Source organism: Apostichopus japonicus, chromosome 7 (assembly GCF_037975245.1).
Source record: "Apostichopus japonicus isolate 1M-3 chromosome 7, ASM3797524v1, whole genome shotgun sequence".
In the NCBI taxonomy this organism is placed as follows: domain Eukaryota; kingdom Metazoa; phylum Echinodermata; class Holothuroidea; order Aspidochirotida; family Stichopodidae; genus Apostichopus; species Apostichopus japonicus.
The window spans coordinates 15,131,071-15,364,875 of record NC_092567.1 but is presented as its reverse complement, the minus strand read 5'-3'; the positions used below and the strand labels follow the sequence as shown (position 1 = coordinate 15,364,875).

Here is a 233,805-nt window from a genome sequence, read left to right as displayed (position 1 = left end):
TACAGAAACATTTCGACTTACCTAGTCATATTCGTTGGACTAATCTCTCTAAAAGTTAGATCAGGTGGAGTATAAATCAACTTTCTCCGCTCTGTGAAAGGAGTTCTGCCAAAGCCGTCTGCTCAAATTCCATTGGTTCAGCTTGGGAGTGAGGATAACTTGACCTGTTTCGAGCGAACATACGGTCAGCTTTTATGAGAACAGACATAACACAAACTATCTCTCACACAAGTCTCTGTTTTGTTGTTGTTTTTTAGTATTAGTATTAGTATTTTTTTTGTTTTTTTGTAACACCGCTCTGCAACCACAATATGGATACGCATATATGCCTATGTAGGCCTACATCTATAGCCTGTACGAGTATGAACCAACTGTGTATGCATTCAAGCATTTAGCGTTCTAATCTATTTTACAATTACACCCTTTATTCTATTACATATTTGCACCCCTAATAATAAGTATTATGAAAACTGTAATATTGTTATTTGTGTCGAAGGTAGACACTGTGTATTGTGTGCGGGCATAATAGCATTAACCACAATAAAGAGAATTTGTTGAACGCAATATCAGTAACCAAGGCGGAATCGCGTTTCCCTCTGACCTGGCACAGTTACTAGAGCAAAGTGGACTTACGCCACCATTCAGATATTCTCAGGAATGATGAGCGCGAATGGTTATACACGGAATTAGGAATCACGAGTCCTGTCTGTATTTTATTAACTTTCATTGATAATTAGCAATGTTTAGACATTTATAGAATTATTGTGTTGTTTTTTCCTCTTTTTTTCATTTAATCACTGTGCACTTAACCAGAATTCGATTACTTTCTCCGCACTAGTATCCCAGCAAACATAAAACGATGTGGTGTTATGAAAACGTCGGCATAACGTTTTTATGAGATATTAATTTTATATTAATGTTTTGCGAGAAAATTTTTTGAAGTAATAGCCTGAAAACGTTTTCGTGACATATTTATTACACCACAAATAATGTTATCAAAACAAAAGACGAAACGTTTTAATAACGTTTTAAAAACGTTTCTGTGTTTGCTGGGATGAACCACGCCACTCCCCACCCCCCCCCCCCCCCCGTACACGCAATATTATTACACAAAACTTTTGAGCGACCTTTCCCATAAATGTTATCGCTGCCAGTATTTCGATATCTCATGAAATCGTAGATGTCTCTTCTGACCTGTTCTTGCCATCAGAATTTTGAAGAACTCGATCGGTGAACTGTGTTTGTTTTTGTTTTGTTCAAATGTTTTGGCCTTAATTTATTTCTTACGGCGGTCGAGTGTTATGCTGCAAATCAGTTTGTTTTTAAAGTGTCCAGTTGACCCAACTACACTTTTTTTCACGGTTACATACATTCCTAGACGGGCATGCAATCTGTACATTAACGTTGTATAACACTTGGCTATATACTTTCATGGTTATAGAGCAAGTACATAGTTCATTCTTGTTTTGTTTTCCTATGGAAAAGGGATTCAAAGCCATGTGGTCAATTTCTAACTTCTAGCGACTGATATAGGTAGGGGCATCTACCTCTATGGAAGGGCCAGAGGCGACCAAGGAGTTTGATAGGAAGGGGTGTGGCCCTTGTGTAATTTGAAGCCGACGCCCATGTATAGGGCGGGTCTGGAGAAGGTTTCGCGACGTCAAATGGTTCTCCTTCTGAGCATCTGAAAAGGTATCTTAATTTGATCAATGATAATTAGCTCTAAACTCAAGTTTATGCATGCTCAAAAGGAATCTACTCTTGAGATTTTGTGTGAGTTTGAAAATGTGTCTGTATACGTGTGTGTGTGTGCGTGTGTGTGTGCGGGTGCGGGTGTGTGTGTGTGTGTGTGCCTGGCAGTGAGGATGCACAGGCGTATCAGTGAGTGCCATGCTAATTCTTCTCCGGCGTGAATGTTAACATCCCCGACTAAACCCCTTTGCTCCGATTGACGATGGAACTTGGGCTATGGTCCCCGCTCCCATCTCCTCCCCCACAATTGAGATCGGGCACAAACAACTTGATCCTTGTCACTCTCCGCACCGTTTCATCGAGAACGGTAACGGCGCGTGATAATGAAGTTCCTCAGTCAATCCGTGACCAAGTATTTGCTCACTGAAGTACTACTTAGAAATATTACTCAATGAAATTTCTCCGAAATCGTTGGAAACAATTAGTCATACTGCGAAAGAATCAGTTCATATTCTTTTCCTCCAACCAAACTACAACAGTCAGAAACAAACTGCTCTGCCAGCACGTACGGTACATAACTGAATTACTAAACTCATTAGCACCAGTAATAATACAACAAACTAAAGTGTGAGTTTTTGTCCAGGCTTTGCCTTGTATGCTTTTACGGGACTCATAAATTTTGGGAAAGTTAGATGGAAAATTATTGAAATGCTTAGTACAACTAGTTAACTCAACAGGATCAATATTGCCTATTATATATCCTGTGTCCTCTGTCCGAAATTTTACCGCTCAGACCGGTACCATTAGTCACGAACGGTATGTTTACGTCATATATTAAGATCACCTGATGTCGTACGTTGATTTATGAATGAATAATGTCACGTGGCTTTTGTTGGGTATATCGCCTGCGTAGCTTAGTCTGTGTTGAATGTATTACCCTAAAGAGGAGCATACTGAAACAAAACAAGAGGACGCTTCCTAAGAGAGTCTGGTTGTAAACACAGTGTTGCAGCGGCTTCCTTGGGACAAAAAACAACGTGTACCAGACACAACAGCCATACTTTCGCGATAGCAGTACTACCTTCTGGGTGTTTCGGTCGACGAAAAAAGAATTTGTGCAGCAATAACAACAAACTTTGAAATAAACTGAGTAGCATCATGGACGACGATGTTGATTTTGAAACAAGACAGAAAGCATTTGGATGGTGCAGAGAATATCTCGGGGGTTCTTGGCTTGAAATAGATTTCAAAGATTTCCAGATTCGTAACATGCAGTGAGTATCGCAACTACAAAAAAATAGTACAAGACCGGGACTAAACGGCCGCATCGTAGAACTAGGCCTAGTTCGCCTAACTTAGGCCTACTTAAGCCTAGGCAAGAGCCAAGTAGCTACACATCTTCTCCAAGTCTAACTTACAATTAGGTCTATACGAACCCAGAACTGCACCTAATAATTGTAACATAGGCTACAGAACTTAGGTTTGACCCCATCTGTCCCCTAATAGTAAAACTAATGATACAAGATGTTACACTTTTCCACTCAAATGCTAGTTAAACAGGTAAGTGGTGATTTGTCCACCACGACTCCGATGCAAGCAAAACTGTTACTTGTACTGTTACTGTTAGTGTTAGGAAGATGTGTTGTGCTCAAAAAGGTTTAGGAAGTATTATATCTAGTAATGGGGTATCCTATAGTTACTCCCAAACTAAGATGTTCTGGCGTTGTGAGTGTTAAATTGTGTTTACGACATAAAATACACCAATTATTGTTACCCCTGGACTTACTTAGCTGTTCATATTAACGTCTCTTGGTTCACAGAGGCTGCCAACTGCATAGTTTCCTGTTTGTATAATTAATGCTACTATAATACTAGTACTACAATAAGTTAAAATGGTTGCCTTCGACTGGTATTAGGCCTATCATAAGAATTTAACTTTAACACAATGTTAGGAGCACCCATGCTGGACATACATGTAGCTAGATAGATCTAGCATATGAGTTTGGCCACCTGTCCAATTACATTTTTACAGAACTTTTTCAATTTGAAAGAATTACCCCAGTGTACAGTACCTGACATATATCCTTAGAAATTTTTAAGTCAAGATAAAGTACAGAATAGGCCTAGACCAATCTCTAAACTTAAGAAGACGCTCTAGTGAAAAGACTTAAGGTTTTTTTTGAGGTACAGTGTGCATAGCAGATGACCAACTTTAATGTCAGTTATGCAGCTCTAGGTAACTTCAAGATGTCCATTGGTTTTGCACAGTTTGAGATGGAATATGGCTCTCTGTAAGTTCTTCATTATTATCAAGCTATTCCACTTGTGCGAGTTTTTGAGAGTGCCAATATCTTTATATGGATTTCCCAAATGTTCAATAAAGATTATGAGATATAAAGAATGTTGGTGTAAGGATCGATTTAAAAATGCAAAACAACATAGATTTTAAAGGGAGATTTGGACTTTTCCAATTATCTTTCCATAAACTCAGCTGTGATGACTGACACTTTCTGATTAAATTGACCAATGAGTTTTTAAGACTTCCACGCTTCATTTAAAAACAAACAAGATCATAGAAACTATAAAAGTATTAAGCATCAAGTAGACATAACCTTTATTATATCATAATTTGTAATACAAAAACATATATAGATAGATTTATAGATTTATAAACACGCTAATTCATCGCGTTGCGAAGAGTTTCACGTACACATTGAGTTCTTGCAATCTTGCAATGACAACTATTTCCTTTGGAGAGGGGGAGGGGCAGGGGTTTCTATGAAAGGTTGCCATATATATATTTATATATGCAACTCCCAATTTAGTACTAAGTATTACTATTAATACTTGTATAGAGAAGCGTAAATTTTTAACTAAATATGTTTACTGAATCTTTAACAGGGAAGGGGGAAGGGGAAATTGGGAATACACCTGTGGGAAAGTGTATTTTGCACATGTTAATAATTAACTTGTTTGGGTTCTGTTTTTTTGCAACATGGTGATGTTTTCTTTTAATTTCATAGTATTTATTAACAATAACAATATCAGGGTCAGTTGTACTGTATGAGCCACCACTACGTATGAGCTATTCACAAGATTCCATTTCAGCTCAAAGTGAGATTTGTTTACAGCATGAACCTTGTACAGTATACATGTTAATGAAAACTTGCCTTCAGTACAGGTAAGCTGTAACTTGAAGCTGCTGCGGTTTAAGTACTGACTTGAAGTACATGGTCAAAAAAGTGCTAACTTCCAACCGGTTGACAGTACTTGATACAGCCAATCTTTGAAGGTCATTAGTATTGTCAATTTGCCCCCAAATTTTAGCATATACTAAAATATGCTAAAAAATTGCAAAAGTTACAACTCTCTCGAAATTAATCCCAGACATAGAGACATGTTCCATCTGACATTTAAAAACCACAGTACTGTAGTTTGAGGGTGGCAGATGAATAGGGATAATTGAAATCTGACCTTCAGTGACCATTATTGTATGACTTTCTAGCATATTTAAGGGGCAATATTAATATTGATGACTTTTAACACTAGTACTGAATATACTGTAGCATATAATTCATAATATTATTTAAAAAAAAATTAAAAAACACCTGCAGCCAGCAAGTTTTCACAAATTTTCTCAATATACAATGTTTCAAATTTTACTAGTTATAAATAAACCAGTAAGGCTAATTAGTTTCCATCCCAAGCGTATGTACAGTAAGTACTGTATATATTTGTGCTGGTCGCAGTTAGTAACGTTGATAAGCACTTTGTCAAATGGAATTCACTTAATATATATCAGCTTGCAAAGTAAGACTGAAAAATATCCTACTAATCATCCCGCTTTTCCCAATTTTTCCAAGTTAATCATATTTTGTGAAAAAATATCATTTAAGTGTTTTTTAATTTTTTTTATGTTTAATGAATTTTGTGAAAAAATATAATTTAAGTGGTTTTTAATTAATTTTTTTTTATGTTTAATGAATAAAACATTGTGTATTTTGTGAAATGATTTTTTACAAACTCTTCCTAAAGTTATAAATGGTTTCATTTTCACAAGCTAAACTCTCCTTTTAGTTGTAGAAGAAAAAGTTTACCAGCTTAACAAATAGATCTAGATGCATTCTAAATAGTATTTCTTAAAAAAGATTAGCATATGTTCCCCCCCCCCCAAAAAAAAAAAAATTCTAACTTAATGTTTATATATATATGATAGAAATGGATATTTACTTACATGCACCCTGTACTGTATGTAGACCAGTGCAATAGTTTGTGAAAATGACTTTGAAATTCACAGCGGCATATAAAGTATGTTCTTCATTTTGGGGAGTTGCATGCAGTGTTACACTTTACTATCGATCAGTGAGGACAGTCTGGCTTGACTTTGATGAAGGTACATACTGTACTGTACTACTGTACAGCACATAGTATTACTGCAAGAACATTACACATACAGACTGATACAGTAGAATGTTGTCACACTGACAAACTGATAAACTTACAGTATTTGTAATTAACATCTCATTTCCATCATGTAGAATATGATCATTAATTTGAATGAATTATCATAATTTATGCGAGGGCTGAGGAGGACAGTTTATAGTAGCATATCTTCCATTGTTTGTTGAATATGACAGTATACTGTGATTTCGTATATCATATCATACAGTACGAACACTGTACTAGTCGTTGCATATTCATACAGTAGCATACATACAGTAGCATCTCTGTGAAAGATGCATCTCTGTTTAATTTGTACTTTGTCCCTTGTAGTTTCTGTTACTTGTTATTCAGCCTCTGAAGAAGATCCTGCTAGGATCGAAACGACTGGACTCTTTATTTATATGTTTCAAAATGGACCGAGTGGGTATTCTCTTAGGTCTGGAACTAATTACATTGTTCTGAGAAATAGGGCGAAGACCTTTGGTGATCGGGCTTTTTCTGCGGCAGGTCCAAGGGAGTGGAACAGCGTACAGAACCCACTGAAATTCAGATGTGTTGTTCCTTCACGAGTTTTAGGAGCAACCTTCAAACACATCTGTTTCCAGGGGGATTGTACTGTTTTAGGGTGTGGTGAAGAGCAACTGCATACTTACTACTTAGTTTCTATAGAAGTGAGCGCTCTAGTAATGCCATTATTATTATCATTATTATTATTTTCATTATATTATTATTTCATTATTATTTGCCTTAGGGTGTATGTTGTGAAGAATGACTAACATATCGATAGTTTAACCAAAACCTTTGTCTGCTGTTGGCTAGCCTGTCGCCAAGTTGTGATTGGCTCGCTGCCAAGTTGTAAAACACATTCCTCTGGCGAATTCATACTATAACTGTACATATGGTAGGGAACTGTTTAATCCACAAGTTTTTTTTTCTCTTTTGTCTTTTAACAGCAAAGCCATTTCATTGGTTTACAAAGATGAATGTGTTACGTAGTTGGCAGTTTGCCAATAGATAGAGGCAGGTGACAAAAGACAAATAAACAGTGTATTTGCACTTGTTCTTTCGTAAATAAATTTGCTTTCTTTGTAAAGCGCCTTGAGCAGTGACTTTTGTTTACTGATTTGGCGCTATATAAGTCTTATTTATTAATTAAAATATTACAAAACATTACATAATGTATCTAAGAAAACCAGTGAATCGTTCACTCTGTTGTGTTATTCTATGACTTTTTTTTTTTTGATGATGACATAATGTCAATTGAGTACAGTTGATAATTAATGGGGATAATAGGCCTACCTGACAGCATCTTTAGTGCTGATAAATTCTAAGCAGCTAGCTTGTTTTTTGTGATGATGTAAAATGGATTGTTTTTTGTTTCTTCCTGAGATTTCTCACAGGCCGCAAAAAATCACTGGCGGGCCGCATGTGGCCCGCGGGCCTTAGGTTGCCCACTCCAGAGCTAAATGCTACCCATCACAGGATAGCTGACAAGTTGGCCCTTTCATGGCACCATCAATTTGTAATACTGTATCATGACCATGTAGATTTTTTGCTGTGAGAGCCTGAACTTGTTGTCACTTGTAAACTAACCTCTTCACTCAGTAGTGAACAATTTTCATACGCTGCTCCTGGGAGGCCTAAAGGGGTCTAACATTGCCTCAATTGACCCAGTTTTTGCACCACATGTACTTTCATTCATGCTCATCAACATGCAAGCCACAAAAAAACAGATTTTGATTGATAACATATCAAAAAAGATGTTCTCCTTCTGCTTTTTTGGCTCTTTTCTTGATTGTTATAGTCTCTAATAGGAGTATGACACCTGACAAGTAGGCCAGAGGAACGTAGCCTGTTTACGATGGAGTTTGTGCTGAAACGGTAAAATGGGAACCTGCCATCAGTAACTTGAAGATTTTGTCATTTTTATCTTCAAATCCGAATATTGATGTAAAAAGCGATTTTAGTGTTTAACCAGATATATTGAATATTTCTGACAATATAAAATCCTGGTAAATTACGTGCAATCACTGCCAAAGTAAAGCTCAGATGAACTTACAAGGATAGTCTGGTGTCTGAAGTTGATTGCAAACTTTGCAGAAAATATTTCTGACTCTCTAGGTGAAAACCAAATCCTCATAGCATTTTATATCAAAGTTTGTGATCATTTGTCAAATGCAAGCATCTGGCAACCGCAGAATGGATGATGTCCACTTCTATGGCAAGCCATATGTGCAATAATCCGATAAACCGAGTTTATCGCCGTTAACTCTGTTTTTCGATCGATAAACTGAGTTTATCGCTCCATAAACCAAGTTTATTGAATTGGATATGGCACGCCACATGTGCATAATTCGATAAACCAAGTTTATCGCCGTTAACTCTGTTTATCGATGGATAAACGCAGTTTATCAATAAACTCGGTTTATCGCTCGATAAACCGAGTTTATCGCTCGATAAACCAAGTTTATCGAATTGGATATGGCACGCCACATGTGCAATAATTCCATTAACCGGGTTTATCGCTGTTAACTCTGTTTTTCGATCGATAAACTTAGTTTATAGATAAACTTGGTTTATCGCTTGATAAACCCAGTTTATCGAATTGGATATTGCATGCCACATGTGCAATAATTTGATTTACCAAGTTTATCGTCGTTAACTCTGCTTTTTGGTCGATGAACTGAGTTTATCGCAAAAAACACTGTTATCCAGTCGATGAACGGAGTTTATCGATCGAAAAACAGAGTATAACAGCGATAAACTCAGTTTATCGAATTATTGCACATGTGGCTTGCCATACACTTCAGGTGAAAATATCTTTGTTTATCTATTTAAATGTATTAAACCTTCATCCACAGAGGAGGGGGAAAAAAATCCATAATTTTGTTATTTTTTATAAAGAAACATAAACAAACAAAGAGAATTTTGGCAGCCATTCCAGCCAAACAAACATTCTAAATGGTATCAGGTCTCAAGGATAAATCAGCAAGAAGATTATAATGGTGATGCAACTATCGGCAGCAGTTGAAGGTTAGCCAATCAAACTAGGTTACACCCTATCAACTCTATCTAGACCCAGGGGCAAGATAAAGAGTATATATGTTTAACATTGTGTCCCACCAGAAATTAAACCTTTAACCTTTAAAGCAGCATTTTGCATCCTTTTCTATGATTTTTCTCAACCTCATTGACTTCACTATGCCATGACGACATACATAACTAGCTTATCTATTGAAATCTTACTTCAAATGGTGGCATAAAAGTCAAAAAATTTGCAGCTTTCAACTTTGTTTTTCTCCAACATATTTTCTGTTGGGATTCCAATAAACCTCGCCCATAATATGAATATTTAAACACTATGAACGTCATTGACCAATACATAATCCAACACCAAGCTTGATTTGTGTACAGTCTATATGGCAGTTGTACCAGGGAGTTCCATAACAACTCCCTGGTTGTACCAACGCAAAGTCTTGAATCTATTTTTAGCAACGGCTCATAACTAAACCTGCATCTCTGACTGGTTGAATTCAAACTAGTGGGTTTGGGGGAACTGTATGCGATAAATTTTAAATGTGGAATTTGTCGTGGACACATTTCTCATTATCTGCAAATATCCTTAATTACTCGCCAATTATCGTTTTTGGCAGGGAAAAACTTGGCTAATATCTTAGTTTGCTGTTTTGTGATTGATATATATGTAAAAAAAACTTGATGGACATGTCAAAAAGTAGAAAACGGCAACCAAACGCAAAACACTGCTTTAATACCACCTACAGTATGCAGATCCTGCTGTATCAGTTCAAGAACCCTGTTGAAATTAGTGGAGGTCAAAGGTCGTCTTAAGTCCACAAAGGTCAAAGGTCTGAACAAAATTGTAAGTTGCAAGTGTTGTAATGACTAATAAACTAAATTGGAAATTGTTAGTTGATACTTTATGTAGTTTTGCATTGGTATAGTTATTAACCTTTCACATTAAAATTGGTCAATCCCCTCCCCCTCTCACCCTATAAATCTTGTTTTTCACAGTGTTACTTTTGATATTTTAATATAAAATATTGACTTTCTCTGGTTCATTTTGGTATTAATCACACATTAAATTATGCAACTTTTTAAATTCCAAAACTATTCATGTTATACTCTTCTAATGTTTAATCTTTTCTTTAAATAATCCAGTCAAGCTAATGAATGAACTGACGTACATTGTTGTCGGAGATTATCATAATTTCAATTTTTACGTTAAACCTTAAATCTATCAAACAGCTACTGTAAAATCACCCCTTTGTGTGCGATCCTTGTTCTCGGTAGTTAAATGGTTGTCATCATTGGCCCTAAATATGCTAGAAGTCGAATAATGGTCACTAATACTTCAACAGGTACTGTAGTGTACTACCAAGTCTCTCAAATGAATTGTCTTCACTAATGCAATTAGTGTCTATAATTCAATGTTTCTCAGCACTGCTTGAGACTATTTGGAGAGTCATATTACTGCAATATATACCAGGAAATTAATTTTAACAACTTTTAGCAAGTTTTGGCAGGCTACCAATTTTACCAATAGTGAGAAACATTTTAAAACTGTTTATTAGTATTTTTTTTTCTTTCTATTATCCTCTTCATGTTATTCTCTCCACCGTCATACTAAATAAAGTACTATTGTAGACTACTTTAGCCATATAAATAGCAGTTACAGCAAGACAAGAGCCAAAGCAGTTGACCTTTAATGCTCTTCAGGATGTCATTTATGTTGGAAAATGGTACAATAATCATATTTTCTATCGAGATTTGTTTTATTTTCTCTGCTAGATCCATTTCGAAACGAAAATTAGGGGGAGGGCCGATCTCTAAAACAGAGGCATTGGTCCGGATTTTCACATAATGTGAAGTGATAGAAGGATATGTCTTTGAATCTATATGTGGTGATTTAAAATGTTACAGACTACTGTAAAGTGATATTTTGACAGCAATGTGTTCTGCTTAGTGCCATCAGACAAACGAGAACAGGGTTGTATAATGTTTCAAACACTCGACGACAAACTCTTCCATAGACGCAGACACTGCAGGCCTAGAAATTATACAATTGAGGCTTCTTGCTCAAATATGCCAGTGTGTTTACAGTACATCTACTTGCTAAGGTATAATCAAGTTCCCTCTGGGATTTCCCTTGAATTAATACAAATTAAAGCAACATGAGTCTACATACAACATAAACTGGGAGAAAAATGCCAGCGCTTTTTTTTTCTACATACAGCAAAAATTCCAACAGCATTTAGCAGACTTAACAAGACCTGAATTTGAGATTTGCAAATGGTCAAATGAATCTCGTTCAAGGCTGACCATGGCCCCTGTGGCAACAGAAGAGACAAGTATTAGTGTAGAAACTGTACATATCTCAATTCAAACAGGAAAGAAATGAAAAGATGGATATTTCAAAACAAGGCCTAAACTTACAGCATTACTTATTTCAATTTGAAATAACTGTTTTGTTTTTGTTTTTTTGTTTTTTGAGAATGCAATAGTTTCAACGTTCGCAGCATTCCAAGAGATTCAGCAAGACACATTTTGAGTTACCCCGGCGGCTTGAAGGCCATCAGAATCCCCCTCCCCCCTGCCCCCAAATAAGCTAGAAAGTCTGATAATGGTCACGAATGCTCAATTTTAATAACACTCTATCAACTCTGAAGAAATCCAAACAGATGAAATTGAATCTTCTGACTTTAATTCAATTCTCTTCTTCATTTGGTAATAAAAAAATTAGGATGTTAAAAAACCATCAGGAAATGAATGTCCAAATCTGGGGTTAATTAACATTACTGTTTGACTTTAAATAGATTGTGGTCAGTCAAGGGGTAGGTCATGGGTCAGGAGATGGTAACCACTTGGACCAGTGTATCCTTTTACTGATGTGAGAAAGTCAAAGAAACATGTTACAAAAGTATGTCTGTGTTTTATATTCCTCGTCTATCATTTAGTCCCAGTTTGCCTGATACATCTGTTCCAGTAACTTTTTATGTTGTCCCATTTTCCTACTGTCATCTTCTGACCCCCCCCTCCCCCTTCTCTTTTCCATATCACCCTTTCCCTCTGTTACACTCTTTACCTTGTATCTTGCTCCTATTCTATATCTTTTTGGTCATCTAATCCCTTTCCCCCATCCCAACCCCCATCCCATCCCCCAATGAGCTAATGGGCTCATAATCTAAGGCAGGATTTAGGTATATTTTTCATCATATAGAGGCTACACACCTACAGTACCAATTTATCAGAGTTTTTCCACTTCACAATTCTCTGGGGACCATAATATTTGCAAACCATTCTACCATATCCTGATCACTGTTCATGCGGCTAGGTTAACCTGACGATGATAACTAACATGTTTTATTCGAACGAGCTCTTTCCATTTTTCTCTCATGGCCTTTATTCTCTTTTCCTCCCTCACAGTGGTGGTTTATCCAACAGGAACTTTGTATGTTCCCTTCCGCCAAGGGAGGCACGTTACAGGGCTACCGTAAAGTTACCTGCGCTGCCCACAGGATCAACACAAGGATATGACCCTAATGATTCCATGTTAGTGAGCACATTTAGTAGTTTTGTATCTTTACATATATATGATAAAAAAAAACCAACAACAAAAAAATCTTCACTTTTCTAAAGAAAAAATAATCTTTTCTTTTCTTTTGAGAGGTGGTGCTGTACCAGTCACAATGTTTTTTCTTCATTTGTTGTATCACCATAATACCAGGACTTGTTCGAAGTGGGTTTTTTTGTTCACCGGAGACTGTTCGTGGGGGTCTCAAGAAATATTATAGAAATGTTCATGCAACGTTGCTCATGAATGGGTTTTTAGACAGTGATGTACAGTACAACCAACTGCATGATAAAGCTGGGTGCGACGCAACAATTCCAGCATGCAAAACCAGTTGAGCACGCTGTTTAACAGCTCAGTATGGTATTTATAAAATCCTCACATCAAATGGTTCGAATATAACGATGGTTTATGGAACCACGGTTTGATTCCTGGTCACACAGTTTGCAAGTTACAGTACTCTGACTTAAAAAAAAGTATGGCTGTTTTTTCCCTGTACCAAGCAACCATGCCTGTATTAGGGTAATACTTCCATGCTTGGTGCATGTAAGTATCAGGGTAATACTTCCATGCACCAAGCAAGTAAGCATTAGGGTAATACTTATATGCACCAAGCATGTAAGTATTAGGGTAATACTTATATGCTTGGTGCATGTTAGTATTATATGCTTGATGCATGTTAGTATTATATGCTTGGTGCATGTTACTATTAGGGTAATACTTCCATGCACCAAGCATGTTAGTATTAGGGTAACACTTCCATGCACCAAGCATGTAAGTATTAGGGAAATACATGCTTGGTGCATAGAAGTATTAGGGTAATACTCCCATGCACCAAGCATGTAAGTATTAGGGTAATACTTACATGCACCAAGCATTAAGTATTGGGGTAATACTTCCGTGCACCCAGCATGTAAGTATTAGGGTGATACTTCCATGTTCCAAGGTTGGATAGCTCAGCAATCATGAAGTCAGTTGTGTGAATAAACTTGATGTAGTTTGCAGTACTAGTACAAACTTAATATGACTGACCAGAATTAAAATAGTCCACTGACACAAAACCAGTTGCCGCAACAAAGGTACATACAAAAGATACATATTTTTTGTAATATTAATATGTGGTTGAAAAACTTCAGATGTGAACTGACTTCCAATCCAATCACTGGTGTCTTTTTACCTTTGAACGGTGGGACTCTTAAAGTAAAACTCACGTTAGGCTTAGGCTCGCACACAAATTATACAGGTCCTCTGCTTCCATCCTCCCCCACCCCCTCCCCCCCAACAAGATGACTTGTGCTGATTTGATCATTGCTCCTCTTTATAACCAGATGTCCAGCGGTTTAAATATCATTTGCATGGTTCCATTCACCGACGTCATCTCTTACAGTTCTGAAATTTTTTATCTTATGACTGGTCCACATCAGGTGCACATTGTAACAAAGTTCTTATAGCAACATTTAACTAGATATTCTCCCCATCTTCATTCTATCTTTTTCTCATCAGTTCAATTCCAAACAAACTGCAGAACACAGATTATAATTCCTTTTATAGAGAGAAGATTACTAATGACTTTGTTTTCTGATTTCAGACGACATCTTTAATTCCATCATTTTCCCATCATTTTCCCATCATACAATATTTACAAATTAATTTACTATTTTTTCCCATAACAGATTTTTTAGATCTTCCAAATTCTCTCTATTATTCATAATTCATTTTACATTTCAGATCCATTTTAATTTGTTTCTTTCTTTATCTTGACAGATTTTAAGGTCTGATGTTTTAATTGTCTCTATTCATGATAATTCATTCTACATCTACATTAAAATAGGATTTTGAAATTTTCAGAAAAGATAGTGTGGCACTGCTCAATATAATAAATGACAAAACCAGAATTTTCAACAAAATCTACAAACCTGTTGCTTGATTCTGTTCCTTGTTTTCTTGAATTTAATGTTTAGAGGAGTACTGTATATGTTATTTAAAATTTATTGATTCTAGAGTAGATGAAACTAAATCTACAAGCTTTGGCTTGATACTGGTCCATTTTTGTTGAATTTTATGTTATTTATAAATTTATTGATTCTTAAGTAGATGAAACTAACTTTACCATAGTCCAGGGAAATTTTATTTTTGACACGGTAGAAAAGATATCTAAACATTCACAGAAGTTCTCATCTGTGTCTCGAGGATAAAAAGAAGAATTTGGGTGGCCAACCCCCCCCCTCTCGCCTCTTTCCACCCCTTCCACATCCTCCTTCCCCCCCTCCCCACCAAAAAAAAAAACAATTCCAATTAGCACACTTTCTTTGAGAAGTTGTTTTCAGTTATGTTCAAGTATCACCTCTATCCACATAACATCCTTCTACCTCGCCCTGTTAACATTAGTTCATTCCCTACATCATTCTCTCTGTGAGTAAACATCACAATGTTAATCTGATATGCGCAGGATATGAAAGCACTCCCAACAGTCGGCTGTACGGAATGAAACTAGCATTTCATCAGGAAATGGAGCTTGGTCGCGTGATGATGTACATCACACTGCTTGCAATGTTGTGTATGTGGTGTATTAACTGACCATGTGGTTGTGAAAGGTGTAATGCTGTAGAGCATAATGTACAACCCAAGTAGTCGCTTTGGAAACCACAGAGAATGATAATGCAGACAAGATTGTCTATGATTGATCGTCTAGCGTGTTGATTTTTGTGGTGTACTAACAATAAAAACCATACTTTCAAGCAGTTGGTTTGTGTTAACACTATGCAATGCAATATCTTGTGTCACACAATTTTTGTGGTAAAAGGTATTTTGAAACTCGAGAAAAGTGTCTTACTTTGCAACACATCACTACTGTAGCTAAACATACAGCATATGCATACAGTACAACACTGTCTGTCATACACATTTGTACCTAGGCTGCTTGGATCGTGAATGTATACATATGAATGAATGAAGGGTTCATGCACAACTACTCACTATGTTGCGGACAAATGCAAGACGTTGCTCGGCTGTGCTGAAACCAAAATATAAGTAAAGATTGAAGTAAAGTTACATTAATTGATGTCTAACTTAAAGAAGTATTCATCGTAATTATTAAAGAGAAATTGTTTCAGATTTCACTTAAAAGAACCATGTCATAGGAATAACACAGAGTTCTAGCCGGAGTTAGGGCGTTCCATAATTTAGGGCCACCTTTGCCAAATGAATGATCACGGAACTTAGCATAAGTTTTCAGTACTAGAACAACGGCTGTGTCCACGAGTAGAGTTTACGGTTTAATCGCTTATAGTTAATACATAGGCGCTGAGCCATGTAGACATTTGTAGACCATTGGGGATGATTTTAAACAAAATTCTCTGACATACACGTAACCAGTGCAATTCAAGAAAGAAAAAAAGGTGTGAAACATGATCTCTTTACTGTAAACGAAATAGGGCACAGTTTTGAACGAACTGAAGCTTCTTAAGTTCTAAGGTTAGATTCGACACCATAATACAAACAATTACAGTAATCCAGTGTTAGATAAGACCAAGGCAGTAAATATTAGTCTTCAGTTTGATCGACAGATAAGTTAAGGTTTTAACCTTGCAACCTTAACGAAATGTGGGTGAGTCTGGAGTTTGTTATTGACATCAGGTGGTGGCAAAAAAGGAAACAAGCTAAATGCTTTAATTCGTAAGGGAAGAAACTTTACTGACATTTGTATCGAAGGAAATTGCGCTCCTCACTTAACTCACTATGCCAAATGCGATGGGGATTTCGTGCCTTTCTACGAATTTATGCAATTTCAAAATTGGAAAAAAAAATGTACAATTTTCTCTTGAGACAGAAATTGTAGTTTCATTGTGACAATCTGCCTCTCTTTGGTTTAGCTTTGCAAAGTTTCTCCTCTTCCCATCTGTCTTCATCAAGAAAGAATTCAGTCGAATCAATAATTTTGGATAATATTGTCAATATTTTGGAAAATATTGTCAATATTTTGGATAATATTGTCAATATTTTGGATAATATTGTCAATAATTTGGATAATATTGTCAATATTTTTGATAATATTGTCAATATTTTTGATAATGTTGTCAATATTTTTGATAATATTGTCATTAATTTGGATAATATTGTCAATATTTTTGATGATATTGTCAATAGTTTGGATAATATTGTCAATATTTTGGATAATATTGTCAATATCTTTGATAATATTGTCCATCTCTGATACTACTTGCCCGTATACTGTCCACTCTACTAACAAATTACGAGATGATTTTCATGGATTAATTTTTTCTTCTTTTTACCCCCTTGTTATTTTCTTTCTCTCTCTATACAGTGCCGGGTTAACAAACTATATCTACGAATGTTCCTTACCAGAGAACGTAACGCACATGTCTTCCGAACCGAGGAATGTACTTCTGAGGGTGTATGGAGAAATATTCGTGGAGGGCGACACACCATTACTCGACACGGTCATTTTTACATTGCTCTCCGAGAGGAACCATTCCCCTCATCTGTTCGGAGTATTTCCCGAAGGGAGGATCGAAGAGTTTATTCCGGTAAGATTTATACCAGTAAACGTTTTCAGGGCATGATGAAAATTTAAAAGAAAAACAGAGGGGGATGCGGGGGGGGGTGGAGGTACGAGAGAGGAGGTACTGTAGGTGTGTATAGAAGTGAAGCTACAGGACACAATGTCACAGCTTCCTGTTGAATTCCGTAAAAAAATAATGAAGAAAATATCAATTTAACAGTCTAGAAGTAAATTGATTCTTGTATTGCTTGCATATAGACTAAATCATTGGTTGCCCTCTGTTCATCTTAATAAGAGGTTGCGCTCTGGATATCTCTTATAAAGGTCCTGGCCTTCCTTGTCACTCAGAGAGTTTGGTGGCCAATTGGGTAAGGCTTCGGACTCGTGATCCAAGGATCGCTGGTTCGATTCCTGCCTAGTTCATTACGTTGTGTCCTTGGGCAAGATGCTTTATCTCACTTGCCTCTCTTCACCCAGGGGTTAAATGGGTACCTGTGAGATAACTTGTCACTGGGCCGCAGTACAGTATATAACTGCTGCCGACTGGAGGGATTGTCTCTGAGACAGGTTATCATTGACCAGGGTTTAATATAACATATGTGAAGCGCTTTGAGACCTATCGCTGTATAAAGCGCTATACAAAAAGCAAATATTATATGATTATTATATTATTAATTCTCTGATAACGGTTCATCTTCATCTCTCTTTCTCTCCCTCTGTTCCACCACTTCTAGTCTCGAGCCCTCAGGACCGACGAAGTCTCGCAACCGCAGATGTCCGTCGCCATCGCCAGGAAACTTGCCGTCTTTCACCAGTTAAAGCTCCCTCTGTGTAAAGTCCCGAGGTGGATCGATGACATCCTTAGCAGGTAGCACCCTCAACTCATTCAACTCATTCCGATGGGGTGGGTGGGTTTGGGGAGGTAGGGTGGGTGGGTTTGGGGAGGTAGGGTAGGTGGGTTTGTGAGGTAGGGTTGGTGGATTTGGAGAGGTAGGGTGGATGGGTTTGGGTAGGTAGGGTGGGTGGGTTTGGGGAAGAAGGGTAGGTGGGTTTGGGGAGGTAGGGTAGGTGGGTTTGGAGAGGTAGGGTGGTTGGGGTAGGGGAGGTGGGTGTGGGGTGTTTGAGTGTAGGGAGATTGGCCAGGGAGGATGGAGGTGTTGTACGGGGATCTCAACAGAAGTTTATCATTACACATAACAAGGCCTCATTGAAAATGAAAGATTATTGTACAGTCTGTTCAGACGAAATGTCTTGGTGGGATTTAAGTAAACCAAAACTGCCATTGAATATTTTGTTATCCTATTTGAAAATACATGAAATGGCAAACTAAAACAATACTTCAAAAAGGGCTGGAAATTAGGGATATATGCTTGCGTACTTAGCCTAAATACAACAATTTAGCCTATAGATAGCACAAAGAGAGGTGTTTTAACGATAGCTCAGAACAAATTTTACCTTTTGGCTGATGAAGTGGAACATACTCTCAGTATCTTGGTGAAATTTGTATTCAATTCCTGTATTGTATTTCCAAGATATAAACAACATTTGAAGTTGACATATTTTGCACCCAAAAGTCGATCTAGAAGCAAACAGGTAAGTTGATATAGATGCACTCTGACAGAATATCACATCCAATTTTTCTCTTAAAAATTGAGAAACATTAACATATTAATACACTACAATCATATTGGAGTTATTAATGACTTCACATCATCATCTCAAGCAAAGTTGGAACCCTCAAAACAATAAAGTGAAAACAAATTATGTAAATAATATTTTTTTTAAAACATTCGCTGTAAGCGTGCAACTATGACATCACACCTATTTGCTTTAATTTTACTTATGATACAAACTCTGACCGTTTAATAAACTACCGATCTTTCGAAAACGCAATCGGAAAGGAAATGCTTGCAAATCATTACCGGGATGCTTAGCATATATATGTTCTTCGTTCATTTAATAGTCAAAAATCAAACATTTCCTCTGGAATTCTAGATACTTTGAAAAAGTTTTTGCAAGTAGTAACCATGGAAACGGAGAGACTGGTTCCATCCTATTGGTAGTGGCGCCTTGGAAGTTAATATATACACTGCATAGAACTGCAGGGCCCACTTTAACCTTTGAAATTGAGATAAAGTTACGCTGTTAGGACGTCCCTCAGGTCTACTGTAGGGTTACGTCATGGTTTGACCTTTTAACCTTTGACTTGTGATATCAACCTTTGATTTGCGACATCAAGATAAAGTTCCGCTGTGAGGACATCCTTCGGGACTACTGTAGGGTTATGTCATGGTTTGACATGCCTATGTAGTCAGTGGCTTGCTCTGTTTTTGATTTAGAGTTCACTCAATGTTTTTCTTCTTTTCACTCTGAAGATGGTGCGAAGCGGCATCGAGAGTGAACGTTGAAGATGTCCAAAACAAAGAATTATTCGCCAAAATCAAGAAGATAGATATTTTCAAAGAACTGAAGTTTCTCAGGTAAGAAGTGCTTCTTATTCTTTTGTTAAAATTCTAGTTTGATAGGTATTTCTAAGTTAAATCATCGTTCAAAGTTTGGGAAGTTTCCGTTACTTGGAATGATTTTTGTATAGCCAGGACATTTAACTGATGGCCAGGGGGAACTTGCGATTTCAAGTACAGAGAGCAGGGCTATATTGAAATATTCACAAATTGTTCACCAATCTTGAACCAATTGGTAAGGAACGAGGAAAAGGACATTGGAGAACTTCCGAGGTGAAAGGGATACAAATTCTGTTTTGTTTTTTAGCCACTTGGAAGGCAAGAGGTTACTTTGCCATCCAGTCTACTGATATATAGTTAAGGCATTGAAATCGGTGATTATCGGTCTAATGTTATACATAACTAATATCAAATATTTTCCTGGGAGACAGAACATGACAAAACATTCTTCGTGTGCAGTACATAAATTCATAACATTTATCAGTGGTACAACCTTAAAAGAGTCAAAATTAGTTCTTCTTCCAAATTGTATCAAAAAATTGCCAAATATAGCACCATTTGCATCCAACTATGAGTCCCCCTCCATTTCACCAAACTTTCTCAAAGGGGAAAGGACACCCCTCCCCTGGATGACTTATCATCTTCACCTCACCCCTCCCCTCCCAGTAAAACAAATGTGTTTGTGCACCAGGGTTCAGGCAAGGGATCATGAAACCCCTAGCTTTCTGGTTAAACTACTCCAATCACTCAACCCATATCAACAAATTTACAATGCAATGAACCTGGTGCCAGAATTTTTAGCCACGACCTACCGTTTATGAAATGTCACACCGGAATTGATGGCCCCTACCAGATAAGGGCCCTAACAGATGGGGTCCCCAACAGATAGGAGCCATCAGGAAAAACTAACCACCCTTTTTTAATTTATTTATATGTTTTATCAATTTCCTCAGAAAACTTGTTGCAGATACTACAAGTCCAGTGGTCTTTTCACACAATGATTGTCAAGAAGGTAAGAATTTAAACTGGAACGTGTTTACACTAGACCAGGGTCACAGAGTGTTAAGTTTATACATATATATATATATATATATATATATATATATATATATATATATATATATATATATATATTATAAATAACAACAAGCTCTGGAATAAACCGCTAGTGAGAAGAGCACGCATGTGACAGATTCAAACTCTGGGGAGGGTTAAAATTGGAGATCTAAATCTAGGGGTGATCTCTCCATAATTAATATTAATATAAATGCATACGGAACATATCAATGCCGTGTATTAATAGGTCAGAAACACTGGCTTATATATGATCCGTTTTGTAGTGTAAAACATGCATCATATAAATTCTGATTGCAATGTGTCATCAAACATGGCTAGGTGGATTCAAGTCTCTCAACTATGGTAGGCTAGGGTGTCGACTGACAGAGAAATAATAAATTTCACAGCTGAATTCATAACCTACAGAAAATGCTATAATAGTAGTGTTATTTGTTTTATATTTTGTGTTGTTATAGTTATTGTGTGAGTGTTCTATCCTTTGTTCTTTTTTTTTCTTGATCTTTTGTTTGTGGTAAAATTTAGAAAAAATAAAATTAACTCTCTGAAAAGTGTTACATGTTGCAAATCAAAGATGATGATGTTGTTACAACATTTTAAAAAGTGTGCGATTTTTTTTACCAATACGGAAAGAGAGAATTAAACCTCGTTAGGCATTAACTTGATCTCACCCTTCAAATAAAATAAACTGTGTTTATTATGCTGAATTTAATATACCCTAGTCCAAAATATTATTGAATTGACACGTAGTAAAATTAAATTATGCTATTGTCATCAGAAATGTTAACAAATGTTATCAAACATTTTGATTATTTTTTTTTTTTTTTGTCTCATTTATTCACGATTATTAAACATGTATGTGGTACATCGATTATATTTAGAGTTCTGATAACAACATAGGTATGTCATCTGAATGATACAAAGGAATTATTAACATAATGTGAAAATTGATTCTGAGTTGAGTATTTCTTCTCCACTTATACCGAAATATGTGTATACATATCCAGAAAAACATAGATGATAAGCAGAGGTTAAGTCAAGAATTGCAAAGTTCATTTTGATTAAATAATGTGGACTACTGTAGAGACCGTTTGTCATCGCTCTATAAACAAACAAAAATGGAATCAATATTGATCGTAAAGAGATATCAGGAGTACTTCAAACTGTCATTATTGCAATGACAGTAGCAGTTTGTGATGATTAAAGCCAAGGTAAAAGAATAAATAAGGGAATGTACTGTATGTGTATATGTATATTTATATGTATATATTAGATCCTCTTGCGAGCAGGAACTCGCGAAGAAGCCTCATTGGCTTATCAAAGCCGCAAGCTGACCGAAGTCAGTCTCTTACATTCATATTTAACGTCCATGATTATGAATTGTTAGTTGTCGACAACTCTGTAACTAGACGACATACATTAATCTGGGAGTGACTCGAACCGGGGACCTTATGATTGAAAGGCACCGGCGTTAACCACTGAGCGTTAACCACTGAGCTAACACTCCATGTGTGAATGAAACTTTTGAACAAAATAATTTCTGAGGATTGAATTGAATGAATGCAGGTTGTTTTTTAAAGTTTAGTTCAAGTTCTTAGCAAAGGTTTTAATTTATTCTTTCTAATCTTTTTCTCTTGAGTCTTCCTTCACTTCTTTAATTGCATTTTATCTGACAAAATGTAAACAGATTTCTTCTTGTGGTTCGAAAATAGCTTTGTATAAATGTACGTGTTGGACTTTTCATGGGGTTTAAGGTGAACGCAATAATATAATTATATATGTAAGAGCCTTGTTCAAATTCTTTCCTCTCTCTATCCATGTACTGGTAAGTTCACAAACAGACCTTCATGAATATGCATAAATGCCCATTCTAACCTACATGGGATTTCCTATTGTGAATTAGTTGTAGTTTTTGCAAATCTTTTACTCTAATTTAAGCTGCAATTTTGAACAGAGATGTACTTTTGTGTCTGTGTGGTTACCAACTCACCATCACTTGGTTGCTTCTTCTTAGTCAGTTATTGTTTTTTATCCGATAAGAAAAGTGTTGCCCCCCCCCTTTTTGACCTTTCATTTGCATACCTTTAGAATGTATGCCATTCATTTTGTCGTTCCCGGAGTGGTGTTGCAAGGTTTTGTGGTGACTCGAAAGACACAGAGATTGATTCCTTTTGCTATTCCATAGAAACCGGCTTGACAAAAAATTGCTCAGAATAATCTTTTTAACTGTTCTGACTGTTTTATATTTACTAATCTCGCTAAAATTTTAAAACTGGAAAATGTAACATAACTTAACTCATCATCCCAGAATCATGATTAGCTATTCATTTATCGTAGCGTTCTACGAGTGTTCATGCTGTTCAGCATACACCTCGCCGATAATTGTTCTCTTAACATTGGTCTAGCTTCCGTCGAACTCTTTTCAAAGAGTTTTTCAGAGAGTAGCAGGGCTTCGTCCGATTGGATAACAAAACTTTGACGTTTGCCAGGTTGTTGTGCACCCCCAGTGCATTGTTTTTGTTTTGGAGATTAGATTAGAACAAAACAAGCATATTACTAGTGGTTTTTGACCTTTATTTATGATTTAACAGTACAAAAGATGTCATGTGCCCTTGATAAGGTCTGGTTAATTAGGCTTTAACCTGTAAGAACGAATTGTTAAATTATTTATTTAGTTGGTTATTTATTTATAGCCATATATTTGTTTATTTATCATTGTTGATCAATTAATTGTGATGTTAATTGTACAGCAACCACAACACCTTTTGTTTTCCCTTTGAGTCCATCTTGTGCAAACAGTATTATCTGTACAGGGCCACCCTTTGCTTGTATACAAACTGCTTCAAACTTCTGACTGGTTCTAACCGGTTCAGACCAGTTCTGCCTGGTTTTTGACTTATTGCCAAGTGCATCAAACAAGTTCGTTCCACTTCACTCTACTTTTAACATTCAGTATCTGCTTAGTATGTATGAACCGGTTCAATGCACCCATGACTAACACACAATCCACATCCCCCAATAAAAAACATAATGTAGATTATAAAGAAGAAATTACCATAATGTTGGAAAGATATATATGACTGTAATATCGTTCAATATTTCTGAATTTGATCTTTTTTCTGAACAGGTAACCTCTTATTTTTGAACGATCAGAGGAAAACCCTGGAAGAAAATTTGGTGTTAATAGACTATGAATATGCAAGTTACAATTATGTGTAAGTATATTTACGTCACTACCATCACCATACTATCTGTGCCCGGAAGTATGATGTTCGCTCGCAGATGTTCAGGAAATGCTCTTGTGGTTGTACAAGGATATATGTGCCAAGGAAATGCCTTGTGACATTCATGTGCTTTTCCTTGTTGTGTTTACCTTTACATTTAACTGCCTCACTGTGATCATATTACATGTTACAATTATGTGCTTTACTTATGATACAATTGCTATCGGACTTGGCACCTTCTTAGTTTTGTAAACTGAAATTATTTTGACAGTGATGGATTGTGCAAGCGCACTAAATTTACCCCTCTGACATGCTTCAGGTAGCAACCATCTTGCATTCATACATATATCAAATTGTCTCCTTCTTATATCCGTATCACCTTCAAAGCTCCATAGGATACTCCCCCCCCCCCTCCCCGGCCCTTTTCAATGAACTTGGAGGTCTACCTGGATATATAAATCATTGAGATGCTAAGTAAACAAGCTATATACCGTTTAGTGCAAGGCGCACAGACTTTCTGCGTAGCGACAGTTGAGTTGAGTCGGTTCTTAAGGTAGTTGGTAAAGTCACCTCTAAAATGCTGCTCGAAAGACTCAAACTGGAATCGGAATAATTTTGTCCAGTTTTACCAGACAGACTATAGGAATTGTCACCTACTGGTCAAAAGTTTACATTTTTACCGTTTTTTGTTGCATCTGTCTCACTACGCAAAGAAACATTGGCAGTTCGCAAACCTCTGTTATCACCATTCTACAATTACACTGGTATGCCTTAATTATACACAGTAAATACAAACGAGACTGAAACAATGAATATACCTTCCATCCTTACAATACATAGATTTTCTGTCACCAGGAGTGCCATCATTCCCCCACCCCCCAGAAATTTGCTCATTACTACCCTCCACCCCTCCCCCTCCCAGGTAGTTTAAACCCAGGGTTGGGAACCCCTGGTTGAAAACCCTATGTGAGAGAACTTAAGTATTAAACTTCTTGCAAATCCGAAAAGCTTACAACTTTCTGGACGGGGGAGGGGGGGGGCGGTTATGAATTACCTTAGATAATTTGTGGTGAGAGCCAAACATTGATGGTCTCCCTCCTCCCCCCCCCCCCTTGTGAAGGATTCTTACCATGGATACAGATCTATGTGTTCCCATGATTTTGTTCACCCTTTCAGTGCCTATGACTTTGGTATTAATCTTCTTACAAATTCTAAAAGCTTACAACTTTCTGGATGGGCGGGGGGGGGGATGGTTATGAATTACCTTTGACAATTTGTGGTGAGAGCCAAACATTGAAGATCTCCCCCCTCCTCCTTCCCCCTCCCCCCTTGTGAAGGATTCTCACCATGGATTTTTTTCACCCTTTCAGTGCCTATGACTTTGCTAATCACTTCAACGAGTGGACCATGGACTACTCCAAGGAGGAAGCTCCGTATTACAAGATTACCAAAAGTGACTATCCAAGCAGGGAACAACAGATAGCATTCCTAAAAGCGTACGACCAGAAATGTGAAGAATTAGGATTCCTGACCGACGAGCTGGGTAGCTACGAAGAACGTATGAGAGAGATTAAAAGGTAACGCTGGTCTCTGACAAGCAGAACACAAGGTGTTCATATTTATGTTTACACTGTAGAGTTCTTAATACAGCATTTACCTTGGGACTTTCCATTTGATTGGCCGGAGAGGGGGAGGTGGAAATGGTTATAAATTCGTGAGAGAAATTCGAAGGTAACATAGTCTGTGTTTAGTTGACTAGGGGTATTTATGAAGAACGGATGAGAGAAATGCAAAGCTAAACTGGTCTTGCAAGAAGAATACATTATTATGATTTTTTTTTACTGTAGTGTCCTTTAAACAGCATTACCCTTGGGGAAGGTGGGGTGGAAATGATTAAGAGTTTGTGTGAGAAATTCTAAGGTTACGATAGTCTGTGCTCAATTGACTTAGGGTGTTTATGAAGAACGGATGAGAGAAATTCAAAGCTAAAGCTAGTCTTGCAAGAAGAACACATTATGTAACATTTATGTTTACACTGTAGAGTCCTGAGTACACCATTACCTTGGGACTAGACCATTTGACTGGGGGGGGGGGGGGAGGGATTAGGAATTAGTTTAGGCATTAGTGAGAGAAGTTCAAAATGGTAGCACAGCCTGTATTCAATTGACTAGAGGTATTTCTGAAGCTCTGTAGAAACCAAAAGTACATTGTAACCTACAGGATATTACCCAGTTGTCTGTTTTTAAGCGGGAGAAAACATTTCAAGTTGACACATTAATCCCTCCAGTAAACATTGGGTCTTTATATAACGCTGTAGAAACAGTGGTAACGAGCGGGTGAACAATATTCAATGGTGACACAGTCCCCCACTTCTATTGACCTGGAGTATTTGTGCATCTCTGTAAATGCTATGTAACCGTAGAAACCTATGTAAAACAAGGTGGTAGGCAATTACCCAGTGAGGTATTAGTGACAAGTTAGAAAATCAACACAGTCCATCTATTGACCTGACAATATATGTAATATGTGTGTAAATCAGAATAACTGTGCCGACAACTTTCTGTCAGGTTTGAGATAACTGTGTTCAGAACCATCATTGTCTTGCTAAGAATGTGGTGGCCAATTGGCTAAGGCGTCGGACTCTTGATCCAAGGATTGCTGGTTCGATTCCTGCCTAGTTCATTACATTGTGTCCTTGTGCAAGATGCTTTATCTCACTTGCCTCTCTCCACCCAGGGGTTAAATGGGTACCTGTGAGGTAACTTGTCACTGGGCGCAGTATATAACTGCTGCCGTCTGGAGGGGATTATCTCTGGGACAGGTTATCATTGACCAGGGGTAATATAATGTCTGTAAAGCGCTTTGAGACCTATCGCTGGTATAAAGCGCTATATAAAAAGCAAATATTATGATGATTAATGTATAAAGATATGTAACTTTTTCTTCTTTGGTGGGGGGAGGGTGGGAGACATTGGGAAGGTGAAGCATGAAATTTGATCTCCCTGAATAGTTGTTTAATTGTTCCATTTGTGAAAATGAACATCATTTTCAATTTTTAACCTTCATTTCAGATTTGCAGCTGCAAACCATTTCCTGTGGGCGTTGTGGTCCGTCATCCAAGCGAAGGTTTCAAGAACGACGTTTGGATTTTTGGTGAGTGAGATGACTTTTGATATGTACATGTGATTGCTGGTGGTTTTATCATGATTTTCCCCAGGCATTATTACTCCAGGTAGGTGTTCACACCTCTTCACCAACTAGATGCCATAGACCATGCACGGATCTGTATGCAGTTAAGCAGCTCTCAGTCGCGAAAGAACGAAAAGTGTGAATACAAGCCAGAGGCACTCGGTATCTTGTATTTAGAAATTTAGATCTATTATAATTTAAAGGCCCGTAGGAAGTTGATTTAACAACAGTCGCTGACCAAACAAACAATCTCTTTTAACTGCAACTTGAAATGAATCCATGTACATTTAGTTGCAAGCGCCGGTTTGTGGCAGCACCCTTTGTGAAGTCCCCTGGGGGACACGTGGATGTGGTGTACTGTGGTGCCCCAGGAGAGATTGATTGAATTGTGCACGCTTTGGTGTGTAGGTGTGACAAGTTACCAATGACCAGGGTTAAGTTGTAAAGTCCTGTGAGAGGGCCTTGAACAAGACTGTAAACCTAAAATAAAAAAAAATAAAATAATGATAATAATAAATGGTGGTTGGTTGCTCAGTCGGTAAGGCTCAGGACCGCATGTACGGAGTCCTAAACGTATTCCTAAAAGAATAGGGTTGAGACCCGGTTCTAGCCGGTAATTTCTTGGTCAGTTATTTCCTCTGATTTGCATTTAATGCTTTTTCTTTAGGTATGCCATATAATTTAAAACTATCAGATATGCTTGTATCACTCGGTCATTATACTAAGCAGCACAGCGACGCATTTTTTTTCTCCAAGTTTTTCCGAGCAAGGATTGTTACCGGCGACCCTTTCAGCCGATCCATCAAAAATGCAAGAAAAATAAAAATACGAAATGAAAATGTGAAATGGATCTATCATGTATTGGCACCTCACTCACCCTCTACTCCCCCTCCCCTGGAAGTTTCCATAACAACCAGGGGAAAAAATAATGCATAAAATAGGTACTTTGAGGGAGGAAATTGATGTTTCATTCTTTCAGCAACAAAAAAAGTGAACAAACCTTTGTATTGCAGACATTCCAAGATATTGATGGGAAATGGAAGTGGATGGATTTGCTTCAATTTAGAACCAAAGCACTCTCAATCAAAGAAATGTTCACCAAATGGGGGCCTTAAGCCTCTCCAACCCCCCCTCCCCCCTCCACCACTTGAGTCCCCTCAAACTTTTAGAACCCTACCCTAACCCAACTAGTTTTGGCTAAAATGCTAAATTTCAAAGTTATATCTTTAAAAAGTTACAGTTTTCCTATCCATTGTATATATTCTTTCACTTTATTTAAACGGTTATGTTTCTTCTCTTGGCAGGAATATGCTTTGGACAGGTTCACAGAATACTTAAACTGCAAGAAAAATCTCCCCGAAGATATGCTGTCAAGGGTACAAGGCTTATGACGGGTAGCCGATGCAGTACAAGATGTCAACACGAATAATCATTCCCACTATATCATCTCTATAAACTCCACGTCATCGATGGTATCTAACTCATATAAGTGTTTTTGAATCACATACATTCTAAGCTCGAGAAATGCTCCTTTACTAGAATGATTTTGAAAGTGTACAGTTTTTTATGTCCCACTTTTCATCTGTACCCCACCCCCTTACCTTTGTAACCTTATCTCATGCACCACCCCCACCCCACCCCCAATTTTCCCTTTATAGCATATTGTTGTCATAATGACTGTCTTGCCATTCGATTACACGTCATTTTTCATTGACTTTGCAATACCTCGTCTTCATACTACGGCTACACGGTAAAATTCTCAAGGCTGCCTCCTGGTCTCTGTTTTTCTCATTTTCCTTTAATAGTGTGTCATGTTATGTAGTCAGTGTTTCATGCCTGCTGGCTTCATATGAAACTTCATATGAAACTTTCTCAATATGATCACACACATTATCGTCATTCCTTGTTGTGAGACGGAAAGAAATTTAGTTGTTTTAGAAAATGGTTCTAAAAGTTAGTAAATATGTCGATCTGGAAAGTTAGTCGGATGCAGTGTTTACAAAGTCACAGCTGTTTCGGAGTAAGAAATACTGCCAAAAGCTCGAGCCGTCACCCCCGTTCTGAATAAAAAGTAAAAATGTCAATTTGTAGTATCGTAGCTCAACCAGGAAGAATGTGATCCCTTGTAGGGGAACACAATTAAATCACCTTGCCACCTTGGTGGAGTGTAAGTTATCAATATTGGACAGAAATTAGATTTTGAAATTTTTGCAATTTGTCTACTTGCTGGGATTTTCTTACTTTGTTCTTTCCCCCCTTTCATTTACTTGTTCCTCCTCCTTCCCCCCTCCCCCCTCCCTCTTTTTGCAATATGACTTGCCTTTCATGATATTGTTTGTGTACTTGTTTACACTTTTGATATATATAAGGTGCTTAAAGCTCATTTTGTTTGTACAGGGCTATGGATTGTGTTTGAGAAATCCAAAATCGGATTACTTTCAAAAGTATTAGTACTGAGTAACATGAGCAGCTACCAAAACAATGTGTGTAATAATTAGTCATATACCTTAATTTTACATATTTTTTATTTCTCTTTTTTAAATCACTGGGAATTTTGTAAACCAGTCTAATTTCTATGATTGTTTTATCATTTTCTTGTGATCCATTCCTTAATTTAATACATTAATGTAAAGAAATATGTTTACTGCTGATGTCCTTCTGCCAAATTGTAGAAAGGGGGGGGGGTGGGGGGAGGGAAAGGGTGTAAGAAAATCGAGCAAATTTTGACAACTTTTGATGCTGGGCAAATTTTTGCTTTTCTTCTGCCTCCAGAGGAGGAAAGAAATTGATCATTAAAAGGGTCCTTGTGACCTAATGTTGATATTCAACAACAAAAAATGAGGGAGAGAATGTTGCCTCTGGTTAAAGGATATATCACAACTCATTCTCAAATCATTGTTTGAAATATTGATCATTTGTATACATTCATTATGCAATTGTTAAACTTTGATAGTAATTTAATTCTTCCAAGCACTGGGCAAAGATTTTATTTTATCATTTGTAAAAGGATGATTTAATTGGCTTATGGCAGTTCTGTGATGACCACAGAATGCAGTATTAGCATAGTATTTTAAGGGGTATATATATATATGACAAACGCCTACAGTGGAATTACGACCTTCCTTACCGGTTTCGAACCTCTGGACATACAGCGTCCATAGCCTAGTGGTTAGGGTGTCCGCGTACAGAGCGGAAGGCCCGTGGTTCAAATCCCGGTGGAGGCTGAAAGTTTTTTCACTGTTCTTGATTTTCCAACTCATTACGATGTTCATTTATATATATTCATTTGCCTTTTTCGTTTACCTCCATTGCATTAACATAAAGTCTGTTCAAAGTATCTCTTTCGAGATCCGGCTTTAGGAATCACAAATGATTTCGAGTTGGTTAGAATCATGTTTGATCTCTGGAGTAGGGCAAATATGTCACCAAAACAGAACTAGTATTGTTCATACAGGTGACAAACGCCTACAGTGGAATTACGACCTTCCTTACCGGTTTCGAACCTCTGAACATACAATCAGCGTCCATAGCCTAGTGGTTAGGGTGTCCGCGTACAGAGCGGAAGGCCCGTGGTTCAAATCCCGGTGGAGGCTGAAAGTTTTTTCACTGTTCTTGATTTTCCAACTCATTACGATTTTCATTTATATATATATATATATATATATATATATATATATATATATATATATATATATATATATATATATGTATATATATATATATATATTTATACATATATATTTATACATATATATTTATATACTCTTTAACACAAAAAGAACCCAACGTGTATTAGCAAAGTATCAATGTAATAGATGGGAGCAGGGTCCTTGCCAGCAGCTAGCTGAGCAGCAGGCTTGTCGGGATTCCCCTAGCATAGGCGTTGGAGGCAGGGGGGCTGCAGCCCTCCCCCAACCAATTTTTTTGTGAAAATTTGGGCAATATGCTGAGAAGTTTTTCGGGCAGCTACTGAAAGAAATATAAATTGCAATAATGTAGCTAAAGGAAATCGATAGTTAAAAAATTCTCCTTGGTGATTTGAATTGCACCAGTCGGTAATTCACCATGTGTTTTTCATTGGTTGAAACTTTTACTATTATGATCATCATTATTGCAATGAATTCCCTAAAAATTATAACCGATATGGAAGGGTAATAACACGGCAAATGATTGTATGTAATTGACATGCGATGTAATAACCGATGCATGCCTATATGATATGTACATGTCGAACGCGCGCGGAGCGGACGAAAAATTTTGGTTATATTTTTCAGGCAAGTCGTTACAGCCCCTCCCCCCCAAATCAAATTGGGCTCCTAGACCCTATGCCCCCTAGTGGTTACAAAGTGTGGGGACAGCTAACCTCTATATTTCAAATACAACAGGCTAAATGCAGAATAAGACTGGCTGTTAGATTTAGTATGCAGCTATGTTAGCTCGGCCTAAACATTTAATAAGTAAATACGCAACGTGAGAAAATTTGGCAAAGTGCGCTTAAAATTAACTCACTGTTATTGTTAAGCAATTATACTTATTATAATTTATAATCAATACTTGTATCATTATACTTTCATATATATATATATATATTTATACTTTTACTATAGGGATATCAATAGGCAACTGAGAAATCTCAGCAAAGTATGCTTAAACTTAACACACATTTGTTAAACAATTATATTTAAAGGGGGTATCAATTTACACTTAACTGTGGGATATCCAGTTACAATTAACTAGGGAGCATCATGTACCACTAGACATGCACATTTATCACATTGTGCACATCACATTGTGCACATTAAAACATTGTGCACATTTATGAAATAAGAGATGGGCTTATCTGGCAGGCAGGTCTGTAACGTCCAGCAACACTGTGTTCTTGTTAATTCGTTGGCTGTTTGTTGTGTGGTAGCTGGCTAGGAACCTCTTGACCATGTGAATAACTAATACAGTCAAAAGAGACGTCCTTCTCAAGGAAAGTTGGTGAAGTCCAGGTACAACGAAGATAATTCATTACTTAAACAGTGAGTAAATGTACACATCTCTCGGGTCCATCAATTCCATTTAAAAGTGAATGCGTACAATGAATGAGATGCAAACAAATAATTCCTTTAGGAAAAGTTAAAGATACATTTTTTTATAAGATAAGGTTGACAACTGATTTAACGACTACTAATATCTCCACAGTAGACTGACTATATTATCACAAGAATGACCTAATTCTACTAATGCCCTTTTTGACTGGCTCACAGCAAAACTGCATCTCTTCCTAAGATTCCTGGAATGGAGCACCTAAACCACAGGGTATAAACATGTGACCCAACTTAACCCCCTCTCATTGGCCTACACACACACACTAGCTACCATGAGCAGCACTAAGAACCAATCAGAGTTAACCACACAAGACTACATACTAATATTTAATCTGTAAAATTAAGTGGGCCTGACGTTTTGATCCTAGCAGGATCTTCCTCATAGGCTGAATGACAAGTAACAGTAACAGCAGATACAGAGTGTGTTCACCCTGCTCATTAACCTGTCTGTGTTCTGTGCTTGTATTTGTCCCTTTTATTACTGTTACTTGTCATTCAGCCTCCGAAGAAGATCCTGCTAGGATCGAAACGTCAGGCCCTCTTACTTTAACACGTTCTCTTACACAGGCAATTTAGTGGATAAGCAGTTTGCTAACAGTTTTGTTTTATTTGACTAATATGTAACTTAGACAAAGCATCCTCTTTCAAAGAAAAAGAGTGGAATTAGTGAAGACGTATACTGCAGCCAGCAACTTTCGCAGTACAGTTGCCAAAGTCTAACCACTGCTTATAAAAGGGGAAAATAAACACAACAGGTGGAACTGGAGAGGAAGAAGCTTAATTAAATCTATTTTTATCAGCAACTTATCAATGCAAGACAATACTTTGAAGTTGTTTACAGTTTTCTCTCCTTGATCATGCTGTACTTTTCAAATTCTTTTTTTGTCCAAAACTCTTAAAGGTGATACAAACTTAAGCCAAACCTTTCATCTTCTCTTCTGTATATGAAAGAAATCGTTGTGAAGAATGACTGGCCAAAAGAGCTATAAAGAAAAATGCTGTTCTGTTTTGGGAGATATGCTACATTTGAAAAGTCATATCTAGGAGCTGTTATGACAATTCTGTAAATATGTGATGTCATAGTGCTAATAGGGACCTGAAAAGCATTACTTTTCACTTTTATTTGATGCATTGCAATTAAATATCTTCTTTCATCATATATAGATACATATATATATATATATATGTATCTACTCTATTGCTTAAATAAAAACATCAATTCGTATATCTTAAGTTGTCATATATTTTTGGGAAAATTCTCTCAGTAGTTGAAGAGTTGAAATAAGGATATATATTGCAATCCAAACTCTTCTCAGTAAGGCCCATCGACGCGGGCTAGGCCCGAGAATTGTATGTTAGGCGAGCGGAAACTTGAAGCTGGTCCTATTCTCCATGTCTGCCATGACAGGTATTACTCACTGCCAATGGAATAAAGTGACAACCCTTCAAGTTTGGAAGGTCAGGTGCTTTTATAAGAGAGGTAGACTCGCTTTGGTAACTAAGTGGACAATATTCAAAATTTGTCAGATCTTAAATTGTTCAGAAATGGATAGATATTTTTCTGTAAAAAAAAAATAAAAAAATTTAAGAATAGTTGTGATGCCATTATTGCACCCTGGCTACAAAACCTTATTGCCGAGCTATATTTGTCAAAATTTGGATTTGATACAATTTATTGCAAAGAATCAGAAATTCAAACCAGAAAGCCAAGAGGCTTTATGATTGCTTCCTGGATTTATATACCAAAACTGAATGTAAACTGTGCAATACAAGGGTCCTGTACTTCGTAAGGTGGATCCACATTCCAAGTTCAAACTATACCTAATGAGCACTATTATAAACAGGTTGTCAGAGTTTTACTTCTGGTGACCTCAAATGACCTTTAACCTTTATAAAAAAGAGGGTCCTTGCACTTTCAACTGCGGATCCACACACTGTGTTTTCTTAAAATGCTTGTGGAACTTATCAAATGATTTGTGGTTCACTGTGGTGGAACTATAAAACTTGCATGTGGATGGTGTAACATTGGTCACCACCCCCCCCCCCCAAACATTCATAGGGTCACATATTTCTCAAAAGTTAGCACTCTGAAACAGCCAAAATATAAGATAAACATGTCTATAGTTCAAACCTCTGAGGCAGTATTTTGTTCTTTTCCTCCAATCTGAAGTTGGAATAGAAACACCCAGTGGCAGAGCGTCCATACAGTCAGAGGGGGCGGATCCCCCCCCCCCCCCCTGACGGACTCAAATGGACTGCTGGCGCCCTTTTCAGCTCTTTACCACTTTTAACTTATTCGCGATTATTAACTTTTTATTGCGCTCTCAAATACCTATTGACATTTGTCACATTTTGTTGGTGTAATTTTCTGACAAAATGGCGATGACACCTATTTATTCTTCGTTTATCTGCAAATTAGCAAGACCCGGAAAGGGTCATTTCCGGCGATCTAGGGAGTATCTTTGCTCAACAAATTTCTATATGCTCCGCCAACCTATGGTTGCGCTCCGCTTAGATAGTGTCGAAAGCGCACTACAGACCATTCTGAAATTTAAGTATTAGAAATGAGCAATCTTTCTCAACCGACAATGTGGCGCAGTGGTTAGTGCTCTGTAACTGGAAGAATGAGAAAAATGACTTGTCTAGAGGTCAGTCCCCTTACAAAATGATCGAATTTGGACGAAAAATCGAGGTTTTAAATGTCAATGGATTCATGTGGATCAGAAGCATGTTCCCGTCCGGTTAGAAGTGAAATTCTAGCAAGTTATCGCCTGAAAAATCAATAGGCCTATATGAAATCATAACGATTTGAATATTCAAATTAGAGTGTCTGTCTGGAGAGTTTTGACCTATTGTCAACGCTTATAATGTCTGCTATATGATAAAGAGGTCGGCATCCGTTCGCCGCATCAGTTTGAGAAGATTTTAAAAATGGCGATTTTGGGCCAAAACTGGCAAAAACCATAAGGGTATATAAACCTTACAAAATGATCAAATTTGGACGAAAAATCGAGGTTTTTAAATTTCAGCCTCAATGTCTACAATGGATTCATGTGGATCAGAAGCATGTTCCCGTCCGGTTAGGAGTGAAATTCTAGCAAGTTTTTGCCTGAAAAATCAATATATGAAATCATAACGATTTGAATATTCAAATTAGTTTGACCTATTGTCAACGCTTATAATGTCTGCTATATGATAAAGAGGTCGGCATTCGTTCGCCGCATCAGTTTGAGAAGATTTTAAAAATGGCGATTTGGGGCCAAAATTGGCAAAACCATAAGGGTATAGCCTTACAAAATGATCAAATTTGGACGAAAAATCGAGGTTTTTAAATTTCAGCCTCAACCCTGGTGGAAATTCCAGTTGAACTTTTGAACTGGGTTCAACTGGAATTTTCTATACGGAAATTGGCCCAAATTTGAACTAGGTTGAAATGGGTGAGCTGGGGTTCCCAACTGGTTCAACTATGGTTTACTGGGTCCAACTGGTTCAACTATGTTTTACTGGGTCCAACTGGTTCAAGTTCAACTATGTTTTACTGGGTCCAACTGGTTCAACTATGTTTACTGGGTCCAACTGGTTCAACTATGTTTACTGGGTCCAACTGGTTCAACTATGTTTTACTGGGTCCAACTGGTTCAACTATGTTTTACTGGGTCCATCTGGTTCAACTATGTTTTACTGGGTCAACTATGTTTTACTGGGTTCAACTATGTTTTACTGGGTCAACTATGTTTTACTGGGTTCAATTGGGTAAACTATGTTTTGCTGGGTTAAACTGGGTGAACTATGTTTTACTGCTTATATTTTTAAATAGTTTGAACTGGGATTCTCAACTGGTGTTATCTACACTTATATAACACCAAACTATAAGAAGTTTTCATTTTTTAACAGTAGATCTATACTGTATGTAAGGGTGTTAGCCACTGAAAATAAATGTTTGTTCTTGATCAGAGAACTCTGGGTTTGGTGTGATGACCTAACACAGAGCAAGACACATAAAAAAATGGAGAACTCAACTGGATTGGATCAAAAGAAATTATAATTATGAATAACAAACAATGTACAGCTGATATGGGCCCAGTCAACGAATTAAATGAAACAACTTACAGTCGTGAGGTGCGCACCCAAACTATAACGAAATACACTTAATTTAAAAGTCTGTTCTGGTGAGTTGGCCTACTGGTGACATCAAGTATTCTAGGACCTCAGATCTTCCACGACATCAGATATTCTACGACATCAGTATAGTTGAACCCAATAAATGGTATGATGAATGTCCGATCCCAACAAAAAAGTATCCTTTAATTTATATGAAATAGTGTTCCAGGGTATCCTTTCAGTAAAATAATGTCAATATCCTTTGTAGTAAAATAATGTCCTTTATAAGTGATGGTGTCCTGGAATATCCTTTATTGTAAAATAATATCCTTTATAGTAAATAGTATCCTTTATAATAAATGGTGTCCCAGACTGTCAGTTGAATATCACAACTTCCATAAAATAATAAGGTCTATGTACAGTAACTTGAACTATGTAAATTAAGGTTTAAAACAAACTATCCAGCCATTGAACTATCTTTCTCTTCTTTTACAACTGCCTTGCTCAGATACTCATAGCCAACTGCCAACTCCCTTTACCCTCACAAAACTCCTTTGTTCCTAAAATATATACACACAGACCCCATTTCCTGTGAGGGCTAATTTCCAGGAAGAACAAGATAGTTGCCTAGCAACCCAGAAGAGAGAGTTGTTAATCAACCCTTTTGATGCCACAAGACAACATACAAATATACTGTACAAATGTATAGCCCTCTGTACAGTGAGCACACTAATAAACAAGTAAAATTATGGTACAAAACAAACTTTATGTAAGAGCTGACCTTCTTACACTGTACAAATGAAGCCTCACTTGAAATTAGATTGATAGTTTAATCATATGTTCATAATGTTCAGTGTAGGGCATCCTCACATTCGTAGCATATACGTGTATGCTGTACACTTCACTAGGCTAATGACTTTTGCAAAGTATGTTATTATGCCAATATGACACTTCATATTTGAAACAACAATCCAGGCAATTGCGTAAATTTTGAAAATTGCTATTATGTTTGCTAGTTGACGATCACTTTCCTAAAATCATGCGGCTAAATATAGGTGTTAACTTGAGTATAACTAGGTTAGGCCCCTATAAGCTAGGCAACTATAACGTTAGGATATGTCTAACGTTAGTACTAATTGTACCATGTGGTATACGTAGTAGAGAACCGGTTTGTTAGGCCTAGCCTATACTATAGTCCTACAGTAGGCCTAGGTCACTTTATATAAAGTTTCTGTTCAATTCCCTATAAGCTAGGCAACTATAGCGTTAGGATATGTCTAACGTTAGTAATTGAACCATTTGGTATACCTAGTAGGGAACCGGTTGTAAGGCCTAGCCTATACTATAGTCATAGGTCACTTTATATAAAATTTCTGTTCAATTCAAATATTTATGAAAAGAGCACGTTTACAATCAATTATAATGTTACAAGTATGTGTCAATAATATAAAGATACTGCAAGATCACAAAGGAGGGAACTTAGCCGCGGTAATAATTTAAAATTGTTGGCAAAATCTGTTACAAATGCGATTATTCTGCGAAGCTTCTCTTGGCTTATGTGGTTTGCGGATTCAGAATTTATAAATTTAGCGCTAACGCAAGGGACAAATGTCAAAGTTCAAATTTAGTCGGATCATACTATTTTGCACTAGGAAGGCATTTTGCCTATCAATTGTTCAAATCGACTAACAAAGTATAACATAAATTTTTCAAATTTATTATATAGTAAATAATATTTTTAATCATTGCAGTAGAAAAATGTAATCGTTTAATCATAACTGTGATAAATATTACAAAGATTTATTTTACACCCCTCATAAGTTGGCTAATTTAGCATTTTCAATATATTACGATACGGTTACTGCTTACGAACTTACATTATAATATTCTCGATAATTACGCCTAAAATAAAAGCAGTCAACATAGTCCAAACCCAGTTAGGCCAGTGTGAAACCTAGTTCAACCCCAACGGGCAAGCTCACCAGTAAAAATAGTTCAAACCCAGTTGGGCCTGTGCAAACCAGTGAAACCTAGTTAAACCCCAGCTGGGTCAGTTCACCAACCAATAGTCCAAACCCAGTTGGGCCAGTGCAAAACCAGTTGAAACCTAGTTCAACCCCAACAGGGCAAGTTCACCAGTCAACATAGTTCAAACCCAGTTGGGCTAGTGCAAAAACCAGTGAAACCCAGTTGAAACCCCACTGGATCAGTTCAAACATAGTTCAAACTCAGTTGGGCCTGAACAAACCTAGTTGAACATTGTGTAAACCCAGTTGACCCTAGCTCATGTTCAGCATAGCCCAGTTGGAACCCAGTAAGACCCAGTTAAACACAGTTAAAAACCAGTTAAACACAGTTAAAAACCAGTTAAACACAGTTAAAAACCAGTTAAACACAGTTAAAAACCAGTTAAACACAGTTAAAAACCAGTTAAACACAGTTAAAAACCAGTTAAACATAGTAGGCCCTAGTAGAACCTAGTTGATTTTTTAACTGGGTTCTACTGGAATTTCTACCAGGGAATGTCTACAATGGATTCATGTGGATCAGAAGCATGTTCCCGTCCGGTGAGGAGTGAAATTCTAGCAAGTTTTTGCCTGAAAAATCAATATATGAAATCATAACGATTTGAATATTCAAATTAGAGTGTCTTTCTAGAGAGTTTTGACCTATTGTCAACGCTTATAATGTCTGCTATATGATAAAGAGGTCGGCATCCGTTCGCTGCATCAGTTTGAGAAGATTTTAAAAATGGCGATTTGGGGCCAAAATTGGCAAAAACCATAAGGGTATATAAACCTTACAAAATGATCAAATTTGGACGAAAAATCGAGGTTTTTAAATTTCAGCCTCAATGTCTACAATGGATTCATGTGGATCAGAAGCATGTTCCCGTCCGGTTAGGAGTGAAATTCTAGCAAGTTTTTGCCTGAAAAATCAATATATGAAATCATAACGATTTGAATATTCAAATTAGAGTGTCTTTCTAGAGAGTTTTGACCTATTGTCAACGCTTATAATGTCTGCTATATGATAAAGAGGTCGGAATCCGTTCGCCGCATCAGTTTGAGAAGATTTTAAAAATGGCGATTTGGGGCCAAAATTGACAAAAACCATAAGGGTATAGCCTTACAAAATGATCAAATTTGGACGAAAAATCGAGGTTTTTAAATTTCAGCCTCAATGTCTACAATGGATTCATGTGGATCAGAAGCATGTTCCCGTCCGGTGAGGAGTGAAATTCTAGCAAGTTTTTGCCTGAAAAATCAATATATGAAATCATAACGATTTGAATATTCAAATTAGAGTGTCTTTCTAGAGAGTTTTGACCTATTGTCAACGCTTATAATGTCTGCTATATGATAAAGAGGTCGGCATCCGTTCGCCGCATCAGTTTGAGAAGATTTTAAAAATGGCGATTTTGGGCCAAAACTGGCAAAAACCATAAGGGTATATAAACCTTACAAAATGATCAAATTTGGACGAAAAATCGAGGTTTTTAAATTTCAGCCTCAATGTCTACAATGGATTCATGTGGATCAGAAGCATGTTCCCGTCCGGTTAGGAGTGAAATTCTAGCAAGTTTTTGCCTGAAAAATCAATATATGAAATCATAACAATTTGAATATTCAAATTAGAGTGTCTTTCTGGAGAGTTTTGACCTATTGTCAACGCTTATAATGTCTGCTATATGATAAAGAGGTCGGCATCCGTTCGCCGCATCAGTTTGAGAAGATTTTAAAAATGGCGATTTTGGGCCAAAACTGGCAAAAACCATAAGGGTATATAAACCTTACAAAATGATCAAATTTGGACGAAAAGTCGAGGTTTTTAAATTTCAGCCTCAATGTCTACAATGGATTCATGTGGATCAGAAGCATGTTCCCGTCCGGTTAGGAGTGAAATTCTAGCAAGTTTTTGCCTGAAAAATCAATATATGAAATCATAACAATTTGAATATTCAAATTAGAGTGTCTTTCTGGAGAGTTTTGACCTATTGTCAACGCTTATAATGTCTGCTATATGATAAAGAGGTCGGCATCCGTTCGCCGCATCAGTTTGAGAAGATTTTAAAAATGGCGATTTGGGGCCAAAATTGGCAAAAACCATAAGGGTATAGCCTTACAAAATGATCAAATTTGGACGAAAAATCGAGGTTTTTAAATTTCAGCCTCAATGTCTACAATGGATTCATGTGGATCAGAAGCATGTTCCCGTCCGGTTAGGAGTGAAATTCTAGCAAGTTTTTGCCTGAAAAATCAATATATGAAATCATAACGATTTGAATATTCAAATTAGAGTGTCTTTCTGGAGAGTTTTGACCTATTGTCAACGCTTATAATGTCTGCTATATGATAAAGAGGTCGGCATCCGTTCGCCGCATCAGTTTGAGAAGATTTTAAAAATGGCGATTTGGGGCCAAAATTGGCAAAACCATAAGGGTATAGCCTTACAAAATGATCAAATTTGGACGAAAAATCGAGGTTTTTAAATTTCAGCCTCAATGTCTACAATGGATTCATGTGGATCAGAAGCATGTTCCCGTCCGGTGAGGAGTGAAATTCTAGCAAGTTTTTGCCTGAAAAATCAATATATGAAATCATAACAATTTGAATATTCAAATTAGAGTGTCTTTCTGGAGAGTTTTGACCTATTGTCAACGCTTATAATGTCTGCTATATGATAAAGAGGTCGGCATCCGTTCGCCGCATCAGTTTGAGAAGATTTTAAAAATGGCGATTTTGGGGCCAAAATTGGCAAAAACCATAAGGGTATAGCCTTACAAAATGATCAAATTTGGACGAAAAATCGAGGTTTTTAAATTTCAGCCTCAATGTCTACAATGGATTCATGTGGATCAGAAGCATGTTCCCGTCCGGTTAGGAGTGAAATTCTAGCAAGTTTTTGCCTGAAAAATCAATATATGAAATCATAACGATTTGAATATTCAAATTAGAGTGTCTTTCTGGAGAGTTTTGACCTATTGTCAACGCTTATAATGTCTGCTATATGATAAAGAGGTCGGCATCCGTTCGCCGCATCAGTTTGAGAAGATTTTAAAAATGGCGATTTGGGGCCAAAATTGGCAAAACCATAAGGGTATAGCCTTACAAAATGATCAAATTTGGACGAAAAATCGAGGTTTTTAAATTTCAGCCTCAATGTCTACAATGGATTCATGTGGATCAGAAGCATGTTCCCGTCCGGTGAGGAGTGAAATTCTAGCAAGTTTTTGCCTGAAAAATCAATATATGAAATCATAACGATTTGAATATTCAAATTAGAGTGTCTTTCTAGAGAGTTTTGACCTATTGTCAACGCTTATAATGTCTGCTATATGATAAAGAGGTCGGCATCCGTTCGCCGCATCAGTTTGAGAAGATTTTAAAAATGGCGATTTTGGGCCAAAACTGGCAAAAACCATAAGGGTATATAAACCTTACAAAATGATCAAATTTGGACGAAAAATCGAGGTTTTTAAATTTCAGCCTCAATGTCTACAATGGATTCATGTGGATCAGAAGCATGTTCCCGTCCGGTTAGGAGTGAAATTCTAGCAAGTTTTTGCCTGAAAAATCAATATATGAAATCATAACGATTTGAATATTCAAATTAGAGTGTCTTTCTAGAGAGTTTTGACCTATTGTCAACGCTTATCATGTCTGCTATATGATAAAGAGGTCGGAATCCGTTCGCCGCATCAGTTTGAGAAGATTTTAAAAATGGCGATTTGGGGCCAAAATTGACAAAAACTATAAGGGTATAGCCTTACAAAATGATCAAATTTGGACGAAAAGTCGAGGTTTTTAAATTTCAGCCTCAATGGATTCATGTGGATCAGAAGCATGTTCCCGTCCGGTTAGAAGTGAAATTCTAGCAAGTTTTCGCCTGAAAAATCGATATATGAAATCATAACAATTTGAATATTCAAATTAGAGTGTCTTTCTGGAGAGTTTTGACCTATTGTCAACGCTTATAATGTCTGCTATATGATAAAGAGGTCGGCATCCGTTCGCCGCATCAGTTTGAGAAGATTTTAAAAATGGCGATTTTGGGCCAAAACTGGCAAAAACCATAAGGGTATATAAACCTTACAAAATGATCAAATTTGGACGAAAAATCGAGGTTTTTAAATTTCAGCCTCAATGTCTACAATGGATTCATATGGATCAGAAGCATGTTCCCGTCCGGTTAGGAGTGAAATTCTAGCAAGTTTTTGCCTGAAAAATCAATATATGAAATCATAACGATTTGAATATTCAAATTAGAGTGTCTTTCTAGAGAGTTTTGACCTATTGTCAACGCTTATAATGTCTGCTATATGATAAAGAGGTCGGAATCCGTTCGCCGCATCAGTTTGAGAAGATTTTAAAAATGGCGATTTTGGGCCAAAACTGGCAAAAACCATAAGGGTATATAAACCTTACAAAATGATCAAATTTGGACGAAAAATCGAGGTTTTTAAATTTCAGCCTCAATGTCTACAATGGATTCATGTGGATCAGAAGCATGTTCCCGTCCGGTTAGGAGTGAAATTCTAGCAAGTTTTTGCCTGAAAAATCAATATATGAAATCATAACGATTTGAATATTCAAATTAGAGTGTCTTTCTGGAGAGTTTTGACCTATTGTCAACGCTTATAATGTCTGCTATATGATAAAGAGGTCGGCATCCGTTCGCCGCATCAGTTTGAGAAGATTTTAAAAATGGCGATTTTGGGCCAAAACTGGCAAAAACCATAAGGGTATATAAACCTTACAAAATGATCAAATTTGGACGAAAAATCGAGGTTTTTAAATTTCAGCCTCAATGTCTACAATGGATTCATGTGGATCAGAAGCATGTTCCCGTCCGGTTAGGAGTGAAATTCTAGCAAGTTTTTGCCTGAAAAATCAATATATGAAATCATAACAATTTGAATATTCAAATTAGAGTGTCTTTCTGGAGAGTTTTGACCTATTGTCAACGCTTATAATGTCTGCTATATGATAAAGAGGTCGGCATCCGTTCGCCGCATCAGTTTGAGAAGATTTTAAAAATGGCGATTTGGGGCCAAAATTGGCAAAAACCATAAGGGTATAGCGTTACAAAATGATCAAATTTGGACGAAAAATCGAGGTTTTTAAATTTCAGCCTCAATGTCTACAATGGATTCATGTGGATTAGAAGAATGGTCCCGTCCGGTTAGAAATGAAATTCTAGCAAGTTTTCGCCTGAAAAATCAATATATGAAATCATAACGATTTGAATATTCAAATTAGAGTGTCTTTCTAGAGAGTTTTGACATATTTTCAACGCTTATAATGTCTGCTATATGATAAAGAGGTCGGCATCCGTTCGCCGCATCAGTTTGAGAAGATTTTAAAAATGGCGATTTGGGGCCAAAATTGGCAAAAACCGTAAGGGTATAGCGTTACAAAATGATCAAATTTGGACGAAAAATCGAGGTTTTTAAATTTCAGCCTCAATGTCTACAATGGATTCATGTGGATCAGAAGCATGTTCCCGTCCGGTTAGGAGTGAAATTCTAGCAAGTTTTTGCCTGAAAAATCAATATATGAAATCATAACGATTTGAATATTCAAATTAGAGTGTCTTTCTAGAGAGTTTTGACCTATTGTCAACGCTTATAATGTCTGTTATATGATAAAGAGGTCGGAATCCGTTCGCCGCATCAGTTTGAGAAGATTTTAAAAATGGCGATTTGGGGCCAAAATTGACAAAAACCATAAGGGTATAGCCTTACAAAATGATCAAATTTGGACGAAAAGTCGAGGTTTTTAAATTTCAGCCTCAATGGATTCATGTGGATCAGAAGCATGTTCCCGTCCGGTTAGAAGTGAAATTCTAGCAAGTTTTCGCCTGAAAAATCGATATATGAAATCATAACAATTTGAATATTCAAATTAGAGTGTCTTTCTGGAGAGTTTTGACCTATTGTCAACGCTTATAATGTCTGCTATATGATAAAGAGGTCGGCATCCGTTCGCCGCATCAGTTTGAGAAGATTTTAAAAATGGCGATTTGGGGCCAAAACTGGCAAAAACCATAAGGGTATATAAACCTTACAAAATGATCAAATTTGGACGAAAAATCGAGGTTTTTAAATTTCAGCCTCAATGTCTGCAATGGATTCATGTGGATCAGAAGCATGTTCCCGTCCGGTTAGGAGTGAAATTCTAGCAAGTTTTTGCCTGAAAAATCAATATATGAAATCATAACAATTTGAATATTCAAATTAGAGTGTCTTTCTGGAGAGTTTTGACCTATTGTCAACGCTTATAATGTCTGCTATATGATAAAGAGGTCGGCATCCGTTCGCCGCATCAGTTTGAGAAGATTTTAAAAATGGCGATTTGGGGCCAAAATTGGCAAAAACCATAAGGGTATAGCGTTACAAAATGATCAAATTTGGACGAAAAATCGAGGTTTTTAAATTTCAGCCTCAATGTCTACAATGGATTCATGTGGATTAGAAGCATGGTCCCGTCCGGTTAGAAATGAAATTCTAGCAAGTTTTCGCCTGAAAAATCAATATATGAAATCATAACGATTTGAATATTCAAATTAGAGTGTCTTTCTAGAGAGTTTTGACATATTTTCAACGCTTATAATGTCTGCTATATGATAAAGAGGTCGGCATCCGTTCGCCGCATCAGTTTGAGAAGATTTTAAAAATGGCGATTTGGGGCCAAAATTGGCAAAAACCGTAAGGGTATAGCGTTACAAAATGATCAAATTTGGACGAAAAATCGAGGTTTTTAAATTTCAGCCTCAATGTCTACAATGTATTCATGTGGATCAGAAGCATGTTCCCGTCCGGTTAGGAGTGAAATTCTAGCAAGTTTTTGCCTGAAAAATCAATATATGAAATCATAACGATTTGAATATTCAAATTAGAGTGTCTTTCTAGAGAGTTTTGACCTATTGTCAACGCTTATAATGTCTGTTATATGATAAAGAGGTCGGAATCCGTTCGCCGCATCAGTTTGAGAAGATTTTAAAAATGGCGATTTGGGGCCAAAATTGACAAAAACCATAAGGGTATAGCCTTACAAAATGATCAAATTTGGACGAAAAGTCGAGGTTTTTAAATTTCAGCCTCAATGGATTCATGTGGATCAGAAGCATGTTCCCGTCCGGTTAGAAGTGAAATTCTAGCAAGTTTTCGCCTGAAAAATCGATATATGAAATCATAACAATTTGAATATTCAAATTAGAGTGTCTTTCTGGAGAGTTTTGACCTATTGTCAACGCTTATAATGTCTGCTATATGATAAAGAGGTCGGCATCCGTTCGCCGCATCAGTTTGAGAAGATTTTAAAAATGGCGATTTTGGGCCAAAACTGGCAAAAACCATAAGGGTATATAAACCTTACAAAATGATCAAATTTGGACGAAAAATCGAGGTTTTTAAATTTCAGCCTCAATGTCTACAATGGATTCATGTGGATCAGAAGCATGTTCCCGTCCGGTTAGGAGTGAAATTCTAGCAAGTTTTTGCCTGAAAAATCAATATATGAAATCATAACGATTTGAATATTCAAATTAGAGTGTCTTTCTAGAGAGTTTTGACCTATTGTCAACGCTTATAATGTCTGCTATATGATAAAGAGGTCGGAATCCGTTCGCCGCATCAGTTTGAGAAGATTTTAAAAATGGCGATTTGGGGCCAAAATTGACAAAAACCATAAGGGTATAGCCTTACAAAATGATCAAATTTGGACGAAAAGTCGAGGTTTTTAAATTTCAGCCTCAATGGATTCATGTGGATCAGAAGCATGTTCCCGTCCGGTTAGAAGTGAAATTCTAGCAAGTTTTCGCCTGAAAAATCGATATATGAAATCATAACAATTTGAATATTCAAATTAGAGTGTCTTTCTGGAGAGTTTTGACCTATTGTCAACGCTTATAATGTCTGCTATATGATAAAGAGGTCGGCATCCGTTCGCCGCATCAGTTTGAGAAGATTTTAAAAATGGCGATTTTGGGCCAAAACTGGCAAAAACCATAAGGGTATATAAACCTTACAAAATGATCAAATTTGGACGAAAAATCGAGGTTTTTAAATTTCAGCCTCAATGTCTACAATGGATTCATGTGGATCAGAAGCATGTTCCCGTCCGGTTAGGAGTGAAATTCTAGCAAGTTTCCGCCTAAAAAATCAATATATATGAAATCATAACGATTTGAATATTTAAATTAGAGTGTCTTTCTAGAGAGTTTTGACATATTTTCAACGCTTATAATGTCTGCTATATAATAAAGAGGGGGCCAAATGAAATTTTCGGCCAAAATGGGCAAAAACCATAAGGGTATAGCCTTACAAAATGATCAAATTTGGACGAAAAATCGAGGTTTTTAATTTTCAGCCTCAATGTCTACAATGGATTCATGTGGATTAGAAGCATGGTCCCGTCCGGTTAGAAATGAAATTCTAGCAAGTTTTCGCCTGAAAAATCAATATATGAAATCATAACGATTTGAATATTCAAATTAGAGTGTCTTTCTAGAGAGTTTTGACATATTTTCAACGCTTATAATGTCTGCTATATGATAAAGAGGTCGGCATCCGTTCGCCGCATCAGTTTGAGAAGATTTTAAAAATGGCGATTTGGGGCCAAAATTGGCAAAAACCGTAAGGGTATAGCGTTACAAAATGATCAAATTTGGACGAAAAATCGAGGTTTTTAAATTTCAGCCTCAATGTCTACAATGGATTCATGTGGATCAGAAGCATGGTCCCGTCCGGTTAGGAGTGAAATTCTAGCAAGTTTTTGCCTGAAAAATCAATATATGAAATCATAACAATTTGAATATTCATATTAGAGTGTCTTTCTGGAGAGTTTTGACCTATTGTCAACGCTTATAATGTCTGCTATATGATAAAGAGGTCGGCATCCGTTCGCCGCATCAGTTTGAGAAGATTTTAAAAATGGCGATTTTGGGGCCAAAATTGGCAAAAACCATAAGGGTATATAAACCTTACAAAATGATCAAATTTGGACGAAAAATCGAGGTTTTTAAATTTCAGCCTCAATGTCTGCAATGGATTCATGTGGATCAGAAGCATGTTCCCGTCCGGTTAGGAGTGAAATTCTAGCAAGTTTTCGCCTGAAAAATCGATATATGAAATCATAACAATTTGAATATTCAAATTAGAGTGTCTTTCTGGAGAGTTTTGACCTATTGTCAACGCTTATAATGTCTGCTATATGATAAAGAGGTCGGCATCCGTTCGCCGCATCAGTTTGAGAAGATTTTAAAAATGGCGATTTGGGGCCAAAACTGGCAAAAACCATAAGGGTATATAAACCTTACAAAATGATCAAATTTGGACGAAAAATCGAGGTTTTTAAATTTCAGCCTCAATGTCTGCAATGGATTCATGTGGATCAGAAGCATGTTCCCGTCCGGTTAGGAGTGAAATTCTAGCAAGTTTTTGCCTGAAAAATCAATATATGAAATCATAACAATTTGAATATTCAAATTAGAGTGTCTTTCTGGAGAGTTTTGACCTATTGTCAACGCTTATAATGTCTGCTATATGATAAAGAGGTCGGCATCCGTTCGCCGCATCAGTTTGAGAAGATTTTAAAAATGGCGATTTGGGGCCAAAATTGGCAAAAACCATAAGGGTATAGCGTTACAAAATGATCAAATTTGGACGAAAAATCGAGGTTTTTAAATTTCAGCCTCAATGTCTACAATGGATTCATGTGGATTAGAAGCATGGTCCCGTCCGGTTAGAAATGAAATTCTAGCAAGTTTTCGCCTGAAAAATCAATATATGAAATCATAACGATTTGAATATTCAAATTAGAGTGTCTTTCTAGAGAGTTTTGACATATTTTCAACGCTTATAATGTCTGCTATATGATAAAGAGGTCGGCATCCGTTCGCCGCATCAGTTTGAGAAGATTTTAAAAATGGCGATTTGGGGCCAAAATTGGCAAAAACCGTAAGGGTATAGCGTTACAAAATGATCAAATTTGGACGAAAAATCGAGGTTTTTAAATTTCAGCCTCAATGTCTACAATGTATTCATGTGGATCAGAAGCATGTTCCCGTCCGGTTAGGAGTGAAATTCTAGCAAGTTTTTGCCTGAAAAATCAATATATGAAATCATAACGATTTGAATATTCAAATTAGAGTGTCTTTCTAGAGAGTTTTGACCTATTGTCAACGCTTATAATGTCTGTTATATGATAAAGAGGTCGGAATCCGTTCGCCGCATCAGTTTGAGAAGATTTTAAAAATGGCGATTTGGGGCCAAAATTGACAAAAACCATAAGGGTATAGCCTTACAAAATGATCAAATTTGGACGAAAAGTCGAGGTTTTTAAATTTCAGCCTCAATGGATTCATGTGGATCAGAAGCATGTTCCCGTCCGGTTAGAAGTGAAATTCTAGCAAGTTTTCGCCTGAAAAATCGATATATGAAATCATAACAATTTGAATATTCAAATTAGAGTGTCTTTCTGGAGAGTTTTGACCTATTGTCAACGCTTATAATGTCTGCTATATGATAAAGAGGTCGGCATCCGTTCGCCGCATCAGTTTGAGAAGATTTTAAAAATGGCGATTTTGGGCCAAAACTGGCAAAAACCATAAGGGTATATAAACCTTACAAAATGATCAAATTTGGACGAAAAATCGAGGTTTTTAAATTTCAGCCTCAATGTCTACAATGGATTCATGTGGATCAGAAGCATGTTCCCGTCCGGTTAGGAGTGAAATTCTAGCAAGTTTTTGCCTGAAAAATCAATATATGAAATCATAACGATTTGAATATTCAAATTAGAGTGTCTTTCTAGAGAGTTTTGACCTATTGTCAACGCTTATAATGTCTGCTATATGATAAAGAGGTCGGAATCCGTTCGCCGCATCAGTTTGAGAAGATTTTAAAAATGGCGATTTGGGGCCAAAATTGACAAAAACCATAAGGGTATAGCCTTACAAAATGATCAAATTTGGACGAAAAGTCGAGGTTTTTAAATTTCAGCCTCAATGGATTCATGTGGATCAGAAGCATGTTCCCGTCCGGTTAGAAGTGAAATTCTAGCAAGTTTTCGCCTGAAAAATCGATATATGAAATCATAACAATTTGAATATTCAAATTAGAGTGTCTTTCTGGAGAGTTTTGACCTATTGTCAACGCTTATAATGTCTGCTATATGATAAAGAGGTCGGCATCCGTTCGCCGCATCAGTTTGAGAAGATTTTAAAAATGGCGATTTTGGGCCAAAACTGGCAAAAACCATAAGGGTATATAAACCTTACAAAATGATCAAATTTGGACGAAAAATCGAGGTTTTTAAATTTCAGCCTCAATGTCTACAATGGATTCATGTGGATCAGAAGCATGTTCCCGTCCGGTTAGGAGTGAAATTCTAGCAAGTTTCCGCCTAAAAAATCAATATATATGAAATCATAACGATTTGAATATTTAAATTAGAGTGTCTTTCTAGAGAGTTTTGACATATTTTCAACGCTTATAATGTCTGCTATATAATAAAGAGGGGGCCAAATGAAATTTTCGGCCAAAATGGGCAAAAACCATAAGGGTATAGCCTTACAAAATGATCAAATTTGGACGAAAAATCGAGGTTTTTAATTTTCAGCCTCAATGTCTACAATGGATTCATGTGGATTAGAAGCATGGTCCCGTCCGGTTAGAAATGAAATTCTAGCAAGTTTTCGCCTGAAAAATCAATATATGAAATCATAACGATTTGAATATTCAAATTAGAGTGTCTTTCTAGAGAGTTTTGACATATTTTCAACGCTTATAATGTCTGCTATATGATAAAGAGGTCGGCATCCGTTCGCCGCATCAGTTTGAGAAGATTTTAAAAATGGCGATTTGGGGCCAAAATTGGCAAAAACCGTAAGGGTATAGCGTTACAAAATGATCAAATTTGGACGAAAAATCGAGGTTTTTAAATTTCAGCCTCAATGTCTACAATGGATTCATGTGGATCAGAAGCATGGTCCCGTCCGGTTAGGAGTGAAATTCTAGCAAGTTTTTGCCTGAAAAATCAATATATGAAATCATAACAATTTGAATATTCATATTAGAGTGTCTTTCTGGAGAGTTTTGACCTATTGTCAACGCTTATAATGTCTGCTATATGATAAAGAGGTCGGCATCCGTTCGCCGCATCAGTTTGAGAAGATTTTAAAAATGGCGATTTTGGGGCCAAAATTGGCAAAAACCATAAGGGTATATAAACCTTACAAAATGATCAAATTTGGACGAAAAATCGAGGTTTTTAAATTTCAGCCTCAATGTCTGCAATGGATTCATGTGGATCAGAAGCATGTTCCCGTCCGGTTAGGAGTGAAATTCTAGCAAGTTTTTGCCTGAAAAATCAATATATGAAATCATAACGATTTGAATATTCAAATTAGAGTGTCTTTCTAGAGAGTTTTGACCTATTGTCAACGCTTATAATGTCTGCTATATGATAAAGAGGTCGGAATCCGTTCGCCGCATCAGTTTGAGAAGATTTTAAAAATGGCGATTTGGGGCCAAAATTGACAAAAACCATAAGGGTATAGCCTTACAAAATGATCAAATTTGGACGAAAAGTCGAGGTTTTTAAATTTCAGCCTCAATGGATTCATGTGGATCAGAAGCATGTTCCCGTCCGGTTAGAAGTGAAATTCTAGCAAGTTTTCGCCTGAAAAATCGATATATGAAATCATAACAATTTGAATATTCAAATTAGAGTGTCTTTCTGGAGAGTTTTGACCTATTGTCAACGCTTATAATGTCTGCTATATGATAAAGAGGTCGGCATCCGTTCGCCGCATCAGTTTGAGAAGATTTTAAAAATGGCGATTTTGGGCCAAAACTGGCAAAAACCATAAGGGTATATAAACCTTACAAAATGATCAAATTTGGACGAAAAATCGAGGTTTTTAAATTTCAGCCTCAATGTCTACAATGGATTCATGTGGATCAGAAGCATGTTCCCGTCCGGTTAGGAGTGAAATTCTAGCAAGTTTTTGCCTGAAAAATCAATATATGAAATCATAACAATTTGAATATTCATATTAGAGTGTCTTTCTGGAGAGTTTTGACCTATTGTCAACGCTTATAATGTCTGCTATATGATAAAGAGGTCGGCATCCGTTCGCCGCATCAGTTTGAGAAGATTTTAAAAATGGCGATTTTGGGGCCAAAATTGGCAAAAACCATAAAGGTATAGCCTTACAAAATGATCAAATTTGGACGAAAAATCGAGGTTTTTAAATTTCAGCCTCAATGTCTGCAATGGATTCATGTGGATCAGAAGCATGTTCCCGTCCGGTTAGGAGTGAAATTCTAGCAAGTTTTTGCCTGAAAAATCAATATATGAAATCATAACGATTTGAATATTCAAATTAGAGTGTCTTTCTAGAGAGTTTTGACCTATTGTCAACGCTTATAATGTCTGCTATATGATAAAGAGGTCGGAATCCGTTCGCCGCATCAGTTTGAGAAGATTTTAAAAATGGCGATTTGGGGCCAAAATTGACAAAAACCATAAGGGTATAGCCTTACAAAATGATCAAATTTGGACGAAAAGTCGAGGTTTTTAAATTTCAGCCTCAATGTCTACAATGGATTCATGTGGATCAGAAGCATGTTCCCGTCCGGTGAGAAGTGAAATTCTAGCAAGTTTCCGCCTAAAAAATCAATATATATGAAATCATAACGATTTGAATATTTAAATTAGAGTGTCTTTCTAGAGAGTTTTGACATATTTTCAACGCTTATAATGTCTGCTATATAATAAAGAGGGGGCCAAATGAAATTTTCGGCCAAAATTGGCAAAAACCATAAGGGTATAGCCTAACAAAATGATCAAATTTGGACGAAAAATCGAGGTTTTTAATTTTCAGCCTCAATGTCTACAATGGATTCATGTGGATTAGAAGCATGGTCCCGTCCGGTTAGAAATGAAATTCGAGCAAGTTTTCGCCTGAAAAATCAATATATGAAATCATAACGATTTGAATATTCAAATTAGAGTGTCTTTCTAGAGAGTTTTGACATATTGTCAACGCTTATAATGTCTGCTATATGATAAAGAGGTCGGCATCCGTTCGCCGCATCAGTTTGAGAAGATTTTAAAAATGGCGATTTGGGGCCAAAATTGGCAAAAAACCGTAAGGGTATACAGGTGCGTATCCAGGGGGGGCGTTGGGGGCGCGCGCCCCCCGGGTAAGAAAAATAGGAGAGAAAAAAAGAGAAGAAAAAGGGAAAAGGAGGGGGGAAAAAAGAAAAGGAGGAGAGAAAGGAAAGGAAAAGAAGAAGAAAAACGAGAGAAAAAGGAGAAAGGGAGGGAGTAGAAGATAGCCAAGACTTCGGGAAGAGAAAGAGGAACAGTCATAGTTAAAGCGCTGATCCCTATTATATACACAGGGTAGCCAGTGACAGATCAAGGATTACGGAGGGGGTGTGTGACTCACCCTACCCCTGACACCGACAACTCCATTTTTGACGTTTCCATTTTTACTCTCTCACTAATGTATCTATATAAATACTATATATGGTCTATCATAACGCGCGTGTGTGTATGGACGCCTTAAACAGTTGTACAATTGTGTTATATGGAACCAACTGTGGCTGGTCTTGAACTCGACCGAGTCGTCGGGGAACATGACGCATTTCGGGAAGGGGGCGACCGCCCCCCCCCCCGAGCAAATTTTCTTTATGACATCGCTAGTAATTTCAAATAGACAATGCTTAGGTGCAACTTACAAGGCCTGGGAAGTGTCATTTCCAGCAATCTGGGAGGCATTTTCGGCCAAAACTTTTCTTGTACGCTTCGCGCCAACTTATGGTGGCGCTTCGCTTAGATAGTTTGCCTACAGGCTTCGCCCCTCCCTTGGCAATTACTCGCTACACGCCTGTTCGAATTTGTAAAGCAAAGAGCAGATATAACATCATATCATTGAGCATTGAAATGCCTGTTCCACGATGAACAGCCTCAAAAACTGTCTATGTGTGTAGTCGAAGGCGTAGCCCAATTGGATTTGGGGCTGTAACGACTTGCCCGAGAAAAAAAGCCAAAATTTTTCGCGCGCAAAGCGCGCGTTCAACATATCGATGCCAATATCATATAAGCAAGCATCGGTCATTACATTGCATGGCATCGTGTACCTTATGGTCCGTGAAAGTAGCACAGTATACCGCCGGATGCTAATGTAAGCAACCAAATGTCTTATGTAGATGGAGAAAAACCATACAGATCCATTTATGTCAAACTCTATTTTACAGTAGTAATGTCGGCCAATCTTAGAACTTTATTTTAATTACCAAGGAGATCATATTTAAGCTATTCATTGCTATTTATTTTTCTCTCAGTAGGTGCCCGAAAAAAATGGGATAAAATTTGGTTGCGGGGGGGGGGTGGTGGATGCAGCCCCGCCTCCTACGGGACCTACGCCTATGTGTGTAGTGTTCGCTTTCGATATACCTCATATCGGAAATATCTGCTATTTTTCATTTCCTTCAACCAAGTTTTATAATAGCCATAATAAGAGGTTATAATATTTCTACACCAATAAATTAACTGTCTGAATTTTCGAAAATTTCCTCACCAACATTCTTCATCATACTTTCCTCTACTCGTGCAATTTGTACCTGTCTATTAGGGGTTGAAGGAGGTTTTTCCCTATTGGTTGTCCATAGATTGAATTTTGTGCAACATTATGGGTATGTTTTCAAGTGATTTTTATTCACGAGAAATCTGAATTTTCAAATTCTCAACAAATAATGGGCTTAAAACCTTGAAAAGTGGGGCTTTCGGATATTGTGGGCCGTGACGTAGAATCGCCTACAAAAGCAATGATCCATAGGACATGCAATCAGGTCGAACATGATGTGTGACTGGTGACAATCTTCAAAAAGGTTATGGATGGAAAAAAAAAATTGAGAAATACTTGGTTCTCAGGCAAAAGTGTACATTTGGTTGGTCATTTTCAAGCCCGAGAAGTGTCATTTCCGGTGATCTGGGGGGTATCAAAACCAGAAATTTTCTTGTACGCTCCGCGCCAACCGATGGTGGTGCTCCGCTTAGATAGTAATTCGCGCCCCCCGGGTTAGAAAATCCTGGATACGCGCCTGATATTAGATACTATATCCCCTCCCACCTAAAATATTGGGCTGACATTTCCCACCGTCCCTCCTATGATCGCCGCCCATGCACAAAACCCATTTGATCTTGTTTAATTAGTACTTTATAAATCTCTCACCAACATTTAACCTGATCATGTGTAGTATCTATACCCTTACATAGTGACTTGTGCTACCTCACTCGACGTAATATAGTCATGGTCATACGGTTACAGTCTCTGAGAGGACTATAGGGTTGAGAGTGGATCAAGTTGTTGGTTTTTCTTAGCCAGGTGCTGTCTTGGGTGAATTTTCCTTAAAAGTGCAAAACCATTGGAACATTTTCATACCTGGTGGGAAGGGGTGGGGTGATTGAAAGGCTCACTGTCTAGTATTTAACTTAAGACGCAATTGGCTGGTATTTATTTGATAATTCCCGTCAATTACGGATAACGTCTAGCGCGAACTGGTTTAAATGAGTCTTTAAATGCATGTTGTAATTTCCGTCCAATATCGTTTGGGGGCAAGTGGAGAGAGTGGGGCAAGTGGGAGCAAGTGGGGGCAAGTGAGGGCAAGTGAGTGAAATGTTTATCAGTGACACCGAAAAGACTATATGCATTTGTCCTGTAATAGTAGGTCGGATTGACGAAGCTATTTTGCCTAAATATGATGCCTGGTATTACATTAAATATAGACAAATATTCCAGATTCTTTCTTTCATCTTTCATCTTTCCTCTTTCATCTTTCATCTTTCATTGCAAATAAACGGTTAGCTTAAAATTAAACAAAATCGTCATCATGATAGTAGTGTTTGTCTGTTTGTTTATTATATGTTCTTTGATTCACGCTAAACGTGTTCTTGTTCATTTCTGTCTTTGCGTTGTAGCACATATATGTACAGATGAGAATTCTTGATATATAAACTACCGTGTTGCAGACATTGGGAGGCCTTAATTTATTAAATAATGTTATAATTAAATAATTAAAGTAGTATATAAGTAAAAACATTCTTTTTGATTAGAGGGAGAGAAAGAAACAAGACAAAATAATACAATAACAATCTCATATACTTTTATTCTATACACATGCAAGATATCTATATTAAGAATATTTAGATAATAGAGAAATAGATCAATTTACCACGACATTAATAGGTACATTAAAATAGTAAGGAATTTTCTTGCCTCAGAACTGGAAACGATCAAAAGTTGTATGACACGACCATTTAGATACAGTTATATACAATCTTTCATTGGAGAAATTGGCGTGTTCGTTCCTAAAGCGCAGGTTAATTCTTCATCAATGTGATGTTTTGAGATATGATCTGTTAACATATGATTCTCATTAGCTTTCAGTGACTGGGCTACTTGGTCTAATACACATACCATTGGGTGAGTTCCTCAGATGCAATACAAAACTAAATACACAACCTAACGATTTTAATGGCCTCAAAAAAACAAGTTTATGCCAGATGGTGTTGAATGTCATCCATGTTGTTTATTTCAAGTATTGAAAGAACATATTTTGGTAGAGCCTTAATAATTAATAAAACAACGAAGAAACATTAATATTTAGGTCTGCACTGAGAAACCGATGTCATCATTGGTTTAACATTAACGAATCATCCAAGAAAATTAGCAATCAAGTCAGGGACGTAGCCAGTGTCGAAAAAATGTTAAAAACTATTGTTTTTTTAGCATGGTATTTTGTCAGTGCTCTTTTTATCTTGAATACTCGTCAGATCCTTTAACTCGATTATAATCGTAGTAACTAACATTCAGGCCTACTGATTCAGCTTCTTACTTGGTTTGGCAGATGCAATAAGCTAAATTTAGCCTATAGCCTATCACAAGCCTACAGTTGGTCCCTGCGTAATAAAATACATATAACCTACCTAACCACACTCGATAGAGTGTCACGAACCGTATGCACAACGACGTCGACTACGTTCGTTGTCATCCTTTCTTTGATTCGTCCTAAGTTGTTGCACGAACATCATGTTATGAAGCTGAGCTAGCAATCGTACGGGATACGCACCTCCTATATATAACTATTACACCGATAATTCATTGCGATAATGATATTTGTTTTTAGGCCACTGCACATCATGCTGTCTTACAAAATATGAAAGTTTATATTGTCCATCAGTTGTGTTCGTCAACTGTATTAAAGTCTAAACATTGGACAATAAACAAGAATCTTCATACTGGAAAAATTGTAAAAGAGCACTACGTTTGTGTTTCTGATATAATATGAACAAGAGCTTGTAAATGAATTCAAACAGGAAACAAAATCTGCTGATAATATGATATCATATGATAATGATGAAACTGGCAAAGCATTGCACCAGATCGAATCTAGGGACCTACAATTGTTCACAAATATCTCAAAGGGGGACACCCCCTCCCCTTAGACCCCCTTATCCAATGAAGAACGTTGTACCAAATTTGAATCTTGATAGAGATGACTTCATGAAGAATATGACGTCATTCTGTATAAAGACTTTAAATGTTGATATGAGTACATGTATCATTTTGCTCTTCGTCGTTATGGTCGGAAACATCATTTGTTTCCGAGTAGGACATATACACCGGATTGTGGTGTAACTCTGTTGCTGAGGGTGCTTCCATACTGCAATCTTTGTCACGGGATGTCGGAGGCGGCGCATGATGGATGGTGGCTCGCTCTAACTTTCTACATAAGATGATTAGAACGACAATTAAAATAGAGACAATAGATGTCAAGGTAACAGTAATTGTTATAAAGATAGAGTACGTTGTTTCCGTAGTTGACTGAAAGTTAAGACTTTGTGCTATGTAGTTCACTGACTCGTTACAATTATTGTAGGAACCAGTCACCACTTTGACACACTGAATTTTCGTTGTTTGATACGCTTCCTTTGCAGCCGTAGTCTTAGGTTTATACGTAACAGTTGTTTCCACATCATTGTCTTCTGTAATTACTCTGTGTGACGTAACAACCACATGTGCCAATGTATCATAAGTAGAGCACCTTACTGCCTGTATATATTACCACCAGGGGATGCTTCCTTAATGTTTAGTATAGTCTCTCCTGGTCTCTGAGTTACGGTGGTATTTATGCTCACCTTGATGATATCATAGGAACTGAAGTCGAGAATGTCACCATTGGCTGTTATAATAGTCCAGCGCATCAAACGAGGTGGATCACTGGTGCAATTAAACTCTAATGTTGAACCATCAGTCGAAAAGTTTAACGGTTTCAATGAAAGCTGCAGGTGATTAATAATGTCTAAATTGAGTTGGCGTGTTCCACACTTGTGATAGCCCGCATGTGTATAATAGTAACCCCAATTGCAAGTGACTGTACTCTGACCTTTGCTAGGAACATGGGTCATGGATGTTGATGATAGATCTGGTCGAAATACGCATCTCGTATTCGCATTAACATTTACCGCGGTACAGGCAATTGATAACTGTTCACCTGTATAAACAGTCGAACCAACGCTTGAAGAGATGAAGTACCCTTTTCGCACAAATTTAATTTCAACTTCACTGTCAATGGTGGTGCGAACTCGTCTTTCGCTAACAGCTAATGCATAGCTTTCATTAAACAAAGCACGACAAGTATATTTTTCTAGAACAGTATTTGTTCTCACACTCCTTGTGGTTAATCTTTTGATCAACATTGTTGTAAAAATATTACTGTCTATTATAGTTAAATCTTGGAGTATCTGACGATTTTTCAAGATAAATACCTCTACAGGTTGCACGAGTCCACCAATAAGTGTGCAGTTGATCCATCTGTACCATGAATAAGATCCGTAAACAGTATATTGCCTTACCCCTGATTTGACAACGTTACTCCCTTGCACCTGTACGTCTATGGTAACCACTAATCCTTCCGTAAAGGGACAGATGAAACCAAAAGTCAAAATGAAAAGAATCACAACATTGGAAAGAAACCCCGCCATGTTTTGGTATGAATTTCAAAGAATCAGTCTTTTGAAAATGTCAAAATACACAGTATTGTTCTCACGAGCATAATGATAAGGTGAATGACAAACTTACAAGGAAATAGCTGCGTGTTTTCTTACGCGTCTAGATATTTTAAGGAGGTTGTTTCCTGTTACGTAGTTTCTGCTGATTTTTAATTTTTTTTAAATTTTATAAAGGAATTGCCTAAACTGTTGTATTGTGTTGTGATTGTAACCTGTGTTTTTTAAATGTACCTCAAATCTTAATATACAAACTTACATATCAATCTAAATCCTCATTTAAATAATCAAGGCTACCTATATTACCGAGTTATTATTGTTGTTAATAACCTGCAGAAACGTTCGTTTGCCACAATTTTATGAATTATCGTTTAGAAATTCCTTTCAGCAATCTTTATTTGCTTATCTGAAAATTTTGTTGACCTTCAGTATTAGACTATGTTTTCTAATATCATGAAAGGTGTAGTATGAGATCAAAAGATTTTCACAAACTTGGTAAAAAAAATTAAATGCAGCTTTTTAGCTAAGCGATAGAAGTTTTTGCTCTGTACAGTTGTTGTTCAATATTATATTCTCATCGCTATAGGGTAAAACGAAAATAATCAACGTTATACGTATTTCACAATTAGCCGAAACTTTTCGTTTCATTTTCGGTGAGTCAAAATGTTGACTTTTACAATTTGAGAGACGACTCCTTTATAGATGTTATTTAATTTTACCATAAATTATCGCTAATTAACCACGATACGCTGCAGTATCATGAAAATTAAGCTAACATAAAAGTCCCTTGCGAGGAATGGCGTATCGCTTCACTTCTTGAGTGATAGTTTGTTATGAATCAAATCTTTTAAAGTTTGGTTAGGATGAAAGATATCTATACAACCTTCAAACTCTTGTCAAAACAAATACATTTATAAATAATTTTAAATGATTTAAAATCAGTTTCGTTTTCATCTTAATTAACAACCCACGTATTTCCGGTATAAAGTCTGGAATGGCTTGTTTACACGTCAGAAAGTTAAACTTCTCAACAGTATTGAGGCTGTTAAAATGTCTAAAAGTTTATGATTGAGGACCAGTTTGGTCCTTATTGTAGCATCTGTTTCAGGAAAATACTACCGGAGTTTAAAGGAATGAAATTAGCATGAACACAATATGTTTACGTTTGTTCACATTATGACCACAATATGTTTACGTTTGTTCACATTATGTAATTTCCGCTTACTGGCAATGAATTTCTCGTGAATTCCTTGTCCTTTCAGATTGGTTTAGCAGTACGGAAAATAGAACAGGTAATGTTATTAGTGTCTTTAGCTACACTTGATGAACATGATACTGATGGAACATTGTTGGGTAGTAATACATACATAGCAACCTCCCGTTTAATAGTTAAATATAAGACAAATTATACAGTTTATATAAGAAATATAACAAAAACTGTTAGCAAACTGCTTATCAACTAAAAGCAGGTGTATGAGAATGTGTCAAAGTAAGTGGGCCTGACATTTTTATCCTAGCAGGATCAGAAGGGGTAGGGGTAGTTCCCCGCCCCCTGTTATTTCCACTTCCCAAATTAAAGTATCGACATTCGACAATGTGAGCGCCTGGAGAGAATGTGCTCTTTCAGTTAGTTTAGCGAAATTTACATATCATTTCTTCTGATGCCATTAGTCAGTACGTTAACCGTTTATGGTCACTCTCTCGTCTTCGGCTCAGAAGAGTCTGCCGGAGAGAATGGCTCCAAGAGATAGGAGGTCTATGGACTCTTAAATATCCCGCATTATATCAGCCTGTTCTTAAACATGTTGAGTGTTGGGGCCAGGCGCGTAGCAAAGGGGGGGGGGCAAAGGGGGCAGCCGCCCCCCTCCCCCTTGAGCATATTTTTTATTTCATTTTTAAATGTTTTTATGATATCGCTAGTATTTTCAAAAGAGAAAATGCTAAGATGCAACTTACGAGGCCTGGGAAGTGCCATTTCCAGCGATCTGGGAGGCATTTTCAGCCAAAATTTTCTAGTACGCTTCGCGCCAAGCATGGTGGCGCTACGCTTAGATAGTTTGGATTGCCGAATCTACAGTTTCGCCCCTCCCATGGCAAATTCCTGGCTACGCGCCTGGTTGGGGCTGTATCTACCCGTGTGTTTGTTTTGGTTTCAACGAGTTTTGTTAGAATAACAATAAACGTAGAGAGCTCCTAAGATTTAACCTGCGTGAACAGTGTAGCAGTCCAGGCTATCAGGCTCATCAAGTATTGACTCGTGTATCTCATAAAAGGAGTTTAAACATTGTACTATGAGATTAGTACTGCTTATTAAAGTTTCATGTCTTATCTGTATAACCCCCTACGAAAATTAAAACTTTTCAACGGGTTGAAATCAACAAAAGCCCTCAGCATTCGCTACTCTCCTTTCTAGTATATTTTTTTTCATATTTTACAGTACGTTGTATTATGACGTATAAACAACATAACACTACATGTAAATGATATTGTGCACTCATTTTGGTAAACAATGTGACTCATGACAGTTGCAAGTATACTTGAGATAGTTATATATTTCATAAAATGTTTGAGCCTGGTGCTAAGCTGCTAGTCATGTTGTTGTAATAACCATGTGACTCATTACGAGCCTTTACCTCAAGTTCTAGTTTAGCAGTAACATATATGTTCACAAAATATCTTATTTGTGATTAAGTTAACTGATGCCAAGTTAAGGGCCGTTGCCTGCGGAGGGAAAGGGGGGGGGGGGGAGAGGAGACATGAATCCCGCCACGTATATTTAGGAATTGCGTTCAGAAAGAACAAAGTTTACTTTCACACTTCATCACGCATAAGCACAATTGCGGATACGATTGATGTGCGTTTGCTTTGGTTTTGCACGAGTTTGTTTAGATTAGCAATAAACGTAGAGACGTTCTCAGATTTAACCTGCGTGAAAAGTATAGCAGTCTATTGTGCAACTACGGTTCATAAATATATATATTACGTATATGTGTTTTATATAGGCCTATCAGTTTTATTGTTAGCCCCTATATCAGTGCCACGAAGTTTCAGGTAAGAATATTGATACACAGTCCACGACTGGCCCACCCCACTCAGCCCCACCCCCCCCCCCCCCCATAGTCATAGTCGTGATGATACGGTTGCAGTCTCTATGTAAGGGGACTTGGAGTGGATCAAGCTGTTGGGTTTTCTTAGCCAGGTTCTGTTTTATGTGACTTTTCTTCAAAGTTCAAGACCAATTGAACAGTGGCGTAACTAGACTTTTTCATCAGGGGGATGAGGGGGGCAAACCGTTTGAGGGAGGGGTGGGAGTTTTACGAGAGTTTTTTTTCCTGAGTTCCATCCGCTAAGTTCTCAAAGGGACAGTCCAACTAAACATATGAACTTGATATACTGTAGAGAAAGTCCAGCGCGAAGCTAGGATTTCATCATGTGGGGAGGGGGTGGGGGAGTTGGATTCCGTTTATTGACCTGTGAACGAGAGAGCTTTGCGCTATTTGCGTGGTGTCTAGGGGCGCACCATAGGGACCCTGGTTGGGTCCAGGAGCGAAGCCCCTGGAAGCTATACGATATAGTTGCAATTTGTATCCAATCGGCCAAGATTTTAGCTAAGTAAAATATCTTTAAATGTTTAAAATATTGCATATGATTAGCCAAATATAAATTCGTTGGGTAGAAATTATTCAAGAAGTAAATTCCTCACTAAAACTAGAGGTTAATTCCAATCTCCAATATTCCAATCTCCACATTTCTTAAACAATGTGCTTGATCTCTCTACTTTGTCCTCCAATTTCTCCCGCCATGGTCTTTCTTTTCCCCCTCTCTCTGTATTTTGCTACCCCTACACCCACCCCCCCCCCCCTTTCACTTTTCACTCACTATTTCTGTTCTCATTTTATAGGGGGGCCTGCCCTGGCTGTACGCGCTTGGAGAAAGTCACTATACTCTTAGCTGATAACCATGTGTCCTCTGTTATCATGCTTTTTACAGTACATATATGTATCGTTCACACTTTTCTACAAATGCCTAATGTATTTCTTCATAATTCGTTGATTCATATTTTCGGTCAAATTTATTATTTGCCGAAACTTAAAAAATCAAACATGATATAACGATGGGATTTTGACAATTGGGTTGAGTTTTTCATCCTTTTAATTGCTTTGTCTGAAGTTCTCAGTTTGGTTGGACTATTTTTTCAACAGTACATTTTAAGCTCATTGTCTATGATTAACTATAATTATGATTACAATCAATTTGTATATGAACCTCAGTTTCATCGACTTAGGGTTCATTCATTTAGCCACTACAAAACTGTCCACAGTCCATCGGCTATATTATATTAATCGGCTTTTAAATATTGTGATGCCGTTGGTCATCTTATATGTCGCCCTCTATCTATTCAGGATACATGTCACCGTTTATAGCCACACGTGCTTGCCATGTGGACAGTGACGTATTACAGGTCATGTGACGTCTGTTCATCAGCTCAGGTGGATCAGATATCGAGACTTGTAAGCCATTATTCGCTCCTGTTCTGGATAGTTCGGTTCGGTAGTAGCCCTGGCCTCCTATCGTTGTGGTCGTAATTGTATCTGTGTTTCGTATTCCTCTTTTATACACGAGTGTGCGTATCGTTATAGGACTCTACTTCGGTATTGAGACCTCGTTTGTAACCATTTTCGTTTAAGTACATGTTTTTGTATTTTCATTTTGAGGGCTTCGTGCCGATGTATTGTGGCTAAATGTAGTAATAGATTACGAAATATCAGCGTTCGTTCTTTACTCGTGTATCTATGTGTTATATTCTCTGCATGTAATAGCGAGGTTCAAGGCTCGTCGCTACTAACACACAACCATCCAAGCAGCATTTGTTTCCATACCACCACCAGTTCTCAGTAGGGAATATTTAGGCGCCACCGAATCTTAGTCTGAGTAAACTTTGCAATTTGTTTAGTCGTTGGAAATAATATTTCGGTTATGCCTATTCTAACGACTGGTCAGCCTATGTGAGTTCACACATGCGATGTTGAAATTACGCAATATATCATGCTGCAGCTTCCAAGTAACAATATCGGAGTAAAGTTGCGCGGACGGTCGAAATAACAATGGTAATAAGTTATAACCATACATACGATGTAACAAGCATGGTAGGGGATTATCTCGTTGGGAAGCGAGTGTGACGAAAGGAGAGGTGAGGAGAGGGTCTCGTAGCGATGACAGAAAACAAATGGTATGATAATATTTAATTTGAGGCGCAATTGGCTGGTATTCCGTCAATTACCTACTAACGTCGACCGCGAACTGGTTTAAATGAGCTTTCAAATGCACGTTGTAATTTACGTTAAATGTTCGTTAAGCCCACCAATATCATTTCAGCGGGGCAAGTGAGGGGCAAGCAGGGGCGGACTGGGTCTTAAAAACGTCCTGGGCATTTTTCACTTAGGCCGGCCCATTATTCATTGATATGTTACTTACATAGTGATCGCCGTCCTGGAGTAGGGGTCTAAGGGGATTTTTTTTCCTCTGTCCCCTTGTCTCCGCTGGTTACGCCACTGGAACATTCCTTGTTCTCTACGAGTAAAGTTTTCAGGAACTTGACCAATGACTACTGCTTCCTTTTCTCTTCCTCTTACTAGTAAATACAACAAAATTCATATATGCAATGTTTGCTCAGAGGGGAAGTCTATGCTGTGTGTCTTTAACGACGGAGTATATGCAAGCGGTAAGTTGATACGAAATGTTTATCAAGTGACACCGAAAGGACTATACATTTGTCCTGTAATAGTAGGTCTAATAGACGAAAGTAAATTGTCTAAATACGATGCCTGATATTACATTTAAAAACAAACAGATATTCCTGATTCTTTCATAGATCTTTCATTGCAAATAAACGGTTAGCTTAAAATTAAACAAGTTCGTCATAATGATAGAAGTGTTTGTTTGTTTTGTGTTTTAATGTATATGATTATGGATTCACGCTAAACGTATACGTGTTCATTTGATGTCTTTGCTTTGTAGCACATATGTACAGATATGAGAACTCTTTAATATAAACTACCGTGTAGCAGACAGTAGAAGGCCGTTATTAAAAAAGGTCTTTCCACTATTTAGCAGAAAACAGCACTTCGATTAGAGGGACAGAAAGAAACAAGAAACAACAGTAAAATAACAATCTCCTTTACTTTTATTCTATACACATGCAAGATATCCAAATTGAGAATATTTAGGTAATTTAGAAACAGAAAAATTAACCACGACAGTATTAGGTACATTGAAAGAGTAAGGAATTATCCTGCCTCAGTACTGGAAGCGATTAAAAGGTAAATGATATTACCATTTAGATACAGTTATATACAATCTTTAATAAGAGAAATTGCCGTCTTCATGCCTAAAGCGCAGGTTAATTCTTTACCAATTTGATGTTTTGAGATATGATCTGTTAACATCTGGTGCTCATTAGCTTTCAGTGACTGGGCTACTTAGTCTAATACACAGACCATTAGGTGAGTTCCTCAGATGCAATACGAAACTAAAGAGACAACCAAACGATTTTAATGGCCTCAAAAAACATGTTTATACTAGATGTCATCCATTGTAGCTCCGTTGTTCATTTTCAAGTATTAAAAGAACATATTTTGGTAGAGTTATTAGAATTAATAAAACAACGAATAAACATTAACATTCAGGTCTAAGTCTCTTTTCATTATGGTTGTTAACTTCATTTTAATAACAACGTACATATGCATACTTTATTTTGTTTTCGATAATTATATAGTTACACAGCATAGGTTAAATATATCTGTAGTACAGAAGCTGGTACAGTCTGTGAGTGAAGCATCGTTATATCTTGTGTACTAGATAAATATAACAATAATAAGATATGTAATGTACAGACAAATGACGACATTGGACTTAACGATATCTCCAAATTTCATTAACTTCTCTCAATGTTAATTTGTATACAGCAGATTTTTAATGGTACAATATAATAATAATAATAATAATAATACACAGTTCTTATAAAGCGCAAATACACACTTAAGTCTCAATGCGCTGATTATTATTAACCCATGGTCATTGGTAACTTGTCACACCCACACACCAAAGTGTGCACAATTCAATCAATCTCTCCTGGGGCACCACAGTGCACCACAACCACGTGTCCCCTGGGGGACTTCCCATAGGGTGCAGCCACAAACCGGCGCACGCAACTATATTGACAAGTTACCTCGCAGGTCCCCATTTATACACCTGGGTGAAGAGAGGCAATGGAGATAAAGCGCCTTGCCCAAGGACACAACGCAATGATCTGGCCAGGGCTCGAACCTGTAATCCTTAGATCACAAGTCCACTGCCTTAACCACTTGACCACAACGCCCTCCTGAATATTACACAGTAGGTTAAACATATAGTCTATTTCATAAAGCGCGTATAGTATCTATGCATAAAATTCTCATTTGGTTAGAACAAATTAAATGTAATACACTAACAAGTCATGTGTTGTGCAAAAAGTGACGCTATTGGATACAACTATTTCTATAATTCTCTCCAACGACTCTCAATGTTTATTAATATCCATGTATGACTGTGCTCTTTGTCTTTGTGGGAGACTTCATTAGTTGTCGTCTCTGTGAGTTGACATGCAGAATGGAAATATGACATCATTCATATACCACCGTTCATGTTCTAATCTGCATATATACCGTTTTGATGCCCTTGATATTGTGTTATCAATTGTGATCTCTGACGTCATCCTGCGTCATAATATAACACCATTACATGTTGATCTATATTCACATACATCTCTCTTCCTCTTTTCCGCTGTTCTCTTTATCCAATGAAGAACGATGTACCACATTTAAATCTTGATAGAGATGACGTCATGAACAATATGACGTCATTCTGTGCAAAGACTTTAAATGTTGATATATGTACATGTATCATTTTGCTCTTCGTCGTTAGGGTTGGAAACGTCATTTGTTTCCGAGTAGGACATATAAACCGGATTGTGGTGTAACATTGTTGCTGGGGGTGCTTCCATACTGCAGTCTGTGTCACGCGATGTCGGAGGCGCATGATGGATTGTAGCTAGTTTAAACTTTCTACATAAGATGATTAAAACGACAATTAAAATAGAGACAGTAGATGTCAAGGTAACAGTAATTGTTATAAAGATAGAGTACGTTGTTTCCGTAGTTGACTGAAAGTTTAGACTTTGTGCTTCAGAGTTCTTTGACTCGTTACAATCATTGTGGGAACCAGTCACCATTTTGACAGACTGAATTTCGGTTGTTTGATACGCTTCCTTTGCAGCCGTAGTCTTTGGTTTATACGTAACAGTTGTTTGCACATCAATGTGTTCTGTAATTACTCTGTGTGACGTAACAGCCACATGTGCCAATGTGTCATAAGTAGAGCACCTTACTGCCTGTATATCATTACCACCAGGAGTTGCTTCTTTAATGTTTAGTACAGTCTCTCCTGGTCTCTGAGTTATGGTGGTATTTATGCTTACCTTGATGGCATCATAAGAACTGAAGTCGAGAATGTCACCATTGGCTGTTATAATAGTCCAGCGCATCAAACGAGGTGGAAAACTGGTACAACTGAACTCTAATGTTGAACCATCATTCGTAAAGTTGAACGGTGTCAATGAAAGCTGCAGTTGATTAATAATCTCTAAGCTGAAATGGCGCATTGCACACTGTTGATAGCTCAAATAACCATTCCGATTATGATAATAATTTCCCCAACTGCACGTGAAGCTTCTCTGACTATTGCTAGGAACATGGGTTATGGGTCTTGATGATCGTTCTGATCGATATGGGCATGTCGAATCCGCCGATTCACAGGCAATCGATATTTGTTCACCTATATAAACAGTCGAACCAACGCTTGAAGAGATGAAGTACTCCTGATGCACAAATTTAATTTCAACATCACTGTCAATGGAGGTGCGAATTCGTGTTTCGTTTACAGCTAAGAGATAACTTTTATCAAAGAAAGCACGACAAGTATATTTGTCTGGAACATGGCTTGTTCCCGCACTCACTGTGGTTAATCTTTTTGACCACATCTTTGTAAAAATATTACTGTCTATTATAGTTAAGTCCTGGAGTATCTGACGATTTTTCAAGATAAATACCTCTCCAGGTTGCACGAGTCCACTTATCAGTCTACAGTTGATCCATCTGTTCCGTGAATAAGATCCGTAAGCAGTATATTGCCTTACCCCTGATTTGACAACGTCGCTCCCTTGCACCTGTACGTCTATGGTAGCCACTATTCCTTCCGTAAAGGGACAGATGAGACAAAAAGTCAAACTGAAAAGAATCACAAAATTTGAGAGAAACTTCGCCATGTTTTGGTATGAATTTCAAAGAATCAGTCGTTTGAAAATGTCAAAATACACAGTATTGTTCTCACAAGCATAATGATAAAGTGAATGACAAACTTACAAGGAAATAGCTGCGTGTTTTCTTACGCGTCTAGTTATTTTAAGGAGGTTGTTTCCTGTTACGTAGTTTCTGCTGATTTTTTTTTTTTAATTTTATTAAGGAATTGCCTAAACTGTTGTATTGTGTTGTGATTGTAACCTGTGTTTTTTAAATGTACCCTCAAATCTTAATATACAAACTTAAATATCAATCTAAATCCTCATTTAAATAATCAAGGCTACCTATAGTACCGAGTTATTATTGTTGTTAATAACCTGCAGAAACTTTCGTTTGCCACACTTTTATGAATTATCGTTAGAAATTCCTTTCAGCAATCTTTATTTGCTTATCTGAAAATTTTGTTGACCTTCAGTATTAGACTATGTTTTCTAATATCATGAAAGGTGTAGTATGAGATCAAAAGATTTTCACAAACTTGGTAAAAAAATTAAATGCAGCTTTTTAGCTAAACGATAGAAGTTTTTGCTCTGTACAGTTGTTGTTCATTATTATATTCTCATTGCTATGGGGTAAAACGAAAATAATCAACGTTATACGTATTTCACAATTAGCCGAAACTTTTCGTTTCATTTTCGGTGAGTCAAAATGTTGACTTTTACAATTTGAGAGACGACTCCTTTATAGATGTTATTTAATTTTACCATAAATTATCTCTAATTAACCACGATACGCTGCAGTATCATGAAAATTAAGCTAACATAAAAGTCCCTTGCGAGGAATGGCGTATCGCTTCACTTCTTGAGTGATAGTTTGTTATGAATCAAATCTTTTAAAGTTTGGTTAGGATGAAAGATATCTATACAACCTTCAAACTCTTGTCAAAACAAATACATTTATAAATAATTTTTAAATGATTTAAAATCAGTTTCGTTTTCATCTTAATTAACAACCCACGTATTTCCCAGGTGCGTATCCAGGGGGGGGCGTTGGGGGCGCGCGCCCCCCGGGTAAGAAAAAGAGGAGAGAAAAAAAAGAGAAGAAAAAAGGAAAAAAGAGGGGAAAAAGAGGAGGAGGAGGAGAGGAAGGAAGGGAAAAGAAAAAGAAGAAAGAGAGAAGGAGAAAAGGAGGGAGTAAAAGAAAAACGCGAAGACACCGGGAAGAGAAAGAGGAACAGTGACATCATTACAGCGCTGAAGGGTAGCCAGTGACGGATCAATGATTTCGTAAAAGCGTGCCTCACCCTACTCCATACACCGACAACTCCATTTTTTTTTTACGTTTCCATTTTCCTCTCTCACTAATGATCTATATGTATACTATATATGGTCTATCATAATGCGTGTGTAGAATTGTGCTATGAAACCAACTGTGGCTGGTCTCGAACTCGACCGTGTCGTCGGGGAACATGACGCATTTTGGGATGGGGGCGACCGCCCCCCCCCCCATTCAGCATTTTTTTAAATGATATCGCTAAGTAATTTCAAAATAGAAAGTGCTTAGGTGCAACTTACAAGGCCTGGGAAGTGTCATTTCCAGCGATCTGGGAGACATTTTCGGCCAAAATTTGCTCGTACGCTTCGCGCTAACAAATGGTCCTGGGTAGTGCCATTTCCAGCGATCTGGGAGGCATTTTCGGCCAAAATTTTCTTGTACGCTTCGCGCAAACCTATGGTGGCGCTAAGCTTAGATAATTTGCCCACAGGCTTCGCCCCTCCGTTGGCAAATTCCTCGCTACGCGCCTGTTCGAATTTGTAACGCAAACAGCAGATATCACATCATATCAGTGAGCATGAAAATGGCGTTCCAGGATGAAAATCCTCAAGACTGTCCGACTTGCCTGAAAAAATAACCAAAAATTTTCGCGCGCAAAGCGCGCGTTCAACGTCTTCATGTCAATATCATATAAGCAAGCATCGGTTATTACATCGCATGCCATCATGTACCGTACGGTCCGTTCAAATTGCGCAGTATACCGCGGGATGCTAATGTAAACAACGAGCATGTCTCATGTAGATGTATAAAAAGCATGGAGGTCCAATTATGTCAAAACTCTCTTTTACATTAGTAATGGCGAATTAGGGGCTGCACCCCGCCGCGCAGTGGCGGAGCGTCCATACGGTCAGGGGGCGAAAGCGCCCCCTGACGGACTCAAAGAGACTGCTGGCGCCTTTTTCAGCTCTTTACCACTTTTTACTTATTCTAGATTATTGACTTTTTTATTGCGCTCTCATCTACTTATTGACATTTCTCACATTTTGTTGGTGTAATTTGGCGATGACACCCTATTCTTCGTTTATCTGCAAATTAGCCAGGCCCTGAAAGGGTCATTTCCGGCGATCTAGGGAGTATCTTTACTCAAAATTTGTCTGTGCGCTACCCGCCAACCAGTGGTGGCGCTCCGCTTAGATAGTGTCGAAAGCGCCCCTACAGACCATTCTCGCCCCTCCTGACCAATACCCCTAGCTCCGCCACTGCCCCCGCGCCTCCTACGCCTATGTGTGTAGTGTTCGGTTTCGGAAACATCTGCTATTTTTTCATTTCCTTCAACCAAGTTTTATAATAGCCGTTATAAGAGATGCAATATTTCTACACCAATAAATTAACTGTGTCTGAATTTTCGAAAATTTCTGACCAACATTCTGCATCACACTTCCCTCTACTCGTGCAATTTTGACCGGTCTGTTAGGGGTTGAAGGTAGTTTTTCTATATTGGTTGTCCATAGATGAAATTTTGTACAACATTATGGGTATGTTTTGAAGTAAGTTTATTCACGAGAAATCTGAATTTTCAAATTCTGAACAAATTTGGGGCTTAAAACCTTGAAAAGTGGGGCTGACGGGTATTGTGGGCCCCGACGTAGAATCACCTACAAAAGCAAAGACCCACAGGACATGCGATCAGGTCGAACATGACGTGTGCCGGGTTGACAATCTTCAAAAAGGTTATGGATGGAAAAAAAAACTATTAGGAAATACTTGGTTCTCAGGCCAAAAGTGTACATCTGGTTGGTCATTTCAAGCCCGAGAAGTGCCGTTTCCGGTGATCTGGGGGATATCAAAACCAGAAATTTTCTTGTACGCTGCGCGCCAACCGATGGTGGCGCTCCGCTTAGATAGTAATTCGCGCCCCCCGGGTTAGAAAATCCTGGATACGCGCCTGGTATAGCCTTACAAAATGATCAAATTTGGACGAAAAATCGAGGTTTTCAAATGTCAGCCTAAATGTCAACAATCGATTCGTGTGGATCAGAAGCATGTTCCCGTCCGGTTAGAAGTGAAATTCTAGCAAGTTTTCGCCTGAAAATTCAATATATGAAATGATAACGATTTGAATATTCAAATTAGACTGTCTTTCTGAAGAGTATAGACCTATTTTCAACGCTAATGTCTGGTATAGAGATAAAGAGGTCGGCATCCGTTCGCCGCATTATTTTGAGGTTTCAAAAATGGCGATTTTGGGCCAAAATCTGAAAAAAAAACATAACCTTGTCTAGAGTTCAATCCCCTGTAATGGCATTTTTTATTTTCCGTTCTTTCCTTCCATTCTGAAGTTTAAGTATTAGAAACGAGCAGTCGTTCTCAACCGATACTGTGGCGCAGTGGTTAGTGCTCTGTAACTGGGAGAATGAGACAAATGCCTTGTCTAGAGTTCAGTCCCCAGTGATGGTATTTTGATTTTCTACTCTTTTCCAACTTCTATCCTGAAGTCTAAATATTAAAATCGAGCATTATAATTCAATAGATTCTGTGGCCCAGTGGTTAGTCAGACAAATTCCATGTCTGAGGTTCAAGTCCAGCCAGTCTTTTCACTTTCTGTTCTTTGGGGAAGGTGGAAGTATAAAGTTAAGAAACATTTATTAATTGGGAAACAATATACTGTAATCGGTAGTTCCGTGAGCAATTAGATATTTCTGATTAGCTCGGTTCAAGCCCTGGTGTAATCTGTAGTTCCGTGAGCAATTAGATATTTCTGATTAGCTCGGTTCAAGCCCTGGTGTAATCTGTAGTTCCGTGTGCAATTAGATATTTCTGATTAGCTAGGTTCAAGCCCTGGTGTAATCGGTAGTTCTGTGCAATTAGATATTTCTGATTAGCTCGGTTCAAGCGGTAGTTCCATGCAATTAGATATTTCTGATTAGCTCGGTTCAAGCCCTGGTGCAATCAGTAGTTCCGTGCAATTAGATATTTCTGATTAGCTCGGTTCAAGCCCTGGTGTAATCGGTAGTTCCGTGCAATTAGATATTTCTGATTAGCTCGGTTCAAGCCCTGTATGAGTGATCGCCGGGCACCCCTCCCCCTGACTAGCTAATGAAGCGGCCAAGGCGTGAGTTCCATTGCCACACATCTCCCTGACAAGTATCAGTGGAGAAACAGTTTTCTAAAACATCTAAGTCCACACAACTGGATCTTTAAATATTTGAAAAAGCATTTTACATCAGCATATCAAATAATTGTCTGGTGGTAGAAGTTTTGATTTCGCAACACAAGGTCCCTGGTTCAATCCCAACCTCTGCCTTCCTTTTTCATTCCTCAGGTAAAAGTCCCACCAGACCCTTCCCAAGAATGGAAGACAAAAATACTGTTGGTTTTTCACAAATTGTTGGACAGCTAACAAAAGATCATCATCCATCACAAAAAATGATAATAATGATAACCAGAATGCAAAAATGCATTGTGGTATCGATGATGTAACATGAGCAGTTTTCTTCATGAATCTGACATAATGTATAGTGAGGGTGTACATGTTTACAAGGGTTTCACGACTTACCTCTGATGACCCCATTTGACCTTTGACCTCCACCAAAACAATAGGCTTCTTTAACTCAATGTGGTCCTTTTACACACTACATTAGAGCCAAGCTTCCAGTATTGAGATATCGTGATTACAAGGTTTTCACAATTTGACCCTGGTGACGCCAAATGACCTTTGCCCTCCTCCAAAACAGTAAGCTTCTTTTACACAATGTGGTACTCCTACACACCAAATATGAGGTCTGCCCATGATTCCCTTCTTGAGATATCATGTTATAAGGTTTTCACAATTTGACCCCTGGTGACCCCAAATAACCTTTGACCTCCACCAAAAACAATAGGCTTCTTGTACTCAATGTATTGTTGTACTTTTACACACTTAATATGAAATTGTTTGACCTTCCCCTCTTGGAATATCTTGTTTACAAGCTGGGCGTCACAGACGCACTCACAGACACACACGGACACACACACCATCATGAATGCATAGGTTACGATTATCATCGAAACCAAACATCAATAAATGCATAAAAACAATTACATCCACCAATAGATTCACCAATGTTGCATCCATTTAGAACCAAAAAATTAGCTGAGTTGAGTACTCTTTACCATTCCTTATGGGTACAGAATTGCTAGAGATGGATAACAATCACATTTGTTTCAAAAGACTGAATAAACAACTTCCAAAGTAATGTGATTCTGAGCAAGTGTATTAATACAGTTCTGTACGGTTGGAGCAAAATAAGGCTCCATTTGATGAGACTTTTAAGGATTTTCCTTAATTTTTATTAAGAACATTATTTACTCACAATTACATTGAAATTTTTGCAAATGTTGCAATCTCATGGTGATGATTGTCAATATATTAAGTCAAAATGACATCCTGGCCTTGGAGTCGTTTCGGTATATTATGATTCTGATATTGATTTTTATGATTCTGATTATGATATTTAGTGGAGTGTTAGCTCAGTGGTTAACGCCGGTGCCTTCCAATCATAAGGTCCCGAGTTTGAGTCACTCCAAGATTAATGTATGTCGTCCAGTTACAGAGTTGTTGACAATTGACAATTCATAATCATGGACGTTAAATATGAATGTAAGAGACTGACTTCGGTCAGCTTGCGGCTTTGATAAGCCAATGAGGCTTCTTCACGAGTTCCTGCTTGCAGGAGGATCTAAAATACATACATAGACATACATATATTCTAGACATACATACCTTGCTGCGAATGCCAACTAAGAAGGCGAAAGAATTAAATGTTTGCAGAAAGTAGTATCAAGATTACTGGCAAACTGGCAAGGATAAATACGGTGGAAATACAGCAGCCTGCCTGTCTAATATTTGGAAAATTGTTTACAGACACCAAACCTCTCCATCTCCATAAATATATGATGGAATAATAATTCACATTACAATACATTTTCAAAGAATATGTAGTTTGGACTTTGCATGAGATGGAAAAATATTAAAACTTCATAGTTTTTTTTTTTTTTGTAAGTGACACACAATGATATCAAACTCATTATTTCATATTTTAAAGAAGAGTACCTGTACATCAGCAATGCTTCCAATAGTATGGATCAACACACCTAGTATCAATAAAATCCAAGCTCTATTTTTTTTAGTTAACATGTTTACAATGCTTCCAGATTTTGACAATGAACTTTGACCTCCACAGACAAGACTATATAGGGACCTTGAACTCAATATAAAGGTGGTTCTACATTCCCAGTATGAAGTAAAATCAAACTTGACTTTGAAGATATCTAACAAGGTTTTCAGACTTTTCACCAACACTGACCTCCAATGAACTTTGATCTTCGACAGAAAATATGTTTTTACTATAATTACAAGTGTTCAACCTCAGTGCGGCCTAATACATTTATCAATTTCATTTCTAGAAATGTTCATAAACTAGTCAGAGTAAAAATATCCTGATGAAATGATACATTTTCGTAAAATAATATAATCTCTCTTAGCTGTTTACTGACATAGAGGATAGAAAATCTAGACATTGTCTCAACCAGGTGATGCCACTCTCCATATTCTGTGACGGATATTCACCCTGTAGAAGCTCACACAGTTCCAAAAGTCTCTGGTAACGCTTGAAAATATCGAACCCGAGAAATTTTTGAAGTTTTCGAAGGCACACTGGACAGAGGAATAGAGGCTGAGAAATAGCTTCGGTGACGGACGAGCTGGCGTTCATGGAGCAACTGAAGAAAACGCAATGCTTCAGTCTAAAGAGGTGACACGTTTCGTGAGTAGCCACCTGAGTGAAGAAACACAAAAATGGGGGTAAGAACAATTAGCGGAGACTGATTTAAGACAACGTAATAACCTTGTTTATTTGCCCGGATCTGTTTTTATATACTTTAGAAATATTGGTTTAACAAGAAAATATACATTATAGACATTAGTATAGTTTTAGAGAATAATTTATACAGTAGGATGCACAAACCTTTAACCTTATCTAATAAAAGATCTTACACAACCTTTACCGACATGACCTAATTTCCGTAAAAAATAAAATAAAAAGGCTACATGTGATTATAAATGCCAATGACCATATTGAGACAAAAGATTTCCAGTCCATCATTCATACACAGGTCTATATAATATCAAAAAAGCATTGAAAGTGAGTCAATACAACGAAAAAGAGAAATGAGTCACAGAAATGTATATCACAAACCAAAATATAAAGGACCCATTGTTCCTCAATTTGTGAAACAAAGAAACATATCTAGAAAATAGACAATTGCTTCATCTTTAGAGAGAGATGCTTGGAACCGATATTTCTCACTACGTTATCAAAAGCGAAATGTCAATCTGTTCAATAGAATATAATAGAATACAATAGAATACTGAAGTTTCACAATCATGGGTATAGTTGCTAACAAATATGGCCAAATAAGCAATTTAAAGGGTGTGAAGACTTGCGCACAAAGAAACGTCTCATGCCGGTAATCTGACCTAGTTTGGAATGAGGTGTAACAGAAGTGTTAGACACAACCATTGATCCCAGAAAATACACACACAGCTTGCTACTGTACCGTCGGTAATAAGACACTAGTGTACAGTCGATACATACAGCTAGGGTCAATACCCACAACACAGTGTACATAGCAGCGATGGACATCTCAGGTCTAGATAAAAGATAACAAGGTATTACGATTCATTACTGTCTGCATTTTGAAGCGACAAGAAGAAAACATCATTTGCAAGCAACAGAAAGTTAACTTTTTCAGAGCGCGGCACGCGGTTTGGGGTGAGTCTTCAGTGCCTTTAAATGTAAACTTCAAGCGGCATGTTATAATAAACGTTTTCCAAAATATGATCAAACGATATGAAAGTGTCATCAACATTTTCTAAAGATGAAAATAACCGGAAGGATATTTCACACATTTGAATTAAACTAGCAGGGCACCCCTTCCATATCACTCAGACTTACTCGAAGCATCTTCCAGATGATGTCTCCGTCCAACTGCAGCTCGGCATCCTCGTCCAGGGCTTGATCTCGATGGAATGTTTGCGGTTCAAATCTACCAAATGAAAAGACACCACTCTTGTGCTGATCAGACGCTTCTCCTAACACAAAATTTAGATCCTTCGACGGATAGAGGTCGGTCCACGTCAGTCCCAAGATGTAATCCGTCCTTGGAATGCCGGTGACTCGATGCAATCTGTCGTAAAAATCCGTCACGAGAAATTGCCTCCTCTCGGTGACGGGATGCCTTCTCTCCGTCGGTTTTATATTCTCCACCTGGAACTGATCGTTAAAATTGACTTTCAACCCAGAGAAGAAAACCTTTAAGAACCCGCAGATATATTGCACAAATGTTTGATTCCCGACTTTGGCGTTGCCTATATTGAATGTCTCCAACGGTAGAAAGTGTAATTTCTTCGGACGATTCAGGTCGGTCTTCTGAAATGGGGCAGAGGTTAAATCGAATGATGCCCGCCACATTTTGTAAGTCTGTCTTCCACAAAACGGAGCATCATCGAGATGAACAAACAGACTCGATGGTCGAGGTAACCTTTTCCATTTTGACTTATCTTCCTTCAAGCTGCAGTCCTCACATATTTCAAATATCGCTCGGACATTCCTGTCGTATTCGTCGACGTCCCCGACGAGATAACGCATTCTACGCTCCCCGCGATTCGATGAGAGACAAAACATGACAAATCTCAATCTTCGACGCTGGACAAATAGCGCCTCTGAAAATGAAAGAAAGGTATATCCCAGAGATTAATTCTGTGCTTATTTACTGTCTTCAAGTTAAATATATATGTATTGCAACCGGTTTGTTAAAAGGAGTGACTAATCTGATTGATGGATTGATTGAGTTACTCGATGAAAAAATGCATACAGGTACCTTAAGAGGTCTCCAACTATTTGGCATGCAACATCCAGCATAAAAGCAGTGCTCACAGGATCAGTTTCAAACCGCTACTAGTCGAGAGATTTGCACACTACACTGTACACTTTTACAGTAATCAACGACAAGTGCTATTAATCATTTGGTTTTTTCACAAACCATCAGCAATTACAGTAGTTGCTAGTTAGGATAATCAACACAGCATATAGCTAATAATATCCATTACCAAGGCAAAGATACATATGTATGCTTGCTGACATGAGAATTAAAGACTAGCGGAATGTGAAAAACAAGCTGAGTACTAATTTCTCAAACCCCAAACCAATGTACCTTTTACTATAATCCACTGGTCAGTTGCTTTCCTTACAAAAGTTGAAACTTGAACACTGTACTGTGTATATATGTATCTACAATCGTCGACAAAAATAGATGGGACACCCAATCCCCGTATCAATGTTGCAGTTTCTGAGCGCTTTTGGCTACAACATTGAACGGGGGGAAGGGGGTGCGCTTAAACCAATATCGCTCGTTGCTGCTCATACTGTCCCATCATTTTTGTCGAGGATTGTAGGTGTAATGTTGTAATGTTAGGCTACAGATGTATAGTAGTAGTACGGTACATGTTACATTAAGTACATGTAAAGTAATACATGTTAAAACATGACTATGAAACCGTTATTACTAAATAAAGCGTTTATATATTGACCACAAAATCTTCACTTTTCATTCCCCCAAAGAACTTTATTTCAGTCACTTTTGAAATATAAACCCCAAGATAATACACAGAACAGGATAGTTGTTAAAGAGAGTAGTGAGTGCAGCTAATAAACGTGAACACCCCTTTACAAAATACAAATACGTCTAAATATGAAACAAAAAATGGAGAGAGAGAGAGTGAAAAAACACAAAAAAAATGTCCTCCACAAGTTTTGGGCTACTGACAAGATGGAAAAACACACAAGTTTTTTGCTCCCTTCCCTTGTTTGGATAGAATCATAACTGAAAATGTTGTCAAACATTTATTGCAGAATAAAAATCTATTATGATACCTGGACTAATATGATGCCTGTTTTGGGGAATTTTATGATTTTCTCATAACAACGGTAGGTAGCCAAACCGGCAAGTCTCCCAATGTGTTTTTCACAAAACTGCAGCCAAAGCAGGGTTGGCATTTTCCGGGGAAAAACCTGTTTTTCCCACTAAGCGGTAAAAACCAGGTAAAAACCGGGAAAAACTGGTAAATACCGGTAAAAACCGCCTCCGTCTCGAAAACTTTTATTACTTGTCCGTAATATGCAGGGTCATCAGTAGGCATGATATTGTTTCATGACAGGCATATGTTATGGAATATGGGAGTTTCTTAGCTTCATTTTGAGCTATTTTATCACAACCTAATTCTACTTTTTGTGGGAAAAAGAGTATTTTTCATATTGCACATGTATAGTTATTATGTCACGATCTCTTTAGCAGTATGCATTGCCTATTGCCCAAACCATTATAGGTCTACACTGGGACACTCACCCCTCCTAAATTCTTCAGGCCTATTATGTGCTCAGACAGTTCATTCAATTAATACAGTAGGCAACAGTCTATTGAGGTGAACTTCAATCCAGGGGGCTCAATAGAAACTGCTTTGAAACTATGTAAGGCACATGGGCCCAATTAAAGTATTAAACGCACAATCTACTTGGCGAGCGAGTTGTAAAAGTTACACTGTGAATATGTTTGCTCACTTTCCATGTTGTTGTGATGGTGTTGCATTATACATAACTGTGACATGTATAATATGACGAACCACAGCCCTATGAGGCACCAATAGTTTTATACTTGTCCATTCTCTAGATTATGCATCTCGATAGGAAATAAACTTGGTTGATTTGAGCATCCAATATATATTATTTATTTGAATTATTTATAATAGTCTAATTGGTAAACTCACAAAGTTATAGATCATGGCTGTTCTTTGGATGTAACCTAACCCCCTACCATAAGATGCCATTTTCTTGTAGTTTCTATGCTCCTCCACAAGTTCCACATGAAATTTTAGGTATTCTATATAATTTGAGGTTTTTCCCAGTTTTTCCCACTTATAGGTGGGAAAAACCTCCCGGTAAAAACCTGGTTTTTACCGGGCGGTAAAAACCGGCCAACCCTGAGCCAAAGGACGATGTAAATTTGCAATGCCATGTCTAAATCATCACTTTTAGGTTAGTTACGTGTTAGCTTGTAGTACTTACTTTGTTTGATCTCATCCAGCAAAGAAACATCCTTTACTAGTTTGTCATAACATTATACAAACACCTAGCCCTAGTTCAATTCTCTAATGTCTAACGACATGCATGGCTACACACTATAGCGTCTAGGCTGGGCGGCTACAACTAAGTTCAACTTAAGTCAATAGTTATCCTTGAGAGGTTTGGTTCCCAACAATCGCTAAAGCTTGCATGGGAACATGAGAGAAACACACAGTAATTAACACGTTGTGTGGTCAACAGGCAGAGTTAGTCTGCAGGCCTAATACTAGTTACTATTCACACTTAATATATTAATGTATTAACTGTGGAATGCTTTGTATCTTTGTACATGTTATACCATGGCTCCATTTGTTATACAAAGATTACGCAATAGCGTAGGCCTCAGTTTGGCTGCACGATCCTCACGTACTGAGTGACTCAACGATAGGCTACACAAAATGTAGGGGTTATAACGTTAAACCATAGCCGTTTTTAGTTCTTTGCGAGTAACATATGTAAACCTTGTTCGAAATTCCTTAGTAGACTGCCAGATGTATGCATACTTACCATTTCTAACATCTTACATCATTTTCTTGTAACCTGCGACTGAAAATAATATTAAAAGACCTGTAGAAACCAACACTGACTCTGAGATGACAGTAAACTAAATCATAATAAGCTCGCGCCGCGCCGAGAGATAAAACAACACTGACGTTACTGTTAGTGTAAACAATAAATTTCGTACAGTCTCTCCTCAACACGTAGCTCCCTTGGTTGCCATTAGCATCCCACTCACGTTTGTCAACTTCAACACAATTGGCTTTCATATACAGTTTGTTTTTGGCACATAAATTCGGGGTGAATTACCCGTTAGTTTCGATGAACAATTGTAAATATATAAATGGCATGTATCATCCTCCGTAATATATATTTCCCTTTTTCGGGACTTACCGGTCTCTAAAGTTGAGCACTATTGAACCTAATGTTATAAATTTGTACACTCTCGTGAGAGAGGCCTACCATACCTTTTATATGTAGAATAAAATTGCATAGAGTTCTCATTTCTGTACCTAAAGAGAATATCGAAGTTCACGACACCGTTCATAAAACGTCTTTAGCAAGGAAACTCTAAACAACCTTTATTTTCTAAGTCCATTTTAGTGGAGAATTACACGTCTGAAATATAGGCATTTTTATTACGGTGTAGCTTAATAACCATAACAATGCACTCTCGTAAGCGTTAATAACTACTAATTTTTACCCCGTATCGCACTTTCGTTGTAGTAATTGCAACAGAGAAGCGATGGCAATGGTAAAAGGAGCAAAAGCACATGTCCATCCCCTCAGTTACCCTCGGCATATCACTACAACCACCACCATATGTAGCCGGTCAAAGTTTAGGTTACATTCACTAAACTTATCAGCTCGATTTAGGAACACGATATTGAGATAATTAGGGCTTTTAACAGTGTGGAATATTCTTCTAGTCAAGGTAAATACTACAACCAACTACCGGCCGAAATATCCCATTCATGTTACCAACCATTGACCCTGCTTTGCGATTGAATCAAGATCATATTCGTGCTAAAAACGCAAAGATAAATGCTAACATTGGTAGGCTTCTTAAAGGCATTGAAGACTTGCCCCAAACCGCGTGCGGCCATCTGAAAAAAGATAAATTTCTGTTGCTTGCAAGTGACGTTTTGTTCGTGTCGCTACAAAATGCAATGAAACGTGATACCTTAATTGTTATCTTTAGCTGGACTTGAGATGTCCATCGCTGTATGTTTGTATACTGTGCTGTGGGTATTGACCGCAGCTGTATGTACTGACTGTACACTAGTGTCTAATTACCGACGGTAGCAATTAGCTGTGTGTGTATTTTCTGGATCGATGGTGGTGTTTAACACTTCTGTTACACCTCATTCGAAACTAGGTCAAATTACCGGCATTAGACGTTTCTTTTTGCGCGAGTCTTTACACCCTTTAAATATATTTAGTGAAAGATCGGTTACAATTCCCGACCTTTGTAAGAATTGGAGTGAAAAGGGAGGAGAGCATTCCAAACGGACCTTACTTGGCCCAAGTGACAAACAGTGGCAAATGATGATATTTCTAAAAAAACAACTGAGGTAAACTATGGACTAGGAGTAGAGGGGGCTGACAAGAGTGCGTGTGTTGGGGCGGGGGGGGATCTTGTTGTTATTCCACTAGGGGATTTTCACTTGGAAGTAAATGTATTGAGAGATTTACAAGATTTACCACAAACCGTACAGCTTAAATGGAGTAGAAATGAGAGGTTGAGACTTTGAGCATAGAATTGTATTGTTAGAAATAACTTGGTTATTTATATCTTCAGTTTGAAAGGGGGGGGACCATAAAATGGGGATAACTTGCTCCACTTGGGGACGTAACACTTAGTGTTATATGGGGGCCAATTACTGTGTAATATGCACTAGGTAACATCTGGAAAACAACACAGATCTTATAAGAAAGCGAAAACCAATGAACACATTTTTTTTTAAATATTTTTATGTCTTGGACTATAAAATTGTAATGTACAATAGAAATTTCAAATGTAATGCACTACAAAATTCAGGAACAATGAAACTTTCCCAAAGCTTAAAAGTGGATGGAATTTATTAAGGACATCTTTAAGAAAATAAAGCTTCATTTTTTTTGCTTTATGCTCAAAATACAAAAGCAACTTACATTTTTTCTGTACAAAAATATACTACAAGAGAACACACAGTATTTACAACAACAAAAATAGCAAGGAGAAAATTAAATTAAAAAAGAAAACTGTACAAAGTCATTTCTATCTGGCAACATTTGTTGTTCATACAAAATGGGTTCATAGCACTTAGACTAATATACAAGGTGTTGCATCCATGTTGTTTTGACAAATTATATTTACAGATTGAATAGAAGCCATCAAATCGGGGAGGGGGGGGAGGACCTAGCTTAGTAAATGCAGAATGGTTGGTGCTTTTGCCAAACCTTAAAAAAACATTTAATCAAGATAAGAATGCATTTAAATAATAAATCGATTATAGACACCCTTGTAGATTTTGGCACCAAAATGAAGGTTGCCTAGCAACTAATTAAAAGTTACATTGATTTTCCTAAATTTCATTGTCTGGACACATTTTCATGGTAAATGTTAATCACACATGTAACAGAAAATTGGGAAAGTAGATATAATTATCGGGGGAATATTCTAGCATTAAAAATTTGTGTATGAAGCTTCTGACCTTTGTCTCTTATAAATTAAGGTGGTTTATGTGAACAGTATATAACCATGCATATTTGCACTTGCAAAACAATTTGCAATAGCAATAACCCAAATAAGTCATTCCCTACTTTTTTACATTAACTTCACTATTTGATATGACACCTTGATTCATCATGCTAATGATCTGCATTGGGCCAGGCCAGACGGGGTGAAATCTATGAAATTCCGACATGAGAGACTACGAAGATAATCTTTCCACACTAGTACCAACAGTTTATGTGTTCCTCAGACACACTGAGTAACAGCATAGAAAAGGGGGGGTGGGGTATTCCTCCATGTTTCAAAAAATAGATCAAATTTTGGTAAGTTGTATTGTTGCACTTATAATACAAGCCTCTTACGTTGTTTGGGCTGTTTGCGTTGTTTGGTTCAGGAAAAGACTGAATTATTGCAATCAGCATTTAAGCCTCAGAGTCATATCGTATCCATCAGTAGGAAACATTATCCTTTCGTACAGTGGCATGATTATACAAGCGCTGTGCATTTCATTGATTTAATCAAAGATGCCACCAACAAATGGACAGTGGCTATTATACCAACAAGAAACTGGTCAAGGGAATGCATGGGAGAAACCAGGAGAAGGAGAGGGTGTGGGGATTAAATAAAATCAAGTGCAGAACACTTTCTTCCAACTCCCCTCACCACACCCCTCTCCTTTTAGCCCTCCCTATCTGATTAATGTAACATGTCCATAACGGTCAAGGCTGCCTTTAGCAAAACTGTCCACCTCAAATTCACTCTAGCATTAATAAGTTGATAGCATAAACTACCCCCAAGTACTGCTCTAAGGAGTCATCCTTGAGTACAACTAATTAATTGACCAATCAACCTATGATTGTAAACACAAGTACTCTAATGGACCAACAACTACTTTCCTGTGTGTGAAGACAAATTTAGCTTGACCACTGAAATAGTACAACTTTGTGTTTAAACATGAATTTGTGCAGAAGGGTCTCAGTATGGCTAGCATTACCCAACTTGGGTAGATATTCAATCTCCACGGTTTTTGGCCAAAAACAGGGGATTCGTGTGGTATTTGCTATACAGTAGGCAGGGAAGATTGTGATGTCTCGTTTTTCCATTTGTTGTTTAATATGTTAAGAAACCCTTGGGTTGAAGTGGTGGCAGCATGCTACCCCTACCGCTCAGTGAACTAGCCGCACCGTGTACGGCAGTTCTCAGGTTCTGCTGGGAGGATGACGTGTTGATGAGATGGAGAGAAGGATGTTGGGGTGAGCTGCCTCTGGTATGCATTGCGTGAGCAGAGGACGCCTTTGCAAATAGACCCCTCCGCCCAGATCCTTTCACCTTCTGGGTGATGGCTCGTACCAAATCTCTGGCATGTTTCAGACTGTAGGCTGGACGGAAGGAACGAGAAAAGGTTATGTAAGCGAGTCTCTGAGGTCATGAATGATATGACCACAACGGCTTTGGTGAAGGTTTGCAGCGGTGACAGAAGAGGGCTCAAACTGGTGTGGAGATCGAGGGGGGGGGTAGGTGGGGGAGGGGCACAAACTTAAGTGGCAGTGGGACTTGTGGACATTGATTTTGAAAATACAAACGATTAAACCACCTCAAGGCTTGCAGACAGGATGAATCCTATGAGCATTCTGTACCACAAATTCCAGTATTTGAATGTTTTTCAACAAAGAGGCATATTTTTGCTACTTTGTCACGAAAAAGGGCACATTTTAATTACAAACATGGAAATGGGTGCTTTTCATTAACAAATAGTGCATTTCTAACTTATGGCAAGGGGCACTTTAGAGGCTTTCAAAAAAATGGTGGTGCATGTGCCCCCACCCCCCTCTGTCTTCCCCCTCTCCCTGTACCAATTTTCAAAACTGTGATTTCAGGACTATGTGCTCCATCAAGGGAGCTATTTAATGTTTACATTGGCAATCTCTGATGTCCTATTGTTCAGTTATCATTTTTTCTGATTTTTTGGTGGGGGGAGGGTGAAGTTTTTATTTGAATAGCTGAATTTATATCTGAAAGTTTATTACTCTATCAACCAGACACTACATAACAGATACATCACCTGAACTTTCACCACAAGTTTTTAGCAAACAAAATCAATTTAATGACAGTAAAAAAAAACACACAATCGGGTGTTTACCTTTGAGTCTTGCTTTGATTTCATCTGTGAAGCAGCCACATTCCAACCACTCGTCATAGTCCAAGATGCAATCAAAAGCTGTCAGACCCTGGAAATTCTTGTGTCTGACATTAGCACCTAGGTGAATCAATAGAAAGATCATAGATTGCTGGATTTTCTCTGACATAATTTTTTGGTACTCCCTTAGCCATCGCATTGAAGACCCGCCCAAAAGTTAACTTTCTGTTGCTTGCAAGTGACGTTTTGTTTGTGTCGCTACAAAATGCAGACAGTACAGTAATGAAACGTGATACCTTGTTATCTTTAGCTGGACCTGAGATGTCCATAGCTGTATCGTTTATACACTGTGCTGTGGGTATTGACCGCAGCTGTATGTACTGACTGTACACTAGTCTCTAATTACCGATGGTAGCAAGCTGTGTGTGTATTTTCTGGGATCGATGATGGTGACTTTCTTTAATCTTGAGGAAATCTGCTTTCTTGGACCATGATGAAGGTTGTATCTGTCACAATTCCACAATTGGTGTAACCTGTTTAGCATATTAGAATCTGGGAATACACTTTTTACTTGTCAAAACAAAAACTTTAAGGCCCAGATACTACTCACTACCCTCGTTCTGGATTCCTGATGGCATCCGTGAAAAATGATGAAAAGCAAAGCCAGTTTGGAGTGATATCAATCTATAAAACATCACACGCTAAATCTTAGAATTCATTAAATACCTTCCATCGCTGTGGTTACGTACCAAACAATTTCATCTATATAGACGATTAAAAATACTTGAAAAGTGTTTGTACAGAACACTGTATTCACAAACCGACACAAATCTATAGTCAGATAGGTAATACGGTGTGAAACATATCTGCTACTTTAATCATTCACAGAGAATAAAAACCACCTTGTTTCTAATTCATATTTCTAAACCTTACACTTCATATTCCACTTCCCTCAAGCTGTGGAGAATTTCTGATCAACAAATTGAAATATTCAATTTACCATTCACCACCAGTCAACAAAACATAACAACACCCTACCCTGACTTTTTTTTCAATGTAGATAAGCTATGCAACTAACCGTTTAGACAAAACAATCCTAATCCAGGGAAGTTTGAATAGATTTCGATTTCAGCGAAACTTTAATCGTTTGGTCAAGTGGGGCGTTGTGGTCAAGTGGTTAAGGCACTGGACTTGTGATCTAAGGATTGCAGGTTCGACTCTTGGCCAGATCATTGCGTTGTGTCCTTGGGCAAGGCACTTTATCTTCATCGCCTTTCTTCACCCAGGTGTATAAATGGGGACTTGCGAGGTAACCTTTAAATATAGTTGTGTGCGCAACGGTTTTTGGCTGCACCCTATGGGAAGTCCCCCAGGGGACAAATGTATATGGTACCCCAGGAGAGATTGATAAAATTGTCCACATTTTGCTGTGTAGGTGTGACAAGTGACTAATGACCAGGGGTTAAGTTGTTAAGTCGTGTGTGGAGGCCTTAGCCTCATACAAGACTGTAAACCTTCAACTTTAACTTTCAGCGCCAGGAGTGTCAAGCTGACAAATATGGCGCATTATAAGTGGCCACTTTATTTATTATAATACCTTTATTCAAAGTAAGTTAATTCAGTTGAGTAAGTGAAAATGCATTCAAAACAATTTTTAGGACTTTTGATGACCTTCAGCAAACTTTGAAACTTTCCTAACTTTTACAGGACTGGACAAATTGATACATTTTTTTTTTTTTTTCAAGTGTCTTTCTTATGAATTTTCCAGAATACCGAGACCATAACAACGAGATAAAAAGTGTCGACAGCCATTTCGACTCACCTGCAAGTAGCAATCCTCCAGCGCCAAAGAAATTGTTCGCTTGAGTGGCGAAAAAGAGAGGCGTGCAGTGGTCCTCGTTGATGGCATCCACATCAGCTCCGTACTCGACCAACAAGTTGAGAACATCTGTGGGACCAGTCATCCCAGCTGCATAATGTAGGGGGCTACGTTACCAATAAGAACGTTTTTTTTAACGAAATTGTGGTGATCGAGACTCACACATGTTGAACTGAATTTACTGAAGCTTACTGATCTGGTCAGTCTCAATGTCCTCAGTTTTGTTTATCGTTCATTACACGAAATGCTACCAGATACTCTGAATGCCTTCTTTACACAAAACTCAAACATCCACGCTCACAATACTAGGCAAGCTGATTACCTGTACCCAAGACAATGTCACAACAATTTCTCTAAAAATAGCTTACATCATCGGGCCATCGCACTTTGGAATCACCTACCTTTCACTTTATAGGCGATGCCTTCTTTAGTTGCTTTTAGATAAAGCTTACAAAAGCACTTCATCAGTATGTACTAGAACTGCGAAATGAAAGTGGGGGGAAGGGGGGGATGAGGGAAGGGAGAGGGAGGGGTGGTTCTGTTTGTTTTGTTTTTTGGGTTCTCTTTTCTATTTGTAAAGTTCTGTATTTATTCAGGGGGTGTCACTACCCGACAAGCCCTTTAGGGTTTTTTTTAGTACACTTCCTTTTCACAAGTTTCGTTTCTTATCTCCTTCTATGTCATATGTCATTCTTATGTTGTGATAGAACAAAAATAAATAAATGAAAATATAAATGAACATTTTGACAAAATGCTGTTAACATATCGTTAACACTAATACGGAAAAGGGGTTTGGGCACAAAAACGTTAAGAATTGAAATGGTATCGATTATTTGCTCATCGAACCTTCATTCGGTAAAAAAACAAAAATCTAGGTGGGCGTCTTATTTTGGATCTAATTTTGAGTAATCATTTCATTTCATTTAGTTTTTGTTCTATCACAACATAAGTATGACATATAACATAATCCTTGAGAGGTTTGGTAAAAATTTATGCTCAAATGGCAGAAATCTGTTTAATTTCTCGCAGTAGCAATTTCTGGGTAATTTATGGTGCTCTAGTATTGAATTGAAGGGGAAAATTCTAATTTATTTTTTCCTGTGATGTATGGTTGATGTGTATTAACTAGAACACAAATCAGGGCCTGGAAAACCCATCGACTCCTTTATAATGTTCAACTTTTTGGTAATTTTAATCACTTTTTTTTGTATCATGTCATATTAAATGATCTTTAGCTAGACGATCAGAAGGTCAACTAATGATGATATTATACTTCATTTGCTTTATGTTACAGTAGTTCATAATGTTACAAAATTGTTTTTTGATTCGTATACATTTTTCACTATTTTTTGGAAGGAAAATATATTTTAAACATACCTATTGCCTCCAGAGTATCTTTGATCCAAATCTGCTCCATGTTCAAACAAAAATCTCATCACATCCAGTCGCTGTTTGCTAAAGAAAAAAAATACGAGAAGCCGAAAAAATAATAGAATAGAAAGGAATGAATTCAAGTTAAAGTTGAATTTGACAGTCTTGTTTGAAGCCAAGGCCCCCTCACATGGCTTTACAAATAATAATCCATTGTCACTGGTAACTTGTCACACTCACACACCAAACTGTGCCCAATTCTAACATCTAAGAGTACCCTTGGGGACTTCCCATCGGGTGCAGCCACGAACCGGCGCACTCAACTATATTTACAAGTTACCTCGCAAGTCCCCATATATACACCTGGGCTGAAGAGAGGCAATGGAGATAAAGTGCCTTACCCAAGGAAACAACGTACTGCTTCTGACCAGGACTCAAACCTGTAAGCCTTAGATCACAAGCCCACTGCCTTAACCTTGAACACAACGCTCTCCCTGATAGATTAATCTCGATATGTAGTGAATATAATCACTCGAACATTGGCACTACATGTATCTTAAATTATTATTAAATGTAAGCTTAACAACGACTGATTCGTTCCTCTTTAGTGGTAACCTTAGGTCTATCGCAGCCAGTGTTTACACCCCTGTGGGGTCCAGAGGGCAAGGCCTCTGGAAGCTATAGCATTTCAGAGATTTGGTTGTCTCTTTCGTGGCAATCTGTGCAAAGTTACAACCCAGACACAGAGCGTAGCTTTGTTCGGTAATCATTGATCAACAGACTCTCCTGATGTAACGCATACCTTTGGATTTGCTCCGTCAGTAGCCTGTGCACCAGAACATCCTGTTCGTGCTCTTTAAAGTCGAAACCCTTCTCCACCAACCATTTACCGCACTCCAGGAAGTCGTTGGCGAGTGCTAGGTGGGGTAAACTAGGGGGTGACTTTGCATCCTCCGAGGTCAGGGCCGATTGCATGGTGTCGTCGAAATCTGCTTCCAACAGGAGCTCCAGGGCGTCTATACGCCCTTGCATCGCACAGCAGTGGATGGCCATCAATTCTTTGTTGTTACGATGGGTGAGGTTTATTTTCATAGCAAGCTGTCAAACAAAGATACATATTTAAAGTTGCTTTGAAATGCATTTTGAAAACATTCACAGCATTCTTTGCATATTTATACTTGAATCTTGTGACAACGAAGTTCATAAGCTTTGATTGGTCAACATTGATTTTAAAAAATGCAGAAAAAAGTCCAATTTTTGTGCTTTGTACATTGATTAATACTTATTTTAAAAAAGAATTCTCAAGTTGATATTTTTTTTCCAAGCCAATGGAATCATTACTTACCATTCATTTGGTAATACCTAGGAGTGGTCTTAGATGAGTTGTTCTCATTTATATTCTGACATGTATAGGCTACAGAAGTTTTTGTAAAATTTGCTGGAATTTGGAAATCAGATTGAAGGGTTGCCTAAGTTATACCAATAATTTTGGTCATTTCTGTTGTTGTCATTTTTATATTCTTAAATTCATATTTTGCCTGGGTTTGTGGTGAGTGAGAGTTTAACCTTCATGTCATGGAAATTTGTAAGTGGTTAATATGACCTAAGCTATTCATTTAAGGTTATGAGTAAACATCCTCTATTCTAAAAGAAGTACATAGCACACATAATTAAAGGTGAATTCAGAATAACTTAGTGTAATGGCTCTTCCACTTTGGTATCTCGCCCACCCAATCCCTCCCCCCCCACACCCACCTTCCCTCTGAAAAGAAAAATACTTCTTCTCTTCTGATCTATCATGCCCACCTTAATTTAAACCAATTTAACCAAAATTTCTTCAAGCCACATTTGTTTGTAATATTCTTGTTTATTGAGCTTGACTACTATTTAAATTAAGCTATTAAAAAAATCTAAAATCTTAGTAACAATCCAAAATGATATGATTTACTTTAGGTTATCATTTCCTTGTTGTTATCCTTTTCTACATGTGTAGCATACTTACTTTGATGCAACACTACTTCAACTTTATATATATATATATATCTTTTTATATTAATATTAAAGCTGCGTCCATTTTATTTTTCATATTCATATTTCAAGGGTCTTGTCTTTTTGTTGCCATTGTAAAGCGCTCTTGAACATGCTTAAGCATGAAGAGAGCGCTATATAAATCTGATAAAATAATAAATAATAATAATAACTATACAGCTTTTCTACTTTGCATAACTGTTTAAACTTTGATGTTTCCATCTTCAAATCTTTCCCTCTCACCATTTCTTTGATACAGTCCACCGCTGTGGGTTTGTTAGCTTCTCCGTAACATTTAACATGGAGTGGTGTGTTCCCCTCAGAATCTTCTGCATTCAGATTAGCACCAGCTTCGATTAATTCCTGTCAAAGGCAGGGGGTGAAGATGGATTAAATTTCATGAGATGTAAATTTTGCTCAACTTTCATGTCATTCCCTTTTTAAGATGGCTCCACAATATGTGAAGGACTTTGTTTCCTCTCGGTAAGAACACAAAAAAAAATCATGAAAAATAGTTAATTAAGCAAAATAAAACGGTCAAAATTCATACACTGGCATTTCTGTGGTATCAGGTTTTGGCTTGCCTTGTATTTGATAAATTCAATTGAAATAGCATCAACATATGCTATCTCCTTTAACTATTAGATATTGCACATGTCCTGAAATCCTTTCATCTAGTAAAGTTACGCATGGGTTGAATTCGACGAGTAAGTCTAGTTTGTGCATAGGTTTGTTGACTGCTTCTATGTGACCTGTGTGATCTGTAACATGTGACACTTGATCGACTGTTTAAAATATGCTTATAACTGTTCTGCATCATTCATTAAAGGATCATTAAAGGCTCAAAGTATTTCACAACCGCTCTCTTTTCTCCCACCCCCTTTCCATGCCTCCCTCGCCTCTTTGATTCATGACGAGAATTAGTCCATTAACCATAGGTTGCATTTTTCAGCTCTCTTGACATCAACTTACTGAAACTTTATCTCTCCTGCAAACAGACTGGTGAGTTTGGAAGAGTTGATTGGTCACACCTTGCCATGTCTGCCTTGATCTGATAGTGATTTGGCTACTAGCTGTGTGATGAGTTGCATAATAGATGAATAGGCAGCTCAATCAACTAAGATGCTAAAAGATGGGATTGATCACTCAGCTAATCAACTGGAATAAACCTGCCGTTCAGTACAATCGGCGGGTGTTTGGATGCAACCTATAGCTAATGGACACTTTCATGGCATGTTGTAAATATAAGCAAAATGATAGTACCTTAATTGTCTCTCTGTCCTTGGCACGATGTAGAGGGGTGGCACCCTTGTAATCTTGAAGATTGACATCCACTCTCTCCTTTAAGAGTACTTTAACTACAGAGATGGCTCCAAAATAGGCTGCAGTGTGTAGGAGGGTGCTTCCATTAATACAACTAGGGAGGATAAAGCATACAAAAATAGAGTAATGTAAAAGGGAGGTTCCATTGATACAACTAGGGATAATAAAATAGACCACTATAACACAATGTTAAAGGGAGGTTCCATTGAAACTAGGGAGAATAAAACAGACCACAATAAAGCAATTTGCAAGGAAAGTTCTTCTGACACAACTGATTACAACAGAACCCAATAAAAGAAATTCAATGAAAGGTTCCATTGATACAGCTAGGGAAAGTAATTAAGCAATGTACAAGGGAGGTTCCATTCATACAAATTAGGGAGGATAAAACATCAGAATAAAGCCCTGTCAATGAAAGGTTCCAACAGATGATGACCAATTTTGGCTGTCTAGTTTTGTAAACTTTGTCCATTGAAACAAATAAACCTCATCTAAGTACTACTTCAACGAAACTTAACATTTTAAATGTTTTTGGTACATGAACTGGAGCCCTATGTAGTGTAGAGTCCACTACAAAGGATAAGAACTTGGTCTATTGTCTAACTGAAAATCATGGTTGCAATGGGATTGGTCTGATGTAACCTGTATGCATGCAATGGTTGGAATGCACTTGAATTTTTCTTTGTAGAAATGTGACGTGCATTGACTCTGGACCCTACTGTGTTAATGCAATGGTTATCACGGAAATGGTCTCTTGAATATCAAAATGAAACTCATGCATGTTGAAGACTTGAACTGAACTCAGTTTTTAAGACATCATATGAACTTTGGAAAATGTGATGGTTGCTATGGACTAAAAATGTGCTCTGTCCTTAAGCCATGGTATGGAATTGGCAGTTGCTATGCAGATGAGTTTGTCTTAAATGAAAGCCATGGTTACTGTGAATTATTTTCTGTACTCAAGATGACCGTACAGTCACAATTGCTTAGGACTTGTATGCATACTTTATACAAAGGTTAAATTTATCAACTGCGAGTACATCATCAACTGTAAAACCTCATCCAAAGTTTAGTTCAAAGAAACACTACATATGCTATGAATGTTTACTGTAACTGTTTTCGTAGATTTTACAATGTCGTATGTTGTTTTTTGCCAAACAAGAATGGAATTTCAATGTTAATTTCAAATTCGCTGCTTAAAGGGTGTGAAGACTCGCCCACAAAAAAAACGTCTCATGCCTGTAATCTGACCTAGTTTCGAATGAGGTGTAACAGAAGTGTTAGACACCACCATCGATCCCAGAATATACACACACAGCTTGCTACCGTCGGTAATTAGACACTAGTGTACAGTCAGTACATACAGCTACAGTCAATACCCACAACACAGTGTATATAGCAGCGATGGACATCTCAGGTCTAGATAAAAGATAACAAGGTATCACACTTCATTACTGTCTGCATTTTGTAGCGACAAGAAGAAAACTTCATTTGCAAGCAACAGAAAGTTAACTTTCTCAGAGCGCGGCACGCTGTTTGGGGCGAGTCTTCAATGCCTTTAATTGGCTTATCTTACCGACTCCTGAGACTGGCAAATTGTCTTACTCCTGTCACATGTTCTTCCACCATTTTAGCGAGTAATTCTGTGTCTCCCTTCATCAACTTTGGTATGGATGTTTGAAGATGATCATAGTACCCTGCAAGTTATGAATATGAATGATACTGATATGAAAGGAAAGCTGAAATGAAAAATTTGTTGCGATAGTTTGCAAATGGCTGCCATGGATTGTGTCTCTGCTCAAAATGAAACTCAATGAAAGCTATAACAATTCTGCTCTGTCCAAAGGGTCATGCTGGCTGTGAACTTGTCAAAGTCATGGTTGCTATGGACTGTTTCCTCTACTCTATGTGAAAGACATAGTTGCTATGGGCTTGACCTGAAATGTGTGAATGTAGATGTGATCTCTACTCTGTATGGAAGTCACAGTAGCAACTTTGAACTCTGCTCTACATGGTTGCAATGGACTATTCCTCTACTCTTTGTGAAAGTCATGGTTGCTATTGGCTTGACCTGGTCTATGAAATATGTGAATGTAGAGGTGATCTCTACTCTGAATGGAAGTCACAGTAGCAACATTGAACTATTGGACTATTCCTCTACTCTTTGTGAAAGTTGTGGTTGTCATGGGCTTGAGCTCAACTATGAAATATGTCATGATAGATCTGGGCTTGATAGTTAGTCTGCATGAAAGGAGATTTACCATATTTTATATGAATATTTTATCTAAGAGGAGGACAAGGTTTTGTGACTTGGGGAAGTGGTCTAAGATGAGGGGGGGTGGTGGAGGGGGGTGCCCTCTCCCCTAAGTGAGACAAACTGAGTTTTGAAGAGTACCTACATGTAAATGGTACCAGTTATGACAATAAAGCTCATTCTTTATTGAAAAATCAGAAAGGTAAGAATACTCAATATGGACAACTTTCTTTTCGGTGTTTCAAATTGGGGAACACAGTTGGCGAATTCACGATCAAGAAAGTCTTCCACTGAATTCATTTATAATTTTCCAACCTATCTAACACTACGGGCAATTTTGTTTTGAAATGCTGTCAATCCACCGACACGCTCATGTTTAAAGTTAGAAGAAAGAGGACATGTCCAGGAAAATTTGCTTGATATAAAAAATATATTTTAGTTACTATGGACTGCTTCACCTTTCATGAATTTGATGATTGCTGTGATTTTGAAATTTGTGCTATATGAAAGTTATGTTTTTTATGAATATCACCTCTACCACTTTTTAAAACAGTTATTTAAACAATTCTTAAAACAAGTATTAAAACAAGTTGATATTTTCTTACCATTGAGATGGTTCTTGTGGTCATCACATCTGACTACTTCAAAAACTACCTTACTCTGTTTATTTTTCATCCAAATGTTCGTTCCCCACTCTACCAAGAGCTGATACAGAAAGGATTGGAAATGAAGAAATTAAGCAGATATGTAAACCTTAAAAGTTTGGTAAGCGATCATATAATTAAATGCTAAAATGTTAGCTTTTTTCAAGATCAATTGGATAGTATGGCATAGGGGGCATGGGTAAGGGTTGTGGGTTGATAGAGGCACCCTCAATAGCATTCATCAAGTATGTTCCTACTATCTGTACATGCATTACTGGGTCAAATGAAGTTTGCAAGTAAACAGAACAAGTAACTGCATCTGGTTATGTAAAAGGGGCTATACGTATACCAACAGTTGTCAGCTATTTGTTTTTCTCTGAGACAGGGCAAAGTAAATATCAACCAAAAGTAGGTTTGAAAACTCACCTGAGCAGAATTCTCGTGGCTCCCCTAATCAAGAAAGAAAAAAAGTGCACAGAGTTGAAGGTCAGAAGCACACATACAACATCTCATCTTAGCAATATGTTACTACTTAAAGCAGCTTGGGTGTTACATAAACCAAATTAATTTCATGATATCCCATGTTATCCTGGGGTCACAGGTTCAAATCCAATCCTATTCTAGACCAATGTTCTTTACTCTTTTCAAATTCCTTTCTATATTTGCTTTTCAGTTTTTCACTATTCATTTGCTTTCTGCCAAAAGCTGCTAAAAATAAATATTAAAAATACCACCATTATACTTTCTTACAAGGCCAGAAAAATATAGATAGTTTATGTCATAGCTATGGTAAAAAGGTATTACTGAGACAATGGACTGCTTGCTTGAAGACATTGCCTGGCTATACCTTCAATAGAAAGTGCCTAGTGACATGAAAAACATGACAATTTATACATAATTTGCTGTAAATAACTTGCCATTAGGTAGTAAGAAATTATATTCTTTTTGAAAAACCCAACTAATTTTTAGTTGGTATCAACTTTTACAATCAGTCTAATTAGTTTCTTTTTTACAATGTCATATATTGTCATTAATGGTCATAGCCTAACCATGTTTAGCATTTAAAAGTACCCTGTTGGGTCAATTAAGCTAAACAGGTCACAGTTTTCAAGTACCCTGTTGGGACACTTAAGCTAAAGAGATCGCAGTTTTCAAGTACCCTGTTGCATCTATTAAGTTAAACAGATCACAGTGTTCCAGGACCCTGTTGGTACACTTAAGTTCAACAGATCACGGTTTTTAAATACCCTGTTGGGACACTTAAGTTAAACAGATCACAGTTTTCAAGTACCCTGTTGGGTCAATTAAGTTTAACAGATCAGTTTTCAAGTACCCTGTTGGGACACTTAAGTTAAACAGATCCCAGTTTTCACGCACCCAGTTGGGACAATTAAGTTAAACAGATAACAGTTTTCACGCACCCTGTTGGGACATTTTAGTTAAAGAGATCACAGTTTTCAAGTACCCTGTTGGGACAACTAAGTTAAACAGATCACCGTTCTTAAGTACCTTGTTGGGTCAATTAAGTTAAACAGATCACAGTTTACAAGTACCCTGTTGGGACACTTAAGCTAAACAGTTTTTCCCGCACCCTGTTGGGACAATTAAGTTAAACAGACCACAGTTTTCAAGTACCCTGTTGGTAAATTTAAGTTCAACAGATCACAGATTTCAAGGACCTTGTTGGGTCAATTTTGTAAGTACCCTGTTGGGTAAATTAAGTTAAACATATCACGGTGTTTGTTTTATGAACTTACCAATGTTCGAGAGAATGAAATGTTTCCAGAGTCGTCAGCTATTCTGTAAAGCTAAAACAGAAAAAAGACAAAACATATATAACCATGATTTTCATAAATGAAGCAGCATCAGCAATGATTGCTTAAATATAGATTAGAGCCCTTTAGTTTGTGCAGATTTACAGAGTGCCTTTAGAGCAGAATGTTTGCACTTGATAATTATGTAATAATCCAAGCAAAAAGAAACGAATGCGTGCTAGAAATATTTCTATAGTATATCTGGTTTTCAAGGTATTTCACCATAAAAATATACTAAAATATCTCTGGAGTGCTCGTTTAAGGCTAAATTGATAATAAAGTCATTCCTCAGAGCAGGCCTAAATGTCAATGTTCATCCATCATTTAGCAAGTCTAATAACTCAACCCAACGATGTTCTGTTAAATTAATACGGACAACCGAGAACCCATGGAACCCAAATTTTGTAAAATGCATCTTTTTTGTAATGCATTGTAAACAATATCATGTTATTTGAAACTTTTTGTTTCGTATTGCACTCTGTGTTGCATCTGAGAATCTGACCTAAATGATCTTGGTGTTAGTCTTAGTTATCCAGCCAATTTATTTGATGAGCCTCAGGTATTTAAAGGGTTATTCCTCACAAATTCAAAGTGGAATATAAATACAAGCTTGAGTGGTTGCAGTGTTTTCTAAGGTTCTACATCATATCAAAATTTATTTTGTGCCTCAATTCACTCTAAAACATAACAGTCCAGAGGCATTTTCATTTTATTGAAAAATAAACTCAAAGAAAACAAAACAACAATTCACCAATTAAGGAATATATACATATTTTGCTAATATATCACAGATTCATTTTGTTGAAACAGCCCCTGTGCTATTTACATCCAAAGCTACAACATTTGTGCCAGGTTACTTAAAAGCATAACTTATTGCAATCAATTAATTTCATTTTTCTGAAAAGCTGATATCTTCACCAACGATTGCAACAGGAAAAGATTGACTCTTGTTTCTTAGAATCCAAAAAGGTTACCACTTTACCTGACTGATACCCCGGTTTAGACTTTCCACAGCTCCAAAGAATGGTGTGGCACCAAGGGTGTTCCTGGTGTCCAGGTGGGCACCATTTTCCAGAAGGTAAAGTGCAATTTCCTATCAAAACACAGAGAACATATTATTACATGTGAGTTCAACTTCTTGTGTTGAGGAAGCTTGAAAATTTCTATCATACTAAAATACTTATCATCCATGTATGTCTTTATTAGTTTTTGGGAGCTGGTTGCATTGGTGTCATAAATTTACTCCCCCATCAAACTCTCTCAAGTATAAACTATTCTGTAAGTTTGTTGTTTTCATGACACAGCTGTTGTTATTGTTTTGACAGATGTTTAAACATTATCCAATTTGTCAAACATTTAGCACAATAGGTAAGATATTGTGTCCCACAAATGAAACTTGTGTGTTTACCTGCTTTGTTTCTTGAAAAATTTACTCCTCCATCAAACTCTCTCAAGTATAAATAATTCTGTGAGCTTGTTGTTTTTAGGACACAGCTGTTGTTATTATTAAACAGATGTTTAAAACTTATCAATTTGTCTAACATTTGGCACAATAGGTAAGATATTGTGTCCCACAAATTAAACTTGTGTGTTTACCTGCTTTGTTTCTTGAAAAATTTACTCCTCCATCAAACTCTCTCAAGTATAAACAATTCTGTAAGCTTGTTGTTTCTATGACACAGCTGTTGTTATTATTAGACAGATGTTTAAAACTTATCAATTTGTCAAACATTTAGCACAATAGGTAAGATTTTGCGTCCCACAACATTAAACGTAATGCTTACCTTCTTTGTTTCTTGAAACATTTGATCCAGTTCGTGTCTAATATGTGCACATCTGGTGAGTTAATGTGACTGATCTTGTTGCCAGGTACCTTATTCCCCTTAACCACCATTACTCCCAGCTTGTAAATTTTTTAATTTAAAAACACAGAAATAAAAACCGTAACTTACAAAATGACCGTTTCTAGCGGCCATATGGAGGGCGGTGTTCCCCGTCTTCTTTTCTCTGGCGTTTATAAATCCAGGTTTCTTATCCTGAAAGAAAACCACCAGTTTCTGGATGGTGTCGAGCTCACCGACTTTAGCTGCTTTGAAGAACAGGTTTTCAAACATGAGGGTGTTGCCCGGAAAGACTTGATAAAGAAACCTACCAATGCAGAAGAGGGAGAAGAAAAGTTTGAATTTCTGAAAGAGGGCAGAATCACAAGAATACCTTTCTTTCTAGTGTCCATTCAAATTGACCTCAAGATGACAGACTTTTAAAATGGTCAAGATGTATAAAATTAGTGTTTCATGTAAGGAGAAAATACCATCAGTAAAAAATGGTGTCAACGATGCAAGTTTAAAGCATAGAAAAATGTTGTCATCAAGCAAAAGTAAAAAGGAATGATGAAAAAAGTCCATGACCATACAGTATCATATTTTGCGCTATCAGTTATAAAGAAGCCAGCAAGCAAAAGATGTAATAATATATGTCTTTTCTCATCCGTTTTTTTTCTTTTAATATTTACTAACGGTGAAAACATTTAATGGGAAAGTTTCCTTTTCTTCTGGTATTACTGCTTAAACTTATCAAACCCAAAATTTAACGATGTTTTCAAGCAGCAATATTAACCAATCTAGCATATTAAATGTATTTCTGTTTTATGGTAATAACCATATCAACTACTCAGATAAACATTACATCTAATACTATTTTATGGTAATAACCGAATCAATTATTAAGATAAACGTTACATCTATTGCTGTTTTATGGTAACAACCAAATCAACTATTAAGATGAACGTTTTTCATGACTTACTCTGACCCTGCTTTTAGTACTTTGTTCTTAGACTGGCTCTCCAAGAAAATCTGGAAAAGATATCAATAAGGAAGACAAAGAGTGAAAATTTACTTTATTATCAAAGGAATTAGTTGTGATAAAAATTTGTCGATTGTTGAGTAGTAATGTATCACCACGACATATTTAGTATACTTTATACGTTTATACACAGATGCTCCTAATTTTGAATGTTACATTGTCACACTTTGAGAGCCGTTTACCTTTATAAAGCTCTCATTAATTCAAGAGCAGAAAACATTTTGGTTTTCAAAGAAAGCATTTTGGTTTTCTTTATGTTAGTAAGGACGTAGAAATAGGGACAAAAAAATTACAGCATTTTTCATTTCATTTCATTTATTCATTGCAGTATAAATATAAAATTTATGAAAGAGGAGTCATATAAAAACAAGAAGAATAACTAATATAAAAGGAAAAGAAAAAAAAAGTTAAGATGATAGGATATCATATAAGATACATCTACACATACAAAAGTTAATACATAAAACAGTATATAACAAACAGACTACAACACATATTCTAAGTGCTCGGACGGAATGTATAAAGCAGCCCGATATTTAAAAGAGTTTCTGTAAACTTGTGTTCTGCACTTCGGCAAGATGTGGGGATTTCTTAGATTTCTGTTCAATTTGTGCAGGAGACGTTTTAGTACAGTATCCAAGGGTGATTCTGATCACTGTTAATCGGATTTATCATGGTCTTTGATGTGGTTGCTTGGATTTGGGTAAGAAAAATTCCAGACTCTGCACTGACCAAATCTTTTTCATTACACTTTATCCAATTTTTCTGGCAAAAGACACAGATTTGTGCATTAGCTTTAATGTTAACCACATGGTTATGTGGTAGTGCTCTGAAATGCCTTACGTCATCGACATCAAAGTTTTGTAGTGCTTCCTCATAGCCTTAACTACATAAGATATCCCGAGCAACCAGGACTTGGATGTTACACTGATTGAGAGTAGGCCTACATTAAGATCTTCCCTGCCTTTAGCAAATACCACCAGAGTCACCTGTTTTTGGGCCAAAAACAGTGGAGATTGAATACCTACAGGCGTTGAAAATGCTAGTCATACTGAACGCTCTTCTGCACAAAGTCATGATTAAACACACAGTGTACTATTTCAGTGTTCAAGCCAAACTTGTCTTCACACACAGGAAAGTAGTGCTGGCCATTAGAGCACTTGTATTTACAATCATACTGGTGACTGGTCAATTAATTAGGTGCGCTCAAGTATTTTGGGTAGATTTTGTTTTTCTATGGGCAGGCTTGATCGTCATGTAAAATTATTCTCTCGAAACCTTCCAAAAATTCAAATAATAAAATATCCATAGCTCTTCGTTAATTGAATCGTGATACCAAAGGAAAGCCTACAGGTAAAATTATTTGCAACAAATTGCAGAAATGCATTCCACATTTCTAGCTTTGTGCTTAATATAGCCCAAGGCATCAGAGTTTTTAATCTAGCCAGTCAAACCCTTGGATAACATAACAAGTACAAATCTTCATCAAGTAATGCAGTATTTACTACTTTTAAATATGCCTAAAGGCAATAGTATGGCACGAAAGTTAAAACCTTACCTCATACTGAGGGTAGTTAGATGGGTTAAGATCAATCACTTCAAAAGTTGACAGACGAAGAATCTTTCTGATGTTTACTGTAAAGATGGAAAAAGTCGAGGATTAAAACAAGTTTCATATAAAACACTACTTGTGTATGAAAACAAAATACATAAATTTCTTCCTTTCTTTCCTCACAGTTGTAAAGCAAACCACTTTTCTTTTTTAGGTTGAGGGGAGGGGAAGGCTAATGATGAATTTTGTTATTAACCATCTTGTCAGCCTGTATAAATCGCTCTTAAGAGCAGGTTGGTACCGCCACATTATTACAAAGCATATTTCCTTTTCAAATTCTGATTCTTTTCCAAGGAATTCCTTTAAGAAATTCAAGAGTCCAAGACAATAGCGTATCCAAGTTGTTGTATATAAGTTACAGAACTACTCGGTTAATAACCAAAACGAAGCTCGAGGTTATTCGTAAAGAACAGTTTGTTTCCATTAAAGAATGAAATATCCATTGGTTGTTTTATTCACTAGTCTGCTAATAAGGTCTGTAGCTCTGGATGTAAAAGCAGTTCCAGAGACCATCATCATCTACTCCCTCGAGGGTTTAAACATACACTAGCCAAGTAGTATAACTGTCATTGAAATTCAATGTATGAAATGATAACGATTTGAATATTCAAATAAGGCTGTTTTTCTGAAGAGATGGACATATTTTCAACGCTTATAATGTCTGATATATGATAAAGAGGTCGGCATCCGTTCGCTGTATCATTTTGAGAATGTTTTAAAAATGGCGATTTTGGCCCAAAATTTGAAAAAAACCATCAGGGGCCTTACAAAATGATCAAATTTGGACGAAAAATCAAGGTTTTCAAATGTCAGCCTCAAAGTCTACAACAAAAGCATGTTCCCGTCCGGTTAGAAGTAAAATTCTAGCAATTTTTCGCCTGAAAATTCAATATATGAAATGATAGAGATTTGAATTTGAAAAAACAACCGTGTTTAACATTTCAGTTCATTTAAGGTGAAACTCAGCTATGTGTCTTCAAGGTAATTTAGGTAAGAAATGATGTGTACTCTTGCCTGGTAGTAAGTTACCTTTGCTACTCTGTGATGCTCATCGATGCTTGCTATTACTTCTATTACAATGTGTCATTTCCCTTTGGATTCAAGCTTAAATTAATCCAACTTTCATGAGGAAAAAACAGCTGGAATGTTGGGTCGGAATTTCCTAGACATTATTGTAAAGTAGTAAACGGTCGCATTGATGAATTCTATCTCCAACTCTGCTCACTTATTATAAGACAAGTAGTCGGTAACCATGACAATGACACTAACACAGATCATCATGACCTTTGACCTTTGACTCACGTTTTCCTGGTCCTCTACCGTGAGAGAAATCATCAAGAAAATCGCCCGTATTTAAATCTCGGAGCACGATCTTCCTTTCCGGTGTGACGGATTCACGTTGCTTGCAGTGGTAGAATCCATTCCCATTGGTCAAGTTTAGGTTGATCACCAAGGCAACCGTCAAGTCCGTAATAGTAACACTCCTGCAGCAAAAATTAAACGAATAAATAAGATTTTCAGCCATAAAACAAAAGTATGAAACAATCATGCAACCACACTTAGATCATTTAATGATCTCTTTTTTAATGATCATTTAATGATCACTAAGATCATTTAATATGCTCATTTACTGTTCATTTAATAGGACAGCAGGCTGCCTTCTACAAGGTTGTGAACCAGTACTCATATACAGATACAGGCAAGAAAACTCGGCCATAGATAACTAGAAAGCAACATTGTGGTGAGAACATCGCAAAAATTATATACGACTCACCCGTAAAATTGGAATCAGCGGAGATTTTTAAACAAAGAGAATATAATGTACCCTTTACAGGAAAACTACCTATGGACTTACAACGCAGGAGTTTTGAGATGTTAACTTTGGTTTCCATACTATACACATAGCAAAACATACAAATACACAGTAAAGTTCTAAGTTTTATTCGTAATGAACAATTTACCAGAAGCATCACCCACAAAATTTGCAGATGAGAACCAAGGAATGTTTTTTGGTGGATATTCCTAATCTCATGTGACAATGCCACTGTTTATGACTTCCTCAAATGTTGCTTTTGTTTGAAAAATAATCCAAGATATAGCTAACCAGTAACTCAACTATTCCAGTGGCATAGGAAGGTACTTTTGAGTGGGGGGGGGCTGAAGACTGATGGCCAGCCTGGGGGAGGGGTCTAAGGGGAGGGGTGTCCCCCTCCCCTTTGGAATTTTTTTGCATTTCCAGGTGGCCTCAGATGCAATTTGGTGCAATATAGCACACTTCAACTCCCACTCCATTTTGTAAAGAATTTTGCATTTTCACCTGGCCTTAAATGCAATTTGGTGCTCCAAATGAGATTTTTTTCTCATTTGGAAATGAAAAAGGGGTTTTCTGACTTCCTACGCCCTTGAACTATTCAGTTGATATAATTGGAGCATAATTCACCCAACTGATTTTGGAATGGGGAGAGGGGAGGGGGGAGTGAATTCAACTTAACGGTGAAATTTTCAGTTTGAAAACGGCCAAAACAATAAAACTGAAATCAACGTTAAAAAAATTTACCTCGGAACAGATAAGGTATCAAATCTCTCTTTCATTTTCCTAGCGACTGCCTCCCTGGCCTGTATTGAATAAATAAAATATTATGTAGTAGCTGACAACAGGACAAATGCAGTAAAAAAGTCACATTACTTGTAGCTTGCTCAGGAAACTTTTCTTGAGTTTGAAATGAGTGAAATACAAGGAAAGGAACATCAAAGCAGAACAGGAATGGATAGGAAGCAGGAATGGGCAGAGGGAAGGGATGTTGGAAAGGGGCGGGGTAGTGGTAAGCTTTGAAAGGGAGAGTGGAAAATGGTGCAGGAGTGAGTAGGGGGAGGGAAGCAGGGGGGAAGGGGGGATACTATAAGAATATACCATCCATACAGAAATACAGAGGGTTTTTTTTCTTTTTATCTGTGACAATCTTGTGTGTGTTCAATCACATGTCAAACTGTAAATTTATCGGTTACAAACCTTGTATCATTTACTCCAGGAAAGGAACATGGTAAATATGTCGGGCACAATGTTTTTATATTAAATAGGACACTATTGTATTTAAAGGGAACTTTCTTTCTAAGTCAACATGTTACGTTGCTAAAGTCAAGTTACTAATAGAGAGAGGGAGAGTATTATTACGTTATGTTTTACGTTAGTTTTACAGTCTTGTCTCACACGACTTTACAACTTAACCCTGGTCATTGGTAACTTGTCACACCTACACACCAAAGTGTGCTCAATTCAAACAATCTCTCCTGCGGCACCACAGTGCACCACAGCCACGTGTCCCCCGGGAGACTTCCCATAGGGTGGCAGCCACAAACCGGCGCACGCAACTATATTTACAAGTTACCTTGCAAGTCCCCATTTATACACCTGGGTGAAGAGTGGCAATGGAGGTAAAGTGCCTTCCCCAAGGACACAATGCAATGATCTGGCCAGGGCTTGAACCTGTAATCCTTAGATCACAAGTCCACTGCCTTAACCACTTGACCACAACGCCCTCATGAGTATCTTTTAATGCTCACTATGCATCATTACCTCAGATTGCACTTCGGCTGTGTGGTCCCACCATCTCTGACAATTCTCTAAATCATACTTGGCTTTCAGTCGATAAATTTCTGCAGCGATAAAAAAAAAAACGGAGCAAAATTCAACAAATTTGTAAAAACGTTCTATTTCTTCTCTTTTATCAAGTGGTTACCACAATCATCATCATTGAGAGCTGGGATAATATAATTTTATTTTGAAATGTTTCGAATATTCTACTCTCAAATATATTACTGTTTTCAGCTAGAAGCAAGACAACAATATAATAATATTTGATTTTTGTATAGCACTTTACACCAGCGATAGGTCTCAAAGCGCTTTACAGACGTTATATTACCCCTGGTCAATGATAACCTGTCCCAGAGACAATCCCTCCAGTCGGCAGCAGTTATATACTGCGCCCAATGACAAGTTACCTCACAGGTACCCATTTAACCCCTGGGTGGAGAGAGGCAAGTGTGATAAAAAGCATCTTGCCCAAGGACACAACGTAATGAACTAGGCAGGAGTCGAACAAGCAATCCTTGGATCACGAGTTCGGCGCCTTAGCCAATTGGCCACCACGCTCTAAACAAGCCAAACATTAAAAGAAATATAATATGAAAAAATATGAAAAAAAAAAATTGTTTATCAATTAAAAAGTTACAAAATAATATACAGACAAACTGCTATGTCATTGAGTAAAATTACAAATTAATTTTTTTTTTTTATAAATTCTTATTAGTAAAATTTTGCATAAAGGTTCTAGTGTGGACCAGATGTACGTTGTGCGATGGTTTCTATGATAACATAAACCATCCGGCTGATGGCACAAAAGACCAATACGCACCTTGTTCGTGATGTTCAATGGATGCTTTGAGCTTATTTCTCTTCTTTAACATTTCTGTGTTTTCACATATCTTGGGAATATTATTTTCAAGTTCATGTCTGTCTGACCGGATACGATGCTCCAATTCTCTCTATAACAAAAAATGAAAAAATGGTTCGGTATAAAAGTAAGTATGGATTTTTTTTTTTAAATTTCATTTCGTACTGGTACAATGTTCAATAACGTCTCACATTCCTCTTAATGAATATGCATATATACATTATCAAATCAGGTAAAGGATAAATGAAACTGTTGGTTTCCATGGTGATGAAGTGTCAAAGAAAAATACTGGGTTCTCTCTTGCATGGAATGGGTATCAGGGTTTCCAAACGTTTGAAATAATTACCCAAATCAAAATATTAAAATAGCTATAACTGTCCTCCAAAACAACAGTAGTTCCAAACAATGCTGTGTGCTATCTTTCGCTTAAAATGAAACTATGTATTTAACGAAGCCAGTATTTTTTAACTCATTGCAACATTCATATGGAACAACCACCTATGCTCATTATAGCTGGTGCATGTCTGCTCACTACCCTCCTCCTTCTAATCAAAAACCTAAACCAGAAAGCCAGTGGGCTTATTGTGATTCCTTGCCAATTCAGATTATAATCCCAAGCTTTTGTCATTGTTGATTAAATTGATCAGCAAGGTTCTTTCACTGACTGTGGACCTACCTACTAAATATGTTAACTTACCATGTTTGCAAGCTATTTTTAGCAAAAAATCAACTCAAGCCCTGCCCCCTTATAAATGTGCATAATATCACATTGAACATACACTATCATGTACCCCCTATCTATCAACACCTTCACACAAAGTATGATTCAATTCTGAAAATGTTTACATTTGACCCTGTGACCTCATTAATATTCTTGAGCTGAGCAACAAAATAATAAAAAACACACACACACATAAACACGCAACCACCATCGCACAGATTCCTTGAGCCTTCGGGCAAAGAATCAAAAAGCCCTAACCATCACTCCTACCACTCCCTTTCTCTCAACAAAACACAAATTGAGGTTAAGTGCCCAGAGTTGATGCTTCCGTAATGTTGCGAGCCGCTGACGATCAAGTCACGTCGTAGTAATGTTTTAGATATCCTGGCAAAATGGGAATTCTACTTTATTCTCTGACTCCCGCACAGAAGCTCAACGAAATATATTAATCTTGGGAGAATTGACAAACCAACCTTTCTCCCCAGAGCAGCCCTTGCTTGTCGTAACTTAAATCCACACATCAGATATACGCAGAAGGTACTACAGATTGCAGAAGAATCAGCCTAAAAGAGAAAATGAAAAATAATATTATAACCGACAAATTGATATTTTACCCAGTGGATACTCAAAGTTTAACGATGAGAATATTTGCAAGCGCCTAGGAGACTAACATCAGACAATATTTTAATATAAATGAGACATACACTTTTCCCGCCCAACATTTCAATGCTTTAATACTGTTCAAACTGAGGTTAATAATATTTTTTAGCAATATTATTGTTAACTATACTAACAATCATCAGTCCTAGGGAGTTTCCTTTCAAATAGTTGATCATTAAATGAAATTAATAATAAAAACAGAATTTTGACCTTATCAAATCTTGATATTAACATTGCTCAATAAGATCTTATCTAAAATTTGGTATGCATCACGATGTAAGGTTTTACCCTCCTAGTCAACTCTTCCATACTGTAGATAAATTCTTACTTTATTGCTTCTGACAAGGCTTAATAATATCATCTGTACAAATAAACTCACCTCGACTAAATCCTGAGAATCGATCGGAGTAGATATTCTGATCATCTTCTCGAACATTCGAATCGCCAAGTTGATGCTCCAACGATCGTTCAGTAATATCTCTGTGGTGAACGTTCCCGGAACAAACGAATTAACAAACTCGCAGAGGACCCGGCTATCGACGAGGTCCTCCAGTGACTGATTAGGAAGATTGAAACATTTGCATCAAATTTAAGCCTTCATGTCGCTCATATATTAATCTATGTTTGTTTTTACACATTGTAATCTATTTAGGAACTGAAGTAATGGTCATACATGTTCAAACTTTAATGGTCATATATGTTCAAACTTTAATGGTCATACATGTTCAAACTTTAATGGTCATAAATGTTCAAACTTTAATGGTCATATATGTTCAAACTTTAATGGTCATACATGTTCAAACTTTAATGGTTATATATGTTCAATCTTTAATAGTCATATATGTGCAAACTTTAATAGTCATATATGTTCAAACTTTAATAGTCATATATGTTCAAACTTTAATGGTCATATATGTTCAAACTTTAATGGTCATAAATGTTCAAACTTTAATGGTCATATATGTTCAAACTTTAATGGTCATACATGTTCAAACTTTAATGGTTATATATGTTCAATCTTTAATAGTCATATATGTGCAAACTTTAATAGTCATATATGTTCAAACTTTAATGGTCATATATGTTCAAACTTTAATGGTCATAAATGTTCAAACTTTAATGGTCATATATGTTCAAACCTTAATGGTCATATATGTTGAAACTTTAACAGTCATATATGTTCAAACTTTAATAGTCATATATGTTCAAACTTTAATAGTCATATATGTTCAAGCTTTAATGGTCACACATGTTCAAACTTTAATGGTCATATATGTTCAAACTTTAATGGTCATATATGTTCAAACTTTAATAGTCATATATGTTCAAACTTTAATAGTCATATATGTTCAAACTTTTATAGTCATATATGTTGAAACTTTAATGGTCATACATGTTCAAACTTTAATAGTCATACATGTTCAAACTTTAATGGTCATACATGTTCAAACTTTAATGGTCATATATGTTCAAACTTTAATGGTCATATATGTTCAAACTTTAATAGTCATATATGTTCAAACTTTAATGGTCATACATGTTCAAACTTTAATAGTCATATATGTTCAAACTTTAATAGTCATATATGTTCAAACTTTAATAGTCATATATGTTCAAACTTTAATGGTCATATATGTTCAAACTTTAATAGTCATATATGTTCAAACTTTAATGGTCATATATGTTCAAACTTTAATGGTCATATATGTTCAAACTTTAATGATCACAAGTGTTCAAACTTTAATGGGAAAACAAATCCCAACCATTATATTGTTTTTGCTTACATGACAGAGATGTTTGTGAAGAACACCTCCCCAAAACAGCTAAGAAATGTCTTGTTCTATAAGGGAGATATCTTGGTACACAAGTTGTGCGTGGGAGCTGTCAATTTGTGATGCAACAGTCTCACTGGGATCTGAAACCTTTTTAATTTCTCTCAGTTTTTACTTTTCATATTTTCAAAGTAGAATGTTAATAGTGTTGACACTGAAAAACCCAAATCACATCATTAAATCTGGTTAAGAGGTTCAATCATTTTTGATTCAGCATTTACAAAACACATCTCATTTACAGAAAATACACATGGTAATAGATAAAGAACAACATAAAAACTTGAAGCACATGTGACATGATGATGTCATACTGTGGCTCGATGATGTCATATTGGACTTGATCAAGTCTTCAGCATGCAAGTTCAGCCTTGTGTTGTGGAGAAGTAATATATCTAAGGATATTTACCAAATAGAATAAGATTTTGCTTAGATATTTTGGGAAAGTTGTTCATGACAGTTACCACTACCACATAAACCAATAGTGTTGGTGAGGTTTGTGTCTCCATTAAATTGCACTTTGCCTCAACTAAGTCAGTTAGTTTGTCTACTTAAAAACTTACCAATGAACTTTAAGAAATTTGGCACATCAAAATCTGTAACAATATTACTGATCTTTATATCAAATGGGATATTTTCTTCCAAACCATCTGTGTTTTCAATGACCATAATTGTATACCTTGAAGTAGCTGAAATAGTGGACAAATGACAATACAATTGTTTACATTTCCCACCTGTACACAAATCAACGTCAGAACTGGTGGAATACTGTTTGCAAATTTTTCTGAGCGTCCTAAAATCATTCTCCTTTTCGTCGTTCATGCTAAGACAAGATTTCAAAGATATTTATATCTCTGGACAATTCTGATTAAAATTGTAACAAATAATAGAAGGCATATCCAAACTCTATAGCAAAGAAATTTCACCCTCGCCCCCCCACCCCCCACCCCAAAATAACAAAAATACTGACCTCAACATTGAGCTTCTGGCCTTCTCTTGTACTCTAAAATAAGCAAGACAAAGAATAACTTTTTAGGAAAAAATCCTACCAAGCCATAAATGTAAAACAATACTACCCACTGCCTTTGCTAATCAAATATGTGACTGATTATGAAAAAAAATGCATTGTTTAAGCTGAAATCTGAATGATATGACACTAAAATTGTTATTCCCTTTTCTTTTTCTTTTTTTGGGGGGTAATATTCATAACTTGACATTTTTAATGAACAAGTTCAATTAAAAGAGGAAACCATGCCAAGCCGCTCCTAATTATTACTTTATAACATTTTAGTAATTATTACATATTTAAATATATAAAAAACTATTTAAGAGAAAATATCACATACACAACAAACTGAATTTAAATGCGAAGAAATTTGGAATGTTAATTATAGAAACTCAAATTTCAGCCCCTTCCATATTTTTGTTTTTCCTTTGTTTTTCTCTTTTTTTTTTCATGTAATAATAATAAAATATTTTTATTACCTTTAACATTTTATTAATCATTTCCAAGATACATTCTTCTGGATCAGGATGGTCCTTATTTTTCCTGGATTTAAACTTTTTACAAAATTCTTCCCCGGGGAATTTAATATGTGGTTCTGCAGGTGGGGGAGATGCTTCCTGCAAAACAAAATATCAAAAATAAATTAAATTGAAATGTAATGTAATTGGAAAGGAATATCCACAAACAAAACAAAAAATTACAAACTGCATTTCAATATCCTGAATAAAGTAGAATTTTGCATTATTATGTGCACTGTAACACCACCACATTGTAACATTGAGTGTCTATGCATTGAATGTAAGAGCACCTTATGATATGCACCTTTACACCACATTGTAACAATGAGTGTATATGCATTAAATGTAAAAGCACCTTACGATATGCACCTTTACACCACATTGTAACAATGAGTGTCTATGCATTGAATGTAAAAGCACCTTACGATATGCACCTTTACACCACATTGTAACAATGAGTGTCCATGCATTGAATGTAAAAGCACCATATGATATGCACCTTTACACCGCATCGACACCCAACGTGTCTACAATAATCAATAAAGACTGTTCATCTTACAGCAGCAGCAGGTATCGCCTCGGCGATGACAGCAGAACTTCCGAATCCAGACAAGAGTGACTGGTTATATTTCACTTTCTTCTTTTTCTTCTTGACTGGAGCAGGTCTTGGAATCCACTAGATGGAAAAATAAAAATAAGACTCATCAAATTACTTATCTCAGCTTATTCATTCAGTCATCATTTCTCAAGCATACAAAGGTTTGTGTACATTTTTAAATGAAAATTACAATTTAATTATATATGTATTAGCTTGTATGCCTATGTTGAAGGCTAGAATGATGAGAATAGGAATAAACAATTGCAATAATAGATATTATACAAGAGATCTTTCTCCCATAACAATACACTACATTCATGTTTGTACAGTATCTGATAAAACCATTAGTAAAAGAATAGCCCTGTAAAAGATGCTCCTTTTTCTGGCTGCCTCAAGGTGACATGCTATAGCATATTTTGCATGATGATGGTGGCGGGGGGGGGGGGGGGGATAGCAGATTAGCAACAACATCAACTCAGGGCCAGGTAACTTTGAGTCCTGCATTATTAGCTGAAAAAAACTGAAAAGGCACGTTTTCCAAAATATTATTTATTGAGATGAAGATGTATGAAAATCACTTAAAATTAATTGGGAATATCTTTCCTACCAGCTACTAGACCAGTGCTCTTCACCTGTGGACTTAAATTCTCAAAGTGTATATTACTTTCGTGATTATACAGACGCACTCACCTCGAAAGGTATTTCAGTAAGAGTTTCATTGTTGTCCAAAGTGAGGTACTCTAGCCTCTCCCAGGTGTGCCAAATGTCATGTGACACAAGCTTCCACAAGAGATCAAACACCTGAAGTAAAAACAGAAACACACTGTTCAATATGGTACGCTTCAAACATCTTCCCCAGTTGGTTTCTTTCTTTTTTCTCTCCATTCCTTGTCTACTAATCCCCTTACATCCATCTCTTTGTGTTCACCATGCTCATTAACCTGTCGGTATTCTGTGCGTGTTTTTGTCCCTTCTGTTACTGTTACTTGTCATTTAGCCTTTGAAGAAGATCCTGCTAGGATCGAAACGTCAGGCCAACTTACTTTTACACATCGGAAAATGTAAATAGATTTACCTGGAAATAAGTAGATGTTGAGTTCTTTATCTCTCAAATGATCCTACCCCCCCCTTCCCCCACACTCCCCCACCAACTCTTCCATGAGAAAAAGAAAGAAAAGAAATACAGAGAATTACAAATCAAAAACACAAGCTACCACTCTAAGTTCACTAAAACAACAAAGATTATGTCTGGATGTTCACCTTTTCAGATTTGTGTCTGTTAATCTGTCTATGAAATTGAACACTGTTCCTCAATAAATTGCATTTATAAGTCAACTTCGCTACATGCAAATCTACGCTATGAATGAAGAATAAATGTAGATATATGACATTAACACTCACATGGTCAGCATGCCTCATCGCAAACAGTCGACAGTCCACATACATATCGTCAGGGATGACACCGCTGTAAAAGGAATGACAGGCAAAAAATGTGACTTGTCAACGATATACACTTCTTGATAACATGGGAGTGTGTTTGATACAGTAGATATACCCTGACTGACAAATAGCAGATGAATATCTTAATACTGCAGATTTGCTTTAAGTTCTCCATGGAAGGGGTAAATATTAAAATTTCATCAATTATTAAAAGAGGAATCGTTATGTTCAATATCTGTGTTTGCTGGTAAGAGAGTAGATGGAAACATATTTAAAAACTGGCAAGATGTTCCCACAAAAAGTAAGAAGATTGTAATAACAATTATCCTTCTGGAACAATACATCATCAAATTCAGCTATTTTCAGTGACTACAGAATGCTCATTAAGTTTAAAATTAATTTCATATTGATTGCAGCTTGTTGAAGTTATGACGGAAAATATTCATTGGAGATGCATTAATACAGATCCATGTTGTTTTCCCCTCATTTCAATAATGCAAAATGAAATCCAAAACATCTTTTAGTTGTTATAGTACTTGCAATGCCTAACATAGAAAACTGTTATGTCCCAATGCAAGATGACAAGGAAATAAGGAGAAGTATAAAGACTTTGATAAACTGCTCGTTACTTAGTCAGCCATCTTATTTCAAGGTGCCTATTGAGGGCGACATAACAAATTAAAATATACAACAGAAACAAATAGTAAAGTCTTTACCTTTCTTTGAGTTCTTTCACAATCCATTCTACTCTAGTAGTTTTCTGTTGTTGTGTCAGGCCATCAAAACTCTGTAGCTTTTTGTTATCAATTCCGGTCAAACCTGGAAAATGGGGTAAAAAAAAATGTTATACAACACTTTTAACTGTTTGCACCCTTCTCTCCTTTCCCTCTACCCCTCCCACAATAGTGAAGATGAAGAAGGTGTTTCTTACATTGTCATCACTTTGACTAGAAATATTTCCAAAATTTAGAGATATCTTATGCCTACTGTCTTGCTATGTCTTTGATATCACTTAATGGATTATACCCCTCTCTCTTACCTCTCCACCTTTCCCCTCCCCCCCTTCACTTCCTCCACCCCTATCCCCACCCAAATGGTAACATGCTTTGCTAGTACAGTAATTTCTGCCACAAAAAACTTCCTTAAGGTTGTTAGCCATTGATATCATTCCCTAAATGTCAGAGAGACTTTATTAGACTTTATAGAATTTAATAAAACTTTTAAGGCAATAAGTTAACATGCTCTGCAGAAAGCAGTACAAAATACATAATGCTTCGACAGTCAGTGACCATTTTATTGTAATTTATCATATTTGGAGGTAATACAGATAAACTTTAAATATCTTTGTGAAACTCACTTTGAATCAACATCTTTACATTTGTCCCTTTCATCAAGTCCATGAGAACATTGTTGAGGAGTAGGTCATATCCCTTGAGCCTCAGGTTGACCCAGGCAGTGATACCATTGACCTTTGTCCTGAGGGACATCCTGGTATACTCCTGCCAAAGGACTTTAGGATAAAGCAATGAACCTCTACAAAATATAAGTGATAGAAGAGATACATGCATAGTTTAATGTACAGGCCTGTGTCATTACAAAATTATTTACAACTGAAGGAACAATTTATAATACATACCATTAATAACAGTTTGAAAATTTAAGATTTTATTTGATGTTTAATCTTGTTCGGCATCAAGTTCCTTAAATTAAAGGTAAAAGTAAGTTGATCTTCTTGACAAATTAAAAGATAGGCAATTCCCAATGGTTATCTTTGAACCTGTTGGCCGAAATAATTCTCTTTTTATTATGCAGTGGCAAGATTAAAAGTTCATGATGAAATAAATTGCTAGGCAAGCACAGAAATTTCTGAATGGCAATACGTTGCGACACTCTTTCAAGAATGTTGATACATAACTAGTAAACCTAAGCTGAGAGTTGCATTAGAGTTGACAGGTATGCTATCAATGATCACAGTTCACACATTCAAAAGGAGCAATTACAAAATACCCATATTAAACCCAAATGTAATCCCTTTAAAACCGTCTTGCTTCCCACTCCCAGTGAGCATTGCAATGAAATGCATTTTGAGAATGGCACAACATGTAATTGTCAGTCCACAATGCATTATGAATGGGTTTTTTTTAATATACTGTATATTATTGAAAATATTCTCAGCCTAATTCTCCACAAATACAGTGATGTATTAGCACCTATGTGTGATTGAAGTGTTGTACTGATCACAGAATAGTACACTATCAAATTATAGGTATACTATAGGTTAAATGTAGATGTTAACTGTGACTTCTCAGCCAGCTGCGAGGTACTGTAGATAGACGAGTTGCAGGGTTTTCTGCAATTATTGTGTCCGTTCCCGTTAATCTGCTTTTCTCCTCATAGACTCTTCCTAAGTTTGCAAGTGAAACATTACTAAGTTAAGTAATTAATTAATCAATACTTCCTTCTCCTACTAGCCTTAGCTACATCGTAATATTAACTTTATCGGCAGTGAAGTGCTTACGCTGAACTTTTACAGTAAACCAAACTGAGTGAGACCCTCCATGTATGGCATACTTCTCACACTACAAACAATTTCGCTTGATACCGGTTCCACGAAACACTACACATGTCTTTCGTTAGGTCTCAAGTTAATCGTAATATTATTCTGAATTCTCTGAGAAGCTTACCATGAGAAATAAGTCACAAATTCGATGAAAAAGGGCGTATTATGTTTCTGTTAACACCTGGTTCATCACATATATCAGAATGATTGGCAAACTACGAATGTTTCCAATTAGGGAAAGATAACTCATTCGTTGCCAGGAGAGGAAAAAAGCTATCAACAACATTCTTCAGGAATACAATACCCATGCGCAATTAGCTGCCAAGTTAAGTAAAGTTAAATTTATTAAATAGAAAGAATTATATCAGAAAAGTACTTAAATTATTATTATAAATTCGATAATTTAAAAATATATTAAGAAACAATTAATAATAAAAAAGAAGATAATTTGATTAAATTTGGGCAACAAATCTATTCTTGGAAGATTACTTTTCTCGTATATTGAATGAGCCTTCAATATGTCAGCCTCCATGGTCAGATTGGTTCTAAGTGTAAATAAATGAGAGAAAGATACTGATGCTGGGTGGAAAAGTAACCCATACAGAAAGTTACATATTGTTACAAAATGCCTGCTTGCGCCAGCAAAGCCTTTCTCCAAGCTTAAAGTATGTATACACCTGCATAAGGAAATTTTAGACAAATGCTATGTTAGACTTAAACATCAGACTATAACTTTTATATTACGTTAGGCCTAGCCTAACTCAACTGTTAGTGTTATCCTAAGTGTAACTTAGTGTGACAATTAACTTTAGGCCACACGTCAGGCTTCAGTTTTTCTTATACTAGCAAGTAGGCCTTTATTCCTTCCTAATCTAACGTTAGTTATGGCACCACGACTTGTGAGTTCATGACAATGTTGTAGTCTGTATGAAATGCATGATGTTACAAGTTCTAGTTCCATATCACAAATTCATTGACATGAATGTTTTATGCACCGTGGGATTGACCCCTGGACCTGAGCTCAAATTAATATTATTAACGCACCATCTTTGCACTTGTCAAATCTATGTAGGAGACCTTCTTGGAGATGAGGATGGGATAAGCCTACTTTGTTAAATATTTAGCGAAAAGTGCCATGTTTTGGACTCCCTATCATACTTCATAGTATCAGGTTAGGATTCGCATTTTCTCCAGTAATTTTGAACATTCTGTTTGATATTATAAAGTTATAAACCATCATCATATTATTCTATGATCTAATTTCAGCAATTACATTAGATGACAGAAAGAAAAAGGTTATGGCTGCTGCTCAACCGCCAAACCAGATCACTCCAGAAGTGAGAGATAATGAAACCAACCAGCTCACAGAAGTACATGTACCTTCTGCAATTAACATGGTCTTGGCTTCTCCTGTACAGAGCTACGAACAGTTCATGGACTCTTTCATGTACCTTAAGAAGGGTATGTAAGATATACCACTCTTGTCAACCTGAAGAGATATATATTTCCTCCGATTCTTTCCTTTGTGCAGTGAACCGTTCTTTTTAACCTTAAGCATCATGATGAAAAAAAAAGTATGGTTATATCATTCAATGCATTTCTGCAATTCTAAAAATAAGGTTGCCTTAAACTCCATGTATTTGTTTAATTATCTTTCCTAGTTTTAAGATGTTCACCTTTTGACATATGGTTTCATTTCAGGAATTCTTCCAAATTTATTTCAAATCAGTTCCTCAGTCCATGTCTAATTGTTCACCTGCAATCCACTGCTTTAACAATTTAATAACTCTACCAAAACATACTTTTGTTTCTAATCAACAGAGTGCTAAGAACTCAATCTGCTGTTAGTAAGGGATGTCCAATTGTATGGTTATACAGTAATCAAGCAGTAATAGTGTTAACTGTAAGCTCTCTTGAACAGAGAAGTTGTTTTGATAATGCTCAACAACAACTATTGAAATTAACATTACTATTTAAATCATTATTTAATTCTTTTTCCTCTCATATGTATTAAGTTACTTCATAGCCTCATTTTAAAGATGATCAATAGTGGCCCAAAGTTTTAAAAAATTTTCAAGATTACCTCAACAAAGGATCTGACATTCTAAATTATCCCTAGAATCAGGAAGTGTGCAAGTATTCATTAAATGTCTCCATGAGTACTAAGCATACCGGTTACATTGCAGATAAATTTAATATTCAAATTTAAATAAATACCATTGGTCTATTTAGCATGATATTGGGTTTAATAATCATCATCTTTAAAGGTCTGCTGTATAGACCCCAACTATAGCACTCTATCATGGAAAAGTTTCTTGAGATTACGTAATCGACCTCCCATGGTCGTAACATGACCTCTTTTTTTCCAATTATAGTCTGCAACGCTTACCACATATTGTTTCTAGTATGAGGGTCTTTGTGTGAATGCTGTATGATTAACTACACTGTAGACATGAACATATTTCCAAACAGTGTTTATACAAAGATTCTAATGGTGTTAAGGATCTATGCAGGCTAATTGTTGAGCCTGAGGTCGATTTACGACCGTGGCAGGTCAATTATGTAATCTCAAGTAACTTTCCTAACTATAACGTGCTATAATTGGTGCCAATAAAGCAGATCTTTAATGCAATACTCACAAGATAGTTTCACTTAACTAAGATTTGCCATTTTGGCTGCACAAAATGTTTAAATTTATGGAAAATTGTTTGTATTCTTTTTTACATACGATACAGAAGATGTTGACGAGTTCATACCAGGAATGGAGGAATACCCAGAAGAGAACTTATTTGAACGTGAGATGAATGTAAAGAGGGAAAGAAGTGCAGGAATGCATGACACAGCGTTGGAGCAAAATCTATTAGTTCCTAGAAGAAAAGCAGACGATAAAGACGTAGAAAACTTGGACGATTTAGAAACTGAGGTATAGAAAGGAAAGACAATATCTTTATTTGTGAATTATAGGCACAAACTTTGATAATAGAAAGCATACACATTGCATGCTTTTCTTTGCTATAAAATTCTGCAGGCCTTCATTATTAGGTGTTCATTCATACTTAGTAAAGATTCCTAAATCCTATTGGTCCATTCAGGTCAGCTGACCGTGGTTAATCCTGTGAGTAACGCACGGTAAAATTACGGGGCATCACTTTAATAAATCTTTGGTTATATGTAACCAAAAATGTTTTGTTTTATGATTTCCCCCCACACAAATGGTAGTGTATGAATGAACGGGGTTAATCAACGGTCTAGCGTGCGTTACTCACATGATTAATGCACTCCGGGTGTTAATGCTATCGCTGGATGCACTCGGGCTCCGCCCTCGTGCATCGCTTGCATTATCCCCCGATCGTGCATTAATCCTGTGAGTAACGCACGCTAGACCGTTGATTAACCCCTTATTTAAAAACCTGGCCCCATTACATTTCTCCTTGGAATACTGTACATGTTGCAGAAGAGGTGCATGTTGCCCACCCATGCAGTATAACATATAAAAATGTCATATGATAGTAACATTTTATTATAATTCCATTTAATTACCAGGAGCTTGGTGAAGGCTACAACTCTTTAACTACTCCAAGGCAAAGACTTCCACAGCAGAAATATGTGAAGGTAAGTAATATTGTAAGAATTATACTTCTCTCTAGTTTATATGTGTACTAAATCTGGTTCTCTTTTTCAGTTTGCCTTTGAAGAAGATCCTGCTAGGATTGAAAAGTCAGGCACTCTAACTTATACTGTTTTACACAGGATTTTTGCAGTAGATAAGCAGTTTTTTTTTAACTTTTTTTCTCTGTTTGATTTAGAATTACCCGGGCAGAGGAGCTTTAAATTAGCTTCCACTAGAATAGAATTGCTGGTCTTAAGGCATTACCTAGATAAAAAAAATATGAATAAAAAAATATAAAAAGTAAATAAAACAAATTACTTATAATGCTAGATAAGATTACTTATTATTCTAGATATGATTACTTATTATGCTATTAAGTTATTACGCTACCTTTTGCACACCTTCCGTAGTTTAATACAGTACATTTATTAAAATATGATATATTTCATTCCGTTCATCTTTGTGTGACGTAAAGTTAGGAAGTGATACAAACAATGTAACCGATTTTCTCTCCTACCCCGTTTCCTAATGTCCTCTCAGGTTGATAATTTTCTAGATGAGATGTCGAGCGACGAAGACGACTCGGACGACCTCTCATTCGAGGACATCTCTGATCTTCTCGAGGATTCTGCCGACTCCTTGACATTCCTGGATGCCAAACAACTGACATTAGGAATGAAAGATAGTATCGAAAAAGAGGAGACAGACGACCTGTCACCAAATAGAGGTGGGTTTACTTGAGATTTAATTAGATTACAAACAAAACACTTGAAAAAATGCCCATGTAGTTCTTTTTTGTAACTATTCAGCATCATGTTATACCCACCCTCTAGCACAGTCTGCACATCTCTTAAAAACGGTACTTTTCTGGATATTTAAAGTTTTGTCCAGATGGTGCGTATGCAAATGGTAATTTTTAAATTCTTTGCTTGTAGCACAGTCATTACATCTTAATATGATATGATTGGTTGATTTTTGGGCAGATTTTTTGCATTTCTTTTCTTTTCTTTTTGTCAAGTTGAAGATGACACTAGGTATGGAAAATGGCAGTTGACACATGGGATGTTTTGCATCAAAATGGCATTTTTTAAATTTTGACTTTTTTGTCAAGATGGTACTAAATGTTCAAAATGGTTATTTTCACATATTTGCAGTTTTGTGCAGTTGGTAAATCATGTCAAAATAGTATTTATTACACATTGTCAAAATGGTACAAAGTTGATAAAATGGTAATTTTAAACTTTTGGGCATTTTGGTTAACTTGTCGAAACAATAATTTTCAGTTATATTGACATGTTTTTGAGATACACTACATGTTCAAAACAAAACAGTCATTTTGCGAAACTTTAACTGTTTACAATGTGTATATAAAGATTTCAATTTAATGACCTTTTAACACTTCTGTAGCACTTTGTCAGAAATTTTTCAAAAATTGCCACAATCAAAAGTCTAATTGACTTTTACTTTGTTGGTTTCAGGCTTTATGCAGAAATTCTCATCACACCCACCTGGAGACGCCATTTCAGACCCACCTGGAGAGGCCAAGTCAGACCAACCTGGAGAGGCCAATTCAGACCCACCTGGAGAGGCCAATTCAGACCCACCTGGAGAGGCCAATTCAGACCCACCTGGAGAGGCCAATTCAGACCCACCTGGAGAGGCCAATTCAGGCCCACCAGGAGAGGCAAATTCTGACCCAACGGGAGAGTTGGAGTCGGTCTCTGTATGGAAGATCATCTCTCATCTGCCCGGAGAGTTTGATCCAACAGAAGATATCCAAGAAGCAAAAGTTGAAGTCAGCGAAATAAGATTATCAGTCCGCAATTTGGAAGGAGACCCGACTATCCAGGTCGAGGTGAGCCTTGCAATGTATAAGGTTAAAAAAGTAGTCCCTGGAAAAGTCTGTATGTGCGCATGGCTTTTATATCATTGCCAATGGTCTAGCTGAACCAAGCTTTGGTACAACTTGCATCGCTACAGATGCCAGGAGCTATTTAACTTACCCACCATCCACTTTTAAAGCTACCGTGACCAACTTAAAACTGCATGGTTTTATGAAAATTACTGTATTTGTTTAGTGAAAATACTCGCCTCTTAATTGGGAGAGGGGGGTTGTAAGACATGCTTGCTCCTCCCATTTCCCCCCCCCCCACCCCACACAACACTCGCTCTTTCTTCCAGTGCAATTGTCACGGCAGTGCCAATTAATAGTGCTGAGGCGATCGACTGATATATAAGTATATCTTATTCTTAATGTCCCATCTTGGATATTTACCATCTGAAATGTGTAGACTACTTAACTAGTCGAGTGTCAATGTATCATCCTATGAGTAGGATGGTATAAGTTATAAGACTTCCTGCTTTATACTCCACATCTATACACATCAGGTAATGGTAGATTTTGCCACAATAACTACACCACTGTAAGATTGAAGTTCAACTCAGGAATTTCTAAGGTACTTTTTTCTTGAGAAAAGTCACCCAAAATAGAGAGAGCCTGGGTACAAAAACTAAACAACTTTAATAACTGATCCACTCTGAACCCCAGTCCCCTTGGATCCAGCCTGTGACGATTGTACGTAAAATGTGAACACAATTCCCTTGGAAAGGGATTATATACTACACACACTCTTAGCCAAAGCGAGGAAATTCTTGACCAGAGACTCACTTAGATGCATGTATGTATGAATGTATGTATTTTAGATCCTCCTGCAAGCAGGAACTCGCGAAGAAGCCTCATTGGCTTATCAAAGCCGCAAGCTGACCGAAGTCAGTCTCTTAGATTCATATTTAACGTCCATGATTATGAATTGTCAACAACTGTGTAACTGGACGACATATAATAAATCTTGGAGTGACTCAAACTTGGGACCTTATGATTGGAAGGCACCAGCGTTAACCACTGAGCTAACACTCCTCCGTAACAAAATTTCTCGTTCTAAACTTTGTTGAATGTTACATTTTCACAATTTCTTTTTGGTAATTCTTTCCAGGAATCACAATCTGATGAAGTACAAGCGTTTACTCTGGATCCCGACTTTGACTACGACAATGTTAGATTGACTCCAAAATGGAGTCACGAGAATCCGTCGTTCTCCCAAATGCCGAGTTGAATACAGCTTTTGACGGTTCCAAGAGTGTACTTAACAAAATACCTTTGAAGGAGAGTGGGAGAATTTTGTAATTGATAGCATCAGATGCAGTAAACCCTATCTCTCCAGTGAACTTATAGTGCAATTAAATTTCATCACCTTGTTACAAAGTCATTCATTTTTCCATTCTTCATATCTAGGCATGTTCCAGAATGATATTTTTGTATAGAAATGTATTTATGAGAAGTTTTGACTTTTTTTAACGATATTTTCAGAATTGTTTGAGAGTTTCAAATTGTTGTGGAATATTTCTATTGTGAGTTGCAAGAAGAAGGTAACAAACACTGTATCGATTTGTAGTGTTGGTATTAGTAGATGTTATCGCCATTAGGCTAAGAGCAAAACCCAAAGATTTGCTGAACAAGCTTCACTGCGTAACTGGGGAATTGGTTTACAAAAATCAGCTACTTTCATCATAGTGGGAAGAACTAGTATGATGAGGCGGAACTTTGTTCATAAAAATTACAAAATGTTTTGGCTTTTTTTCGTATAATATATTGTATGGCATGAAAATATGTAAACAGACCTTGTTGGAGAAGTGAGACAAGGTTGGGGGAGGGTGTGAAAGGGTCGAACGGATGGTGTGATAGTTGGAACAAAGTATGATCAGTTTTACTGGTTGCTATGGTAGACGAAATAGCGCCCGATTATCTTGAAACTTGGGTGTCAGAAAAGTTCCATCTGTTTGTCAGATGTTTCCTGGGCCTGTGTGTGTAGAATCTGCTCGTTCTCCGATCATGTGGTAAAACTGACATGACATTCAGAGATGTGGTCGTGTACGTGAGGGAAGTGTGTCTGCTTGAAAGGATGAAAATAACAAGTTTTAAGGCTAATACTCGATAAAGTCATCATGAATAGTTGCCTAAGTATTTTTGTCATCCGTCATGGACCAGTTGTTGAGGAGGTGCCTAGGTACAGTAATATTCAGTAACTGACTCCATGTTGTGCAGCGTATGCAAGGATGGGGAAATGGGGAAAACTGGTAGATCCCTAGTAAGTTACTATGTGACTATAGTAGTAACTATAGTCAAAGAAGCTAAAATAGCTGATTATTGCTGGTGTGACAGAAAGTGTATGTGTGCACTAGAAGTGACGAGCCAGGAAAATGCTGTGCAATGTAATAGCAGAGACTGGTAGAGTGCTGAAGATTAAAACTGTTCCCATGACTTGGTAGTAACGCTGAGCTTGAAAATATATTTGATAACTGATGTGCAATGATTTGAAAACATCTGACGACACGATGAGAAGTGCATGTCTGACGATGCATGAGGACAGAATAAATATTAAATACCAATAAACAGCAGCTAGCAAAGTAAACTACGAGGCGGAGAAACATGCTGTAATATGTATATGAAATAGCCAAGGCCAGATAGGTGTGGATGTCACAGTCACTGGGAATGTGAGAGGCAATAAACAGATTGATATAACAGACTTACAACATGAGGTGGACAAAGACATACATTGCTACTGCCTAACCTATTCAACTTCCCATATATCCAGTAGAGAACTAGCTTCTAGCTACAACAGAACATATGTACTGTAAACTACTGCCAACTCAAATACCATGTGACAATAGGCAGACAACATGTAACAAACTAAACTCATTTGCATAGGGATGTCAAAAAAATTCCAGAGATGTTTATGAGGATTATCTAGCAATTTCAAGGAATGCTAAACCTGGTCACTACAATGCCATGCAGTTTTAGATTTTTCACACTTAAATTAAATGACAAATTACATTTTCTCACTAATTAGCCAGGCCCTGTGAGTTACAATTAATTCACATTATTTGCAGTCCAGTTGCCATGGTGATTAATCAACAGGGTGCAGATTCAGTGTTAGGTGAAAGCAGTGCAGTGATTTGTGGATGTTATAGGAGAATATAAGGAATAAAACCAAATTATTTTTTTACCAGTTGAATCATTTTGGAAGAAATTTATACTAATATTTACCAGTGTTTTGAAGAGAAGAAATATAAATATAGATTTTTGTGGCTTTAGTTTTGATGATCTCAACTTTATGACCTTTATTTGTGGGGATGACCCATAGATGACCTTAATCTGTCCGATGACACATAGATGACCTGTATCCGTGGGGATGACCCATAGATGACCTTTGACCATTGTGACCTACACAACAATTACACTGAAAGATGGTAATAGAACGGGAGGGAGAATTAAATATGATCAACATGTATTTCAGGCTACATTTTCCTGCTACAGTACATTTTATTAAAACATGAACAATATAATACAAGTGACGGTTCAATAATTCTCATTACAAATTGCCTTATTCTGTTTTTTTTCTCTCCGTTAATTTAAAGGTCATTAGTACAGAACCCCAAGATATGTTTAAAAAGTCAAAACAGTCACTCACATGCCAAGTCAAAAACATTTTAGAGTTTACCAACACAATTTATTTCTCAAATTTTCATCTTCTCAATATCTGAGATTAACTGGGAGGGTCAAAATCCCAATAAAAGTACTTTCGTAAAGTGTTAGCAATTTAAACTTTTCTAATTTTTTTGGGGGGGAGGGAGGGTTGGAAGGGACCAATACTAATGACCTTTTAAACTAAAACAATAAAGTTATATTCTACATTGATTGGAAGCATCGTAAAAGAACAAGGTGGGAATAATTGTGGTGAGGAGAGGAGGTAAACCACAGAACAAACTCCCAACTCTACCATCATAGTCATGAAAATAATATTACTGTGAATGATCAGCACAGCCTCGTTCAAAACGGAACTGCAATATTTTCTTTTTTACTTTTTCCTTTGAACACTATATATAACAAATTTATTTCTCTTTCTTGTGATGAATGACACACCAATCATGAAGGAATCACAGATGTTCATATTACCAGCAGTGATGATGCAAATGCTGCCCTCAATATACTGTAGTTGTGGTCGCCAACAATTGGTCTTTAATTAGTTTGATTTAAAAACATAACACAAGGTTTTTAAGTTTAGACTCTTGAGGCAAATGTTCATTGACATGGTTCAGTGGAATCAATTGCAGTGCCAGTTTCCCATACTGGATTCAACTATTTAATCCATAGCACTTATATTGCTACTGCCCCTCCCCTAGGGGAGGCAAGGGGTGTTGAGAGTGTGACAAGTAATACATGAAAAGACAGCATGGTAAACAACATAAAATCCCCACCCCCCCCCCTCACCCTCCCTACTCCCTCATCTATAATATTTATATACCAACATTACCTTTGCAGAAACCCCAATCAAATGAACACATCACAGCAAGGCTAGGTGTATTTAAATATAAATGCTTCAGTTCCTTGTACTACACCAAGGCTGCAATCTTTGCAGCCCTCCTCTCCTCTCAGCCTGTTTCTCCTGAGAAAGCCCTGCCTCTTAACTCCCACCTTCATCAACATATAAAACCCTTAAGTTTCATTTAAAGAAAAAAGCAGTACTAAAATGAATCAAACGCAAAGACCATCACCATTAAATATCATTGACAAAGTAAAATAGTTTATAAAGTACAAAAACACAAAACAAGAAAGGTTAACATAAGATTGCATCTTTTTAAATATTTGCAGTTCTAAGTTGAGGAACGATGAATACAATTTTCGTGGAAGAAGTACGTAAAATCGGGTAAAAATGATGGGCTCCGTGTGCTTAAAAAATCATATATAACGCTGACAAAAATGGTCAATGGGCCAACGTTACTTACTTTTATTATACAAGTTTAAATCTCTATCTCTATGGCAAGGCACTTGAAAATTTCTCTACAGTACGAACGAATATTACGATTCAAAATTAAAACCCTCAATCGGGCCATTTTTATGTTCCATTCACAGAGGATGAAAATGCTTGTAAAATTACCAAAAAGTAAGCTAAATCATAATTTTCAGACACGGAATAAAATATAAAAATATGCCTTTACCAATCATGTGTTATATTATTTAATGCATCTCTCAAAAACAATTTTTTTTATCTTTGTGCAATTTAGAAATTGTTTAAATCGGCTTTCTGGGTTTCATTTACCATTCAGGAATCATGCTTTGAGGCATACACAACATCACAATAAAATATGAAGATCTCGCAAAGAAGTCTGCATCAGATCGAGCAAGATGTTGTTGGTATTTTACTAATTCGATTAATTTGCATTGGCTGAGGAAGAAATTTAAAATTCATTTCGTCTATCCTCATAGATAAGAGATATAAAATATAGAATCAACACCACAGTTGTACATTTATTAGGTTTTGGGGGAAAATGTGGAAAACTCTTAGCTCATTTCAAAATATGAAATTAAAGCCTACATGCTGCTTTAAATGCCATGCACAATGGTGTCAGAAGTGGGATAATTTTGCCACCACTTATGAGATGTTACAAGTACATGTGATACAAGCAATACTTATATAGAACTCTGAACACACTTGGGGCACAATATATAGGTTACACAACATGTTATGTCTTCAAATTCCCATGATCTAATTCCATGACCTAATTTCCATGATCTAAGGTGACTTGAATTTGAATACAAAAGCCAACTCGGTGTCTATGAAAGTTAGACCAAAAACAAACAAACAAAAAATAGTTTCATGCAAAGGAAAAAAATTATTCACTGTCATTTGTGTAAGTATTTTTCAAATACTGCTGAGTCCCTGAATACTGTTGACACCAAATGTTGTTAACTACTGTACTTGTTGCTGTAACCAACATTTGCATGATGTTTGTTTGGATGGCATTATCTCAAAAATTACTTTCATAAGATTATAGAAAGATGAAAGGAAAAGGTTCAAGACCTAATGAATTATGCAACACTTCCACACTGGGGGGTATTATATTAATGATACATTTCTTTGTGCATGAATGAATGAATACAATCTTTGCTTAAAGCTAATTTCAAATGAATACAAATATTTAGTTAAAAGTACATAATCTCAGCTCACAAGTGATGAAAATATCAGAATAATTGAGAAAGAGAAACAGCTTAAGTGAAGAAGAAGTAAGCAACAAAAAAAAGAAAAAAAGAATACCGCTAGCAAAAATATTTTATCTTTTTACTATCAATACTATGAATGGAATTCTAACACAGCTGACCTACTGGAATACATACCTTGGAATACAATAAATTACAAACTACTTGTAACCATGCCGACCTAAATGACAAAACCATTTCTGTCAGTTTAATACTCGTCGTTTAACGTTATGTTGATGTTCGTAAAAATATGCTGCTCTAAAACTGAGAGATGACATTTTGGTTTTTCGAGAAATCCAATCTTCTCACTGATGTCAAATTCCAGCGCTCAATCGTGTCAGCCAATGAGCATTCATTTAGCCAAGACATGACTCATGATTATTCATGAAAGATCATTACTATTCATTAGTCAACTCAACTGGAAATATTGATTACCGTCCCTCGATCTACTTGTTGAAAATAACTAGTACATTCAAAGTGCTTAACCTTTTTCAGAGTAACGAGAGAAAGTTCAAATAAATACTATGTTATGACATAAAAATATCGTATCACAAACTGACCATTTTTTAATTTAAAAATAAAAAAATGTGAAAGGCACTTAAACTTCAATTTGGGTGAAACTGATCAGAAATTTACCTCCATAATTCTTTTTACTTCTGTGAAAAAAATTCTTTTTTCTTACAAATAAAAACTTGCATTTTTAAGTCTAGCACATATTTTCTTATATTTTAAATTTACCTACAGTTTACACAAAACATGTAAAAAAACACTATCAAAGCACAAGGAGAAAAATGGTAAAGTTCTGTCTGTGGTGGGTTATAATTTAAGAAGTATTTTAAGAAAATGGTTGTTCCTTGCTAAAATTTACTGCCTTGCCCTTCTATCTGTATAAAATCTTTAAATTCACATCATATCCAAATCTGAGCGAAACCGACTCCTAACGTCATCTCCACGAACTTGCAATGTAACCATCCAGTTCACCAATGGAGCAGCAATATTGTCTTAGTTGCCTCAACAGGCTACACGAGAGCAGACCGCTGCTCTCCAACCTAAAGTACTAAATTGCAATGTAACATCCAGTCTACCATTGGAGCAGCAATATTGTCTTAGTTGCTGCAACAGTCCACATGTGAGCAGACCGCTGCTCTCCAACCTAAAGTACTAAATTGCAATGTAACATCCAGTTCGCCATTGGAGCAGCAATATTGTTTTTGTTGCCTCAACAGTCCACACGAGAGCAGACCGCTGCTCTCCAACCTAAAATACTAAATTGCAATGTAACATCCAGTCTACCATCGGAGTAGCAATATTGTCTTAGTTGCCTTAACAGTCCAAACGAGAGCAGGCCGCTGCTCTCCAACCTAATGTACTAAATTGCAATGTAACATTCAGTCTACCATTGGAGCAGCAATATTGTCTTAGTTGCTGCAACAGTCCACATGAGAGCAGGCCGCTGCTCTCCAACCTAAAGTATTACGTTAGCAAGATCCTCCTATGAAAAATGCCCATGGTCCAAATAACGGCAGAGTGTTCCTTTTTCTTGTACACCCATGTAATTTATAATGTAGTGAAAAGCAGTTTTTACATCAGAGCAGCAATGTTCTCCTACAATGGTTTTGACGGTACACACATGAGAAGCCCGCTGCTCTTAAATTGCCAATGTCTTACAGACCCATGCTTCTGAAATAGTATTTTTACTATGTGGTCATCAATTGAAACAAGAACGGTAGCTTTTGACGTTGCTCACCAACCACAACTTAGACAGTGCAGAGATATATCCACTTCAAGCGATACTGCTATAAAAAACTGCCTCCGAAAATGAACAGAAAAGTTCCCAAACTCGTCAAAATTCTGCACATTTTTATGAGATCAGCAACTCTCTTGTTACGACGACAAAATGTTCTCGATTTCGTGTAATTTCCGACGCTACGTGGATATCATGAAGACGGCACAGACGTTTTCTCACTTCATAAGGCAAATAATTTCTCATCTGGGTTTTGGGGTATCTGTGATGACCCTTGACCTCTTCACTACCTCTCCTCTTCAGATGACCAATGGTAACTCTGATCCATGTAACTATTTTGATGGTTCATGTCCTGGTTACCTGATCGCAAACAAAAGAGAAGTAATTATTATATTTGATACTTCAGAATATCTTACCCAAATCAAACAGAAATACCCTCACTGATGATCAAAGATTTTCTTTCCCTTTCCACTGAGAGAGGAGAGTGGAGTGATGGGAGGGTGTCAACAGAGAACTTTGACCCTCACATTGCCTACCAAACCCTTCAATACCTTCAATTGTACTCTTAGGTAGACATTTTGTTGCCATGGGTGAGATGGGAGACAGCATCCAAAAGTCTCTTCTAGGTTCCAGGGGAGTTTCACTTTCTTCTACTTTATGAAGCAATGTGAGAGTGTTTAAATTTAATACCTCGTTGCCTTTCATAGCTCATAATAACACTTCTCACTAGAAGTGTCATAGTTCACTTGAGCAATCTTCTCTTTGGAATCAATTTTAATAACCTTTCCTTTATCTTCAGAACGGTCCAATAACCTGGTACTGTTAACCTCAGCAGTTAATGACAACGATGACTACTTTCAGCCCTAATATAAAAAATAGGCTAGGCTAAATACATCTGCTATGAAAGTGTGATAGGTTTAGGTGAAGTGCTTACATTGACTTTGCATAGCAACAGATATTCTCAAGAATTTTAACATTTGTAATGACATGTAATACAAAACAAAAAACAAGTGTTCTTGATGGCGATCAATTAAATGCAGAGATTTCAACCGGCTTTGGAAAGCCGTATTTTGAGTAATACTGAGTAGTTCTGGTCGAGTTGCATATCAAACACAAGAGAGAGACCTGTGCGTTTTAAATCAGCCTACCTACTCGGCCACGTAGGAGAGACTGTTCCTTAACTTCCTCGGCCAAGGCCCTGGTCTTGGCTAGCATACTCTGGCGCATCAACTTCTCCTCTTGAACCCTGTTATGTAAGTCGTCGGGGGTTTGCTCACCCTCTCGAAGCCAGTTGTGATTACTGCCGGAGAATCAGATCATGAAAAGCGATGAATTAGGGAGAAATACACTTTTTGTAATACTGGAACGATCACACTCCCCCAAATCATTTCGGTTGAAAATAAGGGCTAAAATAACAACCCAAAGGGGTTCACTTTGTTCAGATTCTCGACCAAGCTGCCAAGGAATAACTACATGAACATAATAAAACAGAGGCCATTTTATCAAACTTTTAGGTAAGTCTAAAGCACAATCAAAGTATCCCAATATGATGTCATCGACAAATACAGGGATGAGCCTGGGGTAAAAAAAAATCACAGAATTTTGCAAAAATCACGGTATAGGCTCCAGCTTGCGTATGCTACAGTGTGTTAGGATAATCGTTTTTGTCCCCGAGGTAGAAAAGAAATCACGGTCATTCCGTGAATTCGCATAAAAAGCTCATGCCTGCAAATAACGACAGAGGTATGAGAAACAATGAAACCTGGCATCAGGTTGTGGGTTCCAGCCTTTTTTTTTTTTGGTCATAATTTCTTTCGCGTTTTATTTGACTTACATTTCACTCGGATGCCAACTCTGCATGCTGTGTTCAGACAGCATCTTGGCGATATTTTCCGCTCTCTCGTCCCGGACGGCCCGCTCTTCCTCGGTCAGTTTGGTCTTGTCCTGGATGCCGTCGTCCTCGGCAGGGTTGTACCGTTCTGGTATGATAATCTTGCCCGGTACGCCAAGCTACAGGTGGAATAAGATATAAACAAAATTATTTTTAATAATAAAAAAATTTGTCTTCCTTCCATGCAAAATCACGCACCTCCTTAAGATACACGTACAACCTATGCGAGCAAAGGACATTATATCCCGGAGAACAATATCACTATTTGGTTATTTTTAGGGGGTGGGGGTTCTTTTTGTTTGGGGGTGGGGGAGAGGTTGGCAAGGGAGCAATCAGTTAACATACAGCCTTTCATCCGAGGGGTTCATCCTTAAAATATGGGTTTGGCGATCAATTTAATATACACACATGCCTGTACGAATCTAGTGTTAGGAATGTACACAACTGTAAGTATGGCTCTCTACATTATCAGAAACATTTTCTGAATTTTTGCCAAAGCCAAGATACAATTTTTGCGGTATGCTTTCATAAAAGATTCACAAAAACACAACCGTTAGAACACAAATGAAGTAAACAAGCAACTTATTCAATTTATTCCCAATCGTACAACACGTATTTTGGAATCTGAAATTCCAGCTTAATGGCCAAAATGTCAAAAGTTCACTGTATCATTTGAAAAATTTTAACTTTTTCAAATTTGGATATTTCCACTTTTTGAAGCTTATATCACAATCATAGTGCAAAATGCAATGGAGGCTAACTTGGAGGTCACATGGTAGTCTACCCAAAACCACAACATCGGGTACGCCAAAGCAAAGATATTTCGGTAAGAAAGATCTTTCCTCACTGAGGTTAGGATGGGAATGGAATGCAAGAGTTTCAACTGTTTGTAAGTTTTCATGGATGTTTAGGCTTTTAAAAGAAATCCTTCACATTCTTTCTTTCTATTCATCTACAGTATGTTTAAATCAGAAGTAGCCACTGCATAGCACAATAACAAAGCCACATACAAGTATACACAGACTGTCCAGCACACCACGTTACAAAAAAGTTGGACAAATGTGAGGAAGAAAGTGTAGAAAGGTCCGACAAAAGTGAGGGGGGAAAGAAAAGGAAATTTACAACTGAAATGGACATGTCGCAACAGAACACAAAATGTAGGCAAAACAAGGCTAGCTGGACAGCCTGATATATATATATACGGAGAAAAAAAGAAGACCACAAAAATAAAACTCGAACCTGAAATAACTCAAAGTATAAAAGGCTTAAAGCTAAATAAAAATGCTGAGAAATATAAACAGAAAACAGCATAAACTATGAACAATGCACAACTGATTCATTGGACAGCCAAACTGGATTTTCATCCCTTGGTACAATCTGCCAAGTTTAAAAAACTGAACGACGATGAAAAAAAAAGCTTACTACAAAAACACACAAATAGCCTGAATCTTTGCAACACATCAACTTGTTTAGCCAAGCATGCATGCTGTTGCTTGGTTTGCATGAATATCTCTTAGTAAGTTTTGTGCATTCTTTGACAAGCCATTCTATTCATGCTCCTGACAATCCCCCCCCCCCCCAACTCCCTTCCTCCCCATTCTCCCAACCCTCCACTTGCTCCAGCCAGCCCACACAATCTCACAATTGTGGCTAAAATTATTGTGTCAAAAAGTCAAGAATGACTCACAATTTGTTTTTAACAGTAAGAAAAGTCCCTTGTTCAGATCCTTTCACAACAGCCAATGCCCAATTTCCCCAACCCCCCCCCCACCCCACCACCTGGCCTCTCTCCTACCTTGTTCCTTCTTGACTATATCAACTCATTCCCATAACGTTGACTCAATATTGTAACCCAAAGATATATGTTAGTTAAATGATTATAGAAATTTAAATATTCATTAGTATCAGAACCCACCCACTCAATATGAGATATGGAAAGGATAATGTGAGGGGGGGGGGGGGAAATAACCCAGGATTATGAGCTTTGCTTTAATATATTTGACACATTTTCTGTGTTCTGATTAAATGCCATGCACCTTCTGGTTGTAATAAACCTGCCATGATACAGTCAGCCACACCAGCCCTGGGTATACTAGCAATTCAACAAAGATTCATTATTATTATTCATCAGCAGGAGAAAATAAAAAAGGAATGCTTTCGTTAGTTATTAAAGAAAACTTGCATCCATGCCAGCACGGTGCAAACTTTTTTTCAAGAATACATTTTTTTTTCATTTTTTTTTTTTTTTTTGGAAGAACGAATGAGACCTTATTGCGAGACGACGGGTAAGGGTGCACCGTGGAAAAGAAACTAAATTTGACCACGCGGCGCTTAGCCCGTAGGTATGACAGGGGGAGGCTATGTGTCCTCATCTAGTAGAGAAGAGAAAAGGAAAGAAGATGAAAGAAGACAGAAGAAAAGGGAATATAACAGAGCAAACACGACAGAGGGTAGGGGGAGGGGGGTTGAGTTAAAATGGGCAAGAAAGACGCTAAGAAGGCCGACGTAAGAGAAACAAAGAGACCGTTTACATTCGACAGACCAAAACAGCTGCCTTTAGTACTGATGGTATCCTCAAAACAAGTTTATTTCTTTCGAGAAATTACTGTTTGAATTTCCCCCAAAAAGAAAAGATGGAAAGAGAGAGAGATCCGATAGTAATGTACACCCTCTGGGCAATTAGTGATTACAACCTTGGTAATAAGGAGGAAGAGATTTAGTTTTATGCTTCACAAGAATGGTTTATACTTTGTAAATTAGTGAACCATTTCAAGATGAGTACATTGAAGAACTATTCAAATAATTAATGTATGAATGAATGAAATCTCCCGAATTTTTATATACTTTTTTTTTATAATTTAATATAATGCTAGGATGGTACAGTAGGATATAAAGTAACAGAGGACGTGGCATGAACATGGCCATAGCCTGTTGATAATTTTAATCTTTTAAAGTTTCTCGTGTTAAAAAAGAATGTTACTGAACCAATGGTTTCTGAGTTATAAGACATCGCTTGAGCAGGAGGCAAGAACTGACCGACTCAAAATCACAGGTGAAACTTGTGAACATTCACAAGACAACATATACCACAAGCTTTTATTCATCGCACAGCAAAGAATTTGGGATTATTTGGACCATTTTATTCAAATTGATGAAAAATATGAAAGAGTTAATATCCCATTCATGGTAGCAATTTACATCTCCTTGACTGATAGGGTCCATAATGGAAAGATTTTCGATTTTAGTTAAACCGGTTAAATCGGTGCATCAACCAGTCAGATGAGCTGAAAATCCTTCTTGTTAAATGGGTGATGGCACATTGAATCCGTGGAAACCCCCAGTAAGATAGAATTAATTCCAGCTGACCCCATGCCATCCTCCAGCCAAACCCCACCTCAGACAATATGAAATTGTTTCTGCTATCCTGTTGTATACAAACAGTACAGACAATATTTAACTTGGTCACAAAAGTTTGTAGCTGTATATTGCTACCTGACACCACTGATGCAGAGGGTTCTATTAAAGACAGCATCCCACTGAGGAAGGGAGCCCTCACTTTCCTTAATAGAATGGTATAAAAGCTATTGAGCAAAATGCTTCCTTTGACCTTTAACTCAGGTCTGTTACTACGGTTACAAGTGATGGTGCATCCTACAACTGACAACGTTACAGACACAATATTAGTTTGTATAGGAACTGTCGATAAGAGACTTAAATGACGCCATGTCAAAGGTCATTTGGGAATAAACATCAGCACAGCCGCAACCGATACTGTGAGCGAAGGCCATTTCACTGATCATGAAACGCTTTAATTTTTCTGAAACCATTTAAATAATTAGTTTGTTAAATTGTCGTTAATTATTTCATATATTCAGGAAAATACAGAATCTGTGTTTTAATATTTCTACCATCAATGACTGTTTTTAAGGAGCAAATTTATCAACATATATCTACATATATATCTACATCTACATCTACATATATATATATATATATATATATATATATATATATATATATATATATATATATATATATATATATACATATACATATATATATATATATATAGTATACTGTTATTTTTCTTTCACCATGAATACATAAATAATTGATCAAAAATACCCATAAATAAGTATGTTGACTATTTAAATATATTGGGTTTGAGTTTTGCAATGTTCAATGTCCAGAAGTTTCCAATCTTTTAGCTCAGAAGTGAGAATCCCTTGTAATAGGGTAGCAAGACCAAAGTGAAAAACAAAACACTTCAGGATTTCTGAAAGCTGATTCTAAAGCAAATTTAATTGATTATCACAACAGACTGGCCAACACATGGGTAAGGGAAACTTGCTTGAGGCTATATTAAAAAATAATTAAATAATAAAATATGTGTACTATTTTTTTTTTTTTTAGATTGTTATTCCATATGGAAAAACTCCAAAAGATATGCCCCGTCTGTGACTTTTAAACAACTGAGACCTTTTATGATTTTTTTTCTTTCTAATTTTTTGTTTGTTTTTGTTTTTCAAACAATAATTTTTATCACTCATTCTGACTTGAACTAGCATTTTGTTACTGTGGAAAAGATTAATAAATATATGGATTGATGATACGAACAATGAAAGTGATGATATACATGCAAATGATGGTGATGATGATTATTTGACCTTTGGGGTCCAAGGGTGATGACAAATAATTGAATATTTAGAGCAAAACCCATTGATGCTAAATATATTCATACTTCTCCGTAATCTAGGTCACTATCCTGGCTGTACAAAATGAAGTTTGCTTCACTAGGCTACAGGAAAAAAATGGAACAGATTAAATGAAGTGACTTCTTTTGGAGAAAAAAAGGTTAACACACCTGAAAAAAAGTGTCATAATTCTGTGTTTCCACAGCGGGTACATTCTCAAAAATGAAACTAATGGTTGAGAGAGTATGTAAAAAGGATGAAACAAGATTCCCTGAATATCTTACGAATCTTATTGGAGTATTTACGCTTCGATTTCATTTGGTGTGTTTTATCACATTCTAACACATTTCCGTATACACTTTATTAATGATGTATGTAATGCATTGAATGAATTACATAGTTATGGTATTGGTCGAACTCGACACAAGGGAGACTCCATGACGTTTAAAGTCAAGTTTAATATTTTGTACTTGTGAATTGCAACTTCCATCGTATTGCGATATGTGAAGTTCTTGATCATGAGGGTAGTGTAGGGTAGGGGAGGGGAGGGCGAAGTTAATGGAGCGTGAGGGGCAAGGGAGGTGGGGCAGTGCCAGTGATTGCTTTGTGCGATAAATACATTGCAAAAACAGCCAATATTCTATACTTGTGAAACTGAAAAGCTAATAGGTACAGAGGTCTAAAACTAGTTTTTGTAGACCTTATTTGGTCATTATTAAAGATATTGATATGAATATTGTTTGAACAACCACAGGATGGGAAGAATATTCTTCACAAACATGACATGACAAGCACAAGAAGCAGGATAGTTATAAATTTTGCTAACATTTTGATAACAATAATTTCCAGAGACAAACTGATGGGGGACACAGTATTGTTAGATCAAAGTAAATATTCACAGATTGTAAAGCTAAGGAATTATTTAGCTGAAGAATGTCTGCAATGCCACCTGCTATTACACATCAGGACTGAGATTAAAGATACAAGCTAATGCACTAATCTTAGTCCTGGCAATAATCATATGAAAGGAATGTCGTTCTAGGTACCTCCAGTCTGTGTAAGTCCATGTAAGTCTGTTTAAGTCTATGTGAGTCCATGTAAATCCATGTACTTCCATGATAGTCCATGCACGTCCATGTACGTCCATGTATGTCCATGTACATCCATGTAAGTCCATTTAATTCCATGTAAGTCCATGTATGTCAAATTAAGTCCAGTTAATTCCATGTAAATCCATGTAAGTCCATTTAATTCCATGTAAGTCCATGTATGTCAAATTAAGTCCAGTTAATTCCATATAAATCCATGTACGTACATGTAAGTCCATTTTAGACCGTGTACATCCATGCAAGTCAATGTACGTCAATGTAAGTCCATATAAGTCCATTTAATTCCATGTAAGTCCATGTACATCCAAGTAATTCCATTTAAGTCCATGTACATCCATGTAAGTCCATGTACGTCCAAGTATGTCCATGTACGTCCATGTAACTCCATTTAATTCCATGTAAGTACACTTATATTCTAAGAATATACTCAAGGCTTCCCCATATATACAGTGTGATGTATCTGTTAACAGGTTGTCATATCATGGAGTGTTACGAATGGTGACTGTGTGTCACACATGATGTTTTCTACAGTAATGAACTCTAATTGATTGCACTACAGACTCTACCACATGGTGGTTACCAATCGTATCAGATGAAGTGCAGTGGAAATTACTGCAAACTATATCTCGGAGGTGAATGTAAGAAGTGTAGCTGAGTGCTTAGGAGGTTGACGACAAATACTCCATGCTTGGATTCATAAATAATGATGCCCCGTGTGGTCAAGCGAAACATTTTTGATAACTGGCTGACTCAATTTGTTCATGCAGAAAAGGCCAGCTGAATTATATTTTATTCAAATTCAGGTTGGTTGTCGGAACAGAAATTTGGTCGTCTTGGAAGACCGGACGACAATTAAAACTTTGCCACAATCACTTTACACATGACAAGATTTCAAGTCACGATCAGAATCTGACTTTCAAAATCCTCTTCATTCTCCATTTTCTCACCCTGTCATCATCGTCTAAACTTCTGGACTTGCTAAAAATGCTGTTCCCCTATTCCATCCATCCCCTCCCCTAGTTACAATTCTTTGTTACTTACCAATCCCCCTCCGGTCGACTCGTCTACTTCCACGTTCTTCAGGCTACTCTTCACGACATTGCCATTCCTAGTGCCAGGGTCTACCTCTGCAGCTTGCAGCGCCCTCTCTAACGTACCGATATGCAAATCATCTGCTGCCCTCTGTGAAAGACAAATGGTCAAAACAAGCACGTTTATTAAGAAAACTCTGAAAAGAATATCACAAATTCCATGGCTGTGTTAGCTGTTTTTATTTCACCTTTTCAAGATTTCATTTTCGTCTTTTATGAGTACTAAAAGGTAAACTGTTTGAACATAACTTCATCCAATGAGATACCTGGTTAAAAAATTGAGGTTAACCTGTCGTGTGGCTACACTGCAATTTAAAGTTGTTACGCATCTCCATAGAAAACATGTAGACTTTCTGTTTCTACGGCGATATTTAGTGGGAACCTCTCCGACAATCTGTGTCCCCTAATTGCTTTAAAGATTTTTTATATTTTCCACCAAATTTTGTCTGTGCCAAATTATTTTCGTAAAATATCTATCCTCCTCTGTCGCTATGGCTACAAATTCACTAAGACAGTTACTCTAGTCTTCAGATCAGCTCAATTTCACCTCCCAATATGAAGATACTTTAATAAACTGGGTCATTCCATTTTGGTTTAAGGTACAAAAAAATGTTTTATGATTTCATTCTCATGAACTACTAAGGTGATGTGGCATTTTCGATTGTACCATTTAACTCTACACATGCATAACAACTACCATGGTCCAGTATTCACCTTAATAATAATAATTATCATATTTGAGAAAGAAATATCTTGAATGTAGGAGATACACCTTACTCAAAATGGATTCACCCATCTGTGGTTACCTCACGTAGCGAGGTGAAAGAGAACTGATACCAAATTTCAAGTTTATTAGTAAAAGGAATATTCGATAGAAAAGAGAGAAGACTTTGTAACAGAGAAAGAGTGTTGGAAATATATCACTTCAGGAACTTTGAAAGTATGTGTTAAATATCAACATAAACAAACTGAAACTACCAGACCAACGAAAGGAGTACAAAATAATTTTAAGGTTCACTTTTATAACATTTTGTTACGATCTGAGCATGGCAGCTGATGGCACAAGAAGAAACCTTGTATTGAAGGGAGTCACATTCTCAAACAATTTTATTGTCGAATGTTGAGCATCAAACATTCACCACACTTTTTGAGGATCTGCTATTTCAGGGATTTGAATGTCCATGTTCAAAAGGCATCTGGGCATATACAGCTAGAATACAAAAACTTTTGTTCATTCATAACTAAAAAACAAGGAATTTTAGGAAGACACCGCTGCATTTTAAACATTCAAACATCGCTTTTCACTAGCAAGTAACAACGAGTGATCACTTTGTACAGAAAAATATAAAAAAAACTATTCTATTCTGAAGTTCTGTCACTCATCAAAGGTAAAATTTACTTTTCGCACAAAAAGGATTAAACGTCAAAATTGTTAGTATAAACAGCAAGACATGCCACACCACAACTCTCATGCCTGTTTGATGGGGGGTTTCATTCTCTCCAGCCATCTGTCTAGACTCAACCTCTTCCTATCTACCCCCTCATTTGCCCCCTCCTGAGGGGAAGGAGGCGACGGGGACCTGACAGGAAATAGAACCGGTACGGTCTTGCTACGGATCGACCTGATCAGACGTTCCGCAGCGCTCCGAGGTTTCAGCTGAAGTGGGTTTCAGAGATAAAGATTAAGGTTCTCTCTGGATTAATTACTCATAACTGATTCGATTCCAACAGCGTTATTGATCGGCTTCCAAAAACAAAAATGATCTGATCAACGGGATACGTAGCATTTCAGATTACAAATACGTAACTAATCTGATCACAATCTGTATTCCAATACATAAATGATCTGATTATATATATTCGTAGCATATCAGATTGAAAATACGTAACTAATCTTCACCACAGATACAAGTACATCACTGACCTGATTCAAAATAAAAAATCATTCTGGTTTAAAGTAAGTATCTGATATGATTTCAAATACATGACAGATCATACCCCCTCCCCCCCCCCCCCACACACAGAGAGTTAACAAATTTAACTTGATCACAAATACTGAAATAATCTTTAATATCACAGATACAAGTACATCATTGACCCAACTCCAAATATATAATTGTTCTGGTTCCAAGTGTGTAACTGATGTGATTTCAAATACACAACTGATCTGACCCCAAAGAGAGTTAACCAATGTAATTCGATCACAAATACTTAACTGATCTTTAATATCGCAGATACAAGTACATCTTTGATCTGACTCCAGAATACTTAATTGATCTGATTACAAATATGTACGTGATCTGAAACCTAATACATAACTAACCTCACTAAATATAGAACTGACTTGACTCCAAATGCATTATCATTTTGTTTCCACATATGTAACTGATATGATGACCAAGGTTGTGCTCACTTAGGGCGGCGGCGGGCGGCTGCGCCCGACAGTTCTGAATGCCACCCAGCACAAACAACATTTAAACATTTTCGCCCAGGACTTGTTTTGATGATTAAGTTTACCATTACCAAAATGTGGGTGAATACTTGACACAGCTTAGGAAAAGATAACACCATTTGCCATCTAAGCAGATTCATTTCCATAGGGGAGGGGGAACCCCCATCCATGAGACCCCTCCCACAGGACGTGGATTACACTACCACTCAAAGCCACCCAGCACTCAAATATTCCTGAACACATTCCTGGATGACTTCAAATACACCAATGATCAGACCCCTGAAAGTTAACACCTGGATCATAATTGATCGTATTTTCCCAACTAGCCGTTTACAGATCCGTAACTAACCTGATAACAAAATACGTTACAGGGAATGTCATCCATTTGATATTCCAAGTTCATATATCGATTCACAGAATTCTGAACATCGGGTTGAACACAGCAAGAGTAAAGTTATCGCAAACATTCCGAAGCTTTACAGAGTAAAACTTTACTACCCTGACGCCAATAGAAAGCATTTATCAAAATACCATCTTGGGGAATGAAATAACACCAGATAAAACTGATCTGATTTCTTTTGCCAGGGCACCAGACCTTTCCCATTGCATAATTAACTTTCAATTTTTCTTCATCATGTTTGTAAGGTTCGCTCTTGATTCTTGCAACCTGGATATTAAATAAGCATCCTTTACTAAAGATTATAACTTTTTCCATCCCAGACAGAAATGTAGGAACTAATTTTTTATCAGCTGCTAAATTAGGTTCCTTTAAAATGGTGTGAACTAGTACAGACAATTTTATCCACCAGTTCTGTAACCAAATATCATGAAGAATTATCGCGAGATATTGCATCTTGATATGAAAATATTATCTACAGGTTTAGAGTCCTAGCATTCCATATAACTAATCCGAAATGACAAAATGTTTCCAACACCACATCTGTATTTCCTTTGTTAAAACACCCCGCAACCTTACTCAAAAATTCAAAACCAATATTTCCTACCACAGGCAATAGCAAGAATAATGCACATGCATGAGACACTCAATTCCAATAAAAATGACCTTTGGTCTTACCGGAACAGGGTCTTGAGTCTTTAGTCCTCTTCGGGTTTGTTGGGTCGGAGGAGGAGGGGGTGGCATAGCCTCTGTGTCCGACGCCACTTCTCTCTCAATGGTGGGCTGATTCCTGTTTGAACTGGGTGGTCGATATGGTGGCGCTTGGCCGTATGGTGGAGCCTAGGGAACGGTACAACGGAAGGCACATGGTAAAATTGTGGAAAACAAATTTATAAATATCGAAAGAACAAGAACCTTTGACCCGAATAGGATCAATATAAAGGAGTAAAACAGAGTGACAATTGTTGTCCAATATGCTCTATCACCTTGAGCAGGGATGAGCCTGGGGTAAAAAGAAAATCACTGAACTTTGCAAAAATTGTGGTATAGGCTCCAGTTTGCGTATGCTACAGTGTGTTAGGATAGAAAAGAAATCACGGATATTCCGCGAATTTGCGGAAAAAGCTCATGCTTGCTTGAGCTTTCCAACCCTTAGGAGCATACCCCTGGTGATATTTCTTGACCAGCTGTGCTAGTCAGAGACTATAAGACCAGCTGGCATGGACACACCACAATTCAAGCGGGTCAGAAAACAGAAAGATGCATTTTGCATTGACTCTACCACCACTGTCCGGTGAAACCGTAAAAGATTGTTTAAAGAGAGGGTAATTTTACTTCGATTTCATCAAAATCACAAACACCAAATTGGGCAAAAAAATCTTCAAAGGTTTATAGCCAATGAAATTTTTTTGTGGCACAACAAATTTGCCATATTGAATTTAAACCATTAATAACCATAATTAATACCACTAATGACTGAATTTAAACCATTAACGAGTTAGATCTCTTCAAAAGTTAGTTTGAGGAGTACAAGGTTCTGTGTAAACTATTACAAGGCGCTTTGAGCGTGACTACTAGCTTGTTACGACTGCACGCAAAATATTATACGGCGTGTATGCAAAATGCAGCTGAATCGTAGTACAAAGCAGTTATTAACATAGTCAATGCTTTGATGCTTTAAGCAGTATAAATTCTTGAAATAATGTGGAACACTGGCTCTATGGATTAATAAGACAAGTTTAGAAACAAACCGCTTGCCTCACAATTCATGTTGGGGTCAAAATTCATCATTCTTAAGCATATTCTACGTAATCCTACTGCCGGGGTTTTGTTTATATTTTTTTTGTTCTCTTCTTTGTGAAAATTTTACTCCTTGTAAGTATTTACCTTTCCAGTCTTAGTCTTGTTGTTTCCCTGAGCTTTGGACAATTTTCGTGTCGATGCTTCAATACCTGTAAACAGCAACAACAAAACTCCAGAGTTAAACACAACATCTGAGTGGTGGAGGGCGAGTCAGGGAGTAATGCAACGACAACATAAAACTCCACAGTTACACACAACATCCCAGTGGTGGAGGGCAAGTCATGGAAATAATGCATAGCGATTCTGAACCTTGCAAGAGTGTAACTTATCAAAAATTGACACTTATGCCAATTATTTTGATATCGTCGATGGGGCCGTTTTAATTAGCATTTTTAATTGATACCAGATAAATTATTCCCAAGGAGTGGTCTATCCCCTCTCCTCCTCCTCCTCCTCCTCCTCCTCCTCCTACTCCTACTCCTCCTCCTCCTCCTCCCCCCTCCTACTTTAATTTGGCTGTTGATCAAGCTTCAATTGTATGATTCAGATGAAAGTTACAACTAAAAATGCAGAAAATATATAAACATAACATTTCCCTAACGATTTATGCAAGCAATTAACTTTGTGTCTGACTTTCACTCAACCAGTGCAGCCCCAGCATATCACTTATGTGTGGTGATACCCAAGAAAATTAGGTGCTACCATTTTCTGTTAAAGCTAAATTCAACCCAAATTATTATATTATTACCTAATATCCCCACCATCCCCCTTAATATATCTTAACGTTTCCAATGGGTTTTTGGCCTACTCTGTTACACTACATAACACCATATTGCCAACACAACAACCTATCCCCATCTCACCCTTCCAATATCCTGTTGGCCAACACTTCCTTATTGCAGATCCCATATCCCCTCCTCCCCACCCCCGCCCCCCTCCTCCCAACCATTTACTATTCCCTAAATCTGTAGGGTTCTTTGTCAACAATACCATATTACAAACTCTCATATCCCCTCCTCCCTTCCCTTCCTTCTCCTCCCCCTCTTACTATTCCATAATTCTGTAGGTGTTGGCCAACTCTATCATATTACAGTGAACAACGTCTCCCACTCCCTCCTCCTTACTATTCCCTACTGGTGCATGATGTTGCATTACACTACCATACTACAGACCACCATACCAACCCTCCCCCCCCCCCAACCCCTCCTCACTATTCCATACTTCTCCCTATAAGGGCATTGGCCAATACTAGCATATACAGAACACTATATTCCTGTCCCCTCCCCACCTTTCATTACACTTGTAGCAAGTTGGACAATGCTGTCGTATTTCAGACCACCATAGCACCTACTCCTTCCCTCCCCACCCCCCCCCCCACTCACACGCACTCCTCACTATTCCATAATTCTCCATATAAGGGCATTGGCCAATACTACCATATGCAGACCACTATATTGCCCTCCCCACCTTTAATTATTTCTAATTACTCTTGTAAGATGTTGGACAATGCTATCACATTTCAGACCACCATACTCCCTCCTCCCTCCCTCCCCACCCCACCCCCTCCCTCCTTAGCTAATTCCTTACTTCTCCTGTAGGGTGTTGGCCCATATATTGTTGAGTTCTTGATGCTGGAGGAGGTGGATTCCGCATCCGAGTCTCGGGATCGAGGCTGAGATGACTTGGGCTTGAACCCTACGGCTACCTGGTTGTAACTTGGAGGGTCTTTCCTCCTCTTCTTCGTCTCCTCAGAATGTGGTTTAGCTTTATCGCTCTGTAAAGTTTTGGAAAAAGATCGGCCAAACCATATTACTATACAGAACTTTATCTTCCGAATTGCGGATTATTGAATATTGCAAGTCGACGAACAATCAAAAGTGGTAAGGGTGCGTAAAACAAAATACTATACCTTCCACCTTTCTTTGCCATCATACTACAACCCAAATAATTCAGAGATATTTTCAAATCACCTGATTCCTAGCCATATGAAATGAGTACACAATAGCAGTAGGTATAGCTAGCCGGATTATATGGGCATACAGACAATGTCACAGAGCGGAAAAAACTGTCAAGGGCAGGAATGCGACTGATACATAACCCAATTTAAAAACAAAAACAAGCTTAAATTATGCCTCATAAAAACCACCTGAGTACAAAAGCATCATGAAATTATTATAATTAATATTCATATATGTTATAAATAACTGACAATAAAAGAAATGAAGAAACAAATTGTTAAGTGAGGGTAGGTAAGGCAAGGGATAGATATAATAAAGCCATGTGAAGACCACAGCAAATGTTAAACTTGGCCTGCGAATCCAACAGCATAAGTCTAATACAATACACACTCATGCTGATATAGCAGTTTAATAACTGTTTAATGTTAGTGGAGTTTATACTGAAACAACATATACATCTTGTTCAGCTGACATCAGTCACTGTTCAATGCATAGGAAATAACAGGACGATCACAAAACAAGAACATGAATATCCATGAGACAACGGAATGAATATTCAAGTGAAACAGCTACGACATGCTAGTAAATATACTAAGGTACTATAGGTTAACTACATACTACTACTGAAGGTTTGGCCTCGTCAGAGGATGCAGACGGGTCATCGAAGGTCATCTCCGTGGCGACCTCCTCTTGCATCTGCGTAGCCACGGGGAGAGGAACGATCATCAATGGGGGGGCATTCTCGACAGAATTTGTTGATGACTTTGCCGAATTCTCTGGAAGAGTCGTGTTTTCCTTAAGTTGCTAGAAGAGTAAGTTACGAGTCAAAAACAAAACAGTGGAGGTTAAAGGTCACCGCAAACAAGAATCACAACAACAGCAACAACAACTAGAAGGGAGAAAATAGGTACTGTACATGCAATACTATGAACTATCACATGCTCTCTATTGTTCTAACTATGTATGTATGTATGTTTGTATGTACATTAGATCCTCCTGCAAGCAGGAACTCGCGAAGAAGCCTCATTGGCTTATCAAAGCCGCAAGCCGACCGAAGTCAGTCTCTTATATTCATATTTAACGTCCATGATTATGAATTGTTAATTGTCAACAACTCTGTAACTGGAGGACATACATTAATCTTTGAGTGACTCGAACTACTTATTCTACTTCATCTAGCAGAAGTATATTCCATATTTAAATCTAAAGACAAGACTTGAAACAAAATCCTATATCATGTAAAATGAATGACAACAGCCACAATTAGAAATGTCATCTACCTTGAACCAAACATATAAATGATGTACTTTTACATTCCCTGACTGAACGCAAGCTTTCAAGTTAATGGCAGTTTCTTTTCCTTCAGATTAATGGAGATCAATTATCAATATATGTAATATTGTTAGTTGCCATGGTTACCAAATTATCCTTATCAGTCCTGTATGCGTTATTTTCTAATTAGCAAATCATCACTACTTTCTAATTATCAATGATGATGATTTATACCATAAATATCATCAATACTTTTATATCATCATCTTGGTCACGACTACTGTATTTTCATACCACAATCAATCCTGTCTCTTTCACAGTTAAACAACATACTTATTCTAACATGTCATCACCATATATACTGCAATCACAATTCCTCCTTTCTAAATTTGTTTTCTAAATCTGATTAAGTTAGTATATTATCAATACTGTTATATCACCATCTTGATCACTACTGTATTATTACTATCCATACTATAACTATATATATAACTACATATATATATATAACTATATATAACTATATATATATATATCTATATATATATATATATAGTTATATATATATATATATATATATATAACTATATATAACTATCTATATATATATAACTATCCATATATATAACTATCCATACTTTACTTTCTAGTTTACATCATACTTTATCCCAACAATATCATTCATGCTACTACATTCTATTACCATCAGAAAAAATCATTTTTCATGTAGCCCTATGTCTGAGGCTTGCTTTTTTTTTACATGTTTTAAGCACCATAAGTTTAATTAATATCTTTCATGTATATTGTTTCATGCAACTAATACATGCAATCATTTGCCCTAAGGACCTATCGATTACAATATTGCAAGTTATAGTTATGAATTCAAACTCCCCTTTCCAAACAAAGCCATATTAATGCATGCATTCATACCCCAAATTAACTCAGTTACGAAAAGCATATAAACAAAAAATAGGGTTAAATAAGAAAAAGCAAAGATTATGTGCAGGGTACATACTACGATAGGTGTGAATACAGATGCAGGGTTGGGAAAGCCATGCTGCAATGCATCATGGGAGTATAAAGGAAGAGAATGATCGGCAACGCCATGAGATGGTATGACAGCGGTAGGAGCAGGAGGAGCAACAGGGAGGGCGCCCTGCGACGAATCGTCTTTAACAGATCCCTGCTGAATGGCAGATTTAATCCCTGCCGGTTTGCGGTGCTGAAAATGTAAACATTCACACTGTTGTTTATATACTGTTGTTAGTCCATGTCAGATATATTTTAATGGAAGATCCCTGATGTAGAAAAATGTTCACGAAGTAGTGTGTTCAATCTAAGACTGACCTCTTCCTGTTACCAAGGTAACCAGTACTACTGACTATAACCCACTGCTGGATTGATCTCCCAAGTTCAGAAGTACTCAAACAATCTGAGATGCAGCAGAATTCAGAAAGGATTTTAATTGGTTGGAATTTCATCATTTCAATCAGACATATTGACAGGGATGACTCAATATTCTGTAATTTTAATATATAGTTCAATCACTTTAGCTGCCCATTTTAACATCTCCAAACATGCCAGTACACTGTGGCACAATTTCCATTATAACTCTACCATTGAGAGTGTACAGACTGCATATCTGAGGGAAAATGTTTTTATTAATTTTAGGAAACAAATATAAGTAAAATTTATTTGTATTCTTGCATTTATCTTGACAAGGAGATGCTTAAAATCTTTGGAGATTTTATCAAAACTGTTATTCTTCAAACCAAACAAAACATTTGGCCTTAACCTACCATACTTGCATAGCAGATATACCTGGCCTAACCTACTTTGCATATGAGAATTGTGGCTTAAGTTACTTGAGCGGACCCAAGGGGAAATTGGACAATGGTTTTGTAAACACAACAAGCTGCCTTTTAAGTACATCATCTGACAGATCAGAAATTAAAAAGGTTTTAAGTTAAGAATGTGAACTTGCAAATATTTCTTGTTGTGAAGGTATATTGATCAAATCATTTTAGCTGAGATTTGGACAAGACATATTTCGTATTTCAGTTTTTTAGGCAACTAACGAGAAAGCTGAAAGTGGAATGGGGGGGGGGGGGGGGGGGTCAGGTGGCTCATTTTGTTTCAGTTCCACAAGATAAACAGATCCTAAAGTCAATTCATTCAGATTTCACTTTGGTACAGAAAAACGATGGGTCCGTGTCAAATATCGATTTGAGCAAACTTTAAAGAATGTCAGTGGTGTACAGATAATTGGACGATAAAATAATAGTCAGTGATAAGTAAGTTCATACGGAGCATTTATGGGGAGAACCATACGCTCATTAGTAAATTTTCAAGGACATTTACAACTACTGTTGAATAGATGATGAGGGGCGAGGGGGACTTCCTCACATCTCACCCTCTACCACACCATTCACCACCCACTATACCACCCAACTTCACCACCCTCTATACCACCCAACTTTGCCACCCTCTCAGGCACCCCATTCCCCTCATCTTAAGAAAGTGACATCACCTACAGGGATGAACTCATATTCAGAACATATTTCTATCATCTGCTAACCCACAACTACCAAAGGGCGTTTCCATGGTAACCATTTTTACATCGCCATAGCCCACTTATTACTATGATAAAAAAGCACCATTCAGGGGTTTCACTCTCAATTCCACTAACTTGTGTCTTCTGGTGTAGTGTTTGTGTAAAACTATACCTTAAAATGGAAAAATTGACTGTTAACTTAAACACATATTAAAGATATTAAAGATTATTATCCAGATCGGGAATTCATCTTTGACCTCGGTTCTTAATAGTTCTGTTCTACACAGATTGAGTTATCCAGTATTTAAGTTATATATATCTTTCATATTCCAGATGTATTCCATAGATTAATGTTTTGCCATTTATGTATGTATGCATGCGTGTGTGTATGTATGTATGTATGTTAGATCCTCCTGCAAGCAGGAACTCGCAAAGAAGCCATCATTGGCTTATCAATGCCCCAAGCTGACCGAAGTCAGTCTCTAAGATATCATATTTAATGTCCATGATTATGAATTGTCAATTGTCAACAACTCTGTAACTGGACGACATACATTAATCTTGGAGTGACTCGAACATAGGAATGAAAGGCACCGGCGTTAAGCTCTGAACTAACACTCCTTTAGGCCATCTATTTAGGCCATCTCAAATGTTTCTATTTATAAGACATTTTTACAGCCATAACAATATAACCAGAAAGCTAATTGCTTCTGGACTATTGTTTCTTCAAATTTAAATACAAAACTAAACAAAACTGTTAGCAAACTGCTTATCCACTGTAGAGCCTGTGTAAAAGAATGTGTAAAAGTAAAGTGGGCCTGACGTTTCGATCCTAGCAGGATCTCTGAAGAACATCCTGCTTGGATCGAAATGTCAGGGTCACTTACAATTGACACATTAATTTAAATACAAATATATAAATCTTTGGAATATGTATTAAAAATGTTTTCATTTGATGCAGTCAATGGTGTGTATGTGTGCATTTTAATGTGACTCTAAAATCAGTTTTTTTCAAAGTACATTTGGTTGGTTGGTTTTACCAAATCTGCAGAGAACTATCAAATGCTCGTCTTGAGATAGCAATTGACCTAACCGTAAGACACACTCCTTTTATACATTTTATGGAAAGCATTTAATTCTCAACATTCAGTATCGACCACATCTAAAACATGCAATTTGAAATGAAAAAAGTTGTAAATACCATTTGTACCTCATTTTGGGTGAATTAACTTCATTTTCATTTCACTTCTAAATATCACCAATAAAATGAATCAAATAAAACTTAAAGAAACAGCTTTAAAAACTTACTTAAAACCCCTGAGTGTGTTTTAGATGGAACTTATAAATTGTGTTTGTATCGGATACGGTCAATTTTTCATGTAATGTATATTCTTGAAGCTGAGTGAAACCCCGAACGATGCTTTGAAATCTCGAGTTAAAATCTCAGTTTAAATCCCACAACGAAGTGAGAGAAGTAAGAAAAATGCGAGCAGAGGTGTGACGAGATGGGGGGAGGTGTGGGGGTGGGGGCTGTGACATGCGGTGGAAGAACACTAAGCTACCCACATGCAGAAAATTTGGTGCAGGCAGAAAGAAGTAGATAACAGAAGAGGTAAGAGTGATGTTAACAACCATTTTTAATGTATGCAAATAGTCTTCCTTCAAATATATATATATATATACATACATAGACAAACTACACGCTAAAAAAAGCAAACATTGGTTTCAAAATTTTAAAAAATGCTAAATCTTTAAACTCTTTTCTCTTTGCTACACATTTTTATTCCTTCACTCGTTTCAAAAAATTTCTTCAAAAGTGGTTTGATAAAGTAGGAATCCGGGTTTGACTCAGCTTCGAGAATAAGGCTACGGAGTGTGCATAATGTTGACACTATACTGTGATGTGTATTTTCTAATGCAATCACACACAAATTTTTGCCAAAAAATTATAGACAACAGGTTTAAGTTGAAGAATTACTGTGTGTCGCTACACTGTTTTGGTATTGGTGTTGTTGTTTTGTTGAAATTCAGGGAGTGGGTTTTTTTGTTACTCATTTTGATGACTAACATGTTGTATGTTAAATCTTATGAATATGTATAGAACTGCCGTGTCTATGCAAATTAAGAATCAAACCCCGACTCCTACCTTAGGTATAAATACGAAACACTCATATTTCAGATCAAAAAAGAAAATGATCAGTAAAGGAAATATGAATCATGAATATTGATTGTGCTGGAACCAGCCAATCAGTGCAGGAATACATGAATATTCGTACTGTTTAAAGAAATACTACACAAGACAATGACATGAACATGAAAAAAAAGCAACATGCAAAAATGATTCTATACTACTGTAGGCCAGAACAGCATCACATCAGAAATATGCAAATTAATGGCAATCACCGATGAACAATGTATGCATTGTCATGCAAATGCAGATAACGAATCAAATATTACAAAAATAAAATATTACTTGGTTGATTGTCTCATACCTGACATAAACTAACATACTTCCATTCACTTGTAATTAAGTAACACAAAATATTCATTGGCGGACCAGAATACGAACGAAAATTTGTGAATAGGTTCATTTTAACTGTTTCAGTTACACCAATATTCTACATCATTCCAATAAGCAAAATCATGCAAAAAAACAAGGTTTAAAATGGCTCAAAAATACTCCAGTACTCAAATGAAGGTTCAATCAAGCAGGCCTTCCTTAGAATTAAATATTCATGAGCTATCGACTGTTTCATAAGTGGGAGTGCACTTTGGCCTAAGTGGTTATGAATACATTGTTTTTATACAGGGTGTTTGCAAGTTGGGCGGGGTGCACCCAGTTAGTGGAGATAATGAATTAGCTTATTAACTAATTAACTTAACTCCAGATCAGTTGACTGTCATACTTATCTTTCCAATTCAACTCTTATAAAGAATTCTGCAAAATATTATGATCTTAAAATCTTACCTCCACCAAATTTGCTGTTAAATATGACAACTGCTATTCTGTTGTCTAGGTTGAGTTAAAAGTTTTTTACGAAAGTCTACAATATACGTTACATCTTTTGATTAAAGTTCTTATCTCTAAAAATAAGTTATTTTCTCTCTCCATTTTTCTCATCTTCTGTCATCATCCATCAACTTAACTTGACTTGAAGTGTAACTTTTTCCCTCCACCCCCTCCTCCCACCCTTCACCCTTCCCCCACCCTTCTCCCCCTCCCCTCACCCTTCCCAAGAAAGATATCAATTTATCCGGGGGGATAAATCCATGGCACATTTTGAATGCTGGTGCCATTCTCCAAGACCTCAGACATCGCATAGATTCCTCCACAGCGGCCCCTTACACCTAAGCCCTTTAAATCTTATACCTTATCATCGGGAGTTTTAGTCGTTTGTCATGACAAGGATAAGAGTTATGCTTATTAATTTAATATGTTATAATTCTAGAAATATTTGCACATTTCCATATTAGTCGACATTGCAGAGTTTAGAAACAGTTATTGTGGGATGAATACATGTCATAATTAAAGATTGATGTATTGTTATATAGCTTTGACTACATTATCTTAGTTCTGTTTTCAATGGCTTTGTAAATTATATACCCTAAATTTGTTCAAACTGGCAGAAGATGATTTACACATCCTTATAAAAATAAATTCTTCGCAACATTACAGATGCAGAGTTGTTCTTTCCTTAACATATTTTTTTTTTTTTTTTTTTTTTTTTTTAATATTAAAAGTATTTTTATTTCGGGGAGGTGTTTTTTTTTTTCTTTGTATTCCTCTTCCCATCTACAGAGCAGACAAGTGAAATTGTCCATTGTCCATTGTCTGCCTCATAGTCAATTACTGCAACAAAGAGGGTTTCTGCTGGTATTAATATAGCAGTAACATCAGGCCAATAATTAACAGTCAAAATTAGGCAAACAACAAATTAAGTATATAAATCTGTTAGAGCCTAACTCTAACCTGCCATATGTAGCTCAAAATGCTGCAGTTTCATGTAAGAAAATAAATAGCATTACCAAGGAAACAAACACATGCACACATGCAGCAGGAACATAACAGGGGTGGAGGGGAGGTGGGGGACAATGACACACATTGTTAAGGGGGGGGGGGAAAAATGGTAAAATTATAATGAATGTTATTACTAACATGCAATATCTACTTGTAATAGCTGGGAAATAAACAGTATGAAAAGTACAGATTATGGTAATAAATTGTAAAATTAATGTTATGTGAAGGAAATAGGCTATATATATATATGTATGTGTGTGTGTGTGCGCACTTAATATACTATTTGAAAACGTTGTGCCAATTGCATTATGACCTCACAGAATCATTTGAAGTATTCTACATAAGGTTCATGTAGGGCAGAGTGCGACTCGTTCGGGTAGGGAACAAATTGGTGTAAGTAGGGAGCTTTAATTTGATGCAGAGAGCCCATTTCAAAGGAGAATGATTACAAATATGTGGTGTGGATGGGACCTGAGGGCATGTCATCAAAACTTTTACTATTAATACAAACTTCTTATTATTATGAGACAGACTGCAAATGATCCCTACCCCTGTGTCTCATGATCCCTACCCCTGGGTCTCATGATACCTACCCCTGGGTCTCATGATACCTACCCCTGGGTCTCATGATACCTACCCCTGGGTCTCATGATCCCTACCCCTGGGTCTCATGATCCCTACCCCTGGGTCTCATGATCCCTACCCCTGGGTCTCATGATCCCTACCCCTGGGTCTCATGATCCCTACCCCTGGGTCTAATGATCCCTACCCCTGGGTCTCATGATCCCTACCCTGGGTTCTCATGATCCCTACCCATGGGGCTCACTATCCCTACCCTCGGTCTCTGTGTTTCAGAAACACCCCTATTGGGCATGGGGAGACTTGGAGTAAGTCCACAGTGTCAAAGCATATCTCAAGTTGTCGCGCCTTAGGTAGTCAAAGTGTATCATCCTGTAAATGCTGCATCTGTTTTATAACTATTGTATTTTCTTTCCTCAGATATGTAACAAAGCCATGACGGGTAGTAAAGAAACAATGGGTTGTGCAATGTATAAAAAATGGAAAATCAACAACATAAAGATTAGTAACAGCAATCAAAGGATATGAAAACAGAAAAAAATAATGAGAGATATTAACATGAAATAACACAAATAGCAGAAAGGATTCCAAAATACAACAAATCCAGTCAAAAACTACTACTGCAGCAGAGAGGTTAATATCGTGAATGAAAAGTCCAATTCTATGACATCGTAAGTTCCATCCCTAACGGCCCGAGTTTTAACATAATTTGGCAAAGATTGGAAGTAGATTGGTGTATGGGATGGCATGGGATGGGATGGGATGGGATGGGATTGGATGGGATGGTATGGGACTGGTTGGGTTTTACAGGGGATGGCTACACAGTAGGTGTACTAACTAGGAACAAAATTAGAAATATGTGATAAATGCACTGCACAAGACAGGCATATACTCTCGTATTACCGAGTAACTGTGGATTGTCTTTAATTACTGACAGAAATGAGCACAAATTTACACATATTTGGGGAGAGGATCATGGATAACAGATGGAGTTGAGGGGTAGTACAGAACAACATTCACCAATTATATTTATAGCAAGAATTTGTAAAATATTTTGCCCTAAATGGTGACGATTCTTTCAGCAGATATTGAGATAGCAGTAAGTACCGAACGAGCAGAGATACGGTACCGACCGAAACAAAACATTTTGTAAATCAGTTTTGATATTTAAGGACAGAAGAATTCACTAATTGGACTTCTCATTTTAAAAACTGAAATGAAACCAAACAAAAAAAAGCAAAAAAAATATTGATCGGACGGCAAACTGAAGAATGTCTCAGAACTGAAGGTCTTGTTCTCTTACTTTCACTCTCCGGTAGCTGTCGTTGCCTCTCACCGGGGGAGGGGGCTGTTGTTGAGTCGGACCGGACCGCGGGAACGTCTCGGATCTCCTCGTCAGCTCGGCCACTTCGGAATCAGAGGGCGTCTCGGAGAAGGACGGCGGCTACGAGAGAGAGAGGCGAACGGAAAAGTTAGGATGGCATTAAGATTATTTGTGACGGACAAAAACGGGTGATAAATTACAACAACAAAAAAACACATTTTGGGCATGTTGATGAGGAAAGGTAGTTGTTTGCATGAATCAAATTGGACTAACAAAATAACACAACTAGATAACAGGTAACAGAGAGTGCAAGGATGTTTTAATGGCACACAAAACACTAGGTTTTCAGAGATATTTTGAGGTCAAAGGTAAGTTCTATCCTACACTGTGCCCATCTTTCCTTATAAATTGATCTATCCATCCAGTTATTATTACTCCCTATCCACTCGGTAGTTTTCTTTTGCTTGTTTCACACCCATTTCCATTTCTAGGCCAGTTTCAACCAGGCTATTCCTTAACACACTGGCACATTCAGCAACTTACAAGACCACATATTTATATGCATGTCCATGAAGTGAAAATTTACTCTTTCACACTATCGCGACTCTCCTACCGAGCCACCGGAGTACTTACCCCTCCTTCATACAAAAGGCTGGGATCTCTTCTGGGTAAGACCTCCCCGGGGGAGAGGAGGGGTCTGTCGTCCACCGGCGACCTAATGTCGACCTGGGAGATATCCCAGGATTCTCTCGTATCCAAATCTGTCACTTTGTACGAGGACCTTCTGCCCCCTTGGGGGGACCTAAGCTCTCCCTGGGGGAACCAGTCACCACTCTGCGGTTGTCTCTGGTCCTCATATGGCCTCCCTCCTCCTCCGTGGCTGGGGGGCTGTGAGTAGGCTATTTGGGTCTGAACCGGGCGAATGACTGGCTCTCCGCCTGAGTTTGAGTAACGGTCTGGTGACTGAACCATGTGACCTGGGGGGTGTTGCCTTTCATAATGATTTGGAGTTCTGTGACCTTGACTTGCCGGTCGGCCATACTGATCCGGTGTAGCCCTAGGATCGTTCGGGGTACGTCTCGGATCGTTCGGGGTTCGTCTAGGATCCGATGGGGTCCTCCTCGGGTCCGTCGATGTACCGCGGTGGAACTCCTGCGGCCTGCTCTCAGGGGTACCGTACTGGCTGGTTGAGACGGCTGGCGGTAGCGAGTGCCTGGAGGGTGCGTACTGGTCCTGCTGTTGAGAGCGATCCACGAGGGGTTCTCCTCCCTGACCGTAAGGCCCTTGAGGGTGCGACTCTGAGGACATTTGAGGGGGCAGGCTGTACCTCTGCTGGTGGACTGGAAGATCTTGAGGTCTGTCTAATCTAGACTGGGGGTTCTTTCTCTCGTTATGAGACGAGAGGTCTCTGGAAACGTCCCAAGTTTCGTCTGTATCTAAATCCGTTGATTGGAAGTCAAACACCACGGGCGGCAGAGACTGCGCTGGCGTATCGGTAATGATGAATTCTGAAAAGGCGAAGGGAATGACAACTTAGGTCGACTGTTCCATCTGACCAAAAAGCACAACAGGAACTCAACTGAATTCACACTTAAAACATACTGTCCTGTCACCTATAAGAGGTCTTTTCTCCCAACAAACAGACATGTGACAAACGGTGGTTCGATTTGACAAACTAAATACTTTGTACAAACAGCTTTTGAATCAGATGCACTGAATCATGCAAAAGCACTTTGATTACATAGAAGTTTAGGTCAAGGTGTCTCACTCTGGAGAGAGCATATTGATGGGTATAATTTTAATAAAATATTGCCACGGAAACCAATGCCAGTTTTTGGGTCAAGCTGTCAATCTCAATATTAAAATATTTCAGCATTTTTGAAACCTATCTCTATTTTGTTATTACAAAACAAAATAAGAATAATTTTTAAATAAAGAAAATCCATTAATCATTTAAGACCATATGGCCTAATGACATCATATTTAGACTTGCACAAGTCTCCAGTCTAATGAGCGTTTGAAGGAACAGTGAAACTGCTACATCCAAATTGATTAAGCCTTTTGTTTACTGTTAGTTGTCCACAGACCAATCAATGATAATGATTGCCTTTACACTTCATTTTGGAAGAAAATTGAAGAAGAAAACAGATGACTTTTTAACTAAAGTAAATCGGGTTTTTTTTTTTTTTTTTTTTTTTTTTTTTTTTTTAGAAGAAATATGACAGTACCATTATTATCTGTTTCCTTCCTGAAGCCTGCCATCTGTTGCATCAACTCATCCCTCTTTCGGTCAAGCGTGGTCATCTTAGATTGGACGTTGGAGACCTCGTCTCGAATCTCCATCAACTCCCTGTCTCCGGGATAATACTGAGGAGAAAACATTTTCAGATTTTCGTGAGTTTAGTCAGGTGAGACTCAAGGACATTTTGTGGATCTTTTACTTTTTAACTTTACAATTGAGAACAGTTGAGGAAAAATATAATAATATAATATTATAATAACAATATAATACAAGAGCATCAATGATGCAGTATCTCAATACTGGAAGTTTTAATTTTGATTCCTAATTTCAAATCTTTGCTCTGTCTCTACAATTATCAATATCAATCATGGTACAACAAATACATAACTTGCATTTTTGCTACTTTGCCACGAATAGTCTCTGCAGGTTACACTTTATCCTGCTAGTCTTGCCTTTAGCGCTCATTGCCTGTTAGTCGAAAGAACGACATTGCAAGGTTTAGTAATGTCCTAGAATACCTAAGAACTTGTTTTTTATGTGGTATCCTTCATCTTAGGTCAGTCTCTGTTGGACTTTTTGGTCATATAGTTTGACGTCAATGACAACAGCCAAATTAGAAGAGGCGAACAACTCGACCATATTCTTGATGCCTGCCTTGAGAGCTAGGCCTATTGACCTATGTATGTTACTGTAGTGGTGACTACCATCAAAACTGTGTCCATTTCTAGATATCAAAACAACCCACGTTTTTCCATCTCAATTTTTGGACATGAAGATTTCATGGATTTATGACTTGGAAAAAAATAATGTAAAAGAAGAGTACAAGTTTTTAAATGCAAGTGATGGGTGGCCTCCTCTTCCCCTAATAGCCACCTCAGTTCCTCTCCATTTTGTTATTTTATTTTAATTCTTTGTACATTTGATATCAAACATTACAGGTTCAAAAGAAAGCTAAACATACTTCATATAACCTTATACATCTTATATCCTTATAAATAAAACATAACCTTATACAATTTTTATAGTCTTATAAAAGTTGTGATGCTATGGCCGGCTCCTCTTTTATACGTACCCATCAAACAAACTTACCCTGGTCCTTCCTAGGAAAAGCTGTCTGAACACCAGTACAATGCTAATGTGGCTATCACTGAAAGCCTAATAGGCCTAGGCTTATATATATATATTTTTTAAATGCACTAGGCCTACAGTAAGTAGCCTTCAGAAATACAAGAATGTGTATACGTAATTATACAAAATACATGAAGGGCAATCAAACAAACTTATCATGGCCCTTGCTCTGAAAAGCTACCTGAACACCAGTACTATCCTTAAATGGAATTCAGCAGTACAGAATGCAATTAGCATGCAATACACTAACACCTCGCGTACCTAACTACACTACAGAAATTGGTCGCGAGCGTAGCCATTTTCGTGTAGCTGTTATGAGTCATAGCCAATCTGCTACAAAACAGACTTGGGGGCGGGGCTTAATCATCAAAAACGGACCTTTTTACTAATAGTAGGGGCGGCAGCTCAGTGTTGTTTTAAGAAAGAAAAATCATTTAACCACCAAATAAAGCAAATAAAAGCCATAAAATGTCATATACAGGTAGTAAAATTCTTATTAATACCTACCTGTAAACAACAAATGAAAGTTTAAAATGTTAATAAAATATATAATACATAGGACCCTATCTTAGACGATACCACTGTTGAAAGACAGTTCTATTCTATTCTCTTTCATAAAACATAAGTTTTGGAGCGTGTGCAAAACAGGTCTGACAAAGTGTGTTTTCAGTCCAAATTGGCCCGATTTGGCCATAAATCGGTGAAAAAGTCACAGAATGAGATACAATTCTGGAATAAAAAATAGTAACTTTTGTTGGTCTATATGATATATTCTTGCTCTGGAAATTCCAGAGAAAAAGAACTTTGTTTGAAGACGCTGAAAAATTTTTAAGAGAAGAGAGAGTCCCACTTACTGTTACAATATCTCTATACATGTAATGTATTGAGATAATAATATTATAAAAATATTAATAATAAATAAAATAAAATAATACTAATAATATAATTTTATAATATAATTATTAATATATATAATAATATAATATAATAATAAAAAATATTATTTCTGAATTGGAGACGTTTCAATCTGGAGTTTCTGCTCCTACCACTGCTACTTTATCCCTCTGTCCAAAAAAATAAGAAAATGAAACCCCCTTCGCAGACCCCCCACCTCCCATGACCATTTTTTTCCTTTCAAAATTTTGGAAGTAAAGTTAAATTGTCAAATATAAAGATGTTTGAAAACAATTAAAACACAGAAACAAATAAACTTTTTAATTCTCAAAGCAGATATCCTCGCAAAAATTGAAACTGAAGGCACCTACACCATCCCTTCATCCCCAATGTGGTGCAGAACTTTCTTCCCTGCCCAACATCTCCCATCACAATTATGAGGATATATTTCAAGACACAGCATTCAGGGCATGATTTCATTTTCATTTCATTTTTTCATTTCATTTATTTCGTCTATACATAAGAACAATAGAACAAAGTGGTATAGTATAAACAGGACACTAGAGAAACAATAGTAGTTTATCGAGCTAGCAACCAAAAAATAACAAATACAAATGAAAGAAGGTAACAATTAAGATTAGAGAAAAATAAATAATCCTATACAACTATTTGACATGACAATGAGTGGAGACAAAGTGGACAATGACTGCTTTGTTTGTTGTACGTAGAGCTTGCACAATCTTTGCTAATGTGCCAGTATATCAATCATCTGTTTTAAAAGATGAAATCGACCAATCAAGTTTACCCCATTCTCCGTTGGTTCTTTTTTCTCTCTCTGCATCCTGAGAAGTGCTATCTCGTGTTCGAGTTTGGCGTTCTCTGTTGTTATGTCTTCCAGATCCTGTGGGGAAACCAGCAAGAACGTTGGGAAATGATAAAAATATGATGATTTCTGCTCACAAATGGAGACCAAAAATTGGTCTATGGTTTTAATGAGGATGATCCAACTCCATGAAGTGAAGGGAATAATAACAATGGAAGGCCAAAAGGGACCCAAATGATAAAACACTGAGGAGGAAGTCTTACTTTGGTTCCCTGTGTGAGATGTGACCTGACCCCTATGAGTTGTCTGTCTACTCCCTGAAGTACAGGGAATAACCATGGAAGGCCAAAAGGGACTCAAATGATAAAATGCTGATGAGGAAGACTTACTTTGGTCCCCTGTGCGAGATGCGACCTGACCCCTATGAGTTGTCTGTCTACTCTATGAAGTACAGGGAATAACCATAGAAGACCAAAAGGGACCCAAATGATCAAATACTGAGGAGGAGGAAGTCTTACTTTGGTTCCCTGTGCGAGATGTGACCTGACCCGTATGAGTTGTCTGTCTACTCCCTGAAGTACAGGGAATAACCATGGAAGGCCAAAAGGGACTCAAATGATAAAATGCTGATGAGGAAGTCTTACTTTGGTCCCCTGTGCCAGATGGGACCTGACCCCTATGAGTTGTCTGTCTACTCCATGAAGTACAGGGAATAACCATAGAAGACCAAAAGGGACCCAAATGATAAAATACTGAGGAGGCGGAAGTCTTACTTTGGTTCCCTGTGCGAGATGCGACCTGACCCGTATGAGTTGTCTGTCTAGTCGGATCTGTTGCTCTTCTAGCTCCATCTGGGCCTCTTTGTTCTCCCATTCACTCTCGTACTCTCTTCGCACTTTCTCCATCGAGTTTTCAATTTCATCCTGAGGAGAAGAAACAGGGAAAACGACATATGAGCAAAATTTTTCCTGAAGAAGCACTTTACTATGAGAGATAAAGATATAAGCCTTGATAACAAGGAGGGCTGTATCAGCTTACCTGTGAGGTCCAGGGGGGGGTCAAATGTTAGAACCAAGAGTCAGGAGTTTTTATCTTATAGTCATTACTCATATGAGAACACAGTAGCAATTTTGCAAATATTCTGCACAATTAAAATTTCACAGATGAAAGTAGCACAATCTTTGAACATATATGCTATTTTAGTTAGGGTTTACCCCACCTTCTCTTCCTTCAAGACATAGACATTTGAAGAAATCTGCTGCAACTTCTGGTCCAACTCCCGTAACTTTCGGAGTTTCTCCTGGAGAAAAAAAAAAAACAGAATAAGATGTGATCATTTCTTTGACTATTTGCAAAACAAGCTAGTATTCTACCTCATTTGAATATAATACAGAGTAAAATCATCAGCTTCAAGGTTGGCTAATCCTCACCACAAACTTTTAACCTTGCTACTGGTAATTCTAGTAAGTCCAACCCTCCCCCTAGTCCACCCATCCTGCCATTCCCCCACTGGTAAATCTCTGCAATTTACATGTTTAAATATCTTGTAACATCTTGTTTTCCATCCTTTGTCTACATCGTTCCTTAAACTGATTCTTTTGTTATAACTAAAGCATTGCTACTGTTAACCAGCCCCACCCTTCATGCCACCCTCCAGATAATACAATAACTACATATCTACCAGTTGGTATCATGCATGCAACTAGTTCTCTAATCCTCTAGTTACTGCAATTCACTAAAGCTGTTACAAGTCATCCCTACCCCCTTCCCTGCCCATTCCATCACACCCCCCCTTCAAAACACACCTTCCTCATGCCACTCTAAGAAATATCATGCTTACATCTAGCATTCCATCCTCTACTATCTGCAAAATTACTTATTACTGTTACAACTCATCCCACTTTTCCCTTCCCTCCCCCATCCCCTCCTCCTCCACCCCTACCCCCTCCCTCCCTCATACCACCCCTCACAATATTATAATGCTTACATCTAGCTCTCTATCCTCTGCTGTTTGTAGCTTCCTATAGTCCTCCTCGATCCCATTCACCAGTTTCTCCTCTTCCTGTTTTCGAGTGTACTCTACCATCATCTTTGGAGTGACTGGCGGTAAATCCTTTTGGATTTGATTCTGAGAACAAAACGGGGAGAAACAGTGTGAGAGAGAGGAAAGGGAAAAATTGAACCAGTACCTTAGCCGAAACACAACCGTGAATTTGTATATCCACATTGGCAGTTACTCCTTGTCTTATACAACACCCATCAAGGGCCTGAAAATTACTAAATGCAACTAGTTCTTGAGATACACAACACTTGTCAAGGATTTGTACATCCCTACTGGAAGCTAGTCTTTGATTATACAACACTTGTCAAGGGTCTGTACATCCCCACTGGAAGCTAGTCTTTGACTATACAATACTTGTCAAGGGTCTGTACATCCCTACTGGAAGCTAGTCTTTGACTATACAATGCTTGTCAAGGGTCTGTACATCCCTACTGGAAGCTAGTCTTTGACTATACAACACTTGTCAAGGGTCTGTACATCCCCACTGGAAGCTAGTCTTTGACTATACAATACTTGTCAAGGGTCTGTACATCCCTACTGGAAGCTAGTCTTTGACTATACAATGCTTGTCAAGGGTCTGTACATCCCTACTGGAAGCTAGTCTTTGACTATACAACACTTATCAAGGGTCTGTACATCCCCACTGGAAGCTAGTCTTTGACTATACAATACTTGTCAAGGGTCTGTACATCCCTACTGGAAGCTAGTCTTTGACTATACAATGCTTGTCAAGGGTCTGTACATCCCTACTGGAAGCTAGTCTTTGACTATACAACACTTGTCAAGGGTCTGTACATCCCCACTGGAAGCTAGTCTTTGACTATACAATACTTGTCAAGGGTCTGTACATCCCTACTGGAAGCTAGTCTTTGACTATACAACACTTGTCAAGGGTCTGTACATCCCTACTGGAAGCTAGTCTTTGACTATACAACACTTGTCAAGGGTCTGTACATCCCCACTGGAAGCTAGTCTTTGATTATACAATACTTGTCAAGGGTCTGTACGTCCCTACTGGAAGCTAGTCTTTAATTATACAACACTTGTCAAGGGTCTGTACATCCCTACTGGAAGCTAGTCTTTGACTATACAACACTTGTCAAGGGTCTGTACATCCCTACTGGAAGCTAGTCTTTGTTTATACAACACTTGTCAAGGACCTGTACATCCCTACTGGAAGCTAGTCTTTGACTATACAACACTTGTCAAGGGTCTTTACATCCCTACTGGAAGCAAGTCTTTGTTTATACAACACTTGTCAAGGGCCTGTACATCACTACTGGAAGCTAGTCTTTGACTATACAACACTTGTCAAGGGTCTGTACGTCCCTACTGGAAGCAAGTCATTGACTATACAACACTTGTCAAGGGTCTTGAAATCCCTACTGGAAGCTAGCCATTGCTTTATGCAACCTTTGCCATGATGTGCTTGTACGTCTGTTCAATTCAATATCCCTTTCACCTGTTCGAGATAACCTTGTACAGTTTCAACAAATGTGACCAATCAGTGAGACATAACCTTGCATGTGACCTAAAACAATGACCCATCATTTACAGAAAATAGTTGTTGCATGCTGCCACCAGTCATTCAGTGTGTGTGTGTGGGGGGGGGGGGGGGGGTCAGTTGTTAGAGCAAAGGTCTTCACGACTATTTGAAAATTGGGCCAAGAAAGTCGGGTCCCATTTAGTCCGGCAGTGTGCCGCGGGGCTTAAGTATGTTAAGTGAGATGTTCCTCTTAAAGATGGCGCCGTACCTTGTAAAACTCTTGGGCGATGAGTTCGTTCTGGCCGCCGTACAAGCTCCCCATCCTGACTAGATTATCCACCAGGTTGATGAGAGGCAGACTGACTTCAAGCTCTCGAGAAACCTCCTCGTGTTCCTTTCTCAGTTCAGCCTCGTAGATGTCATCTTCGTTTAGGTTGGGGTTTGAGCGACGTAAAGAATCACTGCGTCTGGAGAAAATGTTACAATAAGGAGTAATTAAAAGGAGTAAGGGGAATTATTAAAAACTAAAAAATGTAATCATGATTCCTTTTATCATAAGAATAATCATAATAATTTCATATTTTTATATAGCGCCTTTCCCAAATGCTCGAAGAGCTTTACATTATTACCCTGGTCAACGATAACCTATCAAACATAGAGACAATCACTCCACATGACAGCAACTAAACAGCGCCCAGCTGACAGTTTAAACATCACAGGTCCCCCATTTATACACCTGGGTGAAGAGAGGCAATGGATATAAAATGCCTTGCCCAAGGACACAACGCAATTATCTGGCCAGGAATCGAACCTCCGATCCTTAGATAACAAATCCACTGCCTTAACCACTTGACCACAACACTCCCCCCAAAACTATTTTTCACAAAGAGTGAAAATTGGTAAATCAGTCTCTGTGATTCAAAATCACACTTTTTCCACTCGTTTCCACTCGTTTATTGTAAAGGGGAAGGGGTGGTGGGGTGGGGGGAATGATGTCAACATTTGAGCCAGATACATTTTAGCCCACAGTCAGTCACCTTCACAGTTGGTGAAAGTTTCTTAGGATGGATGTCTAAGTTGGACCAAATTTTAATCTCTTGTGAGAATTAGTACTTGGTAGGTTTGTAGAAAAGTGCCAATCGTAAGTGAAGGAAAAACCCTGTTTTAATCATCGAGGTAAGGACCGAAAGATGCAGTCATATGGGATGGTGGTTTCATACCTTGACCTCATCAACGGTTGGTTCTCGTTGGCATAGCCGGGATTAGCCTGGACCACGCTGAGCTCACTGTCGATCAGTCGCATCCACTCCTCCATGTTAGCTTTATCTCGTCTCAACTGAATCAGAAACAGGACCAGCTCTTCGTGCTGAGGATATCAAACAATGAGAGCGAGAAATATAGTAACAAGTTTGAACCTTGGATGTAAAAGTCAGATGGATTCTGACCCCGATTTGATCAACAAAAAAAGGACAGAATGGGGCCGACACAATATTGACAGACAAAGCGTTTTGTGTTTTGTTTTAGATCCTCTTTAAGTTGAATGGTAATGAATGTAGTATCGTAAGAGCTTTTGAATTAAGTCTCTAAAGCAGTCAAAAACTTGAATATAGAGAGATTCTGATTGATATTATATACATATATGTATATATGTCGCATGTGGTATGACAGATGTAAATTATTAAAATATCAACACACCAGAAACTTTTCGTCCTTTTTGGGGCTCAACGGCGAAGACAGGAACCGAACCACAGACTTTTGTGTCACAGACCTAAGTCAGTACCACTTGACCTTAATGTCTATAACAGGAAGGTCCAGGGTTTGGTTCCTACCTTCGTCTGGTGAGTCCCGAAGAGGATGAAACGTGTGGTGAAGAGGAATTTTCTGGTGCGTTTATCTTAAATAAATCACATATGTGTTTGTATATACAGTAACGTATACTTAATGTAAATTACAACCATTTGATGTTAATGTTTCTGTGAAAATTGACTACACCTGTCAGGAACAAATTGTAGTGAAGATGTGATGCAACATCTCAACCAAATAGAAATTGCTGATTGAATGATGCTGTTTCTTACCGATTTCCCCAACAGATCGTTAGCAGCGATGCTTAGTCTGAGTCTGATGCCAGTTGATAACATGATGTAGGGCTGAGCCTTCTGTTGCCACATTCTAAAGCGACTTGTCGGCTGTCCAGGCTGTAAAATAAAATTAAATTTGCTTCAAATGTGATTAAAAAAGATAATATTCCTCTTTCCAATTGATTCACTTATTTAACCAGTAAAATGTTCTTCTTTAAAATATGTGAATATTCTCTTATCATCCAAACATTTTTCCTGATAAGTTTCACAAGATGACTTCAGCTTATATAAGCAAAGTAGGCTAGGCTCAGTTCATCAATGGTGAATGTATGTTAGGCTGGACTTGGGTACTTATACTGTGTTATGAGAGTGTTAAGAACCTAACCTGTGATCATTGCCTAAGCTAAGTATTAATACTTCTTGGGAAATCTTTATCTTACAGACACAGTAAACTGACTTTTTTCAAGGTTTTACACATTTCTTGGGACATTGTCTAAAATGGTATACAAAAAATATGTTTTACACCCGATTCGTTCAGATACTTCAGGATATGAAAATATATTGACTAGAAACCAATCACACTACACTTGTATACAACCTGCAAGCCAATCCGGCCTACATTTGTGATATTGATCAAAGTCGATCTTGAATATCGTAAGAATGTTGAATGACGTCAAACCACATCTTACCTGCATTCTATTTGGGTTATTTTGCTGTCTGTTGTTCAATCTATTCCCCTGGAGGGGTGCGAGGGGAGCTAGCTGATCACCACTCCTTTCTTCTCTGAGGGTTGAGTTTCTGGATACTGGAGGTCTTTGTCTTGATGGAGCCACGTCAACAGAATCCCTGCCATCTAAACAACAACAAGAATCAGATCCAGTAATTAACTACAAGATTATCCACTCCTTCTGTGAACACAATCCTGGATATTTCACCGACTAATGACTACCCATTTCCCACAGCATGCCTCTCTAAATTAAGACATTTTTTTTTTTTGTTATGATAAGCTAAGGTGGACATGTCAGTGTAGTAAATCTTACAAAGGTCAAAGGTCACAACTTAAGATATAAGCCACCTGCAAGACTACGTCATGAATGGTAACATATGACGTTTGATTATTCCATTCCATTCTGTTGCATCGCGATGCATTGCCTTGCATCCCATTGTATCGCATTACATCGCATTTTATCGCATTGTATCGCATTGCATCGCCTTGCATTGCATTGTATCGGATTGCATCGCATTACATCGCATTGTATTGCATCGCATTGCATTGTTACAGTCATAGGAAGTACAATAAAGGTTTGATTCTGCAGTTGACAACTATCTCTTCTTTGCATCAATGGTTGGCTATGATGTAAGAGCAAAAATCACTGGAGCAGCCAAACTTTAACATGCAGTGTACAAGTGATAGCCTTGACAAAACAAACGTTTGTTTCACTTACTTCTAGACTGAGGCGAGGATGGGTTGTACGAGTTAACCGACCTCTGTGATCTCTGAGACGGTGACGACCTCAGGTCGGGGACGGCTGACCGCGACATCTGGACTTCTGCTTGCTGCTGAGGTTGAGGTATCCTGAAGGAATAAAAAACAATGTTATAACTAAGCATGGAAAAGAAAAATAAGTCTCATTACACTTGAACTATTGCTTAATAGAAGGTAGAATATTTTAGGTAAAGTAGCTAAAAGAAGGTACAAGCTTTGTGTGTCCTGGTTTAAATTATTTTCATCGTAAAACTTTTCGGTGTATAAAAAAAGCAACCTAATGGTTTCTTGAAAAGCAAGATAAATATAGCAGTTGTACATCAAGTTTGGCTTAGCTGGTTTGACCATCAGAAATTGAACTCTAACATTTTTTGGGCAGTAAAATCATCTTTAAAATAGCAATTATTAAGTCGTTAGCTGTCAGTTACCACGTTACCCACCTCTCATCCAGATGTGACTGCTGCCTGGTGATGGGTGTTTCTCGGTCCCTTCTCTCCATCGGGGGTGATCTATCGTACGACAGGGGACTGTTCAGATCGGTCCTCTGTTCTGGTTCCCATGACGACGGAGGTGATTGCTGCATCGGGCTTTGTATTACAGAGCGTTGTTCGGGAGTCGGTGCCCGTCTCTGCAATGAAGATGATGAAATCAACAAATGAATAGAAACGATTAAACCAGCAAATGTCACGGGGCTGTATTTGTAAAGAAAATCTTTCAGTCTACATTTCAAATGAAATGAACTAAGAATTCTGGGTTTCAATATTTATTTTCCACAAGCTTACCTGTGTCAGGACACTGTGTTAGGACACTGTGTTAGGGCACTGTGTTACAACCTTACTGCACTCATTTTAACATGAACGTCACCACTGTGGAAACTTTTCTTTTAATTTTGTGGCAACCTCTAGCCTACAGGATGATCTCTAGTGCCAGTTAAATCACTCCTGTTCCCGCCACTCGTCAGACCCCTATTGTTCTCATCTACCACCCCACAAGACTCTAACGGTACCTTTTAACACTGTACACCCCCTTCTAGTCTGCTTCATTCAACTCTTGTCTACCGTTACAGAAAACCTAACCCGCTTTCTCTTCTGATGAGATGTAGGTTCTCCTCCCATAACACTGCTACATCCTGAGCTTTTCCAACTGAAAAGATGAAAAACAAAGTTTACCTGTTGGAAGACTTGATTTGGTTGCTTTGCATAGTTAGCATTTCTGTCCTGTTGTGTGCTCTCGTATCCTGCAGGGTACGGGGGCCGGTCGGGCGGGTCCGACTCGAACACGGAGGGGTAACTCTGGACCGAGGGCTCCCTACTGTCTCGCTGTTGAGGAACCTCCAGGTTCTTATTCTTTCTCTTCCTCATCTGAATCTCGCGAGGATCGACATAGGTCGGAGGAACACCTGAAAGTAGAACGGAAGTTAGAACTAATCAAACTATTTGAAACACGTCTGATCGGGGAAGGGTGGAGGGAAGAGGGGGAGGGAAGAGGGGGGAAGAAAAGGAGGGGAGAGGGGGGAAGAGGGTGAGGGAAGAGGGGGAGGGAAGAGGGGGAGGGAAGAGGGGGGAAGTGTACACAGTCAAAAGCAAATTTTGAGGTTAAACAATAAAAAACTTTAAACTTACTGGAAGCAGGCCTCCCATTCTGGTTTCTCGGCATTGTTGAGTAAGGATCAGAGGAGGGGGATCTGAGTCCAGATTGGGGTGCCATATGACGAGGTAAGGACTTGCTCCTACTGATCGGTTGTTCTCTAGGGTCCACCCTCTGTTGATGCTGTGGATGTTGCTGCCTGGGGTCGTCCCTCGGCCTATCTCCGGGCCCGACGCTGCGAGGTCTGTTCGGTTGGCCGTCTCTGCATTGTACAGAAGAAGGAAATCAGTGATATACTTCAATTTGGAAGAGTGAATATGCGTGAACAATTATTAACAACAGCATAAGAATGAACTTCTTGGCTCAAGAATTCAACAGCCACCAGAATTTTTTTGACCGCAGCAAAAGTTTGTGCTGTACGGTGGTGACGGATGGAGTCTTCTTAAAATTGGTTACTTCTGGACTGTTCAACATGTTTACATTCTCCTTCCTGTCGTGAGGATATTTAGAGATGGGAATACAGACAAACCAATCCTCCTTCCTGCCCCATGATTTTTGTAACACTTATCGGAAGGGCAACTTGATGTTCAGCTGACGTTAGTCAAAGTAATCACATAATTACAATCCCACTCCAATCCCTTCCCTTCCCCCTACCCCTCCCCAAGGGTGCTTTGCTGTTCATATGAAATTAAAGAACATGTTTAGGTTGACTTAAATTAGAAACTTGAAAATTAGAATAGCTAGAGGAAACATTACTTGTACTTATATCTAGACTAAACTTCTGGCTAAAAGTCACCATGTAAAGCAACCATTGGTTAACTGGATTTACCTATTTTGGCTGGCATACAGAGGTTAACTATATTACCTATGTGGGTTGGCATACAGAGGTTAACTATATTTACCTATGTGGGCTAACATACAGAGGTGAACTATATTAACCTAAGTGGGCTGGCATACAGAGGTGAACTTTATTTACCTATGTGGGCTGACATATAGAGGTGAACTTTATTTACCTATGTGGGCTGGCATACAGAGGTGAACTTTATTTACCTATGTGGGCTGGCATACAGAGGTTAACTATATTTACCTATGTGGGCTGACATATAGAGGTGAACTATATTTACCTATGTGGGCTGGCATATAGAGGTGAACTATATTTACCTATGTGGGCTGGCATACAGAGGTGAACTATATTAACCTATGCGGGCTAGTGTATAGAGGTGAACTACATTTACCAATGTGGGCTGGCATACAGAGGTTAACTATATTTACCTATGCGGGCTAGCATATAGAGGTTCACTATATTTACCTATGTGGGATAGCATACAGAGGTTCACTATATTTACCTATGCGTGCTAGCATACAGAGGTTAACTATATTTACCTATGCGGGGTAGCATACAGAGGTGAACTTTATTTACCTATGTGGGCTGGCATACAGAGGTAAACTATATTTACCTATGTGGGCTGACATATAGAGGTGAACTATATTTACCTATGTGGGCTGGCATATAGAGGTGAACTATATTTACCTATGCGTGCTAGCATACAGAGGTTCACTATATTTACCTATGCATGCTAGCATACAGAGGTTAACTATATTTACCTATGCGGGGTAGCATACAGAGGTGAACTTTATTTACCTATGTGGGCTGGCATACAGAGGTTAACTATATTTACCTATGTGGGCTGACATATAGAGGTGAACTATATTTACCTATGTGGGCTGGCATACAGGGGTGAACTATATTTACCTATGCGGGGTAGCATACAGAGGTGAACTCCCTTGATGGTTCTTTCTTGGAACCTCCTCATAGTCTCGCTTTGCTCTTTGTCCGTCGTCTTCCCTGTTTGGTGGGTGACCATTTTCCCCGTATCCGTTCTGCCAAGAATGCGGCCTATCATTCTCTCTGAGCGGTTGTACCCTAGCGTACGGATCAGAGAGGCGGTTACTGGGCCTGGAGTTGTCGTTGTGCATGCCGTTGGGCGGTTGGCTGACGCTGCGTGGCAAGGTGGTCCTTCTACCCCAATCTTCATCGTCATCTTTCTCTGGTTTTCTGAGGGCAAACCAAACCAGAATGAAAACATTTCATGGTTCCTTGCTGCTGTTCATTAGTTCCATTCATAGGGAAATTTCTAACAAAGCCCTAATACAACAACAGTAATTTATGCTCACAAACTTTTGTTGCCAAAGTAATGCTAAGCCCTGATATCAATTGCAACACACATCAGTGTGTGAAGACTATCTACCATTATCATCATACCAAGTTTGACGAAATTCCGACTAGTAATAGTAGCCAAGTAATTGCAATGTGGAGTATTTCACGTTTGACCCCATGACCTCATTAATATTCATGAAATGAGCACCAACATCAACAGGGATAATCTACTTACTATGGGCCACCCACTCACCAAGTATGGTAATGATTGGTCATTCCCTTGTTGAGTTATTGTGCATACAAACTTTTCATAACGAAATAATGCTAGCCCCCCCCCCCCTTATAAACATGCATGATATCAATTGCAACACACATCAGTGTGTGGAGACTATCTACCAATATCATCATACCAAGTTTGACGAAATTCCAATAAATAGTAGCTAAGTTATTGCAACTTGGGAGTTTTTCACGTTTGACCTGTGACCTCATTAATATTATTTAACTTTGAACTCGTATAAGTTCGCACACGAAGGTCACATTGGGGTCAACCCATTGACATTTATGATCAGAAGGTACCTTTAACATCTGAAAATAGCATCGAAACTGTAAAAATCCACAAAACACGAAAAGGTCACCAGAGGTCAAATTGAGGTCAAGGGTCACCCAGATGCGGGTCGACAATTGGATTACATTGAAGCAACTCCCAACCCTAACGGACAATTTGTTTTCAAGTTATCGCAAAAATACTATTTTTTTATCATTAATTGACCTTTGGTGACCTCGGATCACATGACCGTTAAGTTTGAAAATATTCCCCTATACCATTTGCAACTTGTCCCAAAATATCAACCGTGTCACACCTTGGAACTGGGAATTATTGCACTAAATGTCTGAAAATTAACTTTGACCTCATAAAACTTCACACACAAAGGTCACCTGGGGTAAACCTATTGACATTTTTGATTGTTGAGACGTGAATATAGCATCAAAACTGTAAGAATTCAAACATTTTTTTCTTTGCCCATTTTCTCACCGAAAATACTACTTTTTTAACATTAATTGACCTTTGATGACCTCGGATCACATGACCGTTAAGTTTGAAAATATTCCTCTATACCATTTGCAACTTGTCCCAAAATATCAACCTTGTTACACCTTGGCCCTGGGAGTTATTGCATTAAATGTCTGAAAATTAACTTTGACCTTGTATAACTTTACACACAAAGGTCACCCGGGTGTCAACCCATTGACATTTTTGATCGGAAGGTACCTTTGATATCCAAATCTAGCATCAAAACCAAACATTTTCTTTTTCGCCCGTTTTCTCCCAAACTAAGCACATTTTTTCTAATGTGACCTTTGACCTTTTGACCTTGGTTTCAAATGTAGTTTGATCTACTGATTCCAAAAATCAACACGATAAGTCTGTACAGCCATCCTAACTCTGACCGAAAACTTTGACCCCATATAAGTTCGCACACAAAGGTCACACGGGGGTCAACCTATCGATATTTATGATCGGAAGGTACCTTTGACATCTGAAAATAGCATCGAAACTGTAAAAATCACCAAAACATGAAAAGGTCACCAGAGGTCAAATTGAGGTCAAGGGTCACCCAGATGTGGGTCGACAATTGGATTACACTGAAGCAACTCCCAACCCTAACGGACAATTCGTTCTCAAGTTATCGCAAAAATACTAGTTTTTTAACATTAATTGACCTTTGGTGACCTCAGATCACATGACCGTTAAGTTTCAAAATATTGCCCTAACCAGTTCACAACTTGTCGCAAGATATCAACCTTGTCGCACATTGGCACTGGGAGTTATTGCAGTTTTAGTATTTTGGGTTTTTGGACCATAACTGACCTTTGGTGACCTTTGTGGGCACCAAAAACAATAGGGTTCATCTACTCACTATGGGCCACCCACCCACCAAGTTTGATCATGATCAGTCAATCCCTTGTTGAGTTATCGTGCATACAAGCTTAAGCGTCACACACACACACACACACACACACACATACATACACACACACGCCAACCTGAATACATAGGTTCCTTTGCTTTCAGCAAGGAACCAAAAATTGGAGAAAATGAAAAAACGTGCCCTCTGTAAAATAATTAAAAGCCGCGAGATGGAAACTCACAACGGTAGATACGCAGTGGCGCAGCTAGGGATGAAAATGCGGTGAGGTGGGGGAGGGGGAGGGGATAGTAGGGAAGTGGATGAGATCTACAAGCAATGGATTAGAGCCAACACACACAACAGCACCATCCTGCCGTAACTTCAACACCCAATGGATTAGAGCCAACACACACAACAGCACCATCCTGTTGTAACTTTAACACCCTTTTTCCTTCCAGACCTACACATAATTTTTATGGAATCATTCATCTATCAACTCTTTCCATTTTAGTCTTAGAAAGATTTGATATGAACTCTCATTGTTTCAGTCTTAAAGGAAAGTTGGTCTTAACACTTTTTTATCTAAATTCCAGAATGAGTCAGAGCTTATTATCTTAGCCGTAGAATAAGTTAGAGCAACGGCACTGAATCTCACTTTTTAAGTGCTTTCTCAGAGCTGTAAAACTGCGAAAGACATGTTTGTTCTACTATGAACATGTACAACTACAAAATGCTTCTCCCATAAATTCACACTTCACAGACAGTCAGAGTATTATCATTGCGATGGCTCTGGTAATGAATTCATCCCATATCCCTGCACGATAAACCAATAACTAAAACTGCTCTCCGTCGGTTTGACTGAATTAAAGCATGCATGACTTGGTTGCATTTTAAAATCACGCATACGACAATAGCTTACATTTCACCAGATTCATCTCCGTGGAAACTAGAACACTGTGTCATACAATACTGTATCAATTCTTTTCTTTTTTTTTGCTCTTGCCAAACTTGTCAGCTGGCATGTGACCTAGTTACATGATGACATATACAGAGCTTTCGGCCTACTTTTATATGCCAATAAGGGCAGTTCTTGGTACATCTGCTCTGAGATAGACTAGAGTCAGCCTAGAGTCAGGCTAGAGTCAGTCTAGGCAGGCTAGAGTCAGGCTAGAATCAGGCTAGAGTCTGGCTAGAGTCTGGCTAGGCATTGGCATTAACGTTAGAAAGTAACAAAACTATCCATACGCAGTATCAAAAACGTAGGTTGTGAAGCTGATGCAAGAATTGAAGACCATATTTTCATGCTACTACATCCGCATGGCAGGAGATGCTCTATTCTAGACACAACCCATCTGTTTATGAGAGACTGGTTTCTTGCCTTCTCTCCGACATTCCGACAACTTTAACCAATCCTCCTTGCTTACTCGAGATAAGATTGCACCTAAGTCAAGCTTAAGATGCCCATCCAAGTTTTATCATCAAGTGAAGGAATTTAGCTATACATAACAATTTCATTCAATATTATAGAATTTTGGTCACCCAAAGACTGTTTAATAGACATACAAAAAACCAAAAAAATTGGAAATTTAAAAAGAAGCTGTTACAAGTGAAGCTTATGAAGTATATTGCTATATGAGACTGTCTGGTAGCATTTGAGATGTGCCATTATCACCATAAGAAGCCCCTTTATAGGTATTTAAATCAGTCTCCCCCCCCTACACTAACCCTCTAATATGGTACACAGTCAACAATGGTCATTCATGGTCACACTTCAACAAGCATTATTACTGACACTCCTAAAACGGCATTGTCGCCCACTGGGTCACCATCGAATTGTCTTATAAAGTCTGGAAAATCTGAATATCTAGCAGGAGGATTTTTGAAATGTAAATTTTGGCAACTGTTTTTGCAAAATTAAAAAGGGGGTCGCCATACTAATGACCTTCTCAAGAGTTACATCTCTTACCATAGGGGTAGGAGCCCAATTTGTTTTGAGAGGGCTGTAAACGACTTTGTAAAATATTACCAAAATTTTTCACATGTTAATGTGAATATCATATAGGCATGCATCGGTTATTACATCGCATGCCAATAACACACAATCATTTGCCGTGTTATTACCCTTCCATATTGGTTATAATTATTGGGAAAGTCGTTACAATAATCATGATCATAATAATATCAGTTTAACCATTGAAAAACACATAGCAAATAATTTTCTTTCAGTAGGTGCCCGAAAAATTCTCAGCATATTGCCCAAATTTTCACAAAAATTTTGGGTTGGGGGCTACACCCCCCCCCCAGCCTCTATGCCTATGTCTCTTACCTTTGATTAACCTCTGTCTGTAACTTTGAGGCAGAGTGTAAGGCACTCATCCAACTCTCCATGTCCTCTTGGCTCACCCCGGCAAAGTAATAGGTCCTCATGTTGTCATGCTCACACTGGAAGATAATATCACACCAGAGATGAAATCATCGTGAATCCTACAAACTCGCCTAGATTCTGTACCATGCAGGGACAAAGTCATGCTAGTTATATTTTGTACAACTCTGCATGGATGATTAGGTTATCATGCAGGGGGAGATAACCATAGTTTTGTACAAAATATCATGTAGGCATGAATTCATAGGTATTGTGAAATATCTGCATGGATATCTAACGAGCCTTAACAGATAAAGGTATCATGCAGGTTTCATGCAGGTAAGTATACATGTAAATCATAGTTAGTGCAATAAACCTGCAAGGATTGAAATATTTTCCATCAACATATCTCTTTTAACTTTAAGATTGATAAGAGGGGGTCAGTGCAAAATGCAGCTATCAGGCAGTCTGCCCTTCGTTCACATTTTTGAAAACTCAAAAACTAAATCACAAAGGACATAATGTTAAAATAAATTGCACAAACAACTTCAGCCCCCACCAATTGGAATATGCAATATAAATAGGCAAGGTACAGGGCACTTCTGCTATGACAGTATAGTAGGGCCTATTAAAGTGGGCCTAGCAGTGTTAGCTCAGTGGTTAATGTGGGTGCCTTCCAATCATAAGGTCCCGAGTTCGAGTCACTCCAAGATTAATGTATGTCGTCCAGTTACAGAGTTGTTGACAATTGACAATTCATAATCATGGACGTTAAATATGATATCTAAGGGACTGACGTCGGTCAGCTTGCGGCTTTGATAGGCCAATGAGGCTTCTTCTCGAGTTCCTGCTTGCAGGAGGATCTAAAATACATACATACATACACACATACATACATACAAAGTATTCCTTTTTGGAAATAACAAGACTTTCTCACAAGTTTGCTCTGACATTACTGCAACAGGCTAGCGATATTTGCTTAGACTATTTGTGTGTTTAATTTAACGGCTGGAGAATAATGTGGCAAACTCAATCAAACTCTACAAATTACACTGAAATGACAGGAAACTGTCTGCCTATTGTACCTTGAATACAAATTTCTTGGTTCCTTTGTCCTTCGGTCCGACGGGACAGACGTGGTAACTCGGCAGCATGATACTTCCGACGTGCTCGTTGTTCGTCGAATCTATGAAATGATACAAAACATAAACCGTAGTTTTCAAATCGACACAGCCGTAAGGGGATATCAATTAGTTGGGTGACGCTGTAAATACATAAGTGCACGTTGAAGGGATAGGGTCATATTCTGACATGGGTTCTGATACCGTCTGTTACCACTCCGCATAAAGTGCGTAAGAAGAAACAGAATATATGACGTGTAATTGTGAACCGTGAGCTGTAATTACAAAAGTCAAATAAAGAAACATTTAGAGATCAAATATACGACTCGTGTCCCTAAAAAATTAACATCTGCTCTGCGACCAAAGAGAAACAAGAGGAGAAGAAGAAGAGAGATAGTGGTTCTCCTCAAAATACCTGACTTGAATATTTATTAGTTACCAGGGAATAATTTTTGTGTTTGAATTCTACAAAGCAGCCTGGAGGTTCACAAACTTTGCTTAAATCAGAAAGAAACAGAAAAAAAAAGCAAATGGGTTCTTTGCAACCCAGTTTGCCATTTTCTATCCATATACCTGATAGAGATTATTCCCTGGCAGCATACTCACCTGTAAAATTTACATAAATGCACACCTATCAAATACACATCCCATTTCTTGGTACACTATAAGCAATACAAACCTATTGCCTTGCCAACTGAGCTTATCTCACTTTACAGCAGATCTGTAGTGAGTTAGTTTTCGTACTGGTCATCTAGCATCTAGCACTACTTGTAGACTCTGACTTGTATATAATTTATATTTGCACTTTTCAATAACTAGTATTAAGAGCACTAGCGCAATATTACATATTTATACTTTTCTGATTGTACTCATAACTTGCACTTACAGACTTGTACTTGTAACCAAAACCAAGGGGTTCTCTGTTGTACCCCTACTCTCGCTTACAGCTTTGTATTTGCACTCATACCAAGAGGACTTCTTGTTTGTACCCATATTCTTGCTTATAGCCTTGTTCTTGTACTTATACCAAGGGGAATTCTGTTGTACCCCTACTCTCGCTTACAGCCTTGTATTTGCACTCATACCAAGAGGACTTCTTGTTTGTACCCATATTCTCGCTTATAGCCTTGTAATTGTTCTCATATCAAGGGGAATTCTGTTTGTACCCCTACTCATGCTTATGCCTTTATACTTGTACTCATATCAAGGGGAATTCTATATGTAACCATACTCATGCTGTTGTACTGGGACTATAAGTCTGCTTTCCAGAGCCCTTGGGGGACATGAACAGTGTTAGGGGGTTACTAGTGGAGACATGGAACAGGTTGTGCCTATGGTAACAGAGGTAGTCGAGCAGCGGTGTAACACCTATGGGCTCGGACGGGGCAAACCCAGGGGCCCCTGACCAAAGGGGGCCCCCGCTGCACTGATGTACAGAACTTAGAAGAGGGGTACCCTTGTTTTTCCTTTTTTTTTTGAAACGACACGTTTTCGTTGGAAAAGAAACTATAAACGAGACAATAGACATATTTTTCTGTGCGTGAATACGTTCGTCATAAATCATATGCCCCTGCAACTGCAAATCTTGTATCCTTCTTTCCACACGACTGACTCAAGAGCCTGAGGTACACACTGGAATTGATAAGCTACGCTGGTACATATTATAGCGAAATAGCGCCTCTAATTTCAATGAATTCGCTCTCGGTCAGGGTTGCCACATGACATTGGCCGATAACTGGCCAAATGACACAAATTTGGCATATTTGAACCCCTTTGGCTGATGCTTTCCTCAGCTATCGGCCAAATCGCCGATGCCTAACATTTGTGTGTGGATTTGTATGTTTCCGTATCAGACAGTAAATCGAATTTGGCATATTTTCCACCGTTTTGCTGATATTTTGCCCAAATTTGGCCGGTAAGATACTAGGCACGCGTCAGCGAATTCAAGTGGAAACATCGCAGAGCAGGGTCTGCTCGAATTCACGGATTTTTCACGGAAAGTTGGTGTCCCTGTCAGTTTTGTCAACAAGCTAGTGGGACGCGCTCCTCGTTTCTTTGACGAATTCGCTTCTGACACCAGACCACGGGACCCGGAGGAGAGATTCACAGCTGAAACGTTCTATCGAGTGATTGATACCACTACCATCCAATTGGAAGAACGCTTCAGAGGCCAGCAGTTAGTCGCTGATACCTTCAACTTCGTTCTCCCCAAGAATCTTCTGTCCCTTGACATTATTGAGGTCCATAAGACTGTCAGAGTGTATGCAGATAAATACAAAGGAGACATATGCACAGACGGCGTGGATGTAACAGACTACACAACTGACCTTGTTAAATGAGATTGAGTCGTTCCGTTGGTGCTATGGTGATAACTTGAGAGACATGTCACAAGTTTATGAAGTCCTGCAGCTTCTGAATGACTGTGACCTTAGTACCTACTCAAAGCTGTTATCGGCTGTGGTCCTATTTATTACACTTCCGGTCACAGTGGCGACCGCAGAAAGATCATTCTCCAAGTTGAAGCTAATCAAGACTTACCTATGTTCAACCATTTCTCAAGATCGGCTGGATTCGCTGGCTAGCCTTTCCATCGAGAGCGAGGAGGCATGGTCACTTGATATAGATGGACTAATCGATATGTTTGCTGACAAGAAGGCCAGGCTCAGTAAATTCAAGCTCTAGCCTTTCCAAGCTCTCGGGAACTTGGATACCATTTGTCCACAGGAGTTACGCCACGGGTGGAAATATAAATGTTGATGTTAATTGGACATTGGTCATTTGGTCGTATTGTCCTTTCAATCTCTTAATGTATTCTAGCTTTGCAACACATTTTTTCATGTTCCCAGTATGACAGACAAGGCGGACCAAAAATGTGTCTATGAACGCAGATTTTCCCCAAAATCTCGAGTGTATAAAGGCGGTGGCATTTGAAGCAATGAGGCTTAGCAATCGGGAGGTTCAGGGTTCGATTCCAGGCGGGGTCATAGCAAGGTGGGTTTTTCATCCAAGAGCAATCTACGGTTTTCACATCTGAAAAGACTTTCTTAATTGAAAAGATTCCAAATTTGAGTTAAAATGTTGAATTGGAAGCTCCCGGCCGTGTAAGTTGTAATCCATAAGCCCTTGAGGGTTTCTCGCGGATGGTCGCTTAAACATCTTAAAAATAACTGCTGATTATTATTATTATTATATACAAACCTTTGTAATAGAATAAACAAAAGTCCGAGAGGAGGCACCATCTTCTCCTCCAGACGCCCAGAGGACCGCTGTCTCTCTTCTGGAGCCAACCTTCCTTGACGACCGTCGAGTTTGGATTTCTCTTCACCAGCGGCATGACTGTCTTTGGTACTTTCTTCTTGATGAAACTATGACTTCTGGCTGACTTTTCATTCCCCGCGGTCGACCCTGGAGCGGGCTGGTTGGCATTTCTGATACAAAAAAATTAAAAGTGCATCATACTGGTCATTATTTAGTGTACTGAAAATGATTAAACAAATTAAGAACACATCTTACTAAAATTTGAAATCAATTAAATTCAAAAAAAAAAAAATACGTATTTGGTTGTAATACGTATTTGGTTGAAATACGTATTTGGCTGTTTCCAAAAATTGCTCAAATGAGACTGCAATCAATCAAACTGAGATATGCTTCTGGAATTTTTTTTGCAAATAAAAAAAAGGAATTGCATAGTACATTAACGATGAAATGAGCTTACGGAAAATATTATCAGGGTTGTCCGGATACTTGTCATAAATCAAATTCAAACAAAAATTGGGGGAAGGTGGAATCGTAGAGTTTATTCTTCCTCACATGAAACAATACTTGCCTCTAGAGTCATGATAACGAATTGCAGTGCGATTTTTGTATCAAATAACATTGAAACTTTCCTAGACCAGGTGGCCAGGCCACTTAGATGAATCTGCAATGTTTGACTGAGATATTCCAAAACTTACTGGTTTGGATATTTACGAGTGACGAGCTTACCTGTCTCCTCACAACCTTAGCACCTCATTCTACCGTGCCTATAAAGTCCTGGTAAAATAATAACACTGTGCGCCCTCTATGACCGAACCCCCCCCCTCGGTCACTCCTCACTACTCATGAGACCACTCCTTAAAAGTGGCCTCACTGTCACCGAAATAGGGGTGGCCAGAATCCTCTGGCCACCCCCAAGGACTCCCGTCGACTAAACTTCTCAAAGGTGAGCCCTTAACAAAAGGCACTGATGCCTTCCTAGCAGGGAGAGTGTAATCCTCCCCGCCGCAGCGGGTAAGGGGGGGGACACTCTCCTGAGCCCTGCAGGAGAAACTACCCCTTTTTCCTAACAAGGAGCCTCATCCTGTAAAGGCCCAACACTTGCTAACCCTAAGGCAACTTAGGTGAGTACGCCTATGAAAAACACAGGGTGCAAAGTTACCCTCACCGATAGACCTGGCCGGTGACTCTTAGTAGTTGTTGGCTCTGTCTATCTGGTGTTGTGCTTGGAGTCGTGAGCCTAGTCGAACGACTGCTCCCCCGTCCGGCTGTGTCCCACCCCCTCGGGGGAGGGAGGCGGGAATGGAGACAGGTAAGCTCGTCACTCGTAAATATCCAAACCAGTAAGTTTTGGAATATTTACTTCGCTCCTCGCTTACCTGTCTCCTCACAACCTTAGCACCGAGTGGCACTGCCCGATGGTGGGAGGCCCGAGGGGTGGGACCAAGTACCAACCGGACCTCGCATCACCGCGCTACCAAAAGCTGCCTCGGCGTGTAGAGTGTCAGGTAAGTAACAGGCGACGGACGTAGTTGGTGTTTTCCACGCTGCCACCTTGAGGATGTCCTGTATCGGGATACCGGCAGAGAGAGCTGTGGAAGCCGAGGCCCCTGTGATCTCTTGGCCGGGTATCCCCCCATCATGAACGGGCGGATCATCTCTACTAGCCATCGGGATAGGGTATCCTTGGCGGTTGCTGTTTAAGGTGGTCGTGGCAGGATGAAAAGGGGGGCTGTTTGTCTCAACTTCTCTGTCCTGTTTAAGTACCACTTCAGTGCCCTGACTGGGCACCATCGCTTGTCCTCAGCCACTGATGAAAGGGTTTTGATTTCCGGAAAGAGAATGTCCCCGGCAAGAAAGTCAAGGCCCGGTTCTTGGCAATAAGGGACGGGTCTGGAACCGTCCTCGCCCCATGGCCCTCGAATCTGATGTGGTTCTGTTTGGTTGTTAGGGCTTGGAGGTAACTCCTTCACGCTGACGCTACCGCAATGACGAAGAGTGGTTTCTTTGTAAGAGCAGCCAGGGAAGCGTTCCCCGTTGATTCGTACAGCGGCCCTGCCAGGGCATGCAGCACTGCTGAGAGCCCCGCAGAGGGGGCTAACTGTCTGACTCGTGGACGGCGATTAGCCATGCCTTTGGTGAGCTGGTCAATGTCTGGGCTAATGCCCAGCGTGGAGCCGTCTGGAAAACCAGACGTCCCCGTCTGGGGCCTGCGTGTGGGACCTGCGGCCTGGGACCCGGGGTCCGGAGGGAGCCACTAGGATGAGTTTACCCTTGGAGCTGCGAATCTTCCTCAGTATCTGGCTGATCATGCCAAAGGGGGGGGAAGAATTTAAACCTCTGGTCCGTCTCAAGGCAGGGACCTGGCGCTATGTGGGAGGCTGCAGGTGGGACCGCCTGTTACAAACGATGGGCAGCCCATTGTTGCCCTTTGTCGTAAGCAGGTCTATCAGAGGTATGCCGAACATGTGGAAAAACCTACCGCGTGTTCCTTGCGAAGGGTTTACTCGTTGAGGTCGAGTTGTCCCCTGGGCAGAGCATCGGCCCTCACACTCTCCTTTCTGGCTATATGGGAGACCCATAGGGCCGTGCCAGATTCTGCAGCTGTGGTGCGGGTGTCCCATGCCAGACGGCACAATCTCTCTGTTCTGGAGTCCTGAGAGCGAGGCGGAAGTACATGAAACCTGGTTATCTTTGCAAATAGAGTGTTGGGGCCGATCCTTTGCCCTGCTGACGCCACTGTGGTGCAGGAAAGTGGTTTCTCTGTATATGCTGCTAAAGAAGTCAAGGACCGTGGCCTGTATGATGACCTTGTTAGCGCCTGCAGTACAGCAGCACTCGCGGTACTGCTTGCAGTACCACAGTACCGCTGATGACCCCTTTAGTTATCAGCCAGTTGCAATCAGAAAACCTCTGAAGAAAAGTAATGCCTTGATGATGTAGACCTAAGCTGTACCCTGTAGGGAGGTTTAATGGAGGTTCTTTCCATGAAAAATAATATTAATAATAATATTGAGGGTTGAACTGCGCCGGCCTATCTATCGATAACGAAGCCAGAGGCGCTAGCAATATTACCCTGGTCAACAATAACCTGTTAAACTGAGAGAAATCCCTCCTGGATGGAAAGGCGCAGTGGAGATAAAGTGCCTTGCCCAAGGAAACAACAGAATGATCTGGCCAGGACTAAAACCTGCAAGCCTTAGATCACCAGTACACTGCCTACACCGCTTGACCACAGTGCTCTCCAAAAATTGAGTACTGAATGGATAGTTTGCTTCATCAGAGTCTTGATCAATGCTACAGCTGCTATGTGGCTTTTACAACTACAGTATATGTATGTATTTGTGTATGTAATTTAGATCATCCTGCAAGTAGGAACTTGTGAAGAAGCCTCATTGGCTTATCAAAGCCGCAAGCTGACCAAAGTCAGTCTCGTACATTCATATTTAAATGTCCATGACTATGAATTGTCAACAGCTCTGTAACTGGACAACATACATTAATCTTGGGATGACTTGAACCGGGGACCTTTTGATTGGAAGGCACCGGGTTTAACCACTGAGCTAACTAAGCTACAGCCCTAGTCACCAGGAACAAACTCCCAACAGGGGATGTGTAGGGTGGGTTTGTAGAAATTCCCCCTCATAAATCCTGGCTGTTGAACGGAGTGCAGGGAGTTACTCAGCAAACACAAAGGCGTTACTAAATGTTTAGTCTTTTGCTATGATAGCGTTATTAGAGGTGTAAGAAATATGTTACCGAAACCCTTTAGGGGCTATTATTTCAAAACAATTTCCGTTAAGACATTAATATAACATTAATATAACGTAATATCTCATAGACATCTTATGTCAACGTTTTATCAACACCACATTTAACGTAATAACCACGTATTGAATGTTATGATAACGTACCCGTTACTTCTCAAATCTCTTCCTGTCGAGATGTGTCCATTTCGTAGTGCAGTAAAGGTTTCCAGCTTCCTATTGAAACCACCTAGCGCCTAGGCTAGTCAAAACTAGGCCATCAGGTGCTACGAAATGCAACTCTGCTTAAGATGTCGGAACATCGAACATTGCTCATGAAGCGCATGCTGTATGTTCGGAGCGTGTTAGCGCTTGTAACTTGCTGGGGTTGTATCCTACCCCTTTTTCAACTTACTAACGCGTTTGTCTTGGTAATTCACCAAAGAAATAGGAAGAAAGGCTTATTCCATAGGATCGCTCACGTAGTCGATAGCTCGTTGCAGTAAAAGTTGAGCTTACACGTGTCAAGCCAGGTGGCTGCTTGGCCCCCCCTCCTCTCTTAACAAATGTGCCACGTTGTACCTTTTTTTTCTTTTCTTTTTTTCTGGAAGTTTGCCAAGGATCTATGAGCGTTATGTTTCCTGGCACTTTGCCAAGTCTCGAGAAGGTTCTCTTCCTAGCAGTTTGCCAAGGTTTTAAAGTAAACGGAATACTGTACGTCATGAGAACCGATTTGAAACCCCTCAGTCTTACGCATTTTGACATGTTCTGGAAGTGGGTTCACCAGTGTTTTAAACGACAGTGTTTTTAAACACAAGTAAGATTTTAACCTAGGCAAATGGCGATGAATTATGATTAGAGAGGAGTATAATTAGCGAGGAGAATATGACCCATGAGTGTCTGCGGGTACTCGATAAATAAACACACATTTGGGATGTGTAGTGGTAGCGGTGTTTTTCCGCAAATGATTCGAACCTGTCGTCGCCGCTCAGGCTGCTAGTTCCGGGGGGGGGGGGACACTCCCCCTATTCTGGGAAGCGGGAGTAACCGTCCTCTGTAACCCCGAAATCTAGGGGTCGACCTCGTCGTCTAGGCCGGACAGGTTGCCCGACGCTCTGCAAACCAGGTCGTCCTTGCCGGGGAACAAATCAGGTTCCATTCTTTGGTCTGGGATTGATCGTGGTGTCGCGGCCGGGCTGGCCGTGGGTTGCGATCGCTCCTCGGCACCGATGTCTGTGTTCGGTGTCTGGGGATAAGTATTTCTCCCTTTGCCGTGGGAACCTGGCTCTGGGCTGGTTCTCTTTTCGGATTGGGCGCTTGCCCCTGCTACCCCGTTCTGGGGGCCCGGCATTGGTAATCTCGTCGGTTCCCGGCCTCAGGACCGGCCGCGGCTCCGGTTAGGGGGTCTGCGGGCCGGGTTTCTGCACCTGCTACCCCGTTCTGGGGGGCCTAGCAGTTGTTAATCTCGTTGTAAATGTTGTTGTAGTTGTAAATGTTATTGTAAATGTCGCAGTTGTAAATGTTGTTACTCTCGTAGGCTCCCGACTTCGGGACCAGTTTTGGATCCCGTTTGGAGATCTGCGGACCGGGCTTCTGCCCCTGCGCCCCCGTTCTCGTCGGGCCCGGGCCCTCCGGAGCCAATCTCTGAGGACCCAGCGGTCGATTGTATAGCTCTGGTTCCCGGCTCCGGGGGCGGTCTCGGATCTGGAGTGAAACCTCGGTTCTGCCTTCCCTTCGAGTCTCGCCGGACCCGGGGTCTCGCCGGGCCCGGGGCCTCGCCGGACCCAGGCTCCCGGAGCCCGTCTCTGTGTGCGTACCACGCCGGGTACCACCACGCCGGTACTCCTCGACCCGGACATTCTGTCCTTTCCGGTGGGATTTTTTTTTTTTTTTTTTTTTTTTCGCCGGACCCGGGCTCCCCGGAGCCTGCTATGGGACCGGCTCCGTTTCAGCGACCCCTCGGTCGTACTCTCTCTCTCTCGGACCCGAGCTCTCCGTGGCCTGTAGCCCGCGCTCCATGGGTCTCTCTTGCTGCGACCCGGACTGAGACGTTGCCTCTAGCCCGGCCGAGCCGTGCCTCTTCTCAAGAGGTCTTTTCTTGGCGGGAGCCTTGCTCCTGCCCTTCCCTCTGGCCGTAATCAACCGGACGTCGCCGGGACCGTTAGGGGTACTCTTTGCTGCGACCCGGACTGAGACGTTGCCTCTAGCCCGGCCGAGCCGTGCCTCTTCTCAAGAGGTCTTTTCTTGGCAGGAGCCTTGCTCCTGCCCTTCCCTCTGGCCGTAATCAACCGGACGTCACCGGGACCGTTAGGGGTACTCTTTCTCTCTCTCTCCACCTCTCCTTCGGCCCTCTCCTGGCCACTTTCCTCCACCTCTCTCACCACTTCTCCCTCCTCCTCTCTCTCTCTCTTGTCTCTCCTATATCTTTTTCTGGGGCACCGATGGCCTAAGGAATCAAGTCCAGCCTGCCCTAAAGTTTGCTTCTTAGACTCGTAAGCCACTGGTCTATCTAGTGCCACTGGGCTGGCGAAAAATTTATGCAGACCAGGCATGGGTCCCGTCTGGTGTAGGTTGTACACTTAGGACACAAATCGTGTTCGACCCAGGTTCTGCCTGGCCGAAACATCGAAAAGTTAAAGAAAAACTTCAGCTGGTTACGAGACAAACTAAAACGCTCGAATTAAGGAAGGACTAACTCTTAAGCTTACGGAAATATGCAAACTAACAAGAGAGCGGGAAAGAACGGGAGGTATATAACGGTGAGTAGAGGTACGTAGCGTAACCTAGCAACGGCAAAATACGAAAAACGCTACGAAGTGGCCTAACAAAATCAACACAAGCTGAAAAAGAACATGAGAGAGCGAAATATAGAAGAAGAAATCGTGAATAGAAATACAATGTAGACATGCTATGAACATGAAAATACAACGACACGCCTATAGCGTGGGGAAGGCAGGGTTCTGCCGCTGCCGGTCGGCGCCGGTCGGGCCCGACCAGCACGCTGAATTACCGACCGCCACAATCTGCCTGAGTGACTTTTCCGACCGGCACTTATTTTCGATAGGAACTCCAAAAAACAGCTCCATAGCCGGAGGGTCGAACGTACAGAAACAATCTGATTGAGACTAGGGGAAATCCAGTTCATAACTGTTCAAAATATCCAACACATCACAGTGTCATACGGGTACTTAGTAAAACTTCAACTGACTCAGTAATCCCGCAAAGAAAACATTTGTCTGCTGGAAATCCCGGCATCGTTTTTTTGCATTCGCGATGAGTTTATACTCAATGTACAACTTATTCACTTGACCGTATAGAGAAAAAAAACTGAAAATCAATTGTGTACCAATTGTGTACGGAAAGGTGGTAGGCTACACCTTTCAAATTTTACGAAAGATCGAGCAATTAAAGCACTTTCGAAAAATTCACGCCAAACTTGCATATCGTACTAAATGCAACTAATGTCATGTAAACAAGGCTCTAGTGCATCCATTTATGAATATACCGTAAGACCACATCTGGTGTTAAGCGGGGGAAAAGAAAGTATTTTCTAGCATTTCCAAAAATACCGAAAAAATAATATCCTACCATAGTTAAGTGTATAGCAAATAGCCTAACCACCTCGGCGGTTATAACGGATCTCACGTAACTACAAAATCACAACTAATTGTATTTTGCGGAGTTTACGTTTTCTACACGAACATGGAAACAATATTTAGCATTGAGTTAATCATGTCAAGTGACCTAAAACATGTGATTACATCACAAAAGTTCCTGAGATGTCAGACACAGAACTCATTCAGAGGTTGTGTACAGGGCAAGCATTGCAGGCAGTGTACACCAACTTCAGTCAACTCGCGCAGATCCTGCGGGTCATCTCAACAAACACAGCTGACCCAGAGAGATTATTCTCTCAAATGAAGCCGATGTTGAATAAATGAGAGAGAATACATAATTCATTATGATTCGTCTTTATTTGGGAGTGGACTCTCACTCACTGTCCATCTAAAATTATCATCTCAGCCTGAATGATTTATTTAATAGGCACCACCGGCTGGTCTGTACTCTAGTGCTCCAGATATTTGTCCTAACTTTGTTCATTAATTATGAAAAATTCCAGACATGAGATCTCATTTCAAAGCTGTCTACATGTGGCTCAGAATACCCGGGAAGGGCCGTTTCAGGCCATCTGGGGGGTTTCCAAAACCCAAAATTTTCTTGTACGCTCCGCGCCAACCGATGGTGGCGCTCCGCTTAGATAGTCCTGCCGGCACTCAATCCACCCTGGGCAGAACCCTGGGAAGGGAAATTGGCGGGAAACCTAGGCAGTTCGCGGAACTGCTACCCCCGCAAAAAACCTAAGGGCGGAAACGCACTAGGAATAAAAACAGTCCCCAAAACCCTCCCTTTCAACAAAAAAGGATACTTATCGGGCTGGAAAGGACTGCAATACTCCTAAGAATCCGAGGAAAGAAAACTTCCAAAGATCGCTAAAGAAAACCAAGACGAAATCCAAGGGAAATATATCCACAAGAAATTCACGTGAAGACACTTTTAATGGTAGAATGAGTAATGAGGAGTGACCGAGGGGGGGGTTCGGTCATAGAGGGCGCACAGTGTTATTATTTTACCAGGACTTTATAGGCACGGTAGAATGAGGTGCTAAGGTTGTGAGGAGACAGGTAAGCGAGGAGCGAAGTAAATTACGCTATTTCTTGTCATAACCAAAACATTGTTATTGAAATGTCACCCTGGATTGCAGTCTGAGTGATTGGTATTAACTTATGAAGTATCCATGACAACTATGACATCACAGTATGTTGTACCTGGTATCAACATCATTTTTAAGTCCAACCACAGCAACTCAGAACATGTGTTGAAAACAAACATACCACGGTATACCAATCCTATCAGCACTTAACTTTTACCAAGAATCCAGACATTTCTACACAGAATGGTACCCATAGCAACCACTATATATTTTTCCCCCTCTTTTACCTATATAGTACAGTTAGTGTGTTGTCAATTATTCCCACCTGAGGCGTGGTTTAACTTGGCCATCTCTGTGTTCAAAGACTGGAGGTCATTTTGTGAGTGATCCATGACTCCATTTAAGGAGATTATTGATTTGAGAGGGATTTAGGTCATAAGGGGGCAGGATTAGTTTCAACTACTGTAGTACTATACTGGTATATATAGCCGGAGTTACACTTCTAGCTGTACCATGCCAAGGCTATACATATATGCAAACTGTGGTATTATTGACCATTTACTGTGTACACCCCAATGGGAAACTCTATATAACACTTGACTTGATCCTGTTGTGTTGTGTGCTGTGAGTGAAGACACATGATGGAGGTCCTATCTTGATGACAAGATTAGATTTGATGCATTTTATCTAAAGCAGTTTGTATGTAAGTACTGTAAGGAGCTGATGTGCGGTGCACATTACTTCCATACAGTCACAATTTGACATCCAGGATATATATTTAAATTCTATTTTTCTCTTTTTACTTCTACCATATCAAGGGTTAGAGAGGGCGATGTTCATTTTAAGAATCTCAGTCATGGAGAGATATAATGTACAAAACGATTGGGTTAACATGTACTTGTTTATTATTCTCGTTTCATTTTAAATACCAGGTTGTACCAAGATCATAAAAGTTACTGGTTTAGATATTTACGAGTGACGTCTCCTCACAACATTCGCATACTAGACACGGTAGAATGAGGTGCTAAGGTTGTGAGGAGACAGGTAAGCGAGGAGCGAAGTAAATCACACTTACTCTTGTTCGGGGTATTCTTCGTCCATGTCGGACTTCCCTGTCAGAGGATGGTAGAATGTGGTGGTTTCATTCAGGTGGCTGGAAAAAAATACAAGAAAAAGTACAAATAACAACACAAACATCAACTGCTAAATGTAGCATAATAATGTCTAGAAGATGCACTCAAAAAACATGTGATCCAGGCATTTTGGATGGTAGATATGAGAAGGAAGGTCGGGGACCGGTGGAGCCGGTCATAGAGGGCGCACTGTTAAAAAGGTTCCCAGGACATTCTTGGCACGGTAGAACGAGGGTGCTACGGTTGTGGAGAGACAGGTATTAGCGAGGAGCGAAGTAAATATGTAGAGTTAGTAACAAAAGCTGTATGTAGCTTACTAGAGACTTTGCAGATTTTGTGAGTGAACTACATGTATGTAGAAAATATAACTGACCACTGTGTAGACGGTAGGAGACAGTGAAAAGGAAATACAGTATTACCATGGTGTACTGGTAGATGTCTACTGGAAAATACAACAGTGTGAATATGAGGTACTTAACAAGGAAACACTGTAAACAACTGAACTAACACCTACTGCACAGTACTTAACCTACAGTACTGTAGAAACTCATTTTGATTGCAAGAACAATTACAGCGAAGAAAACTGTCCGCATGACTCTTCGATGAATAATATCTGCCTCTTCTCCAACCCTATACCTCGTTCTAGTCTTGCTACTTGGACCATCTCTTCCTCCCACTATCCATCCCCACCCTGCCCCCCCTCCTACCCCTCAGTCCCTATGTGCCGATCGAAATTACAAGTGTGAGGGAAAACAATTACCATCTAAGGCATAGGAAGGAGTGAACATGTAGCTTAGGTATGTACAGTGGATGGGAAAGTACATATGATGTTCGGAGACAGGTAAGAGAGGAGCGAAGTAAAACCAGGTCCGCTCCTCAAAATGGCGCTGTGTATAATGAAAACCGACTGTGAATAATCGAGCACCGTGGAACCCCCCACTGTACAGTATTATAAATTAATTGAAGATTTATTTCACACAGAGATGACTATTGCATACACAGTAGAAAACTGCATATATAGTATCAACTCTTTGACTGACACACACAAGCCTCAATGAAGCTGCTACTACATACTGTGCTATGCTAATGACACAGCATTCATGATAGTATACATGCATTTTAAAATGCATGCCGTACATACAGTACAAAGAAACCATTGCCCAACATTCCTTATCTAAACAGGATCATGAAAAGAACTTTTTTTTTTTTTTTTGGAGACAAAAGCCAACTAAAGACCTCTTGACTTTGCGCTTCGAACAGTAAGTGGGTCGGTCAATAAAGTTGCAATATTACCGAATACGTAAATATTGTTACCCTGTAACCAATTTTTACAGGCTAGATGCATAAGATACTGTTTGTGTATGAATTATATGTACTGTGGAGGACAGGTAATGCAAACGAGACTAAATTGACTACAGGTAAAGCATCCTGGCAAAATATTCATGCAATTCGTCGCTATCCCGTAGCATTTTTCTAGACATTATTAAATACTCTTGAAGTTGTCATAATTCAGATACTGTGTCATAAGTGTTGTCACAGTTCAGATAAGTGTATCATAAAGTGAACTTACAGCAAACAGCTATTAATTATGTCATAATCATATATATACAGTTAGTAAGACACTAAAAAAAAAATTGGGCAATGAAAAGATATGCAATTATTAAACATATAAATAAATATAAGATAGTGTGGCAAAGATTTTCATCAAAGTTCTGTGAGACCACAGACAGATTATTTGAGAATATATATACATTTCACCATAAGATGACACTATCCACCCCAGTCATTTTTAATAGCTGTACCCTAGTTTGTGATGGGATATATACTGTTGCTGTCATCTTCAACAAGCCTGATAATATTCACATATATGTAATTGGTATCTCTCCAAAACAACTACTGCACCGCAACTGATCTCGGTTGTCATAACAAACTGCTGCTCCCAGTTATAGTAGCGACTTATTAACCATTTAAAATGTAAACTCTGTGTTTACATTTACAACGATATCTAGTTCTGAATGCTCTCCAGCCATACGATACATGTTCATAGTTTACACAGTTTACACTGTGTTCATTTTTCCATTCAACACAGAAACGATACAGCACTTAATCCCAATGTAAACAGATTGCATGTACAGTACTTGATAGGCCTCTTGTAGTAAATGAGTAGGCAAGCACTCAATTATAAATATCCTAGTACTGCAGTATTATTTACCTATGGAAGGAATGCCTACAGACTTATCAAAATGTACCCCAAAAATGGGAATATCCTGTTAAAGAAAAAATACATTGCAAATAGCTGAAGTACACATTCATGATAAAAAGTTACATATTCGGTATTAATATTCTCCCTTCATTTTTAAACAATCCATAAGCACTCACTTAAAAATACTGCAGTATTATCACCTATTGTAAGCAATTCCTACAGTATCAAAATGTACCCCAAAAAAGGGAATATCCTGAAAGAGAAAATACATCACAAAAACGCTGAAATACACATTCATGATAAAAAGTTACGTACAGTATTCAGTAACAATACAGTATATTCTCCCTTCATTTTATAAACAATCCACAAGCACACACTTAAAACATACTGCAGTATTATAACATATTATAAGCAATGCCTACAGAATCAAAATGTACCCCAAAAAAGGGAATATCCTGAAATAGAAAATACATCGCAAAAAAGCTGAATTACACATTCTTGATAAAAAGTTACGTACATTATTTCAGTAACAATATTCACCTTCAGTTTTAAACAATCCGAACACTTCAATTCTCAGTCTACTCTAAACTCCAGTTTACTCATGTCATGTAGTCTGTTTTGCTTTAAATATATTCTTCTTATGCATTAAAGTATCGTATAGTCAGTCATATGTACATAATAGATTTGTGTACAAAACCTTGGTGGAAGTATTCATGCATAACACACTGACAATGGGTAAAAACTTGACAAAGATTACACATTTTTGTTTGATGAGTCGTCTGCAACTCAAACACGTGAATTTTGATGCCAAGGATTTGGCCAGTGTTATATCGCTTACATACTGTAAATCTGAAAAGATATCTGTTTGAAAACATTTGGGATATAATATTTGCTCCATTCCCCCCACACAAATTCTTCTTGACAGCAAGGTGGAAATAGATTGAAAGTAAACATGGCATTTTTGTTACGCTTTGGTATGTGTGTGTGTGTCATCATGATAGGTGGTGCATACCTACTGTAGTACTTAAACGATTGGGTGAAGAGATGGGAGGGGGAGCTTATTGAGTCATAAATTATACCACCTGAGTCACACTGTATACAATGAATATAAACTGTGATGAGATCTCAGACAGTTGTCAGCGATGGTTTGGGTTCGTTAGTTTACATTTTTTAGCAAACCATGTAATTAATACTGTCATGTAACTGAATCCTCACTCTATCTAACAGACCTGTGCTAATTACATGTTATGCGCTTACATTTTGGTTAGAACGATCATTTAGATATAAACTTTCTTAAATTCACTTCCCTCACAATTTAGTGATAAGCCTAAAACCAAACCAGAAAACAAAAACCAGAAAAATTGAAGAAAGAATACCACACAGCTCTTTAGGAGCGCAATAAATCTTGACTGTCATGCACTCTTAACTAGGTTCTGGGGAGACAGGTAAGCAAGGAGCAGAGTAAATATTGACTGTCATGCACTCTTAACTACGCTTGTTGCATCATCGCTATTTAAAAGAAACACTCTTCTTATTTTTTTCTCTGTCCTTTTTTTCCTCCTATCATTGAGCCGCAGTTTTATTAAAAGCTGTTCTAAGTATTCTTACATTACTGCAGGGTGTGGTTACAACAACACAATAGAGTGTTTATCCTTACTGTAAGACCAAGTACTGTATGCAAAGAAGGAGGATATTCCAATTTTAAACACACAGTTTGTGGCAGCGAACAGATGTGGGCAATTTATGACGTACAGTACTTTAATAGCAGCTAGCTAAGCATTTTAACAGAACTTAGAGCGAAGGAAAGAGCAAGAACTAAAAAGAAATTAGTTGGACACGTTTCCATGTAAGTGTACTGTACTTTGACACCTTGCCTGATTGGTTTAGATCCATCAAAGGAACTTTAGCTGTACAAGGGAAAATAATTACACGCAGCTACTTGAGGGGGTAACCATGTGGTTTGCTGTAGGATCATAAAACAGGGTGTCACCAGTTTGAGCTAAGAATTTATCATGCAACATTACTTATACAATTCATATATATTTGACAAACTTCTGAACCCATAATATGTAATTAACAGAACAGACACTGAATAATTTAGCCTTCGGAGAGTATTAACTGTCCAGACTCTACGACTGTATATGTCACGATCGAATTTAACATTTCCACATGTGAGCAAAGAGGATTTTTTTTTCCATCCAATTATGCATCATGAATATGGAAGTGAAGTTCCGATCTCGCTGGGATTCCAAATTCCGTATTAACAACAAAAAACGTGACCAATTAAAAACAAGCATTTCAGTCCCAAGTTGTTTTTGTGTGCATGTGTTTGTACTGTCACTGCACTGCACTGATATGGTTTACATCAATCCATTTCTCTCCCTGTCAATTTCCTCCAAGCCTGCTAATCATTTTTCATTAGTCCTCAAATACTGGTAATTTTTTTACCCCTAATTGACTTTATTTCCCAAGGGTTGGCAGTGAAAGGTTTGATATATATATTTACAACTTTTAGAGTACTTTGCCCTGACACTATCGGCGCTACACTACAAGTTCGTATTACTAGGTATGTACATTAACAGTACTGTAGGCCTTGTTACTTTATAATCTGTAACTGCAAATTAAAACATGTGATGGATATTCCGAGAAAGATCCCTATTTGAGCAAAAGCACGGAATGAACTTTACGGTTTAGCAGAAAGTTCGTTTAGTGGCACAGTGAATGTACTGTAGACTTGAATGACTACTGTATATAGTATTTCTATTCAGTCCAATCACTTCAAATTTGGAGACAAAAGCTTCGTGTTTGAATATTCATATCGGGGATTCCATTCATAATACTTCATACAGTGTAGGCTGAAATTTGGTAACATGTTAGAGGCAATGGCAGACTACGAAGTTTTATCACTTCGGTGTAAATCTACTTAAAATAACTTTCAGCCTACCACTGAAATGTCTAAGACTTTTAAGAATCTATTGAGACACAAACATTGATTAATAATCATTACATGCAAGCCAGATTTCAAAATATCCTTCCTAGGTGAGAACAACTACAGAATATTTCATACATGGTAGGCGCAACATGGTGACATACAGTAAAGTAAAACCGTGGGGATAATGGAAGAGACCCCAAAGTTAACAAGTTTTTTATATTTAAACCTCTGTTTTTAGCCTACTTATGAAAAAGTTGTGTTTTTTTTTTTTTTTTACAATTGAATCGCCTGTGGACACACTATGCTGTAAGATGTGTACAAAAGACAGTAGAAAGGATACAGTCGTACACTTCAAGAATTCAAGACAAAAAATGTTTCCACTTCCTAGCAACTTCTTACTACATACTGTACATCATCACTAGTCATCACCTCAAAGTGACCCTTGTGTACCCTCTGCAGGGGGAACCCTGATAAACCTCCTTGATAAAGAAACATCCCCTCCCCTCCCCCTCCCCCCCCCCTCCTAGCAAATCTCCTCCAAATGTCCTAATTCATTACCTATAATTCACATCATTTTCCACAACAACAGGCTAACATTGAACAACACTAGTGTCAATGCTGAGAAAAACTTGCACAGAGAATGTCATTGTGGATATATATATGAATAATGCTGTATGGATGGATGTCAACATCTCTATACAACAGTAGACTATATTGTACAACTAAATTGACTGCTTGGCACCCCATACAGTAGATTTACAGAGATATTTGAAATCTGATCTTGCCACCCTGCAGGGGTTCTACCATCATAACAGCTCATGGTTGTAACTTCTACTACCATGGAAAAATGGAAGTATATATATATATATGGTATCAAAATTTAAAAAAAAAAAATATTATATGATTTCATCGATGGTGATGTGTAGGGAGATTTTAGCAGCATAGCGATTGCTAATAATTGCTCTACCAGCCCAGACAAATATTGAACGAGGTATGTTATATGATTGCAGCATACATACACATATAGTACAGTACTGTACATGCTAGTTACATTGACTGGAATCAGAGACGGTAAATGGAATGTTGTATCCTTGGAAGTACGGATACATATTTAACATTAATTCAAGAATGCTTTCTGCATAATTCTCATACTATGGTTTATGGTATGTACAGTGCTGGCAAGTCTATGTACACAGTAACATTATGCAGAAGTACAGTATGTCTGTTTACCTGTTATGTCAGCAATATTGTAACACAATCCCTGTATACTGTACGACATATGATTGATTATTCTATACATGTTTCTGTTTTGAGATCATCTTGTAACATTACTTGAAAAGCCTCACTGTCTGTCGATCAACAAGATAACATGTTTTTGTCTGGTTGACTTTTCCAAGTTTTTCAGACGTGATATAAGAGGAGCGGGGGAGGAAACGTTTTCATTTTTAGATGGGAGGATTTCTCAGCGACGAACCAACAAGGGGTGATAGCAATTTTGCTAGTTGGAAGGTACCACTATGAGTGAGTGGTCGTTATTCAACTTTCTAGCATATTAGGTGGGTTAAGGACAAAATAGGACCATTTTACACAACTGGACTCGGCAGCAAATGTGCTTCTTTTGCCGTTAGGCTGTTAGTTAGAGAGAGCCTTAGCCTTGAGGTGTTTAAGACAAGATTGCCCACGCATTGTTATTAGCACTGCTGCGCTGCGCACCAACATCCTCGTTGTGATACCCGAGAGGGCTTTTTAACAAGTATCTAACAGAAGCAGAAGCAGAAAATGTTTCCTACTCACAGGATCTCATGCTGAACTGAGATTGTATAAAGGGTAGAGTAGAGTTCCAGCTTTGCACGGTTATAGTACTGTCCAAAACTACTAATTATATAAGTATATGGTATATACTGTACTGTTAAAGTCAACAGAGTTTGTAAATATTGTGACTGCTGCCTGTAATATGCCTTGTATACAAGTACTAGTAAACCCTAAAGAAATGCACGCACCGTTAAAAGAAGACAACAGAAAGAAATTTATGACACAAAAGCTGTACACAGTTTACATATAGTACTCTAGAAAGGAAGCAATGCAGTGAAAGAAACAAATCACAAACTAAAACTAACAAAACAAACAAAAATGAATTTTAGCGATTTTGGAAATTATCAAGGTTTGATGCAATATTTAGTTTGCAATTGATCAAAAGTTTGATATTCTCCTACTGTAGTGTTGTTGTTTGGTAATTTTTTTTCATCCTTTTTTCTAATTTTTTATCCACTCACATATTAAACACGCAATGTTACAACTTGCTTCTAGACTTACTGTACCTAAGAAATGGTTTCCTTGTACAAATGAAATATTTTGAACAGTTTTGTTTGACAAATCTGAGATTAGTAAGTATCTTGATATCAATTCACAATTTATACAGTACTTAGTACTCTTGAACCTTGATATATACTGTAATATAGACTGTCAAAGTGTCAACTTAGAATAATAATTACTCAATAATATGCAGTAACAACAGTTATGATAACAACAATTGGAGCATTTGTAGGCTGTGTCTGCCAATACTACCGTGCTATTACAGTAAAATACTTGCTGTACAGACGGGCAGTTTTTTTACAATATCTTGTTTTACAGTGTGTAGTACCATATAGGGCTTTATATGTATGAATATGTATAAATATGTCACCAAAACAGAACCAGTATTTGTTCGATACAGGTGACAAATGCCTACAGTGGAATTATGACCTTCCTTACCGGTTTCGCATCTCTGGACATACAATCAGCGTCCATAGCCTAGTGGTTAGGGTGTCCGCATATAAAGCGGGAGGCCTAGGTTCGAATCCTGGTGGAGGCTGGAAGTTTTATCACTGTTCTGGATTTTTCAACTCACTACGATTTCAATTATATTTATAGGCCATTACATTCAGTATATGTACAGTATATACTGTATATATATAGATGTACACTGCTTTTCAAATATGCAACACAAGAATCAAATAAAGATAAAACTACTCACTCCACCAAGAATTGATAAAGAAATGCCTAAGGTGTTATTTGACATGCAACCAAACATACCTTGGCTACTGTACAAGGAAGCTGACAGCTAATTATTACATGGAATGGCTTGGCAGACTACAGTACATAGCTCCAACTTGCAGGAATGGCTAGTATCATAATCTTCCAAACAACCCTTCATTCAAAAAGGTTAAAAGTTTAAAGCCTCTAGGAATAGACTGGTATTCTTAGCTTAAAGCGATATATCGTAAAGTGCGCCGATTTAGTGAGTCCTAATAAAGCACCAAGTCACATCACAAGATGCTGAAGTAATACAACAGTATACCCTGTAAGATTGCCTTATTAAATCCTTTTTCGCCACTCCTCCAAAATACCACAAAAACATTCATTGGCAACCTTTCTTTTGGAGTCCAGCCTCTACATTCCGATCTTAAGAAAATAATCAATTTTTCCTCCGCCTAACTTTGTAAGCTTTACGGTTTCAACCACTGACATGATAACTTACTACCCTATCCTCCTGGATCCTCGGCTGGCATTCACGGCTGCTCTCCGCCTCTCGATGTAGTAGCTATGCTGGAGCAGTCGCTTCCTCGTCTGACTGGTCGCACCCTGTCCTCGATGCGAACTCGGACTCGGTAGTTGGTACATCTTCCCAGCTGTGTCCTCTTCTTCTTTTATCTCCTGCTGACTCTGTTCCGAGTAGTTTACACGAGGTATTTACCTCTCAGTGGTATCTGATGCAGCCTTATCATGCCCTCCTCGGAGTACCGAACACCTTCATGTTTCTCGTCTACGCGCCGGCTAACGATTACTACCCTGCGACAACTGTCCACGCGGGGAGCGTAATCAAACACTAGCGACAAATGTTACCGGGTTCAGAGCGTAACATTCACCACATCGTCAGCCCTTAGGGGCCTGTTTTTATGACGAAGCCGTGGAGCATCTCCATCGACTTGTTTTGACAACTGGCGGGAAAGCATTGCCTTACACCGAGAGACCAACCATTATTACCTCCCCTCTCTGACGTTTTAGTGTGTGATACCCCCCCTCTTAAACAATGGAACGATCTAGTTCTTTAATTATGATCTGTCAAACACACAAACTGTACTGCACAATTATGATGTGTGGTACACATCAAAACTAATTTGTCCCTGGAGCAGAGTGGGTTATAATTCATAATCTTAAGGCACCTCTTGCACATATCATGCAGCATATATAAGCTCTGACGATACACACTTTGCACTATTAAGAATTCTTCTCACAAGTGCTGTTGAGTAGGTCACATACAATTAGAACTAAGTGACCAGTTGAAAACAGAAGCATTGTCCACTGAGTTTGGACATTTTTTCAATACCTTCTAATGTAGATTAGAAGCGAATAGAAACTGCATTCGATCACTGCTTACAGAATTTCAATTCAACGAATAAATAAACCATAAAGCCATGCAGCTTCTGTGAGTAATTATGATGTACATATCACAATTGAGAATTTAGAGAACTTAATGTGTTGACCAGAAATTCAAGTTTTAACCATTGTTGAGATCTGAAAGGTTTTTGAACTTTTGTGGACCTACCCATCAAGTTCATCCTACTGTACTGTACCTTTACGATATGAATTTATCACTTTTGTATGGTTTTTGGTCTTTTTTCTAATGATCTCAAATAACCTTTGACCCACACAAAAAGTCAGGGTTCTTGTACACACTAAAGTGCATATACATTTACACACCCGATATGAAGGTCATCCAAGCTTTGACTTTCAGAATTATGTTACAAGTTGTTGTTCAAAATTTGACCTCTGTTGACTGCAAATGACCTTTGACCTACAAAAGTAGGTATACAACTAATATTTAAATAGAGTTCTTTCACCCAGTGGATCTACATACTCCACATGATGATCATTAATTAGCTTTTCATTCAGGAGTCATTGTCTCTACAACGTTTACAGACATTGACCTCTAGTGACCTCACATGACCCTTGACCTATAAACAAAATAATTACTGACCTTTAAAAAAAACAAATTATTACTGCATACTGTTCTTGTAATGCTAAGGTGGAGATCTACTGTACATAACACATACAAACTACTGTACACTGTCTGAAGTTGAAATCCCAATCATTTTACTTTTGGAGGGTTCTTGTGTTATCAGAATTTCATTTTATCTATACCCTTTTGAGGTGACCCAAACATGTAGTATTTTTCACTGTCACATCTTATTGTCATTCTGACATTTTCAAAAGGGTAATTTATGCAATTTGTGATATTAGTGCTAAGGACGACCACTCAAAGTTTGACAGGATCCTTCAGGGATGTTACTGTAAAATCCATGTTTTGTTGCCTGTCTGTCTGGCTGTCTGTTCATAGTAGGTATGATTCCTTATCAAATAGCCGAGACTTGAACGGACATTTCTAAACTAATGAAGAGAAGTTTATGTACAGTGTGCAGTAGTACAGAAGGCCTATTAGGCTTTTCTACTATGTTACTATACATAGTAACCAATTTCATGTATCTCTAGAACAGAACCAATCAGGTTCAATTCCACACACACACACACACACAAGCTATTCACTACTCAACTGAATACAGTACAGTACCTTAAACTGGGTTAATACTCAGTTTATCAGTTATAAATAAATTATATGTAATACTGGAGTCCTCTTGCAAGAATTATGAATTTAGTAAGTACTGTGTTCTAATATGTACATATATTGTGGAACATAAATGTTAATCATCATAAAAAAATAATATATGTATTTATCTAGCGCTTTACATAACAGAAAATCTCAAAGCACTTTACATCGACAAAAGTGATGTCTTTACAAGTACAACTATAAGATACATGCAGAGTACAAAAAGGCTATAAAAAAAAATAGAAAATACATTTTTTAATCAGAGAAAAACCCTCAGCTCAGCTGCATATCGTCTCCCCACCCCCCCCCCCTCACCCTGCTGTTTTCCTTTCCATGAATATCCAGCTCATTTCACAATCTTATTCGGACAGTCAACTTCATTGGGGACAGGTATACTGTAGCACTGTAAACTGAAGAGCTACTGACATACAGTATCACTAAACAAGTATACATTACAATTTATTTCTTAATCCTGATCTTAATTTTTTATCAAAACACATTTTGAAGGTCGTACTTTTCATCAATAATGGAGAAACTATTCCACCTTAGTATTGTATGTACTGTACATAGATACATAACATACTACAGTATTCGGTAAGGAAAAGGTACAACATGCCATGTCTCCAATTCATTGTTTAATCCCCATTCTCAGGCCATGTTACAAATTCAAAACTACACTATGAAATGTTTCCCCCGAAAGGTACAGTATGATTAGGGCGGCATTGAAGAACTTAGCATGCATCTAGACTCCCGATGTTTGACTTGATTAATTCACAGATGACATTGCAAGGGTCCTACCTGTACAGCGTAAGATTTGTCACTGGGGTTCTACTCATAACGCGTGAGGTTGGGCATGTATTATACACTTTTGAGTAGTCAAATGAGAAACTTTATTTCAGAATACATAAAAAATATAAATGTGTTCCTTATCATACATAGATATATATTATATACATTTTTATCTTTATTTAAAGCCAATTAAAGTCATCCCTATCAACATAATGGAATAGCCTACAAAAGATTCAGGTTACATGGACTATAGTACACAGGTTAAACAAAATTCTGTATCAAACACAACATATTTTAACATTTAAATATATGTTAAGTACAAAATATTATCTAAATTTACTAATTTAATAGTTACCAAGTTCAGGTTTAATATTCCTTTCATAATTTTTTTCTAAATATTGAATATTTTTGCTAACATTGACAAACAGTACAGACCCTTTGATTTTATAATATTTAGCAACCTTTCTGAGAAATGACGGTCTAGCCGTCACTGCCCAAAGGATTTGTACCAACAAGGTCTTCGGCTTTGAGTACATCATTTCTGCATGTTACCGTGTGGAGAACCAATCCAATCTCGTTATACTGTAGTCATTGCCGACATTGCAATCCACAGTCCCCCTCACAATTTTGCAAGGTCGGTAAGCGTGACTCCATGGCTTTCCCTTTTCGGGAAACCATGCAACATTTAACACAGTTTTAAAGGCACATCTGCCTGTTTTTGGTGTTTTCGGTTTCCCCAGATTTTACAAATTTCGGTTGTAATCAGATACAGTAAGGCTTGCTTTAAAAACAATCAACCCACGTATTTGTCTTTAACAGTAACTACTGTATTTAAGCATCATAGATCTGTATAGTACAAAGTTCAAACTGAGTACAAATACTGCATTGGCATTGTAATAGTAGTAGTAGTAGTACTTAGTAGCTCTGTATAAGACTTCACATGATCAATCTGTGCCAAGCGTTGCACTTCTGTATACTTACAGTATGCAAAGTCCATGTAATCAAACAACTGTTGACATAACATATATATTTACATTATAAGCATTTAATACGAATCCCTACATGAACTGTAACGTTCTGTAGATCCATATACATACAGTGACATGAAAATAAGCATCATTTGAATTTCTTCAACAGGTTTTGTGACGATGATCTCAGGTACTTTATTACTAATGTCAAGTATACCACAATACTGTGGTTTATTGCAAAAGTAACACATTGTAGGATCATTCTGAGTCTGTGATGAAAGAACTTTGTACGTGCAACGCATGTTCATTACAGTTAACTTGATCTCCATGTCAAACAGATAATAAAGCAGCTAGATGAGAAAAGAAAAAACAAACATTCTACCTTATCTGATTCCTCAGTACTATATGTATATTGTCTTAACATTTAAATTGGCATCATTCAAATTTGATCAACAGGTTGTCCATGTGGCACTGAACTCCTACTACCTGTAGTTTAGAATGTCAACACTGTTTGATCAAACAACTACAATTTATAATACATTTGATCTTCAATGTCAAATGCTAATGACAAGGAATCATTGATCTGGTATTTAAAGGGGAAAAAAAGTGTTCTTTCTTCTTCCTGTTTTTGTAAATTAACTGTAAAACCTATGTTTATGAGTAATTTTTATTTGAAAGGAAATGTATGAAACATGAAAAGAAAAGACATTGCCAAGCTGCATAGGACATCTTATCCTTTGTCCTGTGCAGTTTCACACAATAGGTACCGCCAAGATAATCTCTACTAAGATAATCTCTTATTAAGATAATCTCTTATTAAGATAATCTCTATACTGTTTTATATTGAAACCTGATTCAGCCTTGCTGAAGTTGCTGCAGTGGATTTAGCAGCCGCTGCAGCTTTTCTTTACGACACCGTACCTTAAAAATGTACACTAACTTAAATCATTCCATGAATAGCACAGTCAAGCTAAAGAATTCATACAGATTCCTTTAAACATTCCTAAATGTTTTACCAACATGGCATAAAAAAAAAAAAAATAACAACATGTCCAATGCATCTAACCTAGCCAAGTTTGAGTTTAATTGTAAAGTTCAGAATTGGAATCCAATTGTACTATATTAGGTAAACAGCTTTGTTATCATACTGTATATGGAGGATCATAAAAGCATTTCCTACAACTTATATTTCCAACTAGCAAACTTTCTTGGAAATCTGTCTGGCAGAACCTTAGAAAATGTTCACTGGTATAAATAAATTTATAAAAGATGGATTCAACCTCAAATAAAGCCATGTAAAATTGTTAAAATTATTCCCCATACAGCTCAGCCTTATTTTCAGTATTACACTGACTATATACTGTACAGTATATGACAGTACTGTATGTCAGTGGTATCGAGCACTCGTTATGTACTTTAGTTATGTATTATACCAGCACAAAATCTCAAGATGGAGTTTTAAGTTTTATTCTATGCATGGAGGAGAGCACTTCAAAGAAGAACCGTGTCAAGATTTAATATGCTTGATGGAATTCATTGCTACTGTATCTCGTACATGTATCTCCCTCCCTACACAGGGAAGCAGAGATATATACGCTGTATCATATCGAGGGAATAATTTTTTTTCTAATATCGCATTGCAAAATGCAAAACGGGCAATTTGCTACGCAAAACGGGTATTTGCTACACAAAACGGGCAATTTGCTATGCAAAATGGGTTATTTGCTGTGTGAAACAGCAATTTGCTATGCAAATGGGCAAGATGCTATGCAAAATGGGCTTTCTGCTGTAACAAGTGCAAAGATTGCAGTTCCCAGGGAATAATTCAGTGCTCAAATTTTGTGTAGCAGTTTGGAATCCTCAAAACTTTTGCCTCTCATAAAATACTCATATGGTTCCTTTGTACATCTTCACACAAGTTTGTATGTACAGCAATTCACCTATTTTACATCTACTGTAGATCTATCATTAAACAATGCGATACAGTTGGATATTTTATTCCCTGGTTCTTGCACAAACAGTGACAAGCAACAAGGCTCCAAGCTGTCAAAACTGCCAAACAAAATTGGAACTCACAAGTTATTCTCTGATATCAAATAACATTAAAGTAGAGCTAACTGAAGTACTGTAGTAAACTACAATACTACTTTTGCCAGTTGCAAAGATGTACCCCATACAGCGAATAATTTAGTTTTCAAATTCGTGTCGTTTTTTAAATCGGAATTTTGTCTCGGACTATAAAACACTATGGTAATTATCTACATACAAAAAGTGCTGTGCATCTTTGTACAGTTTGTTTAACAAATTTGCCTATTTTGCATATATATTTTGCAATGCGTTACCTGAGAAATTATTGCCTACTGTACCGGTGCTTATAATATTATTATTATACATTTAATACAGCGCACTATCAACCAAGTGCTATTTAATGCGCTGTACAAAAAAATGGATTTACTGTACAAAAAAAATCTAGAACATAACAAAATAACATGTTTTAAGTTTGGATTATAAACTGCTCTATAGTTTATTTGCATCTTGAATTTCACCTGGAAGATTGTTTCACGATCTGGGCACCTGCATCAGCAAACGAACGAGTGCCCAAAGTTTTGCAATAGGACGTACAGTAGGTACAGTATATGGAGATTTTTCCTAGCACTACAACTAAGCACTCTCAGGACTGCTAATGTCTAAATTCAGGGATGAGCCTAGATTACAAAATAAATCACGGAACTTTGCAAGAAATTGCGGTATAGGCTCCAGTTTGCGTATGCTACAGTGTGTTAGGATAATGGTTTTTGTCCCCGAGGTAGAAAAGAAATCACGTTTGCAGAAAAAGCTCATGCATGTAAATTATGGAGACATGTACTTGTCCATTCAAGCAGTGCTTCCAAACAATGGTAAGAATCTTGAACTGAACAAGTAGTGTAACAGGAAGCTAAATATAATTTCTCTAAACAGGTCGAGGGACTATCAGGTCTAGATCCCAGCTACCCCAGGACTCACTTAGCAGCCTTGTTTTTGAAATCGTTGCTGTTTTTTAATCTCGCAGTTTTGAAGGGCCGTAAAAGAGGCCATTTCTGTACAGTAGTCAAGGTGGTATATAATAAAACCTTGTACAACTTGTTTACAAGCATCAATGGTTATTAGATATTTCCTGATCACTGGCTACTGTAATATACGATGATAATTTGAAATGTAGCAGTTCAACATTTCCTCTGTATGTGTAATTTCATGGAAAGATTCTCATCATGTTGGTAAATGCCTAAATATTTTATAATACAGACTTTTGATATATATATGTCACAGTTGTAGACAGACAAGTCTTGAGTTATGCAAATATATGTACATGGTTGAACATACATGCATAACAAATGTGTATCCAGTTTACTGTGTTGTTTGTAATGTACTGAATCATTGTGTACAAACTGATTTAAATCGATTACAGCCCTAAAGGTAAATACTGATATAAAAAATTAACTATATGAGCATTGTATGCTGTATACAGTACCAGGAAAGTACATACAAAAAAAGGTTCATTGGTTATACTTTTCAAGCTAGTTATACTAACAAATTGGCAGGACTAGTTAAAGCAGCATTTTGCGTCCTTTTCTATGATTTTTCTCAACCTCACTGACTCCACTACGCCATAACGACATACATAACTAGCTTATCTATTTAATTCTTAGTTCAAATGGTGGCATAAAAGTCGAAAAAGTGCAACTTTCAACTTTGTTTTTCTCCAAGATATTTTCAGTTGGGATCCCAATAAACCTCGCCCATAATATGAATATTAAAACACTATGAACGTCATTGACCAATACGTAATACAACACCATGCTTGATTTGTGTACAGTCTATATGGCAGTTGTACCAGGGAGTTCCATAACAACTCCTTGGTTGTACCAACGCAATGTCTTGAATCTATTTTTAGCAGTGGCTCGTAACTAAACCTGCATCTCTGATTGGTTGAATTCAAACTAGTGGGTTTGGGGGAACTGTATGCGATTAATTATAAATGGGGAATTTGTCGTGGACACTTTTCTCATTATCTGCAAATATCCTTAATTACTCGCCAATCAACGTTGTTGGCAGGAAAAAACTTGGCTAATATCTTAGTTTGCTGTTTTGTGATTGATATATGTAAAAAACTTGATGGACATGTCAAAAAGTAGAAAACGGCAACCAAACGCAAAATGCTGCTTTAAAATTCCATTATCTGGAATGAATATGAAACGTGGTCAGGCCTAATTGAACTTCAATGCCATGTGCATATGTGCATATCAAATATCGAATGGGTAGGCAAAAGAGTTTACACCCGTAACCTAACATTGTTGCACAACCAGAAAACGAAAACATTTCTAGTGGTTCCGATGCCCAACAGATTCATAGTGTGGTAAGCCATACATGTTGATATTCATGAACTTGTGCACACCAAAATGAAGAGGAATTATCTATTGACTAATGCGGCAACATATAAGGAAAGGTACCAGGAATCAGTTATCATGTTGACAAGGTCTACTTAGTAACAAACAAACAAAATACGGTTGAAGAGATATTGACATTTTAAGAATTCATGTTAAGCTCTGCCCACTTATTAATATTCAAGAGATGGGGACCAAACTAAATAGGCCACATCTACACATTATAGGGCATCTACCTATCAAGTATGATAATAATTGTGTTTACAAGCTACAGGCCGTCACATACACACACATACATACACCAGTGCCAGCAGAGGTTATTGAGCTTTTGGCATCGTAACCAAGAAAGGCTGCTTTAAATTTTTGGAAAATTTATGTTAAAAAAAAGGAAAGCAGTTAAGACTGAAAAAACGAGCAGATAAAATCATCCAGCTACAGTAGGTAGATTTCAGTGTGTTTGCAGAGCAGACAAGTCATCTAATTTCCACTAATTTATGGAATGAGGTAAATCATGCTTTTAAATCAAGCATTAACAGTTTGAAAGTTGGAATATTAACAAGAGTGTTTTGAATGTTTTGCGTAAAAATGCTCTCTCCATAAGTGTATAATTTTTTTTTCAACTTTCTTGTTTTGACTATGTTTTGAGCAAGCTTACTTCAAGTTCACTTTTGTTTCAAAAACATGTTGACTTCAAAAGTTATCTCAAAACCAATACATATAGAAATTGAATGCAAAAAATTCACCTGGGTTGCTTAGAATATGTTCTTCCTTCATTTGATCAGCCAACAGCGATTTTTTATCTGCACTAGCCCTTTCAATCTCAGAGCTATGACACCAAGCTTGTCTATGGCTGATGAATAGCATTGCTTGGACCTAACCATTTTCAGCAGGTGCACTGCTCATGTTGGAATTCATTTTTTTAATACTCACTGGAAAATTAACTTAGAACTATGTACCAAATACTATGTATGCAGTATAAGGAGGGGGGGAGGGGGGGTTACTGTTTGTGTTTTTGGTCTTGTTCTTTCAAAATACCTCTTCCAAGATGGTACACTTCAGAACAACTTATCAAACACTTCCAATGTTTAATTTAATGCAGGGACAGGAAGAGTGTGGGGGAAGGAGTCTGTTTGTTCGAGACCAACGACAACGACAACGCTAAATGTCGTCGTGGTATGAGTTAGATTGGTATTTATGATAAGGAGCCTGTCTTAGTAAAGTGATCCCTGTCTGACTATGACATACTCATTCCCTGGAACATTCTTTATGGAGTTGTCATAACACTGATGAAGCAGAAACAATATAAACAAGGACCTCTCAGACTTTAAAGAAATCTGTTTTTAGTTTGGCTGCGAGACAAAATTTCAAGACATAAACATATAACTGTACCACCGAGGGATTACCAATGTTCCAGGGTGATAAATGTTACAGTAATTATTAGACAAACTGAAACCCATTGGGAACTGATAAAAGGAATATTTTTGTGAGACAAGGTGAGGGCAACATTCTCCTGAAGGAGGCAGACTTGTTTTTGAGACCATGTTACCATCTGTCAAACAAAGCTGTTTATCGTAACTGAAGTTTAAAGCAGCGGTCTGCATTTCGTTAAGAAAAATTTGACTTAGTATATAGACCTGATCCATTTGCTTAAAGAGCCTAGCAGAATTCTTCTTCTTTTTTGGCTTTAATGTTATTTAGTTAGCACACTGCTCTGTTGGCATGATAACAAAAGAAGTAAAAAAAAAGTTAAAATAATGCAGAATGATTCAAAAATGCAGTTTGTGACCATATGTGTTATGGAGATTAGCCTAGGTGTGCCAATTAAATTTCAGCAAGTCAAGCATATCTCTGGATGGGTTCAATTGAATGTGGTCAATAAAACTTAACTGAGTCAACTGTTTGATCCCATGTCCTAAGTTGATCACCATACTTCTTTACATGCTATGTACTCAGCTCATCAAGTACTGTTACAATGACAGAAAGTTCAATGGAGGTGTTTGATCCCAAGTCCTCATTTGATCCCCACACATCCTTATAGGCTATGTGCTCAGTTGGCCAATCGAGTACTGTTACAATCAATCCAATCAATCAATCAGAAGACATTTATATAGCGCCAAAATCAACAGAAATTGTTCAAAGGGGCTAAATGTACCATAGCGTGTACAACTTAGCCTTGGTCAGTGGTAACTTGTCACACCTACACACCAAAGTGTGCGCAATTCAATCAATCTCTCCTGGGGCACCACAGTGCACTACAACCACGTGTCCCCCGGGGACTTCCCATAGGGTGCAGCCACAAACCGGCGCACTCAACTATATTTACAAGTTACCTCGCAAGTCCCCATTTATACACCTGGGTGAAGAGAGGCAATGGAGATAAAGTGCCTTGCCCAAGGACACAACGCAATGATCTGGCCAGGGCTCGAACCTGTAATCCTTAGATCACTAGTCCACTGCCTTAACCACTTGACCACAACGCTTAAAATGAAGTAAAGTTCAAGGGGGGTGTTTGATCCCAGTCCCTCATTTAACACCTTTAGTTCATGTTGTAGGTCCAGCCGGCCACAGAGTTATGCACATTTTGCCGCCTTTATCTCACAGGCCATGGGCCCAGATCGCCACAGAGTATAACCTTAGGGCTTATTTTATATCAATACCTCTTTAGCATCCACACACTAACTTGGTACAGTCAGTTAATAGCCCAATGACTTTCATGAAAATAACTTCAGCCCAGAATTTTGCATGCAAATTAGGCCGACAATAGATATCAGGTATAAAATATTCCAAATACCAGTGTCAGTACTCTACCAATGAAAACTGACTGGACTTTCTGACAGTAAAATGCAAACATAAAAATTACGGCAAATGATGCAGCAGCGAAGTAGAATATATACGACTCTGAAAGTCAGAAAAACAAGATCAGCTTATCTAAAGTTGCATAAATGTGTGGGTGTGTAGCTTCGTGCAGGGGTCCCACACTTTCATGACTTTTCCTTCACTATTCCATGACAAAAAAAAGAAAACAAGGGACCTTTTTCACTATACTGTATCTGCATTTGTTTTGTTGAGCAAATTTTTGAAGACTTGGACACCGTAGAACCATTTGGTCGAGCTCTCCTCATAAGTGAGTTAAACTAATTGTTTTATCCATTATAATTTGAAACTTTGTGTCCCAAAATGTTCTAGTAATGTTTTAACGTTTTAATGTTACATTTGCAAACATTCAATTTCACCATTTCGTCATTCTGATGTGATTTGGGATTTCGAAGGTACCAAACATCATATTCTGGAGGTCCTCTCCTTCCTTCGATAGTTGAATATAATACCACCAGCATGATCCTAAATTCAACTTAAAACGCAGCTTTTGAGCAAAATTTAATCAAACTTACTCGATATAGTATGTCCTTCCTGAGGCAGTCACGCCCTCTTGCCACCCTTGAGGTAAATCTGTAGGATAGAAAAAATTGTTGGAAGAATGTTCGACAAATAATCGGCAAATACCGTTTTCTCACACACGTTCACTTAAGAATTTCAATTTAGCTGTATCCTCTAGATACCAGCAGTCCGCAACGTTTTCAGACCACGACCCAGCCAAAAACTTCAGCACACAGCCGCAACCCATCAACCATACCTTTGCCCCCACCCCCCTCCCTTTCAGTCAAAACATCCTAATACGCTCACAGCCAAAGATATTATAAAGAGGGCAATGAGCGAAAACATGGACACTGTGTGCCTGATTGACGTTTATCTGCATGAGTCCTACGCACTGTGCATGTTTTGATGTCTCAATATTTTATCAACGGTAAGTTATAAATGGGAGCAAATTAATGACTAAGTGCTTTACTGTTTACAAACAATGAGGCAAAATGGATGCTTGATTACAATCACTCACTTTCTTGATTAAATATACATTTGTGTTGAAGCCTACACTAGCTTTGACATTTTTTTCCCGCGGTTTTAAACACAAGGCTAACTGGACTACTTACAGTTAAGTTACGCACGAAAGCTATAATTTTAATTACTTACTAACATTTTTTTTTTTTCTAACTTACCTTAATTTGCTTGTTAACTAGCATACAGCTCAACAATGATAAAAACTTCTGACCAGCTACTTCTTACAGTATGGCAAAGTAGGCTAGGCCTTACAAATCTACACTAGAAGCTCTGTCATAGTTACAGTACTGTAGGTTACACAGTCAGGCTGAACCATTGTTTAGTAATGTACGGGACCGGTTAAATCTGTGGTTTCAAAAACCGGTTTTTAGTTATGAGACCGGTTAACCATGCAGCCTTATAACACGCTTTTTTTTTAAAGTTAACACTATCTTGGTGGTATTAAATATCTCCTATGCAATATAAAAGTGTCAAATGGGCTAGGACGGCTTGGTAGATAGCACACAAGATCCTGAGGTCACTGCAGCATGGTTCATGTTCCCCGTTTCCGTCAAAAACATGGAATACTTACCATTTCGATCACTAAATCCGGTAGCGATAGCTTTCCCGGTTACTGGATGTAGCCACGTTGTATCACTGTTTTCTTCACTGTTTGTAGACAAAAGAACAACATTGAATATACAGTATCTACATATATATATCTCTTACTGGTCAATGAAGAACCCAGTCGGAACACATATCTTGACAAAGTTTACTCAGTCCCAGTGAGCTAACATTATTTCCAATAGATTTTCTGAACATAAGTATACAGAAACTTTAATTTGTCAAGAAAATTGATCAAACTTGTGCATTAAACACTGTACTTTTAGATGGATAATTGGATACTGGGCTGTCTTTCTCCTCAGTGGAATCATTAATTATGTATGTAAGAGGTTTGTCCAATGATTAGCAGTACTTTGTGACATCAAAAGAAGTAAGACAAATTTTGTTTTTAAGGGACATAGAGTTGGTGTTTCCCTTCAATGACTGGTTCCTATATATTACCAGTACAAAAAGTGACTGCTTTGATGCCTACTGATATGATTATGTTGGCAGTGAATTCTTCTTTTCTGCACAGAGTAGCCAGAATGTCAAGTTCACTTGCCAATGTATTTTGCAATGTTGTCCAATTACTATTAACAGAGAATATTAATATAGCTGGTATACATGTACGTGGTGTTTGGTAACTTCAACATGTTCCCTAACATAGAATGCTGATACTTATGTAGAACTCTGCATAATATGTACTGTAGCTGCATGCAATGTTTGAAAGTCAACATGTAAACATTATTTTGAAAGCAATTTTTATTTACACAATCTAGATAAAAATGGCTAAAATCGACACAGTAAAAGAAGGACACTTCAGCTTTGTACTTTCAGACATTTTCACAAAATTCTTTCACTCATTTACCAGAATTATACATGAAATTTAAAATTTGGGCAGTAAGGTTTTCTACACAAAGCCAGTATTTTATTGGCAAATTCCACAAATCTCAAAATTGGCCCTAGGCTATGGTATGCAAATTGTTAGTTATGTGCACTGACTTATTTCCTGATTTCGCTCCTAAGCCTAGACTACGTTCAGTCATAGGCCCCTACAGCAGTCTTTGTAAGACATAGAGGTGGCAAAGCACTTCACCCTGTACACACCCACACATTGGGTAAACATTGGTGAGGAAATGCAATGGTAACATGCTAATGATAGTCAGCCTACCGACTAAAGGTAGTAATCCTAGGCTAAAGCAAGTCCTGACAGTGAGACCCCAGTTAAATAAATTCGCATTAGCAAATGGGCTGAGCATTATTAAGACTGGCATAATTATACAACTTGCATAGCACTACCAATACTGTTTTCTACACAAAACCTAGACTATGTTAAGTGGCATTCCAATATTCACAGTTTTATGCGTCACCAGTTTTCGCATACTACCAAAAAACAGTGTTAGCCCCACGCTAACTTCTACGTGTATTCAGTTGCCAAAATGGGGGCCAAGAGCCCCCTTAATTCCTACACTATTATAAACGACACACAACCGTTCCAATGCAAGTTTGGAATCTTCCAAACATGGGCTTACATTAGTCACAGTATTGCCTTTTACAAACTTCAAAATGTAAACAACCGACTGAACGAACCAAACTTCACGCTAACAAAATTCTCCACTCTTTAGATCTATTGAAACTATGACAAGATGTAGAAAATCATAAGAATACCACAAATAGATAACTTACTTGATAAAAAATATACGCCCGTCCCGCATAACCCCGTAAGACCAGGGAGGTGGTAACGGGTCTTGCCTCAACCTTTCCGCCATGTTTGTACACACTATACTACCTGTCGCAGCGGTTGTTCTCACGATGACTGACCTAAGCTGTTCCAAGTTTGTAACTACCTCCCTGTACTAATTCCAGTTTCGATATAGCTCAAGGGTATGTGGTTCGTCCATGACGGAAGCTTTCATGGGTATTGTTATCAATTTTATTTTGGCAAATGCCCACAGACGTATAGACTGGAGACCCAGTATCGAACTATTGGCAGACTGTTGGCAGTTACCTTTGAAATTAAAATATGTATGTTCTGTACTGCATGCATGTTTTAGTGATGATAGCCAACTGATGTTGCAAGCACACAATAATAGCTATTTTTTATTGAATTTTAGTTTGATTTTGTCGCTCTTGATGCTTTTACTTTTGTTCCCAGTGATGAAACGATTTTGCCTCCCTTCCGGAACCTACCCCCCCCCCATAATTCCTCTCTACCCACCTAAACTCGCCGGTCTTGTCCAAGGACACAAATAACTTACATTGACATCCTTTAAATGCCAGCAAGTGGGGAGGGGAATTTGATGTGTGAAAATAGGAGAACATGGGGAAGGAGTCTAAGGGGAGGGGGTATCCCTTCCTTGTGAAATGTTTGGAGTTATAAAGCCCCTATATGTAATAGGCCGATGGTGCAATTATATAGAGGTTATTTCCCAGTACTTCGTTGTGTATTTCAAAATAGATCAAAGTGATGTCAGATTTATGTAGCGAAATAAAACGTAACAAATGGGGTTGCGATCTTCTATGTAGCCTGTGTGGTGACATTTTGAATAAGTATAAAAGTATCGCAGAGTTGTCAGTAGTGCTGTGGCATAAGTTACCTACCAAATTACCAACCGAATTGGATAAAAAAGATGCACTTTAAAAGTCTCTTATATTATCGTTTTAAACACTCGGCTTCCGAGAACGAAGATATATGGAATGCAAAAAAAAATAGAACAAACCAGATGCAACTATCTGACGATTTAGATATTTTTGGGCCATTATACGTGTGCATTTTCAGCAAAAGAGTACCGTACGTATGGCCTCTTTCCGAGATATAGAACGCACACAATGAACATGAACTGCACGTTTAAACGTGTTCACTTGTCAATAAGTGATCCTTAACAAACCATCTGCTATTATCGAAAGTTTAGAAACAGCCCGGGAGATAAGGTTCTGTAGGTTAACGCCCTTGCCTGAGTTGCCCTTTCGCCTCGTATTACAACACGGATTCAATTTGCTAGAACAGAGCAATCTTTGCAGTAGGGAGTAAGTTTGCTCACTGTGTCATCAATCAATTCAGCAGGTGTCACTATCAGTTTGTGCATATATACTGAACAGTCAATGAAATTTCCTCAACACCGCTTGTATATATATAAACCAGACATTCTTTACAGGAGAACTGCCAAGAAGTGACACCACGACACCCCACCTATCCCTTTCCCCTCACAACAACTTGCTTGACGAACTAATTAAACAGGATAGATCTCCACACTATCACAGAAATCAATATTCTCAGGAAGGTTAGGTACATGTAAATAAAACGGAAGAGAACAAACGAGGGATTCAATAGATCAATTCGTGTGTAGAGTGATTTGTTTTCAAATAGCGTTTTGTGTAAATGGTGGTTATAATACCTCAAGTGTGACCGCTGTAAAACCTGGAGCGTGCACGTATACTAGAACTATACCATTCTTTGTCTTTGCACAGATAAGTTCATTGCATTTCGAAGGCAGTTGAGCTACTTTTTGGTTACTTTCAGTCGTTCAGGAGTCAAATTTAATGTGCGTGTCTTTGACGTAATTGGAGTGATAATTGGAGTGATATAGACATCCAAATAGGGAGTCTCAATATTTCCAGATTATACAAGGCCACATGAATACGATACAATACGAATTATTCCTGCAAAAACGGAATGAGAATTAACAAACCTTTCTGATTCACAACCTTTTTTTAAGCCTTGTTTAACCTTTTTTTAAATTAATTAACAAAACCTTTTCCATTGCTCTCTAGGAATTTCGAACTTTTCATCCCTTCCTAATTCCTATTTCATGGGGGGGGGGAGGGGAGGGCTGAATTTCACTAGTAAACTTCCGAGTTGTTGTAATTAATGAGGGTAACAGCTGGGCCAAGTGAATGTAAACTCCCAGCATTGGTTGTGCATGATGGTCAGTGTTAACATGCATCTATCTTCCCGCCCACATCAAATCCGTTGTAGCCCCGGTTTAACCATGATGGTTGACATTGGTAAAGGTCGTAAACGGCTCCGACATGCATAACTAAAGAATGCTTTTTGTCGTACCTGAATCGGGTCTTTGACTCAAGTCACTAATATTTCTGTGGGTAAAGTAATACGAAAAGTCAAGTCTTCAATTTTGAGGATGTGTGACTCAAGGCATGGATCGTTACAACACAGACAAACACACAAAAGGCATACATACATACACACATACAAAGTTACAAACAAAGTTACATCTTTGACTAATAATCTGGGATTGCCCGCTGTAAACCACTCATCGCCAAGCCCCCATCCCCTCCCTCACCCCTCCGAAAAAAAGATCGGAAATTTCAAACTACAAAAGAGATTTAGGCGCAAAGAAGATGGCGCTATTCGAAATCGTTGGTTTTTACTTTCAATCAAACTTCAGTAATACAAGATGAGCAACATCGGTCCCCAAGATTAGCTCACTAAATAGGTTTCAAAATTATTTTCCTAAAAGCTCCGATCCTTCAAATTATCCCAGAAATTGAGGTTTGTTAGATAGGACAATTACATATTACAGTGTGGATAAATATACGGTACTTTTATAGTGACAGTAAAAATGAGGTGTTGAATTTTGAGCATGATTGATCACAGTCGGGATGGGGGGGGAGAGAAGGGTGTGGGGGGAGGGGGGAGATAACTTCAAAAGAGCACCCCTTCCCCGCCCCAGAAATGTGCAGGGGACGCCAAAAATATAAATAAAGGATATAAATATTCATGATATATAGGATACTTAGATAGGCTACTTGCTTTTATCGCACGGTGTGATCGGCTTCTCAGATGGTGTTCTCATTAGCAATGGTAAAGTATACAACGATATTCCTCCGTGCGTAGTATGGAACTTTATTGTCGTCTTTTAATAAAACACATGTGTATATGTAGGACAATAAATATACATATGCATGAGCTACCGTGCGTGTATACCTACCCACAAGTAATATATCATAGCATCTGTAAATGCATATCAATAATATTTACAGGACCTTGTAAGATGAGTATGGGGAACGTACCTAGCTTATCACCCCTTCCCCTTAATGTAGTACTCCACAACTTTATAATTAAAAGTATCAAAACGATAGCATCATGTCGCATCTAAATCTCCCAAGTACCGAAGCAACAATATCTCAAAGGGGGTGTAGGATGTGCATGATTGTACACTTTCATTAAATTTGTTATTACAATTTCTCCAGCGTAACATTATGGAGAGCCTTTGTATGGTGTCATTAAATGCCAACATCGATACAAACGTTAATTAAACTTTATTTGTTTTTTATTAAGGGAGAGACAGACAAAAAATGTTTACATTTATCACTGACAGGATTCTGGCAACTTTCTAGAATATAATTCTAAATATAATTCAGTACCTTGTGTTGCTACCATAGCCTACGGCGGAATTCTACGAAATAAATCAGTTTTTTTTCATCGCATTAATTGATACGACGTATTTCCAGAAGATCAAGAATTTAGACATTTGGAAATATTTTCACATATATTGGTTCTTCGATGCAGATTTGAAGTCCAGTTGCTATCATCTGTGGACCTCTCTCTTCCCCCGCCTTTCTCAACCGCACCCTCACCTACGCCCCCCCCCCCATCCCCTTACCACACCCTCATTTCCGTCCAACCTCCCTTAACCAAAACCAAAACTTTAAGCATGCAGCCAATTCCATTTTCTATTTGTTGTAAAAATGTATAGTACTTTATGTAGAGCACATTCCACCTCTACAAACTCTACAAACTCTTCAAACTCTACAAACTCTTCAAACTCTACAGATCAAGTTTATCTCCTTTTTCTTTCAAATTTATGTTTGCGCTTCATAAACTGAGGGCGCTAACTAAGAACCACCTGCCCCTATAGTCGTTCGTGTCTGCTCCTCGCTGTGAAATGTACTTGAGATCGACCGTGTGTGTGTGTGTGTTAAGACTTTCTGATTCTCTCATCGAAGGTCGTATTTCCACATGCGCGTCTGTGTTATCAACAGGCTTTTCAATGTGTCCATTTGAACTTGACCTACACGTTTGAAGGTTAACGTACTTGACAAGCCAATCTTGAGCTTAGGCAAAGAAATTTCCATATACTGTTGCCCGAGGGATTACGGTAAAGAATAGGCTAGAGGAGTCACCTCGTGCCGATTGCCTAACAAATGACCATATTTCTATCCCAGAGACACTGAAAATAACCTACAAGAGTTCCAAACTCTAAATCTTTCGTTCTGTAGTACAGCTAAACTATAGGACCCCAATACTTATCTAACAGCGCGCGTTGGTCGCTTGTCGAACAAAGGACATAAACGCGTTACCCCGTAGGCATTACACACGTATAGTCTACTATACTCGAAATTACAGAGAATGTCAGCAGCAACCGCGGTCACTCTTTGCACGAGAATATTGTATAAGGTCCTCCCAATATTATATACGATACTTTTTTGATTTCAACACTTTTGCAAGGATATTGTAAAGTAAGAAATTTATTAGGCTACTTCAGAGGGGGAAAAAAGGAGAACAGAATGAATTGATGGTAAGGTGAAACTATTGGCATGGCACTCTAAGTGCGTGGCAAAGGACGTAAGAATGTTGTAAAATTCGGAGACTGAGCTATTCCCTTACATATGATCGAAGTTGTATGTGCGAGCGTATGTCCTATATGAATAACTGTACACGTGCGCTATCTTATAGCGTATACACACACAATATAGTACCTTATATAGTATGGCTTTGAAGCGGGACTTCTATTTTCAAAATAGGTTTGTAGGTTTTCTGTTGATAATTGAACTTCTCCCCCCCCCCCCCGCCCCACCCCCTTGTTATAATATGTAAACAAACATTCGAGTTTGAAAATAAAAGTTAAAACATGGTGTTGTTGTTGAAAAAATAAAAAAGGTTTTGAAACGCCGTTCTTATAATAATTATGGAGGCTTAGTACATTGAACATATATAGGCACATATTAAAACGTTATATACGAAAGGAGTCCTCCGTGTTTCTATGTGTGATACGCTAATGCCCTTTACTTGCATATATACACAATACACCTGTTGAATGCAATAAAGGATACACTGGAGTTCAGTCAATGAACTGACGCTATACCCCCCCCCCCCCTTGTTAAAGAAATAAATAAATATGTAAGAAAAGTGAAAGTAATTGATTATGTTGCCGGAGAAAAATACGAAAAGAGTAAAAAGCAAAATATTTATAAAAACTTAATGATTTCAATAATTTTTAATTATTAAAGATATGAATGAAAGAGGAAATTCAAATGATCGTAGAAGGAGGTTGAACTAAAAAAAAAAATTCCGGTTCGATCAGATGCCCATGAAAATAACCGATCACGTTTTAGCATTTTTGAAAGCAAAGGAAATGGCCATTCATACTTGATGACTTTCGATGTATTGTTTTTTTTTATGATGAAACGAAAGACCAGTAGGCTACGAGAAAATTTTACGAGAACAAAGAAACCCTTTGTTTCAAAGCTACATTAAAATGAAACAGATATTATTATTATTATTATTATTATTATTATTATTATTATTATTAGTATTAGTATTATTATTATTATTATTATTATTATTACACCGGTGCTTATATAGCGCAAAATCCCAGGGTTCAATGCGCTTAACAAAACATATACAAAATACACAAATAAAACTGAATACACTTAACCATAGGTTTGTTTGAAATGAAACGTCTTTAACGCTGATTTGAAAGTGCTAATAGAGGTATTGTTCTTAACCAGCCGATTTTCATGCTAGTATACAAGAATATTGTACTGTAAAGTTTAAAAAGTAAAAATATAATTGTTATCATAATATATCAATGTACCATATAATACTATATGCAATAAAATATTATTGTTGATGTTTTATATTTTATCATTATGATACAATATTTATTGTGTGAATCGGGTGGGTGTCTTAACAGGGGAGAATCCAGAATGTCATAAAGGAGGGTGTTTGGGCCGACTCCCACGTATAGGGTGTTCTTTCCAAGCATCCTCCTCCCTGCAGGAAAAAAATCCCCCAACCGCTAAGACCCCCCCCCTCCTCCCCACTCCACCCGCGCCTGTCAAATCAGATAACGATTGTTCAAACTAAGAATCAATGAAGCAATGAATAAATAATTAATTAATGCGCAAATGATTAAAGAATTTGATTTCATTATCAACGTTTCCGTCGCTCGTAAATTCCTCTGTTTTTTTTTCATTTGAGTAAAACAAGACTCGTAGCCTGAGTACACATTATAACACATACTTGTATTCTTGCATAGCAACCTGTGCTTATACTCAGCCCTGTTGGGGTTTGTACTCATTCGAACGTATGTAGTATAGGAACTTACGCGAAACAATACTGGTTCTCTTGCGTAGAGCATTGTACTAATCCATGCCCTCACATCGCACTCATGCTGCATTTACCCGCACTCCATGCAAGTCTGGTATTAACCACATGCAAAACTTAAATTAAAAGATATCACAAATGTTTCCACTTTAACCTCATTATTATAATGTCATGAAAAGTTGATAGAAATATCAAAATAATGAAGAACCATTTTTTTACGGGATTTTTTTTTTATAGGATTTAAATATCATGACGAAATAAATCAGTATCGACTAAAAAATGTGTGTGTGTTTTTTGACACAAGTGAGGTGAGTTTGCTTTGATTTACATGCAATGAACTCTTCTTTTATGCGGTTCAATGGACATACAAAAACCAAAGGGAAATCTTGTCTGACAATCAACTTCCATCGTAAACGTTGAGAGCCGAGCTCCTAACGGCAGTTCCTTGGTGCCGAGTCACCTCGCATTAGCTTTTTTTATTTATTTTTTATTACTATTTTTTTTTCTTATGATATACGTTTTTTTTCCGCTTCCAAAATAGTCTCTGATATTAAAAAAAAAAAGACTAATGCCAGTAAATGTCAGCAGACATTTCTGATGAACACGTGTTCAAGACTTGATAATTAACTTTAAATAACAATAATATTATGCCAATTAATTATCACCTTTAGGTGTCAGCTTCGGAAAATGCTTTTGGCGTTAACGGCTTTCCAAAGCGGACGTAGCTATGTCCGACCGTTTGCGAGAGAAAAACCTGACAAAATTACAAACTGACTGACACCAAAAAAAAAAAAAAAAAGGAGATAGAGAAAAAGTGGTTGTTTCAAAGGAACACAATGTTTTCATTATTTTCATCAATGGGGGGAAGAAATAGGTCAGGGTATAAGCTGCATGAAAAAGGTACACGAACTTTTCAACATAAATTTTTAATGACTTGTTATATCTCTATACGTTAGCAAGTCAGTGGGAATTAGCCATCTGTTATCTCAAACACACGCAAAAGTAACGCGCGTCTATAAGATGGACAAAATTGTGACATCAACAGGAAACAATAGAGAAAGGTAAACAATGCGTAAAACAATTTTGGATTTTTAGATATTTTCTTTTTGAATAGTATAAAATAATATCAAGTTATAATAGTAAAAAAAGGAGGATTTTTAATGACCGGTATTATTTGTGTTTTAATTCTTCTTTTCAGCACAAGGTATAATGTAAGGGTAGGTTTATATATAGCAGGACACAAAGACAATTCGTACTGACGTCTCCTGAGTTTAGTTTATCATAATTTGGAAAGATACTAAAATAATAAACAGAATATTTAGTATTTCCAAGTCTATCTGTATATCAGATTAAAGGACTGGTTGTTTCAACCACATCCCCGTCCCGGCAACTCCTACCCTTCCGCCGGGCCCCCTTCATATTAGGTAATTGTCGGTTTTGAGGGAGACATAATTATTAATGTTTTGCACCGGAAACTATTTCATTTACATGAAGCTATAGCGGTAGGTGGAATATCGTGAAATAATATAAAGTTATGCAATGCAACCACCTGTTTTAATAAGACATTAAATATAAAGCTATACGGTAGGCTACATGATATCCTGCAGTATATACTACCGGCATAGCCTACATATAGTAGCCTTGTGGTCATTTCTGCCCCCCCCCCCCCACTTACTCCAGCAATTCATCGAATGTAACAGCTCTAATTATAGAGCTAATGTAGAGTCTACATATGCCTTAGATTGTATATTAGGTTTAACGTATATTTTGTTTGTCCATGGGAAGGACCTCACATCGCCCTAAATGAGTAGGATTCAACGACCTCAGGGCCACATTCAGTCCTTTATGAAATACTTGTTACCACTCCTGAGTAGTGAGCATTTGATGTAATGACGTAACGCAATGTGGGCGAGGTGAGAGGACAATGGGACGGTGAAGGAGGAGGGGGAGGGGGAGGGGTTGTCGATGATCCACCAGTACTTAGCCAGCTGTCCCAAGTATGATACAAACCTTTCGGTAATGACTGTAATAACGCCTCCCCCGCAGGCAAAACACCTCACCCCCCCCTCAAATAAATAATATAACCTAACTTAAAGTATAAACTAAGTGAATAAACAAATGCAATTACTTTCCCCTCTTCTTAATAAATTCTAATACGGTTAGATCCTTGCATCTGATTGGCTTACTTTTTCTAGCTGTGCTCTCACTATTTTGTTTGCCATCGCTTTCGCCGTCCGTTCGTCAACAGTTCTTGTTTAAGACGCCCAAAGCACAGGAACTTAAACCAGGCTTCAAAAACTTGAACCAGAAAACCCAAGACTTGTCATAATCGAAATTTATCACTTTTTCCCCTTTAATTTTTCAAACAAAGCAGTATAACTGCTTTAACAAATTCTTCCCTGCAATGGTTCTCAATTTTGTTTTTAATATTCGAATGTCCCCCCCCCCCCTGTTCTTTTTTCTTGTTGAAAAATGAAAAATAATATAAATAATATTTGGTTTGTCTTTTGTAAGCGAATATTTTATATCGATATGTACAATGCTCTCCCCTGCATGACCACAGGGTGTCTTATATGCTAACACCGTACCCCCTACGGACTAAGCAACTTCTCTTTTTTAACTCAACCTGTACACATAGAACCATCGAATGTGTTTAACATTACGCGTTATGAAAACAAGTGCCCATTGTTCAGCTTGGGACATGAGCTTTTGGGTGTTTTCTTTTTTATTGGGGGTCTGGTTTATCAAGTAAAGTTAAGAAGATAAATAAAAAAAACTTCTCGGCCATAGGAAGGAAGGCAAGATCACTATGATTTGTATTAACACTTGACTAATAACAACTGAGATTAAATGGTAGTATATGAATTGATGGGGATGATTGGGCTGTTTCTAGACAAATGGACGGACGGATGCGATTAAGTGACGATGGGGATAGTGAAGGGAATTGCTCAGGGGTGGGGCAAGGAAGGGGTTGGGGGACCGGTGGTTGGTGGAATGCTGTGTCATGTGTGTTAATGAGCAATGCGTCAATTGTAGTAAGAATAATCGACTAGGGAAGCTATTTTAGCTTTATCCCTATATCTATTTCGAGGGGCCCCTTCCTAGAGTTTGCTCGGAATGTCTATACCCTCTGCGTGCGTGTGTGTCCGGAAGCTACTAGTGGCTTATAAAAGTTAAAATGAACTCGACTGTTTGGTCATCATACTTTGCGGTCATTCGGTCAGTCGGTGACTTCTGCCAAATTTGTTTTGGTCATTTCTGCGGTCTATATACGTTTAGAGGAAAGACGAAATTAATAGACGACGATTCTGAAGGTTAATATTGTAGGTCAACGCATGAACTTTGGTCCATGCATTAGGACTAAATGAAGTGCAGTGTATAGGCCTATACCCATAGACCTATCGTCAATGTTTCAAGGGACATGCGCTGTCCAGGTCCGCGTGAAGTTTGTTTGTTTTATACTGCGCTATCAGGTCGCAATATGTTCACTTAAAAGCCTACGGAATTGTACTATAGGAACCGACCCACATTTACACACTTGTCGGTCGGGAAACTTTATGATGAGAAATTTGAAACAATTTCCCCACTATTCTGTGTGCAAACGTTACACTACACACTAGCTAATCGCTGTGTGTTTAGATGTGAAGGCTAAAAACGTGTAATCAACAAGGTGTCATTTTACTACGTTCACAACTTACAACTTCCGGGGGAATTATTGCCATTTCGGCGTTCCTTTGTTCTGTTTAATTGATTATCCACAGAAAATGACGTAAAACCTCCATTTAGTAATGTGAGCCTTAAAAACAAAACTCTCTTTTTTTACGAATACCGTCACCATATAGTTTCTAACGTGCGCGTTTTATTTATATATGAAGCACCTTACAATGAAAATATATTTTCTAGTACTTTTTAGTGCTTCAGTTGATGTTTTAATGACTTTTTTTTACCCTTCTCATGCTTTTTAAGGAGATAAAAACAAGCATAAATTCACACATCGATAATCTTTATATGCATGCATGTTTGTATGCTACTGAAGAACAAAGTAATATGCATGAGCCATAGCGTATACACTTGCGTAGACGCTTTAATGCGCGTAGTCGATGACACATTTATAGCAAAGCTTCCACTGCGAAAATACATAATTTCTTTCTGACATCAGCTGATCATTGGCCAAACCTTAGTTCTTCAAGACAACTGAATGGTCTTAAAATTGAGAAATAAAATAATTAGTATTCACCTTTGATTAACGAGCTCGTTGACGCAAGATATAAAAGGGGTTTCTTTTTGGCGTATTTATATAAAGCAAAAGCGAGTGTTGTTTCTTATAAATCATGGAAGCTTTTAATGACAAGATGTATTTAAATTTCATTTTTAATGATGGTTAAATGGTACTATATTCGACTTTCTTGCAAATGTTTGTTTTCGCCAAAACTTTTCACACGCAGGACAGAAATTGGAACACGTGTCCAAAAAAAAAATAACAACAGAAAAACAGCGACAAAGTCATTTTTTTATGATTAATGAAATTGTGCTTAAATTGACATTAATACGCATAATAATTCATACTTATCGAGTTTTATAAATGAGGGAAAGCAAAGAGTATACGATCAAGTTTAAGTGTAGAGTTCGGAACGTGTTAAACCGTATCAGGCTATATGCAAGTATAGTTTATGTTCGGTGTACGGGTTGTCTCGTTAACAAGTAATATGTACGTCGTGTTGACCACAATTTGACAACGATCGCTGTATACTTTTGTATATAGTCTTCCCGATAAGCAAAGAAAACAGTGTCGACAACCGATTTTGAAGGTTAAGCGTTGTTTTAAATTTAAGAGATAAAAATGATTACCACTGACATTGCATCCCGTGTGTGACGGAACAGAGGGGAGGGAGGGGGGTCAAGTGACCGAGTTGGTTTTCCAAATGAAAATTACCATGTAGCTTGCAGGGGTCCATGGACCTACTAATTCCTCGAGATGATAGATAACAGGTATCCAAGATGTAATGTAATATTTTATAATGCAAAAATAGAAATGAGAGGCATCCGTGTCCACCTTCTGGTAAACTAATAACACAACATCGCCGCACCCCAACACATGTACACACAATACCGCTACCTTCCGTCGACCCACCCTCAACCCACCCCCACCCCCTAATATATGATTGGCAACATACTTACAGAATAGAATATTGCAGATAATTAAATTGTTAAGATGTTTACGCCATTTCCATTTAATTCACAAGTTTGTAAGTTAATAAAACCAACAAAAACGGTTAACGGAGGACCGGAAAACATATTAGAACAGCATAAAATTATGGGATCTTTTGGCGTTCCATATAACTGTTCCGAGACAACAGTTTGAAAATAGAAGTTTATCAACACCTATAGATGTAGTTACGTGGTATAGAATGAGAATTAAGTAGATGGTCTACCGGTAAAGTCAATTACTATACTATTATTTAATACTCGATTTTTAAGGAGAGGGGGGGGGGGAGGAGAGAGTGTGTGCAGGATGAAGGTGGGGTGGGGTTGGGTGGAGCGGTTGATTTTCCTCCATCTGCAATCTACATACATCAGTCTGATGGAATGTATGGGTGTATGTAGGCATATACATTGTAGCCTGTCGTGCTCATGCTTTGGATCAATGAACATTTTTTTTCCCTCGAAAAACTTGTGTATATATCCCGTCGGCGGGACAACTGTTCCAATACTATTCCTTTCGACCAACACTCAACTGAACTTCTGGTTAAGCCACTGGAACTTGTTCTAAAACTGAGATTTTACAAATTGACCAACTCTCTGTTCTCTAGCTATCTATATCCCTCTATGAATAGAACAAACAAGAAAAGAAAGAAGAAGTGGGAGTAAGTGGGCTACCCTCAATAGCGAAATGATAATGTTTAGCTTTCATCACTACAACTTCCCTTTTATATTCGTCTGGCCATATTACCCACATGTTACATATATGATAAAACATCAGACAATTATGAATATGCCTAACTGAAGGAGAAACTATCAGAAGAAGACACTACACAATACATTACAGTTTTCAATATCATGTGGTTTAACAAAGTCTAGTTCCGCGAGAAAAACGCAGTTTGTTATTTGGTTCATTACGTTAGCGTTTTCCATATGACACCAATACATGCATTATAAGCTAATAACTACATGTATCGTGAGCTGCCTGCACCCTCTCCAATGCAGGTTTCACAAGATGGGAAGAATATGAGCCTGAAAAAGTTATTGGTAACTTTGGTCCACAGAAATGCTGAAACGAACATGAACTTATGTAAAAACTTCAAGAAACAAAGCATTACCGGAACATTAAATTTGCGGGACACAAAATATTTAATATTGGATTTAAAGTTGAGTGATATGCTAATGAAGAGTAGTTAAATAGTTGTAGCCAGACACATATCTAGTTACGTGTGAAAATTATAGTATAATACTACGTTAACCTGCTCGAGTTGCTATGACACATGATGACGTCACTCTAAGAATTCTAAAGTCTGGTCGAACAAGTATGAACTGAAGGGTGGAATTGAGAGAGGCTAGTCTCAAAGCGAAAAAAATACTTCCTATATTATTACAATAAACAGGGAGGGGAATGAAACACATAAAAATCACATAAAATCCAAATTATGGTTTGCGTAGGACACTTCCAAGTCAGTTCGAGCCTTTTACGACCCTCCTACGCTGACAACTTTGCCGCTGTTATATGGGTGTTTCTCACCTTCCCACTGTATAACCGCATGGCAATAGAAAGCGGTAGCAGCCATTGAGGCAAAATGACGGAAAAAAATTAGAATTTTAACGTACATTTTGAGCAGGGCTATAGGGACGGTTAAAATTAATAGGGCAAAGAGACTTCATATAAAGTGTAAAGGTCTGTGTATAGGAATATGTCATACTCATAAAGCGGTGTTTTCTCTGTGCTAACAATTGGGTACTCTTACCTGCTTGTAGAACATGTTAAAAAAAAACTCGTCCAATCAAAAATGCAAGGGCGCCATCATTTTATGTACCTACTTTTTTTTCTCTAATTCTAACCTTAAAATTGGTGGTGGACTTTTTCGGATTTTGACCAATTGAAAATTCTAGTTGGTCATTCAAATCGACGATTTTTATTAGAAATTTTCATGAAAATTTACTATGCAAACAAACTATATCTTTCTAACAAATAATACTGTGTTTCTCTCGTTGTATTTAATGTTGACTTATTTTTTTTTCACCTTAACTGCTGCAACTGATGGATGGATTGACTGTCCATTTTGTCTGCTTGTATCGTTTACAAATGTCTAACTAGATGAATTCTCGACCCGTTGAAAATTAAGATACTAATTTCGCACACACACATACACGCACAAACTTACATACATATATAGTCTCTATATTAAACTAAAGCCACGATTGATATACCATTATTGGGTAACATTATTGGGTATAGAACAGTATTCGAACCACTAACACAGGGGGTTCCCCTAACTGGGGTGCATGAACCCCCAGGGGGTGTGTGAGTCCATCCCAGGGGGTTCGTGAGACGTTTCTGAAAGTCAAAACTAGAGTACTTTTGTTGAACTAAAATCTGATATATCATATAATTTAGTAATGTACAAAAGTCATACCTATCGACAAACTCTTTTCGCGTTCCATACACATATGTTGCCAAAGTAGTACCGTACCGTGCATGTGATAAATAAACTGAATTATGAAACAGACACAGGCCGCATGGCTTTGGTGAAGTTGGTGTACGCATGACAGTACAATATTACACTATGAATTTGATCTTTTACGATGCACTGTTATGCGTATTATAGTATAATAATGACTCAGGTTGTGTCGAAACGTTGGGGGTTCTTGGACAAATCTGACATCCACAGTGGATTCGTGGGGGATAAAGTTAGGGAAACCCTGCACTAACATCAGAAAGTCTTGTATTTTACCAAGGGAGATAATCAGTCATATGTTAGTAGCCATAACTTTTGAACCATTTTTCTTACGGGGGAGTGGGGGGGGGGGCATGCAGATCCTTGCAGATATCTCAGAAACATATTGAATAAAGTCTCTCTTTGTAAGGTATCTTCCAGGAAAATATGTTATAAGGGAAAACAGTTGGACTCTAAAAATTAAGGAAATCACACTAGTGGTTAAATATTTTAATGCATTAATTAGTTTTGGCAGAAAATTTGACCAACTATATATACCAACTTTTAATTCATAAAAGAATGATCGAAATTGATCAAAATAATAAAATAGTGTCCTTATTCTTCTTTTCTTGTTCAATCGTGATCCATTAAGCAGTTTATTAATATCTCTTTTGACAAAATATTTTCTCCTCAAAATACTTTGTTATATTGATTAAAATATCTCATTCTTTAGAAATCTAAAAATTTCTTCCTCTCCTCCCATTCTCTCTATTGTTCTTTCTGATTCTGCTCTTTCCATTGTCTTATGTTCAAATTAACTTATCCATTCATATGTCTATTTGAACTTGTGTCATTGTTTGTTTTTGTTTTTGTTTTGCTTTGTTTTTTTCCCCTCTTTTTTCTTGCAATTTTTAGGCATTTTTTCTTCCCTCTTTAATTTTCTTCGTGGTTCTTAATAAAATTGCTTACATTAACTCATGACCTGCATTGTTAAAATGGTGAAATATAGCCACAAATTATTTAGCACAAAATATTGAACGTGCTACTCTCCAATAGTGTTTATCGGCATCCGTAAGTTTAGTGTACTCGCAGACTGTATTAATATTTGAAGAGCGCCACTATACAGTGTCTTCGTCATATATGTACCATCTCTACCCAACGCTGACAAGAAGGCTGTTGTTATTATACCCAAAGTGTTCTATCCTTACGTAACATTCGTTTTCACTGGGATAAAGTGCAGTTGCTTCGCCTAAGTGTAGCTTAATGTTCTTTTTGTTTTAATGAGTTCGGTAGTAGCAATCAGGAAACAGTTGAAGAGTTGTCTATTCTTCACTAACTAGTATATCAATATTGAACCCAGATTTTTTTCAGGGTGGGGGGGGGGAGGGCAGAAATGTTGACTGAGGACCGTCCCAGTGACGGGTTTTAGCTGTCCACTCCCCATTGACATTTTCGGTGGGGGAAGGGAAAGCTAGGGGGTAAGCAAGTAACAGGTTTGGTTACAAAATGGTACTATCATTTTCAATCATGTTCACTATATATTTATGTAGCTCAAGCTATCCCATGTTTTAGCGTGTGTTATGTAATGTAAACCATTCGCAAAAAAGTCTGGAAAATTTGAGCGGGTCATGCCCCCCCCCCCGCCGCCTCCTCCGTGACGTAGTGACACTTATGACGTAACTTGGATACAATTATTTGAATCATTGAAATATTTTGACATCTAGAATGAGAGCGGCAGTAAAATGGTTGTTGATTCTCGAGCATTGGTGTCCATTTCTTGACTTTCTAGCATATTTAAGAGTTGTAATGATAACATTTTTAAGGCGATTTGTTGCGCTCCCTTAAATTTTGGTTTTCCACGGTTACCCACGTAAAGACTTGTATTAAATGTACAGTATTATAGTTTATTGAATTACAATGTTGATAAAGAAAAAAAATTAAATGGCTGATGCATCAACAGTGTTCAACAGGTATTTAAAACCAACTGTCAACATTAACTTGACGCACAATACTGTCACAGCAGGGTTAAATTTATCTGTAACCTACTTTACATAAAGCAAACGGGGCTAAACATATTCGGAAATGGCGAGGAATTTATCAGCTAAGTTGATCTTTGGTATATAAGAGACACACTGAATTACCTCTGAATATATACGGAAGATTGCACGATAGTAAAAGAAACCTTGCCTTCGTGGACGGAGGCCTGTAAGCAACACTTTGTATTTTATCTGTTGACTTGTAAAATTAATTTACTTGTGAGGTGTCGTACCACAATAAATTGCTCCATTGACTTACACACTAAGTTCGTCACTTTCCAAGGCCGCTATAGCATAGGAAAAAAGCCTGCAACTGCCATGTCCTACCGACCATTTGATAGCTGATGGTTTTGGCTAGTACAAAACATCCAGTTTTTGCCACCATAAACGTTCAGATTTTGAGCTAGAAGAGGCCAAAGTTTACCATAGTACTCCCCAACCCATCTGCCACCTCTCGCTGTGGAAACTTCTTGTTTCACCCAAGATTTTTCAACAATTGCCTTAAATCACCTTTTAATCCTCCAGATTTGTAGACCATCTGAAGTCAGTCTATTTCATCCTCTTAAAGATCCAAACATAAAAAAGAATGATGATGATGATTAAAATCAATGATGATTTCTTTAAACACAGCGATTCAAAAAAGATTTAGAATTATACAAAAAAGTACTTAAAAAAAACGACGAAATTCCATAGCAAAATTGGCAAGTTTATATTTTATTCATTTTTTTTTAAAATATGGCCGTGCTGGGAATGCACTATGTCAATTAGTATATTATATCTATTTTTATGGTTTTGACAGAAATGTCGTGATATGAGCAACATTTATTGTTAGGCTCATTCCAACATCACCACCACTGCAATTTTGATTCCCTCTCTACATTATTGTTTGGAAGATCAAAATGATATATCATCGATTTAGTCTTAACTGACTTCATCAACCGTTCTTTCTTTTTCTTCATATCATGTACGCATCGATCAAATTTCCAATCCTTTGCGAGTTCTTTTATTCTCTCTATAACTAGACATATCCTCTTTACAATTACAAGTAAACTATTTAATGAAAGAGAGAGATGAGGGGAGGTGGAGAGAGACCTGACTTTGAACATAGCCCGATTATAATACATAATGCAGGTGGGTGTATAATATCCCTGGATGTGACCTTCAGCGTTTCAAGCTATGTTTTCATCCCCCCACTTATATGTGATATGTATTATTCACTGACAGTTAGCACACAACATGGATCGTCTATTGTGTGTAAGTGTGCGGGCAGACAATACTGTTGTACGACCCGCATGAAGTAATATAGAGAAAAAAAAACCGTTTGGTTTAACTCACAATAGATTGCGCCCTCTATAGACTTAAATCTGTCGGGATTTTTTTTTTGTATATCTATATGTACGACGTGCCTTTGCAAGTCTCCACGACTTGCATGCGACTCGCTGCTCGCAGTGACGTAATATGAATTCAATTATACAGATGAAAAATCGTCTCAAAATATATCATTTTCAAAATGCAAGTATATTAAAAACATTTTTTTTGTGGAATTAATAGGTTGGGTCAACAGAATCAACCTTGTTTGTAAGTTTTCTGTTCATTAAAATATGATGATGTCAATTTTTTAGGCATCTTCTCTAAATGAGTGTTTTATGAATATTTCAGAAGTACGGGATAATATATTAAGCTCTTTTGGATAGACGTCTATTTTGCAATAGTTTATTCTGTCGGAGCAAGATTTATACTCAGAAAGAAAATATATAATAGCAAAAGATGTAAGAGTTAAACATATGGCAATTTTTTTTTTGTCCAGGGACTAATTTATTTTTTTGGATTATTATTATTATTTAATGAGAATCGTAAAGCGGTTTAATAGAAGGCGTTAAATATTCCAGATAATGGTGGATGCGCGTCTGGCTTTGTTCTTGTTTTTTAAAAAATTTTTATGTAAGTAATACATTTATACAAAAATCGTAAGGATTCACTCAAAGGCTTACACCATGCTGCGATCGAGCTATGTCTGTCGTAAAAGACATAGGAATAAGACGCATTTGAAATTTTGATACTTGAAAATGTTTATTATTTTTTTTCAATGTCAAACTGACAGCAAAATTTTATTCACAGTAGAATTCAACTTTGCGCATATTTATTCATTTGAAATTTGTGTCCATTTTTTGGTAATTTTCTGGAAACTCGCAAATATCATATTAAATTATATTATACACAGTTTTCTTTGAAGTGCCTAGCAACGACATACAGACTATTGGAAATGAGTAGAAAAAAAGAGAAATGTGAAATATTAGATATTTTGATCAATTTAATTATAGCAAACGTAAAAATCTTGGACAGAAAATAATTTTTTCAGATTTTAAAGAGCCTTCCAAAATGATATGAAATGAATTTTTAAAACTAATATTCGTCAGAGTTGGGTTGTACTGATAAAGAATAAACACATTGGTGATAATAAACATAATTAAAATAAAGTCCAAGAGATTTGACTTTTACGACCGAGTCAAGTTTTAACAACGCCAATTTCGGATTTAATTTTTTTTTTGTCGTAGTCGGAGTTTTTTTCAACATCAAATTATTTTAAGATATTCCAAACACATCTATAAATCCCAAATTTTGCGCAATAACTATGTTATGTATGTTCAGTTATGAACTATCTTCTCGTGTTTGATTTGAAGAACCAGTTTTTTGTTAATGGAAAGCTTTATGTCTAGATCGGTCAACGATTTTATAGGTTGTAAAATAAAAATGTGTCCTATACGAAATTCACATTCACTAACTTTTCCACTTAGATGACACATTTGTCCATATTTTTAACTCCAAACTTGGTACCCTAGGGTGAACTTTACATAAATACCATAGTGGTGACGAAAACATGCCAAAATTTGTCGTGAATATTCAGTATAAGCTGGATTACGCCTTTTTTTTTTTGGTTTATTTTTTTAGGCTGATAGTCTCATCTAAATCGGACAAAGTTGAACGAGACATTTCTTGCGTGTGTGCATTTTATGTATTCATCCCTATGATGCATATTCACACACCCCTAACATTCAACAGCAATACCTTACCCGACATTTCAGTCAGGAATAGTCATATTTTACAATCTAGATTTGTTATGAATATAATAAGCAAAGGAATGCCAAAAATAAATTATGATTTAAAAAAAAAGTACACATCTTGTGGTCAAAATGAATGGCAAAATATCTGCTTTACTATTTCTCGTCTTCGTATAAGTACCATGTTACCGTTGATCGCCATACAGGCTAGGTCCCGTGAGACCCGAACGGATTCATACCACTCCATAACGTGCCGTCACATAATGTCACGGCACACATACAAACAGGGCTTTTTTGAACGAAAACACCGATTTTGGAAATCATTTCGACGCGTTTCTCTTGTCGAATCAATTATTTGTATTTTTTTTTTGGGAAATCTCGTTTTGCCGAAGAGGCTGCATTTCGAAGAAGGCTGATATTCATTATTCGATTCAATATATGTGAGGCGATGCTATTGTTTAACGGGATATAAGAGTACGGGGGAAAAAGCCACGCCCCAAGGAAGCCATAACTTGGTCGCTGAGCCAAGATAACGACGACGCTGGGCGAGATTTTCTTTTAGTAGATTACAGGTGCACAAAGTCGAAAAGGTCGCCGATAAAGCAGGCAAGGTAAAAATGACAGTTGGTGCGTCGAGTGGATTTCACCGTTTCACTCAATCAATTTCTAGCGGTTCTAGGTGTTGACATTAATACGCCGAGGATGCTGATCCGTCAGCCGACCGCTGGGAGACCGTCCCGTTGAGGCCCGGACGCACCGCGTCAATTCTGGCGACGTGTGCTCCCTTGGTCTCGTACGCACGTTTTGCCCCATCTCGCACGTGGCTATTGGTCTCGTCTGTTCATATAGATAGACAAAGTGGTACATAAACGAAGTTCTGAATTGTTCCTAGGAAGCTGTAGACAAGCTCGGCTAGGTCGAGCCGACCGCAGCTGCCGGCAAAGGGCCTCTCTGTGACGGAGGACAAACAATTCTGGTTGTTTTGCTTCCTTCGCCGAAGTTTCTCTTCAAGTTCTCTTCCCCGATTTTAAAAACTTCTCCTTTGTTTGTCAAAGTAATAAATGAGTGGAACAGCTGCCTGGTAGGAATTGGGGGCATTAAAAACGTATAAATAATACCGTTATGGTGCAACAAAGGAGGGAGTAGCTTTACCCATCAGGACACGGTTTAGCGTCGAGACAGGCTTAGAAGACGCCGTTTCGGCGACGGGCCGGCACATTTCCCAAAATTCAGTCAAAAAATAAAATAAAAAGATATTAAAATAGATCTTCGGGAAATAAAACGATTGTTGGATCTCTAATTACATTTGGGCGAGCACTGATGTGGCATATGACCAAACAGGATCTATGGAGAGGAGGGTAGAACATTCGACGGATACTGAGAGTAAATGGTCTACAACAGAAGCTAAGAGAGAGTTAGAGAGAAGAGAAGGAAAAAAAAACGTCAACATTGACAGGTGTGCAGACCGAGAGCTTAATCAGATATTCAGCTCAATAGCGAAAATTATACCAAACAATTTTTTCTCCCCCTTCTTTTTCTCCTTGCTCAATATGTTCCCCATTCGAAACATTAGCTTCCATTATTGAACAAAAGCTGCAGCGTTAAGCCCCTCGCAAACCTTCTGTTTCTCCCCCCCCCCCCCCCCCCAATTACGCCGTACAATGAGAAATCATGACAAGTCAGTCAGGTAGCAGATGAAGATAAAAGTAACGCTTTTGGATATCTTTAACCCTCATCATAATTTTTATTTTATTATATTTTATTCTTTTTGCTTTTTCTGTCTTTTCAACGTCGTCGTCGTCGACGACTTTTTTTTTTTGTTTCTCTTTGGTATAGCGACGGATGCGACCATATGGAGATATAAAAAAAAAAAGCTTCTTTTCCTTCATTAATCGCGAGGCCTAATGATGCTTCCCAATATATATATATATCTATTTCCCTTATCTTTTTTCTTTCCTTTAATAGAGAAAAATCTTTTCAAATAAGTACATGAATAAAATACTACGAAGATGACGACTCGCAGACGAGATGGAGAGACAGAGAGAGGCAGAGAGAACAACGGTAAACCAATCTTATAGGATGAGATAAAAATCTCTAGCAGCGCGTCAACGGAATAATATCAAACTCCCTTCTTCATCTTCTTCATCTTCTTCTTATTCTTCTTATTTTTTTCTTCTTCATTAAAGCAACAACAAAAGAGATAAGAAAGAAAAGAAATATATATAGATGCATGAAAAAAAAGAATCATGAATGGTTTTCGGCTAAATTCATCCCTGTCAATTCCGTCAGCCTATGTTTCCTGTTTAAACGGACGGAATCATCGGGAAAACTTACGGGACGTCATCGCACGCCATCGTAAGCAGGAAGTCGAAACTCACTCCGACGCCTATAGTCAAGAATGGAGAGGGGAGAGAAGATGGAAAAAAAAAATGCCCCAAATTGAGAAGAAGAAGAATAAGATGAAGAAGAAAAAGAGGAGGTAAAAAAAAAAAATATTCGCGCAAATTTGAAGAGATTTTGTCTTTTTTTTTTCGGCATCCGCGGGCAATCGTAATATGCACTTCAATGGAAGCACAACAGGTGTATCCGATTTCCCGTGGGACACGAACGGCAGGGAGGGATTGCTCGGTAAACTCATCTGAAAGCGTAACACGTACGGAACGCCTTCTACAATACATTCTGCTTATTATTAATCATCTAGATAAAGAGAGCAAAAATCTCAGTCGCCTTCTAATTTTATCTCTCTTTCTCTGACGAAAATTATATTTTAATTTCAAGAAAGCTCCTTTATCAAAGGTTTGAAAAAAAAATGTAAATGAAGGGGAAAGGAGATTTTTTTTTTCTCTTCAAAATTTGCACATTTTGCAAGAGGAGTTTCAAAAAAAAAAACGTTGGTATCTCTTTAGGGATCTCATCAATACTGCTGCATAGGTAATGTTATGTCGAGATTAGTCGACGGACGTGGGAACCGTCCGATTCGCCATTATCACGACCGTGAAATTCATGTCGGAAAATAAAATAGAAATTTTCACACACACACACATAAAAAAAAGATCTTTTAGCAAATTTTAATTTTTAATCAAGTATTATTTTTCGGGGGTAATATTTCAAGTTATTATACGCTTTATGTAATATGACTAAATCCATCTTTTTATTTGCTTTTATAGCCCCCGAAAAAGAACGTCATTCTTTTCTGAGTCATTTTCGTCTTGTCTTCATTATTCTGGTTCATCTTTCTTTCTAATTTAAATATTATTAATCAAAATTAACGAAAAAAATAAAGGTTTGACAAAACTATTTTAAATTAAAATAAATGTATTTTAAATGTGTTAAATGACCCTCCAAAATCCATACAAAAATAACGCATTCTAATATACTGTCATTCTTTTCGGAATGAGGCATCTCTTTGACTGGAAGTTGTCGAATGGAATTTCGTCACCCTCGTCATGTTGAAGACGTGGTATATTGCTTCATACCATTTTCAGTTGATGTCTAAATAAGATATGTATCTAAAAAAAATTGAAAGACAAGCAAAAATTGAAATAGTAATCCAAAATATCAGCAACTTGTGAATATTTGAATTTTATAATATTTTGATCAAAACCAAACAGAATATATTGATATGGCAATCATGGACTCATTCATCTAGACATTATTTTAAAACCGATCTTTACGAAAGCAATTTCATAATTTATCTATAAATGTTGCCTTTTTTGTTTCAAAACCAAAAAATAACCATAGAAAAAAAATTATAATGAAAAGCATCACTGAGTGAGAAAAGTTGATGGTAAATAAGCTGTTGAAATCAACAATGTCTCACACGGGAAGTTAAAAAGGCTCTTTTATTTAACTACATTTGGAAAGCAGTATTTATGTCACTTTTGTAAGCAAACCTGTAAAAAAAAAATTAAAAAATTATTAATATTAAAAACATTTTATTAGAATGTTGTTTTTCTCGTAAACTTGATTTTGAACGAAAGCAAGTTGTTTTTAAGGGGGTTAACTAATTAATTGTTAACTTCGTAAATTTTAACGAATTGAAGTCACACGAATTGAAGTCGAACAGTCGTATTTGAGACTCTTATTACTTCATGCATATGAAAATTCTGATAAATAAAGTGCCTTTTTCTCTATTTCCCGAAGCAATTACAACCTACAAATTCCTCGCATACCAATCATGTTACCCCCCTCTCCTCCCCTTCTAGCCCTGTAACCCCCCCCCCCCCTCCTCAAACCCTTACTTGTTCGTTTACTTTTGTCCTTTATATGAACCCATTGCTTTA

General features: G+C 37.8%; 6 protein-coding genes across 16 annotated transcripts in view; 2 read left to right on the top strand and 4 right to left on the bottom strand.

Moving 5' to 3' along the window:
* The window catches only part of LOC139969443 (sialate:O-sulfotransferase 2-like), a 7,295-nt gene extending 7,020 nt beyond the window's left edge, over positions 1-275 (bottom strand). For both annotated transcript variants that reach the window (XM_071974405.1, XM_071974406.1), the window contains exon 1: positions 22-275. In XM_071974405.1, the coding sequence (XP_071830506.1) occupies positions 22-29 (8 nt within the window). In that variant the 5' untranslated portion in view covers positions 30-275. The remainder of the gene's footprint in view (positions 1-21) is intronic.
* A 1,992-nt stretch (positions 276-2,267) lies between these two features.
* LOC139969437 (choline/ethanolamine kinase-like) lies at positions 2,268-29,275 on the top strand. Of its 2 annotated transcripts, XM_071974392.1 has the most exons (10): positions 2,268-2,966; positions 12,580-12,705; positions 17,049-17,271; positions 17,981-18,114; positions 19,622-19,726; positions 20,662-20,720; positions 23,910-23,997; positions 25,377-25,583; positions 27,078-27,159; positions 28,500-29,275. In XM_071974392.1, the coding sequence occupies exons 1-10, from the start codon at positions 2,851-2,853 to the stop codon at positions 28,584-28,586; spliced, it is 1,227 nt and encodes a 408-aa protein (XP_071830493.1). In that variant the 5' UTR covers positions 2,268-2,850; the 3' UTR covers positions 28,587-29,275. The 2 variants fall into 2 exon arrangements, with proteins under 2 accessions (XP_071830493.1, XP_071830494.1); XM_071974393.1 differs by lacking the exon at positions 12,580-12,705 and having other exon boundaries at positions 2,273-2,966.
* A 43,182-nt stretch (positions 29,276-72,457) lies between these two features.
* Positions 72,458-80,009, bottom strand: LOC139969435 (archaemetzincin-2-like). Its single transcript, XM_071974391.1, has 3 exons — positions 79,812-80,009; positions 76,083-76,849; positions 72,458-74,903 (listed from the first exon to the last, which is right to left on the bottom strand). The coding sequence occupies exons 2-3, from the start codon at positions 76,809-76,811 to the stop codon at positions 74,607-74,609; spliced, it is 1,026 nt and encodes a 341-aa protein (XP_071830492.1). The 5' UTR covers positions 76,812-76,849; positions 79,812-80,009; the 3' UTR covers positions 72,458-74,606.
* A 2,842-nt stretch (positions 80,010-82,851) lies between these two features.
* On the bottom strand, positions 82,852-114,513 carry LOC139969434 (uncharacterized). The gene is made up of 29 exons (XM_071974389.1): positions 114,350-114,513; positions 113,023-113,198; positions 112,382-112,484; positions 111,627-111,690; positions 110,916-111,026; positions 110,187-110,303; positions 109,589-109,726; positions 109,074-109,106; positions 106,654-106,830; positions 106,088-106,177; positions 104,855-104,984; positions 104,017-104,096; positions 103,000-103,058; positions 101,745-101,926; positions 100,389-100,465; positions 98,771-98,820; positions 97,921-98,116; positions 96,951-97,061; positions 95,912-95,962; positions 94,581-94,604; positions 94,116-94,215; positions 92,833-92,953; positions 91,197-91,350; positions 90,177-90,296; positions 88,708-89,003; positions 87,912-87,989; positions 86,478-86,641; positions 84,659-84,775; positions 82,852-83,897 (listed from the first exon to the last, which is right to left on the bottom strand). The coding sequence occupies exons 2-29, from the start codon at positions 113,150-113,152 to the stop codon at positions 83,629-83,631; spliced, it is 3,342 nt and encodes a 1,113-aa protein (XP_071830490.1). The 5' UTR covers positions 113,153-113,198; positions 114,350-114,513; the 3' UTR covers positions 82,852-83,628.
* A 229-nt stretch (positions 114,514-114,742) lies between these two features.
* LOC139969433 (uncharacterized) lies at positions 114,743-122,985 on the top strand. Its single transcript, XM_071974388.1, has 7 exons — positions 114,743-114,890; positions 115,492-115,686; positions 116,961-117,148; positions 117,769-117,837; positions 118,376-118,562; positions 119,314-119,690; positions 120,829-122,985. The coding sequence occupies exons 2-7, from the start codon at positions 115,524-115,526 to the stop codon at positions 120,946-120,948; spliced, it is 1,104 nt and encodes a 367-aa protein (XP_071830489.1). The 5' UTR covers positions 114,743-114,890; positions 115,492-115,523; the 3' UTR covers positions 120,949-122,985.
* Positions 122,986-125,901: 2,916 nt separating this feature from the next.
* LOC139969432 (uncharacterized) lies at positions 125,902-210,275 on the bottom strand. Of its 9 annotated transcripts, none has more exons than XM_071974378.1 (34): positions 210,118-210,275; positions 208,421-208,497; positions 207,345-207,402; positions 186,941-187,018; positions 177,352-177,581; positions 174,118-174,218; positions 172,997-173,112; positions 168,356-168,658; positions 166,638-166,864; positions 166,185-166,414; positions 165,456-165,643; positions 164,975-165,105; positions 164,219-164,382; positions 163,527-163,646; positions 162,672-162,817; positions 161,720-161,918; positions 159,891-160,031; positions 159,123-159,203; positions 158,677-158,826; positions 157,886-157,981; positions 155,045-155,183; positions 153,450-154,324; positions 152,796-152,936; positions 145,357-145,563; positions 143,688-143,873; positions 142,699-142,885; positions 141,196-141,260; positions 139,987-140,148; positions 136,410-136,550; positions 134,307-134,363; positions 131,833-131,937; positions 129,509-129,684; positions 128,823-128,974; positions 125,902-128,034 (listed from the first exon to the last, which is right to left on the bottom strand). In XM_071974378.1, the coding sequence occupies exons 1-34, from the start codon at positions 210,198-210,200 to the stop codon at positions 127,961-127,963; spliced, it is 5,586 nt and encodes a 1,861-aa protein (XP_071830479.1). In that variant the 5' UTR covers positions 210,201-210,275; the 3' UTR covers positions 125,902-127,960. The 9 variants fall into 9 exon arrangements, with proteins under 9 accessions (XP_071830479.1, XP_071830481.1, XP_071830484.1 ...); XM_071974380.1 differs by having other exon boundaries at positions 128,827-128,974; XM_071974383.1 differs by lacking the exon at positions 131,833-131,937.
* Between the last annotated feature and the right edge of the window lie 23,530 nt (positions 210,276-233,805).

Excerpts from the sequence above, each read along its gene's own strand:
- LOC139969437 (XM_071974392.1), top strand. The coding sequence starts at position 2,851 with ATGGACGACGATGTTGATTTTGAAACAAGACAGAAAGCATTTGGATGG. Across the intron at positions 18,115-19,621 it reads ATCGATGACATCCTTAGCAG|ATGGTGCGAAGCGGCATCGA; the intron begins GTAGCACCCTCA and ends TTCACTCTGAAG. Across the intron at positions 27,160-28,499 it reads GAACGACGTTTGGATTTTTG|GAATATGCTTTGGACAGGTT; the intron begins GTGAGTGAGATG and ends TTCTCTTGGCAG.
- LOC139969435 (XM_071974391.1), bottom strand. The coding sequence starts at position 76,811 with ATGTTTTGTCTCTCATCGAATCGCGGGGAGCGTAGAATGCGTTATCTC. Across the intron at positions 74,904-76,082 it reads TCATCTGGAAGATGCTTCGA|GTGGCTACTCACGAAACGTG; the intron begins GTAAGTCTGAGT and ends TTCTTCACTCAG.
- LOC139969434 (XM_071974389.1), bottom strand. The coding sequence starts at position 113,152 with ATGTCCCTCAGGACAAAGGTCAATGGTATCACTGCCTGGGTCAACCTG. Across the intron at positions 91,351-92,832 it reads TTTGCCAGTCTCAGGAGTCG|TTGTATTAATGGAAGCACCC; the intron begins GTAAGATAAGCC and ends TATCCTCCCTAG. Across the intron at positions 83,898-84,658 it reads AATCAAAGCAAGACTCAAAG|CCTACAGTCTGAAACATGCC; the intron begins GTAAACACCCGA and ends CCTTCCGTCCAG.
- LOC139969433 (XM_071974388.1), top strand. The coding sequence starts at position 115,524 with ATGGCTGCTGCTCAACCGCCAAACCAGATCACTCCAGAAGTGAGAGAT. Across the intron at positions 115,687-116,960 it reads TTTCATGTACCTTAAGAAGG|AAGATGTTGACGAGTTCATA; the intron begins GTATGTAAGATA and ends CATACGATACAG. Across the intron at positions 118,563-119,313 it reads CGACCTGTCACCAAATAGAG|GCTTTATGCAGAAATTCTCA; the intron begins GTGGGTTTACTT and ends TGTTGGTTTCAG.
- LOC139969432 (XM_071974378.1), bottom strand. The coding sequence starts at position 210,200 with ATGGCGGAAAGGTTGAGGCAAGACCCGTTACCACCTCCCTGGTCTTAC. Across the intron at positions 166,415-166,637 it reads GAATGGGAGGCCTGCTTCCA|GTGTTCCTCCGACCTATGTC; the intron begins GTAAGTTTAAAG and ends TTCTACTTTCAG. Across the intron at positions 162,818-163,526 it reads ACGATCTGTTGGGGAAATCG|CACGAAGAGCTGGTCCTGTT; the intron begins GTAAGAAACAGC and ends TGATATCCTCAG.